Below are 245,618 nucleotides of genomic sequence, written 5' to 3' on the forward strand. Positions count from 1 at the left end.
AGAAAGTTAAGTCAGGAAAGTTACGTAATTACAGCAATAAAACTTTTGGTCTCAGCAGGAGTCGGTATGATCTAAATCCAACAAGCGGAAAGCAACGCAATTGGATTTCCGGAGATACGATTGCAGGGAGAGGGTTTTATTGTCAGGATGTGCTTGAGGTTTGTCTTTGAAAAGTGACACATGTTGTTAATCAGTAAATGCGTAACAAGTGATTAAAATGAAATACTGTATGCAAAGACATTTTCATGAGCTACTGCACATTATTGCCACAAAGGTATTTTTGAGATAATAGAGGTGAACATCAATTTCTTGACAGATGTCATGGTCTATAGCTGAAAATGTAAAAATGATTGTACAGTGGTACGTTGAATTACGAGTTCATTACTGAATATACTCATATATCAAAAGCAATTTTCACAATTGAAATTATGCAAAATGTCATTCATCTGCCCCCCCCAAAAAAAGACACCACATTATGAATAAACTGATTTTATAAAAGGTAATTATTGTAAATGCTATATTATTTATTTATTATTTTATTTTTTATACTGTATATATATATATATATATATATATATATATATATATATATATATATATATATATATATATATATATATATATATTATTGTTGTTGTTATTTGTTTTTAATATTTATTTATTATTTGTATTATATTTATATTTATTTATTTGTCATATATTTGTGTTGGACATGTGCCTTTAAGAGGCGTGGCTTAGTTCATTACATCAGGAACTGTAGAATGTGTGTAAGCGCGTGTGAGTGAGTCGTGGCCTACAGCGCCATTTTTTTTTTCACTTCACTCGAGCCGCGTCATATCTGACACTTGCTCGTACTTCAAAAGTACATAAGTCAAGTTACTATTGTACACGCTAACCAAGTTATTCCAAACGAGAGAGTACTCAGACGCATACTTTTACCAGGTTCTCCCTTTGCCTCTCAATCTCCCCCCCCCCTCCCCTTGCCTACTTTTCCCCCAGCACACACACATTTGTTTACACGTATGTAAACACTCACACACACAGGCACACCATATGTCGACCGAAGGTAAATACGCTTTGACGAGCAGTCTGCCTCAGCCACCAAATTCGTCAGGGTTTTCCCCCCCAATCGCAGTCAAATGGAAGTTTTGTTTACACTGGATTCAAGTACAAAAAGGGCGAGCAAACACGCAACTTGAGCATGTGCTAGCAAGACACGCCGCTATTGTCATCTTTAATTGGGTTATCCCATTAAAAGATGGTATTAGTCACACTTTTTGGGCGTTGTGATGTCTAGTCATTGACAAAAGCGAGCTGTTTGTTGAACGCAGACCAGACTGTATTGTTGTTCCGTTGCCAAAATGGAACAAAATAAGGAGCTTGTTTGCTGCTGCCCACATCATAACACAATTGGCCTTTTTTGACAAGTTTTTTTGGGGCGGGGTCACTAAACCATGTGCTCTCACGGCCACTCAGTTGATTTCAGTTATGTCCATGTCCGGTCAATTCATAACTCAATTATTATTCCTTAAAGGCGCTTTTCGAATAGAAGATTAGGACAGATCTCCACATGAACAAGCACTGTGGTAACAGGCTACAAAAAAATCCCACGACGAGGGGAAACCTTGAACACAGCCAAGGCATCGGTCACATTTAAAGAGCTATTCTTAATACAATATATCTTTTCTTGACTCCAGGTCACACCAACGCCATTTTAAACAAACTCAGTCGTCATTCACAGGCTGTCAAACTATTTTAGTCATTGAGGAGCCTGAAAAAAAGTAACAACAGCCTTCTTCTTTGCACTGCCGACACATTTTCCAGCGATATAGTGAGAGACAAATGTATATTTTTATATACATGTGCATAAAGTTCGATACATTTAGAAGCTGCTCTTGTATGTTATTAAATAATAAATACTGCAAGGGTAAAAAAAAAAAATTACAAAATAAGAGCTGAACTAGTTTTGGAAAGTCTCTTCCTTACTATGTGTATTCCAGAAAGTGAGTTTATAATACTACAAGTAGATACTGAGTTTACTGTCTGCCTTGACCTTTTCATTTAAAACATAAATTATTGTTGTTTTAATCAAATGCAATAGTGTCCTACACCAACAACAATCCAACTGGTATACCAGAATTCTAAAATAATAACAAATGCAAGTTCAAATTCATTTTGGCAGGTGTTGATCAAAATGCACGAGGCAATCGTTTCGGTATTTCTGTCTGATAAAGGTTTTTGTGAACATGATTTTTTTTAAGGACAGTTCATTTTTGCTTAAGAGTGTCAGCTTTCATTAGAAATCCAGGAGAAAACACGCCTAAAAACATGGTAAATGAGCCATCATCAGCTGGTGTCACAATTTGGTAAATGTCTTCTTTTTTTTTTATCTATACTTTTGGCCAGTCCACTTGTGAAGGTGTCTTTTTTTCTTTCTTTCTTTTTTTTGCCAATCTTAAGTGTTGAAAATGGCTTGCTGTCTCCTGAAAAGTGACCATTTTGGAGGTACAAGGTTTTGGCCCGACGCCAGCAATGTATCGGATGATAAAGACCTTATTTGGCAACCCGAGCCACGCAGTCCGTGGCGGTTACTTCACGGTGAGGGGGCATATCGGCGACATGTATGGTAAGGTAAGCACTTTTCTGGGTGGGGGAGGTCACAGGTGTGTCCTCGTTACGGTCGCCTGAAGACGAGATGGAGGTTTAATTATTTTTGTGTGGCAGCTCATTTCCTACCTCAGCCTGGGTCCTACCTAGATTGTGTTTGTGCTTGCGCATAAAGACTACTACAGTACTCCTGTTTTTGTTTTAATTCCTCATTGGAAAAAGAGTATTTAAGCAGCAAGTTTTTCCTCATGAGATTGTAAGTTGAAACTTGCAGCTTTCTATTAGGGTGGACTGAATGGGACTACGTTTACATGCAGTCAATAAAATGGTTTTTGACTGCATGCAAACATACACTGTAAAAAAAAAGGATAACAAAAAAAAAGCTAAAATAACAAAATGTGGATGTTTATTTTATTTAATTTTCCAGATTTTTCGGATATTTTTAAAAAATCATTTAATTTTCAAAAATAGACTAATCTTATATACAGAATGAAAAGATGAAATCCCTGTAACTGTGAAAACAAACACTATTTCTGTTTAGTTTTTTTACTCCACCCACTCCCCCAAAAAAACGCATTAGAAATACATATCTTTTTATTGTTAAAATATGTTCACAAATTTATCTTAATTTCACAAATATTTGTCCGTTATTTAAGGGAATAAACTGTAAAAAGGCAACTTTAAAACTCTGGGGAAAAAAGGGGAAAAAGCATTTAAAATTAATTAATTAGAAAAATTAATTAATTTTGCAATAAATTCTGTTAAAGTCACTGACTGTTTTTTAAGCCAGCGCTAAATTTAAGTGTTTATTATTAATAAAGGGTTAAACCCTGCCCTTTAATATACTGTACCGAAGGATTCCTTCTACTTTAAGTTATTGAATGCTTTGTCATGAAATGTGTTTCCGTGTCTTTAAGAAGATGATCTGGACTCTCACACTGTATAGTGTATGTTGCATTCTTGTAGTCATGCTGACAGGAGAGCGAGCACCAGAGCCTTGTGGAAGTTTCCAGAGTGTACTTGGCCCATCAAGGGAAGCAATCTCGCTTCCAAATTCACTTCCACCACAGATTCTCAGCAGGAGGAGATTAATGAGCAGGATTAGTCATACTGTACTGCTTGCCCAGTGGGGTGAACCGGTGCATATGTAGGTCACATCATCTGAAAAACATCCAGGTGGGGGGAGAAAAAAAAAAGAAAGTCAAATCAATCAATGTAGATTGAAGATGGTGATTACTTCTGCTTCACTCAACACTAATCAGATTTTATTTTTTCAAATTTCTTTTTTTTCCAACAATGAATTTATTTTGTGTGTCTAACTCATGTACAGTACTACGTTTGGGAAGAGGTTCATCTTTGGTCACTGGGTCAGGAGGACAGAGAGTTTGTTGGTGTGCTTTAAGGGTTTTGACTTTGTCTTTATAGGGTCATCCTGGTCTCACTCTGCAGGGTCATTTTGGCCTAAAATCTGATTCTGAAGATGAGCACAGCTGGAAATGTTGTGGTTTGTGGGCCAAGATTCAAACCTGCAAACTCTTGCAGCAGTAAAAGTAAAACCATCCACTTTCTATAGCGCTTATCCTCGTTTGGGAGCAGCAGCCTATCATAACTGGCATAAGGTGAGAGGGGGGGCACACCCTAGACTGGTTGTCAGCCAATCTTAGGGCATATATAGAAAGACAAGCATTCGGAATCACATTCACATCTGTGGATGATATAGAGTCTTTAATTAACCTATCATGTATGTTCTTGAAATGTGGGGGTGGGAGGAGCATGAGCATGCAAGAAAACCCACCCAGGAACCGGGGGGGAAACAAAAGATCCCGAACAGAGATCCAAAACCAAAACCGCAGAACAGTGAGGCAGCCATGCTAAACACTAAACCATCATTCTACCCACTTAGTCACATGACCTACATCATTTGACCTTGATATTAAACAATATGCCTCAAAACTCACCAAACTTCAGCGATTCCAGGCATGACCTCAGCTAAGCAGTTAACTGCACATGTTTAGCTTTTTCTTTTTTTTCTTTTTTTTTTAACAATCTACGCCGTGCTTGGGCACGGGTAGCCTATGTGATGGAAACGTTTTCGACAACACATCACACCTAAAGATTGGATTGCTTGACTATAGTGTGAGCGCACAATGTTGTGTTCACGCGTTACACATGTTCTCTGCCTCGGCTTACTTAGCAAGGTCAAGTCGATGTAGCCTACTTGTTTTTCCTGCTCGCTTTCCCTGATGACCAAAACGAAATAGTAAGTGTTAGTATGGAAAACTCGTGACATGAAGTCAGCACAGTGTGATTGGTTAGCTAACTGTTTGCTAACTTTTAGCTTATCTGGTGGCTATGGCACATTGTGGTTGCAAACTCATCTCTGTGAAATTTTTATTGTGGTAAATTATTTGAGAGGCTTATTATAGAAACTTCCACACAACCAGTTGCTCATTTATTTGTGCCGGGAAACAGCATGAGCACGAGGTCATGTCCAAATTGGCCATTTTTTATTTATTTATTTGTTTTGCTATTGCGAGAGACTTCCCTGTCACCATACGCGTTGTCATTGGCAGAAGTGGGCACTTCCGGCTCTCCGTCGCCACCATCGTTGACGGATACCCACATTTTCGGCGAGTGCTTTTTGACACCCCTACTATCACCAAAGGTTTAAAGAACATTTTGATATTTAAAGGTTAGAACCAAACCAAAACAAGAACGTTGAGAACGTTGTATTCCGGTTAGGGATACTAGGTTTAGCGTTCCCTAAATATTGAGGGAACGATATATGCTTCAATGGTTTGTACAATTGTATTATTTAAATATTTTAAGCACAGTTTCCATGTACTTAAAATATTTAGAAATAATAGATATTGCAGCTTTATAGTAGCGTTAGCCGTTTAATTTAGCGGGATAGTTGGAGAGTAGAGAAAATGAGCGTTGTGCAAATCAAAGCACTGCTAAAAATCCACAAAACAATACGGCACTTGTTGCAACCACGGAGTGCCTAAATCGCAGTCAAACATAACCTTCAAAAAAACGTTACTAATGTTCCCGGCAAATCATTCAAGACCGTTTTGGGAACCCAAAATAGTTTGTAGAGAAGAAACCTCGAAAAAATATACAGACTCAGGAGGAGAACCACCTGTACTGTCCTGGCTCGACGGAAAAAAAAACAGCTCAATCGCATCATGGAGAACTCGCCAAAATGTGGGCATCCATCAACGACGGTGCCAAATGGAGAGACAGAAATGCCCACCGGTCATTTGCTTTCAACACTAAAGATTGAAGCGTGAGAACCATGAATCACCTTTGCGTCACATCATCATTAGTTTTATCGTTTTTTTTCTGCGTCCTCCGCCCATGTCTACTGTTTTGATTTTTCCCTCCTCCCGTCTACTATGCCTCTGTATTTCTTTCCATCACTTGCCTACAGCGCAGACATTTGTTGCCTCGCCGTACCTGCTCACCGGTGCTTGGCTCTGTCAAGAACGGACGGGCCTTGTGCAGCTGTGCAGTCTTGGTGATGCAGTGAGACTGGAATGCAGAACTTCAAAGTATAACGAGAGCACAGACAAAGAATGGCAGTGTTCAGGGGCGAGAATATGCGATCTCATAAAACAACGCACAAACAGATTGGTACGTTTAATGCGAGGTTAGGCAGCAAAGGGTGAGGAGCAGGAGACGACGGGACGCTCGTTCATACACGTGATGCTCTTCCTCAGTGACGTTGTAAATCTGACCACGGGGAAGTGACTGTTAAAACATACACAGGAGGGGAAGAGTGATGGAGGCTCATGTGTCTGATGTGACCCGGGACTGAGAGATGTCTCCTTCAGTGGTCCATAGTGGAAAAGTTTCTGGAGCGCAATTTTGACTTATAAGCCTTGTTGCTGAAAAAGAGAAAGAGGTCGAAGGCGGTCAAATGAGAAATAAGGCAAAGAAAGAGATGTAGCGAGATGCCAAGAGAGCGGAAAGAATCCACCGAGTGCTTGCTAACAGTTTGAGGGCCTAATGGCTTTCAGATGTGCTTTTTATTTTTTTTCTTCTTTTTATTTTTTTTGCATTTTCCAAGGCGCATAAAACATTCCCTCAAAGAAGGAAACCAAACAACGGCTGGAATTGACAGTGTGAAAATTCAACAACAACTAAACATCTCTCGTGTTAAGAGTTTTACGTATTTTACATTAATTATATCCTGAAATTATCTTTTATTTCTTACATTCTATAGACTTTGATGTCTTCTTTTGGGGGTGCAAGCAAGCTGGGTGGGGGTGGTGCTCTCCACTATTTCCTGTCCAGACCTTGGGGGAGCTGGGACTTGGAAGGGGTGAGGTCATCGCTTTGCTCCATATGTAAAGTTGACTTGAGGAAGGGAGAGGGAAAGCATTGGAGAGAGAGTTTTTGCCACATGCACATCACATCTGTCTGACAGCAGCTAAGCTTTAAGGCATTCTCTATTATAGTCAATTGGTGTCGGACTTGTACTGTACTCTTATAATGCACATATACTATCTATTTATAAATTCATTGTCCACTGTAACGCTATATTTAGATATTTCAACCTGCAATTATCTTAACTCGTTCACTGCCATTGACGGTTATAGACGTCAAAAATTAATTTGAACTATTTATATTAGTTTAACATTTGTTTCCACTTTTGTTAACAACATTATGAAAACCTAGATTTTTTTATTGTACATTTAGAACAGATATAGAATTTGTGATTAATCGTGAGTTAACTAGTGAAGTCATGCGATTAATTATGATTAAAAAATGTAATCGCCTGACGCCCCTAATTTTTTATAATCTTTTCTTTTTTTTTTTTAAATCAGGCGATTACATTTTTTTATTGTAATGAATTGCATGACTTCAATATTTAACTCACGATTAATCACAAATGTTATTTCTGTTCTAAATGTACAATATTTTTTCTAGGTTTTCATACTCTTGTTAACAAAAATGGAAAAAAAATCTTAAACTAATAGAAATAGTTCAAATGAATTTTTGACGTCTATAGCCGTCAATGGCAGTGAATGAGTTAAAGAGTCGAGTCTAAAGAAGCTCTTAAAAAAGAGCTGAAATTCCCAACGATACAAATCAAATTTTAATTAGAATAAATATAATATGTTATATGTGACCTCATTAGTCTAAACATGACATTTTGATTAATATTACATTTGTGGATATGAGTTATGAAGCAAAATCCAACCGTTTTTATCCATCTCAGGGGGGCGGCCATTTTGCCACTTGCTCTCGACTGAAGATGACATCACTCTTGCTCAGGCCTCAGGCAACAACCAATCACAGCTCAGCTTCAGAAAACAGGTGAGTTGTGATTGGTCGTTGCCTAAGCCCTAAACAGTGGCTAAATGGCCGCCACCTGTGACTGGATTTTGCTTCATAACTCATATTCCACAAATGTAATATTAATCACAATTTCATGTTTAGACTAGTGAGGTCACGTATAACATATTATTGGCAAGAAATGTTTAAGGCTGACTTCCACTTTAAGTTTGGCCCTGAAACATTCTTTTCATTTTCTATTTTTGACAGAATTTTATTCAGTCGTTTATTGTTCTTCCATTTCTTAGCAAATAGTCATCTGGAAAGCCGGTATATGGCACTCCCTTGAAGCAATCGGAAATTAAAAGCATCCCAAACTGTTTTGTGATGTCTACCTCACTTTGTCTGACATCAATGACATTGCACAAGTCATCTTTTGCGTACGTGTGTGTGTGTGTGCATGCGGCTGTGTGAGAGTTGGAAAAGTCACAAAAAAGTTTTATGAGTATGAAAGTCTAGTAAAGCAGGTGGACAAATGGAAGAACAGGATGTGCAGCTGACAGAAACCCCGCTGCCGAGACCGATCCGCTCGTGGTGATCATTACAGGTTTGGATAACAGATGCGGAGATACGAGGAACTTCCTCTTAACTATACCTGCCTATCAGCATTCCGCCCACCTTTCATGTGTCTCTCAGATCCCGCCCACACACGCCTCGTTTTGGGATGCAGCTGTTCTCATAGGGACTTGGAAGCATTGGTTCACACTCTGAAAACAATATCAAGCAATGGATTCTTAAGCAAAGCCATTATTTTGTGAAGCAATTCAACACAAACTGTTGAGGTTCTCATCCAACAAATCCAGAAAAGCTGCTTCTCACCATGCCGGTGATGGGAAACTGGATTCGCGTCCCGCTATCAACACAAACAGATCCTGTTGTTCCTTGCAACTGTCTGCGACACATTTGTTTAGGGTCAAACATCGAATGCTGTAAGGTCCGCATACGCCCGGAGGCCCGAGTGGAAGTGCTCATCAATGGACCACCCAGGAGTCTTGCACAAACCAAAAAAGGGAAGGCGTTTTGTGGAATCACAGAGAAGGACATATGTAGGGCGAAGTGTGGAGATCTAAAAGACTTGATGAGTCACTTTTCACACTCTGAACTGCCACAAATGTACACAAATGGCCTTTTGACACGTTTGTACACAAACCACACACAATGCTGAAAAGTCACGATGATGATGGCGCTAAAATCAGTGAACGGCTATGTTGGTGGGCAAAAATGAATGCATTCTAGGCAAAGTGCTAGAAATAATTTTCTAATTTATGATAAAGACTTACTACACCACTGATTCTTGAAGGCTTCACACTTGAAAACAAACTCACTTGGTCACTTCTAATTTGACTTACGTGTCAATTTTAACAGTTTCTTACCTACAATATTGTCGTCCAGTGTACTAAAACCCAAACTCCATCGCAGTGATAATTTCGCTGACGTCAAATTTTCATAATTTTTTTTCGTCTGGAATTTTTTTTTGGGGACAAAAATTAAACAAAAGCTAAAATAGAAGCCATTCATTGAGACGATGACGATCATTAAAATTGACTGACAAATTGGTCAATGACTACAACGAAAACAATACAGTGACGGAAATTCACAAAATCCAACCAGAAGAAGGAATGAAACGTGGCTGGACGAAAAGAACCACACAAACTGTTCGCTGCACTTTATTTAATGTTCAAAAATATTTTTAATTTACATTTACATTCATTGTGCAGCTGTAAGATTAATCTCAGGCAAGTTTTAAGACGGCAAACATGTTTCAACATGTTTCACTGAGACAAAGTTTTAAAAAGACACCGTTGCGTCAAATGTGTCTTGCGTGTTAAAGTAGAGTTACAAATAGGTGTGTTATAAATGTTTGTATAAAAGTTGAAATATATGCTGAAGGAAAACATTTAATCGACTAAAATTGCTTTTTATTTTAATCGACTAAAAATTTATTAAAACTAAGCTACAATCAGATGACCAAATTATGACTAAAATCGTAATTAATTTTAATCAAAAGACGATAACTAAAACTAAATTAAAATGTCTTGGCAAAAGGAACACTGCTCTATAAGTCCGTTTCTTAAACCAATGATGTTTCAGTTTAGGATCATGCTGTATTGTATATAGATTCATATTTTTGTCATATTATTACAATAGATATTGATTATTGATGATAATTGAGAGCTTTTGAATTACATTTTTGTGTAGTATTGATGGTTTCTATAATTGCAACAAGATCATCAAGAACTGAATTAAGTATTTGGGGAAAGGAATAATGCTGCCTTCAGGTGGTATCGAAATTATGGTGAATACCACATGTTGAGTAGAAAATTGCACATGAACGCCCCCTCATGTAGTATTTTCTATTGGACAACTGGGAATTTATTTTGATACCCGAGTTTCCGAGCTGAGGGAAATTTTTTCAAGTTTCAACATGGCGGAGAGCGCCAAAGGATTTTTGAATGGCAAGAACGTCCGCTAGCAGGATGTTTTAGAATCTACACAATTACGTAGCATACACAATTCTATGTCTTGTCCTTTTTCAATGTCTTGTCCTTCCAGTTTTACGAGCAAAAAGTACATCAGCGACTATGTGGTTTTTTTGGGTTCTTTTTTTTTTTTTTTTTTTGCTACAACAAAAGCACATGAACAGAACTTGGTCGTAATTAGGCTTTTCCGAGTGGTAACGTCCATTTTTCCCAAAGCACGTGAAGGCAGGATAAAAGCTAATTTTGTAGCAGCCCAGCTGTGTGGTGTGCCAGCATGGACACAGCATCTGTATGAGTCAATATTTATTGTTGTACTTTGAGTGTCTTCTTTGATAGACCGCATGAACTCCACAGGCATCTTATGAGGTCACCGAGATGCCACTTCATCATCTTCTCTTTCCCTTCCGAGTGGAACACTCTTGATCCACACCCGTAACATAGAGTCATCCCATTTGTCGAGATGTCCTCTGAAGTGGCTTTAATATGAAAGATCTTAGAGGTGTCTCCAGCATCTGCTGCTTGTTGGAGGCTAGCATGTGACTGTGAACAGCCCCCGCACTGTTTGGTGTTTCACTCGATTGGTCTTCTCAATTCTGCGTCACAGAATAAAGTAAAGCTTGCACATGTACTGTAGAAACTACCGAAATGTAGCGCTAGCCGCTTCTCTGCGCTCCCTAGCCTCGATACACTCATAGAGAAATGATACAATAGTAGCTTCAGGGATACCGCTTAAAGGTTCACACAGCTATAATTTGTGGTAGTGTAGAGTGAATCAGCCCTGTAATAGTCTTTTTGTATTTATTGTGGACCGCATGATGTTTCCACAATAATATAGTAACCTATGTGTTCCTTGACTGACAATGACCAATGTGCGGCAGTGCTAAAGAGGAAAGTGTGGACGGGATAAATTGAAAGACGGTGCTCGCTCTCATTCACTTGAATGGACTGGGTCGTGTACACGCCGCTTGCAGATTTGTTTACTACAAGGTTCACTATTTCATCAATTGGTACATACACTGTAAAATAATATATATAAATAGGGGTGATACTGTATTGAAAAAAATAGCATAATTTTTGTTTCATTCAGAAATTCAAAGTAAATTACAATGAGAGTTTGGGGTACATTTTACCAGTTTATTTAAAAAAAGAGTTACTCAAGCGTTGAGGAACAAAGTCATAGCCTCCAGATTGGGAGACATCCACTCTACCACCTGAGCCATGCCACTCTGCTGTTTGCCACTATAGTGCATTTCTGGTGTGTCCAAATTGAGACTAAAAATGGCTCTTGAGGGTACGAGGATTCCACCTGACACCAGCAATTTACTAACACACAACAGGAGCGGCATTGCTCTGGTGGTAGAAGGTTGTGGGTATGTTCCTCAACTATTGAGTTGTTTTTTTGTTTTTTGTTTTTTAAATAAACTGATTAAAAATGTAGTCAAAACTCTCTTGGTAAAATTTACTTTGAATTTTTGAGTGAAAATCTTTCCTAGGTTTTTTTCAAGTAAATGTTACTCATTGTTTTTTTACAGTGTGTTGTATAAAATTGTAAAAGACTACTTTACTGTGTACAATATATTGAGTGTTTTATGACTTGGCGGCAGTCAGTCGCTTAAAACACGGAAATGGGCCTGTGCAGTGGAGTTCCTTTTCACATTGCTCAACAAAAAAAAAAGAGTTTCTGATCAACGGTTGTATTTTAACCGTATGGTCTTGATAAAGTGCAATGAGAAAGCTTCAGGATACAACCGGTACAATGGAAAATTATATTCTACATTGCTTTACCAATAGCAGACTGAGATTCAAATGATACATACTTATAGTGTAACTTTTTGACCTTATGATCATGAACCTGTGAAGACAAAAATTGCCTTTCTACATTCAAGGAAAAAGAACATAACCGTACGATTAGGGATACAATAGTTTGCCCTTTCCACAGAAAAAGTAGAGTTAAGTTGGCAATCAATAATCGGTTAAATCCAGGGCAGAGGAACACAAATGGACACCTACTAATTTCCACCTGTTCATAATGAGGTTAGAAAAAAAACGTTCTCTTTGTGACATAACATGCGAATATACTTCCAATAGAGGACTCTCAACATACTTTAACGTAAAACATTGCATGGGAATTTAATGAATGTGTCTGTCATGACTGTAATCAGACAAACTGGCCTCAGGAATGCAACTCCCACTGTCAGGTCCCACTCCAGCCGTCCGTCTTCGTTAAGGTCATTCCCAAACGCTCATCATGTGATTTACAGCTGCGGGCCCCAACTCTGGTGATGTAGGGCAAATTCCTGAGCGGCATCAGTCAAGTTTCATATCCACAGCAGGAGTTGGCAGTCCAGAAAAAATGGGTGGTTGGTTGTACAAAGGGAATAGATATGGAGATAAGATGCTGGGATTAGGACGAAGAAGAAGATGGCATTGATTGGATGAAAGCTGTGATGAGTGAAAAAGCAGAGCTCAATAATGTGGTTTGAATCTTCCTACTGATTTAGGGACACCAGACGCATTGGAAGACCTTCCTTCATATGAAGGACGTCTGGAAGTGGGAAATAAAATCTTGTAATATCCCCGCAGAGAGCTAGGAACAGTTTGGGTTCGTGTTTCCAAGTAAAAGATTTGCAGATGCCACAAGATTTGAGGAAAACAATTGACGCACCATCGATTTATGTCTGCCCTACTTGGGGTACGCCATTCCAGTAAACGTCATCACCCCAGAGCATCAGCATAGTCGAGATTGAGCGACCAAAGTTATTCATCAAATCCTCCGTTTTCTCCAAAGAGGTGTGAACTTTACCAGTACTTAAAACCTCTAAGGGCTTATTTACGTAAAAAACCTCAGAGAAGATTTCATTGTTTAGGCTGCTCCTTTGCTATTATGTATAGCGTGGGAGTAAAACACTGCAAAAGCATTCAGTGCGAGATTAAATTACCAATTTTGATTATTTGGGGAATAAAAGGTTGCATATTATTATTAACACACAGCATTCTTTTACCATGCACTCAAGCAGAACATTGCCATAACAGGAAGCCATTGCAACCCCTCCCTCTTGCTAACATATATAACATGTAGCGGGGAACATGAAAACAATATAATGGGCTTGTAGGCGCATTCCCAGCTGTCAATGCTGATGCAAGATAAGACTGCCGTTGCTGCCGGGTGACCGTTCCCGTCATTGTGAACGGCCATTAAGAAGCATGTTGGCGGCATGTGAGATGATGCAACATATTTGGGAGGTTTATCGCAGGAGAGAATCAAAGCGTCAGCCAGAGAGGCGAGGCCTTGTGTCTGTGTGATAATACAATGATAAAAGAACGCCAGGTGTAAGAGCTGCTCCTAGTCTTTCATTTAAGCTCATTTTGTTCCCCCCTTTCCCATCAAGTCAGTGTGATCATTTGTACAAATATAGTCCTTCAATCACTCCTACGTCTGATCCTTTCCCTTGCCGACCCTGAAGAGTTGGCCAAATATGATTCAGTCCGAGCTTAGACTGTAATAGCGGCACGATAATGATAATCATTACTGAAATGATGATGACAGATGCTGAGTGTAATTTGATGATGTCACACAGAGACAATGACAAGATTTGGTGGTGGTCAGAGGAGGAGGCGGCGGGCACACGTGCGCGTCCCGGCCTGTAAAGCAGCTGGGATGAAGGGGAACCGCAGACAGGTTCGCCAGCTTTAATTTGGTATCTTTATTTATCAATAACACGCCTGTAGCCTTGTCCTCTGTTTTAAAGACAAGATGAAGAACATGTGGAAAAACTTCCCAAAACCCCTTGAAATGCTGACATGAGCAAATTTGGCTCATCAAATATCTTTAATCAGAATCATGTCTTGTCCTGAAGTTTGACTTTATCTGTCTGATGATGATGTATTTCACTATGGTGATTTCATGGATCACATTGTATTGTGCATTTTATTAAAAAAAAAAAAAAAACACATAATGAAGCGTGACAATGATATACCCGTGAAAAATCCAATGTGTTCTCATAGGAATTTCGTTGGGAGTTGAATGAAAAGTTGGCCAAAATAAAATCATGATGTAGCAACACTGTCAACAAACAAAAGACCATCGACTTTGCTGTTATTATTATAACGTGCAAAATGCCAAGAGACAAGAAGAAAAGAGAACAACAACAACACCTGTTGGAAAATGGTTGCATAACGTGGGCATAAACAAGAAGAAAATAGAGCACAACGGGCACTAACAAAGGACCACAACAACCCCACCTGCTAGTGTTTAGCTTCGCGCAGGGGTGCCCGAATCCGGTCCTCGAGAGCCCCTATCCAACCTGCTTTAGATATCCCCCTCCTTCATCACACCTTAATCAAATGATCAGCTCATCAACCAAATTTGCAGAAGCCTGATAACAATACTGATCATATGATTCAAGGAGGGAAACATGTTAAGCAGGCCGGATAGAGGATCTCGAGGACCGGACTTGGACACCCCGGATTCGTAACTATGGAGGAAATTAAACAGGAGGGAATAAAATGTCATCACTGACGCATATCCACAATTAAGAACAATTTAGTCTTCGACGAATGCAAAATGCAAACTCCACACGGGAAGGCCTGATCCACATTAAATCTACTTGATCCTGTACCCTATGACCTCAGAGTCTCCACATTCTTTCAGGGTGAAGCCATGAGAGTCTGAGCCTACCAGCCAGGCAAGAGCGATGCCATAGCCCAACTTGAAGTTTACCTGTTAAGGTTGTAAACGTGTGGGTGAGAGAGGCTTTGTTGCTAAGTTTCCACTTGACAATCAAACGTCTTTACTTGCAGTATAACAGTGTTTGCATTTTCTGGTCCCCTTCCAAGGATGGAAATGTACCTTTTGGCCAAGTAGACAAACACATGTCTACAACCACACAATGTGAGGAGGACCTCACAGCTGGTTGTTGCATGAGGCAACCTCTTGTGTTGCTTCCACAGCAGGAATCTATCTAACAACTATTATTATCTTGGCGCACCTTAAAAAAAATAAAATAAAAAAAAATCCAAACTTTTGCATAGTTGTTGGAAGGAAAACGTGGCTTTGGCAGGAATTCTATTGAAATTGAAAGTGAATGCACCCAAGGAAGAAAATTAGAACCACATTTCAGGTCAGTTTTATATGCATTTTTATAATATGGGATGGAATCAATTTTGAAATAAATTCAACAGTAAATTAAATTCAATGTGTACCTCTGGATAAGTACCAAATATATTCATATTTTTATTACGCTACTTACTGTAGTGTTAATTCAATCAACGAAAACTAAACAAAAATTATTTGGTCAACGCACATTTTTCCCCGGACAAAAACTAGACTAGACTAGACTAAAACCCTCATTAATGAACAGCAACCGGGATTGAATCAGTATGCATTTTCGGCGACTAATAAAGACGAGACGAAAATGTATTTCACTTAATAAAAACCAGACGTTTTAGTTCATGAACAAAAACGAGACAAAAATTGTATTCTTTTGTAAAATTTTGTCTCTGCTAATCTGTCACTGTGACATCGCCATGTGACATACAGTGACACGCCCCCTTTCAAATCTGCAGCTAGTTAGTGCAACATGCACAAACACATTCACAATGAAAGATAAAAATAATATTTGTTTTAAAGTTACTAGCTCATAGCATGGAGCCATAGTGGCCACTTGATGATATACTGTAATTTTCAACAAAAAGATTTGAGAACATTTTATGTGAAATACTTAAATATACAGGGGTAAAATGATTGTCCTCACTAAAACTAAACTAAAACGAGATGAATTAAATCATGTTTTCTTGAACTAAAATAAAGACAAAAATGCTGTTCAACTAAAAATGAACTGAATAAAAACGAGATGAGGTTGACTAACTGAAATAAAAACTGACAAGCATGATTGAAACTGGATTAAAACTTTGACTACATTTAAAAAAATGGCGGATAAAATTAACACTACTCTACTGCTGTGAATTTTCATCACGCATCAACATATGGCGCCCTCTACTGTAAGAAATGGCTATAGCTATGTTTAGAATGCTCAGAAAGGAGGTCAAAAGTGGTCCGAGAGGGAGACACCCAGTTACCCCCGAGGAGCAACATTTTTACTGTACGCCTCCAGTTATTGTGAAAGCCTGATCTTGGATATCGTGCGTGTTAAGAAGAGGGGGGCTGTTGTCTTAACTTAGAGCCGGAGAGTTCACTGGCTCCGCACTTGAGGGTCTACGGTAGTGTTAATGCCAAGCACAACAGACAAAAGAAGGACGAATAACAATGGAGATGGCGGAGCAGTGCAGAGGAATGAAGAAGAGGAAAAAAAGACATTCACGTGAGGTCTTGCCAAGTTTCGGCAGCTGCCAGGAGGCGCCGACAAAGCACCTGGTTGAGTGAGGAAGAGGATGCCGAAGAGTGTCAAAGCTCGCAGGGACAAGGGGCAACTGCAGGCTTGTGTTTTAGCTTGTTTGTAATGAGAAAACCAAGTGAAGAAATGGGAAAGCAAAATGTGTCAATTAAAAATCTGGATTTGAATGCGCCAGTACATGCAGGCCCGAATATTTAATGAGGTTTGATAAGTCCTGATTGGCACCATTCAAGATTGATTGCGAAATGAGAAAGTTGTCTTGCTTGGTGCCAAATTGTGTTCTAATCTGGACTGGCTTCAGTAGGTCTCCAGTTCTGCATGTTCCCCAAAAAATGAGGCCATCTGTCTAACGGAATAAACAAAATGAGCAGGTTTTTTTCATGAATGTGTTTTTTTTCTCTCTGCTTCTCTGACGAGGGGAGCACATTCCAAAATGACAATAGCAGCATTCATGAGGCTCAAACAGTGAAAGAGTGTTTTGGGGAGCATGAGACATCATTTTCACACATGGATTGACGACCTCAAAGTCCAGATCTTAACACCATTCAAACCTTTCCAATGTGCGTGAGAAGGCTTTAACAAAGTAGTCCGACTCTCCCACCATCAAGACAACAGACCCCCATCCATTTTCAAGAGTTCATTTATTTCATTTTATCTAGGGTCATGGGTCAAATGGAGCCTATCTTATCAGATTTTGGGCACACCCTTGACTGGGCGCCAGCCAATCGCAGGGCATATTTAGCCAAAACGACTGGAATATTCCTCACCGAAATAAGTCTGCTCTCTTTTGAGCTCCTCAGCAGCTCAGGCAGGCTGGGAGCCGCCACCCCTGTTGCAGTGAGCCAGCTGGTTTCCTGAACTTATTTCCCACCTCCCCTGCCATATTGTTATTGGCATAGGATAGGATAGTAGTTGACCGCAGACCAGGAGCCTCTGTGGCCGCTGGTCCACGGGGCCTTAGGGGCCGCCACTGTGAGCGGATGGACAGTCCGTGCCATCGCTCGAAATGAAATATTGAGGCCGTTTGATATCATGCCATGACTCCAGAGTGGTATTCCATCGAAAGCACTTCCAGAGTTTTCCTCTAGCGCCACCTTGAGGAGCATGTTTATCATCTTGAGCGGAAGCAACAAACAGAAGCTATGCATATGTCATTTGAGAAATATTCTGCACTTTGAAGGTTTGCGCCCCATTGAGTGACATTCTATGCTCCTTTAATTTATTTCCCATTTTCCCAAAATTGAACCTGAATTGTACAATTTGAGCTCATTAGTTTGGAACTGAAGTCCAATAAACTTGAAAGTGAATTTACAATTTATGGCATGTATTTCATTTTTTCATCCTCAGTGAGTACTGATTTTCACTTTAAATGAGCTGTGACAGACATTATGGTACTTTAGCAATAGTAATCAATCACAGATACCCAGATCATCTCTTTGTCCAATCAGCTTTGCCGTTTTCGAGCGTTTTTTCTCTGGAAAAAAATGGAAGCTCATAAGCAGCTCTTTATAACACCTTTCTTTAACCTTTGGGGTATAAGTCATAAGTCAGACAGTTTCAGAGAAAATGAAATACATTTTGAATTAATTTGTGTCTTTATTGGACTTCAGTTCTACTACATAAAAATTCTAATTTGACATTGCGACTTGGTCTTGCCACACTTGTGCGCTTGTTGTCGAGACTGGCTGTCAAGACAGAAACAAATTCACTTGACTGTGTGTCGACAATTATCCAACACACCCACATGTCCGTCAAAGTCAAAATAAATCTTAAGGCCCGTACGCCTGAATGTGTTATAACTTCAGATATCTCGACAGTAGTTATTCCTGTTGTTGCAGTAAAATAACATTTGTAACATTGTTTAACATTTCGACGATGGGCTCGTCGTGGGGTTATTCCCTGGTTTATGGGCGTGGTTTACAGGAAGTCTATTGATTCTATTGGCTGATTTCGGATCATTTTACAGGTTAAATTAACATGGATTTTATGCTTGAATATTTGTACAGTCATGCAAGTAAGATCCTGCCCCCCCCCCTCCACACACACACACACACACACACAAAAACATTGTTATTTATTTATTTTACCATTTTTTTAACATTACAACAGTGGTAAAATCATTAATAATCTATTCTGCCACAATTGTGCTTCCATTCATACATACCCAAGCGTCCAACCTTGACCCTACCTTAAAACCAGAATTTCATTTTAAAGTGTGTCTTCTTTTAAAAACAGAACTCAAAAATTTACTTTATTGAGAAACTTGCACAATAAACGGATTTAATCTAATCTCATAGATTACACTGAGATACATTTTGTGTAATATGCATTAATTCTTTCTCATACTATATAGCAGTGCATATATTTATTATTATTATAAGTGGCTGCAGTGTGTGTACCGTGCCAGCTTTAATGAAGTGACCTGCTTTTATTCCAGACGGCCCACATTCCTTCTCTGGTGTTATTAGCCTTACACACAGCGGCCAGTGTTTTTTTCCCTTCCTGGGAATTAATTATCTTGCCTGAAATTAGGCTGGGCGCAAACTGAAAATTCCACATTCATTTAATTTTCAACTTTAGGGTTTGTGTGCTTGTGTTTGTGGGTTTCTATCTGCATTAAATGTCAGTAATTACTCACAGGACCTGTCGCATTCTCACAATTTTGAGAATTCCCACCCGCTGCCACAAAAAAATCTTTCCATCTCTCTCGTCATTTTGCAGATACTTGTGTCACATGCTGCGTCTGTCGGCAGGTTCACATGTCAAGATACAAACAAGCCCTGCACAGTAAAAACAAGCTTAGTTTAGTTGTGGTCCCTGTACAGCACACACTGAAGGGGGCGACATTCTTGGCTTGAGTTGAAGTCTGCCAGTTGTGAACCCTGTGCAACGGGACACGCTGGGTTCAGTTCACAGGCCACACAGTGAGTATCCTGGGAAGTGGAAATTCCCTCTGCACGGTACAGTACTCACATCTACAGTTACACTGTGTATTTGTCTCTCGAGCACTGACTGGGTTAGACGGTAACAGCCACAAGGACAATAACAACTGACTGGGTGAAGAACGGACAAGTGCATCTCAATAAAATTATTTTATTTTTAAACAAAATACTGAATATTTGGTACAGAAGAAACAATGTTACGTTTCAATAAATAAATGTTGTTTTTCATTATTAGTAAACCACTGGTGAGCTATCTCAAAACAGACGTATGTGCTACTCATGTTGTCGTTGGGGCTAACTGGCAGCATAAAAAAAAAAAATAGGACAATGCACATTAAACCCTTCGGACCCGAATTTTTTTCTGCTGGGCATAATTTATTTATTTTTGCTGATTTTGAATCTTTTGCCACATAAGAACAACATGGAAATGTTTTGGGGGGGGGTTATGCCATGTTTTTAGTTGTTATAGTGGACGCCAGGATAATATGGCTGTAACGTGTTTTTTTTTAACATGAACATCATGCAAATCAACTTGCGATTGTGATTGGTTTTGTAAGATCCAATCTTGGACCAGAAGTGTTGACTTCATCCAAATTATGTGTTTTATTGGTTTAGACATGCAAATATGTCATGTCCACTGGGACCATCTCTGGGTCTGAAGGGCTTAATCAACAGAGCAAAAAGGCTGGTTGCAGTGTCTCTTTCATCTTGCTCCCTCACTCCTCATGTATAGCTGCTCACCCCTCCCCTCTCTGCTCACCGGGAAGGAGAAGGAAAAAAAGGTAATTGGAGGTAATTAACTTCAAATGGTTGTTTATTCAACTCTGCAAGCAGCCAATCCTATTGTGTCCTGCTTAGAAGTCCCCCAAAAAAGAAAATAAGATCTCATTGTTGCTCATGTGAATGACCAGGAAACCTTACAAATGAAATGGTACACTTTTATTGTAGTAAAAATAGGATAAAACCTTTCCCTTCCCTTCCCATTATTTGTCCGTCAAGCGTCTTCAAATGGTGAGTAGTTTTAGTTTCAGTCTATTTTTATAGTAAACATTTCCTCATTCATGTGTGACCGTCTGGATTGTTAAAATGCTATTTAAAATATTGCCTGTAGATTAAGGTTTTATGATGGAAACAGTTTGAGCCTTTAACATTTTTTCTACATTACATTATTTTTATTTGAATAACTTGGAAGTCAACCAGCATCTTCGAACAGATGCTTTAGATTTCAGATGTATCACTGTTTAAAAAAACAACAACTTACAGATAATATTAATCACAATTATGATACAGCACATTTAGGGTTCCAGTAATTCATTTCCCTAAATTGTGGCATACACTGCATATGTTCACCCCGAGGTCACAAAAATAACAAAAGTACCAGATTCACAGTATATTGTATTTTGTGGTGGTGCTCTATAGGAAGGAAAACATTTTGTACTGCTTATCTACTTTCTGGGTGGAATTTTTCTCTTGTGCATTTTTTTTTACTGTTAGAGTATGACTGGTATGAAAAGCAGCATCGTGTGAGCGCAGTTTTAAAGCTTATCGGTGTAACCAAAAACTGATGAATGATATCAGTGACAGTTCAAATACCTGGACCAAGTGCAGTTTTTAAGTGGCAACAACAAACTATTATAGTCCAATGGTAAAGATCACCAAAGTAAATAAGAAAACCAATTGCTTGGATGTCTGTCAGACATAATTAGGGAATACTTTTTTTGCATGCATTCTTTGAAAAGCTTGTCAGATCAGAAATGTTCACCTTAACATAACCTAATTTAATAGTACTGCTCAGCTTAAATTATATATTGAGAAATATTTATTTATATATAAAAAAATTATATTTAGGAGTGCAACCGGCATTTCTGTAATTTTCCAAGTAATAAAAGCAAACAGCAATTCACAAAGCAATTTCATTTGTGACAAACATGAAACTTACCGGACACGTAATTAGATACACTAGTGCCATTTACAGGGGCTGTTGGAATAACAATAACAATACAGTCGGTATAAAGATCGATTTGTGTCTAAGGCAGAATTGACCTTTTAACCTGCGCTAATGCGGTATAAAATCAAAATTACAGTTTAAAAAAAACGTTTTTAGGCAATTAATATAACAATAATTCAGCTAACCTTTTGCCACGTGACGTCATTTTTATGACAGCGCTAAACAATTACATACCTAATGCATTTCGATGTGTCTACAAATATTTACTGTAAAGTCACAATTTAATTGTGGAAAGCACCATAAACCTAACCTTAAGTGTGGATTTAAAAAAATATATAGTATGCCTTGTGCCAAGTGAGGCACAGGTAGTAATCTCTTAACTCAAATTCTGTGATTGTAAAAAGTAAACCAACCACCCCCTTTTGTATTTAAACACTTAATGTCAATCATTTAAAACTGAGCCCTGTTATCGCCTCTTCCAGAGGCTACCACTTCCGGGTTCTCCCCTCCCTCTCCCACGAATTGACGCGGATGACGTCTTAGCCCCGCCCCCAGCATGAGAAAGCCGCGTCTGAAGGCTCCTCCTCTGGCAATTTGACGTTGTGCGCTTGTCATCCTCCTCACAGGAGCGCGAGCAGGTGAGAGGTTTTGCGTTTGTCTTTCGTCATTCTACTGCACAGATAAAATAGACATGTTTGATGTAAAAAAGGGGGGAAAAGGCAGACTTGTTTATAAGGCTGAATGTGTGTATGGGGGGGCGTTTTCTGATCTTGTCTAGCTTTTTTGTCATGATGATGATTCTAATTACTACTAAATAGCATGTTGTGTCTTTTCAAATACAAGCCCGTTTTTTTAGTTAGAAGTCGCGTTGTAGTGTGACTTGCTCGGGGATGCTTAGTGGGGCTTCCCTGTATAATCAACACCTCTGTCAATCAATGTGACTGTCGGAACCTATCACAACACATGAGCATGAATCATTGCTGTTTTCGTTTTTCCAAAGACTACTACTATGCGTCTTGCACTGTGATGTAAGCAGATTAAGCATAATGTTTGGCATCCGTTTAAAGAGGTCATATAAAAAGACCGCTGTCCCCCCCCCCCCCCCTTCCCCCAGGATGGAGGCCCTGCTAAATGAGTGGCTTTGGCAGGACAGGTACTGGCTGCCCCCTGGCATCCACTGGCAGGATATGGATGCGAGCGAGGGTCACTATCCGCTACCCAGAGATCTCGTCTACACCTTGCCAGTGGCCTTTGCTCTCATAGCCTTGAGATATGTTTTTGAGAGGTGAGTGAGATGCTTCCTCTTTGGATTTGACTGTTTTCATCACGGTCCATCACTACGCTGTTTCTACATATGTGTAACACCAGCTGTTAGTTACATTAGCTTTATGAAGGGGGGGGGGGGGGGGGGTCTCAGTATGTTATGGTACAGTTGTACAAGCTATAACAGTAAACAATGCTAAAAACAAGCTAAAAGCACATCCAGGCTCTTCAACAAAAAGTTAAACATTTTCTACATGATATGTGTTTGGGTTAAGGCGAGTAGCTCACGCACCCGCAAGATATACTTGATGATGTATTTGGATGGATGTAAAGACGTAATATTTGATGCAGCTCATATATCATATCCCATTAGAAAAAAAAAAAAAAAAAAAAAAAGATGCGGTGCACCATGTTGTGGTCACTGGGTGCGTAATTATGGGGGTGTCGAGTTCCTCCTTCAACTTGTGCTTGTCACGCTGGCTGGTTTGCTGCATTAGAGTGAGAGTGGTAAAGGGGGGGGGGGTGTTCTTCAGACCTGCAGGGGGAGGCTGACATCGTGAGTAGACACTTTTAGCTGCTGACTGCATGTTCTCCTCTAAAAGCATCTGACTATACGGAACATAAAGTGGGTGCAACTAAGTCAGTAAAAGCTGGCGTTGTGTTTTTTTTTTGTATTATAGCCCGTATACTGGAGACGCTTAAATCAATCGTGGCTAATGGTTATGTGCTGATCCACCACAAGCTTTCATATACTGTATATCCCCAGTTGTGCTAATTAAATTATTCCCAGCGGTGCAAGAAGTGAAGAAAGCAAACAATGCTGTGGTGATGACGAGAGGGAATTTGGTGGTCCTATCTTAAGACTACTGTGTAAAAATAATCAACATACTACTTGGGAGAAAAATCCTGTGTTTACATATTAGAGAAATGGCTGATGATTTTTAGAGGAGCTGAAACAATTAGCTTGTGCCAAAAGGAAGCTTCGGAAAGAGGATTACCGTTAACCGTGACAGCAGTTACAAGCGGTATGTCAAATATTTCACATTGTGTGCCGCTTATAGAGAAAGAGCTGAATATTTAACAAGCAAGATAATAATGGGCGGATCATTACTGATGATTTTAAGGTCTCAAATGCACACACAATTCAACAATTATTTTAGTCATGTCATTATTACTAGAGTTGTGCGAGATTTATAGACCAAGTCAGACAGCGTCCGTGAAGAGAATAGAATGAAGAAGCACAGACTTACATACACGTAAACTGTGTGTGTGTGTGTGTGTGTGTGTGTGTGTGTGTGTGTGTGTGTGTGTGTGTGTGTGTGTGTGTGTGTGTGTGTGTGTGTGTGTGTGTGTGTGTGTGTGTGTGTGTGTGTGTGTGTGTGTGTGTGTGTGTGTGTGTGTGTGTGTGTGTGTGTGTGTGTGTGTGTGTGTGTGTGAGTGTGTGTGTATAGATACATACTGTGGCATTTTCGCTGTAGAGACAGAAAATAATGAGAAACCGCAGCGGAGAAATTAGAATATTCAAACGAGGTCATGTAAGTCAATTCTGTACTCCACAGACCAAGATTCCTTGCAAATATAACATGCGCAGAAGGCAAACCAATGCCCCATTCAATGAATCTTGCTCTCGCAAGATGTATTTTCGCGGTATTTCTGAGTTCACAAACTCCCGAGAATCCATCTTGTACCGCTCCCATTGATTTCCACCGATAGGAACCACTGGTTCGGTCCAATCACAGAGCGACATTGTATTTGGGGGCGGGATATGGAGCTGTGATGAAAACAGGTAGCGCCGAAGCCGTGCGAAGAAACAAACCAAACATGGCGACACCTGTGTACGAATGCGTGGACGCTGCAATTAATTCTGTTCTCGCTGAATTACTCTCTTGTATCCGCATATCAACATTGCAAAACCGACAACATAAATTCAACGCCATGTGCCGCGCGTGGAAGAAAACGCCCTCAGTCCCAGCATGACTAGCAATGTAAACTAGACGTGTTGCCGTTTATGATCGAACCCTACTTTACGTTTTTTGTTTTGAAGCAACTTGGTTCAGCAAAAGGTTATGGCGCACACTCGACTGGTTTGGCTGGATGACAGCTTGTCAACAATCAGCAGCAATCAACAATGACAGAAGCCTAATGTAGTGACGTTATGATGCGCAGATATGGAGCCTCTTTGACATGCCGTATCTCAGAGACACTTAAGCGCAGTGGGCTTTGTCGGTGGCCATGTGTAATCACTTGTTTACTCCTGATTGTCACATATGTTGTACTAGAATCAATGACAGTGATGAGCCATCAAGGTGAGCTAGCAACACTAGCGGAAGCCCTGACCCACATATGCTAATTCTAATATTTATTTCATGAAATTATATTTATTTTAGGGATGTCAAAATTAGTGTGTTAATTTTGAATTAAATTCCTTTAACGCCACTATATTTATTTAAAGCGTGATTAATAACCGCCCCTTGGAAAGCCTGTACTGGGGGAATTCCAATCGCAACGCAGCAGATACATCCACATCAAAATTTAGCAGTAATAAAGTTAATAATAATAATGTGGAGAAGGGGGTCAAGTTGTATTTTACAATTTTCAGTTTCTCAAATTACTTCATGTTAAGGATTAGATAGCTCTTCATATGAAAAGAAAAATGCACTGAGCTTTCACCAATGTCTTACAAATGCAATTATGCCATTTATGCCAATTAGTAGCGGAAAAATGACCTTAACACGAATCAATATCACACTTGTTTTTTACAGTACATCAGTTTTATGAATTATTATGAAATTAGTGTTGTCAGACTTGAAGCGTGATTAATTAATCACAAAAAAATTATCATGTATAAATAATCATATATTAACGCAGATTAATCACACTATTAATGTTGACCGCAGATGATCCTTTAGCTGACAGCGGATGGTTACATTAAAGGTTGAGCATTAAAAATAACTACATGCATTAAAGTAAAGCTTTTAATAAATGTTTGCGTATGACATTCAGAATATTTATTCATGTCAAACTATTGGGGTCTTTTTTTTCATATTAAATTATGCAAGTAATTAACTTATTAGAAAAAGAGGAGGATGAGTGTGTGCAGTGGATAACATTTGTTGAAGATGTCCTCATACCATTAAATATGGAAAAAAATAACACATAACAGGTGCTCTTTAAAAAAATGTTGATTAAAAAAAAAGCCTTTTTAATTAAGCGATTAATCATGATTAATCTAAATTCTATGATGTGATTAATCTGATTAAAAAAATAATAATAATTTGACAGCTCTAGAAATTACTGTATCAATGACTAAAAGATGCAGCCATATTTCTAAAAGTTTAACATTTTTCTCCCACTTTTATGTTAGCAAGAGTATGAAAACTTTTTTATTGTACATTTAGAACAGATATAAAATTTGCAATGAATCGTGAGTTAACTATTGAAGTCATGCAATTAATTATGCTGAAAAATGTAATCGTCTGACACAACAAATTTATTTATTACCAATAATCTACATCTTCATAGTGTTTCCCTGCTAGCAGTACACATATGTGGATGAAATTTTTTATTTTTTTTGTACAATCATAAAATCACATTACACTACCTGCGCCAATAGTTAGACGTGGTTCCAGAATCAACATCAGTGAGATGTTCAGGGTGTCCACCACGTCATGAATGTATGTTGGTGTTTACCTTTAAACGTGTGCTTGACATACTCTGCAACCAGACACTGACTGTGTGTGCGTTTTCCTGACCTTCTCACTCTTCCTGACCTCTCAGCCTGTTTCGGGATGACTATCTCGGAGATAGTGTTACACACGTGCGCAGTAATCAAGCTCTCTTGTGAATACAACAACATTGTCCTTCTTCTTCCACATCACTGCGCCGATCGAGTGTCTTCTTGATGCTCGATCAGCAAAGACAAAGTCACAATGTGTCACACGGGAGCTCGCATAATGACCTATCGAGTTGCCGCTACTCGTTACATTGCCAAAGTAGTGTTGCCTCGGACAGCTGTTGATGGCATAAATATTGAATGTGGTTCAGTAATTCATTCCCTTGTGCTCTCTGTCTGTCCTCGCTAGGGTCATGGCTGTCCCTTTAAGCAAACGTTTAGGTGTGAAGGACCGGATTAGGATTCGAGCCGCTCCTATTCCAAAACTGGAGAACTTCTACAAACAGAACCGTCAGCCGTCACAGGTACGTGATTCAGATAGCGAGCATGTACAAAGGGCAGATGCTGCTGAATGGATTCTCTGTGTGACCTTTACTATCTAAATTGGATCCTCTGAAAGGTCGCAGTGGGAGTTTTAATTTTGTGAGTTTACTAACCACTACTGCTTCACAACAGTGCACCCAGATCTGAACAGTTTGTGAGCATTTTGGCTTTGGGCATTGATTTTTTTTGGATCAGATATCATCAGGAAATGATCCAGTTTGACTCAATTCATGTGAAAAGTATTGCATAAACATGCTAATCATTTATTATTCTAAAGCTATCTGCCTATCTTCTTCCTTGTTTTCACGGCTTTGTTGGTGAGTAGAGGTTGCGTAACAAGTGTGTTGGCATCTGTTTCACAACAAGGACCTGTTTGAAAAAGTACCCCGTGAGACGAGCCATGATGACTGATGTGCCGTCACAGCCGTGCAATAACTGCTAGAATGATTTTTGTGTGAGGATATCGCTGTTGACGTACAGTACGTGAGTCGTAAAGGATTCAAAAGACACATTTAAAAACATAAATTGTAATTACTGTAAAATTAGGCGGCGAGCTAACCCAAGACTATTTTTCCCCATCATCGGTGAACAGACAAGTTTCAGGCAGGTTCATTACAGGTACACACCTCCTCCCTCATCTGGGTTTCGTTTGATGTTCCGTCATCAGCGATCATGTACGGACAGGCAAGGTTTTGCACGCGTCAAATATACAATTCTGTTCTGTGTGTGTGTGTATATGCTATCGGTCACATGATTGCAAATTTAGTGGAGCTGCACCACTGTTGTCAGCAGATATGCATATATAAATCTGATTATTATTATTATTATTATTATTATTATTAGAAATTACACTAAAACTGAAGATACAGTCCCCCTGTGATATCTCAGTTCCACTGTATTACAGAGATTTCTCTTTCATCCATTTTTTGGATTTTAAAATCCCTGGTGGTGCTTGCATCGAGTGTTGAACCCAATGGGTCGACCGCAGCTTACCTTCCACAGCTGGGGCCTGCAGGTTGTCGCTTGTCACCTTCTGCTTTGCTCTCGCAAGCTTTTAATAGCTTTTCTTTTTTTACTAACTCCTCCCGCTAGCTACTCCTCCAGCCTATGGCTCCGACAAACTCCCGTTAGCCGTTCTTGTTAGCTGCTCCGGCTAATTCCGGCTCGCTCTGTCTTTGGGCGTCGCTTGCTGGGCTTCACAACGGCTGCCGAGTCGCCGTCGCTCACCGAGATGCTCGTTTGCTCACGCAAAATAAATATCGACAGAAAGTGGCAAAATGGCCGCCTCCTAAAATGGATTTTTCTGCTTACTTCATATTCCACAAACACAAACGCTATGTATGAAACAATGTTAACAAATGGCTGTTAGCGACAAGTTACTGTTGCATCCTTGAAAAGCCATCTTCCTCATCAAGAAATACCGCAGGTTGAATAAACACCACAAGCTCATTTGCATTTCCTCTAATGAAATGGCGACACAAATGTCAGCCAACAAGGCTGAATAAATGTTGCCGTTCGCACAAGAAAGAGCCTGCAGCAGTGTTAAGCAGATGTTTTCATGGCATGTTTGTGTTCCCCTCAGAGTGAATTGGCGAGCTTGGGAAAGCTTTGTGGACTCTCCCAGTCGAAGATTCAAAGCTGGTTCAGGCACAGAAGAAACCAGGACCGACCCACCAACACCAAAAAGTTCTGCGAGGCCTCGTGAGTCTCAAACAAACTACATCGAATAATCAAAAAACGGACATACGAAACATTTGCTAAAGGCCTAATTGAAGAATAATTTTTCATAAAAACATTAAAGTTGTTCAAAGACAATTAAAGTTCAAGATGTGTAGACATTCAACTTTGACGAAGCAATTAAATGTTCACCTTCTGATTGTTTTATTTAAAATCAGTTGTGGTACATAAAGGCAAAATCATAACTCAATTGTCTGAATATTAACTCTTCACTGCCATTGACGGCTATAGACGTCAAAAATTCATTTGAGCTATTTCTATTAGTTTCACTTTTTTCCACTTGTATGAAGTATGAAAACCTAGAAAAAAATGTATTGTCCGTTTAGAACAGATATAAAATTTGTGATTAATTGTGAGTTAACTATTGAAGTCATGCGATTAATTACAATTTTAAAAAATCGTCTGACGCCCCTAATTTTTACATAATATTTTATTTTTTGTTTGATTACTTAATTATTTAAACTACCAAAAAAATAAAGATGAATCACAAATTTTATATCTGTTCTATATGTACAATAAAAAAATATCTAGGTTTTTATACTTTTGTTAACAAAAGTGGAAAGAAATGTGAAACTAGAAATAGTTCAAATGAATTTTTGACGTCTATAGCCGTCAATGGCAGTGAATGAGTTATTTGTTTTGTTAATTGTTTCCTTTTCATGTGTTGCAGTTGGCGCTTTGTCTTTTACCTCACAGCTTTCACAGCAGGGCTCTGCTCTTTGGTCGATGTAAGTCTGTTGTTTGTTGATTTTTTTTGTATGCTTCCCTTGTCACTGATTATTCAAAGCAAACAATATCGGGTACAAATGTACATTTAATTATGATTTAATTCATTAAGTTTTTTACGAAGCTAACAACGCTCCACTTTGATATACACAGTATTTGAAACTGTATGCGTATTGTTGTGGTTGTAGTTTACAGTCGTGTTAAACTGGACTAAGATAAATGACGTGTTTTTGTGACCTTCCAGTCTCCATGGTTTTCGGATCAGAGAGAATGTTGGCAGGGTTTTCCTAAGCAGGTAAGATTCTGGATATTATAAGAAAGATTTCTTTGCATGATCGTATTACTCTTACTCTTAGTCTCCATTGGGCTTTATTGTGCTTTTTTTTTTTTTACTAACTTTTCAATCAAAACTTTTGTGCGGACTTTGCTGGATTGATTACCAACCCTGCTTTGACCTGAACAGTATCATCAATTTAGAAAACTGATGGACCTGTAAAAAAAAATTTAAAAAAATAAATAAAAGTCAGTATTGTATGAACTACCTGAAAGCGATACTTGAGTAAAAAGTAATCCTTAAGTAATTAAGTAATTTCCTTACTGTAAGTAGGCCTATTGGAAGTACAATAAAAGTATTTGAAAAAAGTGTAGTTCGATTTTTGATAAGAGGTTTTTATTTATGAAAATTGTATACGTAGTTCTTTAGTTTGCTTAGTGGTGTAGTTAAAAATCTGCACGTTTGCCTTGCTCCATTACTGGCATCTGTTATCCTCAAGCAGAGAGCAGCGACAGAGAGAGATACGCGACATGACCGGTGCGCCCATATAAAGACTTCCTTATTACCTTCATCTCATTTTCATGACCTCCCATACCGGTATTCCAACCACATTAGTACAGACAGGACTATTCTTCCGCTTGCGTCGTCAAACTATTTATTTGGATTTTAAATCCAAATGTATCAGAGTAAAATGATTCCTTTTATTTAGGAAAAGTAAGTGGAGTAAAAGTGAAAGTGTACGGCAATGTAAATAAACACATAAAGTACATATACGGGAACATTTGATTTCACAAGACTGAATAATAGTCACTGATGTAAATGAACCTGTCACAGATTTAAAAAAATCACTTCAACCACCGCCCACCTCCTCACACGGCTGTTCGTTAGGACAGCGATTAAATCGGATGACAGTTAGGCATGCCTGCAAGTCGGCATTCCTTCAGGGAAGCCAGCCTTTCCTTTAGAGTTCACGGATTCTTTCACTTGTTGGGTCAATTGTGGTGCTACTGCTGATATTGTTGCAGCTTTTCCTTTCTCGGGTTCTGTTGTTTCTGTGGGCTTCCTCTCATTGTCTTGAGCGCTGCATAGGCGGAGAGAAGTGTTTTTATTCCAGACTGTCACCCACCTCTTTTGAGATTTAAGAGCAGGCTGCCGCTTGGAATGTACTGTATATCATATATTAGCGTGAAGAGGTTTTTATAGTCTTGAGCTTCTTTTGAGGGGGGGGGGGGGGGGGGTATATCCGCTAACAAGATGAAGTGTTATAAAACATGGGAAGCTCGAAAATCACAAAAGGCCTTGAACCCTAAAATCTCCAAGACCAGAGTACCCAACAAAATCCCATAAACTTGAAAAATCAGCAACGGAATTATTTATCTTCCACAGCATTATAGTTAACAAAACTATTGAAATAACTAAAACAAAAATTGAAAAAAAAAACATTTTCATTCATGAAACAAAATAAAAGCAAAAATGCTTCTTTAAAAATAAAAGGAAAATAACTGAAACGACATATTTTATTTATAAACTAAAACTATAATTATAGTGAAAATTCATCTTTGTCTATCAATATGATACATAAGCTTTCAGAGTTTATTTTATTTATTTCAGTATTAAGGTACATCCATACAGAAGAAAGGTTGAACAGTAGCTTACTTTACTTTATCAAACAATACTCAGTGACCTTTTTTTATCTTGCACTTGACAAATAATCTATACATTTTAAAAAAAAAACTAAAAAATAAAAGAAAAGAAAAGCATTAAAAAAAACTTCTTTTTTTTAAAGAGCTACAATAAATAAATAATAATTATAAACTTGTTCAACAGCTGCCATTTGATTTACTGTTTCAGGTCGTCACGAATGCCCATAGATGGTATTACATCCTGGAACTGAGCTTCTATCTGTCCCTGCTTCTCTGTATCTCTGTGGATGTGAAACGAAAAGTAAGCGTAATCTACTCTATCACACCGACACGCACACATGCACAAAACCTGCTAGTAGTTTTGTGTTGCCATTCTAATGATTCCAACTGATTGTGCTTATATTTAGTTCTGCATTATCTTTTTGAAAGTTTATTTCTTGCACTACTAATGTTGATTATGCATCACAACGGTCACTTTTTTATTTAATCCAACCCCCCAAACAAAATTACAATTTAACTTTAAATAATTTTTCTTTACATTAAATGTAAATGTATTACATTTTTACATCTACTGAGAATCTGTCATGTTTAATATTTTAAAATGAATATTACTGAACTGCAGTTTGGGATTGTTCTGTTTGTGTAAATCTTCCACGCTTCCAAACTTTTCAAATATGTGTGTTTCAGGATTTCAAGGAGCAGGTCATTCATCACATTGCCACCCTATTTCTCATTGGCTTCTCCTACTGCAGCAACTGCGTGAGAATCGGCACGCTTGCCATGCTGGTGCACGACTCGTCCGACTTCCTGCTCGAGGTACGACTCGTGATCTCTTGCTAGCACTGAAATAAACCCCCCAAAAAAACGTTCAAAATTGACTGTAAACTATCAAATTTAGATGTGATCAACACAAGCAGTTGGACTCAATATTTCTCATTAATCAGAATTACTGACTAATGAGAAATAATGATCGGAAACTTAGGTTGGAGAAAGAATGTGCATGTTTAACCTTTGACATCACAAGCATACCTGACTTGAAAAACGGCGTTGTGGTTTTATTATAGAAGAATTTCCGCACACTCCCTTGTTATAATAGCCCTTTTGTGGTTATGAAAGCCTAATGAAACAACAGGTGCATCATTTCTGATTTCACACAGCAGAATTTACTCACATTTCTTTGACAGCGTATGAACGCCCCGAATGTCTCATGATGTGTGCTGCAATAACATTTGCTTTACAGATCAAATAAAGTAGGCCTATTCAGTTCTGGGCTAATGTGCAAAAGCCACTAGTAGATTTATTTACGTGACCTTTTTTCAACAACAATAATTTTATACTAATAACACATAAAGTGGTGCAGGGGGTGATGCAAGGGAACCCCCTATTTAATTTTGGCAAGGATCTAAACAGAAGTGCAGTTACGGGTACTTAGAAAGTTTTTTAAATTTTTGAGTCACTTTGGCATGACTGGGAAGTATTCTGCGAAATATGAGCACCAGTGTGGCCCTTGAGCGCCTTTATAGGTAGCGCAAGCTTTGCATCACAGTTATCGAGGCAAAATTTGCATTTTGCGCCTCATCAGAATGAATTGAATAGAAAAACTGAGAATTAACTGCTGAGAGAGACACCAAAAGAAGGTAAAAGAACTGGTCCCAAAAAAAGCTCGAAAATCACTGGGTTTAGTAGTTGAAGGTTGATGGAAACTGTGCTACTTACGCCGCAGCTAGCTAGCTAGCTAGCAATGAGCTTCGGCTAGCGACTAGTGCACCTAAACATGTTGCAGAGTCGCTCCTTAGGCAGCTATCGTCTCCGTGAGGGCGAATGAGCTACATTTCTGACAAGTATTGTTCTGATGAAGGGAGAAGCCGTGCTAATTGCTAAGCTAACCTAAGATTGACATGGCTAGCAGCGCTAGCCTAGCCTGGATTAACTCCACTTTTCACAGACCTCTGGCTAGGACCGTGTTAAAGCGGAGAATATCCAACTTTAAACTGCAAAATAGTAGGCAAATTAACAAGTGTCTGTACTGTGGAGAGAAAAATAGCTAAAGAGAAGTGAAACATTAAATGAATTAACGTCAGTTGCGGTAAAAAAATAAACACATAAAATAAAAACTTAGCCAGGCTCCTGGCCCAGGAGGAGTGGCCTATTAAGATTAAAAGTTAATTTATGGCTTCCAGGCTGTCCACATGCCCTTTAATAACTGGTGTCACATGACTGGCATATCATTTTGGAGTTAAAAAAATGAAATAAAAAGGCTCTCTTCAACATCTGGCAGTGTTTCAAGTTTATTATGTCACTCTATGCAACTATGAGCTCATAATGCTTCTTTTTCTTTTCAAGTCGGCCAAGATGTTTCACTACGCTGTTTGGACTAAAACGTGTGACTCGCTGTTTCTCGTCTTTTCTCTGGTCTTCCTGATTACACGGCTGGTGGTGTTTCCTTGCAGGTATGTCAACATTGTGGAAAATGTGATGTTCCATAAGTGCTGTGTTTACAGTATAGTCCTGTCTTAAAACTGAGCTTTTGCCACATTTTTTGTTGAATTCAGTAGACATTGTGCTGCACTTTCTGGTGCGTGTGCAGTATAATGCATCATGCGAAACTGTTTTGTTTTCCAGAATCATCCACACAACATTGGTGTTATCGCTTGACTTCTTTGAGCCCTACTTTGGCTATTACTTCTTCAACGCCCTCCTGCTAGTGCTGCAAGCTCTGCACATCTTCTGGGCCTACCTTATCCTGCGTATGATCGGCAAGTTTATGTTCAAGGGAAAGGTGAGAAGATGTTTGACTGAGCCCATGTGTATTAATTACCACGATCGTGGGTGTACGACCATCCCCAATTGCCCACGTCTCGTGCGCGGCCGAGTTCATCATCGGCAAGGAGAGATCTTGCAGTTGAAATGCACTTTGTGTGCGCCAATCTCATGCCCGGACCCCAGCAAGTCAAGTTCTGCTTCCACTATGTTAAGTACTATGTGCACTTCGACTGCCATTTTAATGGAAATGAGGGGAGCCGCTTCAATTGGCCAGGAGTCGGCTGCATTCCATCCCATAATGGCGGCAAAAAAAAACTACACCCACGCCCACAGTTAGACTGCTCTTCGTGCTAGACTAACACTTGACATTATGTCAAAGCAGCCTTATTTATATCTGTTTTTTTCTAACAGCACTACCTTATTTTGTCTACAGGTGGAGCGTGACGAGCGCAGTGATGAGGAGAGCGAGGCATACGAGGAAGAAGAGCCTGAGGAAGAAGACGAGAGCAACTGGGAGCAAAGGAAAGGCGCCATCAACTCCAAGCTGGCGTCGTTAGCCAACAACTGCGTGCTCAACAACCTGACCAACCAGAGGAATCTCAACAGCAGACTGCCCAAAGCCAGATAGAATCCAGGCAAAGATGATGTCATTCTTGACAAATGTACCTTACAACGGTCCATCGATGATTTCACGTCACCGTCAGCCTGCGCTTTGCTTTTCTTTGTTTGACAAAAAAGAGGCAGCAAAAAAAAGCACAAATGATTGTAAATCTATGCGCCCAGTGTCACATTGGAAGGAAACGCCATTACTTGTTATGTCACTGTTGTTGTTGTTTTTTTGTATTTATGACGTTTCTTGTCAGTGTTTTATACATGAGATCCTTTAACTGATCGTTCAGAACGATGTTTCCCAGCCCTTTACTGAGCCAAGGCGTCCTATTTTGTACACTGTAAATATCTCACAGACCATACAAATTGCCACAAAAAGTCTGAATACTGAAATTATGATCCTGTCTCAATTTATTCACAAATTGACTTTTGGGCCTATTTAATTGGTAACATATCTGATGCACTCACAGGAAGTCACGGCATAAACTGCTGTATGAATGGCAACAGGGTAGATAATACACAGGTTGCACCTTCTCCCATCTACTGCAAGAACATTTAATTGTCCTACCTGTCATTATAAATCCCTGGAATAAATAGATGAACAAAAAAAGCATTTTAATATTACACACAGCACTCCCGATGAACTCGAACAGCACACTGGTGTACCATGGTGCTCATTGGTGAACAAAACGGTTTTTTTGATCAATTTTCTTCGTCAAACGTCCCAGAAATTGTGCAAATGGCGTAAATGTTTTAAACACGAATTTCCATCGTCATAGGCCACCTGTTAACAGATATTTCATAGGGGAAAAGTGTTGATTTTTGTTTTGTTTTGTTTTTTGTCCATATGCAAATACACTGCAAATTATTTTCAGGGTGACACTCCTTTGTACAAAACTGTGCGAAAACATGTCACACACTACAACTGATTTTTTTTTTCTCCCTTTAACAGCACGTGATTGGGTCTCAAAATACCAGGTGAAGAGATATAGCGCCCCCTGGTGGACGATAAAGACCATTGTCCCTTCCAATATTCAAAATACTGTTACCTTTAAAAATACAGTACGCGATCCTATGGCTTTGCTGTTATTTTGTACTTTAAATATCATGTGACGTTTTTCATTGTGGTTGTCTGTACAGCACTTTTATTTAGTGCCTTAGCCTTACTGTTAAACGCTACCCTGCGACACGTAGGATTAGCTTTACAAACTGCGACTGGAAGTAACGTATCACGTAAACATTTGGTGAATCTACGCACACTAATGGGCATTACTGAAAATGAACTATAATTTCTACAAAAAGGTACAACATCAGGACTCTTAGAGCAAAATGCTTGATGGTTACCGGCAGTATAGCAAACTCACACGAAAGACAAGTGTGCTTGAACAAAGTGGTCAACAACAATATGGAGCACTAAAAGTGCTCAACCATCAACACTTTTAGACACATGTGGTCATATTTCTTTTTTCATTAAAAGTTGCTAGAAACCTCCCTGCAAAGCCTCTTGGCATGTTTTCACACGCCATAATCATATAAATATGACAGTAGGAAGTCAAAGCAGAAATGATGTCTAATTGTATAATGACGTTGTCTATGCATCATTTGTAGGCGGGAGTAATTCTAAGTCCGCTAACTCATATTAACGGTTTATCCTGAATGTTTCAGAAAACACCTTTACTCGAATCTTGACTGCATGTAAACATAGGCAGTAAATATATTTCACCCTTACACACAATCATGTAAGCACTTTAATGGTGACACATCCTCTGAGTGGAACAGGACACGTAATCGCATTGTCCACCTTGATACAAGTGTCCACATAAGGGTCAAACAAAACCATGTTGGGGAGTGCTTTGTTACTCTTCTTCTCACACAACAAGAATATCTGACCATTGACTGTGGCACAGCCGCAGAAGAACTTCTTCTCCAGAGAGTCCTCCTGTAGAACAGTCCACTCGTCTGTCTCCACGTCAAAACGCAAAGCTTGTCCTCCAAACAGATAGATGGCACCATTGAGCTCTGTGGCAACCAGGTCATATCTAAGGAATGGATTATCTCACAATGGATTATCATAAAAAAAAAAAAACAAAGGTGTCAAATTCAGGTCCAGAATGTAAAAACTGGCAAGAAGTAAAAACCCTGCCACATTTTTGGCTTTGCCACAGGAGCTTCTACTCAACCACTTGTTTATCTGCCAGTTGAAGAGAAGCACCTGTGGCTAAAGCCAAACCGTGGCTGGGTTTTTGACATTCTGGACCTGAATTTGACACCTCTAAAAAAAAAAAAAGCCATCCCTAAAAAGTTGAAAAATAACTCACCTTGGAAAAGGGGAATAGGAGACGACATCCCAAAGATTCTCCTTGGTGTCATACCGCTGTATTCCACCAAACGCCTCTCCATTTTCATCCAGACCACACGCTACATAGATACATTGCCCCAGAGCGGCTACAGCTGCCCTTTCCACCGCCCGACCCATCGGGCTGACACTTTCCCAACCCCCGTCTGACCCCAGGATCAGTCTTTCAACATCAGCAACCGGACCTTCGTCCATGCTGCCCCCCAAGACGTACAAGACGGAATCGACAGCGATGGAGCAGTGGCTGTGCCTGGACTTTTGCAAAGCAGGACCATCCACCCACCGCTGGCTCCCACATTCGTATCTTCTGACCCAGTCCACGCTGAACCACAGCACGTCGCGGACGTAGCCCCCTGTCACAACAACACTGTCTCCTACACATAATAAGGAAAAACAGCAACATTTCAGAACATTAAACCTACAAGTATATTAGATACACATGGGTCTGAAGTGGTGTATTAGCATACTGACCATTTCTAAAAGTCTCTAAAAGATTATCTTGAACCATTATCATATGGTGTGGCATGTTCCTCCGCGATAAACTAACAGTTAGCCTAGCTTCTTCTATATCTTCTTTAATAAAGACCCTTTCTTCTTCTTTGTATTTTTTGACAATCTGGTAGACCTGTGGCACCATGCTGCCTCTCACAAGTCAGTTTTGGTACTGACAAATACTTATGTGGTCATCTATTTCCTTCCTCTTCTCTCTCTCCTTCTCACCTCATCACCATCCAAGTAGGATGCTTCTAACCTCTTTCTATTTGTCTTTCTCTCTACGGGTGGCAAATATAGGTCCAGAAAGTAAAAATCCTACCACAGTTTGGCTTTAGGAAAACGAGCTCCGTGTGTACTAGTTTCAGCTCGTTTACTTGACAGTTGAGTAGATGGACCTATGGCTAAAAGCCAAACTGTGGCAGGGTTGTTACTTTCTAGACCTGGATTTGCCACCTCGGCTTCATATTTATCCTTGTCATTGGCAGTAGCGAGAATAGGGACGGTGGTGTGGGAAGCAGACCAGCATCAATGTTGTTGTCGTCGTCTATGGACTACTGTTCATTGGGCTGTTGTTCTGCCAATTGTTCTCTTGACACTCCCCTTGGCTGCCCAACCCCTTTTCTGTTTCTCCCTCTATCTACCCTTCATCCACTTTTCCCTGTCTCCATCCCCAAGTATTTGCTCATCTGGGGTTCACAGTATATATTGGTTAAATGTATAAAGAGTATGGTTCTTCATCTGATTGATGTGTGAAGTTCCTTGAGATAACCTCAATTGATTGTTGGAGCTATACAAATAAAACAGACTTAACATGACTATAAAATGGCAGTTCAGGTCTGGCTAATGTCGTAGCCAACCAATATCCAACCATTACCTACTGCTGCTACTGAGTACTGCGTAAGATTCTTCCTCTGCAGTGGTGCGCAATTTTGCCATCGCCCACTGAGTGGATGAAACTGGTAGGATGCCTGCTGTTCCTGATCATGAGGTCCTCCCACTACAAAGAGAGTTTCTTTGGTCCTTCGCAGGGACCTCCCCATTGACCAGGAAGTTGGAAAATGTTCATTCAGCATGCAGATGAGTTTGGCTGTAGGATCAGAACTGTTGGTCATCGTGTCCAAAAGTTTTGAGATAAATGTCAGCGACAGAGACTCTGGTCTCACCAGCTCAATGAGCTCCAGAAAGTGCTCCTCTCTTTTTTTGTCAAATGACACCCAGCGTAGAGCTGCCTCCAGGGCCAAATCCTCTCTATGAATAGCCAAGCCGTCGCTGGCTAGAAGGTGTGCCACGGTCTCCTTGGACAAAGACAGGAAGTCCTCTTCAGAGACAACGGCGGAGAAGTGTGTTAGGGCCACCTGCCTTGCTGCACTGTAGAGCTGAGAACAGCCTCGCTGCCAGGCAAAAGCCATCATTCCCAAACAGTTGCAGAGGTGGAGCTCCCGTTCAAGGAACTTGCAGCACAGCAGCTTGGCTCGCTCCAGCTGGAGGAAATCTGCAGTCTCAAGGATCCCCAAAACATTTTCTCTGTCCAGAGTAAGAGTGGAAGTTCGGCTATGGTGCATTAACACCTTGAAATGCTGCAAGCGGATCCCTCTCAGCTCTATTTTCCTTTTAGTGCTTTCAACACCGCAGCCGAAGAAGAGAGCCCGGAAGTAAGGGCTCTGAAGCGCAAGCTGACGACGGTTGACGTAAAAAGACTCTCCGTCTACTTGTAGCATGACGTCAGGCTGTAAAATAGCGTTACCTTCCTCGTGTTGGTTTGTTTGCTCAGAGAGAAAGCTGTTTGACCTGCAGTCCATATCACAACATGCAACCGTCTTCTGCAAGGAGCCTAATGACCTTTAGGATACAGCCCACCAACTGGTGATATTAATAGACTCCTTGCGTCCCTCCTGGCTAACTGCCGCTCCAGTGCAACATGGAGAAGTGCTATGAAAACGAATCCTGAATATTACACTTACACGTAGTCTGCTGTGTTATTTTATTTAGCAAGCTGAATCATTATCATGATTTAAATTGCAGATGTAGCCTATGTTGCGGTCAATAATGTAACCCTCTCGCCACATAAAATGTGCTCAAAACTTTTGTCCACCACAAACTATTCAATGAGAAGATGTTCAATATAGCTGTTAAATCAGGGTTCACACTCACAAAAAAGTGACAAATAAAATGTTCATTTATGTGTTAAAAAACTGCAGACCTCTTACGTAAGTGAACATTTGTTTAAAGCAACAATATTGCTGATATTTTCCTGACCTTGGAGTAAGTTTTTTACTCATTTACCATCCATTGCATTACAATCTTCAAATATTTTAGTTTGTAAATTTGATTGGCGATTTTGCTCTTGATGTCAATTTGTTAAATAAAGCTTCTTCTTTAAAAAAAAACAGGAGAAGCTTGCTGTGGCAAACTTTGCTTCACCAGAGTGCGTGATATTAGTTAAGCTACTCTTATTTTCTCAATCATGTCATAAGTGAAAAACGAATTTGTTTTCCTGAAGACCGTCTTATTTGCAAACTATATTGGCAATGTAATAAAGTGACGCTTTCGATTAGAAAAAAAATGAGAGCGAGAAAAGACATTTGATTGGCGAAGCCCTACGTAGGTCAAAGTTTCACTTCCGGGTTTCCGAAGCAAAGATGGCGGTGAGTTCGTGCAGATTGCGTTTTCATTCAAATTCCAAGCACTTTATGTCATTAACTTTCACACAAACATTCACCAACGGTATCGTGTCGCTCCTCGCTATCATTTGAAATGTACAGCAACTGTTTATTGGGGGCATTGTAGTTGTTTTGCAGGCTGCTAATTCATATGCCGACTGCAGCTAGCCCGGTGCTAATTACCATTAAGTTGTATGCGGCACGCTTTTGCACGCTGATAAATAACATTTCACCATGCTTGTTAGGATAAAGAGAAGAAGAAGAAGGAGAGTATCTTTGACTTGTCTAAATACATCGACAAGCCGATTCGAGTTAAGTTTCAAGGAGGGCGAGAAGGTGGGTGCATCCACGTTTCATCGATGCGATGTTATGATACTATGTGCAATTAAATGTTTGTATTTTTCATTAGCTAGCGGTGTCCTTAAAGGTTTCGACCCACTATTGAACCTTGTACTGGACGGTACCATCGAGTATATGCGTGGTAAGTGCTTCATTTTTGCTTAATACTTAACCACATTGTTTTCATAAAGTGTACGCTGATTTGGCCATAACATTAGGGACACCTGCCGAGAGATTTAGAAAACAAAAACACTACCCTAATCTACCATGATCTCACACCGTTGTACAAAAACTATAACCATATTATTATTATTGAAACTGAGATCTGATGTGATTTTAGTCTGTTTTGTTAACCTGCATTTTGTCCCCCTGTGTGCAGATCCTGATGACCAACTCAAACTGACAGAAGACACCAGGCAACTGGGGCTAGTGGTCTGCAGGGGAACCTCGGTGGTGCTCATTTGTCCACAGGACGGCATGGAGGCTATTCCTAATCCTTTCATACAACAGCAGGATGGATAACACAGCACTTGCTTTATATATGAGTGCACATCATATTTTGAAAGTGTTTTTTTTATGTTTTCCATTTTTAAATCGTGGTAGCTGTCTTTTTTTTTATATATATATATATATATGTAATTTAGTCAGCTAAAGAACTTGCAAGCACTTCACTATGCCGTGTGTGAGTTTCAGTTGAGACTTGGAAAGTGTCAGTGTTTTGGTTAAGAATGAATCAACCCTTTACCATTTGTTCCTGTTTTTGATTCCAAAAATAAAGCTATTTTCAGTTTTGTACTTTCATCACGTTCATGCACTTTAGTTGTACATGTATATAAAATGCACCATCTTGAAAAGTATCAAGTCAAAAGGCAGCATTAAGAAGGAATTCAGAGATAGTTGTGTGAGCAATTCAAGTATACATTTGCTGATCTAATTTAACAGCTATAAAGATGATGCACAATACTGATTATCAATACATGAACACATATATATACATTGAACAATACATTAGTTATTGTAAATGTAGTTTTCAGTGTTATAGCATTCCACTGCTGCATCATACTGAACCATTTGCGATATCATGCCCCTCCTATTATAATATAAATACCTCCACCGGTTAGAGTGCAATTTTATGTTGCTGCAGGATATAACAAGCATTTTGTTAAAGGAAAAAAAAAGATCCCACTCTTGAGTTCTGGCAGCACTTAATATAGAAAAAATAATAATTTCAATGTATATGTAAAATTATGTATTTTATTAGAATATTATTTTGTAAAATGTTCAATGTTTGACTCTTCATTTTAATATTTACCGTACATAAATGTTCAAATTATTTTATAAAATATTTGTGATGGATAGGTAATCTTTTTGTCATTGCACTAATATTTCCATTGTATTAATTAACCAAATTATTTTATGTAATAAAATTAATGTTTATATAAAAGTTTACATTTTAGTAATATTTTAATTGTATTATTTATAATAATAAATAGAACAATTATTTAACAAAATAAAATAGTCGGTTAGCACGTCTGCCTGCCAGTGCAGAGGACGTGAGATTGAGTCCGGGCTTTGGCCTTCCTGGGTGGAGTTTGCATGTTCTCCCCGTGCTTGCGTAGGTTTCCTCCTGGTACTCCGGTTTCCTCCCACATTCCAAAGACATGCATGTCAGGTTAATTCGCCACTCCAAATTGTCCATAGGTGTGATTGTGAGTGTGGATGGTTGTCCGTTTCTGTGTGCCCTGCGATTGGCTGGCAACCAGATCAGGGTGTACCCCGCCTACTGCCCGAAGCCAGCTGGGATAGGCTCCAGCGCCCCCCGCGACCCTTGTGAAGAAAAGCGGTTAAGAAAATAGTTGGATGGATGGAAAATAGTCGGTTGTTTACCTGCGATTTGCTGGCGACCAGGGTGTACCCTGCCTACTGCCCATTGACGACTGGGATAGGCTCCAGCACGCCCGCGGCTCTTGTGTGAAAATTGATGAGTGGATGGTTGTTTACCTAAAATTACTTTTCATTTATTGTTTACAATGAATACATTAACCAAGCATTTTATGCATCAAATAATAAATGTAAATGCATGTGGTTTTTATTTTACAAATAATTCCAATAAATAAATAAACCAGTTTTAAGGAAAACAGTCAACTGACATTCCCAGAATGTTGATAATGCAAATTGATTGGCTCGGACCACCCCCGCATTTAACATATTTAATAAATATTTTCCTGATTCTTACCTAATTAATTATTTAATCAAGTAAATAATTTCTTATTTATTATTCTAATTTCTTGAGATGGCGAGTCTTGACTTTTAGCCATAAAATCATGAAATATTCGCTCTGTGAGTCTGTGTAGTGAATTATCTACGAATTGAACTAGTGAAATAAATGTACCTTTACACGACATAATGGAATATTCTGAGCTGCACCTGTTTGCTGACGTAAATCCTCAGGTGGAACCACCTTGTTCTTATGGGAATTAGCTCCATCCTCTTTTTCAAACATTTCTTCCTGTGTGTTTATTTGGCTCGCAAAGATGAGCCTGTATGCACACCAGCAAAGATCCCTTTTGAGATTAAGTGCTTTGAACAAAAAGTTTGCGAATGGGTGCAACTCTACAAGCAACCCGACGCTCTTGTCCGGACTGTACATGTAATACTATGAAATCTGTGAACAGATGAAACAATTTAGCCACTGTGGACTTTTGCAGGTGATGTGATCCTGCATGGAAAAGGAATTCCAACCTTCTTAGCTCCTCCTCTTTGTCCAGTCAGCGTGTCCATGGAGCACAAGGAGGCTCTTCAGAGCAGCTTTAAATTCTCCTTATAGAAGTTGACAGGAGCATTTTTTATTTATTTTTTTTGTCCTGCAGATAACACAGGGTGTGGCTTGGAACAAAACACATATTTACGATCAAAGTGTGATCCATGGCGATGGGCGTAAAAGGGATTTGGGATGAAGCATCTCTTTCCATAAGTCAACGGAAAAGGTGAGTTACCTGTTGACACGCCCCCTTGCTCCGGTGTAACAAATAGCGCACGCCTTGCAGACCTTTCCACATTCACTCACAGCTTGCTGTGTCGGCGGAAGTTGTCATTGTAAATGTCAGCTGGCCATGGACTGAGGGAACGAAGTTGAGTGAGTGTACTTTTTGGCTCTCATATTTTATACACATCCATAAAAGTAATTTCATAGTGCACGTTTCATTTGATGAAGTATGTATTTTTAGTGTGCTAAAGTCAAAATGAACAGTCTTTAATGTTGACAGTGGATTGCCATTAGTTTTTAACCTGATGTGAATATATTATATTTTATCTATTGTACTTTATTTTGTTTATTTTTATTTACTCAATAATGCCATTTCATTTGCTGTAGCTTTGCTTTTGTGTACTATCACACAGTCTATTCCTATTCAGCTAACAGCCAATCAGAGGTATCAGACGAGTGACGTGACCTTCACATAGCACCGCCCCTTTTTCTAACAGCAAATTTAAACTACTCTTGTAGGGACGGACGGTTTTCAGACTGATTCCAGTACATTTAATGCATACAATAATACATACATACAATATCTGTTAACGTTTTGCAGCAAAAACAAAACAAAATGACAGATAGAAATACGTTTTTATCCCAATATAGTATTTTTCTTTTACTAACTTTCATGCTACAGCACCTAAAGTGGAGACCCTAGAATCACTGCTTTAAGGCACCAAAGCACTTCTTTTTTTAAGTTCTCAGTTCAATGCAGTGCAATTCTTCACAACCACAATAACAACATACTGTTGTGAATCACTCAAAATGAAGCATTAATGTCTTTGTAAAAGCACAGTACAGTATTGTGCAAGTGTACCTAATGCTGTGTCCGCTGAACGTACAGTAAGATGATCATTTCAGAACATTCATGCTTTGAACATTACCCGGTTTGGATTTCAGCTGCCATGTGAATAGGCCAGTGTTGTAAATCCAGCAAGGAGATGGCGAATGATGACGGAGGCACGTGGTCCACTCCGGGACCCTCACCCACTCCCTCCAGTCCCACCTGCTACCGGAGTTGCCTCGTATTCTGCCTCCTCTTCTTCCTCGTGGTTGGAGTCTTTGTAGGACTGCTTATCGGTGATGGTTTGCTTCCATAGCAACATCGAAAACAGAATTTTGTTCTATTTGTAACACATGTATGAATGAATGTCGTGCAGCGTACCTGATACAGGAGCAGCATTACTTCATGGAGACAGTTGAGCTGAAGGGTCTCAAGCATGATCCGTCTCTTCAGGACCCAAATTCGGGCTTCTCTTTAGTGCTGACATCCGTACTCAATTCGAAGGTCGGCCTCATCTTATCTCATCTTATTTGACCTTTTATGCTCAATTATTCATATTTACTTCCACAGATCAAAAATATTTTCGCTTCCTCGTCAATATCACATCACTATGTTGATTGTAACATTATTGCCTTTGGGTAAGTTCATCAAAGAAGCTAAGTGGCATCTTTTTCTTTGAGAGATATCGAAATGGCGCGTTTTCTGTTTTTTTTGTTTTACCGCAGCAACATGAATGGTGATGTGATGGCAACAATCCGACTGGTCTTCACGGTTTCCAAATTCCAGCAGTATTCGGAAAACTTCATTCAGGACCTGCTGAGGGCGGGCCTGGCCTCGGTGATGAACGGCAACCCGCTAGAGGTCCCTGAGTTTGGACGCATCAACGCTATCGTCTTACTGGGTTGGAAACAATCGTCAACTGTTTGCTCTCTGAACAGGCCTCAGCTGTGCGTTGTCGTATGACTTGGGCACATTTCATGTGGAGTTAATCCTTGTGCTTTATAACCAGGTGCCAGTGGGAAGTCCTTTTATAGTATTGGAGATGATACGCTGGGTGACGGTGAGAGTGTTTTACGTGAAAATAATACATATCACTTATAGGATATTAGTGTTTCTGTGCCTTGAAATTACTTAGTTAATGAGGCGGCGTAACACATATACAGCATACATTTATATTAGGGGTGTCAAAATGAGTGTGTTCATTTTGAGTTAATTTAAATTTCCTTTAACACCACAATTTTTTTTTAAAATGTGAATTAATGACAGCCCCTTACTTGGAAAGCCTGTACTGGGCGGATTCCAGTCGCAACGCCGCAGACACGTCCACGTCAAAATTTAGCATTAATAAATGTAATAATAATGCGTATGTTTGCGGAGACTGGGGTCAAATTGTATTTGACAATTTAAAAAAGTTACTTCACGTTAATTAATATGAAAGGAAAAATGCACTGAGCTGTCATCGTCTTACAAGTGCAATTGTGCCATCTAGTGGCAGAAAAATGACCCCAAGACAAATCAATATCACCCTAGTTTTTTTATAGGAATTATTATGAAATTACTGTATCAATGACTAAAATATACAGCCATATTTCTATTAGTTTAACATTATTTTCCCACTTTTATGTTAACAAGAGTATGAAAATTTGGAAAACATGTTTTATTCAATTCAATTCATAATTTCAATTAAAAAAAATTATATAATTCTTTAAAAAAGAAATGAAAGGGGACTGAAAGAAGTGCAACTTATGGTATCTGGCCAGATAAAAGAAAAAATAAATAAATAAAATAGAATAAAAATGGAAAAAATAACAATAATAGTAATAATAATCAACACAAAATAAATGGCATTAAGCAGTCAAGAAGCTATTATGGTAACACACAAAATGATTCAAAAGCATTGCCTTGTGCGATATATATTTTTCCAATAATTGAGCTTTTATAATTAAAAAAAAAAATAGGAATGGAGTGAGATGATTTAGTTTTATAATCCAAATTGTTTCACAAACTGACACCTTTAATTGAAATACATAGTGTTTTTTTTCTTTAGGTTTGGAAAAAATATCTGTTCCTCTTAATTTGTACTCACTTTCCCATTTTTTTTATTTGCATGTTAATTGGTAAAATGTCATGATGGGCTTTATACATTACAATTATTGTACATTTAGAACAGGTGTAATTTTTTTAAATTAATAGTGAGTTAACTATTGAAGTCATGATTAATTACGATAAAAAATTAGACACCCCTAAATTATGTATATGATTGATATATTCTTTGCATATGTCCCATGTGACAACTAACCCCAAAATGACTGAGACAAGTTGCCCCAAACTACCATGTTTTCTTATGTTAGCTCTAGTTTAATCTTTAAACATAACAATGACTGAGGTATGACAAGATGTTTAATTTCGTCTTTAACAAATCTAGTTGAGATATAACTCATTCAATGCCATTGACGGCTATAGACGTCAAAAATCCATTTTAACTGGGCTGGCAGTGAAGGAACTAATTAAGTGTTGTGCCTGAATGCTCGTGTCCATTCAAGTTTGTCTTCTTCTGTTCTCTCTTAGACAGCTGTCCCGAGAACGCCTTCACGTGTGACAACGGAGAATGTGTCACCAAATTAAACCCAGAATGTGACTTTGTATCAGACTGTGCAGATGAATCTGATGAAGCTCGTTGTGGTGAACAAATCTTTCTTTCTTGTTTTGTTGTCGTTGTTGTTGATGAAATCATCTTAGCTCATCCTAATTTTTGCCCTCCAGCCTGTGGCACGCGTAGCGCTACAGAGAATCGTATCGTGGGCGGTGAAGATGCCAGACAAGGAGAGCTGCCTTGGCAGGTCAGTCTCAGACTGCACGGACAGCACACGTGTGGAGCCTCCATCATTAACGAAAGGTGGCTGGTCAGTGCCGCGCATTGCTTTGAAACGTAGGTGAATTAACTACTTTAAATACTCTAAGTAAAACAAAGTAACGACTGAAATGTAGTAATAATGAATTTTATAACCGTCATTTTACATGAAATTTGTTTACGTTTTTTTTAACCTCATCAACAGTACAAATGACCTGACCAGGCTTTGCTTCCCATTTCTAGCGACAACAACCCCAAAGAGTGGACAGCCCTGGTGGGGGCCAGTCTAGTGAGCGGGGAGGAGTCCGAGTCCAAAACGTTCAACATCAAAACCCTGACGGTGTCTCCAGACTACAACCCCATGACCACCGATGTTGACGTGGCCGTGCTGGAGCTGGAGAGCCCTCTCACCTTCAGCTCCTACGTCCAACCCGCCTGTCTACCGGCCCCGTCTCACGTCTTCACCCCCGGCCAAAGATGTGTGGTGTCAGGATGGGGGTCTCTGCACCAGATAAGTAGTGAGTCACGCTGCACTGCCACACAAATAAATTGTACAGCAAAGAAGTAAATACATGTATCCCTGTCACTCATTAACAAACTGTTAACGTTTAATATTCATGTTGGTTAATGAATTAATTTGAAAAAAAAAAAGTAAATGTATCCAAACTTTTCCCACTCTTTTCATCCCCTTTTCGCATTTCTTATAAGTAATATTAGATTTACTTTCTAAACGCACGTTACACTCTCGGGAAGACCAGGGCAGGGTTTGTTGTCACATGGGTAAGTTGTCACATTCTAATAAGTGGAATGAGTTTTCTTCTTTTATATGGTCAGGGGTTGTATGCTGTCTGACAGGAGAATCAATTGACCACTTTGTACAACCTTAAGTAAAAAATGACTTTGTCCAACTTTATATATTTTAGTACAAGCTTATTCCGGGTAACAATCCGAGCAGTGATAGCATATGTGGACTTGTTAGTGGTGAGATTAATGCATCTTGTCATACCTCAGTAATTTTCTGTTTTAAGATAACTTAAACTAGAGCTAACATAACAAAACATGGTACTTTGGGGCAACTTGTCTCAGTCATTTTAGGGGTAGTTGTCACATGTGACATATGCAAAGAATGGGCCAATGAAAAGTGTATCGGTTTACGTATGCAAGAATTGCCATTCAGATGCTGAGTCTGACTAGTGAGGATATTTGTTTGTCAGGTTTTGTTGAATATTTATAAATGTGGATCTGCCAGTTGTTGCAACTATGTCCATATTTCAAGACTGGTTTAACTTTCATGAGGAACTAATGCTTTATTTTTTTGTAATTCAATTTAGTCTTGAATTTTCAGTTAAAGAAAGGTCAAATGGGCATTTGAGGCTGAGAGCCATAGCCTATGTGTCCGTAGTTTCTTATGATTTTAATCCAGTGCATCTTGCATTCTATTTTATGTTGTTCTATGGCTAAGCTCAATGATAAACATTTTCTAGGCCTAACTTCAATATTGAATGTCAAGTCAAAATGGGAGGTCAGAAATAATTTTGTCCTTTTTTTATTAGTTGCAAAATCTAGTGTGACAACTAACCCTTCAGTTAGACAACTTACCAAATGGCAGGTAACTGACACAAAACATGAAAGTGAATACAAAATACAGTGTACCTGAAACTCTGGTCAATCTTCTGGTACACATGATGCATTGATTCCAAGAAATATGTAGGCGTGTAAAAAGTGTGACATCAGGCCCTGGTCTCCCCTAGATTCTGACTATTTTTGCTATTATGGTAGTATCCACGCCTGTGATATAGAAAACCATTCCACATAGCATTCTTTTTTTCGGGGGGTGCAACCCATGCACTCCAGCAATGCTTTTCTGTGTGGCCACACATAATGTACAGAAATCTCAGTATGATGCAGTGCAGTTTTGTGCTACTGCAAACTACAACTGCAAAAAAAGAAGAAAAAAAACATTCTTATTATAAAGGTAGATTTGGCTCAATTGGATTTCATTAGATTGTGCGTGCTGCCTAACATGATGGCAAATGCATGTATTCGAGTTAATAGTGAATGCGCTCACCTGTCTTTCAGCTGAGATGCCTTCCACACTGCAGAAGGCCGTAGTGAAAATCATCGACTCCAAAGTGTGCAGTAAACTGCCCGTGTATAGAGGGGCAATCACTTCCAACATGATGTGTGCCGGATTCCTGCAGGGCAAAGTGGACTCCTGTCAGGTCAGCGCCGCTTGAGGTTTCCTTAAGGCACAGTTTGCATCATGCACAAAGATTTTTTTTTTCTTTATTATTTGCCATATCAATAATTACAGCATACTTTACACCCTTTTCTTTTGCTTAGCTAAAACTGGACGACGACTTTGTGTGTTTTATTTCCAGGGTGATTCCGGGGGGCCTTTGGTGTGCGAGGGGGCTCCAGGGAGGTTTTTTCTGGCAGGGGTGGTGAGTTGGGGCATAGGCTGTGCCCAGATCTACAGGCCGGGGGTTTACTCGCGGGTCACCAAGCTCCGCAGCTGGATTCTTAGTCACGCAGACCCCAGCTCGGCCCATTACTTTCCCAAGCATGATCCCACTGTGCCGGTCACTGCCGCAGCCGTGAGTGCTTCTCATCGTCCACTTCTCAGGACGGTCGCCATGGACGTGGAATTTGCTCCAGCGCGTCCTGGTATTGTCCAAATAAACACTAAGAAATGTTTGTTTATTGTTTGGTTTCCAAACACACTCCCATCATGTCTTCTAGTCTCCAACTGCAGCAGCGGAAGCTTCCAATGCAGCGCCACTTCCTGTATCAGTAAGTTAAATCCCGAATGTGACGGCGTCCCCGACTGCTCCGACCAGGCTGACGAAAGAAACTGCGGTCCGTTGAAATCTATCAGGCAGACTTTCAAACTCAATTGCGGGGGAAGCATTTAAGACGATTGAATTTGACTTTTCAGACTGCGGGGAGCGTCCCGCGCTGGGCTCCAATCGGATTGTGGGTGGCGTCACGGCTCGCAGGGGGGAGTGGCCTTGGATCGGCAGCCTTCAGTACCAGAGACTCCATCATTGTGGCGCTACTCTCGTTCACAGCAAATGGTTGCTGACCGCCGCACACTGCTTCAAAAGGTGAGAAATGAGCAGACTGCACTGCGCAAATAAATAAAGGCAATATTGACTGATTTACTGAAATTGGCCGGTCAATCATGCAGTTGGGCCCTAATACACATACAGTGGTGCCTTGAGATACAAGTTTAATTTGCTCCAAGACCCTCACTTGTACCTCAAACGGCTCTTATCTCAAATCATCTTTTTTCATTGAAACGGATGGAAATAAAATCAATCAATCTATGATACTGGATTTGATGAAAATGTACATTAATGGCATAATTAAAATTAAATAATCAAACAGTTTTTGTCACACCTTGCATCAATTGATTGGACATTGTGCTCTTAGCCCCTTGCAGAGGATAAAGAATATATGACTGTATTATATTTATTTAATGTGTATTAGTGTACCATATTCTATGTCTAATTGTGTACAGTTTGTGTTCAAATATTAGTTTCTTAGAGAGTTCTACTGTACGTGTTAGCAGTAGCAGTGAACTCTGAGATTGAGCATTAACCTTTGTAGAAGTACATTTCTTAAGATACAGCACTTGCATTAGATTTTAATAGGTGCTGCACAAGTGTACCTTGCCTTAACCCTCTTAACCTAAATTTCTTTCTCAGGAACAGCAATAAAGTTCCCCAGTCAATTTGACCGAAATGGGCTATGTTTAATGCGCCAAAAGCATGAATTATTGTTCATGAGCAGAGGTGTAGTTTGCCCCTTAGCCAGCAGGGGCCCCCAGAGGGCCAACAGATTTGACACAAACCGCATATCCTTCACATTAGCAGCGCAGCAATGACAATTGACCGTCTCAAATTCCCTGAGTCAGGTGTTTTTTTTTCTTTTAAAAAAAACACACAAAAAAAAACAACAACCATGTATAAGTAAGGCTGATTATTATTATTATTGTAAATGATTACGAATGGTGTTAGGCGTTCTTTTCTTTCTTTTTCAAAACGACTATCTATAGTAAAGTGTTTAAAAAAAAAAACGACCATGCGTCTTTTCTTCTTCTTCTTCTTCTTCTAATGCATCTTAAAAATAATAAAAAAAGACCATGTATAGTAAGGCATTTTTTTTAAACGACCATGTGATTAGTAATTTTCTTTTCCTGTTTTCTGACTCACTTAGAAAGATTCTTGCTAAAGTTAAACAAACGAAAACAAAACAAGTCACTTAAATGAAGCACAATTAATGGAGATTGCTTCTTGAAGATGCAGATGTGCGATTTTAAAATGACGCACTATGCATACTACGAATGGCCGCCGGGGCACCCAATCCCTTCTTGCCTGGGGCCCCTGAGGAATGTTGCGATGCCACTGTTCAGTTTTCAATGCAAATAATGAATCATTTTAATTGTCTGTTGATAAAGTTTCATTGCGAAAAGCGACCAACTTTAAAATGGGTCAATTTGACCCGGGCTATGTTTAATTTTCCAAAAGCATTTAATGTTGAATTGAATATGTCAGAGTGAACCAATTTAATTGTTTGTCGATGTCATAGGAATTATTATTCTATGGGTCAATTTGACTCAGAATATTTAACGTTCCAAAACCAACACAGCTTATTATTAGCCATTTTCATTCCACGTACGTCATAATTAACCATTTCTTATAGTCTGTTGTTGTGAATGTTGGGTCGGTTTGACCCGGGATATGCTCAGTGTTCCTTGCAAATCTCTCAAAAGTTTTTTTATTGTCTGTTGGTGCCAAGTTTGATAGTGCAAAGGTAACATTTGATCTTTAATGTGAAAGTGGGTCATTTTGACCCACAACATAACAGGACGGTTACAAAAAAAAATAACACAATAATAATGACTTTTGTACTGCTAGTATAAAAGACAGTTGTTATTGAGGCCAGGTTTTTATTTAGAATGTTGTTACATTTTTCAGACGTTCACATTTTTGATTAACTTTAAGCCCCTCCCACAGTGACCCCAGCCCCACCCACTGGGCAGTGAGCCTGGGCTCTGTGCTGCGCTCCGGCGCGGGAGCCGTGGTCATTCCCATCCAGCGGGTCATCATCCACCCAGATTTCAACGACACCAGCATGGACCACGACGTGGCCCTGCTGGAGCTGCTCATCCCGGCTCCCGTGTCGCACACCATCCAGTCTGTCTGTCTCCCTTCACCGGCGCACCGCTTCTCGCAAGACGCGGAGTGTTACATCTCAGGATGGGGATCCATGAGGGAAGGCGGTAAGAGGGAGTCGCGCGTCGGCGGAGAAAACATTTTAAATGGAAGTCGCAGTGGTCTAAATCCTTCATCCATCCATTTTTGAGATGCTGGGGGGAAATGATCCAAATTAATTTATTGTAATTAATCTAAAACAATGAATATTTTTATTTATTTATTTAAAAAACGTGTTCTTTTTTTTTAAATCTATGTCAGTAATATAAATTATAGTGACAAGGCATGTAATAGATTTTCCTTTATTTAGAATGGCACCAAATAGACTTAGAAGTAAAACTTACACTTGGAAGAGACTAAAATGAAGAATTGAACAAAAATTCTAATTAAAAATAAAATAAAAGTCACTCAAGGGTTGAGGAACGAACTCACGACCTTCATCTTGGGAAAACTGCCACACTAGCACCTAAGCTATGCTACACCTACTGTTTGCTTATATCCAAGAGGGGACTCAACGCTTCAGTGACTTTTTTATTTTATTTTACTCTCTTCCAAGTGTAAAGTTTACTCTATTTAGAGTGGGACCAATAAGACTCAGTTTGGAGTAAAATTTACTGTATCCACTTTTTTTTTTTTACATTTTCATTATAATCATAATTTGATAATCATAATAATCATAATTTGACATTCTCTAAACTTTTGAATGCACATCCAATTGTTCAGTGTTGCAAAACTTGCACAACTTTCTGTTCTCTAACAAGAATGGCAAAATTCACTACAAATTTCCAATGGCGTCCACTTCTATGCTTTTCTGTGACCCTTCCAGTCTCTCCCCATGAGCCCAAGGCTGAACTGGCACACAAAAAATTGGCCATGGCATTTTGACTTAAGCCCGCTGGCTGGCTGACTCTTATCCAACATGTAACTTCTGCCACTGATGTTTATTGACGACGTTTGAGTTTGCTATCTATATTTGAAATAGATGAATGGACAAAATTGTGGGACAGTCTCTTGGAGTAAAATGTAGGAAAATAATCATCTAAACGCACTGCATCGGCCCAAAAAGAGACCGGCCCACCGGGCACCTCCCCTTTCATGCCAGATGGCCAGTCCAGCGCTGTATGAACCACTTTAATATGTGACACTCTAAACTCAGTGTCCACTTCCCTCTGAGAAACAGAAACCAATCAATGAATTTCACCAGTTCAGTTTCTTGTTTGAGAACAGCTCAAGTTGTGCAAAAACTACTGAAAATATCAAATGAAAAATATCCATTTAAAAGTTTAGAGAACCTCAAATTAAGGTTATAGTGCATTTTAATTTCATCCTGAAACTACACCAAAAGCGTAAATACTATTGAAACATAATCAGATTAATTGAAAAAACACGTTAGGAGAATTTGTCTTCAGTCACAACTCATCTGAGAAAAAAACGTCCACCAACAGAAGGAGACAGAACAGGAAGCCTGGCGGTTCGCTAATTCGCACCCTGAGTTTCTTAGAAGGGGAAAAAAAGAATAGGAGGGAGAAAAACAAGGCCCAAACTGTGGTCCAGGGGAGCACAGTATAGTTTGGTAAAAACTAGTCCGATTTAGTTTTCAATATTATGGCTGTATAAAACACACTCACATATTTCTCACTTGGAAGGTTCTCTGACCAACCTGCTGCAAAAAGCACCAGTGAGCAGCATTGACCAGGCGGACTGCCAGCAGTCGTATGGAGACAACTTGACGCCTCACATGATGTGTGCTGGTTACATGGAAGGAGGCAGGGACACTTGTTTGGTAAGATACACCGTAGCGGCATGATGTTTGTCTAGAGGGCCTTCTTGTTAACTCATTCACTGCCATTGACGGTTATAGACGTCAAAAATTCATTTGAACTATATTAGTTTCACATTTTTTTCCACTTTTGTTAAGAGTATGAAAACCTAGATTTTTTTTCGTGCATTTATAACCGATATAAAATTTGTGATTAATCAATTGACAATTTAAAAAATTTAATCGTCTGACGCCCCTAATTTTTTATAATCTTTTCTTTTTTTTAATTAGGCAATTACAAAAAATGTTTTTAATTAATCGCATGACTTCACTATTTAACTCAAGATTAATCACAAATTTTATATCTGTTCTAAATGTACAATAAAAAAAATTCTAGGTTTTCATACTCTTGTTAACAAAAGTGGAAACTCATTCACTGCCATTGACGTCTATGGCCGTCAATGGCAGTGAATGAGTTAAATGGGCCAAAAAAACTGCATAGCTGCAATTCTTTTTGGAAAACCCACTTGTAGTCTTGTCGCAACAAAAACATATTTAAAATAACTCTTCTCCCTCACCCAGGGAGATTCTGGGGGTCCTCTGACCTGTCGTGAGGGCTCCGGCCAATGGTTCGTCGCCGGGGTAACCAGCTGGGGACACGGATGCGGCCGCGTAGGTTTTCCAGGGATTTACACTCGGGTGACTTCTGTGCGCAATTGGATATCCTCATACCTGCCTTTCTGAAGCGAGTCGGGCAAAAATACAGCAGCTTGAACCGACAACAAGCCAAGCGGACATGATGACGTTCTTTATCAGGTCGCCTTACCCGCCATCACATCGATCTCAGTCGCTGCAGTATTGACTTGTGTGGCCTTGTGTGGTCACGGGTGCTGTTTGTAACGCTGTGCAATCGTCTCAACTTCTCCAGACTGTACTGAAGATGCAAGGACAAACGTAAACTATTGCTCATAGGCAACGGGAAAGCAAACTATTTGAGTATTTATTCCACTTATTTATTGCCGGAATTAAACCCTAACTCAAATTGTGAGGCAGACGTGCTAACCACTAGTCCACTGTGCTGCCAATTGCAGTATACAGTTTATAAATTGCAAACATCAAATTATCGAATTGGTTGAAGTTTTTATTTGTGAGTGAAATAAGTTTACCCAAAATTGCTAACAATAAAAAATAAATAAAAAATTCGCTCCATTATGGTCATAGGCAAACTTTTACAGGACGGAAATAAAAAGACAATTGTTCCCTTTGACGCCACTGCAGCTTAAAAATGGAGCCTGCCGGAACAAGCCGGCTACTGTGGGGAGGGAGAAGATAGTGTGACAGCCGGTCAGACAAAACTGGGTTTTGTTCTCCCACTTTGGAGACCTGCGAACATCAGTGCTTTAAACGACAAATTATTTGTCTTGGATGGCCAATGTTCCTATATTATGTTATACAACAGGCTTTCTTAGCCACACCTGCACAGCCTAATAAGATCCAATAAAGTAAAATTGAAAATGAAAGATTGAAAGTACTTCCAAAAATGAATGCGATCCAAATCAAACCTGTTGAGTTGTGATGTGAAAATGAAGCACTTTCAGTATTTTTTTTTACTACTCTAAAAGGTGCTCTTGGTTTAAAGATGCAGGGTCGTGCAAAAGGAACGTGATTGAATTTCCACTGCGTCTTTAAACCAAGAGCACCTTCTAGAGGAGTTTAAAAAAATTGTGAGTGGTTCATGAAGCTTCATTTTCATATCACTAAAAAATATATATGTGGCAGTGGCACACAATAATAGATTGGGCATATGTATTATAATATGATTCCTATTTATTTAAAAAACAAAACAAAAAGGGCTTCATAGATATATATGACAGTGGAATCCAGTGGAAATTGGTTTGATAAGTGGATGTCAGCTTTTCATGTCAATCATTGCTACTTATCACGCACAAACTTTTTTTCTCCAAAAATTGGGACACACACACAAGGCCTGGGCAACACTTTTTTTTAGGCACAATGCAGTTTGTCATTACATAAAAAAACAATAGGGGGGTCTGTTACAGAAATAAATGCTGTCCATACTGCCATGGCTGCAGTCCACAGGCCATGCCAGCCTGGCAAGAGGTATTTTGGGGAGGGTGAAAAAAAGTTGTGGCTGTGTAGCATCCATGAGGAGCCCCCAAGAACATCATGTGACCTCAGACCTCCTTAGGCAAGCAGTGGTCAAAGGAGGCAGGGAAAATTTGAGAGAAAGGAAGAGTTGGAAGGGATGCACGTTCACATGCGAGCCCTTTCCTTCTGTAATCTGGAGTTATACGTTCGGGAAACAGTATTCCAAGCATCCATATACCGGTCCATGCACATGGCAATGCATTTCTGTAAGGTCAAAACACGAAAGACATCAATAAAGAGAAATATATTTTCACAAACATGATTATTATAATGTTTATCAATATAAAAGTGTGGAGAAAAAAATATGATGACGTATTTCTCTTAATAAATTTTGAAAGAGTGAACATACCTGCTCTGAGTTGTCTAGTGTACTTCCAGGTTTCCCTATACACTTCTTGAAGCATTTGTCTGTCATTCTCTGAAACACCACGAAAATAAGTCATGTTAATTTACCATTTTATCTTAAATTTACACATTCTCACTCAAAAGTGATAGTTTTGACGACAAAAAAAAGGCAAGCACGTTTCTCTTCATTGACTAATATAACGTGAAATGTGACCAGAGAGCAAATGAAGACTGCTTATTGTAAGCATTGAGATATTATGTTTTGGGCGAGCATAGCTAGCTTTAGCCGGAGCTTCCATTAGTTTTTACCTGCAGCAGCTCCTGCGCGTTCGCCACCGCGATTTGGACTTTAACCTGCTCCATGATCGTGCCGGTGTCCATTTTACCGCCTGCCCCACCTGCCGAAAAGTCCGAACCGAAGCTGTCCATCGCTGGCAAAAAAAAATCCGTTAATTATTTTTGTCGTTAAAAGGCCGCCAGTAAACACACGTGCAGAACAACCACTAGAGTTTAGCTAAACCAAGATCCCGGTGCCCTTGACAGCAACGGAAGTAGCAAGCGTCACTTCCGGTACGATATCGCCAGATTCGCCATGAGTTGTGGGACCTGTAGTTCTTCGGATGTGCGTCGCATGAGATGTGTTAAATTGTCCACTAGATGGCAATGCAGTTCTCCCGGAAAAAACAAAACACGACGTCAAAGTGCATTTTAAAATTATAATCATTATTTTATTATTAAAATAATTATTTGATTAACTATTAAAAAGGGACTGTGAAAACAATCAATAGATATTGTTCTGTGCCAAATTTTCATTTCACTGTATTTTATCAATACAGACCATTTTTTAAATATTCTCTACTGCCAATATTTTAACAACTAAATTATTAATAAAACAGAAACATTTAAGTTTTATGATGATCGATAATACCATTGCTTTTATTGATGCTTTGGATTTTTTGCCATGGTATTGTTTCAGTATCAGTTTTGAGGTACAATATGCAGATACAGTATCAAATCAAAGGCATAATTTTGCTTTTGTGTTTTGTAAACACTTGTCAAGATCTATAGATATAAAGTGCTGCATGTTGATATTTGCCTGTCTGACGTTAACAATTATTTTTGAAAAAAACATTAAGATGATCAGTGTCTTCATATAGATGAATACAAATAATTACTAATAACATTACAGTAACTAAAGGTAAAATTTGATTTTGTATTTTTATTTTAGAAGTGGATATTGCCTCCGCATTAATCAGTACCCAGGAAGTACGCAAGTCTCAGCTTTATAAAAAAGTTAGTGATTTAATCTATCACAAAGCAATGACTGTTTTGCTGCTTCCCGAGTTCAAATTTGAATATGTGTTCTTTTTAAATGGCTTTAATAATAAAGAAAAGCTTGCCAACGTCACGACCAAACCCAAAAAACAGATGAGCCATGATTGGTTGTTACCTTTATGCACTGTGATGTAATTTTCAGTCGACAGCAAGTGGCAAAATGGCCGCCACCTGAGAGTGGATTAAAAAAAATGCTGCTTAATTCATAACCCACAAACGTAATATTAATCAGAATGCCATATTTAGGCTAGTGGGGGTGCATAGAACATATTATTGTAAAGAAAAAAAATTACTTCCTTTTTTTTTAATGTACTTGTCCAGTATTGGCTGTTGTTTAATACTAAAATGACTAATTATTCATATACTGTTATTCAATCAAACTGTCAAACACACAAAATAGTTGTCATTCGAGCATTTTCATGTTTCCCTCCCTTCTCTTATTGGGAATTTTGTGATTATAATATATATCAATACACTACTTTAGTAGTTTTAACATTATTAACATGACAAACAACTTGAATAGATGAGTAAATGAATTGTTAAAATTCTAATGAAATAAAGAGTAAGCAACTGAAACAGAAAGTCACCGGAGCCTCAGTATTGCTTTTAGTCTCGAGTCCTGACCATGGGTAAGCCCCTCGACCCCTCACCCTCCTTATGTTTCAGACAGTATGACCTCACTGAGCAGACCACCTGCTTTGGCTGAGAAAATAAGTGTACAGTGAGTGTGCAGGCCAACAAAAGAGTGACGGTTACTGTCGTCTAAACACGCTCGCTTAAGGGGATTGTTGCAATGCTGGGGGGCGCTGAGGAATAATCATGGGGGGTCTGATTAGTGGCGTGCCCCGCCTCAGAGTAATTAATGACCAGTTGCATAGTCAACACACACACACACACATGTACACGTATAGGATCAGTTTGGCTTCAAGCCACAAGACTTGGAGGGGGAGGTGGTTAAAATGCAGCAACATGAATTTAACCCTAGATTACAATCATGAGTTCATTAAATCGTCTTAAATTCTTAATCTGCTTGGGGCACACTTGTGCGCATGAAAACATTTGGCCCCATCAGATGGGAGGAAGGTGCAAATCAGCACTATGACAACAATGGCAACACGTAAACTAACAGACAGAGAGAGCTTTTCTTTTGTGATCCCAAGCCAAATAAACCCAATTTGGCTCAGATTTGAAATCGCGATTATATTGAAAACATGATGACACCCAATTTTAAATTTTGTTGGTAGCCTTTAGCTGAGAAGCAGCAGCAGCAGTTTTTTTTAATCTCCCCCAAAAAAGCAGCTGCTGAGTGTCAGCGAGCAGCAAGATGAAACCTGAGCGGCAACAACAGCAGCAGCAGATCTTGTAGTGTTAAGAGATTAGCTGGTAGCTATTCACCACCGCGCTATCTACATCAAATAAGACAGCAAGTATATCATATCATATATATTGATCTGAGAGAATCGCTACTTTTTGTTCTTTAAATGTGTTATTAAAACCATAATTACATTTATTATTATGTTTTATTGAAAGGACTTCGCTTTGATACAGCTATGCTTTATTATGCCTGTAAACTGAAATGTAAAAATCTACTAATTATCCTGTCAGACATGTTGGAACATGCCCACACTTGTTCTTCCTCTTTGAGTCCGGCCATCATCATCATCATCATCATCATAATCCATCAACCATGAGTCAGAACAACAGCAAAGTAAAAGATACCCATCTTGAGTTCCTGATTCTTCAAAATAATTTTTTACATTGTGTGAATGTATTTGGTCAGCATTGGCAACATTAATTAGGGTTCCTTGTCATTTATATTCATACACATGTTTGTTGTTCAGTGTGTTTTTATTTTAATTTTATTCAGGATAACAGTGATGGCAAAAAGGAGACCTGTTACAATAGAACCAGAAATGGCACATTTGGTTACATATAGTAAATTACGGAAGCATATTGCATTCACTTAACTCCTTAACTCATTTGCTCCCAAAGTCGTATAAATACGTTCTATTGTAAAGTGTCCCAAAGACGTATTTATAAGTTTATGGGTTTTTTTTTATGCTAGAGCATACATAAAGCTATGCAGTCTCTCAACTGCAAAGAACGGTTGAAGAAATTGTAGTTATTACACAAATAGCCAGCAGGTGGAAGCAGAGCAAAAGAGATCAACCAGGGCCAGGTTGGGAAAAAAAAGCTCTTTTACTCACATTTCTAAATAGATTTGTGAATAATGATGAAACTTAGCTATATTCTAATGCTAATTTCTGCAAAACGGAAACAAATAGAAACATACTTTTTTTTTCCTGATGAAAGAAGAGCCTCTAATCTTTCTTTTGGTAGGTTACATGTTTTTATAGCAATAGAACGCAATATTCTATGGGCCTTGCAAAATCAGTCAAAATCCAGTAACACAGACGGGAGCGAAGAGGACTGCTTCAGTGAAAATGGCTACGAGTGAATGAGTTTGAATTAATTAAAAAAAAAACAGGGGGGTGGGAATTCCATAAAAATACCAATATGTGTGTGTGTGTGTGTGTGTGTGTGTGTGTGTGTGTGTGTGTGTGTGTGTGTGTGGGTGTGTGTGTGTGTGTGTGTGTGTGTGTGTGTGTGTGTGTGTGTGTGTGTGTGTGTGTGTGTGTATATATATATATATAGATATAGATATTGCGAGTGTGGATGGTTGTTCGTCTCTGTGTTGGTTACACTTTTCTTTTGACACTATCAGGTTTAGTTTTTTAAGTGTCTTTGAGTCTTTTGAGATGTGATATACAGATAAAATGTATTATTACTATTCCATAACAAAATAATACGGAAAAACAGAAACACATTTTTCAGTTTCTGTTTTTCAAATTATTACTATTATATATATATATTTTTTTTTTTAAATACTAAAAATCCCCAAGTATAGTTGTTATTTTTTCTTTAGACTTGACAGTTCGAAATGTCACAATGTTATAAGGCATAAACATTGCCTGAGGAGTTAATAATGTTACCTGTTATAGTTGATTTATGTATCCCCTGGGGAAACTTTTTTTTTTTTTAAATAAGAAAACCACAGAAAAGAATGTCTTGTTCTTATTTAGTTTCTAGTTAACATCATCTTGCTTGTAAGGTCATGATAGAACTTGCTACAAAACTAGAATATTGCACAGTATGTTTAACATAGCAATACAGCGACATCCCACATTCATACGCATTTGTTTATAGAATTCTTGTCACTATTAGAAGCAGCCTATCAAAGTATGTTCATGTTGACATTTCATACATCTTATTGTGGCCGCCGTCTCAGAACTTAAGAGGAACATTCGCAGAGCTCACAGGTATTTCAATTCTTCAGAGAATGCAAGGAATTTTGCCGGAGAAACAATCCCATGGTTCTCGGCGGTGCTTGAACCTGCCATCATATGATCATTAAATACTTCTGGTTATGTGGAGTTGGCACATGAGCAAGGACAAGGTTAATCCTGGACATGCTGATTGTGCGGCATTCCTGAGAGTTATGGCAACCGACAGTCAAACAGTGTGAGAGAGGTTGCTCATTCAACAATGAGTTTATTTCGTTTGCGGCTGTTTTGAATATATAGCGTTTATGATAAAAATCTACACACTCTTGTTCAAATGTTAGTTTTTTTGTGATGTAAAAAATGCAACCAAGATAAAGCATTTCAAATCTTTTCCCACAATTTAACATATCTATTTTTGAGAATGAACAATTGAGATATTTTGGTAATAAGTTATAACTTATAACTGAAGATGTGGCTGTGTTCAGAATTAACCAATATTAGCAAAAGCCTGAAGGTTCTGTGCTAAAACTAACTGCTCTTTGGTAGCGATAGCGTAGCATAGAGCAAGCAATTTTAGCATGTTAGCAGCTTTGTTTGCGCTTTCTAGTTTAGTCTTTCCAAACCCTTATTAAGCCAGGTCAGGTACATATTTTACATTATCAAAATATCCCAACACAATGTCACATAAATTGTATACCAAAATAATGATGATTTTGTGAAATCTGGGCTTGTTTAGTTGAACACAAAGCTATCATTTTCGTTGTATGAATGGCAACAGCTATTAACACACATTATAGCCTTCCACCATCTAGCGGAAGAACATTTAATTGTTCTGTGTACATCGCTGGAGTTAATAGATGTACAAAGATATCCTATGTTATTTAGAAAAAAAAAATAATTCCCATGAAAATGAAATTAACAAAAGATAGATTGGGTAATTTTCTAGTAGAGGGACTGCAATCACAGCTATTTTGTTGGTAGGCCGTTTCTTGCTGAAGTCTTCTGTTATCCTCATGTTTCATAAAGGAATAAGTTAAGAGGGGTGTAAGAGATGGGTCCATTCTGTCCCAGGTGACGTTGATGTCCTTATTTGCTCTGTGATCATTTGGGTCAGCGATGTCAAACTTGTTTTCATCATGGCCCACATCGAAGTTGGTGGGGGGTTAAATTCGCAGTTGAGTTCACATTGGGTACAGTAAGGGAACAAAATGCAAATTAAATCACAAGTCTTTTGTATGAACGGAAACTGGTATAATGACATTAAAAATAAAACATCAATTGTAAATATTTTCATTTTAGGGAAGTGCAACATCATCACTTTGTCTTTTTCTTTTTTTAAAGGAAATTAAGTATTAGTTTGAACAGTCTAAATTATTCTGCAATAAAAAACAAAAACAAAAACACTAACAACGGCTTAGAAGAAGTCAACCCCCCAAAATCCCTAATTAAGTCTAAACATAACATTCTGATTAATATTGTGTGTGTGGAATACGAGTCAAGCAGCAAAAGCCACCCGTTTTTATCCATCACACGGGACGGCCATTTTGCCGCTTGCTGTCAACTGAAAATTATGTCACAGATGCTCAGGGTTAGGTACCAACCAATCACGGCATACCTGTTTTCTGAAGCTGAGCTGTGATTGGTCGTTACCTGAGCCACTGAGCAACTATAATGCAAAATGGCCGCCGCCTGAGATGGCTAAAAACGAGTAGATTTTGCTTCTTAACTCGTATTCCACAAATGCAATATTAACCGGAATGACTGTCTAGAATAGTGGGGGGACATACAAGGGGTGACTTCCCTTTTAAAAAGGCATTTGTTTCAAGTTGCAAGTTGCATCTGTAATGTATTAGTTTTTTTTAGTTTTTTTTAACAAATGGCTTTCACCATGATGCAATGCAGTTCAAAACAACTGCAAACCACAATATGAAACATACTGAAATGGAATTATTAAATGACGTTTCAATGAAATGTTACCGTTGCATGCGCAAGTGTACCTAATGAAAATGAAGAGTTAGTGGGTTGAGAAGAGTGGGACAAAGAATGAGAAAGGCATCCTGATCCTTGAATGTGATTGGCCAAGAGCAGCGGGGGAATAGGAGGGAGGAGGAGGAGTCAGCAAACACTACAGAACGCTGCCGTGTGCTCCTCCTCCTCCTCCTCATTTACTCACTGCAGCCTGTCGTGGATCCCAACTAGCTTCCTAACTTTTCCCTCCTCTCCTAAACTTCCCTCGGGCAAATGGCTGACAAGCCCTCCGACTGTTTAACTCGCAGAATTGTCTTAAACTGGGAAAGCTGGTTCGCTTAAAAAAAGAAAGAAAAAAGAGTAGGAAAAACTTTTGAGTGAACTCGTCGAAAGCCGACAGAAAGAATCCGAAAGAAGCGTCGCTGCAGTTTGTTTCAAGGTAAGTTTGTGCCCACGAAGCCACGCGCGGTGTTTACTTGCCTTCCCCGCTTGCTTGACAAGTTGCGTCGACCCCCTCCCCGCGTCCTCATGAGCGCAATTTCACTTTTTTGGGGGTGCACAAAACCCAATTGGATTTCACGCCGAGTCCGTCCACGCAAAGCCCACACAGTCCACTGAGATTCAAAAGACGACTTAATGTGATCCGGCGTGGAACAATAGATAGAATGGAAGCGAGTGGAGCTCTCGGTGCGATGCAGAGTTTATTGCTGCTTTATGGCTTTCGGCTTGGTTTGTAATTACAATGAGCAGAAATGGCTTCAAACTTGTCAAAATGGGCCAGCCTTTAGTTTGAAGGCAGCTTTCATAAGAATGTCACCCTCAACTTGTTGAAGCAGTGGTGTGATACCGTTAAAGATTATTTTGTGGTAGCCTTGACGTTTGACTTGCATTTGAGCATGTGTCTTATGATTTTTTTTTTTTAACAGTAAGTTATAACAACCAAACCAACTTCATTGCACTATTATGTATAAGGGTTTTTTTTGTTGCAAAAAAGTAGAAAAATATTTTCTTTCTTATTGTTTCACAAAAAAATAGCATATAATGTTATTTAGTCCAAAAATCAAGTTACTGACTTGCATTGCGGAACACATGCAAATATTTTTGTGGTGGAATATGCTTGAGGGCAACACAGTGGACCTAGTGGTTAGCACATCTGCCTCACAGTTGAGAGGTTCTGGGTTCAAATCTCTTACGTTTTCCCTGCTTGCATGGTTTTGCTGTGGCCACATTGCAAAAACACGCATGTTAGATTCACTGAAGACTACATTTTTCATAGGTGTGAATGTGAGACTCCCCGGAATGTATCACACTCAAAGTCAGCTGGGATAGGCTCCAGCTAACCCATAACTACTGAACATAAGTGAAATATAAATAAAAAAAATTATGGATTATTATTTCTTGATTAAGCTGTCAAATTAAAGTCATCCACTTGCATTCCAGAACATAAGAAGTTGTTTTACTGGTTGAATTACGGCAGTATTTAAGTGTTAGCATGTCTGCCTCACAGTTTGGAGAAAGGTTTGATTCTCTGCTCCATACTTCCCTGTGTGGCGTAGGAAGATATTTGGAGTGATACTTTAGCCTTGAGGCATTTATGGCAACAATTTTTAATAGGGTTGTGAAGTGTGTTTACATACAAAGTGTACATAATAAATGATATTGTATATTCATTGAATTGGGACAGGCTACATATTACGCACAACCCTTTATCCAAAAATGAATGAAGAGTTAAAAAAAAAATCTTCAGAGTGGGGAAAAGGTGGAGAGCTCACTGAAGCTGAAAGTGTCTGCATTAAATCCATACGGTGATATGATATGATATGATATAACATGACATGTGGTCCTATACTTTTTTTTTAAGCACTGCACATGTCGAATTCAACGACTTTGGTACTTTTACGGTACTACATTTTTAGAAGACTATACATTACTGTCGTTGACAAGAATTTACACGTTGCCATCATATGTACTAATTGTGTACCTGGTTGACCCTGATTAAGGTCAAAACTGTGAATGAATGAAGATGGACAGAAATGGACTATAACTATACCAGTAACCTAACAAACACTATACTGTAGTGTATTGTACTCTTACATGTGCAATGCTTTGTCACTGGGATGTTTGCCTGTAATGTACTGCTTTTCTGGCTTGACACTTGACTTTAACAGCTTGGAACCATGCCTGGACCATATTGGTCCTGGAAAGGGCACACAGAAAGTTACCCCGGAGTCAAATAATTAGCCCAGTTATTGGAGACTGCACTGACGTCTGAGAAATTGACTGCTGTCTATTTCTGACAGGTTTTAAAACACTGCCTGTAGTTGGAGAGCCAGCAGGGTAATTCATTTGCTGTCACAGTGGCTGGATTTGACTCACAGGCTTGAAATGTTTATAGGGGTGGAAAAATGTGATATAAGAAGGCACACCGGTGTCATGAGTAACAGGGGTGTGTGTGTGAAGGCCAGTTGTTTGGACGTTCTAATGGGTTTATTGATATTTGCGGGGAGTGCTCTTGAGTCGGCTTGCCTTTTAACTCCATGAAGGCTAAAGTTCATTTCCGTAGCAACACATCAAGCAGAGTTTTATTTCTGCCTAACAACACGCTGTTGGCAACTACCTTTTTGTGTTTGATCAGGAAGGTAAGTGTTTGTACATATGTTAACTTTGTAGCATAAATAAGGTGTTGTTCGATTATTGACAGTACATAAAACTTTCAAGGGTACGAACAACGAGCAATCGAGTAGTTTGCGCAGTAGTAAGAGAGTATGTCGTCACATGGCAAAAGCCAAGCTCAGTGCTTACTGTTTATTGGCGTAGAACTTTTTCATACAAATATACCACCCTTAGGTTAGTGATAAATGATCACTTTCCCATGAATGTACAAATTCAGGTTACACCGCCGCTGTATCAAGTGAACACTGTTGTAAACCGAGGACTCCCTAATATCTTTAATTTCTTGCTTTTTATTCCTCCCCAGCTTCAAATTCAAAATGTCCGTCACTAGCCACGAAAACCGAAAGTCTCGCTCCAGCTCCGGCTCCATGAACATCCAACTGTTTCACAAGACGTCGCACGCCGACAGCCTCCTGACCCAGCTCAACTTACTTCGCAAGCGTAAAGTCTTCACAGACGTTGTCCTGAAAGCCGGTAACCGGGCCTTCCCCTGCCACCGGGCCGTCCTGGCCTCGTGTAGTCGATACTTCGAGGCCATGTTCAGTGGCGGACTGAGGGAGAGCCGTGACGCCGAAGTCAACTTCCACGACTCTCTCCATCCGGAGGTGCTGGAGCTGCTGCTCGACTACGCTTACTCGGCCCGAATCATCATCAATGAGGAAAATGCAGAGTCTCTGCTCGAGGCCGGCGATATGCTTCAGTTCCATGACATCAGGGATGCGGCGTCGGAGTTTCTCGAAAAGAATCTCCACCAGTCCAACTGTCTGGGTATGATGCTGCTGTCAGACGCCCATCAGTGCCAGAGACTGTACGAGCTGTCGTGGAGCATGTGTCTGGCAAACTTCGCGACCCTCTACAAAACCGAGGACTTCCTGAACCTACCAAGAGACAAAGTGAGCGAGCTGATCCTCAGCGAAGAGCTGGAGGTCGAGGACGAGAGCCTGGTGTACGAGGCCGTGATCGATTGGGTCAAGGCCGACATGGAGCAGAGGCACAGCGAGCTTCCAGAGCTGCTGCGCTGTGTCCGTCTGGCGCTTCTACCCGAGACGTACCTCCTCAACAACGTGGCTTCAGAGGAGCTGGTCATGTGTCACAAGGTGGGTCGAGAAATCGTGGAAGATGCCGTGCGGTGCAAGATGAGGATCCTCCAGAATGACGGCATCGTGACGGGATTCTGTGCGCGGCCCAGAAAAGTCAGCCAGGCCCTGTTGCTGCTGGGAGGACAAACCTTCATGTGTGACAAAGTCTATGTGATTGACAACAAGACCAAAGAGATCACCCCCAAAACTGACATCCCGAGTCCTAGAAAGGAATGCAGCGCCTGTGCCATCGGTTGTAAGGTAAGACAAACGTTGCAAGATCTATCTGAGCATTTGAGTTCTTGAAAAAAAATTTAAGATCTGCGCCTTGTGTTGCAGGTGTATGTCACTGGAGGGCGTGGCTCTGAAAACGGGGCCTCTAAAGATGTCTGGACCTACGACACTTTGCACGACGAGTGGTCCAAAGCGGCGCCCATGTTAGTTGCCAGATTTGGACACGGCTCAGCAGAGCTGGACCACATGCTTTACGTGGTGGGAGGACACACTTCTCTCGCAGGATCCTTTCCGGCCTCCCCGTCCGTGTCACTGAAGCAGGTGGAGCAGTACGACCCGCAGACCAATAAATGGACATTGGTGGCTCCGCTCAGAGAAGGCGTGAGCAACGCCGCTGTTGTCGGTGCTAAAAACAAGCTGTTCGCCTTTGGAGGGACCAGCGTCAACAGAGACAAATATCCCAAGGTTCAGTGCTTTGACCCCTGTCAGAACCGGTGGTCAGTTCCTGCGTCGTGTCCGCAGCTTTGGCGCTACACGGCGGCGGCGGTGGTCGGAAACCACGTCGTCGTAATCGGGGGCGACACGGAATTCTCGGCTAGCTCTGCGTACCGCTTCAACAGCGAGACGTACCAGTGGTCCAAGTTCGGCGACGTGACTGCCAAACGGATCAGCTGCCATGCAGTGGCGTCGGGAAACAGACTATACGTGGTTGGGGGGTACTTTGGGGCTCAAAGGTGTAAGACCCTAGACTGCTATGACCCGTCTTCGGACACTTGGGGCAGCGTGACCAGCGTTCCTTACTCGCTCATTCCCACAGCCTTCGTCAGCACATGGAAGTACCTGTCAGCCTAGAAGCGCACGTTGAACTTCAGACGGTGAGTATTTCTAGTCTCCAAAACACTTCACAGGGTCTCAGGTGAATGTCAGTTTGAGCCGGACTAGGCCAGTTTCCAAGCCTGCGCTGTTGCCAGGGTTGCTACTGGTTACAGTTACATATCATCTAGCCGCTGTGGTGACCGGGTGTTGGATAAACACGCTGGTCTGCAGAGCTGGAGGAATGTCAGCGGCGTTGCTAATTACAGAGCATAGCGCTACAACACAGGACCTCTGTCATTGGTCCAGGCCTGTGCTTGTAGTGCCAGGTAGATGAATGGGAAGGCACCATCAGTCAGGATTCGGCACTCAGAATTCTACAGGCTAGAAGATGGAATGTTTAGGGCTTGGGTGAACAGTGAACGCCCGTTAATTGGGGGATACGTACCAGACCCACCTACAATGGCTGAAAATCTGCGATATACAGAGACCATATAAAACATGTTTACTATCCCACAACAAATATACATTCATGAAAACACACTTTTTGAAGTATTCCTTAGCACCCATTTTCTTTCCTGCTCACACAATTGTCTTAATTACGCAATTTTATTTATAAAGCAACCGTCGCATACAAGGTGCTGTACATGGAGTCATGCAATAAAGACAGGTAAAACAAAATACATTAATATAACAAGTAGGTAGATAAATTAATGACACAAGAAGTAGGCAAGTCAATAAGTAAATATAAAATATCAATATTAAAAACACAAAATGCAGAGTAGGCTGCACGGTGGTTGACTGGTTAGCACGTCCGCCTCTCAGTGCAGAGGACGTGAGATCGAGTCCAGGCTTCGGCCTTCCTGGGTGGAGTTTGCATGTTCTCCCCGTACCTGTGTGGGTTTTTTCCCGGGTACTCCGGTTTCCTCCCACGTTCCAAAGACATGCATGGCAGGTTAATTGAACACTCAAAATTGTCCCTCGGTGTGATTGTGAGTGTAAATGGTTGTTCGTCTCTGTGCGCCCTGGATTGGCTGACAACCAGTTCTGGGTGTACCCCGCCTACTGCCCGAAGCCAGCTGAGATAGGCACCAGCACCAACCCCCAAATATAGTAAAACACTCTAGACAGACTTACAGAAATTAGCATAAGTGTTACGGTATTTCTAAACAATTTTCAGCACAGTTCAAGTTTACTGTAAAATTGAAATATTGAACACATTTGATATAAACATCGTATATTTAACCACTACAACTTTCAACCAAACCATCAAATTTTGTCTGAAAGTACGCTAGCTTAATGATAACGTACGCGACACGCTATTGACAGCAAATAGCATAGTTTTGTCCGGACAAGGTCAATCAATCATTTCTATTAGTGGAGGACTGCTGATCCATAAAATTATTCAGTGAGCGCCACGTATTCACTCTCAATTGAAAGGAAACTGCTTGTGAAACTCACCGGAGTCGCATTTAAAAAGACGGCAGCGCCATTTTATTGTTGGTTGGCGGTTTGTGTTTATTGATCCTTTAAGTTGAAAGTAAACTGGAGGCGGGGTTTTATTACGACGACGATAGTCATTCAGCTGCACGCGTGTGCACTTAAGGTTGATGTGCTGTTGCTTCATTGGTTTTGAAGGATTGGTTTATTTTGATCTTAGCCCATCATTTTTTTACTACTATCTTTCTTTTCTTTTTTTACTTAGAATTTTTTTTGCATAGAAAGCCTTTGATCTTCTATAAGTGCAGAGTGTATGTAATGTAAATAACAATTCCCTCTGTGTTATGCCTTCCCTATAGGCATGTTATTTTCACTTTGACAGATCGTTTTCGGGGACTTGAGAACAACCACATTTTTTCAGTCTGGTAAACAAGATTGTAACTTCCATACGGGCGTGTTGTGCGATGCCAAGACGGTGACGTATAGCTGAGTGCGAGCGAGGGCGTCTGCTGCGCCGCCTCTACACAGCTGGTTGGGGTGTGAGCTGAAGTAAGGGGGGTTGGGGGGGGGGGCATAGCATGACTGCTGCTGAGGACCACGGTCTCTGTGGCACACATTTTGGTTTGTGGGGGCATGGTTGGAGACAGACAGGCTGGCTTAGGAAAGATCAAGGCACCGCATCCCTCTGCAGTTACCGTGGCGACCGCCCCAATGCCTTTGTTTGATTACAGCAGAGAAGGGGTAAGAAGCTGCCGAGATCTGCAGAGGGCTTACTTGTTGACGCAGGAGAATAGAAGTCTGTGTATGCGCTGTTGTTGGTTTTATTTTTTGTGTGGCAAAGAAATAAAATAAAACGACACACACGGAATGAGTTGCACGTGCAGCACAAGTAAGACCAGAAGAAGCAAAGCTATATTTTGCCCACTTTGGCAGTCGAGACTAATGCCTGCCTAAAAATACTTAGCTCCAGAGGCTGTCAACTTTCAGATGGGGTCAGAGAGGCAGAATAATTGTGTGTCTGTAGTGCTTGCATGTGTTTCATTTCATGTTTATGGCAGGGTTGAAAACCTCCACTCAGCTGTTTATGTACTGGATTTGTGCACTTGTGAAACTTTTGCCGATCAATGTTTTTCTCTTTCTCTCTCTCGCTGGCTCGCTCTCAAACACACATGTACGCACAAAGACACACACACACACACACACACACACACACAAATGTACACGGATACGCAGGGAGCTGCATTGCTGACATTGCCTGTCCTTAAAAAAAATAAAAATAAAAAAAAGAGCCACCCAACCTTACGCTAATTTGGGAGGAATGAAGGTGTGGCCTGAATTCCTAATAGTAAAGATGTGAGGATATTCGATACCACTTTTTTTTTTTAGACCAATACCAAGTACAAATACCATTAGTACTTTAAAGACATAAAAAAAAAATCATAAAATTGCATCATTTTAAAGAAAGACCTTTATAACCCAATATTACATTTTCCCTTAAAATTGCATACAATTAATAGCAATTTTCTATTCTTGTACTTTTTGCCATCCCAAGTCATTTTCTATCCATCTGGTGTCTTTCATGTTTGTCCCCATTTGTATGGCAGGTAAGATTTGCCTTTGGTTAACTTAATAGGTGAGGTAAACCCTGGACTGGTCGCCAATCTATCACAGGTCCCAGCCAAACAATTTTAGAACCCAACATGCATGTTCTTGTAACGGGGGAGGGAGCCTGCATTCCTGTATAAAACTAACGCAGAACATGCAAACTACAAACAGGAAGTTGACTTGCAACAAATTGTGAGCCAGCTGTGCTAACTAACATCTTCTAAGGAAACTTGACAGTATTAAATGTAGATATTCTAAAAAGCAGCATGAGTAGAAGTATTCTATTAATAAACAAAGGCAAAATGATTACATAGTATTGCTTAAGGCGCAGGGTGGGACAAACGAAGAGCAGATTTGAACTACAAGCCAGTTTGCTTGAGGCAGTTACGAACTGAAAACGGACAAAAAACGGACATTTTTGTCCAGCCTGGAGCCTGAATAAGCAAACATTTAAAACTGAGTCTCCCAAGTGAAAGTTTTTTTGAAAACAGCACTCTAAATATTGAAACTGTACATCTGAAAAAAACAAAGGACGTTCGGAAGAGTTCAACGTGTACACGCATGAGTCACAACAAAAGCAATTATGGAGGACGACCACTTCTCCAGCAAAGTTTACATTTACACGTCATCCACTCTTCAAATGGGAAGTCTAAGCATGATATTCTGATTAATACTTCATTTGTGGAGCATAAATGAAGCAGCAAAATCCATCCCATGGAGCGGCCATTTTGCAACTTGCTGTTGACTGAAGATGACGTCATACTGGCGGAGATGGATAAAAACGGATGGATTTTTCTGCTTAATTCATATTCCACAAACCCAGTAGTCATCAGAATGATGTGTTTAGATTAATGGAGGCAGGAACATTTTTGGTTTGACCTCCACTTTGAACTCATTTGCTCCCAAATACATATAAAAACGTTCTATTTTAAATAGTGCCATGGTCCCAAAAACGTATTTATACATTTATTATGTTTTTGTGAAGAGGTCACTTAAAGCAATGGTGGTTATTACAAAAAAAACGGCCAGCAGGTGGCAGCAGAGTTTAAGAGACCAACCAGGGCCATGTTGCAACAAACTATTTTCCCCAAGTGTTTTCAACAGATTTGTGAATCATGATGAAACTTAGCTTTATTATAATGCTAATTGCTGCAAAACAGAAACGGATACAAATATACTTTTTTTTTTTGATGAAAGAAGAGACTAATCTTTCTTTTGGTACGTTCCATGTTTTTTTGCAATAGAACACAATATTCTGTGGGCCTTGCGAAATCAGTCAAAATCCAGCAAAACAGGAGCGAAGGGGGTTGCTTCAGTGAAAATGGCGGGGAGTGAGCCTTTGAGCAGACGGGATGCAACCAGACGTGCGTGTGTAAAGTTCAACACAATGTCCTCCTTGGAACCAGTCAACTGTCACAACCTCACAAATGACTGTTATCTATGTTTTGGCTTTTGTCTCTCGAACCCCGTTACACCCCACTCATGGCCTCTTGTCACATCAAAATGACAAACATAAGCGCCACTTTAACGGCTTCAACGGACGCCGTATGATGGAGTACACCTGGCGGGGGCAGAGGACGCCCGAGGGGAGTCGTCGGCGAGGTCGCGTCGTCCCAAGGCAGCTGCTGTAAAACGGAAAGGTCACAATGGATCAGGGAGGAACGCCGAGACCCCCCCCCCCACCCCCTCACTCAATGCTAATGTTTTATTAATGCCGCCCTGTGAGGGCCACCAGGAGCCCAAAGTGAATGAGGCTTTTATAATTGCCACGCACACGTAGTTAGGAGCGCGTGCGCACACACTTGGCGTGTGTCCCTTGAGTAATCAATCTGCTGATTTGCATAATTCTAATGGACTTTTTATTTGGCTTTTCTCGGCGCTGCAAGTAAGCAAAATGGAGAGCGGAGAAGATGCTTCAAATGGCTGAATAATCGCCCGCGCTAATTTGATTAGGTCCTCAAAAAGCGCCGAGCCGTCATACAGTTCCAGAGGCCTCTCCGGGGGAGCCAGCTGGCATGAGCCCAAAGTGTGTTTGTGCCTGGTAATTAATCTTCAATTGCGTAATATTTGCGCCTCTGAAGTGGTAGCCGAAGTGGCGCGTATTGAGTTACAGAGGCCCTCTTTGTTGCGCTCTTCTACCTCGAGGATGCCCCATTCGGCCGCGCAGCTGCACCGAGACGCCCGGCCCGACACTCTTTTACAGCACAAACAACACAAACGCATGTGCAAGAAGGGCAATACAGTGGAATGCCAGGAGGTGATTGGTAACCATGGCAAGGGCCTTGCTGCACACGAAGAATAAAGACGCAGCTGTAACTTCAATAAAGTTAGAAACTATGGAGATGAGTGCCATTGTGTACAGAAATCTAAATACGGTCTGAGTGGGTGGGTTGGCACAAGGTTATTTTAGTTAACGAAAAGTCACGGAAAAAACAACTAAAATTCAAAAACAATTTCTTTAACGAAATAAAATAAAAACGAAAATGTTAGGTTTACAAAACTAACCATAATTATAGCAAAAATGTCTCTCGTTTTTGTCTTTGGTTATTGATTTTACACATGAGCTTTAAATTTGATATTAACCGGACTAAGGACATTTGAAAGTGTGTCACACAGAAGTGACGTCATCTAGCGGCAGCCAATAGAAAAGCACCTTCAGATGACGTCGCTTCGAGGCGACAATTTTGCGTGCTTGACTTTCGGCCCCAATGGCTCTGCTCACCTGCTTTTTCGTTTAACTGAGCCGAAATGCAATGCTAGGTAAGAAATACGTTACTTTAGTTTTTTTTCATTTTACAATGGTGTTTATTAAATATTGCGCACAAGTAATAGACATAAAAAAATAATACTGAAATTAACAAAAATGTATCTTTTTTTTGTATTATATATATATATATATATATAACTGAAACTAATAAAAAACTAACAGAACCACCCTAAAAACGACTTAAAACCAAACTCGGAAAAAAATAAAAACGATTTTAAATGAAACTAATAACCCTTTAATGGTTACCTACTTGTCAGTCGTCTGCATCGTATCGTACCTTTTCTAATTCTCTTCAGGGGCGGTCCAGTGGATTTGGAGATTTGGGTTTCTTTCTTGTCTGTGGCTTTCCTTGCAGCCACGCTAACCACTACAGCACAGTGCTACCCGTTTAAAACATCCATACAATCTAATGTTGTGTCTAAATGCACGTGGACGGGCAGACCTCGAAACAACTCAACAGTTTCGACAGGCAACGTTTTTGGGGTCTGGATTAGGCTTCCTTCAACTACTTCCTATAATAAGCCTAAGAAGTTAGATAATGCTTTTAATTCTAATAAGCTTTGAATTTAGCAGGGGTTCACCTCAGCGTGTTCTCCGAGAGATCACAGGGGTCGTTCAGAGGATCACAGCGCTGATATGTACACACTCACACACACACACACACACATGCTGGCGTGTTTTTTTTTTACTTTGTAGTGTTTGTTGTTAATAGGCCAGAAAAGTGCAGCAGGCGAACTAATAAATTGGGTTATTTTGTCACTCAGTAAAGCATTTAGGAGTGAAAACAGACTTGTCACCATCTCCACATTGATAGGGTAGAAAATGAAAGACGGGCGAGCGGAGTATAAAGAGTGATGACTCTTGTTATTAAAAAGTAATGATGGCCGTCACTCAGTAAAGTACTAAAGAGTGAGAAGCAGCTTTGTCATCATCTCCGCTTGAGAACGATTCAAAGTGGAGTAGAAGCGCTCGACAAGAGCGGGCATTAATTAACGTGCACTCCGGCAGGTCAGCGGCGACCCGAGTTTTTGACTATTTCTAACATTTTGCTTATAAATGGGGCACGTGTTCTGCACGGCGTTCAGCAGAGGGATGATGCCAGCCTGGCTTTAAGCTCGCCACGTCGGGCGCTGGTTGCTAAGTGACCAAATGGGAAGTGGCCTGGCGCCTTGCCGCTCTTGTTTGAACATAAAGTAGGTTACAACTCGGCAATATGGGGTCGTCACCAGATGTGGCGAAGTACGAGGAGACGAGCAGGAACGAGAAAATGGGAATGGGTTCATCGGCGGCAGGATCTTGGGAGAATTTCTGCGAGCGACGGATATTTGGAGACTGCTTCGTACGCCAATCGTCCAGCGTGAACAACAAAGGAGCGACAAAAGCGACCGCACTCAAACAGGTCGAGATTAGAGAGCAAGCGGCTCATCCGCTGACAAACGACGATCATTCGGGGCAAACATTGCGCTCCTCCCTCGGAATATCCAGTGGAACATTCCATCTTAACTGCAGGGCACGGCAGCTATCTGCGGTGGCAGCTGGAGATCAAGAGATGCCAGATATTTAACAAGAGTTGTGAAAATGGTGCTCAACTGCTGCAGGAATGTTAACACGGATCCAAAGGGGGGGAGGCCTTCATGTACTGGCCAGTTGCAGCAGATGTTTTTTTTTACAGAAGATCATTACCTCCTCCAAGGACTGCATTAGCAGGATTATGCAAAAAAATGCATTTCCACATCATTAGATTTTGGAGAGAAGTGAAGATCCACATCTTTTGTCGCGCATTAGTCACAATTTCTAGCTGTTTGGATACTTCTAAAAAAATTCCATTCTTTTATTTTTACAATAGCTTAGTAACTTTTTTAGTCTTTCTTCTGCTTAATATTCAGGGCCCCGTGACCCTCGACACGATAAGTGTTTTCCTTTTATCCGTTGAATGCCTGCAAACAGCTCTTCTCATTACTGTTTTGATTGTATTGGTAAAGCAGGTATGAGCCTGGTACTGTCTCTGGTACGAGATTCCACATGGATGATGTAACTGTTGTTGATCACACACTAGCGAAACTGATTTGTCACCGTTGCATTAGGGATACACATGCTAATGAAAACATAGCTGTTTGCTAGCATGTCCGGATAGGACGGATGGGTTTAACGTAGTGGGGTTTTTTTCATGAGTTTTTGTGTTCATTCTGAAAGAGGCTACTAGACTCCACCGAAACGCAGTCTGAATAGGAAAGTAGTACAATAAGTCGGTGTCAAGAAAGTATGTTGAAGTGATACATGTGGTTTGAGAAACTAGCTTTAGCTAAGTTTAGCCTTGGCTGTTTGAGGGAGGAGTAGTTTTAGGGATAATGATATTAAAATTGTTGTGGCTCAGATTTTGTGATACGTTTACGGTTTGTTTACTATTAACATTGGTAATTGTAAACATTTGCGAGGGAAGATATTCATATGTTTTTGCTATTTGCGGCAGGGCTCAGATCTCCTTCCCCATGGGGCTTACTGTACTATTTTGAAATGGAAAACGGACCTCGGATTATGTTTAAATCTATTTCAAGAGGGAATTTTTTTTTTTTATATTTTGCACTTCACTAACAAAATTCACACACGTCAGAGTTCATCTAAAATGTGTCCTGACTCTACGCTAAAGTCCTCGCGATTTTCCTTCATTACACAAAAGAGTGCTGTAGTGTATTTAATAGCGATCTGAACGACAGGCTGGGGCGCCTTCATCGCACATTCCACCGGGGAAGCGGTTCGGTGGCGCCGTTGGCGCTGGCTACGCCTTATGAGCCGATGCTAAGCTGTATAGAATGTCTCTTTGACAAGCTGACGGGAGACCTGGAGGCCTCCGCGCATTCTTGTGTGGTCATGTACCCTCGCTGGGCCGTCACCGGACCGGAACATTAATCTCCTTCTTTCACCTTCTCTCCACAGCAACGAGGATGAAGGGCCCCGTGTGTTCCCCCGCCGGCGTTCCCGGTATCGTCAACATTGGGACTGGCTGGATTCCTGGAAAGTGAAGACTGAAAGAGCGTCTTCATCGCCTCCTTCCACCGGATGTGTTTACCCAGACCGTCTTGTGTAACTTTCCCATGTAGCCCCCGAAGCCGGTGCGGTTGCCATGCACTCTTTGTAACACGTGAAGCGCAGCCGGGGGAGCAGAACGCTCCATAACTTAACGCCTAATGTTTGACTGAAGTCCTGCAACATTTAGCCCCGAAAAGCAAGTCCTCGCTTCCTCCTCGCTCGTCTCGCTGGGTTTTCACTCAGGTGTATCGTATCAAACTGCTGACTGATTGACTGACTCCATCGGAACCTTGCGTTGGCAGACGTGCGCAAAAAAAGCGGACGATTGTATGCACAGTACGACTCTTCCTGACTCTATTTTTAGACGTTGGACTTGGGCTTCCCTCAATTTTGGCCAGCTTAAATTTGGATCTTCCTCCTGAAGTGAAAAATACAAGCTGGCAAAGCCCATTCCAGCTGAAGAAGTTACTTATTTTTGTGCGTCTCAGGGTTATGTATATTTTTTTGTACTGCGTGAAGAGGCATCAACTATATTCGCTCTCGGATGATGACCTCTTTATTGTCTGTCTTTAACAAGGCTCTTCTTTGTGTGAATGTACAAGTTTCATGACAAAGGTTTTTTTTAGATCACATCTGCGGTGTTTTTCCAAATGAAAGTTCAAAAGTGTGCTTCTTATAGCGGCAGTCATATTGGAAATGCAGACGCTGCCAAAACCTGACTAGTAAAACTCCCAATTTATTTATAGCTACTGTATCATGTCCCCCCCTCCCCCATTTTACATTTGTGCATCTTAAATAGATTGACAAATAGTTGTTATATTTTCTTAATAATTCATTGTTTTTTTTATTTGCACACTTTGTACGAGCTCTCGTCGTGGTCTTAACTTTATTGCGCGTTTGTCTTAACTTTTGAATCAAGCTAACTTAATTTGATCAGACATGCTGATAGACAGTCTGTTACTTCCCTTCCTCTTAATGTCAATAAAGTACTATCCTGTTAAAAGCAGCGTCCTTGTTTGTCATGTGTTTCCCAAATTTCCATGCTTGGAATTAGGCAGCTCAAGAGGCCTCATCATCAATCACACAAGCAAGCAATAAGCAAACGTGGAGAGCCGCGTAAACCATGCGGCACACATTTGGACAATTATTTTACCATGTTGCCTTTACACTACGGAAGTGTGGAAATTTTTGCAAATATGTTTCAACGTACTTGTAGGCTAAATGCTAAAAAAAACAGCATTTTACCCATAATGCCAAGAGCTATTGACTTGCACGTGCGCATACGCAGTGGCATGGGAATAAATGCCAAATAATGTTACGTACTTAGTTTTCCAAAATATTGGTATAATGCAGGCCAAATGGTCAAAAAGAAAAGAAAAATGTTTTATTTGTTTTTTATTTTTACTTGCGCCAATCAATAACCCAAAACAATATGGGGGGGGGGAAATGCTAAGTTTTTAGCATTTAGCCTGTAAGTGCGTTCAAGTGTATTTTCCAGTCAGAAATATTTACTCTGCAATTGGCAATTCTATGCTTCCATATTGTACAGCACCACAATAGATTTGAAAATAAACCGGGGGTTTGAATATCAAATGTAAATTCTCTCCGTGTATGTTGTCTGAGTGCTGTGAAATCACGCTCTAAATATTTAAACAACTCAAATGCAGCTCACTTAAAAGCCGCCTATAGGTTACACAACAGGCACTAAATGAAATCCCAAAGTTTAAGGCCAATAACTGGAGCGAGCGGTGTGACGCAAGTTTAAATGTTTTTCAAGAGCGCCGTGGCAGACTGGGACTGTTAATTGGATGTAAACAAGAGGCGGCTCTGAAAATCCCCTCGTAAAGCTGCGACATTATGCCAGGAGCGGCCCACGCTCAGTGAAGCGTGTGGACGTGTTCATGCCAGTGTGGGTCACTTCAGATTAGGTTTAATATAAACGCAAAATATTTGTTCATATTTCTTATACAATTGCTTGGTTTTAACTTAAATGATCTTAACGTATTGAGAACATTCTGCATAGAAGCTACCAGAGAAAAACACACAGTAGTGTACAATGTCAGAAAAGCCTACTAGAACATCTAGTTAGTCAGAGGCAATAGACGGTACTAGTATGATTAATGAAGGGTGAACTTTTCAATTGCTAAAGGTTCACAAACAAATTTATAAAATAGCCAAATTGGTTTCTGGGTAATTTTTTGGGCAAAAAGTTGACAAATCTAGCTACAAACGTGCTAATTTGGGATAAGCGGGTGCAGGCACTCATCAAAGCTTCATACATGGATTCTTTAAGACAATGCAGAAGAAGATGAAACATGCCTGTTTGAAAAGAAGAGTGGGGGGGTATAGTTGGCAGCGGGGGGGGGGGGGGGCAGGACTTCTCCTATTGTGATGCAAACTGAGCAATTTCAAACCCAACTCGCCGACAACGCCATTAACCAGCGTGAAGAAATAGTCATTTGAACGTCGGCTGCAGACAAAAGAACATCAGAGGCCGGCAAAACAAAACCAAAATAATAGGGGGTGGGGGGGCACTAACTGCCGGAACAATCTGTGCATATAGGAAGGCGGGGGGGGGGGGGGGGGGGGGGGGGGATTTTGTACATGTATGAGGTGGGCGGAGGTGGGCGGAGCATAGTTTGGACTTCTTGTTAAAGGAAGCAACGAGGCGGAACGGACAACAGACTTTTGCACGCCCAAATATTGGTGTGTGTCTGCTGGCCTGAGACCCCCAGCTGGGGTCCCCCCCCGCCTGTCTCGTGCGGACACAAAGGCGCCTTGATGAGGCCACAATCAACGCCCCTTCGCTGTCCCTTGGGGGGGGGGGGGGACGCGTCCATCATTGATGGTGGATCAATGTACACCTTCTGGCCAAAGCAGATTGGGTGTCTGATGTCTTCTAAATTTGAGGCAGCCGTAGTTCAATCTGTTTGGTGACAAGGAGGTCAGCAAAGTATGGAAATTTGGGCTGACGGTGGAGTGGCGTCAGGCCACTTCCTCTGATCTCTGTGGGCGTATCTGCGGAATGAGTAAAACCATGACCCGCTAAACTGTCAACTGTCAATCAAATACCACTGATACAACCAGGAAAAATGGATGCTAAGTCATCGTCGCTACTTCCTTATGCCTACACTTCCTATACATGTTTGGGCTATAAAAATATATCCACTTAAATTCTCCTGAGACTGGAATAAAAAAAAATAATTAAAACCCGAATAAGACCCCTGAGGTACCCCTTTTCTAACCGGAATATTTGGTCATATAAACACGTATCAGGTTACCTACTTTGAACTGAACTTTAGTTAATGTTCTGCGCAAGCTCTATTCACAAGGAATCTTGGTCTCGACTACTCGTTTACAGGGCGGCCATCTTACGTTGCCACTCGCTAAACGAGCCTAATCTAAGTGAGTTCTCTGTGGTGTTTTTACATTATTTTCTGTCTCTGCGACAAAAATGCCACAGTGTATATATACACATACTACGACGGCGTATTAAGGCCACGTCTAAGTTAAGCATTCGCTCTTTGAAGCGGTGCGTACGGCCCGCGACAAAGACGCCTCACAATGCTCACACACTGAGGATCAAGTATTTAAGTTATTTGTTGAATTTGTTTCCAGAATTATTATTTACACATTCATACATTATTTTTTTTTTTGTGTACAAGTATCTAAGTTGATGTGTCAAATCTGCTGCTCTCCGTCATTCACTTGCATTGACCTAAAGTATGCTAGCTTTTGATTGGTTAGCGTTAGTCAGCTGATAGGGGATCAGGAAGTGTTGTCGCTCTCGCTGCCGTGAATGACGAGTTTAAAAGTTTAAATTAAGAATGAATCCGTCTCCATCCTGCCTTTTCATTTTATAAACAGTGTCCCAAATCTGAACAGTAAAATCAAATGAACCATAAAAGTGTTTTATGCATAGCTATGGTATAATCGACTGTTTTCAGTGCACATTTAAGCATTTTTATGGATTTTTCGACATAGTTTCTTACAACAGTCAGTGGAACATTTAAGGTTAAACACGAGTTTTAAATCAACCAAGGCCAATTCTGTGGCTGTATCATGACATTTGCGGAATACTTTTTTCGTTTTGTTTTGTCTAACCTTAAATGGACGTCAGTCAGATTATTAAAACCACATGGCCAGGCCATGTGTATGCCAAGACCACAAGCACAGTATCATCTCAGCTTTGCTAGCCTTAGTTTGTTGTGGTCAGTTTTCCATTTCAGGAAATTGCATAAACCGCGCCGCATTGAACACATCAGCCGGAACTAGACTAAACAACAAGAAGAATCAAGGAGGTCGTAGCTCTCCTGTGTTTAATTCTGAAGGAGACAACATTTGATCCAGAGGACGCAGAGCAGCAAAGTGGAGACTGTGGAGTAAAACTAGCGCACCCAGATCACAAATCACAGAACAGGGTAGTCAAGGGTGCTCCAGTATTTTACTCCACAGTCTCTCGAATTTTGTCATCATCGATGGAATAATCGAAAGGCTTATCAAAAGAGTCAGCAGACCTACTTTGCTACAGTAATGAAAGAGCCACGTTGCAGTTTCTTCGATTGGTCGACAGACAAGTGTCACGTTCACAAAACAGAAATGTAATAGTAAGAACACAATCGTTTATCACAACACAGCGTTCGAACCGTGTCATGTACCTCCTTTTTATTGAACTGACACTTCCACACTGTTCTTGTATGACATCACCCTATTGACATTTTACTCATCCTGCCAACACACCCCACAATGCAAACAAGCCGAATCATGGTGTATGTTTCCATGCCGCAACCGACTGCATTGAAATGGCTAAACATTGCAGAAACCGAATCGACCACAACAAAAAACTTGGACCTCGGCTAGCGTTGTTCTTTTCAATTAATAAAGAATGGAGCAGATCAAGGGTCTGTGGAAGTTTGTGGAGAATGTCAGTCGAAGAGTGCGATCGAGGCAAATGACCTGACCAATGGCCTCACCTATCTGTATCATTATCACTAGTCTTGTTTTGACATGGAACTTGCATCCATTTTCTATAGCGCTTGTCAATGCTAGGTTGGGTTGGAACTGGAGCCTATGTAAGCCGACTTTGGGGCAGTATGGCAAATGCCTACCTCAATGCTAACATACAATGGAAAACTCCAAAGTAGCATCTATGCGGTAGCTTTGTTACCCATTAACTCTTTGACCGCCAAAAACGTTTATTAACGTATGCTAAAATCCTAATGAATGCCGGCAATAACTAATTGACGTCAACTACTTTTTTTTTTTTTCAATGAGCAGTGCAACGTCTTGTGCAGCACTGCCTTGTCATTGGGGTTGTAAAATCCCAAAACAGCCACATATATGGCCAGCAGATGGCAGCATTGTATTTCTTTTCAATGGGCTCCCGGTGTATGGAATTATAATGAAACATGACAAATCTGCTGAAACGGAACGTTTTCAAGGATGACGTGATGATCAAAGCCTTTGTCACATTAAATCTAATTCACAGAGCGTCAATAAACAAAAAATATTAGTGTCAAAGTTACTGTTGTGCAGAAAATGTATCTTTTCACAAAAAGCTTGTTTTCTCCTTATCTTTTCAATTTTCGCTCAATGTCACTCAAATTACCTACCGGTATTTTCAAATGATGATTACTAAAGAACGGAATAAGGTAGAAACATACCCTTTTCTCTAATGAAAGAATGGAACGCGATTTTCCGTTTGGTACCCATCATATATATATGGTCAAAACTCACAAAATTTGGTTTGCCTTGAAAGATGAGTTAAAATACTCGAAATCGGCTGGCATTGTCGGGGTTCTTTTTTGGATAATGTTTGGCAGTCAAAGAGTTAAGCAACTGAGTGGATACAAATGGCACAACAACACTTAAGGGCGCGTTCGGAAATATGCTCTGAAATCCATCCGCTACAATGAGAGTAAATATTAATTCCCATTCATTTCTAAACGCACCAGTATGTTGTGTTAGTAAGACTACTACTTGTGTTTTGTTGCGGTTACAGTACAACAACTCAGCTCAGTAGTACTTGCTAGCCCGCACAGCTAGCTAACGTCAACATTAGCCAGCTTAACAACCACCATCTTAAGAAAAGCCGCAGACCTAGCGCTACCAAACATTGAACTTTCAGTGGAAATAAAGTTAATAACTTGAATTTGAGAAGTATCTCCGTTGCACGAATGTTGAACGACAACGTTTATATCCGCCGCCAGGCCACAATCCTCGCATTGTCCCCATTTGAAGCGCACACCTGGCACTCCGTTTTCGGTACACTGAAAAACAACTTAATACCTAAAAGTTCTGTTTGAAAACTGCAACAGAACAAATCGCATCAACTCAATCAATACCACATCAGAATAATCTACCTTAGAAGAGATCATTTAAAAATGCTAATGGCACATATTAAAACAAGATGACTAATGAACTGAAGATGTTTGTGAGCCAACATTTGCTCAAACACGCGCCCCCCCCCCCCCCCGCCCTCCCTGTGCTGAGGTCTTCCAGTGGAGTCATGAGGCGCAAACAGAGTGAGACAGACAGACTGTCAGCAGCGTGACCACTGGAGCGAAAGAAGACTCGTCTCGTGTCTGCTGCATGTGCTCGTGTCACAAAGCCAACGTGTGTGGAGAAAGGGTCCAGTTGTTGATGTCGAAGTGTTTCACTTTAAACTGTTTTTCTACATTTCTAGGTTAAAAGACATGCCTCTTGGCTCGTCATACTGGAAACCACTTATATAACCAAAGACTGAATAGTAAAACCAAATGTGCACCATTTTATTCATAGTTACTACTGTACTGTATAATGTTCTTTTTCATTGCACATCTAAAATGGATTTTTGTGGATACTTTCCTACTAGAGTGGAACGTCTTAAGGTTAAACGTGATCCATTCCAGGATGTGGCTTGACCTTCAATTTGTTTGGATTTAAAATTAGTTTTTTTCCATAACAAATGTAGTAGTAGCTTGAATAAAAGTTTAATTTGTGCCATGGCCAAGCTTGGAAATCGGTTCCAGCCCCAACTCCCACCCAAAAAAACAATTTTGTGTGTTTTTAATACAGAAATTTATAAATGAAATAAAATGTGACTGTAAATTCTAGTGTTTATTTTTGTGTGTTCACGAAATGTATTTATTTATTTATTTTAAATCGTGGAATACGCTACGCACATTGGTGGTATATCCCCAATTACGATTTTTGGTTGAAATAAAAAAATTATGCAATTGAATGTGTGTCAATTATTCACGGATCTTCGATATTTGTGCTTGTTGAATCATTTGGTTAAATTCATATTTGTGTCAAACTATTTGACTGAATATTCATTTTAAAAATGTTTCTAAAATGATAAATCAAGTGTTCAAAAGAAGCCTTTCCCCAACAATTACTTTTTAGCGTGACAAAACCTCCATTTCCATGCACAATAGCTTCATTAGCCAGCAAGTGAAAGCTGGGAGGAGGTGACAGGCCTCTGGTGATTTGTGACTGAAAAATGCAAATGCCCATCCCAACCAATTTCGCATTTGCCTTCAGATTCAAATCCCACTGAGTGAAATCCCTATTGTTGCAACAACGTACAATTTCATGAATGTGGGGCATCCTTTTGTCTTCCCCTCCTGGCAAACGAAGGTGGGAGGACCGTTGCTGGATGAGAACAAGCACAAGCACAAAAGAAAACAGCTGATGAGCAACAAACGCGAGTCGGTGGACATTCCCGGCGAGGCCGACATACTTTGATTTATGCGCTTTGCACTCCTCTTCCGCACAAAGCCCTTTGTTGTGATCACACTTTGCTCGCTTTAATCGACACTTCCGCTTTATTCTCATTAATAAAACATGCAGACGCGCTCCCAGCTGGGCTGGAGGAGCGGAATAGTCTCGGGTTTGATATGTTGCCTGAGGTGACACGTGCTCTCGTCAATCAAAGGAAGGCCGCACTTGCAGTTAATAAAACTTCAAACGTGTCACGAGGAGCTGGCGTGTGACGCATGTGACCCCCCCCCCCCGCTGACACACCAAACTGATCTTTCAAGATTACATCGTGTGTGCGTGTGTGTGTGTGAGCATGTGTCATCATGTCCGGCTGACCACCTCAGATGGGATGTGACACACAGGATGAATAATACAATAGAGGGATACCCGGACGTGTCCACGGCATCTGCGCCCTGTCTGGGGGGGGCATCTCATTCAGAAACTAATGAAGCACACACGTTGCTGGATTAGACACACAAACACACTTTGGGGCAACTGGAGGATCTGACCTTTAGGGGTGTATAGCCCTCGAGGTCAATTCATCATAACAGAATGTTTGAAATGAAAATTGTACCAGAGAAGTGGAGTTCAATGCTCTGCCAAAATTAAAGAAATTGTGAAGTGCTGTATTTGTGTGATCTACAGAGAGGATGACATAAAACGGCAGACCGTATGGCTATATTTGACATTTTTTGCTATCTTTTTTTTTTGACATTTTTGTGGACATTTTATAGTCATTTTCGGGATTACTTTTGTTTTTGCACATTTTTTAGGTACTTTTTAAACGCCTTTAATCAATTTTTAGATTTTTGGGGCAAATTTGTGTAAATTGTATCGTAATTTTTGGAATTTCTTCTTTTTGTTTTTGGACATTCTATTGTTAGTTTTTGAACGCTTTCTTTTCTGTCTTTGGGCAACTCCAAAGACATTTTATGGTAATTTTCTGCCTTTCTTATTTTGCTTTTGGACATTTTATGGTTATTTTTGAACGATTTATTTTCTGCCTTTTTTGTTGTAATTCGATTCTCTGACATTTATGGCAATTACATGGACATTTTGTTAATTTTCTGCTTTTCCTCTTTTTGCACATTTTTAGGTAATTTTAAAACCTTTTTCATTTACCTTTTGTCTCTCTTTCTGTGAAAAATTTGGGCTCTGACATTTCTTTTTTTTTTTTAAATCAAAATCTTTTATTATTCAAAGAATATGTTATCTAAAAAAATTAATATGTAAAAATAATAATTTCTACTGATTTATTTTTTATGGCTCCACAGGAGAGGGACTAAAAAGCCACATGTGACCTTTGCCCTAACCTAACCAAAACCAAAACCTTAACTCTAACCTAAACTGAAGGAAACTACAATGAACAACAATGAACCATGAGAAAAGTTTCATTTTGGGCTCCAGATACCCGTGTTGAAGGTTTGAATCCTTCCTGTCCTTAAAACGAGTTGCGGCAAGAACCTGAATAAAATGACAAAATAACGTCCAAAAATGTGTGCAGTATTTCTCTTTCATATTTTAACAGGAAGCCGAGCAATAATAACATATGGCCTCTGACAAAATAACAAATTGAATGGCGGTCTAAGACCTTTGGCGCAAGGCTTACTTGCTTTTGATATTCCAAACGACAAAGAAAAAGATGAGGGCTCAGCCGAGGCTCGATCCAAACAATGAATGATTTATGTGCTGGAAAGCAGTCTGGGACCGAGGCAGAGGTTTGTTGCTATTTCTGATCTCGCCGCTGCCTCCGTTGTCTGTCTGAGTCCTGACGGACTGACAAAGGAATGATGAAATCAAAAGAGAAGGAGAAACGTATGAAGTGACAGACATAAACTAGAGGGGAGGAGAAGGAAGAGGATGCAGTCTGCAACAATGGAGCGGTCTGGCTTTGCGGTGGAACAGGTTTTGACCAGACAACAGCGCTTTTCATTGGACTTGGTGACACATAACCATGGTGTTCTATTTAAAACGCTTCCTCACAACTCGATGGCACCTGAAAGCCGTGGAAGGTGGCCAACGCATGCAAACGCGAGTCATTTGGTTTCCCTCCGAGCAGACGACGAGACGTCAGTAAGGAGCACTGACTCAACACGGCAAAGTCAAACAGTTATACAGTATGAATCACAGGTGGCGGGTGAATATATCGGCAAATTAATGACTCTCTTAGTCAGGCATCAGCGAATTTAAAAAAAAGACTACGAAGAAGATCGAGCACCTGGAATCAATGCGTGAGAAATGACGACAGTACTGGGGTGCCTCTTATATATATTGATATTTCTCTTCAGTGCCGTTTCCATGGCAACTTAGTGTTGGAGCATGAAATATTCAACATATACAAGTGGTTCATTTCAGGTTTCCAAGCGGTGTTAAATGTCTGAGCGGCGGTTTGTCTACCAACCTGAAGGCGGCAGGTTGATTCACGCGTTACCCTGTATTTTGAAGTATAAGCTGTGTCATCAGCGGGTAGAAGAGACTTAAGTGAAATCAGAGATTGGTTTCTAAATACAAAATAAAATGTAAAAAAACATGCAAAGATTTTGAGAACAGTGTCATACTCAACTTAAGAAATATAGGAATAAACTTTTTTTTTTTCACCATTTCCATTTTACGGATTTTTGGTGCATGGTTAAAATGGCGCCCAGTGACGCACTTAGGCATTCAGGATGAATTGTCCCTTCTCCACTATGTAACTACTAATAGCCTTTGTTCTATCAGAAGCTATTCTACGACGACGTATATATATATATATTTATATATATATATTTTCCAGGTGTGGGTGTGGGAGGGGGGTAATATTCCGAGAAAAAACTCGCAAATTTGCAACTCTTTATAAAGCAGCAAATTTGCCACTTTATAAAGCGGCAAATTTGCAAGAAAAAAACTCTGAAACTTACGAGAAATACACGAATGTTTGTGCCAATACTTTTCGGTCGGGTTTTCAAATAAGGAGATAGTAATTGTTTAAGCAGAGATTAACCAAATGATGTTTGAAGCGTCGAGTACGGCCAGCGACAAAGACGCCACGCTTGGCGAAGGTCCACACCTCCTGAGGATCAAGCATTTAAGTTAATTTGTTAAAATGCATATTTACGTTTCCAGAAATATTATTTACACATTCATACATTTTTTTTTTTTTTGTACAATTGTACAGTTGATGTGTCGAATCTGCTGCTCTCCGTCATTCACTTGCATTTACCCAAGTATGCTAGCTTCTTCTGATTGGTTAGTGTTTAGTCAGCTGATAGGGAATCAGGAAGTGTTGTCGATCTAGCTGCAGAGTAAAGTTTAAACTAAGAATGAATCCATCTCCATCCTGCCTCTTCAATTTATAAACAGTGTCCCATTAATCACCAACGAATACTCACATTAGACTATAGCTACGCTACGTGTAGTTGTCGTAAGTTTCAGAGTTTTTTTCTCGCGAAATTACCCCTCCTCTGAAGAAAAAATATATATACGTGGCCTTAATACGCCGTTGTACTAGCCAGCGCAATTTCGAGCTACTTAGTTATAATTTTTTGGCTTATTTATCTCACTGTGGCATGTAGTTAGCTAGCTATAGCGACACCCCCCCCCCCAAAAAAAACTTCTGTGGATACGACAATTTACAGAACAGCTTGGTGTCGTTTAAATTCTCAAGTGTATTTTTATTGTTTTTAGGCTACCGCTATATGCTGCAACGATAAATCAATGCGGGCATATAACTCGCAGGAAACGTGCTCAAAATGTCCGTCATGTAGTGTAAGCACAGGCTGAATAACGTACCAGGTGTTTAATAAACCGATAACTTCCCCTAAAGTGTCATGTGGCCCTACATACTGACACAACACTATGTGAGGCAGTGAAGAATTGGACGAGCCTATCACCTGACCGTGGTTTCTGGAAGCCTGTGCGCTAGCGGGTAGCTAGCACCTCTCGGCGCGGCTTGGTGATTTTTCATTTATTAATTTATTGGCAGGCTTATTAAAACAATCTGGTGTGTACCAAATCTACAATATATCAACAATAATGTATGTATAATATATCATTTTTATTTTCACTTTACAGAGACTTTCATGCAGTTGGATGAGCTTGCTATTAGAAAAGGGCTACACAAAAAAAAATAAAAAAATAATTATATATATATATATATATATATATATATATATATATATATATATATATATATATATATATATATATATATATATATTAAATAAAAAAAAGTAAAAAAAAAAGAGCAATGATGATGACATTACCGAATGAACAATACTGAGCTCTTTAGGAAAGAAACAAAAGAAGAAGAAAAAAAGAAAAGGGCTACACAAGTGAAAATCCGTTAACTGCCATAGAACGCATGCGACGAGCGGGTTGTTTTTTGTGGCGAGACAACTTTGAAAAAAGGTGCTATCCGATACAGATGTAAATCACGGGAAATGAAAACTGAAATATTGGTCTCCCTTTCATCTTTTGATGCCAAAACCAAATGTTAGGAGTCTACAAAAGTAGAGGAATTGCCTTCACTGTTCCAATACCTTTGTAAGGGAGAGTAGGACTACGTCTGGCCTGGGAACACATCAGGAATGCCAAAGAAGTCTAAGCATCCCTGCTGCCCCGTCACTTGGACCGGACCTGCATGAGCGAATGAAAATGGATGGGGAAAAAAAATGCATACTGTAACTGAATTGATTAGAACCTGACTGCTCAGTGGAAAGTGAGCTTTTAGTGGACTTATTGTCCTTTGCTCGGGTCCCTTCCTAGTCCCCTAATAAAGCAACAAGAGAGTCATTGAGCATTGCCAGCTCTGCTCCTAAATCAGACCCCCCCCCCTCCTGTAGAGACGCACTACACTGATCCTCATCCACCGTGGCACAAAAGAAGGAAGTGCAGAGGAGGCTGTGCACAGTCACTGTTTGTCCATTTACTGCTCAATTTGGATCTTTATGGTTTTGGCGTCCTGTTTACACTCCTCTTTTTTTTTTTCTCCTTTCGCCAACGCATAACAAAAAGGCAGCGACAAAGAAGCGCCGGCGGGTTTTCACACGAGCACACAAAAACCAGAGCAACTTTTCAAGACTATGAAAGGTTCACCGCTGCAGAGAAGTGCACCACCTGAGGCGTCACTCTTGCAAAAAAAGGACAACAAATCCTCGACAAGGGCACCTTTGAGAGCACCGGGTAACAAAAAGTGCATCTGATTTACTTTACAGGGACGCCTCCGGCCTCCTGGGAGTCAAACATCAGTGTTGTGAATTGCCCTTCAGGCCTTTTCTACTCTTTTTGCGCCACATGTACATGAACATGCAACCGTGCTCTCTCTCTTCTGCATCTTTGGGGGGCCTTCCCGAACACAAACTTGCCCACATCTTCAGTTTCTCACTCGGGGAAGATTTTCCGCGCGCAATGCCAGGAGGCTGTTTAACTTGGCACCACTCGAGTGTTTGGCTTTAGGTACCAAAAAAAGTGTGTCTATGAGAGACGTTGTGAAAAATGCCACAGAGACCTCCCACGCTGCATGCTTGAAACACAGATGGAAAATACTTAAAACTGCGGACAGCTGGCTTAACCATGCACCACGGTGGTTGCTCTAATTGTTTTAGAACTTTGACATTAGTCAACAGATACTTACGAGTGAATTGAAAACATGCTCAAGCTTTTCATGCTTCTAGAATTGTCTGCCTACCATTTGAATAGTGTCCGCATTGGGAAAACAAATCCAAATATGAAGATGTTTTTTTTTTTTTTTGGTATTGTGAGGTCATGATATTTTAATGAATGATTTAAATATAGATAGATAATTTTATACTTAAGTCGTTCGTCAGGGATAACTGCAATTTTCTTGTAGAAGGAACAGACATAATAATAAAAAAATCTTCAAAATGAAAAATAAACAATGTTTCCGTACTTAATTTATAAACGTATTGGTATAATGTAAGCCAAATGTTTTTAAATAATAGCATTTTTTTCCTCTAGTCAATAGCCCGTGGCAATTTGGGAAACATGCCAAAGGGATATTATACAGCGCAGGTGTAATAAATCGCAAAAGTTAAATAACTTTTTTTTTTTTTACATACTTCATTTTTAAACATATTACTGGTATAATAGGCCAAATGCTAAAATAGCTTTATTTATTTATTTATTTATTTTTACTTGCACAAGTGGTTATATGGGGAAAATGCTAAATGGAAATCACTATATATAATATATTGGTATAATGTAGGCCTGATTCATTAAAAAGTAAAAAAAATAAATAAATATATATATATATATATATATATATAATTTATTAATTAATTATTTTTTTACATTTGAACATATAGGTAAATACGGTTAAATGTATGTTTGGAACGTATTCGCAAATACGTTTTGAGCATACTTAAATACGTATCACTACAATACATATTTGACAGTCAAAAAAATGTTTACTCCACATTGGCATCTCAGCACTTCCGTAAAAAAACATATTTTTACTTTTAGGGCATTATAAAAATAAAAATAAAACTCTACGGTGTCACGTTTGCCAGCAGCAATAACCTCTGTTGTTCCTCATTAGCTTCTTTTGTTGCTGCAACATGAAAGATCAACAAAGATCTTCATTCATGCCGAGTTGAACTATGAATCAATGAACCAGACTACATGATAGCACACTGCAATAAAAAGACACACATTAACATCTAACACGGATTAGACCATAAAAAAAGGTTACAAGTGATAGCTCTGTACAAAAAGGCCTTATCTCAGATTCGAGTCTTTCATAAGATCACAGGCCAGTCGGCCGAGGAGTGTCTCCATAAGACATTTCTTGCTTACACGCTGTGCGCTTGGAATAAGAGACCGCTTTTGTGTCTGTGTGTGAAACGCTAAAATAAAACATCCATCCAGAACATTTCTTCATAAACTCGCTTGATCAATTAGTCAAGAATGCTCAGCCTGGGGCCAAAATAAAGAGGAGCGATAGAACACATCTGTCATACGGTAATACGTTTATATTTTTCATAAACAAAGGAGTGGCTGGAAAGTTTCGCCCCAAAGCATATGCGCTTTATTGGCTTATCCACTGTCTTGGTGTTTGAAGTTTTTGATCCACCGCCCAATGTTAAAGTTTAAATGCTCACCTTCCATGTTTAATAGTGTAAAATAAAATACAAAGTAATAAATCTTTCTGAGAACTGATTCATTCATTATTTTGGAAAATACTTTTAAGCTTCTCATAACGGTTAAGGTTCTCAACAGTACTCTCCTCTGCTAACGTTAGCTATTAGCGCAAGCTCATTGTTGACTGGCTGCCTCATACACAGTTTATCATGCATTGTTTTTAGTGTTTAACTTCTTTACACTTAATATTTTAATAGTGCATAAAAAAAAGAGCTATATTTTAAATGGGGTGCGCTACATTTATGTTGGGTAAGTAAAATTTAAATGTTCAAGAAGTAAACCATTTCATGCCATTTAGGGAAACAAGATTATTTTATGTTTAACTGGCATTAGGTTTATGAGGAGGGTCCTTAGAAAAATGTCTCTGTAAGAGCTGCGCTAATCTCATGAGATCAGGTTGCAAATTATTAAGATTACTTTCGATTCTATTACGTATAATCACTTTGGATCCTGAAAAAAATTCAGAATCCCGCTCTTTTGGGGTTTGTGATCCTAATTCACTCATTGATTTGGCAGCCTCGGAGACAAAGTAGAACAATGTTTTTGTTTCACTACAGTGTCAAACTATAGAATACTTAAAAAAAACACGCGACTCCCAAATGCTGAGAAACCAAATTGAAACCCAGTGTAGCCCAAAAACTGATCTGTGTGTGTTTTTGAGGCCTTCAGGGAGGTTTTGTGTGTGTGTGTACACGTCTGTCTCTGCGGAGCATCTGTTTGTTTAACTTTGTGGTTCGAGAAGGCTCAGATGTAGAATCACTCCCGGCTAACTGGGTGACATTAAATTCCTCAGAAATCCATAGTGGTTTGCTAGGAAGGTTTGATGTGAGGAGGTAAAGCTGCCCTGAGGGTGAAAATACTTCCGCTAAAGGTTTGAAATTGCTAACAATGCCACAAGATGGTGGTCTTTCATATTAGACAAGGCTATGGCCTAACTAAATTAAGATCATCCTCTCACTTGAATATAGTCACTTGGCTCCACGATTTCTTTATATATTTTTTTAAATCAGTATGACGGTGACAAATATCTTGCGGCTGTATGTTTCAACCTATCCTTCCGTCCAAGATGATCCGCATGGACTTGAAAGGCTTTGTGTGTTTTGTTATTTAGTGAAGTGTTGAGCTGGAAGTCGCCCGAGCGTAGAGACGTGGAGACTGGACGTAATGGTCCAAGCAGCCCGAGAGAGACGGCAAGGAATCTGCTGCTTCCTCTCCGCCCCCAGGGAGGAAACAGCCTGGAATAATAATAGTTGCGAGGAGACAAGAGGAAAGCCACTAATGATAGCAGACAATACAGCAAAATTAAAAAATACAAAAACGAGTCACTGCTGCAATGTCTTTCTGGCCAGGACACCGACACACACACACACACACACACACACGAGTGAGCGGACCTCCTGACTGGTTAAACGTAACCACTAAGACCACACTTGAACTGGAGCTTTGTCTGCTGCCGCAGCCTTATCATGCGCTGCAACAAGAGTGACATTCAGCCAGTGGGTGGTCGGGGATTATTTTCATGACATCCAAATAGTGATGCACCATGACACACGTAGCACAAACGTTTAGCAGTTGCACAAAGGAAGAGATTTGGTTTCGTGCATAGTTGGTTAAAGGAGACAAACACAAAAATAACACAAGCATTTCTGCACATTTTTTGTTTTAATACTAAAACTTGTCTAAGGCAGCGGTCTGTGTCCACGTTATTCTAACGTCTTACAGTGAATAAAATACAAAATGATACAAAAACTCTTTTGTTGTGCACTACTAATGCCATTTTACAGCGAACAAACTCAGTCATAATAAAAATAAGCCTTATAACAATAATTTTCCCCCTTCAAGTAGGCTACTATCCAAAGTGACTAGTGTAAAAAGTTGGCAGAGCAAATACAATTATTCACACATAAGAAAGGTCCAACACGAGCATAAAAAAAGAAAAAAGAAATTGAGGATTAAAAGTGTGTTTTTTTGTTTGTAAGCAAGTGTACAGTGACGTGACGTTGACTCCACAGTTAAAATAAACATGAATGTTAAACAGGTCAGCGTTTAAGACTCGTAGCACAACTAAAATGCTTTTTTTTCCTGCCCGTATGGAGAAAAAAGTTGCCATAAAATGAATTGACAGTTTTCCATTGCATATACTGTAATTGGAACGTCATGCGAGTACCAGCGGACGTCTCGTACTTTGTATCAACATTCAAGAAAAATCATGTCGGCCTTTGAATGTCTTTGTATTGTTAAATGTTTATGTATTTGCGGAAGCGACGGTGTCATGTGATCGTGACATATTCAGAATCATCAGAATACTGTGATAATTGGTAAATCGCATGTTTATATCAATATGTGGATATATCATGGCTGCAAAACGGCTGTTAGCAGGAGAAGATCCATATTGAAGGTCAAATTAAGTACGCCTAGAAATATTACGGCGTATTTTAGGTTCATCCATAAATTTCCGTCAAAAGCCAATTAGAATTATCCTACTTTTTTTGTGAGCATTGCAGGCACAATGCAGTGAAATGGGCACAAATGGGGAAATATGCTTGCGAATATTCTCCTTCATCCAGATTCATTTCATTCTCATTGCAATAAATTGATCACAACTGGACTGTTCTGGTTGTCTTAGAAGACATTCTGGCCTCAGTTCGTGCAACAGGCTTGATAGACCAATCCAACGCCATGAGAACAATGAAATGTATGACATTCAGGTCAGGTCATTTTTTTGGGTAACATTTCTATGCAATATGCATTTTGTTGCAAATCTGTAATTTATTGTTTTTCTGTCGCTTTCTTCCACTCTCGTTTCTGTCACTAACTTAAAATATGGCCAGAGTTATGAAACATTTTGGGCTTCACTGGATGTTTTATGTGCCAAGACTGAACAGACGACGAGCCACTGCCAGCTCAGTTGTCTTTGCCAGTAGACGTTTGTTTGCCGAACCGTCAACAAAGCTGATGAGGACACTTGATGGATGTTGAAATAAAAATTTCTGCTTGCTCAGCAGTTTTGAGAGCGCGCTCGCATGCTGATAAGCTTCAGATGATTTTTGCTTTTGCAAACATAAAATCGTGTTTCGAAAAGTATCAGTAATGGAGCACAAAAAGAGCAGGGAGAGAAAATGACTTGACCCGAGAGTCAGTGAACATCTCTTTGGTTGAGTGAAACAAGTGGATTTTGCTGGTGAGACGTAGGAATAGGAGAAAAATGGCGGCCAGTGCACCTTGACTTCAATGCTACATAAACAGAAAAGAGATTAACACAATTGAGCGAATTTGTTTTTTCTGACCGTCTATTAACGTTATACCAAATAAAGTCTGTACCTAATGTAAAGATGAACACAGAATATGTACAAAAATCTACACAATATACACGAGACAAATATCTGTGACGGGATTCACAGACATTTCCGCTTAAGTTAAAGGATGTCATGGGATGGACATGTTTCTTCAATCTCATTCAAAACTGACATCAGCTTTCCGTCGCAGTATCTGCTAATGACACGTCATCAGTAATCAATCACACATACACGTGTGCGCGCATACACACACACACACACACACACACACACACACACACACAGTTGTCATAGCTGGTACCTTAGGCTTGAAATAAAATTGTCATGTTCCAACATATATCCCACATAAGGTGACCCCAATGTGACAGAAAAATGATCAGCGGGCCAAGACGTGAAGGTGCGAGTCCTTCCCCGCGTGACTGCGGCTCACAGAGGAGGAAGAGCGGAAGTGAGGAATGTGTTCAAACAGCTTCAAGCTTTTCCACAGTAATGACCTTCGGGGCTTTGTCCTTCGAGTCTCGGCATGACGGAGTTACAGTACGGGAAAATATTTTTCCTTCAAGCGGCAGGCCAATAACATCAATCACAGCAATTATGATTTGACGTCAATTCAGAATAGTTCTTGTTACGCTTCAATTTGAAAAGGATGATTAGTCAGCAGGGTTGGGCTCCCTATACAGAATAAACAGTATATTACAAAAAAATGGATGGAAAGGGGAGGGAAAGTCGATTTTGGGAAATTCATTCCAAGTGAGTGAAGGTGTGGTGTCTAACATGTACTGAAAAGCTCATTCCCGGGCTTGTCCGAGCTGGAAAACAGCACCTGATTGCAAATAAAATGTTCCATAAAAGCATAATTAAGAACAGAAGTGATTAGATGATCCAGACTAAGAGTCTGACATCTGTACAAACCATTAAAAGAAAAAAATGAACCATATGGCTCATTCAAGAGTCAGGAATGGAGTATTTACACTGTGCAAATGAACCATCGAGCAGACAGCGTTCCGTCACTTGGGACTTCCTGCCGAGGCGCACGTGAATCGGGCCTCCCTCCTTCAACGCTTCCGCACCTGGCAGTCCCGTCTTCAAATCACTGGCTGCTATCTTTGGATCGGCGGACGTTCATTTAAAGAAGCCCAAGGTTGCCGCGCTTGCGGTGCTTTTGTTTGGGTTCAGAAACGAGCTATAAGTAAAAAAGAAGACCGCCGGGTCGGCTGTTTCAAAGCAAGAGTTTAGAAGAAGATGACGTCTTCCTTGTTGAGGTCTTCTGTGTTGATGTTGTAGGGCGGTGGCGGCGGCGGCGGGAGCGACATGCTGTGGCTGAGGCCGAGGCCCTGCACGAGCACGTGGGGGTTCGGGCCCAGGCATTGCGGCTGCACCTGGGTCGGGAAGTGGAGCGATGCGGTGGCGTGCGAGTGCGCCGGGATGGCGGGAGACTGCACGGAAGACTGCAGAGGGGGCGGCACCGGGGGCTTCTGGATAGTCGCGGGGTGGTTGCCGCTGATAATGGTGGATTGACAATCCAGTCCGGAAGCGTCCAAAGGACTTTGTTGAAGATCTAATGAAGGTTTGATTTGACAAAGGTAATAATTAGAGTTGAATTAATGATAATACTAAATTAATCGTGTTTTTGACATGTCGTTTTCGGGAAATGCAGTTATTCTGATCACACCTCGACTTAAAATACACATACCAGCAGGACCACGGACCGGATGAGGCAAGGAATTGAAGTGAAGCTCCATCTTTGTGGCCACAATATTATGACTTATAACGTGTTGGCAACGACGTGTGATAATGAGAACTTTATTCATATGAAAACATGTAATTGTTGCAGTACGGCTTACAGCCAGTATATGCGACAATCATGTATAACTGTCCTAGAAAAAAAAAGAGAATAAGACTGGTAGCATCATGGCCACTTGCAAAATATCGTATGCAAGTCTATTCTCAATCACACTAAAAATACAAATGAAATATAAACAGTTGAACAAAGAAATGCTTTTTTTTGGAGGGAGGGGGGGCTGGCTACGATGTTCCATCTTACAACATGCTACATTAGGATGAAAGCAGCCAACTTGAAGAGAAAATAATGCGCAGGGCTCCCACTAAATACAACTACTACATTCATTGTACCATATTTTTCAGACTGTAAGTTGCTCTGGTCGCATTTTTTGTAGACATTTATTTCACAAAACCCAATACCAAGCCTCAGGTGTGATTTGTATAACAGTATAATAAAATTAGAGCTCAGAGTGTCACCCAAAATCCCCGTTCCCTCATCGTGTTGACGCGCTAGTTCCGGTTGGATTCGAAAATTCGCTTCTAACAACGGAAAGGTTTTCCTTTGTAGTTTAAAAGGGCTTGACCTTAACTAGAATCCTGTGTCACATTGAAGCGAAAAGGTAAAATCTTGGTCTGATACTTTTTTGGGTGGTTGGCCATTAATTTTGATGCATCACCACCCCTCCTTCTATAGCAGGCTGCGCAAGTAGTTATGACAACTCATTTGTGACATATCGGTCGTTTAGTTTGTGGCGATTCTACCTTTGGTCACAATACAACACAGGATTGTAGTTCAGGTAAACCATTTTAAATTAAAAAGAAAAACTTTTCCGTATTTAAAAGCGGAATTTCGAACCCAACCGGATTTTGGCTGACAGTTCGAGCTCAAATTTTAACTGTAAGTCACATCCGAGTATAAAATGCAGAATCAGCACACAAAAAAAAGAAGTGTGACTTGAAGTCCGAAAAATATGGTAATGTTGAGTTGTATTTTTAATCAATGTTTTTATTTGTTTGAAATATATCTTGACATGAAACTGGTCCCTGGTGCACTCTGCTGAAAAAATATCAGTGAAGTCCTCAATTAATTGACTTCGACTGGATTTTCATCACATTATAGCCGACCTCAATATATCTTTAGTCGTTCAAACCCTAATCCTGACACTATTTGAAAAAAATCCTAGTAGTAGTGTTAAAGTCTGGGCGCCAACATACAATTAATCATTGTATAGAATGTGACACTGATAGATGTTTACACAGGGAGAGGCCGCGAGAAAAACAAAGACGGGTGGGGTCGATGAATGCGTGTGTGAAATTTATTCAGCTATGTTTGTGAGAGACGGTCCATGTGTGTGTGTGTGCGTGTGTACCTCCGTGATGGTGGAGGGAGGGCGGCAGAGGAGACGCAGACATCGGTACTTGCTGGTGGGGGCTGACCGAGCGCTTGGCTTTGAGGGCGTTGTCGTCACGCGCCGACAGCTTCAGCGGGAGAATCTGCTTCATGTCCACTGAGGCTGAGGGAGGGAGGGACGGAGGAGGAGAAGATTAAGAGGGTCGTTTCATTGTGAAATTGGATTCCAACACTAAATTGGGGCGGCTTAGCTCCTCTCATTATTTGATAAAGCACGGGGCGACCCAATTCGGAGCACTAACGTGATTCTAACGAGCCACTTAATTGATAATGGTTATCTCTCACAAGGCAATAGGACAGGGGTGTCAAACATACGGCCCGCGAGACGATTATGTAAAGTAAAAAAAAATATTGTTGTAATGTCGGACCAATTAATCAGCTGGCCACAATCAAAACATATCAATTCGTAATTTCACAAGCGGTCCTCAGATGAGCAAGGCAACTTGTACACGGAATCGTCCTGGATTTCATTATTTAACACGCAACCTAAAGTTACGGTTTGTTTAAAAAAATGTGTTTTAAAAATCATAGACCGACATAAACGTGTTCATTACGACACAAATTCAATTACTGGTAACACAAATACATATGACAAGGATTAACGTCCTTATAACTTCATTAACTGCGCCACACAATGCATTCTGGGAACAATATATATGCAAAACAGGTCGATTTAACATGTCCGAAACTCATACAGGCAAAGTGTTGCCACGTTCCATTTGCATTCGTATTATTTTTTGGAACAATATGATTACAGTTGAGCTCCGTAATTTAGGGCTGGCCCACAAATACCGAAAATCTGCGTAAAATTGACGGCAATTGTTTTTAAGTAATATACAATTATTTGAGCGATCCGGCCAACTTGATATATTTTTCTCCATGCGGCCCCTGAGTTAATATGAGTTTGACACCCCTGCAATAGAATCATTTTTTTATGTAACCAACACAATTCATTAGAAGTGTATAGAAACTATTTTGGTTTCTACTTGACAAAGTACAACGAAAGTGCATGAAATTAAGGGGTGTTTATTCTAGATTATAGAATGAGTGAATAGCTATTATAGATAGAATGAGAGATAGTAATGGAATAATAAATGATGGAACTGTGTACAAGGTGCGAGCAGAAAAGGGATGTGGTATGAAATTATGCAGAAAATGTTAGTATCAAAAATGATTATGGAAAAATTATGGAGATATGAGTATTAGAGGTTATCAGGCTTGCTAAGTGATTGTGATGTTTTATTGGCTTCTCATCTCATCTCATTGAGGTAAAAACAAATAAAACTTCACATCTCAGCATAGCGTCTCTGTGTACAGATGTTTCATCTCTAAATCAAATCTGGCGCGGTCCTGACTATTGCCGCGTAAATCTCCAACCTGTTTTTTTTCTCCTGCTTTTGATGTTTTTGGCCCTACTTTCTACAATCGCTCCACTTGTCCGCAGATCAAATCTGTTATAATCTTTTAATTGCTATAACAGCAAACATCACACATGAGCAGACTTCAAGTAATACCGCAATGGTGCATAATACAGCGCCTCTATTTATCTGCAGATTTAGCATCAAAGGAAAATAAGACAACCTTTCTTGCATACCACACGCACACTGTCTGGATTATTCCAGTAACACTTTGATAAAAAGCTCAACATCATTGTTTTAGTCGCGTTCAGCACCAGCGTAATGCCTCTTCAATTCCAGTTCTGAGAAACAAGCCTGTCAAAGAGGATGTTTGAAGCCACATCTTGAAGCTGGGCGGAAGAACAAAGATCTGTGGCGAACTAGCAAACTCCAACAACCGAAATAAACATTGCTAAATTAATATTTGTGGCTGGCGATCATATACAATATAAAGAGATGATTTTATTTTGTATGAATAGATGGATTTAAGTTTTCTGTTACCCCGGATACTTTTATTACAAGAAGATGAGTGTATCCCAAAATAAACCTCATATTTCACAAGCCTTCTGGGAAAGCAAAAGTCTGTGAGAATGTTAATGTCCTTCCAAAGAGTCTGGCTGACATAAGCAGGTTCCCGTGGCGAAATCCTTATCAGGAGATGTCCTATGGCTCACCTTGCCACATGCTGATTGCATCAAAATGGCGCTTGGCTGCTTACCAGTGCTGTCGGTGCGCTGCGAGGCCTTTCCGCTCTTCATTCCCTTGCCTTTGCCGCTGCTGAGGGCGGCCAGCTTGGTGGGGATCTGCTGCTGCACCCCCACCAATTTGTGCTGCTGGTTGGTGGTGCTGAAGAGGTGCAGCGGCACCTCCGTCTTCAGCGGCAGGGTGGAGGAGCTGGCGTCTCGCCGCAACGTCACCTCGGGCCGCTCCGGGTAGTCGGCCGGTGCCACTGACATGCTGCCACGCACCAAGGGCTTCGGGGGCAGGGATGTGTCAGAGAGGCCGGTAGAGTTGCTGAGGCCAGACGATAAGAGCAGCTCTCCGTTTAGACTGCCGGACATGGGAGCCACCTGGAAGAGAAGTAAGAGTATTGGGGGGGGGGGCTGTTATACTATAAGCTAGTTTTTTACCATAATTTTTTTCAATGCACCCCCCCCCCCCCCCATCTAGGAAACTCGGGCCACTAAGTAGAGAACCGCCAGGCTTCCCGTTATGTCTCCCCCCCCCTGTTGATCATTGTTATTTTCCATGTTTTTCAGACAAGTTGTAACTTTGATGTCAAATTCCTAAGTTTTTCGCCAAGAAATCTGATTCTGATTCCAAATACAAAACAGTCAAAAGGAAAAACAATAAATATGGCGGTAACTTAGTGTTTGCTTCTTATGCCGCATTTGTTCCTAACCTCGAAAAGCGTTCGTCACGACTGTTGTAAACTAACAAGATGGAAAAATGCTTTTCATCTCAATACAGATGCATGGTTTATGTACAATTTCACAAACAATAAAATTGTTTATAAAACACGTAAAAGCTGTTAACCAAAACAATCAGGTTCCAATAATAAAGCAACAAATAGAAAACGTCTTTCGAAGGACATCAAATGAAACATGAAAATTCAAACCCGCAAACATTCTTCTTGATGAATAGGCAAAAGTCTGAACGCCTTCTCAGATGAGAATATTGTATAGCTTTACATTTCCATCCATATATCATACAGGGTGTCATACTTTTGTCTGTATCGTGTTTGAAACTCGTAGCAACCATGAATTTGTGAGAGACAATGACAAATAATTGTACCATCAGACATTTTCACTTCCTTTAGGCATCAGCGCAAGATATCCCAGCACTTTCACCTCTATATTGCATCTGTGGTTCAGTTCTGTTAGAAACCAAGGGCGCTTGAAAGCAGAAATGACACACGTGTATTGTAAAGCGTCTGCGTGGCTCGGTGCCACGAGAGAAACACAATCTGGAGAGCAGAAGGCGCATTTATGGGCCGCAGAGAGAATCAGAAACACATGCTGCTCTTTCTGCTGAGCACACGCTTCGCTAAATTTGCCGCTTGAGCTTTTGATGTGTTCTTAAGACGCTAAAGGACGACACACACAAATGGACAATCGCCCAGAATGAGAGAACATAATACCCTTAATAGTCCCTGTGTACACAGAGGCGTGTCTGCCTAAAGAGGCTGTTTAGACACGCAGGAAGAACATGTAAATGTCTGCGGGAACAAACAGTGCATTGTACACTGAACTACAAGAGAGAGTGAAAGATGATCTGCACGTGACAACATTATCGTCTAATCTACATTGACCAAAAGGACCTCTCGAACAATAGAGTACATCCTGCCTCCAGAGCTACAGCCACCGTTATATTGACTATCAGTATAATTTTTTTTACAGAAAAACCTGTAAGCATTTTTTTGCTTGCAGTCCAAACTACTTTTTCCTTATAAGAAATATCCATGCATGCGCTCATTAGGGTCACAGGTGAGCTGCAGCCTATCCCAGCTGACTGTTTTTGGATTGTGGGAGGAAGCCAGAGTACCCGGAGAAAACCCACGGAAGCACAGGGAGAACACACAAACCCCACTTCAGGAAGGCCAGAGAAGAGATTCGAACGCCAAACCACAGAACCTCAAACCTCAGAACTGTACAGGCAGTTTTTTAAGTAACACTTTGTAAGTAACTACAGTTGGGTCCATAAAAATTGGTACATCAACACATTCTCATAATCTTCTCTAACGTTAGGTTCAGCCAAATCAACTGTTTGGAACATTCCTAATAAGAAAGAAAGCATCAGTGAGCTCTGCACCACCAATAGACATAGAAGACCACCGGGTGAAGAAATCCCCTTCGAAACAGCTGGCCAGCTCATGAACACTCTCTGGTCGGGCGGTGTACTATATGTGTGTCAAAGACAGCAATTAAGAGAAGATTGAATACAGAGAGTTCATTACAAGATGTTGAACCACTGGTGAGCCTCCAAAAACAGGAAGGCCAGATCAGAGTTTGCCCAAAAGCATTTACAGTTCTGGAACAAAATATCAACTTGTACCAGAAAGATGGGAGGAGAAGAGTATGGAGAAGGAAAGGAATTGCTCATGATATAAAATAATCATCGGTGAAGCGGGCATATATGGCTACCAATGGAACTGATTCCCTTGTGTGCATTGATGATGTGATTGCAAACAAAAGCAGCGGAATTCAGAAGGCAATATTATTGGAAATGGACAATGACCGAAAGCATACTGTGAAAGCAACAAAATAGTTTTTAAAGCAAATAAGTGGAATGTTATGCAATGGGAATGTCAATCATCAGACTTGAACTTGATTAATCATGCATTTCACTTGCTGAAGACAAAACTGAAGAGAAAATGCCTTAAAAAGAAGCAGGAACTAAAGAGAGGTGCACTAGAGGCCTGGCAGAGCATCACCAGGGATGATATCCAGCGTCTGATGATCTATACATTCCAGACTTCAGGCTGCAATTGGCTGCAAAGCATTCACAACCAAGTATTAATAAGTGAAAGTTTGATTTATGATGACTTTTGGTCTCTTCAAAAGTGGGATACACAAATACAAACTGCTGTAATTCCTATACCGCATTCATCTGACCTCTGACACACAGAGGATGCAAGTCAATTTGCATAAACATAGCATATGGTTTATTTGCATAAAAGGCTGCACCAACTCTGAGTTGTGTTCCTTAGATCTAGCCGTAATGCACTGAGCAGCCAGAAAAAAAAGAGGTAGAATCAGAATTGTCATTGTCATTGCTGCTTTTCAGCACTATGCTAATGCTATGTAGTACAAAATTCCATTTACGGTAGGTTTCTAATGTCATGGGTTTTTCCTCTTTATCACTACTAGAACCTTTCAGTGGTGGCATCACACACAATAAAAGCAAACAAAAAAGCAAAATACTCCTGGAGTTAATCTTCAAGATGATCACTGGATTTGTCAAGTACTGCATGATGGGGAAATTCACATTTTTAAGGCAAAATGTTCACAAGAAATTTGGTTGAACTGAATTGTAGAGCTTCAGGGGCATTGTGTGTGTATTAGTAATATTAATACAACCTCCATATGACCTTCCCTTCAACACTTTACCACAGTTGTTTTTGTACAATATGCACTGCAAATATATGAAGTCACACAGACCAAAATCCTCTCCATGAAAAGTGCGTTGACAACTTTTACTGAGATTTATTTGATATTTGCGGTGTGATATCAGCAGTAACTTGCTCATTTTTTCCCCTCATATAGTAAGTTTTACACAGAGCTTGAAACCCTTTGACGGCATGTTGAATGATATAAAAAAAATGTTTCCTGGTTGTTTATAATATCTATTGCATCCATGCTATATTTAACGTTTGGATGAACCACAGAAACTTTTAGTGGGTTAAGATGATGATCGTCAAACTGTCTCCACATGGAAGGTTCAGTCCCTTTGTTGTGGTTTATGTCTTTTGCTTTTCAGTTTCTTTCTTTTTACTGATTCCAGTCAGGACTTTTTAAAGCAGATCCAGAAAAAAAAAATAGGAAGGGTAAGAGATTAAATGGGATGGAAAAAAGAAGCAATTACTGACAATCTACTGAACTAGGGAATCCCCTTGAACAGTGAAAAGCACATTGACTAAACATAATTACTAAATTGTAGTGACCATTATTAAAGAGTCACTGGCTAGTGCTACAATGGATCATGTTTAATATAGATATGTATATGGAAGATTTTACTCCAGGTGACAACTCCTAAAAATTATCTTTAGTTTCTTGAAAAAGAAGCATAAAACCCATGAAGTTGAGTGGCATTAAAAGATAAAGGCCAAATAAATGTCAGACTGTTTCAAAAGTGCCATAAGCGGTTCAGAAAATGAATGGATGGATTTTATACACCAAATGTGAGCAACCCAAATGTCAGACTGACACCAGCGTTAATGTAAACGTTAGCTTTTTGTATCCCTTGCAAAGGCCATATTATGAGCAATGATGGAGAATACATCCAGAGGAGATATGGAACACTTGGCGAGTCGTGGAGAGCAAACCCAATAAACTGCGACTGTGTTTGGAGCCCAGCTCGAACAGCTGAGCATGATGGGAAGCCCTGAGGCACAGAGAGGCCCTTCAGTGGGAAAAGTCGGCAAAAGTCCCTTGTTCAACCCTACTCCCTCCTTCTTCTTTGCCTCCATCAGTCTTCCTCCATGAACACTGGCTCGTCTTAGCATGAAATAGACCTCCCATTGTTCCCTCTACAAGGTGACTGGCATGGAGCAGCAGAGGCGGCAGGTTTCCAGGGCAGGAAACTGCGCGGAAGCAGGGGAACATAAACAGCCCTGACTGACAGCACACAAACAATTAGCACTGGCGGTCTTCCAGTGGCTTCTGCTAATGACAGGCTTGCGCTAGCTAATTATACAGACGGGTTCCTCTCATCCTGAAAACCACTCGGATACTCCCAAATCATACAGAGCCCGACGAGCGCCTCGGCTAACACTACACAATGGACTCTCTTGAGGAGGGCGAAGGTGGCTGACCTGCATAAGGTGATCAGAGGTAACATGATCACCTGAGAATGGAGTTTCCATGGGCCATGTGAGTGGTGGTTGAGTGTGTCTGAAAACGAAATTGTGCCTAAGATGTATATACTGTATATGCACAATATTGATTCATACTAACGCTAACGTATGATATCCAGAAATGGTCCAATTCAAATTAAACACAAAAATAAGACACAAAATTTGATCGTTTGGGGGGGCAGGGGGAATCTAATACTATTTGGCTACAACATTGGATGTTGTACAATCATAAATTTGAATGCAAGAGCTGTATGAAAATATCTAAGATAGTACCGGTATTGATCAATTTCGATTGACAAATATTTTATGTCAGAGAAGTCTTCATTTTATTTCAAATCCTCTGAGTTTATTTTATGTATGAAAGACAGACACAACTTGAGTCCAAATTCACAAGGCTGAATCCTCCGAAGGCCGAATTTGTCGGCTGCATGACATCACTCCCGGCGCGACTCAACGGCACGAACGGACTTATGACTGATTTACACATGAATGGATTGTCGGTCAATGTGCTACTGACGAGCAGTATTGACAATCCATTCGTATGTAAGTCCGTGCGTGCTGTCGACAATTTCGGCCTTCGGTGGACCCAGCCTTGTGAATTTGGACACAAGCACAGGATGGGGCACTGAAGTCACTTGAGAATACATTTTCTGGCCAGTGTAATGGTGGAACTGGAGCGTTTAACAACCAAGACTCGCTTCTCCCACCCTGTAGTGTAACTCAATTGTCTCTGTCTAACAAATATTTTACACTTCTCACAAGAGGCTGGCGCTGGCATTGTTGTCTTCACGCGCGTCTAATCAGATTGCAGGATTTGTGTCGCTGTGTGAAAGCGTGCACTGTTGAGGCAATATCTACTAAACGTCTATAAAAAAGGTACAGGCGAATAAATGCCAGGTCTTCCGTTACGGCTCTGACACACCAATTTTGCATAATCTCTGTATAGAAGAGGGTTATATGTTTATTAGTGTGGTTGTAGTTAATATACTGGGAGACTTTTCAAATATTTTTGGTTCAATTATTTAGCTACATAGGAGGAGAAAATTAATTTGGTGGGCAAATGGACAAGAATATTGTAGCAGAAGAGTCAGAGTGTACTAAAAGCCAAACATGTGGTAAGTGGCTACACAGACAGTGTGCGCCCTTGCCTCCAACCTAAGTGCACTCTTAGATTTGCTTTCCACACAAACTGCTTCTGGCTGATTGTTGAAGAAAGCAGTCATAGGTATGTAGGTGGAGGTGGTAATATTACTCATGGGGTTTTTTCCGCCTACAGGATACACACTCGAGTAACGTCATACAACAGCCTGGAGAAAAGAGGTAGCCGAGGTTGAAATGATCATTCAAAGCGTAGAAAGAAAAGATGCAGATTACTGTTTAACAAGTGACCTTGCAAAGCAAAGTTGTTTTACAGTCGTTGACCATTTTATTATTCAAGTTAATTCCATTTAGTCCACTTAGGGCCGACCGTATTTAATTGAAAAACAAAATAATGCCGTTTGTGTTGTTCATTTACATGAAAACGACAAAGTGTAAGTTAAAAACAAACATATAAATGGATCTCTCTAAATTCAGAGTCTGGATTGAAGGACATGCAGGTTAACTAATCAGTCTGGGCTGCTTGAGTTTGCTACAGCCAAATACCAAAACATGGAAAACAGCACTGCATAGGTGCTTACAGAACTTCTCCAGCAAAGTGTATATTTACTATATTGCTTTTGTGCCTACAAGAATCGCATTATCCCCAAAGCGACAGTGTTCCCTTGTTTATCGCGGATGTTACATTCCAAAAACGACCTGTGATAATGGAAATCCGCGTCAATTGTATTTATTTTCCTTTAATGGTATATATTTTTTCGTTTATTATATGTTTTTTTGTTTTGGTATGATTTTTAGTTTATTATGAATGCTTTTTCATTCATCATATACACGTTCTTTTCTCATTTACAGTCATTTTTCCATTAAAAGTATGTTTTTTTTAATTTACTACTAATACAGCACAGTATATATATTTTTTGTTTCTTCTAAATATTTTTTTGTTTATACCATATATTTTTTCATTTACAATGTTATATGTTTTAAGGCCAACAACTCACCGCAAATGCACTTTTCTCCAATAGGCTTTAACATTTTCTCACATACTGTATCCCTTATTCAAATACAGTAGGCCTATACACTCCCAGTGTTCAAACATTTGTCGATTTTATAATAACAATAAAATCGAATTAAACTAATATCCAAAACATTTATTTGAGAAACAAAAATATAACGGCTAACGATCCATTTTTTTCCAGGCCGGTATGTTGTCCTTAATAAATAAATAAATAAAATAATAATAATAATAATAATAATAAAACACACACAACAACAACAAAACAACTGTTAGAATTGACTAATTTTAATGACGATGATACGAGGCTGAGAAATCCTTTTTGACCAATAAGCTTGGAAGCGCATTGCTGCTGGTGGCCGGCCATGGGTCTATTCACTTTTTATTCTATTCAAAGTCGCGAACGCGACGGGCCATACACCGTTGGAAAGGTCTCGCTGTGACGAATCCACGGATGGCCGTATGTCCCTGGTAGGACGTAGGGTTCGGGGGGTACGGCCGCCCAAAGACCTCCACCGAGGACTTTCAAACAGCCACGACTGGTTCGGGGCGGACAATCTTAATTTTAATGATGAAGATATGAGGCAGGACACATAAACCCATTTTGACCGCGGGACTGCATCGCAGCAGTGCCCCCGAAACTCCACTTGAGCGCTGCGTGAACCGTGGGGAGGGTGGCAGACGGTGCGCTGAGCTGTCTGACGGCGCGTGCATACACAGTAAAAAAATTTTTTAATATATCAAACAAACCAAAACGCACGCTGTAAAAAAAATCCGCGAAACAGCGAGGCTGCGAAAGATGAACCCGCGAGAAATGAGGGAACACTGTACTCTGTGCATGTAATGGTTACTGGACTATACTGGCCTGCCCTGATTGGCCACCTATTAGGTTTTCAGTGGTTTTGGCAGGAGTGAACAATGATCCACTGTATTTAAAACTTTAAAAAAAGTCAAGCAAATTCTTTTCACAAAGCCATTTGTTGTTGTTGTGTGAATGTACCCTTAGGTTCTAAATGATTTCTACTGTACTGTTATATGAGCCGTCATGAAAGGTTTTCAGGCTCATGCAGCGCGGTAACAGTGACTATTGTGCAACCTTACACATGCTGGGTATGAGCCAATGGAAAAGTCTGTATCCAAGGCCTTCCTAATCAAAAGGGCCTAGCCTAATCAGATGAGATAACACATGAAAGAAGTTTCTCTGAAGTCTTCACATGCTGCGACTCGCTCCATCCTCCCTCACTCCTACATATGTTCAACTTCAGAGATACACAAACAAGCGCAGAGGCGTGTCTTGCCTTTTTTTTTTTTATGAGGTCTAATTATAGCGCTACGGTTTGCTGATGACTCCTAATGTTTGGTGGTAGGCATTAAATGGCTGCTGATATCAGGCTGGCCTGGAGCCTGGACCACAACCCAGGGTCGCAGCCGATGAAAAGGCTGTTTAATGTGTTTTTGATGAAGCGAGGGTGTGTCGGGAGGGGGGATACAAACCACTTCCAAATTTCCCATTAACGCAGCCAAGAAAGTCCCACGACACAGCCAACGATATACAGTACAAACCCTGATCTGCGTGTGTACAAAACACACAAACAGGCGGAATGAAAACAAATAGTGTGGGGATGATGTCAGTGGGCGCCAAGTGCTGACATGGCCGTGTATCTCTCTGGCTTCAGGTCTCGTCTTGCAGTATAATCTCACAAACAAACAAATAGCACTTTTGTGTGCACGGCTGTTTCAGTCAAAAGTCGAGGCTTGTAATTACAAGGTTGCTGACTCATCACAGGTCCATCCAGGACAACTATACGCTCCTCCTTACGATCACATGCCATGCTTTTACTGGTAAGAGGTTCTCAAAGTGAAACCCTTTTTCAGTAATGGGATAGAAAGAGGGAGCGTGAAAGTTATCCTTATTACAGAAACTTTGACATTTAATCACTTCACTCCAGCTCCTTGCCACAACTGTTAACACCAGGCATGAAATACAGCCAAGTGGTCAAAGCTTTCCGTGAAATTCACAAAGTCTCACATTGTTGCGCAAGAAGGGAAAGAAGGATGGCAGTGTGGAAACAGAGACGATGGAGAAAGATGTAAGGAAGAAGAACGGAAAGAGAGCAGCGCTAAGTAGGTAGATTACCGAGTCGTTAGAAATGTGTGCGTTCATGATTACACACACACACGCGCACACACAATGCTGCAGGGGCTGGAAACAACAACTCTTACAGCAACTAGCAGGATTTTCTGAAGCGAGGAGTGGAATTTTGATTATTATATTTAAGCCTGTCTACGTGACAGCTGAAGAATTTACAATTATTTGAGACAAACAAAATTTTAACATTGTTTAACCTGTTGTGACCCAGTGCATTATACTTGCCTTTTTAGTAGACACCGATCTGATTGGCGAGATTGACCAATATTTTGCATTTTATGATTGATGGTTTATGATTTGCCCGATTAATCAATGACATCATTGATCGGCGCTGCAAAATTAGATATTACATATTTGATGTTTATCACAGTGCTGTTTATGAAGTTTTTTTTTCTCCATGCATTTCAATCTGTGTCAAATATGCGTGGGTTTTTGCTATTCGTGGGTTGGACCTGTCCCTATCCCCCGCAAATGGCGGCGGTCGGATGTAAATATAAAAGTTGTTTAAATAGATATATTGCTCCATCCTGTGATCAAATTGGTGATCGTTATCATTTTCTTCAAACTCGCTGTTTGTTGATTGGCCGCAAAATCCTGATCGTTGAAAGCCTACTTCTTGGTTCAAATTAAGCTACATTCAATTAATGACCTTTTTTTTTAATAAATACAATATTAAATACTGCTATAAATCCTATATACATATTCAATTACACATACATAAAAGTACATAAAATTCTGAATTTGTGAAAAATATGCCTCTCAAGTCACACAAAATTGCGCGAGAGCTCAGTTCAATGAGCAACAGATTGACTCTCAGCAAGGCCCGTCGCACACTTAACTGAATTGAGCTGTCTGGTCGTGCAGTGTGTCGGGTTCTGCAACTAGTTTCCACAAGTGCCCAACCATCAGCAACTAGTTATGCTGCAATTTAAAATTTGAACCTGAGATGAATGACCTTGCAACGTTGCCCATGTATTGGCAGATTAAACATGCCATGTCATATTATATGAGCTTTCACAACAAAAAAGTACTAAGCGAAGCGAGATCCAGTCCATCGCCACCAAGCCTTACCAATGTTGTAGGGATTGATACCACTTATATTCAGACCGATACCAGTTTGAGTACTCAACTTTTGAGTAGTATTCAATTTGTAGTTCCTGATCGTGAAACAGCTGACACTTTCGGCTGACGTCACGTGTACCGATACCTTCAAATAAGGCCTGGTGACCCAATACTGATACCTGCATCGATACTCGCCCATCCCTACAATATAGTATAGATATTTTTACAAAAATATAAACCATATTCATAATTTCATATGCCGCTGTGGCTAAAAAGAAAGTCGAGGACAGTCGGTTGCCAAAATGAAGGCACAAGTGCAGTCAATGAATGGGGCGATCATTGCCAACAGCCTCTCGCGTAGCCACACTCCCTCCTTTATTTCTTGCCCCATTTCCTCTCTTCATATTAGTATAATATAGCAACTGCAGCCAAGGTAATCCACTTCTCCCTTGGCCATACCACCATGTTGTTTTTGGTTCATTAAAAAATAATACAGTACAGTACAGTACAGCACATGTGGAGCCTCAAAACATTGCTTCCAAATAAGAAATAATTTTTCCAATTGCATTGGTATGCATGTGAGTATTGCACAGTGGGCCAAAGGCTCCAGGCTTCATCATAAATTTGGTTGTTAAAGGCAAAGTTCAGTGTTATTTTAGATTTATGTTTCACTATTGTAAGTAGTTAACTACTGTTTTCACACGCGTGTGAGTTAAGAATGTTAAAAAGTGAGATTTAATCTCCAAATTCAGCCACTGCTAACAAGTAGGCCTGTTCGCACCTCAATGGTTTTCCTCTTGATCTTCTTCTGGTGCTCCAGGCGTTCCTTCTCCTTCTCTACTGCTCGAGTGGACTCCCTGAGCCTCTCCAGGTCCTGTTGGTACGTCTCCCTTTGCCTCTCCAACTCCACCCTCTCTTCTGCCAGCCGCTCCTGTATCCAATTTTTCTATGGTTAAGGTCCAAGTCACACAACCACTACAACTGTCAGGTAGGTCTGACCACTTTACCTCCAGCCGCCTGCATTCCTCCTCCCTTTGCCGCAGCCTGGCCTCTATGGCCTCCACTTGCTGGCGATGCTTCCCTCGCTCCTTCTCCCAGCGTTGCTGTTCCTGGCGATGCTGAGACTGCAGTTTGTGGAAGCTGGCGAGCTCCTCTCTCTGCAGGGCCAGCGTACGCTGCTTCTCCTGCTCCAGGAGCACGTTACCGCGGTGGCGCCCAGGCAGTGAGGCGCGCTCCGTCAGCGAGACACGCTGCAGCTCAATGTGGCTGTCCTGCTGGGATATGATAGCCTGACCATGCAGACAGAAGAAAATTGATACTTTATATCCTTAAAATGTTCAAAACAGAAATTCTACAAACATTTTCTAACTATTTGGAGCCTGAAAAGTTTAGAATATTATATCCACCTGCACTAGTCCAAAGCGGTACAATAAAGTGTTGGGACTAAGAAGTAATATTTTTACAATAGGTTTAATATTGTAGTGGAGTAGAAGTGAACAGCATTACACAAAGGTTTTTCTAATACATTGTAGTGCAGTTCTACACACTGCAAAGCATTAATACAAAATTAAACATGGATCAACATTGGTGTCTGAGAAATGGACTTCATTTGATTCTTTATGTGTTGGGTGGGTGTATATGAACACAACTTTATTAGGAAATATTTGACTCCGTAAAGACAGTGTGCAAATATAAACAAAACATAGTAAGCGACCATGGCATCATGTTACCTGCAGACTGTAGAGCCTTTGAGACAGCATTAACACTTTGTCAAAGAACTGGAATGGAAAAAGAGAAGGGTATAATAAAGAAGAGAAGTATAACAACAACAATAATAATAATAATAAACATATCACAGGTTAATTTATAAACACCCAATCCTGCAGCACTGTTACAGTATATATAAGCAACTAACAGATAAAAAAAAAAAAAAGCACAAACCTCTGCCTCAGGGAAAGAGTTGTTCCAGATCCGGTTCCATCTCGGTGGTGTGCAGCAGCTCTCATCAACCTGAGCAACATCAACCAGATACAACAGATAATTTTTTCTTTTCTGCTATCAAATAACACTGGAGCGCAAGTTGTTTTTTTTCTGAAATGAAAGAAATGACTCTTTAGCACACAATGACTACTGTGATCTGTTTCATACAACTGGTAACCCTCAAAGACTGTATTTATTTGCGCGAACATTCAATGTTTATATGATGTGCACCATTTAAATGTCTAATGGCAGCTTGTGTGTGTGTGTGTCTGTGACAGTACCCATCAGTACATGAGACATATTCTCATCGCCTGTTTGTTTGTTCATAAAGGAAATAAATCATCCCGAGGTTGTCACCCTGTGTGATTTTTGTTGTGCTTGAAGTGAGAGCATGTGACTTCTTGTGCGTCAGACCTACCGTCTGCTCCAGAGTTTGGCTGCCACAGAGATCTTTCAGTTGAGGGTCAGAACTGGCCCGCTGGCTTCGGTCTCTGTTTCTGGACTCGCCAGAAAAGTTCTTCTTCATATTGCCATCTGGCAGAGGGACACCCAGCCACAGACACACACAAAAAAAACAGTGAGACCAAACAGACCAGAAAACAGATACATTTGAATTACCACATTAACAAACTCAAAGTGCACAAAGACAATAAATGAATATGTGTCATATTAGGAGTGTGAATATCTTGTTTCTTTAATTTGCCATAAATGATTTGAAACGGCAAAAGTGTGTGTTTTGGGGAGAAAATATTATTTTATTAATAATTCACAAGTTATTCAGTGCACTTCAGTAAAACCCATTATATAGGAGGTTTCTTCAGGACATGAAGTATTCTGGACTCACTCTTAGTGAGGATGGTAGGGCTGCTGTCATAGCCCCCAAAGGTGTCTGCTCTCCTGGGCAGGAGTCCAGAGCTGCTTCCTTCATCTTGTTGTGATGACAGGACTTCATCCCTCACTCCAGACTGCAGCAAATTCTGGAGGTTTTCCACTAAAATGACAGAGGGAGCAAATTATGCTTCACATCTTGCCACAACAACAATTTCACATTCAAGGAATGGAGTTCATAAGTGTGCATATCATTGACTCAATGCCATGTTGTCTTCAGTAACACAGCCATACCCTCAGTGATGGCTCCTTTGAGCAAGGCCTCCCCCTGCTGGAGATCTGAGGCATCGCCCCGTAAAAAGAGCTTGGAGCGGGAAGCCGTGTCCTCCAAACCTGCCACAGACTCTGCCATATCTGCAAAAAGTTGCAACTTCTCCGAAAGTGCCTGGACAATTACGGCATCCTTCTGGCTCAGACGTTCTACGGTGAGAAATAGACATCATTGTGATAATTGTCCATTAGTCTAACATTATTCTCTTGCACATTGTACTTTCTGCGAGACAGCTAATCACTACACATTTTACTCTTCATTTCTGTTGTGCCTTTCATATCAGCTCTACCAAAAAAATAGACCAGTGCCACCACAGTATGAAGTATTCAGATTCTGTTGCCCACTCAAGGCTTGGTAAAACTACATTCTACTGTGGATCTTCACTATTCAAGGGGCATAGGCACCAAGGATTGCAGGGAGTAATTGATGCTCACCCAAAAAGGTTTGCAATTGCCCATAGATACCACAAGATGGCAGCAAAGTATTTTTTGTTCTATTAGCTATAAGGCTATGGACTGAAAAATGAAGCTACTACCCTCACTTAAACATAGTTACTTTGCCATCTGGATGCCACAAGGCGGCACCAAAGCAATATGACATGGCTTTGGTCTCCTGAGCACAAAAACAGGTTATATATGATATATAGCTTCCATCTCTCCCACCCCCACCCCACAAAAACTGCTAATATGAAATTTTGTGAATGCCAAACTGTGAATATACAGGAGCCTTTTCCTGTATATTCACAGTTTGGCATTGTAGATAAATGTCAGTGACTCAGTACCTCGAAATTCTTTCAACCTTGAAGCTCGAGCCTCTTCCTCCTCACTGAACAGCCTCTCCTCTGTATGAGGACAACTAACAGCAACATGACAGAAGCCATTAATAAACATCCTGCGAATATTCGTGGTCTACAGCGTATTGTATCGCAGCTACCTCTCAACAGCTTGCCGTATTTGTGTCATCCAAGTGTTTCTTTCCTCCTTAGAGATTGTGTGGATCTCGTACATCTCAGGCTCATTGGAGGAAGCGCAGATCAGAAACATGGCTCTCTCGGCATGGGCCACCTCCCGAACAATCAACTTCTGAAGAGAGATGACTGATGGCTTGTTGTCCTAGAAGGAAAAAAAACAAGAAAGAATGAATAACTTTGAGCTCAATCTCATAGAAGCCTTTTACAATAGTCTAAACACAAACAAATGTTACAAATATACTTAATTGATTCTGGGGGAAATTAAGAGCTAAAAGGGCGCCAATTCAGCACGCATCTTAATTATGTATGTACCAGTAGTAGTTGGTTTACATAAAGCAAACTCCTAATTACTCACCACTGCTGCAAATACATATCGCTGATCCTTCTCTTGTAGCAGCAGTAACACATCAGAAAGTAGAACTGCAAGAATATCTGTGAAGACCAAATAACACAAGATAATTTCTTCAAAACTGACTTTCTTTCTATTATTATGTTTTTATTATTTTAAACTTTCTTTTTATTCCGCCACACTCCTAACCTTTGAGTCTGCCAGAGGCAGCTTTCCAGTTGACAGTACCCTCGTACAGAAGCCGTCTTCGACCTTGCGCCAAGTCTTCTCTGCGAAACACTCGGCCATCTTTGATTTTGCCCAGTGCCTTTGGCTCCATCTTGTTGTGGATTTCTCGAAGGCGACATGTCTTCTCGTGCAGATTAACCAACGAGTCCACTTGAACAATAGTGTCTTTAATCAAGCCTAGTGCACGGTTCAGCTCTGTGTGTTCTTCAGTACCCTCTAATGGAAAAACAAAGATTCAAATGAACCTCAATGAACACGGGACATTTTTTTCAGATCGTATACAGTATTTGTGGAGCACATGGGAGAATATGCACCAATATGTACAGATGATTTAGTAAGCGCAAAATGAATACAGCAGGACCTTCAGTGCTGTGCAGGATGCGCTCGACAAGTGGTGGGTATTTGGTAATGCGCTGTGTTACCAACAGAATACATTCAGGCACTCCTAACCTTCGCACAATGGACAGGTTGTTGATTTTCTGAGATGACAAAACAAAATATTCAGACTGCAAAGTAGGACAAGGATGAATTGGTATAAAGATAACAAACATGCTTGGTTGTCTCACCCGTATGATGCTGTGAAATCTTTTGTTTGTTTGCATCTGTTCTTTGTAGTAGCCCACAGCCTCCGTGTGGTGACTGCAGAAATCACCATAGCTGTCCTTCATCTTCTCACCTACATCGCCTGAAAACTGCATAGATATATAAGAAATAAGAAAAAAACAAAAAACTTGCATGCTTGGGTGTTTGTTTATTCCCATTTGTTACCTGCGCTATTAGTATGTTTGCTATTCTGTCCACTGTGTAGTTGCCCTCAGTGGGCGAAACAACGCTTTCTCGCCTGCGTTCTTTAAGACAGGACAAGAAATGCATGTGGAGCTCCAGGAGGTTTTCCAAGCGTGGGAATAGACATTCTAGTCTGCTCGACTCCATCTGGAGGTTCTCCTTCAACTCTCTGATGTAAACATGAAGCATTATCTTCAGTGTCCGTACGTGGTGCATCTCTGTCTGCATCAGCTCTGTTGTACATAAAGTGACATATTACAATCGCTCCGTTTTTTTGTTTGTTTTTAAATGTTATCAGACTTTGTTTTGACGTGTGCCAAATCAACATTCTGTATTGTTTACATCCAGGCCAAATTGCAGGGACAAACATGACAATGAGAAATATTTATTTGCAAAACTGGTTCTCATCTAAATTGAGTTTCAAGTTTAGAGTATATCCAGAAGCCTACATTGTTATTGTAATTGTCTAATAGTAATATGTTTTGTTTTGTTTAAAAGGCAATGTTAAACAAAGAGCATCCATACAAATGAACTAACCATATATGACATCCTGTCTCTTTGTGGCCTCTTTAGAGTGTCTCTTAACAAACTGCTGGTCAACTGCCAAACTCCAAGACTCTGCTTCCAGGTCCTGAGCATCACACTCCAGATCAGCTCGAACTGCAGCATAGTGAGCATCTGACAAAAGTAGCAAACCAAATTACAGATTTTCTACAGTGTACAAGAGAACATCACCTTTAGTACACTGCCATCTGGTCATTACAGAGGTGATACTATCCTGCAAGCATTTAGACGATGATTAATAACTCCAAACAGATAGAAAATAAAACACTCAAATAAGGTCCATTCATTCATCCATCCCTTTTCTTAACCTCTTATTCCTCACAAGGGTCGCAGGGGTGCTGGAGCCTATCCCAGCTGCCTTCGGGCAGTAGGCAGGGTACAACCTGAACTAGTTGCCAGCCAATCTAGGGCACTCACACCCACAATCACACCTAGGGACAATTTAGAGGGTTCAATTACGGTCATTTCTGGACTATAAGCCGCTATTTTTTTCACTTGCACTTGACCTTGCGGCTAATACAAAGGTGCGGCTTATCCATCAGATCACAAAGGTGCGCACTATAAAGGAAGTGCAAGAGCGTCAGGCAGAGGAAAACAAATCAAGTGAGCTCAAATACAGTAGGAGAGACAGAACGACAGCAAGACAATTTGCGTCCTCATTATGTAAAAGAAAATAGCAGGAACCCAGTGCGGTAACATTAAAACACATGCAGTTTACAGTCGGGTGCGGCTTATGTGTGTAACAAACTCGAGTATTCCCCAAATTTAGCTAGCAAGGCTGATAGTCAGGTGCGCCTTATAATCCAGAAATCACTGTAATATGCCATGCATGACTTTGGAATGTGGGAGGAAACCGGAATACCCGGAGAACCCAATTCATTGTGTATGTGGTGAGGAGCATGGAGAATGGAATGGAGCATTGCTGGGCGGTGCTGCACACCTGTAGGATGCCTGCCGCGAACGCAAGTGACTCATAAGAAAAAAATATTCTATTCAAGAGCCGGGACGTCTAAATTTTACAATAATAATTTTTGGGAAGAAATAATGCATTCTCTCTTGAATGAAAATGTAATGATTTTGTGGAAATCAAATAATTTGTGGACGCGTAATAAGCACGGACACAGATACAAATATAACCATACGCCTTATATGTCACATTACAGTGACAAACAGTTAACATTTAATATTAACAGCTGCTCAATTCAGTCCAGATAAGATGTAAAAAAAAAAAAATTTTTAAATTGTATGAATTAACAACAGGGCCCAACAGTGAGGAAGAAAATAAAGCCACTTTACCAATCTCTCTCTCGCATAGTCCCACTTAATGAGACAGTGTGAGGTTACGTTTGACTACATTAAACATACTCCTTGCTAAAATTTGAGAAAACACCCATGGAATTAAAAAACAAACAAACTCAGGAATACTCTCCTTTGAAAAAGTTGGATGTGCTAAAAAACAATGTCACAAATTAAACAAAATGTCACCAATCAATTCATCTTACCTTCCACTATGATAGACTCAGTAGTGGAGGGAACGAGGGAAATGGTGTCTTCATTGCAGCGCTTCAAGCGAAAAGTATCCGTTTCATCCATCTCCCCGGGGAGAGAACTGTGTTAAAAAAAAGAAGACGTTTTTTTTTTTTAAAGTCTACAGGTACCTTAAGAGAAAGGCAGTACATCCTCGAAATGTACAAATGCTTGCATGCATGCATGTACCATTTTATCAACATAAAACAAATAAGGGGTAGGACTAGATACATTTTTAAACTTATCCTACCCCTTTTGAACATAAAAACGATTTTCTTTCTTCCTATTCTTGTTTTTCTTTTCTTTTTTTACTTCAACTTATATTTTAAACGTTTAATGTGTTTTCTTTATGTTTCTATGTTCAATAAAACCATAAACCAGAACAAAAGTGTATGTATGTATGTACCTCTGTCCCTTGATAAAATGTTATGTGGTAAAATGTATAGTCTGTTTAGCCTGTTAGCAATCTCTCACAATTTCTGGCTCTTCTTCAATTAATGGCCTTTCAGAAAGTATGTAGGCTTTTAAATACTTTTGAGCCTTTAAACAAGCAAATCCTGCAGCCTAGCTAGGGGAACCTTTCATCGGCAGTTAAAGCTTAAGTCCTTCATATGAGTGGTAAGTAATCAAAAGGAAACAAGTCAAAATGAGTAAGTGCTGCTAGACTGAAGTACTGACCCCGAGCTGCTGTGGTGGCGTAGGCTGTGGCCGAGGTACGAAGCAGGCACTCCAAGAGAGGTGATGTTATGTGGTACAATCACTTGGTTACTTGGTCCCCGAGAAATGATGGTCATGCCAGGCGTCCCGGGAAAAGTTGTGTGGCCATTGAGGGTCTGTGCTGAGGCTGTGCCTGACTGATCCTGCTCTCTGAGTCGGTCTTTTAGTGCTGAGGAGAAAATACGAGTCAGATAATGGTGAGAGCTGGACGAAGAACAGAAAGAGAAGATGACCAGCGAAGAAGTCAAACACAAAATAAGTAGGTTGTGCCCATCAATTCATATCTGAGAGTAAAGTAATATTTTTTTATTTTTTTAATGTTGTATGTATATAATTTCATGTGGAACTGACATTTTTTTCTGTCTGGGTTCAGGTCAGACTTTTACAATGGTTTATAATGAACAAAATTTATATCAAGGCTGGTTAATACTTGACCTGAACCATCTCTTAGCTATGCATAATGCGATGGGGCCAGATTGTCAGGGGATGTTGCACAGTGCTCCCTGCACCTCCCCCTCTATCTTTTGTCTTCTGTCATTATCTGCCCTCTATCTCTTCCTCAACCCATCAGGTAGAGGTGATGACCACCCCACACTGAGCCTTGAAAATTAATTGAATTATACTTGCCAAGATTAGGGGATACAGACGGGCCTGTTCTTGATAAAGAATCTCTCTGTTTGAGAAAAGAAAGACAGTTATTTTTATGGCTATTTCCTCAAACACTTATCAGGTAATAAAAATATGACTTTGGCCTTTTTCACAGGAGGACAAAGCACACAAAATCTTTCTGTACAAAGACAATTAAAGATGTGTGACCATGACTGTCTTTCAAACTTTTGAACCCCAACACGCACGATTCTGTGCAACAGAGCTGCGCCCAGGGCTGGACTGGCCATCTGGTGGGCCGACATCTTTTGGGGTCAATGCAGTGCTTTTTAATTATTATTTTCCTCCATTTTAACCCAAGAGACTGGCCCACAATTTAGAGGGACTAGTCAATTCATCCATTTCAATTATAGACAGCAACCTGAACCAACATCAGTCAATACCAGTGGCAGAACTATGTGTTAGGCAGGGGTGGTCAGGAGTTGGGTCCAGACCGATGGGCTTAAGTCAAATGCAAGGGGCCAATTTTTGTGCCAGTCCAGCCCTGGTTGTGCCTGTTGAATGTGAGCAGTGTTAAAAATATATACATAAATAACGCATTTGGATGCTTAGGGCAACTCCACTCTACTGTCAGCATTGTTTCTCCACGTTCCAGTGGAGTGTTTACCTTGTTCTTGGTGCTGGTGCACTCACCCAGCAGAGACTTGCAGCTCCTGTGAACATTCACAGCACAATCTGAAAAACAGTATCCAAAAGTCAATATGACTTATTTAAGAAAGAGTGTGTAATCCTGTTTTTTCATTAGTTGAATGAAACCCAATGTTATTCTACATTTATACTGTATTTAATTCGGAATTTAATTTCACATGAATTGTTTTTATTCAAATGTTAATCATGTATACCGTTAAAATCCAACTGAGATGAGTGCAGGTTTTTTCCCCATTTAAATCAAAAATGTAAAATGCGTAGTTTAGTCGGAGGTGGAAATAAAACCAAAAATGTACAAGAAGACAAAGTGATCTTGCTACTGCGTACAAATTCTGCGAGTAGCTCAAACAAATCCAATCATCACTATGCAACCTGTGACTCCAGCTAGGTCAAACTTGGTCACATGGCCTTCAATGCCCAAACACCAAAGCCAGAGAAGTTTCTCCGTAGAGCGGCGGCTCCATTGTAAGTAGTGATGTGTTGAAAAGCCTGAACTATCCATCCATCCTTTTAGTATAGCACTTGCCCTCTTTCGGGTCATGGGTAACTGAAACCTATCCCAGCTGACTTCACACCCTGGTTTGGCCTCCAGTCACGAGGCTGACGTAGTGACCAAGCCACAGGAAATGTGTCAACAGAATGAAATGGGCCATTATCACTAGCAAGAAACCATCTTTAGAGTGCAAAATCAAGTCAACAATTGCAATCTAACCTTAATGTCTTCATTCAAATTAAGTTTGATATATCAAGCACTGCAGACAGGAAGTGGTCCACAAGTCAAAGAAACAAAAGCTGAAAACACAACTCAGCCCCCTTGGCAGAAGTAAAGCTGGAAATAAACAACGTCCACGACTGACCTGTTTACATCATTCGGGACACACAGTCGAGCGGAGAAGCCTGAGGCAGAGACGGCGCATTGTTCAAATGTGGTGGCGTTTCTATCAACAGCACAATGTAATACGAGCAACTTCCACTAAGAGATCATCAGAAAGGCTTCTGTACAGTGTGTAGCTCATCTATCTTCTGTGTGCCACAATGAAGACAAAACGGAACTTCCTGTACATCATTTCCATTGACATTTTGAGCTTCACACCAAATCACTGTAGTTTTTCCAAATTCAGCCACTGAAGTCCTGTCCACTCCTCTAGTAACTTATGAATGATTTCTAAATGAAAAGTCAACAGAAGGCGGCTTCTGAGTAAGCCTCAGCAGCAGTCATGCCCCTTGTTTTATAAAATGGTCTAGTATTACTCAATTGGCACGCTTCAAGACATAATAAAAAAATATATAAATCATTAATTTCGCTCAGCATAAACAACAAGACTATTGTAAGCACCAGTTTAAATTGTACTGCTTCGTTCAGATTCCGTTATCAGAGAAGATTTGCTTCTTCTTTTTTTTTACCTGCATAGGAGGATTTATAATTCAATAGTAATCCAACAAATTTAACAGCAGCACAGCAGCCATATCTCGAGGTAGTTATTCATCTTACAAGATGAATGTATGATGTAAGATGTATAAAATATATGTCAAAAACAAACAAAAACACACACAAGTAATCTTTCAGTTCACCATAGTAGCCTTCCTTTCAACAGAGCTCAAACACACTGATGAGGCCAATCAGGGGCCAGTGTATAAAAAAATAAAAATAAATGAAAAAGAAGATAAGACCTTGACGAGTAAGCAGATCTTTGCAAAATACTGATACATTCATTCAAGCGTCATCAGTGAAGAGCCCAAACGCAAGCTAAATCCTTTCAGGAAACAGAGAGGATGGTACACAAATGGCAATGACAAGAGTTCTGCTTGGTCGAGGTAAAAGATTAGCCAAAGATAAGCAAGGACAGGGTGTTTTTTCTGTTTGCTCTTATCACAGCTCTTATCAGTACTCGGACCACCTCAAAGTCTGGCAATTGCATGCTCACAGATGCCCCACGCGGGAAGCAGAGCTGGCTAAAAACAAAGTCAGTCACTTAAGAAACCAGTCAGACATCATGTGACTGACTGGTGCATCCACAAAGGAGTGTCACTTGAGATAACGACAATAAAGAATGTATTTGTAATTTTATGAAAACAGTCGCATGAATGTGAGTTGTTACATTTCCAGTGATAAAGCTGATGTTTTAGACTTTAAAAGCAACAAGTTCAATTAAAGCCCTTCTGTCATATTACATTATTTTACGAATAGAGAGAGCGAGAGATAAAAAAAGATTAGCATTGCACTATCTTTACAGGGAAAAATGGGCTCGGCAATACTCAAGATAAGGGATTGTTCAAGGAAATTTTCAGAACGATACACAGCACACCTGAAAGATTCTGCTTTCTTTCGCTTGGTCAGGTGACCTTTTTTTGGCTCTGATTTAATTGACTTCAATAAATGATTGTCAGGATTTTTGACAGAGTTAAAAAAAAAAAAAAAAATTTTAGATTTCTGATTGTTCTATTTCCTACAAAGAAACAGACATTGATAAACCTCAGATAGTTGACTGAAGTACCGTCATTAAATGGATGGTTCTGGCAAATTACATCGTCACCCATGCATAGGCTAACAGTAAAACAACTTCAAATACCCACAAGAAAACACGCTCAAAGGCGTAGCAGCGATGCATGCAAGAAGTGCTGTGCTAAACAAGGTGTGATGTTTGAGGAGGGCTCTGTTCCGCTCCGATGGACCTGCCAAGCACAATCAGAACCATGTGACCCACTCAGCGAGAAATGTCCCCCTATTTCATTCCAGCAAGGCACTGGAGAAGTGTAAGGTCATCACCTGCCCCGGCTGAAGAATGATAAGAATTTTGACACACCAGAAAACATGCTCAACGGCAACGGATTATGTGGTCCAATAATCCCAAATTACATTTCCAATCTCACATTTCTTTCTGTCTGAGCCAATCAATTAGATTGGCACAACGTGGACTAGGGACAGATAGGGACAAATTAGGAATGAATGTAAATGAGGAAAGTAAAGACAATGTTACTTTTATCCTCCATCTTAATGATTCACATATAATGTGTCGTAAAAGAACAGGTGTGTGTTATCCCATTTATCTTTTTTAATGGAGTTAAATTACAATTATTACTTCTTCACTACAAACCGTGGCTCAATAAAGGATGTGAAACATTTCTCTAACCCTGCGTCAAAGCAGAAAAAAATAATAATCTCGCACACAGATTCACTACAATAACAAACTCTATTCGCTAACGTTAACAATCACCTGTTGAGCCTCAACTCTACAACAGCGGCTAACAAAACTGGCGATAACGCAGTACATAAAGTTACACTAAAACGACGCTTAGGGTAACATTTGCAAAAGCAACAACATTGCTGTGGTTGTTGGGATGTAGAGCATGGGCGCTTTTTAAAGTGAAATACATTTGCTTTAGAATTTGAAGCGGTTTGGGGCACGCTAACTCGCTAGCAACAAGAGGCTATCGTTAGCTAGCCACACTAGACAAGAAACTACAAACTGAGATTTTCATAGATTAAGTAAATACATGTTGGCTCGTCGTGCTAATACAAACACAACGAGGACATAAAAGAAACAATATATCGCCCCTTGTTAGCATTACATTAAGGGGCTAAAAACTGAAGCGCCTGTAAATTGTAAAAATCCATTGAAGGAAACAACGGGAATGATCCACCTGATCGCACTACATGAGCCGCTTCTTACCGTTATTAACACCGAGACTCCGGTCCGGTTCGGATGATTACGCCCGAAACAACAACGGCGAGTCGGTTGGATAATCACATCATTGACTGCGACGGCATAAAGTATCCCCCGTTCCTGTTTTTTTTTGTTTTTGTTTTGTTCCACTTTAGTTAGCCGCTCTCTCCAGTGGGAACAATCTGTGGCATACAAACGGCGCATTCCACAGGCTCAATCCCCACACCGCCACTTGGCTCCAATTAAAGGGCCACGACACTCGCTTGTTTTCTACCAAGCGCACCAAAAGCAAAACCAAGAAGGGTTACAATCATTAAGTCTAATAAGAAAGCAGAAATCGATTTTATGGATTAATTTGTGTTAAATTGTCATATATATTTTTTTTAAGCCAGTTCTCTTCCCTTTAGGGGCTTGCATAGTTTCGGAGGTGCACCTTCACATTTTTCTGATGAGGGATTGTTCTCTCGTTTACTTTCCAGTCACTTAACCCATCTCTGCTGTTTTCTCTATCATCTCAACACAACCAAGTCAGGCAGACAGTCAGAACGTCTTTGTGAATCGTTCCATTTGAATGAAATTGACAGCTTTGGCATGCCCGCTGATGCGCACGCCTTAAGCTTAGACCAGTCCTTACAAACATTTAAAGCGATTTATCTTTCAAGTGAAATTTCAGCATTAACCTAAAATGCACTACAGTAAACCTTTACAAGTGAACTTAATATGACCTGTAAACGTTTTGTTCAAGTTTCAGTACTTTTTGTACAACTTTCTGATCTCCAACAAGGAACTAAATGGCAAATTCACTGCTGGTGTTTAGATGGATGAATTGATCAATACATTTCCAATGACATCCATATTTCTACTTCTCTCACTCTCACTAGTCTCTTTTTGTCTGTGTTACAACCTGCTGATGACATTTTGGTACCTGAACATCCTCCCCAACGGCAACCTATTGATGATATTCCTTGATTCATCGATCAAACACCTGCATTTTGTTGTTCAGCTCCTTGTTAGAAAAGGGTAAGTTGCGTGAAAAGTACTGAACGGTTGAACAGCTGGAACGGTGTACTGAAAAAGTATGTAAGCAGCACAAAACGCTAGTTAGTAAATGAATTGCACCTTCTGCCATCTAGTGGAAGAACACTTAATTGTTCTGCATGTCACTATATGTTGCTGGCATAGATAGATGAACGGATACTGTACATTTTATATCAAATACATTTTCAATCAAGCGAAATTGGATAATGTCTTACAGCACAACAGCATGTGGTTAGAAATCACTGACTTACACTTACAACTTGGCTGCAGAGAGGAGCAAGGAGAAACGGAAAATTGATTTTGAAATATTTTAACTCATTCACTGCCATTGACGGCTATAGACGTCAAAAATTTATTTTAAATATTTCTATTAATTTGACACGTTTTTTACTTTTGTTAACAAGAGTATGAAAACCTGGAGGGAATTTCTTTTGGTACATTTAGAACAGAAAATTTGTGATTAATCGTGAGGTAACTAGTGAAGTCATGAGATTAATTACGATTACAAATTGTAATCGCCTGACGCCGTTGATTTTTAATAATCTTTTCTTTTTTTTATCTTCTAAATATACAATAAAAAAATTTGCTAGGTTTTCATACTCTTGTTAACAAAAGTGGAAAAACTAATCAAACTAATAGAAATAGTCCAAATGAATTTATGGCAGTGAATGAGTTAAATAAGAAAAATGTTAAATATTTTAAGACTAAATCGCCCTATGTAACAGAGTAGCCACGATCGAAGAAGGAGAAGAAAAAGAAGAAGAAAAAGAAAAGATTTTAGCCTAAATATTGCAACAAAGTTAAGGGTTTGTGTCAAACAGAGTAAGCTATCTGTCGCCGTGCTCTATTATTAAACAACAAATACCAGAACAAGCTTTTTGAATAAGCAGTAAGCACCTGATTAAAATAATCGTATATATTCCACCCCTGTGCTTCCAGACTGCATTATTTATAAATGTTAGTATTATTGTCTTCCCCTAATGAAGAGACAGAATGAGCTAAGAACGGCTTTTGTTGATACACTGACCTCACTTGTACGGTATATTAACATTTAATAGAAAATCTATTTTGACAATAAACTCTCATCTTTGATTGACAAAATCAGTTTGACACATATGGACAAAATAGAGTTTTTGACAAAAAAAAAACTATTTCCCACACAGCCATAGCCAGGTCGAGGATGTCGTTTAGTCTCGGTGGGCGTGGCTAGCGCGTAACAATATCCTACATTGGCCCTCGACTGGATTTTCATTGAGCTGAACTCTGCCTGAAGTTCCCAGGAAAGACAATCTGACCAATTGTGTTGATCTCGGTTGCTAGTAACAACAAAGCAAAACAAACTTAGATCATAGTTTCACAGCTTTCATCAGCGCATGTACGCCCTCTCCTCTATTAGTCGCACACTTCTTTCATTCGACATTGCTGGTCTTATCAGCGGATAGAATGAGAGCATGGAGGAAGTACGTGCTGTTGAAATGTCCTTCGCAGGTCGTCTGTTTGTTGTGGCTGCTTACACACAGCACGCAGGCCTACTTCTTCGCCCGAGAATATCAGTGTGAAGAACCAAACTATCTGGAAGCCTAAAAATGAATGCGTGCTGTAGGTTTTTGCGTAAACAACTGTCAGAATACGGTGCTGACGGATGAGATGACCCGCCCAAACAGAATGAAACGTTGTGCAACGCAGAGCAGTGAAAACGAAATGCAGATGCAGGGTTGCCGATGATGTTCTTGGAAAGACTTCTCAAATATGGGAGGAAAGACACTAAACAGCAACGGTTGTTTTCTTTCCAGAACATTGAGCAAAGTCATAGTCAGTATGACAGGAGATAATTTATCTGTAATCATCTGCTAATAGATCAATGCCAAGTAATATGACACAATGCTTCACCTTGTATTCGTTACACTTTGTTTCTACTAAAAATTCTTGACAATATACTGATATACTATATCCTTGAAGATATACAGCATAGTTTGGGTGTGCTGCTACTAGTCAATCTGTTATAGTTTATTGTAATACAAACTAAATTATTACTTGTGTTTGTAAAAAAAATATTTAAAAAAATACACGGAACAAGGATCTTCTAAAAATAAGTCAAACCCCAAATTTTCTTTACAATATTTTCTATGCACCCCGACTAGTCTAAACACGGCATTCTGATTAATATTGCGTTTGTGGAATATGAATTAAGCAGCAAAATCCACCAGTTTTTTATCCATCTCACGGGGCGGCCATTTCAACTGAAAAACATCACAGTTGCTCGGGGTACGAGCAATCACGGCTCAGCTTGAAAACATTACATCACCAAATTCAGAAACCAGTTGAGGAGTGATTGGTTGTTACCTTCGGAAGAAGATTAGGGCCAGTGAAGTGAGAGAAAAAAAAGGTTTAGCAGGATTCTCACTTTATTCTCAGAATTCTGATTTTAAAGTGAGAATTCTGACTTTATTCTCCGAATTCTGACTTTAATCACATAATTCTGACTTTAAAGTGAGAATTGTCACAATTCTCACTTTAAAGTGAGAATTCTGACTTTATTCTCAGAATTCCGACTTTAAAGTGAGAATAACAGTAGCACTAATAAAGTCAGAGTCATGACTTTAAAGCCAGCTTTCTCATTTTAAAGTCAGAATTCTGAGATTAAAGTTAGAATTCTCACTTTAAAGTCAGAATTCTGAGTTTAATTCAGAACTATCACTTTAAAGTCAGCATTCTCACTTTAAAGTCAGAATTCTGAGATTAAATTCAGAATTCTGACTTTTTAAAGTCAGAATAAAGTGACAATTCTGAGATTTAAGTCAGAATCCTGACCTTAAAATCAGCATTCTCACTTTAAAGTCAGAATTCTGAGATTAAGTCAGGACTCTCACGTTAAAGTCAGAATTCTGACTTTAAAGACGTTAAAGTCAGAATTGTGATAATAAAGTCAGAATCCTGCCAACCTTTTTTTCTTCTCTTCACTGGCCCAAATCCTCTTCCGTAGTTACCTGAGCAACTGTGATGCCATTTTCAGTGGACAGCAAGTGTCAAAATGGCCGCTAACTGATATGTATAGAAACAGGTTGATTTTTTTTGTCTTTCATATTCCACAAACGCAATATTAATCAGAATGTCTTGTTTGGACAATTATTATTGTATTATTGTAAAGAAAATGTTGGTGTTGACTTTACCGTTAAATCACAATAATAATGGGGAAAAAATAGACACCATTAGATTATTTTTCAAAATCCCTCAGCCCACTTTGTATTAAATATTTTTTTCTGATTAAAAACAAAAAGCATAGAATTTAGTCATACTGTATGTGCTTTTCATTGGTCGGGAATAAAAATAAGGTTTTACCTCAACAACCTCTCTTCGCCCCCAAAATGAATTTCCGATCCTGCCTCTGTAATAAATGTCAAGCTTGTGCGGGCTTTTGCTTGTTTATTCACTCCAGTGTTTACGTGAGCAGGTGTGCAAGCAGTAGGGCGTGGTTATAAAAAGCCCCGCGTTCGCGTGTGAGCCGAGCACCTGCACTCACGTGCGTGGCCCGTGTGTTTTGTGAGGGAGACAAGCGTGAAGGGCGCGCGTGCACCTGCCGCGTACTCACTCATGCACTGCAGGCTGTGCTTCTTCTGCAGCGTCTTGCCGCACAGGGAGCAAGTGGCGCAGCTGGAAAAAGTGCCGAGCGCTAAGAGATGCTGCCGGTTGTCGTGGCTGAACTCGGCCTCCTTTGCCTCCCGCTCTTTCTCCTTACCCCTGTGCTGCTCTTTCTCCCGGTTCTTACCCTGCGGGGGGACACAATCGGTTAGCGTCATTAGAAGTGTGTCACGGGCATGATGGGTTTATGGGAGGAGATTAGTGCGCTAAACATGTGCACCGCCGGTTAACTGTTACACTTTGACAATTAGGTCCGTGTAATGCAATGAATGCAATGACAATGATTAATGCCTTCTGTTGTGTTACATTTCAAATGGTCAAAGTCGTTTTTGTGTTTGCGGCGTCAAGGGAATGTGTTCTCACTAATAGTGAGAAACAAATGGGTCTTTTTAAGACGTTGATTTGTAAGGGTTTTGCAAATGATCAGCGAAATGTTGATTGTAGTGGGTTAGCAATGTTAATTGTGAATTACATCTCTTCCTGTTATGTTGTGGTTCATTCCGACCGAGTCAAAAGTAGCTTTTCGCGATAATTGTGTTGCTTCCGACACTTTTAGATTGCTAAGCATTCTGCGGGTCAAATTGAGCCAGGATCATCATGTTCCTGAAAAAAAAAAAAATGCAATAGCGTATTTCGAAAAAAAGAATGTTTATGGATGAATTGTCAAATTATCCATGTTGACTCGTGATCTGTGAAAGTAATTAGTTACAATAATTAGTTAGTAATTGATTTATAATAGGGGTGTCGAAATTAGTGTGTTAATTATGAGTTAATTTAAAGTTCCTTTTACGCCACAATTTTTTTTTTAAATTAATTACTCTTATTTGGAAAGCCTTTACTGGGGGATATTCCAGTCGCAACGCAGCAATTTAACAGTAATACATTTCATAATAATTAGTGCTGTCAAAGTTAAAGTGTTGACTAATTAATTAATCACGAAAAAATATCACATTAATCATGTATTAACGCAGATTAATCACACTATTAATTTTGACCACTTTAGCTTGACAACGGATGGCTGTGTTTAAGGTAGCACAGGTTGTGTTTGAGCAATAAACATAAGCATTTAATATTTTTTTGTGTCAAAATATTGGGGTCATTTTCCCCCCATTTAAATTATGCAAGTAATTAACTGATTAGAAAAAGAGGAGAATGAGCCTGTGCAATGGATCGAAAAATGTTGAAGACGTCCTCGTAACATTAAATGTTGAAAAACTTAACAAAACACAGGTGCTCTTCCAATTTGGCGGACAAAAAATATTGATTAAAAAAGCCTTTTTGATTAAGCGATTAATCATGATTCATCAAAATTCTAAGATGAAAACTGCACTGAGTTGTCGTCAACATCTTACAAATGCAATTATGCCATCTATTGGCAGAAAAATGACCTCAACACAAATCAATATCACACATTTTAAACAGCACAGTACATCTTTTTAATTTAAATTCAATTTTATGAATTATTATGAAATTACTGTATCAATGACTAAAAAGAGGCAGCCATATTTCTATTAGCTTAATATTTTTCCACTTTTATGTTAACAAGAGTATGAAAATGTTTTATTGTACATCTTAATGTACATTTAGAGCAGATATAGTTTCTGAAACTTTTGCATAATTCTGAGTCAAATACAAACAGCAATAATGTTAGGACCCTTTAACATTATTGCTGTTTGTGACAAACAGATGCAACAGGAGGGTTAAATAGGTTGTACGACACTTTTTGCCTACCTTATCTTTATTGAAGGAGCCGGTCATCTTGTTCCTCAACGAGCTGAGAGTCCGCTTTACCTTGGTGCCTTTTTCCACTTTCTCACTTCGATCATCCTCTTCCTCATTCCTGGTGGAACAAGAAGAGAATGTACACTCACCTCATAATATTAGATAAAGTCACATCAACCAGTATGGGATGTAATGGCATTTGCTGATTATATTTAAAATGTTAAATTCATGATTTGACTTATTATTATTAAATTATTATAATTATTTGATCGCCCCAAGATTGCTCACGTTTATTATGGTCATAGAAACAACATTTAAATGATTTCCCCAACTGTAGATGCCACCTGCTCCAGCAGGGGTCACTGTTGCAAATGCAGGCAAAAGTTACTCTTTTTCTTTTCTTTTTTTTTGCACCCAGGTTCTTGTCAGCCTCATTAAACCATAATTACGCAATATTAAGAAGAGAACTTACTCATTAGAGAGGAACTCGTACCATGTGACATTTTCGGAATCTTTGTCATTGGCTTTGTTGTTCCTCTGCTTGGCTCTGTGGAACATAATAACAATATTTGATCATGAAGACGTAAGTAGGGATGGCAAATGCAGACAATTGTGAATGTCGTGAAACAAGACGCAGTCGGATGATGGCAAAAATAACACACTCATTAAAGGATTTTGAGGTCCTGTGGTAGTCAAAACATCAGATTCATCATGTGCAATGAACATAACAGAATACAATAACCAAACTGAGTGCTGGTACGAATACGGCAGAGATTGTCAACTCAAATTTCCTTAAATAGTGGCTCTAATAGGCCTTTCCTCATTTAGTCACAGGTTCTTGTTGTTTTTTAATACAAAATGCCTTCCTTAAATAAATGCTCTTTCCTTAGTAGGGCCGCGGCAGGTGAACACAAATGTAGCGTGGGCACACTTTAATAAGCCACTATATGAGAACATATGATATTTCTGCAGTATTCCTTTCCAACCCGGTGACATGCACACACGCATTCAGTGCCTGGGAGGGGTCACACACTGCTCCGTTGCTCCTCGTTTCGAGCAGCGGCCTGTTTACTTACCCGTGGTACAGCTTTAGCTCCTGCAGAACTTTCTGTACCATCAGCCTAAGACAAACAAGACAAGTTGGAGCAAAGGAAAGCAACTGACACGCGCGCGCTCACACCGGCGCGCATATACCGGAGACACGCACAAACACGCGCACGCACGCCATCTAAGGGGATGGTGGGAGAGAGGAGAGCAGTGGGAGGAGGAGGAGGAGGAGGTTGCGGACACATGACATGGAGCAGAGATGTCAGCGGGGAATGGGGAAAGCCCCTCTGTGATGTGTTGCGTGGGAGGAGATGTCTGTTTGGATGAGAACATAACAGGCCGCAGATGCAGCACGCCACGTGCACGCGCCGAATCATGGCGTACCTTCAGGCCTACAACCGCCAAAGACCAGTGGCGAACCTGAGTGAATTGGGGTCGTTTTCTCTGGGGCGTTGGACCTTTTTTGTATTCATACAGAGCAGAGGTGATGATTCTGAATAAACATGTCTCGTAATTAATATATGCAGGCGTTGGGGAGTATTTGTGGGAATGCTGTAGCATGATACTGCTCAGCGGCACAGTTAGCAACGTGCATTGTGGAGTAACCAGGAGGTTGCAGGTTCGAATCTAACCTCCGACTGTATATTGCAAATTGCAAAGTGATGTACATATGTACCAACTGACTATCATATCAGGAGATGGGTTACTATTTCAGTGAAATGACTAAAGGCATGTTAGCTTTCAGCATCAGATGACATTTTTCAAAATAAATATGCCATCAGCCATGAATTCAGTGCTTAGAGCAATTGCCTCTCACCACGGAGAACCTGGGTTCAAACCCCGCTTGGATCACATTTTAGTACATTCCCAAGTAATTTCTGCAGAAATTGCACTTTGTCTAGTTGTTTGTGACTTCCTTATTGGCTTTCTGCGGGAGTGGCTGCTATTGGGCAATTATCGGGCCAATGGGGCCGTTTTAATTGAATAAAATTTTTGTCATTTTAATTCACTTTAAATGTATTTAATCGTGCAGTAGGCTCTAATTAAGTACATGGTGTTTCAGTGGGTTTTTTTTTTGTAAATTTTTTCAATTATTATTATTATTTTTTGCACTTTATAAACAAAAAGTTAAGCCAACTAACCAATCAATCAAAAACATAAAGTTTAATAGTTCAATCAAAGCATATTTTTTTTTACATTTTAAAACTAGCCAGTCTGTTCGTTTAAAACTGATTGGTTGTATTATATAAATTGAATTAATTTGTGAAGTTTATGAATTTATTAGAAGTCATTCTTATATTGTAGCTCAGATGAAATAATTGTATTTTGACAAAGTTACTGAGTTGTATCTGATGTTTAAATTGTATTCAATTTATGAGCTTTATTGAACAAATTTAATTTACAATTGAATTCATTCATGATTGTACGGTATTTATTTTTGATAGTCATTATTCACAAAACAGACAAGACAGACAGGTGACCATTCGTACCCACATGGTCACAGAAGTCAGGAGTGAACCGCAACACCATCGGTGATTTATTATACTTCATTTTATATTTTGATTTTAACATGTTGAAAGATGTATTTAAATTGTGAAGAGCATAAATACTGTATATATATCTTTGGCCCTGGATCTCGATACACTGGGTGTCTAATAATTACTCTTATTGAGTGCAGATTGATCGTTTATTGGGATAGGCTCCATGAGCCTAATGAGAACAAGCGCTATGGGAAATTGATGGATGGATGGATGGCGCGCATAATGAACCATGAGAAGCAGGTGATGGCACTTTCAAGTCTTTTTCTGCCTGTGTACAGTATCCGTTACCCCGGTGGGATCAAACAAGAAAAACCAGAACAGTCGTCTTTTCAAGCCTTATTAAGCCTGAGCAGATGGGAGTCATGTAGTCATGCACTGTAATGCTCTCTGACCTCACTTGAGAGGGTTTGAGCACACTTCATTGACGACAGTGTCGACTTACATATGGCTCTGCCCCTCGTTGGAGTGCAGGTGTTCCTCAGGGTCAAACTCCTCCGCTACACACGAGGGAAAGAGAGAACGTTGTAAACGTTTTGGCCAGAGATTTTCACACACAAATTAAACATGCAGTTGTGCTTGAAAGTTTACATAATTGGTAATGGGTAAAGTAAACATATGAACACAAACTGTAAATGTACAAAAAGCTAAATGCCACTGACACAAAAATGCTGATGAATCGTCACCAAAAACTTCAACCTCTGAAAATATCAAAACAATGGGCACAGTATTTTGGATTTTATGGGCATTAAGCTGATGTCAAACCCACCTCCTGCTGCCCGCGCAGCCTGTTTGGATGTCTGCACAATACGAGAGACGTGTGCTGCACGTGAACATTCGTCTGTGGCAAGGATCTCCGAGCGGGAATACACTTGCTTGCCGGGAACGCCGTCGGTCTGAAATGTTTGCAAACATAAACAGTGATCGATCTGAACTGATCTATGTTTTTATGGAGGTTGTCACAAGGTTGCCATTACAGCACAATGAGTTTAAATGTTTATAATAAACCACAAGGACACACTGTCTTTTTTTATGTCGGTCAAGTCATTATACTTTGTAAAACTTAAATGGCTGTTTAAGGTGTCGAGTCAAGTCAAGTTTATTTTTTACAGCTCTTAATCACACAAGAGTCTCAAAGGGCTTCACATACCCGCAGTTGACAAATATCAACGACATCTCCGAATCGAATCACAAGAGGGCAAAGAAAAAAAAAAAAAAAAAAACATCAGGCAAAAAAAAAAGAGAAACCTTGAGAAGGGACCGCAAATGTGGTAATCCAAAAATTAAAAAATGGACTCAATTGACATCCTAACTATTTCTCCTAGCCATATTAAGAAAAAAGACAAAATATATTGTTCACACTTAAAGATATAGCCAGCTAGCAATATGCTAAGTAGCCTATATTGGTAGCTAACTAGGTACTAGCTGTATGCTAGATATATAGATCACTGGAATGCCTACAAACAAATCGAGTGTGAAAATTAAACCAAGTAAGTATTTTGTTATTTACCACCACTGTGAGTTAAAACTAGCATTTAAATAACAACTTTATATAATAGCTTAATTTTAAGACTATACATTGGTGGTGGCTTTCCGTCCATGCCATTCATTTGCAGTATGGAATATCAATGTATCAGTGTTAAAAGTGCTCAAATCAAGAGACAGGCTTTCAAACTCAGGTCTATTATCTGTATTCAAGTCGCTATAGCTAGCTAGCTAGTTAGCTATATGCTAGGTATATGGGTAGCTAGCTAGGTATATGGGTAGCTAGGTATATGGGTCACTGGAGTGTCTACAAACAAATCAAGTGTGAACATATAACCAAGTTAGTATTTGTTATTTACTTATTTGTAAAATATGTTTATGGCCAAGCTGTTCTGTGCTTACCACTATTATTATTTAAAAATAATATTTACAACAACTTTATATGATAGCTTCCAAACTCATCAATTATCTGTATCCATTTTGCACACTTTCAGACCATGTACCTTATCATTGGGGCAGGAGAGTGTCTCCTTGTGACCGTCTGTGTCCTCCATTGGACAGTCCATGCAGCTGTCACTGTTGTGCTCTGCTTCATCCTCATCTCCATCACTGTCCATGTCCATGGTGTCTAGACTCAGTCTGACACGCATCGGCACAGAAACAGCAGTAGGAAATATTGTCAGTCAAACTAATATCCTATTCTGGTCTTTTCTAACTCATCAGCCTGTGTTTTGTCCAATTCTGCCACTGCCAAGTTATTTGTTTGTCAAACCACTCAATCCATCCATCCATCCATCCATCAATTTTCAGCCCTGCCTTTCGCCCAAAGTCAGTTGGGATAGGCTCCAGCTTACCAATTACCCTAATGAGGATGGATGGACGGTTCACAAAAAAAAAAAAAAAAAAAAAAAATCCTACTCAATATTTTGAAAACTTAAGACATGGATTTGAAAAAGAAAAAGTGCATACTGGCTACAAGCAATATTTGATGTTAAAGTACAGATAATAAATGATGAGATCTGTACCTTCGTCCCAGGTTGATGGGTGCAACGGGGACGCCCCAGCTGTGTCTTCGAGAGGTCGACATGGATCTCACTAAATTAGGAAAACTGTCAACCTCAACATCTCCATTTAAATGCATCGTGTTTCCATGGTTACGTGATTCCGTTTCCATGTGAGGTGTTTCCATCGATCCCAACAGTCCGTCCAGATTAATAGTCACCGTAAGACCAACTCCCGGGCCTAAGGAGTCGGGGCCGTCAATCACACAGCTCGGTAAGAGTTTGGGGCTCAGCTGGGTGACCACAAGGGTGCCGGGCGCTTCCTCGGATGACGCGAGCTCAGTCAGATGGGGCGCTGCGGTCTGGGAGGTCAGCTCGGGGCTGCTGGTTTTCAGAGGCCCGTCAAGATTCACCTCCAGGTCTCTGAAGTAGTCCGAGTCTCCAAAGGAAGAGCTGAGGCCCTGCAGGTCCTCCATGCTGCTGCTCACCTCCACGCCTTTCACCTCAGACTCGCTCACTACAGAGGATGCATCCTGGAAAGGGAAAGGACGAGGGCTGCTTGATTATTGAAAAAATAATAGTCATGATTATTTTAGCAAGAATTGAAATCACGATTATTCAAACGATTATTAATTTTTTTGGTACAAAACAAGAAAATGTTTAAGCATTTGAAAATATTAACCCTATATAGCCTAACGTATCATATTAAATACAAGACATTTTGAGCCCTCTATTTCATGACTATAACAATTTTTTCCCATTAAAACCCTGACGTATATGATTTGACACATGCATTGCATGGATACTCCATTAGAGGGCAGTATCACCCATCTGATGGCTTTTCCAGCGACCTTCCAAAATCGCCCCAATTGAGAAAGGAGAGACACCTATACTTATTAAATGTACTTTCTGATTTTTGGAAATACTAATATGTTTGATATGTCTGTTTGACAGTTATAAATGTACAAATTTAAAGCATTGTGAATAAATTGATCAAATATGACACAAATCAAACGTCATATGTTGTTCAAAAGGACTAATAAAAATATATATTATTATTTCTATTTACAAAAAAAAAAATCAGAATTTTCTTTCATATATTTCATGGTTCAGGCTTTATAGGATTAAGACCAATTCAAAAAAATTTAAACACTATATATTTTTAAGTTTCTTATGGACCAAACTGAATTTATAATAATATATATTTTAAATAATATATATGTATTTATGCTGGCCAAAACTTGAAGTTGGAGTGTAGCATGTGCACTGTGCAGTAGGACAATCATTTATTTTTTGGTACAAAACAAGGAAATGTTTAAATGTAAAAATTATTAAGACAAAGAAAATTAATTGAAACACTATAATTATGCAAGTTACTTTTGAATGAAACAAAATGTAATAGTTTTACTACAATTTAAAAAAAGGTTCAAATGTATCAATTCAAACAACTCAAAAATTAGTATTAAAAATATTATTATTTTTTTATGACTATGCTGATTTTGTAATTGTGGAGGGTAATAATTGAAATTGTAATTGAATTTCGATTAAATGCACGGAAAGGACCATAGGTGGCAAAAGTACTGTTGTACCCCCCCCCCCATTTTTTGGGGGTCATGTTATGCTATGTTTTGCTATGCTACACTAGCCATGCTATGCTATGCTATGCTATGCTACGCTACACTACTCAACATTACGTAACTGCGAGGATGAAGTTGTTGTTGTTTTTTACAAAAAAGTGAAACTGACCTTGGTTGGCCAGGAACTCAGCACTCCTAAACACTTGATACTCGAATCACCCCTGATTTGTCCTTCATGTCTTCCCGCCACTGAGAAGACCTGATTCATTGTCCACAACATTAGGCACACAATTTACATTTACAGTGTCTAACTGCACTGCATCATGCTGACAGCTTTTTCTAACATTTTGGTTTTAGGTACACTTCCCCAAATGACGCAGTGCACTTGTACACCACTGCAAACTATCATAATAAACATTCATCCATCCTCCATTTTGGATAGCGCTTGTTCTCATTAATGTGATGGCTGAATTGGAGCCTATCCCAGCTGACTGCAGGCGACGGGTAGGGCACACCCTGGACTGCTCGTCAGCCAATCAGCCAATAATAAACATATTGTGGCATTAGAACTAACTGAGCTTTATAACAAAAACTCAAATAGAAAAGAAAAATTGTCGTGAAGGAAATAAAATTTAAAAAATGAAGCGCTTAAAAATACCTGATCCTCGTTGGCGCCCCCAAAAAAGACATCCTCAGTGATGGAGGGAGGCGATGGAGAGGGCGAAGACGTGCCTGCGGGACCACCGCTCAGTTTTCTACTTGGTTGTTTACTAACATGTCCGCTTGTTTGTCCAATTGGTTCGCTGTATGGCTTGCACTCAGAGGCTGAAAAATAACAGATGAAACTGTTAACAGGAAGGTGGGATCACGTCATGTGACCATTATGAAATTTCTATTGTTTTTGATAGATTAGATCGCGTGGGTGCGTATAGTATATTTCAGATGTGGGGGAAAAAAAAAAAGTTGGAACCTTTTTCATATTTTAATGACAGCGTCACGTCCAGGTTACCGTGGTTACCGTGGCGACTTGAGCCACACCATCAGCAGAGGGGAAAGTCACAGTTATGGCAGCTTACGTAAGTCTTATTTCATAAGAGCGTTTCCCGTGAAGCCAAGCCGGAGACTAAGCCGGCTAAGCTGGCTCCACACTTCTTGGCGTTTTTTTTTTCTACTTCAACGCAGTTGACCGGCCCGTTTTGTTTTCTCCTCAAAAGGTCATATACTGTAACATAGTTATTCATTTGGAGGAAAACTGAAACATGAAAAAAGTACTTGACACACTGGGGAAATAGTGAACTTATTTTTTGGTAATATATTATTTATTATTGTGGTTGCAGTTTGCATTGGTGTCCAATTCAACTTCATTATTGTGAGACCTGGTTCTGTTATGAAAAGCCCCTTGTGAAGCTTAACTCATTCACTACCATTGACGGCAAAAATTTATTTGAACTATTTCTATTAGTTTAACATTTTTTTCCACTTTTGTTAACAAGAATATGAAAACCTAGCATTTTTTTTTATTGCACATTTAAAACAGATATGAAATTTGTGGTTAATCGCGAGTTAACTAGTGAAGTCATGTGATTAATTATGATTAAAAACTTTAATTGCCTGACACCCCAAATTTTTTATCTTTTCTTCTTTAAAAAAAATAAAAATAAATTCACTGTCATTGACATCTATAAACGTCAAAAATTCATTTGAACTATTTCTTTTAATTTAAATTTTTTTTCCCCACTTTTGTTAACCTAGAATTTTTTTATTGTACATTTAGAACAGATATAACATTTGTGATTAATCGTGAGTTAACTAGTCAAGTCATGCGATTAATTACAATCACATTTTTTAATCGCCTCTTGCCCCTAATTTTTAATAATCTTTTTTTAAATTAATTTATGGCAGTGAATGAGTTAATAACCAAAAATTACTGATGTTTGATACCACTTTTTTGCAGTCCGGTACATCATGAGTACTCAACTCTAAGTACAAAAATTTCTCCCAAAATTTCTCCCAAAAAATATTGATCATTTAAAAACATATGTATTCCTATATAGCATTTCTCCTTAAAATTGCATGAAATTAATGGCAATTTTCTATTCTTCTACTTTCTAGTATCATCATAAAGCCAATTACCCTGAAATAAGGCCTAGTATCGGCTCGATACGATACCTCTATCAGTACTCGCCGATTCCTACCTAAAATATTCCAATGCTACCTTTATTATCATTACCTGTGTTTTTCTCGTAATATTTAGATTCTTATAGTAATAAAACAAAAATCTTTTATATTTTATTCTCGTAGTATTCTGACTTCATGGACATACATTAATTTTTTTCTGAAATTGGAAATTTCTTTTTTATTAATTGTATATACATTTTTCAAATTCTGACATTTTATTCATGTAAAAATGAAACTTGTAAATTCAATTTTTTCCTCATACTATTACAAATTATTTCTGAAAAATTCCAACTTTTTGCCAGTTTTTTTTTCTTGCAATCTATTGTTGTATTATTAAAACATTTTTATTATAAAATTGCAATTTATTTCGAATAGTTCCCCATACAGAGTTATAGTATTTCACTCACAAGAACTGCCGGGTAAGAGCAAATATCTTGGCAGAAAAAGAACAAAAACATATTTAGATGATAGTTTTTTCAGTGAAGTCATTAGGAAAAATGATTTTAACCACAGAAAACAGAAGCTAACTAATCCATTTATGACGAATGCAGAAATTCAGTTTGCGCTTCACTTTGTGTACATTAATATCGTCGTTATCATCTGTACCGTCTTTCTTTGTCATCGTGTGCTATTAACGTACAGTAACTTCATCAGAGCAGATTTCATTATATAAAATTGAATGCAGACGGAGCAAGGCAGCCATAAAGTCGGCAATAAAGGAGAAAATGGCAGCCAGAGAGACGCTGCCATGTAAACGCAGCAGCAGACACGCTGACATACTGTGCTGTGCATCTACTGGATTTTCTATATGACTAAATCACACGCATTTGTAAACAAGCTTGGAAAAGGCCTTTTATGGTCACCCATGCGTGATGGATAATACATCACACCACCATCAAACGTGCGCGCGCGCGCGTGTGTGTGTGTGTGTGTGTGTGTGGGCTTGTTATTGTCAGCTGAGTCTCCACCTCACTGAAAGTGATCTGCTGCTGAATTCAATGTCATCAATGGTAAATCACTTTTACAAAGTCTCCCGAGACATCGCATTGAATGGGGGGGGGTTGCCAACTTTGTTTTACAAGTTTATCTATTTCATGTTTCCTCTTTTGTATCCTTAATGTGGTTGAACTCGCGTGAAAATATGTTATTATATGTACACAACTCACAAAAAGTTATTTTTGGCAGCTGACAGCCTATCTGTCCTTTAGAGCTAGCATGTTTTTGATCAAAGAGGAAGTACAACCTCAAAAAAGTTTTTTTTAACAATAATATGCTATATGTGACCTCACTACATTCTTATTAATATTACATTTGTGGAATATGAGTTATGAAGCAAAATCCAGCCGTTTTTATCCATCTCAGGGGGCGGCCATTTTGCCACTCGCTGTCGACTGAAGATGACATCATAGTTGCTCAGGTCTCAGGTAAGAACCAATCACGGCTCAGCTTCAGAAAACGGTGAGCTGTGATTGGTCGTTGCCTGAGCCCCGAGCAAGTGTGATGTCATCTGCAGTTGACAGCAAGTTGCAAAATGGCCGCCCACTGAATTGCTTCATAACTTTTATTCCACAAATGTAATATTAATCAGAAAGCAATGTTTAGACTAGTGAGGTCACATATAACAAATTATTGTCAAGAAATGTTTAAGGGGGACTTTTAACTCATTCACTGCCATTAACAGTTATAGATGTCAAAAATTCATTTTAACTATTTATATTAGTTTAACATTTTTTCCCATTTTTGTTGACAAGAGTATGAAAACCTAGAGAAAAAAATATTGTTTATTTAGACCAGATACAAAATTTGTCATTAATCGTGAGTTAACTATTGAAGTCATGTGATTAATTACAATTTAAAAATGTAATCGCCTGAAGCCCTAATTTTTTATAATTTTTTCTTCTTTTTAAATAATCTTTTTTTCAAAAAAGAAAAGATTATTAAAAATTAGGTCATCAGGCGATTAAAAGTTTAATTGTAATTAATCGCATGACTTCAAGTTAACTCTTGTTTAATCACAAATTTTACAACTGTTCTAAATGTACAATAAAAACTTTTTTCTAGGTTTTTATACTCTTGTTAACAAAAGTGGAAAAATGTTAAACTAATAAAAAATAGTTCAAATGATTTTTTGACGTCTAAAGCCGTCAATGGCAGTGAATGACTTAAGGTAGGAATAAGAGCGCTTACACTGCATTTTTGTAAAATATACTGCAATAAATAAATAAATACTTCAAATCCTAATAACAAAATCAACCATTATTATTGTTGATGTTGTCATAAAGTCGTAAAAGCAAAAGAACAAAAGGGAAATAACAAGCAACACGTTCATCTGTGCGCGGAGCAGCATGACAATCATAAGAGGAACTTGATGGTCGTCATGTGAGTCAAAATTTATCACTTGATGGTTACCTCCACAGAGGAGTTTTTTTTTTTTTTTTTTTTTTTGCGTTTTCCAAATAACCACGACGGGTACATTTTTATACCGATTCAACTGATGTGGGCAATTTCAACCACTTTGCACCCACAACGTGGTTGGGAACACAAATGTGATCTGTAGGCACTGGAAACTGCACAACATGGCCAGCTTCCAACGGACAGAGCACAAACACGGTACAAGTTGTTAAAATAAAAAAAGTAAAGAATAAATAAAGAACAGCAAGAAGGCATTTGTACTGTAAACTGTAAACTGTATCCATTTTAATCAATCAATTGATGTTTTTCAAGAAAATTATGTTTGAGTTTTAATTTTTAATATAAAATGATTTGGCTTTTTTCTGTTTTTAAATAAAAAATGAATACAAGTAAAAAATAAACTTTAATAAAAAAATTGTAAAAGCATTATGGTTGCTTTTACATTTTAATTTAACTTACCATTTTAATTAAAAAGTTATCATATATAAAAAAACAACAGATAAATATTTGTTAAATAAAAATTCAAATATTTCTAATACATTATATATATATATATATATATATAATAACGCATAATAGCATTTATTTATTTATTTATTTTAATTCGGGCTACATTTCTACTGCATTAAAATATTTTTTTTTTGCTTTTGATAGTGATAAAAGAGCACTGAATTGTCATATTGTAATCAGATATTATATAGAAAATATAAATATATATATATATTGGTTCATTAAAAATTTAAATATTTTCATGTTTTTTTTTTAATATAAAATAATTGAATAAAGCAAAAACCAAAAAGTCATTACTAGCATAATAGCATTTTTTTCCCCAGGCTTTTTTAATGTATTTGATACAAAGTGATAGAAAAGCACTAAATTTTCATAGTTATCAGATATGTTTTTAACAAGCCACATACACACGCGCGCGCATATGTGGGCACACGCGCGTGAGTGTGCGCATGGAAGATGCTGTCAAAAGAGCTTTGATGGTCTAGCTCGTGCATGAAAGCACACCTAACACTTCCTGTTTGCTTCTGCTCAGTCATATAGCGCTGATGCTAACACATATTTGTGACACAACTGCCACCCATCACATAACGACATGAGAACTGTGCTTGCTTGTCCTCCAAAAAAGTGCGTTTGCATGCGAATTGATTTCATTCCATTAAACATGATTGTACTTCCTTCACCATAGAGCCATAGAGGTCAACAAAGGTCAGCCAAAGTGAGCAAAGTTGGAGCCGTACCTCTCTTGAAGGACCACCTCTTCATCCAGAGTTTGGAGAAGGAGGGCCAGGAGTTGTTGAGCGGAGCGTCAGCCATGTGAGCAGCGCGCTGTGGTCAGCTGGAACTGTGAAACGCTACTGCTGCGGTGGTACCAGCGGCTGAGGAAGAGGAGGAGGGGGTAGTAGAAGAAGAAGAGGAGGAGTAAACGTGAGGGGAGGAGAGCACGAGGGGGTTTGCTGCTGCTCTCAGGGATTATCTCAAACTAATCACATCCAATACAAGAGCTGGATTAAAAAAAAAGAAGAAGAAAAATAACAGTGGTTAACAGAGGCAGCAAGTCATTTTCTGTTAGCTTAAACATGATCAGAAGCAGTTAAAATGTCTTCCGAACAAGTTTTCTTCATTTCGTAGTTTTCTCTTGGCTGTTAGATTTATCGTCCAATCAGATTTCAGCCTCTATGTGTTGCCATATCAATCTAACCTGCCCCGGACCTTCAGAATAACTTTGCGTGTTTGATGTGACGTAAACTCATTTTGCAATTTGTTGCTTTAACCGTTCAGATTTCAAATTCATCCTGAGAGGGCCCAAAATTACGTCATCTTTTTTTTGGGGGGGGGGGTGTCTTCTGATTGCTTAGTCAGAAGAAGCCAAGTGTGACTGGCGAAACACGTCTGTCGTCATCTGCGCACATGAGCGGACAAATGGTGTAAGATGTCTGGTGGCATGTGGCAGCCTACAATGATGAAATTGTAAGCTAGCTCTGGTTATGCTTTTGTATTTAAGCCTACATTATACTAAGAAAAGCTAATGTCACTATTTTTTAACAAGTAAAAAAATAATAATTAACAAGTGGATGGTATGTGCTGCTTTGAAGACCCCCTTTTTCTCAGTTCCTTAGACCCTGATATTAGATTTGGCAGAGGCATCTTTTGTTGAATTAAAGTTATAATTCTTTCATTTAAAAAATATATATACAAGTTTCCTCCTGTAAACATCATTAAGCACATAATTTATACATGTATCTAAGGCAAGTTGTAAAATAAAGTACTCTTGTTTATGTTTAACAAGTTTCAAACATCATAAATCATCATGCTGTTTCTATTACGTACTGTCTCAAATGTTCTCCAATCTTGATACTGTAAATGTATCGGATCGTATACCGAGAAACATTTCTTGGGAGGAGCAATATGGCGGCCTCGCGGCTTCAAGAGTCTTGTCCTATTGGCTATCCAGTCATATATTCAGGTCAGTGGAAAACAGGTGAGCCATGATTAGTCATGACCTAATGCTGCATTCGAGGAAGGTAGGAAGACGGTGATAACACACTTGGATTCTCCAACTTCTTTAAGACCCCCCCCCCCCCCCCACACACACACACACTCCGATTTCGCAAATGGGACTTCCGAGTTCAAAGGGGCGTTCCCATACACACTTCCTGGTATGAAGTTGGAGAAGTCCCACGAAAACCATAAACCCTGAGTAACTGTGATGTCATTTTCAATGGACAGTTTAAATGACAAAATGGATAAAAACGTTTGATTTGAAGCAAGCCTTGTTGGTATTTCATAACTTTAAAAATATATATTTGATGATTGAAAAGTCTGATTTTGGGCTTTTTTTGTTTCTGTTTTGTTTGTTGTTTGTTTTGTGTGTTTTCTTTTTCTTGGGTCTTGTTTAACAGCACCGTTCAGGTTTATGTGCTCAGTTTGAATTGGATGTTGGAGTATGAATTAATAAATAAATAAAACATAAAAAACGTTGGATTTCGCTGCTTAATTCATATTCCACAAACGCAATATTAATGAGCCCTGTTAAGACTAGTGGGGGCACATCGAACATAAGGGGATTTTGCTGTGTAACTCAAATTCCACAACAAATAGCAAAAACTCGTGTCTGCTTGCTGATCAACAAAATACATTACGTACACAATTTACTGTGACTGACAGCCCAATAAAAATGAAGCTCCCGCTTGCAATTCAGTAGCAGGCCTATTTTGCCTGATGTGTGCAACGCCAATGAAGATTCGAACTTAGAAGGTAAAAGAAAAGAAAACATAATTCCCATTTAAAAGATTATGCAATTTTAGTAAAATGACACGTCAGAAAAAAAAGGAAGTGAGTTATGAAAGGCGTTAGACCAGTAAATAATTATATTCTCATCTATTCTGTACGGGGAAGAAGAAAAAAAACAACAAGAATGTATGTGTAAAACGAAACTGTACCGATATGATACATTTCAAAGCTGGCAACTAAATGGTGGCCACCTTTTTTTTTCTTGTATAATACGCAGGATGAGTGTCAAGTTGAGTCGAGTGCACATGGAGTGGAAAAAAGTCTCAGCACTTTCCCACAAGAGAGGGCAGCCACAAAAACATTCTCACATACAAGACGCCTCACTTTTTCAACAAAAAAAGAACGCAGCGACACTCATTTTTTTAGCATACATCAAAGATTACGTACGTACTTACACTGTTTTTCTTGACTTCGTTCGTCCTCGCACCAACTGACGGCGATGACTAGTGACAGGCAGAGATTGAGTCAGTGCAGTTTCCTCTTTGTGTCGTTCTGCACAAAAGTACAACGAATTGTCTTCTTGTCACGGTGTGGCTTTCCTCACGCGCACATCATATCTGATGTGCAAATTGTAGCTTTATGCACGTCCGCTCAAGCAACGTGGTTCATGTGGTATATAGTCGTTTGTTGTTTTTGTCACGTCGACTACAATAGTGTGTATACTAAGCTACAGTAACTACTCTTAATGTATTTTTTCCACTTTATAATAGATTTATGGCCACAAATGTTAATTAAAACAAAAATAGTCACTGTGCACTACAGACATCAATATATTCACGCAATGCATTTCAACGGTTGACTAGTTACTGAGCATCTACATGCTTAGTTGGAAGCCGTTTACTGTATTTTTAAGAGGACAGAAATGATTAAATATGTTGTGTATATGTAGGTTTTAAATGTTATTAAAAGTGTTTGAGATCAAAATATGTATGTTTTAAAGATTAGTATACTTATAAATTAATTATTATAGCGCTTTAATTAAGTACATATAAGGGAACGCTTCCATTTTCAAATTCCTTTCATACCATTTTAAGAAATTTACGATGAACATGAAAAAAACAAACAAACAAAAAACCACAACACAAATAACCTATATTGTTTAACGTACACATACAACACAAGTGAGAGAAAAGACATATTCTCCAATAATTTTATTCATAATTTTAATATAAACAGTTAATTGTTGAATAATTTACACACAGCAAAATTTGTATTTTCATATCATTGCAACATTTTCTGTACATGTCACTACTTGGCTCTCCTTTTGAAAACATAGAAAAAATAAATTGTCAAGCGTTTCATTTAGTCATGGCACATTTTTGTCTTTTGTTTTTGATCCTGTACAATATGCATCATGTAATTCTGCGTGTGTGTGTTTTTGTCTTTGCTACATTGTGGGGCCAATGCACACGTGTTTTTCCAGGTTCATTGTGGGGCCCAACTTGAAATTGTGGGGACCTCTTTTTGAGGGTCAAAACTTGGTTTTAGAGTCCAGGTTTGAATTGGGTTATGGTTGAGGTTAGGGTAAGGAATGGGGGTAGGCAATCATTTTTGATGGTTGGGGTTAGGGGAAGGGGCTAGGAAATGCATCAAGTCAATGCAATGTCCCCACGATGATACAAAGACAAATGTGTGTGTGTGTGTGTGTGTGTACGTGTGTGTGTTGATATATGCAATACATAAAGATAATGGCACATTTGGATCCAGTGTGAGGGATGAAGCGATCTCTCCGGGTTTGGACTATACAAACATACATACATGCCGCAGACTCACAACAGGAACGTATACACAACATTATGTCAAAAAAAAATGAACACATCAGCATGAACAAAGATGAACAACAAAGAGGTAACCTGCATGACGACGACGACGACGACGACGACGACGACGACGACAACACAGCATGTTGGCCACTACAAGCGTCTTGTATGTGCACCCGGGAGACAACACGCCCAAAATAGTAAAAGTACTGCTGTGTGAAACTGAAGCAGACCACTGGACAGACATCCATCTGTCCATAACGCATAAGACAAATAGGAAATATCATCTCACCACTCATCAGCAGTACTTGTTTCGTTTTTTTCATATAAAAATCAATTCAACGCCTTAAGCAGCCGTCACATTTCGGCTTTGCAACTTGGGGAGGGGGGCGAAAAAAAAAGGTGGTTGAACCATCTTTATAGCTTATTTCATCACTCATCTTCCTCCCTTTCTAAAGGTTGTGCAGTGGTCTCGTCCAGTTTACACATTATTTAGCCCGATAAAAGAAAAACATGAACTAAACATGCCTCAGTGATGCGTTCGGGTCTGCTGTGGAAGCAGGTTGGGGGGGGGGGGGGGGGGGTATAAAGTGTGTACGGTCCATGTGTGTTTCCACAGGCTTTCCTCCTGTGAAGTGTAGTGGGCTGCGTCATCATCAACAACAATGATGACGACAAAAAAAATATCCTCTTGATTTAGAAAACAACCAAAATTAAGTTATATACACACAATAACAAATTCATAATGTACAAGAGTAGTAAAAGTTTACAGTAAGAAAAAAAAAAAAAAAAAAAAAAAGGTCATTGTGTTTGCCCTCCCTACTTTGGCTAAGAAAAAAAAATAATAGAAATCAGCATCTCTCTAAAAAGGTAATACTTTTTTTTTCTTCTTTAGAACGAAGAAAAATAACATACAAATGCTTTGTTCTCAACCTGCACGGACATACGAGCGGGCTTACAAAAATCGATCAAGGGATTTTGAAATGTGGACAATTTCAACGGGAATTAATGGAAAATTAACAGCAAGTGGAACTTTGACGAGCTGGTCTGTAATGGGAAATATTTTTTAATAAAAACAATTAATATTGAGAGCGAGAGAGACTCTATAACTTGTATGCAAACTACGTATGGAACTTATGGCCGTAATAAAAAAAACGCTTAAAATTGGAAAGTCAGTTCTGATTTGAACGATTTGAGTGCATCAAATCGAATCGGTTCATTTTAGAATATATCAAGATGCACCTTGAATCGACGTTTATGGGAGAATAACTTTGAAGGAAATGCCACAGTTAAAGAGTAATTACTGACAAAGTTGTTCATATTGTAAATGGAAACCCACTGAATTGTACTGAATCATTCGGAAAGATATTAAGGCATGCACATTTAATCTGCTATGAACTTTTCACAAGCTATTTATAAACGGTTAAAAAATAAAAACATACTGCTTAATTGCCTGTTAATTCCCATTAATTCTCGCAGAAAAAAATATCCTTGGCAACCCGAAAGATATGAGCAAGCCCTTCATTCTTTCTGTTGTTGTTGACAAGTTCATGAACAGAGCAAACGTCCCTAAATCAACTGCTTTCACTTTTCCGGGCAGAAGAAGAGGAAGGAGGGAGGAAGGAGGGAGGGAGGGGATGCACCGCTATTTACAGTTAATAGCGACTTAATCAGCTTATTTTTCTGAATGTCAGGATTCACTTCCGCAATGGCAACCACCATATTGGGACAGATCTGATGAGTTTTGGCATGTGCTGACAATTGAGTTCGATTGTTTGTAATATATATGTATATATGTGTATACAATACACGCACATATACATATATACACACTTTTTTAAGGTCACATAAAGAAGCTATCCGCTGGTTATGCATCATTCCTTTTGCCATGCATGAAGTGAGTTTAGCAGAGCAGACACAAAAGTTCCATTTGTTTCTTTTTTTTTTTTTTTGGTACAAATCATCGGTCATAATAATCCCAAATAATAATATTCTCTCATCAAACAGTATGACGAGCACAGAATTGGTTTAGAAAAGCAGATTTGATGTGGTTTCGTTTCATACGCGGAGGTCCTCAGCGGGGTCAAAGCAAGGCACTATTGTGGCGGGTTTGCTTTGCAATGCTCCCATCTGGCCACTAGGGGGCCAGTCCAAGCCGCGTGACGTCAGAGTGAGCTGAAGCTTTTCCTGATTGTCTCCAAAAGCAGAGAGGATGTCCACGTGGTGAAAAGAGGAGATCGAAGTCGGGAGAGAGAGAGAGGGGGGGGGGGGGCCTTATCGTGTCCATTTTTAGAAGGGTGCTGAGAACTTTCTCTTCAGTCACAACTGATATCAAAGGTAGCTAAGGTGTATCTCTTCTTCATCCTCCTCCGAGCATCAGGACGCCTCCCTGAGACTTAAAAAAAAAAAAAAAAAGGTTACAATCGAGATTTTCTACATCTGTTTGGAGTTTATATGGCACACAGGATTGTCCCAGTCTTGTTTGGTGGTGGTGGTGGGGGCCAAGCGCCTGCTTCTCTTCTTTGAAACCAGCCTCAACTGTACATACGCACCCGATACACACAACGTTATTCTCTTGCTATTCACAGTAGACAAAAGACAAGAAAATCACAGGCAGCCCATACAAAATTTCCTCTGACCACACAAAAGGTCCAAAAACAAAAGATTAGTCTTTCTAGGGAAAAGAGGACCGAAGTTATTTTTAATGAGCTGTAGTACATTAGATAAAAAAAAAAGAAGAAGTTTGTGTGTAATCAACTTTTGTATGGAAGGAGCATAAGGCAGGAAGCAGACAGAAGACGATGTCAGGTGAGCGTCTGGTGTGATTCCTCCGCGTGCACTGAGGTAGACTTCCACCAAGACAACATTAACCACAACAACCACGATGATGATAAACGACAAACAAACATTCCTCAACGACAAACAGGACTCGGCATCGCTCCACCCTCACAACTCCACTTTTTTTTTTTTTTAAATGCTCCACTCGGATGCAAACCGCTTTGCTCTTGACTGTACCAAAATAAATATCTACAAGTTCGGGCACCATCTTGATGAGGAATTGCATATGCCGCCAAGTGTCCGAGAGCTGTGTACACGTTCTTTCATACGACGAAGAATGGAGCCGTTCACAGTGACTTGACAGGCATCGGAAAGCCAAACAGCGCTGAGTTACGTACTATATTATATGATAGCGCAGTGATTCCCAACCACTGTGCCCTGCCAATTACATTTTATTAGTCCAAAAATATTTATTTCGAATTCTGTAGATAATGTATTTTTGTTCATCTCTACACGCCAGTGACAGAAGAGCAATTAAATGCTCTTCCACCAGAGGGCAGAAGTTTCACATAATCCGCATAGCCACTGTTGCCATTCCGACAACAGAGCAAAATTTGTGTTAACCGGATGAACAGGCTCAGATTTCACAGCGAGTCAGTAAATTTGTGTGCAGCATATTTTTCGTACTTGTTTTCATAGTTTAGCGTCTCTACAGCTAGCTCGCTAGTTAGCATGCAACATCCGCCACAACAAGGATTTACTATTCATGGTAACAAAAGGCGCAATAACCAACCAGGATTCCATTTTGGGCCACAGTGCGACAATGGGTTGTTACTTAAGTAAGACATTTTAAACTAAAAAGAAAAATGTTTCTGGATAGAGAAGAAGTTTTCAATTCTAACTGGAATTCATTTGCCGTCAACGCCGAATAGGGAATGAGAATTTTCATTGACAGTTTTTGGTCTGTTTTTTTTGTTTTAAGAATGCGACATAGAGTGTACGTTTTTTCATCTTGATGATGCATGTTTTTGACAGGTGCGACTTTTATTTTAGGGTTTGTCAGCCGTTAGGCGATTCATTTTTATTTATAATTAAATAACATTTTATTTTTTATAATTAATAATTAATCACATGACTTCACTAGTTAACTCACAATTAAGCACACATTTTTTTTATCTGATGTAAATGTACAATACGTTTTCATACTCTTGTTAACATAAAAGTGGAAAAAATAAACAAATACAAATATGGCTGCATTTTAATCATTGATACAGTAATTTCATAATTCATAAAATTGAGTTAAAATTAAAAAGATGTACTGTAGTGTAAAAAAAAACGAGTGTGATATTGATTTGTGTTGCTGTCATTTTCTGCCACTAGATGGCAGACAGCTCAGTGCATTTTTCTTTTCATATTAAGAGTTATCTAATCTTTAACATGAAGTAACTTGTGAAATTCTACACATTTTTTAAATGGTAAAAAACAACTTGACCCCAGTCTTCACAAATATATGGATTATTATTAAATTATTACTGCTAAATTTTGACGTGGACATGTCTGCTGCGTTGCGACTGGATACCCCTAGTACAGGCGTAGTAAGTAAGTAAGCTTAAAAAAAAATATAGCGGCATTAAAGCGACTTCAAATGAACTCATTTTGACACCCGAATATATTTTAGTGACATTTTTTGTTTGGTGGGAATTATCTCAGGTCAAATGGTTGGGAAACACTGTTAGTGTGACACAGCTCAAGTCCACCATGTTTATGTCATGCATGAAATCCTTTTTTTTTCTTCTTCTCATATTTGTAACCACATCACACATCATTTACAACAGCCCGAGATTTCTCTCAGCTCTCCCTCCTCAGAACACCCCAATGATGCTGGGCAACTCCAAGCTGGAGAAGGCACTGGTATAAAACAGAAGGGCTTTCCAAAGAGTCGGACACTTGCGGGCTTCTCGCAAAGCTGCCGAACGCTACCGGGCCCCATCGGGGGCCGCGGTTGTCGGTTCGCTCGTTGACCGATATGGGTGAATTCATTAAGAGTCTTTAAAAGGGGAGACGTGGTCAAATGAAAAAAAAGTTTAAGAGAAAATGCTACTCGAGTAAATAACACAATGTTAGACCTGAGTGGACTCGCGACGCTTGTCCACTCGCCTCTCTTGGGTTTTCTACTGCATCAAATAAGCAACAAAGCTTCAGTCAGAACAAGCACAAGGTGCATCCCTTTTTTTTCTTTTTTCTTTTTTACTCGCTCCCTGTTTTCCAGAGACTGAGGGCACACTGCAGCGTCCATAGCTAAGGCACTGCAACAAGGTGAGCGGATGTTAACAAAATCCTCCACCAATGAGCAACAAGCAGTGATTTACGTTACCAGTGTTGGAAAAACATCAATGGGGAGCCCGTGCCGTGGAAAAGGGGCCATAAGACAACCACAATGCATACTACTGGATATCTTTGGGATTTTCTTAAGTGCTCCACGTGGATGAAGAGTTGCTAAATTACAGTTTCATTAAATGATCAAAATTGCCGATCCGATTTGGTGATGTTGCGAAAAGATAAACTGAAGAAAACAATGAACTCACGCGCCCTCGCTCAAGAAGATCATCTGTCTCCACCACCTGCTGGAACTTTGTGGCCATTGCTCGGGGCTTGGGGAGGGATTGGGCAGCAGGTGAAGGGAGAAACAATGCAGAGGCAAAAACCCAACAAGGAGACATCCGATATTAGGCCTGATTGTAAATTCTGATGATCACACAGGCAAACCCAACTCAGGACACTCGGAACCTTCTGACTAACACTGGACTTGTGTTGCTGTCAGAAAGGAAGTACATTCATCAAACCGAAGTGTGATCAGACCTCACCCCCCCCCCTTTTTTGTAAAGCTCTTTTGTGTGTTTTTTGTTATGGTTGTAAAAAAAAAAAAGTCTCCTCTTCGTACAGAGAGAGGATCCGAGGGGGGCTTAATAACAAGAAGAAGAATAAAAAAAAGGAGAAAGGATCGAGTGGGTTGAAGTTATTTCCCCTCCGGGTGGTCACACTGCGAGAGGAGAGAGCACTGATGGCAGATTAGTGGGATATCGGGGGCTATAAAAATAAAAACATTTCAAGGAAAAACATTGGCAAAAAAATAAAATCTAGATACTAACAAAGCTTTTGATGAAAAATATTACAAATATGAACTATATACAAAAACATCGATTCATATATTATATATATAAAATGTTGGTACATTAATACCAATATTCCATATATACTATATATATTATATAAATTCTCATATTTCTATACCTAGTAAAATATATCAAAGCAGCAGCTATTGGTCAGTCTGAGGAACTCCTTTGTCCAATTCTTAACTGTTTAAATATCCTTCAGCCATATAAGTGAGGACACTGATAGAAAAGAGAGAAAACGACGAGAAAAGCAAATAAATTAAAACTATTCACCCGATGAATATGTGTGTCGTTTTGGAATTCTGCAGAACCAGAAGAAAAAACAAACAAAAGCAAAAGACCCGAGCTTCCTCGGGGATTAGATGTTTGTTCTCTCATCAACTCATCCCACCGTCTCCAAAGTGAAATGAATTTTATTGTCAAAAGGGAACGAAGACGAGCGCGGAAAAACGCTTCTCTTTCTGTATAGGCCACGTATCCAAAGGCCACGATCTGAGTAGAAAGACTTGAGTCGGGAGAAGGAAGGGAACGCCCATTGGAAAGGGAGAGCCCCGTCGTTCAAGAGCAGCCTTGTGGTTGTCGAAGGTTCCTCGCGTTCACAGTTCTTTTATTCTCCTCCGTTTCATCCAAAAAGCGTCCTGGAAACACGACGATGATGATGATGATGATGATGATGATGATGATGATAGCAGAAAGACCCATGATGTGCTGTTTTGCATCCCTTGATCGCCTGTTTGGCAGTCATGAGGAAGAAAAAGTAAAAGTCCTGAGATCTGTGCGTGTGTGTTGAGAAGTTCTTCTTCAAGAGTACGACAAGGAGGAACTTGAAGGATTCCGAGAGAAAAGAAGGAAGAGGTTGAGGTCGGGCCAGTTCGGCGAGTTCTTTCGGGACAACAGGAAATGTTAGGAAGGGCTGGATCTGGGCAACGATAAAATCCGTCCGTTTTTCTTGCCACCGTTCATGTGTGTGTAGGGGACGTGCTCCTCGTAGTTCCCCCTCAGGGCCACAGAGGGCCCGCCGTCCCTGCCTAAGTTCTCCTCTCTCTGTGAGTACGAGGAAGGGTCCAGGGGGATGCTCTCCATGTTGTCCAGGTCCAAGTCGAACTCCTCCGTCTCGGGGATCTTGTTCTCCTCGCTGTAGAAGAAGGAGACCTCCCGGAAAGACGGGTGCAGGTCCTCCCGCAGCATCTCGATGATCTCGTGGAACATCGGCCGCATTTTGGGATTGTACTGCCAGCACATCTGCATTAAGTTGTGCCTAAATGATGGAAACAGAAAGCTCACAAATTAGCTGGTGGAATCACATTTACCGAAATATAGTAAACCCCGCCCCCATCATCATGTACGGAAGAGGATTAGGGCCAGTGAAGCGAGAGAGAAAAAAGTTGGGCAGGATTCTCAAATTATTCTCAGAATTCTCACTTTTAAGTCATAATTCAGAATTCTGACTTTAAAGTGAGAAATCTGAGACTCAAGTCAGAGTTCTGACTTTTATCTCTTACTTTAAAGTCAGACTTTAACCACTTTTACTTGATTCTCAGAATTCTCACTTTAAAGTCAGAATTATTAGACTAAAGTCAGAATTTTCACTTTAAAGTGACAATTGTGCCAAAAAGTGAGAAAGGTGACAATTCTCACTTTAAAGTCAGAATTCTGAGAATAAAGTCAAAACCCTGCCAAACTTTTTTTCTCTCTCTTCACTTGCCCTAATCCTCTTACTCATGGTCCCTCTATTTTGCAGAATTAGTTTTTTTAAAGTTACTTATATCCGGTGTCATTCCACTGTTGCCCACTGGATGGCGGCACACTTATTTACCTTGAGAAGGTGTACATTTAAAAGAAAAACAACAAAACAGGAAGTGCTATATTTCAGCCTATTTTTTTGTTGACAATGATTCAATGTCATTGTCTGCTGTAATCCTGCTTTTTAGGCCAACAAAAATCGACCGCGACAGGTTAATCATATAATGTATGATTTTGGACACGATTATTGATGCATATTGCGTAACATACGTTTGTTAGTTTCGACCCCCCCCCCCCCCCCCCAAAAAATAAAACAGAATTGGTTGCTGTAAATACATGTTGACTGTTTGTATTTTTGTGTTATCCATTTCTCTTGCAGTGCGTTTAAAAAACCTACATTCTTTTTTAAAAATGCCTAGAGAGTATTTAAATAAGGTATTTCTAAATCACAGATTTCACTTATTGTGGCGGCGGTCTGGAACGCAAACCCAGCGATGGAAGTTTTGCTGTATTTTTATAACCGAGCATTCTCCCAATTATCCCATCGATCAATCATACAAAACATAAGTTTGCGTTATTAGACAATAACGTGCATGTTGGGTACACATCTTGTCCACTTGGGGTCGCCATCCTCACATTTTACTATAAGATGTGTGACTTTGTGAGTGTGTATGGCTTTTAAAAGCAGAGCCTGGCCTGGTGAGTGACATGGGTGTCAGGGAATGACAGGCTGGCTGTTAATTGGCTAACCCATTAGCCAGTCTGCATGTTGATTAAAGTTCGTTTTCTTAGCAATGGTGGGTTATATAAAAATAGCTAATAACAATACTTTGCTTTGTGTTGGCATTCGTAGACATGCTGTTGTGATTTATTTTTTAAGTGTGAAATTATCTTAAACTGATCAGTCTCTCAGCCAACATGCCACATCAGTTAGTGTAATCTCAGCTTCGACCTTATTCCCCCCCCCATTCATCCCATTGTCGCATCCCTTTTTAAAACAAAGGCAAAATTCACAAAGACATGTAATCTTAAGACTTTCAATAACTCACATCCTCTCTGGACAGTTGTCCGGACGGTCCAGGTATCCTCCGTCCATGACAAATTTGAGAACCTGCTCATTGGACAGGCCCTGGTAAGGCTGCTCTGCTAGCGTGCTGATCTCCCACAGCACGACACCGAACGACCTGCACGAGCAAGAAAATGCCTCAGCGTGCACTGACGACAGGACGACATTTGCCACAGGGAGGCGAGTGTGGGCCTGTCGGGCTGTTCGCCTACCAGCAGTCAGAGTGGGCAGTGAAGACTCCGTCCTTCAGAGACTCCGGAGCCATCCACCTGACAGGAAGCAGGCCCTTCCCCCCTTTGCGGTAGTAGTCAGTTTCATAGATGTCTCGCGTCATACCAAAGTCTAAGATGAAAGCAAAGGAGGAGAGGGGAAATTGAGAGTGCTATGAGCTATTAGTAACTGTACCGGCCACAACATTAGGTACACCTGAAGATCCAATACGCGCACTGGAACTGCATTGCCTTGTACAGAAAACAGTTTTATTACCTTTTAAAAAAAAAATACAAAAATACAGTCAAATAAAACAGCATTGTAGCTTATCAGTAAGGATCTGATAAATTGTGTTCAACAAAATAATCAGTAACGACCGGCAACGAGATCAGCCTAAATGAATATACACGTATGTGGTCTACTTATAGCATTGATTTTTATGAGATAAACAATTGAAACTGAAGATTTTTTCAAACTTCCATTTCAGATAGCCTAGTCTCTCTCGTTTTGTAGTTTTGTATTATGTCCTTTATGACAATAATGTCGTCAGTTGCTATACAGTTGCTATGGTCATATTAGTCACTCTTAGTTTGTCGAGTGACTCTTGTTTTATTATATAGGCCTTCATTCTGTCATATACAATTGCGCATTGCCCTAGCGAGAGGTACTGAATGACACTTTTGTCATTATGTCGAGGCTCCTTCGCCGAGGTTTCTACATGCAAGCTGTACTCCATTAAGTGTTTTGTTTGAGGCCATCTGAATCCAGCCCTGCTCCTCTGTTGTTACTTTGTATGGTTGTGTATAAAGATTAAACAGAAACCAGTAAAAATAAAAATAAAATAATGGCACGCCTCAGCACCTCCAATCTTGACGGTGAAGTCCTCTCCCACCATACAGTTTCTGGCAGCCAGGTCTCTGTGCACAAACTTTTTGGCGTTGAGGTAGGCCATTCCGTCTGCGATTTCCGCAGCCATCTGGATCATCTCCTTCAGGATAGGTGGAGGACGGCCGGTTGGGTTGTTCTTCAAAAACAAGAGAAAAAACATACACAGAAATAAGAATTTGGGAATATGTGGTGGAGTGTGCGTTATCGGGCATGCGTTTTGCGGGCAGTGTCTACCTCAGAGTCTGGCCTGAGGCTTCGCAGATAGCTCTTCAGGTCACCGTGTGTCATTAGCTCCATCACCACTAGGGTGGGCTGACCCTTTGACACAACACCTAAGAGGCGTACCTTTAAACAAAAAAAAAAGTAAATGATTAAAAAAAAACACTAGAATATAGCCACTCATCTATTATGAATCCTGGACCTGATCATCTGAGTCAGGTGGACTAAAGACATAAAAGAATGTTGGGACATATGGTAAGGCAGTAAAACAGCAATTACAAGTGGGAATGTTTGTTTTGGGAGTCAAACTGTGAGTCAGTGTGGTCGTGTCAACACAACAAGCCAGTCATGAATCTCTGAGTAATGAGTGCTTATGCTGGTTGAAGTGACTGTGCAAGCATGGTGAATTACCACATGGTGACAGCTGAAGGCCTTCATGACGGAGGCCTCATTGAGGAACTCGATCCTCTCTCGCAGGCTGGCTGACTCGTTGACCGTCTTGACGGCCACGTGGGTGCCCGGGTCGCCTTTGACGATGTCTTTGGCGCTTCCTTCGTACACCATGCCGAAGGAGCCCTGCCCCAACTCCCCGAGCACCGTGATCTTCTCCCGCGGGACTTCCCACTCATCGGGAACATAAACTACACAAAATGGTGGAATTGAGAGAGGAACAGTCAACACTCCAGTCATCACTCCAAAAGATATATGCTCAAACCCCAAACCAGTTTGTCATGATGCTTCTTACCATCATTGGCACTGAGGTATTCTGGGTTTGAGGAGGCAATGAGAGGTCCAGTTGGGCCCTCTGTCTGTCTGTAACAGATACAAGCACAGCAGTGTGACACACTGGAGATTTTTTGTGAGATTTCCCTCATGTGAAATATATGCGTTGGCCCCAAAAATATTCAGAAACATTGGCTTAATTGAGAAGTCATATCAAACATTTTCTTTACAATAATATATTATATTTGCCATTACTGGTCCAAACACAGTATTCTAGTTAATATTCCGTTTGTGGAATATTATTTAAGCAGTAAAATTCACCCATTTTTATCCATCTCAGGGGGCGGCCATTTTGCCATTTACTGAGCCCACTACGTGGCAGGGCTGCTTGATTATAAAGAAAATATTAATCACGAATAATCTGGTAACAAATGAAATCACGTACAGGACAATCATTTGTTATTTGGTACAAAACAAGAAAATGTTTAAACATGTAAAAAATATTAAGACAAATAAATTTCTTTGAAACATTCAAATTGATTAAATTAGTCATTTTTTAATAAAAAAAAATGCAAATATGTAAATTCAAACAACTCAAAATTAGCATTAATATATATATATATATATATATATATATATATATATATATATATATATATATATATATATATATATATATATATATATATATATATATAACAATTATGCCGATTTTTTAATTGTGGAGTGTAATAATTGTCATTTCCGGTAGACAGCAGGTGACAAAATGGCCGCAATTTTTGACTTGACTTGAGTTCACTTTAATGAACAGCATGCCCCTTGTTCCTAAAGCTATATGGATGCTAACATTGAACTTACTTTTTCTTGAAGACCACAAAGACAGCAGCTCCCACGACCAACAGCAGGATGAAGCAGATGACTGGGCCAATCACAACCCCAATTATACCAGGATCTTCTGCATGTCACATACAAGTCTTTCGTCAGGTCATAGATACAAGTCAACTTTATTCTAAGGAAAATTAAAATCTAACGCTAGATAAAAGCAATGCAGCATTGTGCTATATGTTGCGACACGCCCTCTGGTGGACATAGTTAGGAAACACTGCTGTAGAGTGTGCCGGTTTGCAGACTGAGCTCATGATGCAGTAAAATATAAAAATAACCCATTAAAATAATGTACAGCTTACATTTCATCCAACTTCCACCAAAAGGCAAATTTGACATCAAAGTAATAAACCTTGCCATGGATATAAAGCAATGAAAGCATGAAGGAACATCCCTGTTTAAATGAAATGCACTATATAACAACCAGCCTTACTGTTGGGCATGAAGAAATAGGTGGTTTCTGTAAAAGAGCCGTTTCCTGCCAAGGAGGTGGCGCGGACCCTCACGCTGTAGTTCCCGGGGTGTACGAGCGACAGCTTCGTGCCGCCAGACTTGAGGTAGGCAGGCCGAGAAACACAAGCTGTGCGGACCTGGAGTCGCCCCAAACATTTAAAAAAAAAAGTCAGCAATCCAAATATGGACTGATGTGGAGAAAAGTTTAAGTCGGTTTGTTTTATCATGTGCCACACCATTATGTAGTAAAAAAAAAAGGTTTAATTTGAAGGTCAAACATGCTACACTGTTGAAATAAATCCTAGTTTGTTTTAGCTGCAGGATGTGTGCAGAGTGCAGTGCAGTGGCGATGCCTGTGCATTCTCGCCTCCCTTCCTGCCTCTGTTGCTATGGCAACAAAGCAGATACTGGCTCCTGTACTCAGGCTGTGGCACCATGAATAGCAATGCAAGTCAAATTCACACATTTTTGACACACAAACAACTCACACATAAATATATGCAAACATACACGGCAGAAGTAGCAGCACTGGGGGTTTTCTAAGCAAATATTTTCCTTCTTGCCTCAGCATGGAGGATTTTCTAATTCTTACTGTCCGAGTGCAGCATGACGTTGTAACACAAACGTGTAGTTACTAAACAGGTCTGGTGGTACTGACCTCAGTCTCGCCAACCTTCCTGTAGAAGACTTCATACAGGATGATGAGACCGTTTGGAGAGACGGGTGCCTTCCACTTAATGAACACAGCTGGCTCGTCGTTCAATAACTCATGGGTCACCTGGCTTGGGATGTCATCGGCTTTCTCTGTACATAGAGAAGAAGAAAAATGGACCATGTAGAGATTATATTCCTGGCATGCATTTCTCAAATCGGTGTGTCAAATGTCTGACAAAGGCGCAATATGGATTCACCTTCGGGCATAGTTCGAGCACTGATGTAGGCCGCCATGCTGCAGCGCTTGAGGTCTGTGGGATGGTTGCAGGCCATGATCTCAATCTTATAACTGGTAAAGTGTTGCAGGTTGGAGATGACTGTTGATTCTTTTGAGAAGACCTTCAGTTCAACCTGTGGAGGGGGGGAAGAAGAAGAATGAGTATTATTACAAAGCTGGAATGATCATGTCAATCAAACCAGGATGGAAAATGCAACCATTTTAATAAATAGCTTATGGAGTATAAAAAAAAAGAAGAAAAGACGACGACGTTTGAGACCTTAGCTCCCTCCTCATCCTCGTCTTTCGGCGTGGCTTTGGTAGAACCGTTCTGAACGCTGGGGGCTGTGGGTAGAAGGAAAGGAATTTCGGTGGCGTTGGCTACGCCCACTGAACGTCGCCGACGTGACGGTCTGGAAAAAGAACACATGAAGCATTTAATTGCAATTTGAGTTGGATTTCTCCTCCGTCACTCCTATGACAGACCACCTTCTAACTACCTCCACTAGATGGCATCCATGAGCCAATGGCCACTTCCTGAAATGTAAATGCGCCACTGAACCCATTCAGCAGGACGTTTTTGCAATGGTAGACAAACTTCTCTTCACTTCTATTAAAGCGTCATTAACTATACTGTACTTCTCTTGCCAAGAGTTCAGAACGACAGGGTTGAGTTAAAAGCTGCTCAGGTGGGAGAAAAGTGTTCGACATCCCCTTGCGTGACGGAAAAGAGAAACACGGAAGATGTCTTTGTGCCCTGCGTTGCATGACACTGACCTATTGCAGTGTGGGCTCTAAGTCCTGCTGAGGTGTGTGTGAGTTTCACCGTGTGTGTGTGTCCGAATGGCCGTCTGCATGACTGCACGCCTGACTGGCGTGAATGATAATGGCCACAGTAATCACTCCCGTAGGGAAGCCGCAACAGAGCGTCTAATGTGTGTGTGTGTGTGTGTTTCAAGTGGATGGGTTAGGTGCACTGGGGCCTCCAAAATCAGCACCTCCCACCATGAGCCCACCCACTGTCCTGCCCGGAACAAAAACAAGTCCACATAAATGACACACACAAACATTGAAGGACGAGGGAGAGTTGGCACGGATCCGCAGTAGACAAACACGGACAAAAGACGGGTGATCTTGTCTGGCTGGTTAAAGGGCTATCTGATGTGCCACAGAGAGAGCAATAATTAGGGTTAGTTTGAGAACACTTTTTTATAAACTCAACTTTTGAGTAGTCACCGTCACCGATACAAAGTACTGATACGACTAGTGCTTTTGATAAATAGAATTTCTCCTCCCTAAAAACAACATGACAGTCAATTATAAAAAACAATATATTCCAATATAAAAAATTTCAATAAATTTGCATGCATTTCATGGCAATTTTCTATTCTTCTAATTTTTCATTTCAGGTTCCTGATCGCAAAACAGCCCCAAGAGGGTGGCCGAGTCGCGAGTACCGATACCTTCAAATAAGATACTTGATATCAGTGTTCACCCATCTGTAGTGCACTCTAAAAACAGTTGGGTCAAAATTAACCAAAAATAAAAAAGGACCAACACAACTTTTTGGGATATTCAATTAACCCACAAAGTTGGTTCAAATAAATAACTCACAAAACAACCCAAAACATTGGGTCGGTTCATTTTTTACCATATTCAGTTGGGTTATTCAATTAACCCCAAAAGTTGGGTTAAATGAATAACACATAAAACAACCCCAAAAATGGGGTTGCTTTGTGGGTTATTCATTTAGTTTGACTCTTTTTTTTCCTTTTTCTTTTTTAACTCTGTTCATAAATAATGGTTCATTTTTCACACAGTTTGGTTTATGTTTAACCCAACTGTTTTTAGAGCTACTATCTGCTCTACGTGTTCATGTTAATTAAAACCCCCCAGCAACATTTTGCTGTGATAGCACTTTGATTTTCTAACGGTCATTGTGACAATAAAAGCAAAAATGTACCTGCTCTCAAAGACTTCATTATGCAGGTAGTTCTCAAAAGTCTTGCGGTACTCAATCTCCTCCTGCTCCTTCTTGAGTTGAATGTCCGTCTTGGGGCAGGCGCAACATTTGCCCCCTATGTTGGGCTCGTCTGTGTGGTTCCATTTCTGCTCGTCCTCGCTATCCAGGTGGGTCGGGGTCCGGGATGGCAGCTTCATTCCTGTCGAAGAAGCACAGCGTGAAAAAAACAGAAAAAATACGATTTGTCTGCTCGTAGCCCACGTGGTTAGATACCAACCTTGCAGACAGTAGTCAAACTTGTAGAGGTCACTGTCCTCTGGTTGCTTGCGGCAGATGACCCGGTAGTGGGTGATGTTGCCGTTGGGATTGGTGGGCGGCTTCCACTTGAGGATGATTTGAGAGGAGGAGTTGGAGGAGGAGATGGGATCCAGAGGCACTGAGGGCTCTGAGGAAGATTGAGGCAGACAAACGTTAGGGCACAACATTCTAGAAATGTCTGGCTCCATCAGTCATCATTGATACACCCCCCCCCCCCCCCCCACCCCATCTGTTATTGCTGTGCGAAGGTAACCTGCCGAGTTTTTGTCCCCCAACGGCACTATGGAGCAATGATTTGAATGAGTCAGTCTTTTGTTTGCACATTTGTGTGCATGTGTGTGCAAATGACGATAGTGGCATTCCTGCCAAGTGTTTAATGCTGTTCCACTGATCAGCAGTCGGTTGTGGTAGCAGGCCAAAACACATTGGCTATTAAAATGTAGCAAGCACTCTGCTACAAATAGTGTTGCGTAAACAATTCATGATAACGTTTAACTAATCATTCATGAGTAAGGATTTTTGTTTTGCCTCAAGGACACACAAAATGCACAACATGGTGTTGAAGACAAAACTACAAGATACCTGGAAGGCAAAGAGGGTCAAAAGTTCAAATGTACACTTTTACTTCCCCTTTGTCTAAAAATAAAAGCTCCACAACTACACTTCACTCATCAGGTCCAAATTTGTACATGGCTGTGAAGCGGTGGAACTCACTGGAGGCATCGGTGCGAACATAGATGATCTCACTCTTGGCGCCATGAACCTGATGCTCGTCGGACGCCGACAGTTGGGTTTTGACCATGATGGCGTACTGGGTCCACGGTTTCAAAGGTCGAATCAAATGGCCCGGCTCGAGCTGCTCCTTGTTGTCAGAGACACGGGTTGGTGGGTCAACGTCGGCGATCACCCAGCTGTTGGAACCACACGCATCCTGCCCGTCAAACTCGGTCACGTTCTTGTACGGCCTAGAGGACGCACGGAAAAGGGGAGAAATCAACTAGTGGCAGCGATGACAGATTTCAAAGACCTCCTCCATGACCAATAAAAATGTGTCTTGTGTCGGATACTTACGCTTCTTTGTAGAGAACCATAAAACCCAGCAAGTCTCTGAAATCTAATGGCCAAAATGGCTCCCACTTCAATAAAATCTTGTTTGATGCCGTCTTAATGTATGTGAATTTCAGCAGCTTGGTTTCACCTGGAAATAAAGCAGATGACAACTTGGATTAAAAATATAAAGACGAGAGGTTCCGTATGTGTGTTTATGACATTAATCTGCATAAATACAGATGGCCGAACAAACTAGAGGCACATTTGCAAACACTGGCTGACTAAATCTGAATAACACAGTCATGTAAAATGGAAATCATGTGTGGCTCTGTTGACAGTATCACACTGGAAATAATAAACAACATAAAAATGTCTCAACATTGAGGTTAGTGTGAAGTCATATAAAGGAGACAATCCCAACTAAAACAACTGTGACGACAATAGCGATTGAGTACAAATGAAACGTGCCAAAGCAATGCAATTTACTACAATTATGAATCAGCGATGACATCAACTTACACGAGGCTTGGTCCCCGTTAGTCCGCACTGCGATGTCATTCTTTTGGTTGCGCTTGATGGTGCTCGTCACCTCCTCCATTTTGCTGATTTCAGACATGCACAGTTTGGAGTTGTAGTGGAAGAAGGTGCGACCGCGCTGGATGGTGAGGTTGTGCTTGGACCAGTCCCACAGCTCTCGCAGATTCTGGTTGTCCAGTGCATAAAAGGCATAGATGCTGAAAGAGATGGAGAGACGCATTAGAAACAGTAGGAGAGGGCGAGGAAGAGTGGAAAGGGGAAGAAGACTTACTCTCCCTCAAGATGCTCCCCCTTGATGACGTGCAGTTTACGGAGGAATGAGAGGGACACGAGGGCGTAGGCTCTGCGAACCGTCAGGTAGCCTGTGATCTCCTCAATCTGACCCAAACTCGCTTCAAGCTCAGCAGCTATGTTATCTGCAGAGTAAAAGACAGCAGAGTCAGACATTGTGGTAGAACAACAAATAAATAAACCAATAACAGAACAAAGGAGAAGATCTGAGCCTCTATAGGAGTCCCAGCAGGAGGTGCGCTAATGAACTCACTCCCGCCTCGAATCTTGATAATCATGTTGCCTTGGAGAACAGTGCAGCCTCTCAGAGCCTGGGCCGAGGTGACAGAGTCGATGGTTTTATTCCCCATGCAAAGTTTGGGACAAAGGCCTGCGCACGGCGAGCATGTCAACCTGCGCAGAGTGAAAGGCCTGTCAATAAAAAAATCAGCATCCTAATGAGAGCGGCGAGGGCAGCACTTGCTGACATGATACCGATCAATACGGATCAATAAAGACAAGCAAGGACGTTTTAAGCATTTACTCAAAAAGGGATTACTGTGTTGGATATGACGATTGAGGCAACAGCTGAGGTCGCAAGAATGTGAGCAACATATATAAAGTGACACGGTAGCAACAAAAGGAATCATGTGGAATCATAAACAAAGAACAACAATGGAGCTATTTGTTCTTTTCCTGTGTGTGGATGTTTATTACAAGAAGAAGCTTTGTTTGAGAAAATGAGTGTTTGTGCACTTCCTATGCTTTGCTAACTAATCAACCGACAGCAGAGTAGCGTCTTAGTGTCGTTGGTTGCCAAACAGAAGTGGGACAAAATTGATACACTACTACCAGACAAGCTAACTTGGCTAAGATAACTTAGCTTAGCATTCAATTCGACATTCAACCAAAATGTTTCAGAAAAAAATAAAATCACCCAATAACAAAAGCGTATTACACAAGTTATCTTAGCTAAGCTAGCTTAGCTAACTTAGCTTTAAACAACTGTTTCACATTTTTGGGGGGCTTCCTGCAGCAATTTAGCCACACTGAATAGTCCACTAAAAGGAGAACCAGCCTAAACAGGCAATGTGGAGAGAAAAATGTGGCAAATGTTTGACCCTGGAACAAATCAATTCAAATGACTTCCTATAGGAAAATTGTTTTGAAATGCTAACAAATGGGAGGTGGACCAACATATTTTCTACCTCAAAAGTTCCACTCTATTTTGGTATCCATTCACAACATTTAGATTTTTAAAACGAATGAATTTGCGTACTGTTGTCAAGCTGAACGGTACTGCTGTTTTGGAAAAGAGTCGAATGACTTTGAGCACGACTGGATTAGTGTTAGCATACAAAAATATCGCGCCTTAAGTAGACAAACAACGAGCTGTTTTTTGAACACTGAAAGCAAAAACAAAAACCACAAATGGACATGGAATGGGTGATGACCGAACGGAATGAAGCAGGAATGTGTTGTGATGTGCTAGTGTGCGTCGGTTTGGAGCGGGCATGACACAGCACTTCCAACACAACAAGGCCTAGAGTGTTCCGGAGAATTAAAAAGCCTCTTTTACACTGACTGTAAAATACAGAATTTGTTCGTATTTTTCAGTGTGGCTGTTCTATATAATACAGCAATGAGTGGGATGTAGTCCACCCAACAATTCTTTTGCCGTTACAGAATGTATCCGACCTGTAATGTCGACGACACCTGCGTGTAAAGGTATTTCGCAATGTTGTGACAGGGGTGAAAGGTTCAACAACGTGACACAGCTAATTACCTTAATAGCATGTCACGTGTGAATATAGCATAATGTGTAAAACCCACTTTGCTGGCTCTGATGCAGCAATTGTGTGTGATATCTGAGTCTTAAATAATATGTAGCGGTATAGTTGTATTTGTAGATGTAGATGTTGAAGAACCAGGAGTGATACAGTTTAGTTTAGTTATGAATAAATTTTCTACTGAAATTAATACTTTAATAGTGATGAATTTAGAAAATTGTGCATGTGTTTTTATTTATCCCAGTGGTGGGTAAAGTAAGGCCAGCGGGCCACAAACAGCCTGTTGTATTCTTTATCCAGCCCAACGAGCATTTTGTATTTTATTAATATGAATATAATAGAAATTGATTCATTTCGAGTTAATTCTCTTCTTGATTTATATTAATAGATGATTGGTTAAATGTTTCACTGCAAATAAAAAAACTGTCAAATAAACAATTTATATATACATTTACTGCATTTCCTGTATTTAACTGATTAATGAATTGGTTAATTGTATGATTGTAGTAAGTAAAATTAACAATTGAGCTTTAAAACTGATTTGATTTATTTGCATCAAATAATTGGTTAGTTATGAAAAATAAAATAATGAGAAATCATTCTTTTATAGGGATGAGCAAGAACAGATATCATGTATCGGTATCAGGCCGATACCCAGCCTTATTTCAAGGTATCAGTATTTCCAACGGCTGCCGATACGATTAAGAATTGGAAATTAGAAATTAGAAGAATAGAAAATTTACATTAATTTCATGCAATTTTGAGGGAAAATGCTACATTGGGGCCTTTTAGGGTTTTCTTTTAAATTGTTATCCACCGGTTTTTTTTTTTGGTGTGTGGACATTTTATTTATCAAAACTACAAGTGGTGTCGGTACTTGATATCGGTACTGGTGACTTCTAAATAGTTGAGTACTCGTAAGGGTATCGGTCTGAAAAAAAGTGGTACTGAACATGTCCACTATTTTACATTCACTTGAACTTTTTTCCACCTTGTTCAAGAATGACCCGGCCCATCTGTCCATTTAAAAACACAAAATGTGTTGAAGTCACCCCTGCTTTAACCACCAAGTGAAACAAAACATATCCAAAATACACTTATCACAACTGCTAATTAATATAGTAAATAATGAAATGTCATTATACTGAAAATAATCCTATCCATACGGATAAACAAAAAGTGAGATGCCAGCTCCAGTCCCCAACAGACGTTGGAGTGTTTTCCCTCCCTTGTCTCACTGCAGACATGTGCTTCTGCACGTAACCACATACACGCGCATGCACTAGGAAAAGAGGTTTTCATCGTGCCGCCTTTCTGTAAACCCATTCACAAAAGGCCGGCCTCATCTAGCGAGCAGCCCGGGCACACACGCACGCACACGCACACACACACACGCACGCATAACCGCATGGAGAAAAACGTTTCATTCACAAATGAGCCCTCTCAAAAGAAACATAATCCTGCTCTTTAATTCTGACTGAAGCCCTGACAGCTTTACCTCAAAAGGTCTGCCTTAGATGTCAACTAAAAAGCTGTGCAGTATTTAAGAGTTTGCTTCTAACCACTGATATCTCCAGTGATGGTTATTATTCTTATAAATGTGTAAAAAGTGTGAACATAAAAATGAGGGATGCATGCATGAATTTGCGGAGTGTAAACATTTTACTTCCAAATCAGCTTCTTCGTTTGCTTGTTTTTTTTAGTTTTGTTTTTTTTAGAACATGAACCAAGCAAGCATGCATCGCCTGCCATTTAATATGATGTTTATGCAAATCGTATTATCAGGGCCGTTCCCTGGCAAGCACAACCAAGAGACAGAATAAGAATACAAAATTCTTCAACCCTTCAAGTCTCCATGCACACACGACCACCTGGGGCTTAAGATGGAAGTCATGAAGAGTGCAGTTGTGGATTTTGACATCATCCACTAGTGGGTCAAATGGCCCATTACCATTTCCTGAATATTAATCCTTAAAAAAAGGAATTTCCACCACTGAATAGATCACTGTTTCCGCTTTATGAATTATAAGTATGTGGAAACACTCCGTAATGATCTCTATTAAACAATGGTAGGAGGCAAATCTCTCTGGTATTTTTGTGCTTTCTTCACCCCCCCCACCCCCCCACCCCACCCCCACCCCCCACGGAAAATCATATATTCAGCTCCTTCAGAAGTAACGCTCTAGTTGCAGTGTAGAAAGAGAGAATGTTTTGGCCCGTTGTAGTGAAAAACACAGACACACAGGCAGACAGCAGGCTGGGTCCGGAGAGCAGCTCTTAAAGGGCCAGTGTTTATCTGTCCGGTTGAACCCGGTGACTTGGCCAACGGTGTCTGCGAGAACCATCTGGAAGAATGGATGCAGGCCTGGTGGAACCAGATGCTTCACAGCAACACACACCAACGTGCTCTTTTTCAACTGCACTGGTTTGCTTGGATCTTTTAGCTATCTAGCACTGTATTACTACTAAAGTGTTGGAGCAAAATTTCTCAAAAAAAGGATGGAAGAGAAAAAGCGGGCAAGCGTTTAATTAAAGCAGTGGTGTCTGAAAAACTTTTGTCCAACATTAGCATGTGTGATAATCGGCAGTAGCCATACGGATGACTATTGCTAAGTAATTTTTAATGCCGTTATTATGGTTGGGTTCTACTTCCTGTTTTGGTGGACTTTTAGGCAGAACTGCTATTGACCAACTTTTTGTGAGCAAACTCGGAGAAAACAAATAAGAGGTGCAACAGAAACAGCATTTATTAAAGTTAAAGAGGAAGTCAACCCAGAAAATATCTTTTGAATATTATGTTTTATGCGCCCCTACTAGGAATGATGACTTAATAATGTGTTAGTAAAATCCACAAATGTTTTTATCCATCAGAAGGCGGCCATTTTGCCACAAGCTAGCTGTCTACTGATAATTAGATCGCAGACTAGTTGATTAGGGCTCAGGTAACGACCAATCATGGCTCACCAGTTTTCTGAGTTTGCTCTTGTGACGTTTGAGGGTTGAGCCGTGATTGGTCGTTACCTGAGCAACTGTGACGCCATTTTCAGTCGACAGCAAGTAGCAAAATGGCTGCCCCCTGATATGGATAAAAACGTGTGGATTTTGCTGCTTTATTCATATTCCACAAACGTAATATTAACACGTAAAATGAATCAGAATGCTGTGTTTAGACCAGTTGGACTGCATATAATATATTGTAAAGAAAATTTCCTTTAAAAAAATTAATAAAAAATCTTTAAATCTGTCCATTTTCTGTACCGTTTACGCTTGTTAGGGTCGTGGGTGAGTTGGAGCCTAGCCCAACTGACTTTGGTCACCATTTACAGTCACAATTGACCTAAGGACAATTTAGAGTCTTCAATTAACCTATAACATTCATGTTTTGGTAATAGGGAAAAAAAACATGTAGCACAGGCAACCTAAAAATTTTGGTCACTGTACCAAAAACACATTTCCCGGTTGTCAAAAGTGATATTATGACACCATTATAGGGCTGTGTGATTAATCGGGATTCTATTACAAATTCAATTATTATACTCCAAAATTACAACATTAGCGTAATTGTAAAAAAAAAAAGATTATTAATACTAATTTTTTATTTGTTTAAATTGATACATTTGCACCTTTTTAATAAATGTTGTTTCATCTAATTATAGTGTTTTAAATAATGTTATTTGTTTTAATATATATTTTTTTACGTTTAAACATTTTTTGTTTTGTACCAAAAAATAAACTATCATAATTGTGATTTCAATTTATTATCAAAAATATTCATGATTAACATTTTCTTCAGAATCGAGCAGCCCTACACCATTATGTACGTTATAATAAAAAAGTATATTCCATTTTTGGATAAAAAGAAAAGGAGGGGAAATAGTTTATTGCTTAATGTGTATATGAGCATAGAAAATCCCTCAGAAGTAGCCCCTGATAAAAGGCTGGCATGCAGAGAAAGCCGCTCACTCTCCTGCAAATATGCACATGATGTATGTTGAAAAAAGCCATTGGGGGCTGAAATGTTCTGCGCATTTTCCATCGGGTGTACTAAAAGCTCAGGGCGTGTTTTATTTGTTTTTTTTTAGATGAACAAAAACATTTGTATCAACACAGTGAACAGGGGTTGCTTGCACACTTGCACACAGGTAATATCTTTAAATATTTATCCACATGATGGAAATATCCTCGGGGCAACCTTCTCTTATTAGAACACAAAAACAAAGCGCTGCCCTTTTAATTCCCTTTCCCATCTGTCCTCCTCCTTTCTCCACACCCCACTACAGTCTCTGCACGTATAAAAATTGCTCCTCTTCCCACTAAAGACTCATCTTGGCCTGCCACTTGCTACATGTCACATTTTCCGAGCCACAAAGGGACAACAGGAGGACTTTACCCAATATGTTTGAATCTTACGGTCCAAACCTGCGTGAATGTTTTGGAACAACTCTCCTCTATTAGTAACAGTTGGCAGTTTGAAATAAGAACTCCACTGATGTGCTCGCTCTGGTCTTCAATATATGCAAGAAAACTGCTGTCAGACCTTTTTAACATTACAATTTGCCTCGTTGCTCACTTGTATCCGAGGAATGTACAGTAAACTGAACTACATCTGCACCGGTTATGCTGACCACAGCAACCATCAACTCTGATTAAATCCAAAATAATAAAGAAAAAAAAAAACATCAATCCTTAATACATTTGCTTCACATGAAATAATCACACTTAAGCCGCCTTAGTGAACAGGTTCCAAGTCACTGAGTAATCTTTCAAACAGGAAATTAATCAGTTATTGGCAGCAAAATGACATTGGCGTTATAATGAAAGCCAGCTTCCAAAATAAGCAATGCTTGGCCAACATCTACAAATGTTAACACTAGATCATTCACATTTACTAGGTAATTGAGGTAGTTTTAACTATTTAAGTGGGAGTGGTTCGTTTTTTTTATCAAGACTTTCACTGTGAAAATGTTTTGCGAGTACATCCTCACATAAAAAAAAAACCCACACGGCTTCTTTCACTTGTTAGCGTTAATTTACACATGATTGATCCACAAATGACGATGATGTATAAATGGTGGTCTGGATGTTAACAGTCCATTTATTACAGCAATTAATTGATAATTAAGTTGCAACCTTATTGTTATGGCTTTTGCAACCATATTAACATCCTAGTATGATTGAACTTTGCCAATTCTGCAGCCCTTATGTCAGAATGTCAAAACCCTGATTGATAATCAAATAAAATTAGGGCTGGGCGAGTTCCGATACTAGGTATCAGTATTGGGAAAAATTACCCAGCCTTATCTCACTGTATCCGTACGTATGTATCAGTATTGCCGTTTTCAGAAACTGGAAATTAGAAGAATACAAAATTGCCATTAATTTCATGCATTTTTAAGGAATAATGCTATATTGCGATATGTATATATTAGGGCTGCACGATATTGGAAAAACATGTGAAAAGCATATTATGCGATAGAATTGTTGAATATTGCGATAGATATTATTGCAATATTTAACATGTACATAAAGAAAAAACATTTTGATTACCTAATGATATATATATATTTTTTTCAAGTGGCAAAATAAGACAGCTCAATGTATTCTTGAATATTTAATTGTAATAACCCTAGATAATGGTCAACTATTGGATGGTGAGGCACATTTGAGTTTGCGTCTGACTGGTCAAATTCAGATAAAATCATACAATTCCATATGAAACTTATTGCATGTCTTTGCAATATGCATATTGCATGGGTCAATATCGCGATATTGATATTTTCCCCCGACATTTTTTCGATATATTGCCCAGCCCTATGACATATCCCCTTAAAATTATCTATCCTTGTTTTTTGGGGCGAAATTTCATTTATCAAAAGTAGGGATGGACGAGTACTGATACCAAGTATCTGTGCCGATACCAGTATCGGATGGCCTCTTGTGGAACTAAAAATTAAAAATGAGAGGAATTTCTTTCCTTCTTTTTCTTTTTTTTTTTTAAAGGAAAAATACTGTATTGAAATATACAGATCTTTCTTTAAAATGATCTGCCATTTTGGGGGGTAATTTTATGTAGTAGTTATATCGGTATAGTATCTACTCAAGAGTTGAGTATCGGTCTCGGTCTGAAAATATGCGGTATAGGACATCCCTAATCAAAAGTACGGTGCATGGTATCAGTAACTACTCAATCATTCAGTATCTGTCTGAAAAAAAAGTGCTATTGAATGTCCCTAAATAGAATGATTAAAAAAATATTAAACACTTGCAGTTAAAATAAAAATATTTTTCGGAAAAAAATGTAACTACTTCATGAATACATTATCTGTCTGAATGGAATCTGTAAAAAAGAAAGAAAAAAAAGGTGTGGCTAATGATTTGGCCTTTACTTTTTGTCACTATTAAATACCTCCAAAAGTGATTTTGAGTAAAGGTTGCACAAAATTAAAATAATTTAAAAAATACAAACCCGCCTATGTGTTTGATCAACTTCCAAATGTCACCAGTGCTTGTGTGCAAGTGCGAGTGCTTACAGAGTGTGGCAGCAAGCCTGTGCAGACAGTACGAGTTGATGTGGGCGAATGATATCATGTGGCAGTCGCCACTATCAATAATGACCGTGGTGGCGTGTGTGCGTGCGTCAGACATACATGGAGGAGTTTATAGTGGTGTATCCAGAGGGGCACTCTGGAATGCAGGCGCCGTTGTGGATGACGTATTCGTCACACTCCCGGCCCTGGTTCAGTCTCTTGGTCTCCTTACACTGGTTGTGGAGCGCCTGTGAGAAGCAAGAGACAAAATATTGGTCATCTTAAGGAGAGGCTATCAGAGGCTCCGTGGCTAAGATAGTAGCAACAACCAACCTGGCAGAAGGAGAAGCTGATACAGCGCCATCCCCTGAAGACGTAGTATCCAGGGGGGCACTTCTCCACACAGGTGTTGCCGTGCTGGAGGTTCCTGCAGGCCACACAGCTGCTGGCATTGCCCGGCTCTGAGCAGCTGCCTAAGCACTGGTCGTGGCAGCATTGGCCGTGGGTGTTACATGCGCCGTGTTTACAGCGGTCCAGGCACACTAAAGAGAGGCAGAGGAGAGAAGGGAAAGAGGTGGTTAATACCAAGTCGGAACCAATAAGAACCTTTAGTTCTGTACTAAAACATCATGGTTGCACAAAAAAAAAAAAGTTGCCTGAAAATTACTACTTACCTTGCCCGAATGGACACTATTACACGCTAACACTAATTACCATTGAAGCGCGCGCAATTCGACAAACTCCAGCTGCAATTTGCATGCAAACATGAATGACCGCTGATTGTTCACAGCCCCAGTGCGCAGCGCCATGGAGACAACTTGATTTGCCAGTGGGCTGAACATTATACGTCATTGGCTCGTGTCAAGTTTCATTTGACCTATCGGGAAACAACGTTTGGTCCGAGAGCCAGAGTGTCAACGTGATCCGATTAGCCTTCAGGTTCGACCAGTGCCCCTGTAATGATCTAATAAACGGGCGGTTATTGCCTCATCTGTGGCCCAGTAGAGACTCATTACATCTCATACCAGCCGCTGACCTTTCTACCAAATGCGCATGCTGACTGGCTGTGAACAAAACATGGATCCATAATAAATCACCGAAAGGGAAGCGTTTACTGACGCTACGTTTTAACTCAGGTAACAAAGCACCAACCAAGTAATAAATAATCAATAGATAAAGATGAATATACTGGATCTTTGCATATCAGTATTCATTTATAGTTCCTTTAAGAGGCTTAATATCTCACTAATGAACCATCTGCATGGCTGAAGTAAAACATTGAAAAAAGATGCAGTCATTCAACATGTTGAGAATGCAGAGCTGCTTGTTGCTTTGATCTACTTGTGATGAGCCTTGTGGCAGTTTGACCATCAGAAAAAGAGAAAATTGCCATTCATTTCATGCATTTTTAAGGGAAAAAAATAGATAATGGGATATATAGATCTTTAAAAAAAATAGCATCCATCATTGTTTTTTCTTTGGGAAATTTTATGTATCAAGCTTTTGTGAACAGAGCCATGGTCTGCTTTATTTACATTTTTTATTTAGCAAATATATTGTATTTATTGTTCCAAATTTCAATGACAAAGTTCAGTAATCTTGAGAACAACAAGTTAGCGTGACATAAACAGACCTTATTAAAGCAGAAAGATTCTTGTGGTGCCCGAGACTTTTGTCCAACGTTACAGAGTGTTTCGGTTTTAGTGAATGAGCACCAATAGACATGGATGGCTGAGCAGACTGAACATCATTGCTTCTGTTAAATGGGATGTCAACCCCATTTAAAAAAACTTCTTTTTTTTTTTTTTTTTTTTACATTATGTTGTCTGGGCCCTCACTAGTCTAAAAATGGCACTCTGATTAATATTGTATTTGTGGAATATGAGTTCCGCAGCAAAAAAAACAACAGTTTTTCCTCCATCTCAGGGGGCAGCCATTTTGCCCCTTGCTGTCCACTGAAAACAACATCACAGTTGCTCAGGTAACAACCAATCACGATTCAGCTTCAGTGAGCCAGGATTGGTTGTTACCTATGTCAATTTCAATCGTGGCAAAATGGCCGCTCCCTGAGATGGAGAAAAACGGGTGAATTTTACTGCTTAATTCATATTCCACAAACACAATATTAATCAGATTACCCTGTTTAGACTAGTGGGGATCCATATAACATATTATTGCAAAGAAACGTTTTAGCGCTAGTTGTTGGTTTGATTTTGGTTGGTTTCTACATCCTGGCTTTTTTTCCAATTTCCCTTGGCTTGATAAAGTTGGACCATAGCCAGCGTGTGGAACAAAGGAGTTTGATTGGATCTTATGTGACCTGTATGGTTTATTTGAGTATCACTCAGCAGAATAGACTAAGGTTGACCTTCGAGGTTAAAATTCACCCTATAGAATTTGAAAACATTCGAAACAACGTGAACAAAAAGATTGTTAACACGGTAAATGAGCTATAGTACAATGGTGGCAGTGTATGCTCGCCCCTGTGGGATGCCAACTCATTGTGGCTCACATGAGCGCTCATTGCCAAAGATACAGTTAGGATCCCCCCCCCTCCCTCTTCCACACGGGAGGGCTGCCTGTTGTGCTGCCTGTGCAAAAGCAAAGGACAGACGGGGTCATGGCAGGGGAGAGCAGAGCTTTAGAAGGTTAGAGTAAAGAACAATGAGAAAAAACTTAACATAGGGAAATTCTGCTCAAGTTTAAACCAGGAGTCGCTTCAGTTTTTCTGAGCTACAAAAGCCGCCACTAGGCTGAGAAAAACGCTGCGCCCTCCCCCTCTCGACTGTCTGCAGTATGTGTACATGCTGCGCTTGCCGATCCGGCTCCAGTCGGGACTCCATGCCGGCGCGCTGCTCCAGCCCTAGATCCACCCTCAGTCTTAGCCAATGTGTTTGCTGGATGGGGGAGGCAGCTATTCAATGGCCTCTTCCATGTCAGGCAGGAGAGACACCCAGGGTTAACCCTGGCCTTGCTGCGGCAGGCAGGGGGCAGCGGAGTCAACAAGCTTGCAAAGACTGATGTTACATAGGAGGAATTTCAATGTAGAAGACTTAGAAATTACTAATATAAGGTCATGATGTGTTGTTTTACTGTACTTTAAAAATACTATTGACAGACTTAGCGCCTGGGTGATTTCTCGTCTTCTACTTGAAAATGTCGGCGTCAACAGTAAGGCTGACAGCTATGCCAAACATGCTCCGTTCAGCTCGCTCATTCATTCCTGGCCGCCTCCTCCTCTGTCACAACCTAACCCTGCCCTGCACCACTATCTATCTCTCTATCTGCCTGCCTGCCTGCCTTTCTAGGCCAGCCAACCCCTCCCACTTTCATTCATACGCCTTGTTTTGTTTTTATGCTGGCTTGGATGGGGGGGGGGGGGGGGGGGGGACAGCGTGGATGGGCGAATGCAACACCCAGGAGGAGGAGCGATGCCAAGAGAGCTTTAGCGCTCATTATGGTAAACACACACACACACACACACACATGTAAATCTCGGTGTCGCGCACTAATTTGCCCGCCACTTCCCCACGTGCAGTTCCAGTAAGGGTTTTAAAACGCAAAGCCTGATCAAAGGTTTGTTGTGTTTACCTTTCATCAGGCTCACGGCAGTAAAGAGCCCCGGCTGTTCGGTCAACAGGGAAGGAACATGGGAAAGGCCGGGCAGCCAATAGCGAGCAGCCACACACGGCAACACTTCCTGCTCTTAACACATAAAACCGCCCCTTTAATTGGCAGTGTTGTCTGCAGGCGAAGTGCTGGGAACAATAACAGACACGTTTTTGCCCCGCAGCCATTTACGCTGGAAAACACAAGCGCGCACGGCCATCAGCACGCACACGCACACGCACACGCACATACACACACAAAGCTGCTGGATTCACGTTTACTATATTTGGCCACGGTGGGAGTCCTAAGCTTCAAAAGCTTTGCTATAAATGCTTTGGAGATCTGATGTAAGACATTCGCCTGGAGAGTGCGGAGAAAGGTGTAAACAAAAATGGATTGACTGGTATATCCCCCGCCCACTCTATAGAAATAAAGCCACATCATCACACAAAATAACACTTTAAAAAAACTAATTTCTGCATTGATCTATAGTGTTTACAAAAAAAGTACAAAAATACAGTCACACCCACGCTCTACCTTCTTACGCACAACTCCCAAACACGTGTCAGTCAGATGTCGGCATATTTGGCAGCAAGTTTAACCACTATCTATGTATCATTCTAGTTTATTGTTCCCAGACCAAAACAACCACACATTGCCTCCGTGGAGAGTCTTGCATGCATTCGAAAAGAAGAGCGCAGTACTCCAAGCCTTTCTTTTCCTTGACGAGCAGCCACTCCCTCTCAGGGTTATTGACACACAGATAAAGAGCAGCTATTATGCAAGCCACTTTCCAAGGCAACCTAAGAGGTTCTCGTACAGTATGTGTCAAAGTTCCAATCTGTTGGAGCAGTAAAACATATGAAAACAAGCTGCGCGGGTTCAGGCAGGAAATATGATGGATGATATTATATTTGTAGAACGCTTTATGGTACTGATTGTTAAAAAAAAATCGCCCTTGCTTTTCCAATGAGTTTGTCTGTGTGTCCGATGAGGTTGAAGGAACTTAATAGTCTATGCCACGACTACCACCATTAGTTGGCTGGAAAAATAACATGTTTTCTCTACCACAGCAATTACAACCCGTCAGCGAGCCAACATGATGAAGGTCAAACTTGCATGGTTACACACACTCAAACAAACAAGTGTCTGTGTACAATCAATGAAGGTAAAGATAATGTGGAAGCAAGAACAAGGGGGCAGCAATTGTGGTAAAAATAAATAAATAAATAAGAATCTCTATTTATCTGAAGCCATTATAAGAAGTTACCTGTGGTGGCAAAGAGGAAATGTGTAACAATGATCTTAAGGGAAGTCTTTGCAATGTAGCAGTGGCAAAGTATATAATATCATATGGCTAAAGTGTAATAAGAAGGAAAATGGGATGTACCCTCCCGTGTTAAGAGTTTATTGGTTCTATGTTAACAATGGGTAATTTCTTTTACACTTGTACGACAGTAAGGCGCTTTACTTAAAACACTGCCTGTAAAGTTAAGAGCTTTTATTATGGCCTTGGAACAGTTTACACAAGGGAACACAATTTTTGTCGAGTTAAGTCTGACAGCTGTTTTTAACACATTTTTGGGTGCAGAATTTAAAGCAGATCTCAGTATTTCGTCACGTTACGAAAACGGAACCCCGTTTTCTTAAAACATAAAATAAATGTGTATGCATGTAAATAAAACACTAAGATGGAATAGTTTTCATTAAAAAAAAATGCAGGCAGTATCATAAGAAAATGTTTACATTACGAATAACAAGCCCTTCTCATAGATATATTTAGAAATGAATAGCTTTGTTTTGTTTAATTCATTTCACATTTGGCACACAAATCATCCGCATATTTGTATTCATGCCTCAACCTGCCAAGTTGCTAACTTTCCTGAACCGTAACTACACATTTCCCTACAAATGCAAAGCATGTTCATGATAAAACTTGTGATTACGAACGACATGTACTTTGTAGCAACAAGTTAAACCGCAAGCCTGACGCAAGCCAAATCTATCCACGTGTGCAAACAAACTCTTTTACGCAAGGTTACCTCTTAGTTAAGAAGTACTCTAACAATCAAGTGTCATTTCAAGAGGCAGGTCATGATGACATGATGATGGACAAACTGTGATAAGAGACGCTATCAAAAGATAGGTGTAGCTTAATGGGGCGGCGCTTTTTGTTGGGCTTTGTCTGTCTGTTCATTGATTTCCTTTTTTTGTTTCTTCCTGCACGCTGGTCAGCCCTGCTGGCCCATCTTGTTACCATGGAGATGAGTCCAGACACAGACTGTCTGCAGTAATTAGCCGTGCGCTCTCAACAGGCATTTTCTTAAGATTCCCCTCTCGTCATAATTTGTGTCTGATTCCCATGACTCGCACTAGCCTTTTAAAGCATCCCAAACCTCTCCACTCCTCTGGCATATTTCTTTCACTTGCATCCTCCCCCTCCTCTCGACCAACCTACCCCCGTCCCGCTCAGCCGTAGTGTCTTGCCGCAGGTGACAAATCTGCTCTTCCAGAAAACCACAGCCACTAGATCTCATTACAGACGCTAAGGATAGAGGTAAAATCGATGCGCTGCAATGACGGCCCTCCTCGCCACTCCCTTATTCTTCTCTACCCTGACACATTTGTCGCTACTAACCTGCCATCGTCATTTGTCTCTCCAAAACTCTGCCCGCATGTGCACATCCTGTAGGACTGCAATCAACACGCATTTTGTCTCACATATGGTACACAAGAAAACCGGAAAAGGAAATTAAAGTTTAACAACCAACAATCGCGCCTTCAGACCTTTTGTACTGGAACTTGGACGAGTATTGTAAACAATTGCACCAATAATTCGTTTCATCATGCACTGATAGATAAAAACTGGATCTTCTGTTGAGGCTCCAATTAAGCAATTTTGAGTGATCTCTGAGTAAAAGAAGCTAGTGTCACCACTACTGCAGGATCCTGGTCTGACAGGACCTGCAGTGCAGCTCCGAGCTGATCTATTTTATATTCACAACACAGTACCAAGCAGATTTACAGAGAGAAATATAAACTCACGTGCACGTGCATTTTATGCGCACTTGAGCAGAGCAGGTGATAGTGAGAGACTGCAGTGTTGTAACCACTGAAGGGTTGCAGAACGGAAGATGAAACGCCTCTGAATGTTGGATAATCCCAAAGAGAGCAATCAAACTTTCCTCAAAAGAAAAAACTGATTCCGAAGCATTCTAGCAGACAATTTGTCTCCTTCCTCAAACCACCCCGTGTAAGGCCGCGGGAAGGCTGTTTATTGAGAGAGGCAGGAGGAAAACTCGCTGTCATGCTCCAGCATTATTGTTTTGCTCTTTGCCAAGAAATCTTCCCATACACCCTTCTTAAGCGATGACCCCCCCAAGACCACCACAGTAAACCCTACAGCCAACTACGATCATCTGACTAACGAACTTTCGTAGATACAAAACTGGACTGAGGTCCATAAATGTCATATAGTAAATGTTTGTCAAATGCTTTGCAACCTTGACGGAACCCTGACGAGAAATTAACATTCCTTCGCAAACGTTCGCCCCTCAGTGGAGAGAGTTCCTAGTCCGTATCCAACTGAAGACGTGTCCAAAGAAATCTCCGGCGCGATCTCTCAGAAGACAACTCAGTCTCTCACCAAAGATAACTTCCCCTTCCTCCTACGCATCACTCGTCTAAATGTCTATGCACGTCGACTTTTTCTAAAGGTATGTTACACTACGGTAGAACTGTGGTGCCTGTTGACATAATTCCCCCATAGAGCTAATAGTTGAGGCGTGGGTTTGGGATGAGGTATGACGTGACGAGGACTTCCTGTTGACTTCCTATTTTTGGCGAGTGAGTAGTAAAGCGTTTTGCGACACACCTGTTGCATCTCCTTTTCTGCACCTCAAATGGTAGTTTGATTTATGAACAATTCAGCTTGCAAACAGTCTCTCGGAACCCATTGTGCTCATATCGTCGGGACTTGCTGTATTCCAAAAGTGAGCCTTTGGACGTGTGATGCTCAATTAAAGTCCTGCATCACAACTGTAATTCAGGTTGCTGAAGATTTGAGAGCCATCTTTCCACCGCACAACGACCAGCCAAGCAAAACAGCGAAGCAGACAGACCGAGGGTCTCCTGGGCCCGTTTGAAGGGGCCGATTGCGGAGAGTGTTAGTCATAAGAAAAACAGTGTGTACTCTGATTTACAGTTAAATGTGTCAATGGTTTAGGGAGAGATTTGGGTGATCTGGAAAAATCGGCAAAAGTAATTTGGCTGTTTGCTCTACTTTTGATCAGCTATCCGTTGCTGTTATTGACCTGGACTAGAGACGAAGGTCGGGAATGCACACTCTGCTGTTTTTTTTGAAGAAAAGAACAAGCCAAAATCAAATGATAATAATAGTTGAGCCCCAATTCAAAAATGGTGACGTGACTTACAAAAATGAATGTTACAATATTAAGTTATAGTTTTGTGGAATCTGAAATGCAAAGTAAAACACTAGAGGGTCCGCTTTGTTCTTAATTTGACAGGACTGATGACGGCAGGATGCCAACTCGTGCCTTGTTGCCAGTCCGCCCCTCAAACAAGCCTTTGTTGATCATGCTAATGCAGCGTGTGCCGCTTTAAAGCCCTTCCCTAATTAAAATCTTAATTCCAATAACTGTCGGACTAAGGAGATTTGCCGCAAGCACAATATATGAACTGCCAAACGGGGAGTAAAAGGGAGATGTTTGTCTCCTTTGCGGGGCATAAACAGAAATGCAGTACACACACATGCCGGCACTCGACGGATCTCAGCACCTCTCTCTCTCCGTCACAGTGCGAGCACAATGATGCCTCTATGAAAGACAGACGGTCAGTGATGGCAAAGGAATGGAGGGCAGAGGTGATTCACAAGTGAATACAGTAAAATTGCACTACCGAGGTTGGGGGTTGAGGGTAGGAAAGGGTGAAGACCGCAGGGGAGAGGATCTGGGAGACTAAGGGCAGGCCTTGTAGCAGAGGTTACAGGCCATGGCGGCAATAATTGCACAGGCCAGGCTTATCAATCCAATCTGATGTATCACCTCCTCAAGAAGCTCGCCATTCTCCTGCAGAGCCCTCAAAACAAGATCAAATAGTCGACATCCTTCAGGAACGCCAACTGGATGAGACTGTTTTGATTAGAAGCAGTTTTGAATCTCTTCAGGACTCATTTCAGTTTTCGCTCTTACCTCAAGTTGTTCGTGTGTGAATGTTGAATCTTTTAGGTCAACTATACATTGCAAACAGCGACAACATCAACATGGTTACCGGCACACAATGTGTAATGTCTTGCCAGGGTTTAACAACACGATGCAGCCTCCAATACTTAACAGTCAACAGCAGGAGTTGCTGTAAAAAGGAAACCAGTGTCTTTTTTTTCATCCTTCTCTGACCTCATGCTTTGTCCAAGTAGGTTAATAAAAATTAAAAACAGCCGCACAGGAAAACAAACACCTTTGTGTGTCTGGCAGTGTGTAGTGCGATGGATGAGGCGCAATTTTAGTGTGAATTCATTGAGGGGCAATCATGGATAATGTGGACTTTGCAGGCGGCGGGTAGCAGTCGCGTCCATCAGCCTCCGTGCCAGACTCAGGCACATGGCATCCCCCCAGGGGCCTGATTGAAAAACAAACCCCAGCTGAGGGATTTACACAGCGGGGTGACTGCTGGAGGAGAAGAGTCCAACCACAAAGGAGAACCCGTTTGTACTGGTGTGCATGCATGTATGCACATACATAATACATGCACACAGGGGTATCGAGACAATAGACTAAGGAAAACAGCACATGCATTAGGAAAGGGGAAGAGGGTGTCAGAAGACTGAAGTGGTCCTGCTTATCCTTTAGGCCCAGGTGTTGTCAACAGAGGCCCTCCAGCAAGCAGTGTGGATGGGAGGCTGGTTGGCGCACAAAGAAAAAGCCGTTCATTGAAACTCAGCAGCCAAAGTTAAGAGGGACCTTGTGCCTCAAGGCAAGCTGTTCCTTACTGCGATGTTTCTGCAAAATACAATTTTGAATATCTAGGTTTTTTTTTTCTTTAATAATTTATTTTTGCTAAGAACAGTAGAATTACAAATATTGGAATTTTCACCAAGTGGTTAAGTTAAGTTCCCGTGGCCATAATGTGGATCAAATCATTAACAGAAAAAAGAAAAATATGAAAAATGTAGGTTTAATATTTTCTGGCCTTTTGCAATGGGAACATACTAAAAATGTACTGTACAGCAGTGTTGAAAACAAAAAAATATTTTTATCAGCGCACATTTTTTTACCAGACAAAAACTAGACTACCAGAAGATGAGACAAAAACTCCATTAACAAACAATAACTGAGACTAAACCATTAGTATTTTCAAGGACTGATGAAGATGAGACAAAAACTTAGTACACTAAATAAAGACTGAGCTAATATCTACGGATAGTTTAGTTCACAAACAAAGACAGGAGGAAAATTATATGAGCTAATAAGCGCAATACAAAACTAGCCGTCATTTGAATGGCGGAGATTAGAGTGGTGACAGTCTTTGCGTAACTGCAAGTCAATCCCCCGGTTTAAAATACATTAAATAAAAAAACAGCAACTTTACAGCGGTTGAAATGTTACAAATCAGAGCTCATTCCATTGGATCCAATTTATTTTCAATAACCGTATGGTAGCTTAGCCTACCCACAATGCACCCCGCCGCTACCCATAGTGCACCGTGCCGTCGAGATGCGCACTTCGCTTATTGGCCACTAACACACAGTGACACACCCATTTTCAAATGGGACAGACAGGAAGTGGAAGGTTAAAAGTAAAGCATTAATGGCCATGCTTTATTCAAAGCTTGGGAGAAAGAGAATATGTAAAAAATAAAAATGGACACATTTTCGCTAAATTGAAGTGGAGGAAAAAAACCTAATTGCTTGATTTTAGTCAAAGGGAAGAAATGCGGGTACAAGGTTGCTAGTAAAAAAAAACACACCCACAACAAACCTGAAGAAACACGTCGCAGTTCACGGTGGTTTGTTATAACGTAACATTAAACCAACGGCTCTAATGTTCCAACAATAACGTTAGACCGACCGCAAACTAATGCTGGCTAATTTACTAGCTTGTTGAGATATGTTATACTGAATGGGCAACTATGGTTTCAGTTGGATTGCAAGTTTTGTTAAAGCAGACAGAAGCCGAGCTAATCTAAGAGCTGCTAGCAAACAATAGTTAGCAGAACTTAGCACAAATCACCTGGGCAGCGACACAAAAATGCAAAAAAACAATTTATCTAGATAAAATAAAATAAGCCCAAAATGTAAAAGGGAAAATGATTGTGCTGACTAAAACTAGGCAACACTGTTGACAATTTTTGTTGAGTAAAACTAGAATAAGAATAAAACTATGTTTTGTTGGACTAAAGTGCTCAACTCTGCTATAGCTTGACTAAACAAAAACAGGGGTTGACTAAATCTGATTAAAACCAAACTAAACCAAACAAAAAACTAACAAGTCCGATTGAAACCACTGATCTGAATATATGACTGGATAGCCGATAGCCCATAACCGCCCGTGGAAGCCGTTGAAGTCACAGGGCGGCCATCTTGCTCCTCCTATCTCGCGAGCAAACTACTGTATAAAATGTATGGTATACGTACAGATTAGACATACAAAACTCGTAGGCAGTTAGCATAGGGCCATGGGCGGGATTTGTGGCGGGGTGGTCACTATATTTTAACAAGTAAAAAAATTATTTTTTTTATAAAATTAACAAGTAGACGGTATGTGCTGCTTTGAAGACCCCCTTTTTCTTTTATCGCTCAGTTCCTTAGACCCCAATATTAGATTTGGCAGAGGCATTTTTTGTTGAATTACAGTTATAATTCTTTAATTAAAAAAAATATACAAGTGTCCTCCTGTAAACATAAGGCAAGTTGTAAAATGTCTCGGAATCCTCTTGTTTTTGTTTAACAAATTTAAAACATCATAAATCATGCTTTTTCCACTAAGTACTGTCTCAAATGTTCTCCAATTTCGATACTGTAAAATGTATAGGATCGTCTTGTGATAGATATATGATATTTGCACTGAGTTTCCAGCGCACAGAAAGCATGACGTCTGCGGCCGGCTTGTTTTACCGCGCCATTGTATCACAGATGTCATTCACCGCCACACCACATTGAGCAGCCACAGGTAAACAGCCGCGTGTGTGCATCTGTGTAATAAGATTTGAAAAAGTCCAAATGAGGTTTAAATCGAATCAGCGTGGACAAGAGAGGCCGGGTGGCCCTCGGGGAGAGCAGTTAACAGGAGACGGTAAACAGGTATTGGTGATGGATGCTATCAGCAGCCACGACTGGCTCTTGATAAGAGGGACGGCTTGCCGAGAGGCTCGTTGACATTTCTGAACGTTACTGCTTTTGTTTTTCAAAGGCTACAGTTTCATAAGAGCTTACTTGTACTTGAGGTTGAAATAAAACAGGGTCGTTCCCTGGACTTCAAATATCAAAGCAAACACACTGTACATTTTTGACAATTTACCAACATGGAGTCCGACTTTTAAAGTGGAACGCCACCGAGGCGTTCAGAGTAAGACCTCAGTCTAGATCACAAGGTGTTCAGTTTGAGAAGATTACCTGAGCATGCTATGCTTTTTCTTTGGCTATTTTGGATTTATTTGTTCAAAAATAAGGAACAGCAAGGTGTGTTAAGACAAGAAAAATAAGAGAACAAAATAAGGTCAATGTGCACCAAAGCGGAGACTCAAAGCAGTAAGACTCCAAGCCTCACAGTCACTACCTCGTCACTTATTAAAGTTTAGCTTGAGCATTTTATTATTGACTTTCAGATCTTACCATCAACAGTGGGTAACCTCTATTCACACTTGTTTAAAATTGAGATGTGCGAGGCCCATCTGCAAAGACCAAAGGCCTTTCCTCAGAACATTTGTTTCCACTAACACTTCCTATTCCATCACTTCAAATTTATTCTTGCGTTAGCGGTGCTCTCCCAAATGCTTCATGGTGAAAAGTAAACCTTCAGCGCTACATAAAGTGCACAAGCCTCTTTAAAATATGAAGTGCTCCATCACTTTTACACCCTGTTGTAAGCAATCCGATAAATTGAACATGCAACTTGGCGTCTTTTATTTGGGATCTTTGTCAAAGACCGCATTCTTAGTAAATCACAGGCAATCTGTTACAGGTGAAAACATAATTTAGCAGCCACTCTTTGGGATCTTAATTAATCAAGCCCAGGTTAATCAAGTAAATTGATTTGAATCTTTTACTAAACGGCAGTTGCTTTCACGGCTTTAATGATAACAGAGAATGCTAAAATGCTACTTCACCTTTTTCTTGTTCGTACGTTTTTCTTTACTCTACACACAGTATCGACTTTTGTGCCAGACGTTCTGGCAAAGGAAACTGGGAGTGCGTAGAGCGTGTCATCCATTTGCAATCCAGTCCTATTATGTTGAACATGGATTTTGTTTTGAACAAATAAAAGCCCTGATAACGTTAACCCCAAAACAAAGGGTGACACGTCCTTTCAACAAAAGACACACCTGCGTCCCCTCACTCCTGCTTACCCACAAGCCTTTTCAGCCAATTAGCTCAGTGGAATTGGCCAGACGAACGCTCGTCTCCTTGCAGCGTCTGCATGGATCGACTTACTAACACAGGCAGAAGACCAGCGAGGCACATTCCATCTGGAGGTTTACATTCTTGTGAAGAACACAATTTGTTATCAGACAGCTAATTTTGTGAGTTCTCACAAAAACTGAAGAAAATCATGTGCCGATTTCACCTCAATTATTTCCCATGATTTGCGGGTACGGTATTTCCAAAACGTTAGTTGGTCTACGGGTAATATGTGTGTGTGTTTTGTGGACATTGCCTGAGGCACGAGTGTAAATGATTTGTGATCGCAATTGTAGCTCCAAGATAATCTAAACCTCCATGGGGATAGTTGGCATTGTGAGTGCAGTATGTGTGCTTTGACAGGCATCAAAACCTTTTTTTAGTTGCAACAATGCCATCACAAGGCTCGAGTCAGGCCCTGGGGAGAGCAGGCATGATACATATTAGCTTGGCTGGACGTCATTCTGCCTGGTGATGCACGAACACGCACACACACACACACGCACACATTTGTAAGAGAATAGCTCTCTTAGCTCATATCCTATTTAAGGGCTCAGCTTTGGTTTGGTGCCATTCAGTGTCATCTCCGATCCATATTAGGAAGTGCAAATATGACATTCTGACTGAGTGCTGCTTCCTAAAACAATTAGTCACACGGACAAAAGTTAGAATACATTTCAACTGGAGGTGCCACAATTAATCGTCAACTAATCAATTCAACTATTTCAATAATCGTTTAGAGCCATTGTTTAACTTGAAGCTGTCCAAATCCCCTGACTTTCGCCTCTCAACGGTAATTATTCCCGGATGTAATTTTATGAAAACAAATGAAGTACCTTTTGTGTGTAATCAAAATAAGACATTTGCAAACATCTGTCTGCTTTTACTTTGGAAAACAATGACCAAACCAGTAACTGAATTTCAAAAAGGTTGATGACTACAACATTAACCCCTCTCGTATAATATTTCTTAATTGTTTTTTTATTTGTAATCAACTAAACCAGTGGATCTCAAATGGGGGTACGAGTACCCCTGGGGGTACGTGAAGGCACTCCAGGGGGTACATGAGATTTTAAAATATATTTTAAAAGTATATTTAAATATTTCTAAAAAAAAATTGTTCATAAAATCAATGTTATATTCAGTAGGCAATTGAATTTCAGTGTCCTAAAAACACAACATTTCCCCCATACAAGAATAGTTTGACCCAACTTGTCATATGCCACCTAGAATCACCTGTCAATCACTTGAAAACGTTATTTAAAATTCAGTTAATTGTTTCTTTTTGAGAACAGAGCTTTACAATGATCGCAAAAGATGACACTTTATGTTGATAATAATCTGTATGTGCACAAATCTTTATTTATAATCAAATTATTTATTTATTCTTTATTTTTAGTTATATATTTTTATTTCCAAATAGTTCAATAGACCACATAAATACAAATAGAGTTAATACTCGGATTTACCCCCCCCCCCCCCCCCCCAATCAGAAATGCTTTGCGCTGGTTTAGGAGTACTTGACTGGAAAAAATATTTCATAGGGGGTACATCACAAAAAAAAAGAAGAAGGTTGAGAACCACTGCACAAAACAACACCAAACCACAACAATTAATAAACAGTAATCATGGAAAAAATAAAAAGTTTCGTAACAGCTTTAAAAAAGTCAAATTTGATGTGTGCATGCAAGCAAGCCGCTTTTAAACTCAAGTAGCTTGCAACTCAAATGGGTTTTAGTACGCAATCACTCTGCTTTCAGCAATCATGCCAAAACTGCACTCTGAAAATACCCTCCTACGTGTCTGGAGTGGCCATTTCACACATGTGAGAATACAAAACAGGATGTTTTTAAGGTCTGATGCTGAAAGGAAATACTCCACTGAGCAGAGATGCAATGACTGGCGTAAGTGCATACAGTCAAAGGACATTGAACAGGCAAAGTTTGGACATGAATGCATACATTTTTTTTTTATCTGTCTAGGTCAAATTCCAAGTAAGAGCGACATATTTATTCATAAAAAAATATATATATAATGTGATGCAGCCTCTGACCTGAAGAGAACGGTTGAAGCAATAGTAGTTATTACAAAAAAACGGCCAGCAGGTGTTTTAAACGGGTTTGTGAATAAGGATGATACTTAGCTATATTCTAATGCCAATTGCTGCAAAACGGAAACAGATACAAATAAACTTTTTTTTCCTGATGAATGAAGAGACTCTAATCTTTCTTTTGGTAGGTTCCATGTTATTGCAATAGAACACAATATTCTGTGGGCGTTGCGAAATCAGTCAAAATCCAGTATCACAGCTGGGAGTGAGTGAAGCGGGTTGCTTCAGTGAAAATGGTTGAGAGTGAATGAGTACTGACAAGCTCATTCAAATGTAACTAGAATGAAAAAACAAATCATTATATCATCTTGAACTGAATCAAAAATCAAATCAAAATCCAAATGAGTTAAACCGAAATGAATCGTTCCACTTTCAAATTGAACCATCCTTGAATCGTTTTGCACCCCACTTATCAAAAACCGTATTGAATCATCTTGTGTAGAGCTGCACACGCCCTCTACTAAACTGAGTCAGATTTATTCTACGATTACCGCCATGATACTCAGTCATTCGCAATGTCCCATCATTTTCCTTTTAAGATGATCAGGTGATCAGTTGAGTGTGAGCAGCTTTGAACTAAAACAAAAGAGAACGCAGACGACTTACGAGCACAAACTCACGCATGAAAAGTGTAAAAGCTGAAATTCATAATTTTGCCAGCAAGCACGGCGCGCTCTATTGGACAAATAGGTTATAACCAATCACACAGAGTGGAGCTCCATGCGCACCAATCACAGCAAGCCAGGGCAAACGCAGCCATCTTTAGTAACAGGAGCCAGGGCTGACAAGTTTGGTCTATCATTTTGAGGCCCAGAAATTCCTGCATGTCTGCATACCACAGCGTGCAAGGGAAAGGAACAGGGGGGAGAAAGAGTAAGGGAGAGAAAAAACGAGAGAGCGCACAAAGCGAAGGGACAGATGGGGAAAAAAAGGAAAAGCGCTAAAAAGGGAGGATCTTTCCCAGAAGGTGGAGCGTCGGGAAGAAAAAATGGAGACCGAAAAAGAAAGACAATGACAGGCATTTCTTCCAATTCTCGGTCTTCCTGTTTTGTGCCACCCGTTTTTCCAGGTTTTCCCCAGACGACGGGACAGCGAGACGCCCCAACGTTGTTGGTACAGTAATTAACAGCACCATCTCCTCATAAGGGCAAAGGATGTCAAAGCGGGACAGGGGAAGGCTTTACTACCACCATGACTGCGGCCTTGTCCTGTGCTCCAAACGCAGACAGAGATGGCAGTGGAACTGCAACAGCCATTTTTACTGCAGTCTTATAACTGTCACCGCCCCAGTACCCTCCACACACACACACGGATGCATTTAGGAAAGTATTTATCACTGCACCTTTTATATCTGTCTTCCAACTTGTTGGGAGGGGGATGTCACAGCATCAGGCAGTGGAATTTATACAATTTATGATTTTACATTAGATTTCAGCCATGGGAGCACTCTGGCAGAGAGATCAGTGCTATGAATGTGTGGCTGGCTGCCTCCACAAACCACTCAAGCAGTAGTTTACATTCACAATATATGCAGTCAAGACTTGAACTGCAGAAAATGATGACGCTCTTAAGTGGAAGCTCCATCAAAGAGGAGCAGCAGAGAGAATAGGTTCCAATGGCAACAATTATTATGCAGATTGCACATTCAGGGTTTCTGCAGGTATTAGCAGATCTAACTTTTTGTTCAAGTTATTTGAAGTTAAAAAAGATATACTAAAAAGTTAAAAGGAGTGTGAAACATTGATTTATATGTTTGGGTTGAGGTCATTTTCTGCTCGTAGGTGGCATTAGCGTTTCATGTTGGACATTGGTGAAAATAACTGTATATTTTTATTTTCCAATTTGGAAGCAATTTGTATATGGAACCCTTTTATGTCTGCTGTGGTATGCAATAATTCCTCGTGAGTTTCTTTGTAGTCACTAAAGCTCATGTGATTTTATGTGTGTTTATAGCACGCGCAACGTCACAATAATCACCTACGTGAAAAAATGGCCATACTGTACCTAATGCAGCCAAAAATATCCCTACAATGCACTACAAAATCATAATCGCTCAACATCAATTGAAGTTTTTTCAGGGAAGAGTTGAAATTAACCATTTCACAGAATAGATGGTTAGTTTTTAATAAATGGTGTATTGCTTTAAGTAAAATTAGATTTTCTTGTGAATTTATGGGGAAAATATGTAAAAAGAAAACAAAGTTTGATATATGCTTTTATGAATCAATATCAGGCTATGAAAGTGAAAAAACGATTTGAATACTGTAATAATTTTTTTGTTTTTTACCAAGGGCAAATTATTTTTGTCTTAATACCAACAAACAGCATGTTGTTATGGCAATACACAGTCACATTCACAACCTTAGCGTTTCCACTGGACTCCAGTAAATCTCCGTTTATAAAATATAACATGTACATACATTTATAAATATATTTTGAAAAACATATATATTGAGTACCGAAGAAAGTTATGATTTAATCCTATTCAAATAACTTGATTTGCATACATTGGGAAGAATTTGTGCCTTTGCATTTGCCTTTATATTTGTTCCCACAACATTTATGTGTGAATATTCGTTATTTGAAGGAAAAACGCTCCCGAAGTTGATGCTAACTTCCCGCATTTAAATGGGATCCTGCCTTCAGTCTTAGCATTAGCGTTAGGCTAGCGATGTTTTAAAAACAAAGCATGTTTTGTATATAAATTGACAGTGGATGTAATTCTTATTGTCGTGCGTTTAGTTATACAGTTAACTCTGGGATGTCATTCAACAGCTTAAAGGACGCTTTGGGACAACAGAAAAAACAGAAAAACATATGCTACACACTTGCTAGTTGCTAATAATACACAAGCAAAATGGTGCATTCAGGTTACTTTCATAGCGTCGGAAACTTCCGTTTTTTCCGATTATAACGTTTTGACAGATGTTTGAAGGGCAATAATCGGTCATTATAATCGCCCTAGTAAAACTATATACTATATAAAACAAGTGAGGCTACAGGGACACATGGACAAGATCTTATTTTTATGATCGAGACGACAGAGAAATCGGGCGCGTTTTGTGTGTTTTAGTTATATATTGCTGCATAAATATGATTTGCTGTCATCATTGGTTATCAGCGAGTCCAGCCATGAATGAAGACATTATTTCTTCCAGTCTGTCTAAATACACACACGCATGCACATGCCTCAGTGGCTCCAACGAAGGTCCCATTCTCCTTGTAACACTCCCCGGTATGTCCGTCCCACCACCCGCATCCCAAAATGTACGGATGTCACAAATAAGGCATTTCTGGAGCGTGCCAGTACAGTCAAGGGAGAATTACTCAGTGTACTGCAAATTCTATTTGTTCCTGAGACATAAAACATATTCCGAGTAGGGCTGAGCTCCCTGATAAGTGCTAAGTGAGTAAAACGTGTTCAATGGTTCATGGAAAAGAAGCATTTCTTGGACATCACTTTCAGTGAGTTCGGTCTTGAGAGAGAAGCGTGGGGGGAAAAAAGAAACGCAGGCTTGGACGGAACTTCAAGAAAGGAGAGGTCACATGAGGATTCAATTGAGGAAAATCACATTTAGAAATGTTGTCGATTTCCAGCGCTGACTTTTGAGAGCTCTCTGCCACAATTACGTCCACGTAATTGGAAATTTTGAGCATAAAAGCAAGTACAAGAACGAATGTGAGCAATTTTCAAAAATGTAATAAAGATGTGGGTTGTCTATTCACATGTATTTTTTTAACCAAATGAACATGATAAGATTTATAACACGAAAATGTTGGTCTTATAGGTATGATACATTTATTACACCAAATATCATCCTGAGTTTTAATACATTCGTGTGCGCAAAACACACTTGAACTGCTCAAAATTTATGATTATTTGCACGTAATTGTGCCACAAATTGCCATAGGCTGCATGTTCTCAAAAGAACCATTGTGGTACAAACCATCAGGAAATAAATATTTGGAAAACAAAAGCAACACACATCAAATAACTGCTCAACCTGTGGGAAACGCAGCTTTCCTAGGATGATGATGATGTAACGGCTTTCTTGAGAATTTTAAAAGGCCAAATATCCCACCAACACCCTTCAGCTGAGCTGTCGGACCACCTTAAAGCTGCTCGTGAAATGCAAAGAATAAAGCATAAGCCTCACATACTCCAAGTACAGAACATACCAATAGCTTTGGTTACAGACTTTGCATATGAACTGGGCCTATCCTGCTACATTGAAGTACAGTGAACTCATATTCATTGTGGGGCAATAGATAAAAATCGGTTGATATTAAAACACAATTTTTAAAGACAAACTGTAAGCATAACATTTATTGGTGTGTGAGATATGTGCCTGATGATGGAGGGAGGTTTGCTGGTTGACTAAAGCAATGACAAGTCTCTGTGCAAGTGTCGGGGTATGAGCTGTGGCCAACAGCAGCTTCAGAGTGAGCGTGCTTTTTGTGTTGATGTTAGGGTTGCAATGAGTAATCGACAACTAATAAATGATCAAAATAAGATATTATTTTTGATTGTTGAGCGACGTTTGACTTAAAACTGCTCTCAACAGTAAATATTCTCAGATTTCTAGAGTCCTCCATGAAAGCAAATTGTAATTGTAATTTTTCAATCATCTGTTTTAGGGTCATTGACGGATAAAGTTTATCCGATGATGTGCGTTTTACAAATTATCATGTGGTGTGACCAAAAATAAATTACCAATTTGGGACATATTGAAATACAGCTATCAGGTTTGTACTGTTTCACAACTATGTAAAAAAAAGTTTCCCTTTTAGCAAAAGGTATGTAGTGGTCATATTTGGACATCACCCAAAAAATAATGATTATTATTAATTTTGTCCAACAAACATATTTTGTTTATAATTTTACTTGTGCGGCTAGCTAGCTTGTTTTGTTTAGATGGCTAATTGCTAGCCTCGTTCCTTAGATTTAAGTGGTGCGACCGTTGTAGAAAGCATTCCATGATAGATGTATGTCATAAATTATATATAGTTGTCCTAAGTTTTTGATAATAAATAATAACAAAAAATACATATTTTATGTATTTTTATAATAAATTAATTGCCGTATCCATAAATTACCCTTTTATATTTGCAAATTTTCTGACACGTTACGAACCAAAACAAAAACACTAAAGAATAATAATTTGTGCATTTTCTGCTCCCCAAAACATATAAAAACGTTATATTTGTTTATCCCATTCATCAATTAGCCGCCAAAATAATCGACTTAGTAGCGATGATTGTTATCCAACAGTCAAAATCACAAATAAAAAATGAAAACACTCAAAGAGCATGGAGCTGTCGCTCACACTGATATAGCACTGTAGTCAACTCATTAGTCAAATATAGGTTATCTTTTGTTAATTGTATTTCAGAACCCTTGTACAGTCCATGGGTTACACTACATTGTGCTGGAATATAATAAAGCTATTTACATAGCTGACGCAGCTATGTAAACCAAGCCTAGACGCAATATGGTATAGACAAAAGGCAGCTATAGGATTAGCATTCCAAACTTTACTTTAGCGAGCTGATATGAACTGTTCTGCTTGGTGGCCAAGAATTCTGTCGATTGCATAATAGTTGGTTCATCGTGTTGTATAGCAATTGAGGCAGCAAATAGCATAGCAGCCGTTGATACAATTCCAATTACAATAGTTTACAGTCTGAAAAAAAAGGCCAAAGCCCAGATTCAAACGTCCAATCTCAGAACTGTGCGGCAAACGTGCTAACCACTCAACCACTGTGCTGCTTACAGAACATTCCAGAGATGATTCCATCCAGTTAAAACAATAATATTACTACTCAGATGGCTGTTGCATGTTTTTGTGTGCGTGTTGTTGATGTGGAAGCCGGAAGGAGGCCGGTCATCTGATCTGACCAAACACCTGAAAACAATCCGCTTCTCTTGAGCGGAGGGAGGCTCGTGTTATATTCCCCTCTCACACGTAAACACAAACTCTGCCCTCATCTCGGTTGCCCTTCCTCCAACATCCTCAAGGTGACTTGCTGGATATACCCACAACTTGAAGGTTAGCATTTGTGGCAGCTGGCAAGCTGGCGTGGGGTTTTTGTGAATGGGCGCAAACTAGTTATCTTTCCTTTCACCGTCTCTCATATGTAAGTAATATCCCGGCGCCTCTCTCTCTGCCCATTAGCCTCCCCCCAGGGCCCAGTTGTACAGCTCAGCAGTAGGATGTGCTCTGGACAAAGGCAGGAAGTAATGTGGAAGTCCTTTCAGACAGCGAGCACTTGGCTGCCGACGAGCCTTTCCTGAACGGCTCAGACATTTACACAGATGGATAGAGAAGCGTGTGAACATAAATAAACCATCATGGAGCCGCACGTGAACATAACAAATCAAACCACTGCGCTCATTAGGGAGCAATATTTAACGTCCGTCTCATTTTCCAGATGTAAACGACAGACGAGGGAAGGCGCCTCTCCCTCTTGTTCCGACACATTGTATCCTCAGACGCTCTCATCCTCTCAACGCGATAGGCCACTTACATCGCCGCCAGCAGCCAATCCCCTGTCAGGATAGTGGGCAGCGGCGTCAGCCAGAGTGCTCTACTTCAGCTTGTGTGTACCTTTGTGTTCCACTTGGCTCAGTGTGCCAGTGTGTAGTGCTTCCCGTGTGTCTATGCGCGCATACGCTCGCGCAGAGCAGGATGTGGGAGTGCCAGTTCATTGATGAGCTGGAGGAGAGAGTTTTCCAGATTCCCTCAGGGTGAGAGTAGGAGGGGTGCAATTCACACACCGACAAGGATGCGCGTGCAGAACCAATGTCGGATTATCAAAGTTAATTTAGGACGACAGCGTGCTGAGGGAAAGGTGGCTAGGTATTCTCTCTCTGTCACTATTATGGAAGATATTTGTGGTACTTCCAAGACATGCCAGCGAGTGTGTATCGATGGAAGGCAAGCCTCCAAAAGATGCTGCAATTATCCTTATCGAATAGCATTAAAGACAAATTCCCCATGTCCTTAACTCATTTGCTATATATAAATACGTTCTTCGCGTATTTTAAATGTTTAAGTGTCCCAAAGACGTATTTATACGTTTTTATGCTAGAGCATACAGAAGGCTTTGATGCAGCCTATCAACTGCACAGAACGGTTGAAGAAATGGTAGTTGTTACAAAAGCAGTCAGCAGGTGGCAGCAGAGCAAAAGAGATCAACCAGGGCCATGGTAAAAACAAGCTGTTTCCCCCCACAATTTGAAATAGATTTGTTAATAATGATAAAACTTAGCTATATTCTAATGTTAATTGCTGCAAAACGGAAACGGATAGAAATATACTTTACTCTAATATACTCTAATCTTTCTTTTGGTAGGTTCCATGTTTTTATAGCAATAGAGCACAATATTCTGTAAGCCTTGCAAAATCAGTCAAAATACAGTAAAAAAGCCGGGAGTGAAGGTGATTGCTTCAGTGAAAATGGCTGGGAGTGAATGAGATAATTATGTAGAGGTAGATGGGTGCTGATGTAAATAGCTTCCTTTGGGCGCTAGTGTGCTTGGCCTCAAATGTGTGCACAAGAAAATTAAATCACAGGCTGTCAAAACCAAATCCGAATGTAATTGACGCCTATTGAAACACATTGGAAAAACTGTTTTGTCAACCCCAAATTTCTTTAAAAAAAAACACACCTGATAAACCTCCAATATATGTTTACCATGGAAAAGGGAGGTTGGCTAAAAAAAATAAAAATACAATAATAATAATAATACAAAATTGTCCAAATCCTCTGATTTCAGCATATCAACAGTAATTGTTCACTGATTTCTGTAGTCCTTCCTGAAAGAAGACTGATTCTCTTCTGTGTTGACTCAAAATAAGACATTAGCAAACATCTTTGGAAAACAATGACTGAACCGTTAACATAGTACATCAATAATCCTCCTTTTTTTTTTTTAAATCACTACATGAATATAAAGTACAAAATAACCACCGATGACTGGTTAATAAACAAGAAAAAAAAATTGTAATACACTTTAATGCAAAATTAATTATTAATGATTGTAAAAAATATTCGATAGTGACAGCACTACTGCATACTGTACAAGTTTATATATTTTCCTTGAATCAATTTTATTCTCAGGGCATTGAATTGATCAACTCGGCTGCTTTGATTGCCTTATTGTTTTAGCAGAAGTCTTGACAGCTAAATACAAAACAGGCAGTAGCTTTTCTATCTATCTGAGTGACCTCTCACTGGGGGAAAAAACAACATCTGGGTAAAAGCTCCAGCAGCTGAGGCTCCAGACTGATATCATGTAGTTATGTTGCAACAGATTTAGGGCAGTGGGGGACAATTGTGCAAAGCTGACTTGGTGACTGTTTTACTGTAAAAGCCTCTTCTTATGCTGTCTGAATGCAGACAATGTTACAATTAAGAAAACGCCTGACGTTCATGCATAGTAGTAAGAGAAGTTGATGATGAGAATCCTTACTAATGTGTTTCTCCTTTTGGCTGCTCGGGTTTGGCCACTTGCCACTCTGGCGACAATGCGCGGGCGTGTAGTTGCTACATATGTGTGCGTGTATACCTGCAAGCCAAACTTGAAACACTCCGCCATGTTTGTTTTTCTCTATTTATTTTTGCTTCGCTTAACCCTGAAACATCCCCTTCCTGGCCTCAACGCCCCCCCCCCCCCCACCACAATGTCTGAGTAGTTAAATTTGATAGTAGCAGGAATGAAACTCTGAATGTCATTAAAAAATGTGAGCAGTTGAAAACCAGCAGAGGCCATGCAGAACTAAAGGGAAATCAGAAGAAATAAAAAAACACAACAATTTTAGGTATCAAAATTAATCGATTAACTCATTCACTCCCAGCCATTTTCACTGAAGCAGCCCCCTTCGCTCCCGGCTGTTTAACTGGATTTTGACTGATTTTGCAAGGCCCACAGAATATTGTGTTCTATTGCTATAAAAACAGGGAACCTACCAAGAGAAAGATTAGAGTCTCTTCATTCGTCAGGAAAAAAAAAAGAGTATATTTGTATCTGTTTCCGTTTTGCAGCAATTAGCATTAGACTATAGCTTCTTCTTCTTTTTTGCAACATGGTTGACCTCGTATACTGTACTGCCACCTGCTGGCTGTTTTTGTAATAACTACCATTGCTTCAAGCATTCTTTTCAGTTCTGAGGCCTCATCAAAGCCTTCTGTATCCTCTTGCATAAAAAAAAAATCTATCAAAAATAGCCGTTATTTGGAATTATAGTATGAATAACCTGTACAGGGTTTCCCCCGGTGCTTTAAAAACCTGGCGTGCCTCGCTAGTTTTTGTTATTATCAACCCCACAACCATCCTGAGGATTTGGTAGGTAGACTGGTTGAAAAGCCTTCATTGTCAAGCAATGACCATCAAACAAAAAATGGGAAGAAAAACAGCTGTTGAGTGTGTCACGAGTCTCCAATAACAACATAACAAAAAGTTAGAGTTAAATATAGCAACAAAGTCGTTAATTTGGCAACACTAAATAGCCCTTGCTTTGTCACAACAGCTTTGTCCGCAGCTTTGCTGTACTCAGCATTTGCACCAGACAGAACCGCCCCAAAACCAACTGATTGCCAGAATGTGACGAGTGGATATTAAATGCGCTGTAATTCTTTTTCATTAATGGATTTGGAGTAGGTTTACTTCCTGCGTTGCTCCATTGACGATGGCTTGATATGAGCAGCTTGCTGTGAACAAAGGACGTTGACTTGGCTGCTCTGTGACTGGTGTCACAGGGGAGCTTACTGCCAATTTAAAGACTCTACGATGGCGACAGTTTGGAACCTGAAACAAATTATTCCCAAAATAAGTCATCTCAATGTTACTTTTCAAAGTCGATCGAATCTGAGGTTGACCAGCCGCGCAGAACCGATTGTGGTTACACAGTCGTCGGGTTATGGCATATCCTTATTTGCTTTGACAACACTGGATAAAATATGAAAGAAAATCTCTCGAGACAAAAAATGTGCCATGAATTCCACACGAGAAGCTTCCTCGGATTAAGGAGGGATGCAAAGTACTTCTTTAAATGAACAGTGTGCGAGACGAGGCGCAGACTGCTTTTTGGCTGACACTTTCTATTAACTTTATGCGAGTATGTGGCGAGCTTGCACAGGTCGGATTCAAGAGACCATCGTGACAAGAGTGTCACTTTGAAGTGGGCGACTGTGTGTGTGTGTGTGCGCGTGTGTGAGCGATGGAAAACAATCACAGCGGGCAACAAAGCACGTAAGCACAGGCAGAGTTCACTTTGACCTGAAACACATTCTCTCCTCCCGCTTGTGTGTGTGTGTGCGCGCGTATGTGTTTGAGTGTATTTCTTGGCGAGTTGTGCAAGCATGCAGAGTGTGTGAGGCTGAACATGTTGTGCCAGGCCTCAGCAACAAAGTTTGATCCAAACAGCAGCATGACTCTGTTGTCTTAATGGCAACAATTTAAATGGCTTAATGTGTACAATGGCAGCCTGATCTATCAAAGGTAAGATCCAGAAGGAGATTACCGGTACAATAAAAGCCAATAAATTAGGGGAAACATACTGTTTTTTTGTTTTTGTTTTTACTAATCCATCTGTCTGTTGCTAAAATCTGCATAAATTCTGTAGATTGAAAAAGCCGACTACTAGACGCTTGCCAATCATATGTACACAAAGCACACTATAAAGTCATAAAAAAACGAACCAATAATTCACAATACTATTTTTCTTTTTAAAATTTTTAGATGCCAAAAAAGAAATAATACAATCAAAATTCTTTCAGAGATTTAAAACAATATTTGTTCTCGCTTTACCTACCTGTTTAGGCAGCAAAATAATGGGGCCCGAATGGCCTGCACCCTCTGCTGGTTGTTGCCAAGTAGGAAATGACTCAATTGCTTCACAACGCAAACATAGCCCTGGTGTCAGGCGGTATCCTCGTACCTCCAAAATCATAAAATCATCACTTTTCAGGAGACCTCAAAATGTGTGTTTTAGCTTAACTATTACCATTACATCATCAAAGAGAGCACGCTAATGTCAACACTTTAAATTGGTCAATAATTTGTGAAAATGGCGCACACGTGTTAATTGGCCAATAGCACTGGGGAACATAATTTTTGTTGAGTTGGGTCTGACAGCTGTTGATACATTTTTGGAAGCAGAATCCAAAACTGATCTCAGTTTTTCTCTATCACGTCAAGTTTTTTTTTTTTAGCTCTAGGATTACTGTTTTCTTAAAAAATATATTAAAGTGTCTGTAATTATGTAATAGTTTAAACGCTTTGAAAACTAAAACAAAAAAACTAGGAATGTTCGATGCCACTTTTTTTAAACCGATACGATACTCAAATCTTCAGTACTCACCGATACCAAGTGCTGATACCTTTAGTACTTATGATACATAAAAGTCCCCCCCCCCAAAAAAACAATGACAGATAATTTTATAGCAAATTTCCTTAAAATTGTATAAAATTATATTTTTTTAATTTGCTCACAAAAGTAATTTTGCATAGAGAGTGCAATAAAAATGAATTTCAAATAAACCAATCAATAAGATTAAACAAACAATCCAGTGGCCAGAAAAAAAAGTGCAAAGAATCCAATTCAATACAAAAGGTTCTACCATGTTAAGCATTCCTCAAGCGGTTTAGTGTGTGATGTTATATTTTGTTTTGAAATCCATGCTTTTAAATTTGGAAGACTGCTCTGTATTTCCGTTTTCTGTTTCACATTCTCCGTTCATCATTCATCTCATCGCAGTGCAGTAGTCAATGACGATATGCAATATACGAATATATGTCTGCACTTCAGAGCTAACTAAATTGTTGAGTACAACTGAAGACTTATGTGCTCTCTTACAGGAGGCTCCTGTGGCGGTCAACAAATACAAAATAACCATTTCGGCCTTTAGTTCCTGTAGTGATTTCCACATTAACTTAGAAGAATTCTATTTTTAGCACCGGGACGTTAACAAGGCAATTCGGCGCGCGGCAAACGTAAACGAGGCAATTCAACACGGTGAAGTTACGTGAGCTCCAAACATATATAACACACACTGAACCACGGATATAGGTGATATTACTCACAACAAGCGTACTTACTTATTTCTCAGTGACACATTGTTCATTTCATTACTTCCGGCAGCGCCATTTCGGCGTGCGTTTGAGGATCGAGGTGAAAGCGCAACACACACGTTTGCACAGTATATTTGAAACACCTCAAGCATGTACAGTCAGTGTAAAGTTATTCTCCTTATGTAGCGCCGTCTCCCTTGCATACAGCGTCCCCCGCAGCAGGGGCAGACAGCCCCCTTGCATCATGTTCTCCAAATGGCTCCAGCTTTTGACGACACTGCTGTCTATCACATGACGCGCATCATACCTCCTCTCCCGGCCTTTCCGAGGCAAAGGAGACATGAACGCACATGCACAGACATTGCTTGACGTACCATAAACACGCTTGTGTTTATCAGTCGACATTCCCCCTAGCCAACCCCCCCTCCCCTCTCCTCCAGGCACTCAGTGGTCACGGCTATTTGTCTTTGAAACCGAGTCCTGTTCGACATGTAAACTGACTGCATGTTAACAATGCGAGAGGCGCGCGCAAGGTCACTTCCTGTATTGCTTTCCTCGGCGGTACATTCTGGAAGGAGAGCGGGGAGCCAACGTAAATGCGGGCTGTGACAGTTGAAGTTCAAGTATAAACACTGCCGCGGTCGTTACGCTTTGAACACTAGCCTCTCCGTCAGACACGGAGGCGGACGGGAGAAAAAAACAACACAAGCTATAATCGCTCTCAAAAAATAATAAGCATTCTCTCTGAGTGTCTTACAATAGACGCCATTCTCTGTGTTTATGGCAGGAGAGGAAAGACGGACTGGCCGAGCGGCCAGCCGGACCTCTGGCAGGCCGACAGGCAGCAGTGCGGAGCAAAGCCGCAGTTCTTTTTTTGAAGAAAGGCAGAAAAGAAAATACCAACAAACATGTGTACTATACTGTTTATCTCTGCCCGTGTACCCTCTTTCTCCCATAATGCCTACCTTGGACTGCGCACTTCCCTGACTCAACAATAACGCCTGAGTCATTTCGGACTTCAAGAAGATCGCCAGCCTATAATTATGAATCACTTCCTCTGACACACATGCTCCAGTCAAAGAATGCTAATCAGAGGGCATTGCCTGTCCATGTGTCTTTGGCTGCGGATTTCAGCAAAAAAAAAAAACACCCCCCGCCCAACAAAACAGATCAATTGCTTCCTAAGAGAAACCCACTGACATATGTGTCTCATTGGACTCCTTTGGCAACTAAACACTAAAGAGGAGAGTCAATAATTCTGATTTATCCTTTCCCACTTTTGTAAACTTTGGGCTAGGATCCAAAGTGGTCGCAAGATGCAAACTGTCACAAAAAAAAAGGGTGGTTGAGGGTAGCAATAGACTGATGTGTTTTTTTCAGTGCTGGTACTGATCATTAGTAGTCAAGGAGACCGATAACCGATATTTATGAAAACATTAGCATCAGCATAACCTCCCCCCTTAACTTTGCTGAAATGTCATTAGGCATATTTATTAAAACAACTTTACAAATTTTCAACATGTTGAAGGTTATTCTTTTCATTTTAGACATAGAAAAGAGACAGCTTTGTTTTGCAGGTTCATCAGCATCTGTTAAGCTAAATACATTTTTTTTAAGAAAATAGCTCCATAAAGTTGTTGTTTTTTTTTACACGACAAAGTTTTCCAAAAATTCAACCTAAATGACTGAAAACTTAAACTTTCACTTACTTTGTATTTTTGTTTTCATTTGTAAGAAAAAACCAAAAGTGCAGGGAGTTTCCAGTATCAGTAGCATCTCAAAGTTAAGTCAAATTTTAAATGAATACATAAATAAAAAGTTTGATGAAGTTAACCAAGTTTTAAATTGATCTCTTACGTTGGTATCTCACTGAATGCTTGCGAACATAGCAAATTTTGAGTTTTCGGCAGGGTTCGTAAAAAGTTTCAAAAAGTTCACAGATGGTGCAAAATTGTCTGAGCATTGTCAAAATGTCTTTGGGACTAGAAAAACTTTACATTTTGCAACATTTCACAAGTTCGCAAGTATTGAGATGCGAGCTTCATCGGCCTTTAGATTTCTAAAAAAAACAATGACGATATTTGTTAAAATGCTAAATATCGGTGCTGATAATCGGTCTAACTTTAATTCACATTTGTTAGAATTTGCAGTGTATTCTACCAAGTTGTGGTTCCATGGAAAAAACAGGTTTCTGATTCCTAAATGTGAACATCAGTTTTGAATTGAAGCGCTGAGAACTGTTTATCACAATAGAAACCCAACTCCCGTGGAGAATATCGCAAATATTTGGTCTTTCAAAAGGTACTTACTTCTCTGGCAGTGGTTCTGGGACCAGCATCTTCCTCTAAAGTGCCCGTTGATGGTGGTCTGTAGGCAGACGGTCTGCCCTTGGGCCGTGCCGGGACACACGTCTCCACACTCCCTGTCGTTCTTGTTCTCCACGATGTAATTGTCTTCCACCGAGTCCAGGATCTTGGACCAGTCCAGCGTGGCCAGGTAGCAGAGGTCGGGGTTCTTCTCGATCCTCACAGCCCCCCTGGTGATGTTCATGAGGCTGTAAAGGCCCACCTCCTTCAGCTGCAGCATCTCGTAAATCACAAGGGCGTAGTTGAAGAAGAGGTTGTTGCCGCGGATCACGGTCAGGTTCGGGAAGAGATCGGTGAGGGAATCGAGGCCGTAGACCCGAAAGAGCAGCATGTAGTCGGTCACCACTTGCAGCTTCGGGAAGCTGAGGCCCCGAAAGTCCTCGGTTTTGGTCTTGAACATAAGCAGGATCTTCAGGTGGCCCTCGATGATGGTGCAGTTCTCCAGCGACTGGAGGTTGGTCACATTGTTGCGGATGTCTTTGCTCTGACAAACTGCAAGGACAGAGGGGACAGAAGTTACCATTTATCCAAGAAAGAACAGTTGAACATTTATTTTGTTTTATTGCCATGTGAACTTGTATTGACAGACCTCGTATTATGCAACGTTTTTCAAAAGGGAGCTCTTAAATTGGCTCTTTCATCTTGCCAAAGAGCAAATGTGCTTAAGTCAACTATTATAATTTCCTCGCAAATACACACTAGTAGAAAACTATGATATTAAGGAATGGGAATATGAAAGAAATGTCCTTGATCAAACATGAGGAACATTTATGGTGTTGACTTCGCAAACTAATTGTGGAGACACTCTGTTCTTTTCAAATATTTTTCATGGTTTGGGAGTAGTTGCATTGTTTCTATTTCAATGTCAGGGAGAATACCAGTGTGCTGCCTGGGAGCGGGAGAGTTGTGCCATCATCGAGGCCGCAGCTCAACTTTACATGGCAAACGTCATTCATGAGACCACAAACGAGCCGGGACTGAATCAACAGCATCTGCTGATTGGCGCTAAGTAACACGATATAATACAGCGCAACTATTATGTTGACACTTATTTGTACATGAACGGAAATTCACTTGACTTCAGCAAACAAAGACGTACCTCAATTTGTAACTCCATTAAAACAAACAAATGCGAAAAATCCACTGAACATTCTTCCACCCCCAAATTAAACCGTGAAACCTCAAGTGCCGTTGAATTAAGTCAAGCAAAGCCACGAGGCATTTCCACTCACTGCCATCTCTCATCCCGTGAACGTTTCATCGGCGCGGATTTTCTCCAGAGAGGAAATTACTGTATGACGCCACTCTGATATGAATGACACGGACATGAGAGGGTTAACAGAAACATAGCCCGGAAGCTAAATGCTTATCCGCGCTTATTCATACTTTCTCTCAGCTGTAGCGTAGTGTAGCGCTTGGACCGACACACAAACCCACATTTGTTTCAGCGAACCGAATGCACTCGCATGAGAGGAGCGGCAAATTCATTAGCAGTTACTTATGGAGACGTACGGAAGTAAGTGGTGTGCGCTAGGTTATTCAATATAGGAAAATAACATTTGAAGAAAATGATCGCAGCTTTATCGAGCATTCAACTGTGCAAAGTGTAAAGTCATGAGTTAAGGTGTTACTGAAGACTTGGTGCCTCCGGGCAAGTTTATGGCTTCAGATATGTTTTTTAATAAATAAAAAAAAACATACATGGAATAACAAAATATCTGTACAAAAAAAAGCATTAAAAAATAATATGAAAATAACTGATAAATAATAACCGGTCAAGGAATTTAATTATCATTCAACACAGTAATCCCATTGCTCGTTTCTTCTACCATCTTGTCCACACAGAAATAATAAAAAAATAATAATCATGAAATACATAAAAACAGTCAACTCAGCTTGAAACAACGTTCTCGTGGCTCACATTATCCATCACGAGGAAGCTACCTATTAACTTCCCAATCTGTTAATTAACCATTAACAGATTGGGAAGTTAAACAAACATGTCAACAGTCCGAGTACAAACTTTGACCAGCAGCATATAAATGGCATGGGTTAAGAGACTTCTAAATGGATTGCAGCCAGTAAAGCCTGTAATCACTAGACTGTCAAATAAAACCAGGTTGTTTACTACAACAGCATGCTGGCATTAGTACAGACTCATTCCAAACTTGCATTTGCTGTCCGAGTGCAGAAAGTTAAAGTCACAGCACCTTACGGTAGCCGACAACTGGAAGCAGCGCCGGTATACGTCACGTGACCTCTTTTCTCAAGGAAATGGACAAAATGTGCAAAGAGCTCAGTGACTGCTGCCTCACAAGTTGGCCTCTGGCCCTGCATTGGATTGCCTTGTCCCTCTCGGTTGCCAGGTCGCAAATCATCCAGTCATGTTTCAACAGCAAAACATAACTATTTATTACTCAAAATACTGGAATATTTCATGTAAAAGTCAAACGATTCAAAGTGAAATGTGAAAGTCACAACGCCGCTGCGTCTGCTCGCCCATTCGTCCATCGACACCGCCATGCCAGATGAGGACAGGCGGGGTCCAACCAAGATGAGCAAAAAGAAAATGTTAAGTGCTTTACTTTCGCCCCTCAGTGGGATACAGTTTTTTTTCTGAAGACATTTTCCGCCTTACATTTAAAAACAGTTATCTGTACTTTTTGGTCTCATTTGAAAATTTTCTAAATTGGGAAATTGAGGGAAGGTACTTAAGAGTTTAATTTAAAGTGATGTTGAGTATTAAAAGCTGTTCTTCGTCTGGCATTTAAGCAAGTTATGCACAAGCTATGAATGTTAAGTTTACGGTAAAAATGATTGAAATCAGCATACATTATTGTTGTCAGATCATTTTGCAAAGGGTTTGTTTTTGACTAAATCAAACATTTAAATACATATTTGTTAATTTTACTACTTTGATTAAAATCGTAATGATCCAGAACGACTGAAGGAAAAGATGTTGAGGGGGGTTTTGGGCGATGTCGCCCAGCCCTATTTGCATGTTGTCAATAACCTGAATTTGAGCAATATTCGGGTTTACGCACGAAACATGAATGTGCTCTTATTGGGGTTTTATGAGTTACCCCTCTTCGGACTAGAATACTGTACCTGGTTTGAAAGGATCATTGGTTTGTATTCTGTGCATGCTCCATCCGCAAGGAATTTTGTTTTTTGGAGTACAAGAAGTACTTTATGTGCGGCCTCTTGCGCGGTACCCACCGGAAATATACATGCAGAGATAAACAAACATGGCAAATTTTGGACGAAGCGTAGCAACACACTTTTGGAACGAGGAGGAAACTGACTACTTTATCAGTTTGGTTGAGTGACATGAAAATAATGTCTTTTCGACGGTTAAAAATAAGAAGCGGAAAACACTGGCCGTGCGTTGCGGTTTGGATGGGGATCGATCACATTACCATGTCTGCGGGAGTAACTGAATACTCACATATATAAATGGAATATTCCGAATATTGGCGGCATGTGAACGTAGTCAATGATGAAACAAATTCAGGGAAGCATTATGGATTCATTTTCATCCAGAAAATGTATGGCATTAATTCATTTAGCTAGGAGCAAAGCTGTGTTCATTGATTTTCTTCCGATGACAAGCACCGTTAATAAAAGATTGAAAATATTATGTGTTCAGAATTGGCGGTTAAAAATAATTTTTACTTTTTGTATTTAAGTGTGTACATATTTACTTTTAGTTAAGTAAGTACTATTTTTACCAGAGTATTTTATTTTTTCTTCCACTTAAGTACAGAGTGTGAGTACTTTTCCCACCTCTGGTATTTATAGTTCCAAACAACACGAGTGCGCCTAAGCCACACCCCCCTCATCAGACGCTTACTGTAACGGGAACCAAAAGACGCACAAAAACAAACCACTTCTTTGCAGCAGTTGGTGTTATTCCCAGCGATAACGGCAACATTACACCTCGGAGCACCTCCTGCCTTATCACCTGGACATATCAAACAGGCCTTCAAGGCCAAGCACTCACTGTCAGCCTGCAGCAGCTAATTGGATACCCATTGCAACGCACAAAACAACAACAAACTGTATTGCGCAACTTCTGCAGTGTAACACCCCCTCACCCCCGCCCACTGTGGTCTTCAAGACACAAGAAGAGGGCAAAGAGGATCTTTACTACCTAAATGTATTTACATCTCAACGCAGATAAGAAATATGTGGCAGAATCTTGGAGCTGACAAGGAATAATTTTTGGGTCATAGAATGTCACAAACTTGAGTCTTTTTATTTTTATTTATATATATATATATATATATATATATATATATATATATATATATATATATATAAAACAAGAGATATCATATGTATCATCTTGTGAATTATTTTAGACATTACATTCTTACATGAATGACGTTGTTAGTCAATTACGACTGCCAAAAGTGAGACATCATCAAGCACAGACATACTGTAAACCACAAAACAAAAACAAAAATTGGTGGTGTTATAAACTGCCAAGTGGAGAAGTTACCTATTAGATCTAGCAGTGAATAAACGTTGTGTTTGGGGCAGTTGGTGCCCACTTTGAAATTAGCATTACTGCCACCTACAGGATTGGAGTGAAACCTAACAACCGAGCATGTCAATTTTATATATGAAATTATGTCGATAGTAACGCAATTGATGATGGCCATGTTCCTTGCTTTAGCATTGTTGTTGCGCCTTTTCCAGAAAATTACTTTCTTCATGTTGACCAGTGGTTAAAATTTCCTAGGGCATGCATTTTTCGAGGAATGTTATTTTTCATGTGTTTTGGTATCTATTCCACAGGTCACCCAAATAGTTGGGTTTCCTTCCACACATTTGTATTCAAATTTTCAAGAAAAGCGAAAATAAAACTAAATGGAAACGCTAGAAATTTGAAAAACGGCCCAAAATTCTAAAAAAACACAAAAATTACGCTTAGAGGGGGAGGATTTTGAAGCATATCGAAAAAAGGAAAATGCGAATTTTGGCTATGGAAACAGGTTTTGGGAATAATCGCTGGCAAGACCAGATACACGTCGCACGATTTGACCAGATATTACGTCGCATGTACGTTTGTAGTCCCAAAGCAATGTCAGACGATAAAGTAATGCATGTTTGGGGGGGGTCGACGAAACATAAATCTTTTTGGAATTAAAGAAGCAAATATTAATGCTATTTTAAATGGAAAACAACACAGAAACACTACAGTTTATCGAGAATTACAAAAGCAAACTCATGCGACGTCATCGCACAGCGCAATCGCTTCCTGGTCTTCTCCTTATAAATTACTGGTGGATCACATCACTGTGGTGTATACCGCCACCTACAGCGGCGGAGTCCCCTCTCAATAGTCACAAAAAAAAGAACAGATGGAAATGGGCTTAAGTTGCACATCAGTTTTGCGCATTTTCAGTAAATTCGCTTAAAAATTCCAAAACAATTGGATGGAAACCTGACTAATGATGCCCGCTGATGTTGTTATGTTTGCATTAACACTCCAATTCCAAGAAGTAGTTTGAAGAAGCCTATAAATTAGTGTAAGCCGTTAATTGACATTTTTGCTGAAAGCGCTCCTGTAACATTAGGAATAAAAAATAACCTGTGCACACTCTGGTTTAGGATGAGGGAGACCCAGGAGAGGCAATGAGTAGTGTGGCAGGCAAGAGAGGAGAAGAGGAGGTGAAAGGGGGAGGGGCGCGGCTGGCGAGCCAGAGAAGCGATAGGAGTGAACGGGGTGAAAGCGTAACTTGAGTCCGAGCAGGAACGCAGAATGACGTAAGGGACCTACAGGACGGTTGGTGATCACATGCATGAATGGAGGGCCGCTGTGGATCACTGTTACATGACCGCCAATGTGCGCACACACAAACGGCCTCAACAGGGGGGCAATAGAAAAGGGGGCTTGCCTGCTGACTACTGGACAGAAATGGAAAAATTTATGTGAATCTCAAGTGTAACAAAAAATTTTTTTTTGTAAATGCTGATTACGCTGCATGTAAATCCTGACATTTTTCATACATTTAAAATGCTAGCATGAACCCCTGATGTGATTCCCAAATTAACTTTCATAACCCTGCTACTTGCAGGTGGAGATGCATGCAGTGGTGGATGGGCGTTTTGTTGGACAGTGACCCTGACCCCTTTATCGCCCACCCTCCCACTGAGGGCGCTCTCACTGGCCACACAAGAGCTCTTAATTACAATAACAACCCAATCAGCCTCTAATGAGCCTTGGGGAGGTGGTGGTGGGGGGGTCACAAAATGGGGCTTGTTTTGCCATAGAGAATAGAATAACGGAGCAGGGGAGCATAGACTGGAACATACTGTACAATACTGCAGACCTCCAAAGGGGAGAAATGTGGGCGACCAAACCACCCTCGCTGTCTCTTTGACAATTTGGAGGATGAAGAGCGAGGTGAAAATGGTGGAAAAAAAAAGGAAAATGCTAAAAACTTCAGGGTTTCTAAAGGTTTCATCAAATTTAATTTAAGGCTTTTCATGTAATCTAAATGTAAATCTTCATAGCGGCAATATACTCGCGATTAATCATGAATTAATTGCACGTCAAATCTGTTTTAGATATACGATCAAATATATTTTTCAAGTTTTTACGTACTCTTGTTAATTAAAATAAAAATGGACAAATATGGCATTGGTTACCAAATACAAATGTGGCTGTATCTTTTCGTTCATGGATAATGTAATTTTATAGTAAGTAGTTAATAGTTATTTTCAGTTAAAAACAGTTCAAATGAGTGTGAAACATTGAGTCATAGATTTGTGTTCAGATCATTTCTGCCACTAGGTGGCATTAGTGTTTCATGTTGGATGATGACGACAGGAACGCATATTTTAGCACATTTATTATTGCTAAATGTGTTCTTGTGACTTCCTTACACAGCATTGCATGTAAAATAAAGCTTGAGCAATTGTACTTAAAATTTTAAAGCCTCTCAACATCATATTTAATGCTTCTTAAAGCTGTTTAAGGCCTCACTTTTAGCTAAATCCATTTAGTCACTTTTAATGCTTTTTTAATGACCTTGGCAAAACGAGACTGGAAAAAAAAAAGCCATCCTCCATATCTGTGGTCCATGGTTCACAAATGTATCTATTTGTTTTTGCTGAAACTGAAACACCCAAAGATGCCATAAAACGCTGCCAAAGTTCTGACGATATAAGAAAGTAGCACAGTAATTGTTGTCAAGGAAGTATGTTGAAAGTGATACATCTCGAACGCCAGTCACAAATTGTACAACGGGGATGACAACCTTATGCAGCATCTTACGCTTGTATGTTTTTTTTTGGCTTAATTCAATGAGCCCCCACAGCTGCAGCCTAGCAGGGTGTATCTGCAATTTCGGACAGATTCTTCTCTTATTTTTAAACTTGTGCGCCCTACTGAGAATTTAATCTGCATCAACCAACAGTAGCTGGCTGGCAGAGAGAAAGTAGACCTCGGCAGTTTTAGAGGGTACGATTGGAGGCCCGAGCTCGACTCTGCCTCTCACTGAAGCAAAGGGCAGCCACATGTTAGCTTAGTGTGAAACCAGACCTGTGTAGCATGAAACCAGGTGGCTGTCTAACTCTGGACTGTGACAAGTTTCCTTTCCCTGACATCTTGGCCGCATGTTGTCTCACATTAGGTGATCTGCTGATTATAGATTTGCCCACAGCGCACTTGCTGAACTAACCCCGGGAGGAAGACGATGTGACAGCGGTTCCGAGCTGGCCGGCGGCAGAAAAATGCATTTGTTTGTTAATATAGCTGTGGAAAGTCTTGAGACTTTAAGCCAGCTCCCTATGCGGCCGATGCCAAGCTGTGGCTTCCACTGTGAAAAGTGATGCTAAGAAATTGCATGAGAGGCATTTTGATCAACACGTAACAACTTGTACTTCCAAAGCAAAGACCTGAGGACCAAAATAACAGGATAGGTTCCAAGTGAGGAAGATGATGGTTGGGTTGCTTAGAGGAAATTTGCTCCGCAAAAGCAAAATAAAGGTTGCAAAGGCACTAGGTAGATATGGTTCTCCTCCAACGATGCACTCCCAATTTGGAAAAGCACCAAATTGTTCACCTTCATGGAAACCAACCTTGTAGGCAGACAAAATAAAAGAAATTCTCTGTTGGCATGGGTGAACCGAATGTGATGCCTTTATGCAGATCTGTGCCAACGTGTAATGGTTGTCACTACAAGAGAGTTCAGTCTGCATGTGCATTGTGGTTGAGCTGTACATATGAGGACATGGCACGGAGGCACAGGGAGGACTGAGAAGGGTGAGAGGGAGTTTGTGGGTTGGAGCACCTGTTCCTCCACTGGCCGGGCCCGCTATTGGGGAGCATGGCAAGCGGAGCGGGTCTGGCCTATTTATATACAAATACTGGGTCCCGTTACAGCCATGGCACGGGGCCAGGCTGTGGCAGATTGAAAGCGGGTAAAAAAGAGCAACATGCAGACCCCGGGCCTTCAGATGGCTTGCCAAAAGGAGAGAGGCCCAAACCAAATGGCACCGGTGGCGACTTTGGCTCAACTCTTCGGATTCTGGCTTAAGAAAGAATGGAAGGACTGGTAGAGGGAAAAGGGGGGGAGACAAGATGTCAAATTAAAATGAGCTCAAATTAATGACTCACTATTTACCCTTGGAATAGAGAGTGTGAAAACAATGAGGAAATGGAGAATGGTATTGATGTCCACAAGAGTTTACCATCCCACAAGACCAGATCCAACAATACCGTGACTCAAAATGAGCGAGTTTGCTACGCTGTTTGTGCAAATTCTCATTTTACCCCTCATATCAAAACATTGAATCGTAATATTGCCAACGGCCATTTATGTGGCAAGTCCCGTGTCATGTAATCATTGTAACATGGACTTCAGCTCTCTGGTGAAGACGCACATTACGTTAATATTGCCTTGATTCTATGCAGCTTCTTTACAGAGATTTTAATGTTAATGTACCTTACTAACATAATATTAGCCCAGCGGAGGGATTGGTCTCTGGTATTAAGGACTGGTTGGCAGCTCTGCAATTGGTCATGAAAGTAAGTAAAATGTTTTAGTTACTCTTACATTCATGAACACTCTTTAAGCAAGCCAAAATATGCTTTATTTTAATATTCGATTATTCAATAGAATTTTTTTGTGGGCTCCCCGAATACTAAAACATTTCTTAGCTCTAACCCTAAATTCAACTCCCACGTAATAGTCACATTTTTATTGCTTAAAAAAATCTTTGCTTGAGGTCTCTGGCATTAACAGACAATAAAATTGCTACTCGAAACTAAAATGTTTTGACTCAAAATAAATGATTGATTGGCAAAACTGCTCTTCAAAGAAAAATGTTATCAGGCCTTGAATTTAAATAGTGCCTAATCGTGGTTGGACAATGAAACAACACTTGTTACTAGCAGTACAATTTGGTTTAGATTGTTTTGACCTTTCTACTGTAAAGAGTGGCAAAATATCTTACCTGTATCGTCCCACTTTTGAGCACACTTTCTATTGCAATAGTGAGGTAGGGTTTGCTTTTTAGTCGGCTAAACACGCCGCTGTACATTGCTTGAGTAATCACATCTCTGTTGTGAATAGAATGCAAGTAGCGGATATAAACAACAACCACGATAAGTGTTAAGTGCCCCCAGCTGATTGACTGATCCGAAATGTAATGAACTGGATCACCTGGAGGAAACATGGCTCGAGTCGAGCATAAAATAGTTCAAGGTTTTGTCAGGAACGTGATCTAAAAAAAAAAAAATGCTCCAAAGGTTATTATAAAACAACTTTATGGATGGCCTGTTTCTCGGTATGCTGCATTGTGTCGTACGTTTGTCTAATACTGAGAAGAAACACAAAAGGCCAAGAATTCAATCCATATGTGCTGCAGATAAGACGGTCATTGTCTCTGCATCCGAGGTTTTATTTTCCTTGCTGCACAGTTCCTCGTTCCAGTTTTTTCCCCCTAACGTCTTTCTTCCGCAGAACACTTTGTCGTCCGTTATTTTTTTATATAACGACACGTGATAGGAAAGACACACTGTTTGCTGCTTATTTCCACTCCCCCCGTGGAAAAAAACTGAATTGGACGGCGTCTAGTGCTCCAAACCAAAAAGACAGAAAAATCCCAAAAATTCTGGCCCCGCCAGCCGAAACGGCCGAACCAGGTGCTGCTTCAAATAAAAAGACATGTTGGGGGGAGAGCAGCATTCCTTACATAGTCAACACATTTGGCCACAGACAGAGGGCTACGAAACAGGAGCAGGTAATCAACGACAGGCGAGACTGTGCTTGGAATACAGCGAAAGGGCAGACAACGCGCGCGCACACAAAGCGGCACGCATGTGTGTGTATTACTCACACGTGTGAGTAATGCAGAAAACATCTGATGTTCTTTTCATCTTCCCACGTTAGCGAGCGGAGCGCGCGGCACCGTCTTGGTGTGGTGAACCTCGGCCTGAGAGGGAGTCCGCCGGGCCCCAGTTGGCCTGCTTGACTTGCAGCCACACGGCAGCAGCTGCAGGGCCAGGCCGCACCGACGCTCCGAGCCACAAACCAGAGCGACATGAGTCGGAGCTACGCCTGCCCGCCCGCCTGATGGCTTTGCCATATCAGCTTCTTCCATCCTGTTTTATGGCTTCTGGACCGGTCTGTCTGCTTGGCCCACGGTCTCCACATTTGAACACTTGCACGGAGACCCCATGTCAATCCACAGAGGGAAAATATTTCACCGCATTGACCCTTGAACTTTAATGCAGTTTGAGGTCAACACTGATATGAAGACAGACGACTGGTTACAAGAAGCTGTGGTGTGGTGGGATAGCTAATGCTAAATGCTAACTGCTACGATGCCAGACCAATCTCCTGTGTTTTGAGCATGGTTATTTTAGTTCACGAAAATTTACGGAAAAAAACTTTTACGTTCACAAAATAAAAAAAATGCTTAAAACAAAACAAAAAAAGACAACTAACCGAAACTACATTTTACATTTACAAAACAAACTTCAACTATAATTAAAGCGAAAATGTCTATCTACATCTTTGTTGATTAATTTAATACACGTGCCCGGGGGATTGATTTTAAATGTGATTTTTAAATGTGTTTCAATATCAACGTTGTTCGTTTGTCGCACAGAAGTGACGTCATCTAGTAGCAGCCAATAAAAAAGCACCTCAAGCCACAAAACTACTTTAAATAGTGTTGTTCCGCTACCGATACAAGTATCGGGAGATGCCCTGATACTGCATTAAAACAGTGGTATCGGGATCGGCAAGTACTAACAAGTAACATGCCGATACTATTATTTCCGAGTTCCGACACTAATACAGGACTTTGGATGCAGCCTTCTTGTGCCTTGCTTGTGCACGACATGTTCACTGCATGCCGAGCCAAGATATCCTATTGGTCCTTGAATGCTCTGAACCAATGGCAGGACAGCTTTTTCATGTTGAGAAAAAACAACAACTACGTATCGGCCGATACTGCAAAACTGAGTATCGGAATCGGGGGCCAAAAAACGGCATCGGAACAACACTTAAAATCCTAGCTTTATCTAATATACTTCTTCTTTTTTTTTATTATCTATTATACATGACCTGTATTTGATTTGTGGATGGAGGGTTGTTTTTAAAATAATATTTTTGTTGACTATTTGCAACACTATATTTACCGTCAGGTGTTTTTTGATCTTGCACACAAGGAATATACGTTTTATGAAAGCGAATACTTAAACTAAACATTTTTGAACAAAGCCGCCCTTAAAAGCTTATTAAAACTTGCTATGTTTAAAAAAACAAAATTCAAAGTGATATAAAAAGTAACTATAATGAAAACTACAATAACTCTGGTTGTGAGTGGACACATTTTTTTTGTGGCATTTTGGTTGTCTTGGATTTAATGTGAAAACAGCATCAACGTGAGATGACAGATACACAAAGGTTATGTTAAGTTGTTACAGTAGAAGGATGATGTAAAAACACACGTTCATTCATTTTGCCATGAATAATGCATTGGAGTTAACGAAAAATATCAGGGGTATACAAGACGTGGCCATATATTTGAAACCGATCCAAATTGGGACGGTTCAACCTTGGCACATCTGCACTCTACTCAAACTGTAGAGAAGAATAAGATGAGTAATGAGACACGTTGACAAGCAGAAGAAATGGCCTGGAAAAGGGGAGGAAGAACAGGGAAAAGGTAAAGACGCATTGGGAGAGGCGGAGGTAAGGAAGATACGCCTTTTGGGAAAATTGACAAACCGAGACGGAAAAGAGAGAGCCAGGCGAGGGGATAGCGGGTGGAGGGAATGAGAGCCCAAGGGCCAGGTCAGTTAAATGGCCCGTTTGTCTGCGCTGATCGACCACCAACTCTCGCTGGTTGCAGCCGGAAAACCGCACATGCGCACGCGCACGCACACACAAGCCGCTCTTTCCATATCTTTTCGTCCCACTACCTTTTCCATTGGCCAAACCTGCACCCAAAGATGCACAAACGCTATGAACGCCACAATTCCTTTTTTTTTTTTGAATGCCGCGTTCCTGATATTCTTTTCACATGTGATAAAACTGTAACTAATCTCTGAGAATTCTGATCCGGAACACACACACACACACACACACACACACACACACACACACACACACACACACACACGCAGAAACCCGTTGAGCTGTTGGTTTTTCCATGCAGAATGTCCATGAGCAAGCAAGGTATGGCGTGGGTGAAATACTGATAACGTGGTGACAATCACGATGGCAACAAAGCAGCCCGTTAATTTACCGCTGACCGAGTAGTTCCTGGAGTGGAGGGTGTGTAACCGCAGCCATATTGTTAAATGACGTCCATTCATTACGCAGTCATTTAACAGTAAGACATTATTTTAATATGCGGCTGATAAACGCTAAGTGGATTACAAATACTTGCTCAGGTCCGTTAAGTGGGCGCAAGTTAGTTGCCAGCCATGTCTACCATTTCATCTTAAATCTTGCATTGCCTTTACATGTCCTTAAATAATCTTTCTTCAGAGCGAAGAGGTCATGGTCACATAGCATCCGATCTGGTGACCAGTTAAACATTACAGTAGTAAAAAGCATGTGATGCAAAAACACACACGTGCCTATTACGCTTGTGACGCTTCGGCAGATGCCATTCAGGAAAATTGATTTCTCATATGTCAGGCTATAAATGGTAATTCATTCATTTTCTCTTAATAATAATATATTTGCATATGATGGCTATTTACACACAATTTTTCACGCAAGAAAATGAATACATCGAAATTTAAATTTCCTGTCGGCTACTACGTCAGAAGTGGTCATTTACAGCACATGGAACTCAAACTCAGATCTTAACAGCAGCACTGTTTATTTGATCAAGTTTGTACTGACAATCCAAGGAACACGTCATTAGTCTAATAGCTACATGCAGTCAATATTCCGGTAAACTTCAAAATTCTGGTTTCGGAAATATTCGGGATAACCAATTTACATGCGTGAGTGGACAGTTACTCTCGTATACATATTCCGAAACCGCGACGCTTGGTTGTCATTACGCAAATAGGCATTATTTCCACTTTTCACTTTCTACAGTAAATAAAAGACATTATATTCAAGTCACTCACCACACTAATAAAGTACAGCAGTCTGCTTACTCCTCGCTCCAAAAGTGTGGTTCTGTGCTGCGTCGCCATGTTTGTTTATCTCTGCTTGTGTATTTTTCGTGAGTTGCATGCCAGACACATGGAATTATATACACGCATATGTGTATGTGGCATTTTTTTTTTATACAGAAAATCATGTAAAAATGCCGCGGGCAAATCAATGAATTCAAGTTAGGATGGCTTAGCAAGTGGCGACGTAAGATGGCCGCCGGCAAATAGAGCATGCTCACACACAAACCAAATGTTCCATTCAATTAATATTTTAGGGGTTGTACACGATTCGGCCACTTAGGGGCAGTGTGGTTCTGTGCTTAAGTTGTAGCCACATTAGAGAGTAGAATGAAAAAGTCGCAGTCAAGTTATGCCAATAAAAAGTTGTTGTTTTTTGCAGCGTAGGAAGAGTATATGCCAGGGAGTAATATCTGTAGCATTTTGTATGAATCGCCGTTCTTTTAAGTGATAAAAGTGTCGCGAGTAGCGCGCTAATTAGCATCAGCGAGTCAGACTGGAGTAGATTATGACGATTATTTCCACGTCATTGTCAATTAAATCATTGTGAATCAAAAATCAATTCTAAATCGAATAGAAGACCCAAAAATCGGAATCAAATCGAATCATGGGAGAGTCAAAGATTCCCACAACTAGTATGTATGGGGTACCGTTTGTATGACTAAATATTCGGGTTAGAAAAGGGGTTTTGAAAAACTCAAATAAGAGCATATTCGGGTTATAGCACGTGTTCACATGGCCTATCGAAACCCGGATATTGTTGCATACACAAACATCAAGGGAGGAAAAAAAGTGGGGTTTTTTTTGTTTTTGTTTTTTTAGAAAGCACACTAGTGTTGCTTTATTGAAGTGCAAAAAGGCTTGGGCATTGACTCTAGTAGGCTGATGATGTGACTAATCAGAGATAAAGTGGAACTTCTAAAGTCCCCTAAAGTAGCACATCCAAAAATCTAACGTCACATAAAAATTAAAACCCTTTGGCTTGCTTGGCATCAACATACACAATGTACCAAAGCAAGCAAGTCAAAAATAAAGACACTTCTATACGCAAGAAAAAAATTAAGTCTGGGTGACAATTGTGCTTTTTATTTTGTGGCTTGTTTCCAAACTGCATTCTAAAACATGAAGCAGCCTCCATGTCGAATGTTAAATCATGAGATGCGTACAGTCACATCATTTGATTTTATATCGAATTTGAATGGGTCAAGCCCTTCCTCGGATCGTTTAACTAAATGATTCAAAGGTCTTACTTCTCCCAAGAGTACGTTTATCCACATTTGTGCGGGAGGTCTTTTTTTATTTTTTATAGTTCTAGGAAAGTTTGGGAGTAAGTACTACTTTTTATGTTCAAGTGCTTTAGAAAACAAGGAACATTCTTGGTTCTTAGAAGTGAGCCTTGAGGAAACTTTATCGCTCCTTCTTCGGGGATGTTACTTTGCGAGCAGAAGAGGATCCCAGAGTGACGTCAACTGTACGTTGGCTGAGCGGTGAGCACACGAGACAACGACGCAGCACTGTACACTTTGTTTTTCACCATGTATAACGATCACCATGAACAGACATGCTGTTAAATCATGGCAATTGTCAGTTTACGCGCAGGCACACTAAAAATGACTACGTTACCTTCCGTCGGCATGAATGAAAAATGTATTCATATTTTAACTGGCCACTGCATGCGCTCTCTAAATGTGGTGCACATAATAATGTAACTAATATAATGCTCCTTTTTGAATGGGACAGTAAGAGTTGTTTTTTTATAGGCTGTGGTTTGCAACAGTGTGTTGGTATCATTTTGGCTAAAAACTTAGCGTGTTAATTTAAAGATCCCTTAACGCCACAATTTTTTTCAACGCACGATTAATGACCGCTCCTTGATTGGAACGCCTGTACTGGGGGAATTCCGGTCGCAATGCAGCAGACACGACCATGTCAAGAATTTGCAGTAATAAATTGAACTAGACTCAGTGCAATTTCTGCAGAAATTGCGTAGAAATGCTGGAAGCTGAATGCTAAGCTGAGTGCTTATGAAGTAAACTGAAAGATAAATTAAGTGAAAATTACAAAGAATTAATTGTAGTTGAAAGATAAATGAATAAAAAGAACCCTTGAACCCGGGAGCCGTGAATTTTTGAAGCAAGTTGATATTTATATGGAAAAATGTTATCTGAAAGTACCCTCCATTCATTTAGATGCTTCCAGCATCCCAACAATAATAATACATATATTTGTGGAGAGTGGGTTCAAGATGTATTTTACAATTTTAAAAAGCTACTTCATGTTAAAGATTAGATCGCTGTTAATATGAAAAAAAATGCACTGAGCTGTCACCGTCTTACAAATGCAAGTATGCCATCTAGTGGCAGAAAAAAATACAACATAAATCAATATCACTCGTTTTTGGCAGTACAGTACATCTTTTTAATTTTAACTCAATTTTACGTATTATGAAATGACTGTATAAAGGACTATAAGATGCAGCCATATTTCAATTAGTTTAACATTTTTTCCAATTTTATATTAACAACAGTATAAAAACATTTAGAACAGATATAAAATGTGTGATTAATCGTGAGTTAACTATTGAAGTCATTTGCTTAATTCCAATAAAAAAAATGTTTTAAATCTTACACCCTTACTAAAAATGCTTTTCAGCAGGTTGATTCTGACCTCAATAGGACATCAAGTCCAATTGTTACACATGTCCATATTAAAGCAGTGTAACTCGAGGTTTCAAACACACGCTTTGATGATATTCAGAGCTGTTTGTCATCACCGTATGCTAAACGTGATAAATGCTCTCTGGGGTCAGTAAGGATAAAGCGTGTGGAACTACTATGACCAGCGCGGCAGCTTCTGTCACCTTGGCAACCCATCTAAAGTCTAGTTCAGATGAGTCGCTCCATAAACAAGAAAGTCAGCGTAAGCCAGTGCTACTGTGCAGGTGTACGTGGTCGGCATCACTTAGGCCCAGATGGTGCAACGGGAGCAAAAACGCACCAAAAATAAATAAATAAAAGGGGATAAGAAGTGTCAAACAGGATTGAAAGAGCAGTGTGTGTGTGTGTGTGTGTGTGTGTGTGTGTTGTGCGGTCTGGGTGCATCTGCGGTGTGAAAGAAAAACAAATCGGTGGATAACAATGAACTCTCTTACCCCATCAGCAGAAGGGGGTGGGAGAGGACGTGGCGTGGGCGTGGTCAGGGAGGGTTAACAACATTTACAATGGGGGAAGAAAGACACTGCAAGATCAATATTTAACCTGCTCCAGCATTTTATGATCAAACCTGTTACTGATACTGTGTAGGACATGTCATGGAAAAATACGTAACAAATACCATGATAGCAAAGCGGAAAGAGTGTAATGATTATAGCAGGGCAGAAGCTGTGTTTAGGCATAATGTAAAGAGACCTCCCTCCCAGGCTCAAGCATTAAACCGCTTGGCACGTTGCCATGACACCGAGCCTTTGTGGCTAGCAAAAATCTAAGTGCCGTATTTTTCGGAACATAAGGCGCGCAAGCAGGCGTCTATGTTTTTATCGTACCACTAGAAGTACTTCCTGCTTTCGTGTCTAAGAATCGTGGGGATTGCAGTCCTACTAGACCAACGCAAGCTGAGCGTTTCCGGGCCGGAGCAACATAAACGACACGGCCAAGTTTCAATCACTGCCGTGACCAAGAAAATAATGGATAATGGTGAGTGCATTGATTGTTTAGCGCTGTGAAACTGTCAACTAAGATAGCATTTAGCATTAGCCAAAGTAATAACACAACCACCAGATTGACTAACGATGTTCAAACTTTGTTTTTTGTCTGTCGGAGGAATCCGTCCTCCTCTCGAAACAACCTCTGTGTAGCACGGCGAACAACAGCGAGCGAGACGTGGTCCTACCCGATGTTTTGTGACGGTTCTGAACCTAGCATAATAGCGCTAGCATAAAAGCTAACAAATAAACATACAGTGCAATTAAAATAGACTGACATACAATTAGGGACAGACCGATATTGGGCATTTTGACAAATATCGGATCGGCCTTTTTTCAAAATCTAACGGCCGATAAAAAGGTAATGCTAAAACCATTTGAATCTCAGGGAAATATTTTGTATAAAAATTTTAGTTAACTTTATAAGAGATGCTGCTGACCCTGGGAACCTTCTGAACCTTTTGTTTTTGTTCGACATTAAAACAAAGAAGCGTTTAAGATTTTAGGTATTTTAAAATTTTGGAAAAAAATATTTACTGTAGAAAACTATAGAGAGCTCTGGTATTTACTTGTTTACGTTTCCATTTAACCTTTTAAGACGTACTGATTAGCTGCTCCTTAGAACATTTTTATTGTCCAAAATAAAAAAAATAAAAAATTGTTTTGAAAAGTCTGAAAAATTGTTCATTAAGCAATAATGTTTTAAGGCATTACAACAAAGTCAAGATTGACATTTGTGTTAAAAAAAATTTGCGTCAATATTCCCCCCCCCCCTTTTTTTTACTGAAAATTTATATCGGCTTCAAATATCGCTTATTGGCCTTCTTGCCTTCTAATATTTATTTATAATATTTATAATTGCCCTCTACATACAATGCTTCAAAAAGATCATACACCTTATAACCCGGTGTGCCTTAAGTATGAAAATGTTTTAAAATAATCTCAAAAATTTAATATATATTTTTTTTACATTTTATTCTAGGAGTATTATAAACTTGTACGAGAGTTAGTAATCCCTCTTTGCCATAACCTGCTAAAGTGTTCCACATGGACAACTGATAACAATTACATATTTGATTAGGTTACAATACAGAATTGGTCTAAACCCCTCAAGTGCATAAAGATTTGATTACTTGAATGTAACCGATTGCTAACTAAAAAGGGATGAAGCTTCATATATCTATTAACAGTCACACTGTGAGGACTCCCTTTTAAGGACAAAGAGTAGCCACACCATAAATCATTAGAATTTATGTTTAAAGTCAATGTTAAGTCAGTATTGGTGGCATGGGTTGTATTTATGAGCGTAGGGGATTCAACAGAAAAGTCATTATAGCCAAAATTATGTGGAAGCATGTGTATGTGATGCGAGCGTGTCAGACGACCACTTCCCAGTCATATGACAGTCCTCAAAATAAATTGAATGCATCAGGTTCAGTTACATGGCATCCAGTGCACAGTAAACACACACACACACACACCCACCCACCCACCCACCCACCCACCCACCCACACACCACACACACACACACACACACACACACACACACACACACACACACACACACACACACACACACACACACACACACACACACACACACACACACACACACACACACACACACACACACACATTCCTCTGCAGGTATTCAGTTGTGCACATTGTGTGAGTTAACAAAATGAAATTCTAATTAAAGGGCATTTAAAAAAAATAATTGATCTTTTTATGTGCACTACGTAAGCCATGTTTACATTGACTGGCCATAACATTAGGCATGTCCATCAGTGGGAGGGGGGGCTGTCATCATTGAAGTCAATCCCATATTTCCACTCTGGAACCAAACCCCATCCTCAAAAAAAAAAAACACGCCCACCCCCTGTTGTGGTGTTGATCAGAGACTACCTCCGCACTTCGGGAGTAGAAAGAATGAAGTCGGCTGCCAACAGTCCTGACCTTGACCCAACTGCACACAAGGGGGTTCAGCTTGACTGTTATTCATACTAGTGTCCAAAACAACCACAGTCGGCCACTTATTGGAGGCCTAAATTGGAAATGTACCTATGCAGGGTGTGCAATATACGTAAACATGTCTGCCGTATGATAACCCTCTAACATTTTAATGTGCAGGGTGTATTGGGTTAGCGCTGTTGCTACACTAATGTAGCGTAAAGCGACTTTCTCCTATGTCGTCCTACTGTCTCACTTTCCAGGCATGACGAATCGATGTACGCTTAATCCAACAGTAACACTAAGGTAACAGTTGGATTAAGTAGGAGTTGATTTGTTCAAAATAAATGGAGAAAAGATAAGAGACAATTGACATTCATTTCATGTAATTTTGTAGAAAATCACTATATCAGGAGATAAGAATATGTCTATGTAGCAAAGCACTGATGTCAAGTATTTACACTCTACAGCGCTAGCATAGCATTAGCATTGGCCAACACACAAATACACGTACACTATGTCCTTATAAATACGATATAATTAAAATGGGAAAATAGAGTAATAATTGTGGCAATGGTGAAGCATCCCCACATATGTTATTGTGATTTTTATTCCCCACACGTTTTTGCTGTGTAACAGCTCCCACATATTACTTTCGATATACACCGCTCTAATTTCAGCTTGCTTTAAAAATTCGCGCCTCCCGGCCTGGGGTACATATCGTCTGATTTCACATTACTTAGAATATTCGCACAATTTAACGTTAAATATCAACTTTTCCCCATTTATTTTCAATGGGACAGACACTGAAAATGTTCTAAGTCCCACTTTCTATGCATACAACTTATCATCATTATCACCTGTCTGATACTGCTCAGTGGTGCAGTTGGTAAACTGCAATGTCCAGTAACCAGGAGGCCGCGGGTTCCCCACCTTCAAACTGTACATTGCAAATATATCCATGGCCATTATGCTAAGTGATATACATGTATACAAAACTGACTACCATATCAAGAAATGCATTATAATTTCACTGAAATGATTAAATGCATGCTAGCTTTCAGCATCAGATGACACTTTTCAAAATGAATACGCTATTAGCCATGATTTCAAACAAGTCAAGTAAGCTCAGTGGTTAGAGCAAAAACCTGGGTTCAAACCCCACTTGGACCAAATTTTAGTACTTTAGTAATGTATCTTTCAATTTACTTTATAAGCACATGCATTCAAATCTTAGCATTCAGGTAATAGCATTCAGCTTTTCAGCATTCCCACGCAATTTCTGCAGAAATTACACTTTGTCTAGTTAAATATATACAGTATTTGTTTAGAGCTGGGTTAAAAAAAAAAAATTCGAAAAATTTATATCTAATCGATTTTCCTTTTCGAGCCTGATATCGATTCATAAAACCATTAATCATGAATTTTTAAATCTCTTTTTCCATAAATTCATAAGAAAATACACTTTTAAAGGCCACTTTTTTTGTATCTTACTGTTTTCTTGAAATTTAAATGTATTTTCTTACATTTACGAAAGACCTGACTTATTGCATTTTAAGAATTTAGAATCTTTTAAATTTATATTTACAATTATTGAATTAGAATTATGAAAATATTTTCATCTCATCTTTCCTGATGTCAATGATTATAACGTGTTATTTTCATTAATAAACGATATCATTTAACCAGCTACTCCATCCCTCCATCTACTACCGCTTATCCGGGGTCGGTTCGCGGGGGCAGCAGCTTTAGGAGGGAAGCACAGACTTCCCTCTCCCCAGCCACTTCAACCAGCTCCTCTGACGGGATCCCAAGGCGTTCCCGGGCCAGCCGAGAGACATAGTCTCTCTAGCGTGTCCTGGGTCGTCCCGCCGGTGGGACATGCCCGGAACACCTCTCCAGGGAAGCGTCCAGGAGGCATCCAAACCAGATGACAGAGCCCCCATAACTGGCTCCTCTCATCGTGGAGGAGTAGCGGCTCGACCCCGAGTCGCTCCCGGACTAACCAGTTACTGCCTCCGTAAAATGTCATTTGGAATTTAATGTTTGTGGAGATTTTAGATTTAAAGAAGAATTGATGTTAAATAAATAATGAATCGATATCGGATTAAAGTGGGGCAAATCAAGTTTGAATCAGAAAGAATTGTAATTGACTTTGAACTGAACGTTTGTGAATCGATACCCAGACCGTATCCCCAACACGACAAGTCAACTGCAGAGAGTCTCACAAAAGTAATAAACCTGCGAGCGTCAAACCACTGGGCGGTTTTCTTTCCCGTTACTTCCTCGAGTACAGTTGAGGAAAAGACCAAAAAGATTTGGACTTTCTACCCACTTTATTGACCAATTTTTCAAATCTACACAAACCTAAACCGTTGCCACACGTAAGCCCCATGATGCATTGGGGCTTACCAGATCCAAATGGAAGAAAAGGTTCGACTTGAAAATGAGTCACATTAGGACACAACCGCAGCCTAAGTGTCTGGTCCCGCGACTGCCTCAAAAGGATTCTTTAGCTGATCCGTGCATAGCGGGGATGGCTCGACTTGGATTTTACAGCGGAAAGCCACCAACGGTTATAACAGGGTCGAAGCAAACAGCAACAAGGACCATCAAATCAGATTGTTGCAGCATGGCGTAACGGCGCACTGTCTTTGCCTGCGTGTGTGATCCCCGGTCGGCACCCCCCCCCCCCCCCCCCCCCCCCCCCCCCGCCCGCCCCCAAAGCAGAGCACATTTCTGTGCAGTGAGCAGAGGTTTACATAAACAGCCACAGCTCTCCATCAAGGAATGAGAGTCGGGGCCCGATGGCATCAGATAAGCTCCGAATTAAAACAAACAGGCCTGCTGTAAAGACACGCGTGTGTGTGTTGTAACTTCTCCCTTCATTCACAGTTTGACGTGACGCTGGGTCGCTCTGACACTCGGGAATCCTTTGATGTGAGCGCCCCAGAGGAAGAAATGGCAAGATAGTGACAAATCATAAGTCAATCTTAAACACTTCCATTTCTGGGATTTGCACGGGTGGTCCGAAGCAGATTATTCACATTCTTTCACCATCGTGCCATTTTGTTTAAAATGCAGTGGCACGACCAACTAGACTCGGTACAAAAGACATACAAATCTGCCTGTTTCGGTATTTAAGAGGAAGTTAAAAGCAAACACATTGTTGTGTGTTTTAATCCTCTTCTTGCGTTGCCATTGGCAAAGTCTGTGTGAAACTGCGCACAAACAAGGAAACAAGGGGGATAAATTGCCAAATGAGTTGAACTTGAAAAGGAAACTTGATGAGATAAGAGCAGTGGAGGAAGCGTTTAAGAAAGAACCCCGACAGGTCACTTCCTTTAGAGCAGGGGTCGCCACCGTGGTGCCTACTCGCACCAGCTCGCCCTTTAGGGCCACATGTGTAGCTCCCCGGGCCTGTTCTAAAAATAGCCCACCAGTAATGGGTCATTGTGATGTCCTAGGAATGTTGTTAAAGTGATCATTTGAAAATGTAAACACTGGCAGAGATTTACAGGGGGGGGGGGGAGGGGGATGGGGGTGTTGCAAGTTATTAATAAAGTTATTAATAAAAACATGTTACTTAAAGTTAATTTCTGAGCAAATATGCAATTTCTGTGTCTCAAACTGGTAGCCATTCGCATTGATCATACCGAAGAAGTAGTAATACCAATAGGGGAGTTGTGGAGTCTGGACGTTGAGGTTTTGCAGTTCTGGCAGCAAATAGAGATGAAGTGGGTATAAAAAGTCATCACACCCCTGTTCAAATGCCCCTTTTTTATGAGGTGCAGGTTTTGTGCTTTCTAGCAGAAGCTTAAAGGTGTTGCGCTAACATTAACTAGTGTTTGGAACTGTTCATAACTCGTCTAAGCTAGATTAAAGCCACAGTTCCAGTAGAAGAAGAAAAAAAGCCTCAAAGCTTATTGCTGCCACCAACATGCTTCACTGTCGGTTTTGGTGATGAGCAGTGTTGTGTTTGAGACAAACATACATTTTGGAATTACGGTCAAGGGTCAGGGTTAGGGTTCACCTGTGATATCATCAGATCATAACAAAATCTCCCAAACATGTGGGGAGATGGATTTAAATTGTTACTTGACTCATTGAGCCATTTTTAGCAGTAATAAAAGGTAATATTTTGTCCAGAATTCATTTGATAATGTTACTTACTTTGTACGTTGCCTACTTCCTCAGCACAGCAAGTGGGAAAAATCGTTTTTAAAGGGTATTAATTGGTCATGAAAGTTAATGAAGTTATCAAATTAATTGTGGACAAAATATTAACTTTTTACTGCTGAAAATGGCTTTTAATGGTGGGGGAAAAATTGGGGGAGAATAGACTTTAAATATGTTTAATTATAAGAAAGAGATGCTGACTCATGATATTCAATTGAGTCCATGACATGGGTGCAAGCAGTAAAATAAAATATTCAAAAATTATAATTGCCCGTTAGTTTTTTCCAATCCATGGATCCATCCAAATTTGGTCACAAGCCCAACTCTGTGATGGCCCAACTAAAACTAGTCAGAGCCAACATTAAAAAAGTATCTTATTTAACAAGATAACCCTAAAAGTGAACAAAACGAGGAAAAGTGTCAACTGTTACCCTTTTTGTGAGTAAACTGAAAAAGTCGTACCATGCTCAATTAAGGCAACCTAACCTTTAAGGTGGACCAGCTACGTTCATTTTACTGTCGGGCAGTTGCTACAAGTTCCTCTGCGGCGCTGCGACATGGTACACTGTTCTCGTGCATAACCGCCACTTCCAAACACACACACACACGCACGCACATACATTGCCTGGAAGAGAACAGGTCATGAGTTGAGGAGATGAGATCCAGCAGACAGCGGCAGCTAACGGGGGCGCATACTGATTGGCGTGCACGCAACACGCACACATGCTGACAATAGTGCAGGCATGGTGGGCCACTTCAAACGCATTCCACAACGTGCACGGTATTGTTGGGAAATGCCAGTGCTCTTCAGCACCAACAAATGCAAGCTTCTTCCTTGAATCTGCCCGTGTTCAGCCAGCTTGATGTCAACACCGGTACAATATGCAAATGACGAACATTCAACTTCCTTATTGTCTGCAGCTACAGCGCAATTATCTTTCAAACTAGACACCCAGCTTCCTCGTTTCTCAATGAGCCAGTAACTAATGTTATTATTATTATTATTAACCAACACCAACAGGCTGACAACCACTTGTGGTTTCGTTTTGTTACAATCATAGAAAGGTAGACGCGACATGGGAGTGGCTTGTTCCAAGATTTGAAGTACTGTATTTAGTCACACTTAACAGATAGGAAAATAAAACGAAATGTTAACTGTTTGATAACGGATTTACCCATCTGATTTTGAGCTTTGTGTATCCAACGAAACACCGCCGTTATTATTAAATCATAAGCGCAAAATGTTGAATTCATTACCCAAAGTTGTCATCACTTGGTTTATTAAAACAACAATGGGCTCTTGATGAGACGGTCCCTAGAGGATTTGTTTTGTTTGGTCAGATCAAAATGAAAGCAGTAAAAGAATAAAAGCCACATTAAAAACACCACATAATAAAATATGTTGACATAACTTGTTTAGTCGTGTCATGTTGACAATATGGAGATTCACATCGCATTAAAAGTCAAATTCGTCAGGAATGACGTCGGCGCTGATGTCAGCGTATCAAATTGTATCTTTGCGACGTTGATGCTGTCACTTTAGTCAGCTTTGTTTTTCTGAACTGAGAAGACACTCGCGGATATTTCAGAGTCGGGCTGTGGAAAACATACATAACATCACATGCATAAATACACACATGCACACGGGTCCTCTCCAACAGGCTGAGAGGAACAAGAAGGGGGCCAAGCTCCTGGTTGCACAACTTGTTTTTCACAAGTTCAGCCAGGAGACAGCTCAGCAGTTACTTCAGAAAACTGTTTGCTGATAACTATGGCAAACAAGCCCATCCAAATCTATTAAAAACAGCCTGCAAAAAAAAAAAAATAATCTTTACGGCATTATCTCGAACCCAGCTCATCGTAGCCACGGCGCAGGAATTGTATCAATTCAGTTTCTCCTTTACCAAGATTGACGTTGAGATATCAGGCAGATTCCGTACTAAGCATTCTTAGAACTCTATATTCTGAGTATTTTGGTTGTTGACCCCGCTCCCTCTTGAGCGTAAACATCTCAAGAGTGCCAAATATGGTCACTAAGCAGAGAATTGAGTAAATAAGGCGCCAGAAGCAGCCAATGGCATGTACCCCGCTCCCCTAGAGGGACACACAGAAAGAGAGAGGGAAAGAAAGAATGAGGAAGGAGGGGTACAAGTAGCCCGGTCTCATAAGACCCCTTTCAGGGGCCTCCGCGCTGTCTGCATACATGACCTGTGTGGAGTGTCCACAGCATTTGCTTTGAACCTGGCCAAAGGAAGCAGCCATTTTAAGAAATGCAGGGCACAGTCTAAATAGCAGCACTTGGATGAAACAAGGAAACACTCGTCACATTATTGCGGTTTGTTCCGCGATCTCTTCATTTCACACATGAGCTTTATGTTCATGTCGCTTCGTGGGCTTGCGCAACACTAATGATCTTTTTCAAAAATCTCAAATTAGCCGCGTTCTAACTTGGGAAAATTGTAAACAATGTATTCAAAGGAGGAGGATTTTTGCCCTTGTTTTGGAAACTAAATCCCACGCGACCTGCCAAGCAATTCTAAAAATAAGCATATCCTGAGATTAATTGTTGTAAAAAAGCCCAAAAACATTTATCCTACAAATGATCGCAATACACAGTGATAATCAATCAATTATTGCCATAAATTTGACTTCATAAAAACAGAAATGATCAATGACATGAAAATGGTTGCACACACTATTATTCATCCCTACTATGCGCTAATGTAAACACTTTGATAAAGTCAGAACTGGTCTTTCTAAAATGGATTTCATTTGCTTGTTTAGGAAAGGGTCAAAGAAAGTATTTGGTAGAAATGTACCATTATTAAGCAAAATATCAGCGTTAAATGAATTTTATAGATACAGCGTCAATTCATAACAGAAGTTGGCACAGGGCCTTTTACATTTGGAGCATGTTCACATTAATACGCAACCCGCAAGTCAGAGGGTAAATAACGTTAGCCTAAAAACAGAATTGCCTAAATTGACAAGTTGTCACAATATAGAAAAAAATACTTATTGGTCTTGCTAAAAAAATTGTTTTTTCTTTCAGTCTGTGTTGATGCTTTTCAGTCATCCAGGTGATGGTAATTCACAATGGTTGAATTGAGAGAACTTCACTCTACTTGTCTGTTAAATGTGTTTGTTTTTCTTGTTTTCAAAAAAAATGTGTAAAAAAATATTTTGGAGAATTTCACTATCAAGCTAACAATAGTGGTTGCCATTTTTTTCTTCTTTTTTTTATTGATATTGCGTCAGTAAGTTAAATGACTTTGCAAATTGTGCTATTATGCTAACGACGGTGTAAGAAAAATCGCATGCATATATTTTGATGTCACGCCAACACATTACACATTTTTAACATTGGGTTGGTTCCAGGGGGAGGACGCAAACAACACATTTGGGCAAAGTTGGGAATCCCTCCTCTGTTCTTTATGAAAGCAAAGCAAAATAGAATGTCACATTTTTCGCTCTTCTAAATGGGTCTAAAATGATCTGTAGCGCATAATAAGCCTCCCATTTGCAGAGGGGTCGTTATCACCGCACGGTTTATATCAGACGTCGTTATACACTCCGATCAACCCCGCGCCCCTCAAATTCATTGATAAAAACAACACACGTCCTCTGTGTCGCGGAGGGGGGGGGGGGGGGGGGGGGGCTCCCCGCAACGGCGCGCGAATGTTTTCATCCTCGGATGCTGATCCACCGCTTCTCGTGCGTAATGTGTTTACGTCGTGGCCGTTGCGGGAGCGTGCGTCGCCATGGAAGGGCCTAGCTGCCGCGCACGCTGGCCGCATCCTGCTGCTCTCACTTCGAACCGGTCGAAGCGGCCAACCCCGGGGATGACGCATCCACCGCGGGTCGCTTCGACGCGTCGCCATCGCGGGGACAGCGGACGGTGCGGCGAGGTGTCATATGCCTCCGAAAGTTTACGTTGGAATAGCAATTATTGGCGCGCAGCCACGCGCACCAGAGGGGGAGAAAAACATGACCTTTTGCGCATGCGTCGTCCATATCAACAATACTCTCCTAGAAATACACAATCGCTGTAATAATAAACAATCTTATTATGATCTGTTGCACAAACATATTTTGTACTTATATTTTTAAAGATTAACATTTTATATTAAAAAAAAAACTTTGCGATTTATGATTATTCTATTAACGTTTCCAATTTATTAGGTAGCCAAATGATTTTGACTGTTTTACATTCATGTTTGATGTACTAAATTATTACTGCGCATTATTTCGATGTTACGTCAATACGTTACATGTTTTAGTAAGATTAGGTCACATTTCGCAATTGAAATTCGTAACCTAATTTACCAATAAAGTACGAAAAAGCGTGTACTTACTTTCTCCCTTAATCAGTCCATGCTGGCATATGATGCAAACCATCCAGAGCACAAGTTGTGCCCCCAGTTCAAGCGTCCACCGCCTCATTTTGATCCGAGGACACGTTTAAAAAAAAAAACTCCAATGTGGACACCCCAGAATTTTTTTTTAAATGTTAGGTCGCTTTATTCAAGGGGTGCCCCCCTCGGCCCGGTATCAAACAGATACCCCCTGCCCAAGTTCGGGGTGCGTTCCCTAAAAACGGTGGTCTTTGCTTCTGGCGACACACGTTTGTATGGAAATGTTCATTTTCCATAGGTGAAGACGACAGTCCACGATCATGTGTTCTACTCAAGATCGTGCTTAAATCCAACTGTCAAGCGTGAGTCTTTTAATAGCAGGAAACAAGGAAAATAGTCGTCCGTGCTCGGTATCTTCACAGGCGTAAAGAGCACATTCCAGCGAGATCAAACTCCCCTTGGGCAGCTACGTGCAGGAAAAACGTGCAGGGATGTGGAGCTGCGACCATCCCGTGAACTCCTTCACCCTTCTCCGAGGCAGCAGCAGCAGACGCCGTAAAACGTCCAAATGGGGCTTGAGGGGGGGATACTCTCCAAAAGGGACAAACGTGGTGGGAGATAATTATCTCTAGTTCCTCTCGAGGGAGAAAAAAATGACGGCTACGTTCAGCCTGAAGTGGGGAAAAAGTCGTACCACGCTGCCCGTTTCTTTCCCTCAGATTAGCCGATGGAAGGAAGAAGGAGGAGGACGAGGAGGGGTGTTGCTAACGCTAGCAAGCTAGCTAATCCAAAACAAACCAGCTTTCCGCGTCAGCGCCGGAGTTCAGAGAACGAAAACACACGCACACGTCGATCGCGAGTCTCGTTTCCGACGCTGCTCACAGACAAAATGAGGTACAAAAAAAGAAAATAGTTTAACAAAAAATAAAAAAAACAGACGGGTGAAGTGTAAAAAGTTCCCGTTGTTGGCTGTGTCGTTCGTTGTCTGTCGGTCAGGTTCCCCCTCTTTCCGTGTCTCCTTGCGCGAGGAGTCTCTCGCCCAGTAAACAACTCCTGCCACTCACCCCAGCTGGGCCAAAAGCGTGAGGAGGCCGCAAAACGCGGAGCGGATCGCGTTCTTTCAATGGGGCCCAGCCGCCGTCCGGATCCGGAGCGTCTGAGGCGGAGGGAACAACACCACACCGAAGCTCTTTGTTAACTCAAGAAGGTACATAAATATGAGGAATACAAATGAGCTTAGATTAATTCGTTCCAAAATGTCTGATTAAAACTGAAGCAACTAAAACCGAGGAAGTATTACAAACACAAATATTTTATATAAAATAACTAGTTTTACATACAGGGAAAAAATGTGAAATATATATAAATGACAAATTTAATTGGCAGCTCTGAGGTTAGGAGTTTGAATCTGACAAATATTCCTGCCCGGGTCATCACGTTGTACTGTACATTTGAGGCATATATGCTCCACTACAAAATGTACATATATGTTTGAAATAAATCAGTGCGGCCCGGTACCGAATGGCCCACAGACTAGGACCAGGCCGCAGGGCGGTGATTCCGTTCTGCACACCTATAAAAAAATTAGTAACTGCGCAGATGAGCCCGTATGGAAAAACATGTCAGATGACCAAGAGCTGATGCAACTAACAGTGTTTTCTTCTACCTTTTTTTTTTCATTTCATGTAGACTGTCCTTATACTGTTTTTATTCTTCCTTTAAATTGTTTTTGTCAATAAAGTTTATTCATAGTTTGTGTTATTTAAAAAAATAACAGTTTTTTTTAAATTTCTATTTCATAGTGTAGTGTTGTTCCAATGCTGTAGACGCGAAAAAAATCATGTCACAGCAGGGCCAAGCCGCACAGAGAATTAATGCGGCTAAGGTTGTTGCCGGTCTATCCCATTCAATTCCACGCGGAACGTACATGTGGCAAGCTTAATGAGGCGTCCCCAACTTGGGGCCCTAGGACCACATGAGTACCCCGTAGGCCCGTTCTAAAAAAAAATAGCTCACCAGTGTGATTTTCTAGGAATTTTGTAGAAGTGGAACTGATCATTTAATGTAAACACTTGCAGAGATTTACAAAACCTATAAGTGTTGCATATTGCTAATTATTTATCTTTTGCTTACCTTGTTAAATCATTGTTGATAATTATTAAGAAAGCATTCGAAAACCAAGGTTCTTCTGTGCAAGTCTCAAGCGGAGGTGATTGCAGTTTCTTGGCACTTAAGTGCCACAAAATGATGACAACGCGGCCTCTTTTGTCAAGCTGAAGCGCCTCAACTCACTTCAACATAGTTTCTTGGTACCAAGATGCCACAAAATGGTGGCAAAGCACTACTTTTGTCCAAACGAAGCTCCTTAACATAATTCTTTGTCACCAAAATGCCACAAGTAATACTTGTGTCTAAAAGAAGATCATCAACTCACTTCAACATAGTTCCCCTGGTCGCAAGATGGTGGCAAAGCACTACTTTTGTCTCAAATACGTTTTTTCAACTCCCTCTCAGAGAGTTCCCTGGTACCAAGATGCCATAAGATGACCGAATGTGAATGCCATAACGCGAATATGCAGGAGTTAAATGTACGGTATGTTTCCTTTTGGTAATCATCCTTCAACTAGTTTCTAGCAAGTTGTTGATGTCCTGTCTGGCGGGCAGAATACAAGTAAAACAATATACTATTTTTGTGCTATTGCTTGTGGACAAAACAAAACGGCAGTGCAAACACCGCAGGCCGCTTTGGCCTTGCAGCCAGGAAATACAACACCTGCCTGCGGCCAGGAAGGTGCACACGGCGTTCCTTTTGATTTGCATAGCAAATATCAATTGTAATCAAACCTGTCCCGGCCAAGAAGCTTAAAGCGCACACAACCAACGCGGGTTCTTTCCTTTCTGACACGCCGGCCCAAGCCGGCCGCAGCAGAACCTGCATTGACGTAAGAATCCGAGTGAAAATACGAAAAGAACATTGGCTCCTTCCCACTCGCATAGTAGGGGTGCTGTTTGTGTGCACGGATGGTTACACGCTGGCCTCGGCCCGCCAAGAGCTTGTGGAGCGGGGCTTGTTGTTTATCTGAGGAATGTTGTTACCCAGTGAACAGAGTAAATGAGGTCTTAGAGAGATTAAATGTCACGGGTCTGAAGGACTAAGGCCAATGGAATCTAGTCAAAACACATGGCTTTGTGCTCACCGTGCTGTCTGACGCCGACACTCAAATACACACGGCTCTTCTTCGCACCGCACGCAGGTACGACTCCTTGCCTATCAAATGGATTTTAGCACATTGACCCACCCGGAGCGTACTACTGCTGCACATATATGTAGGTGGCTCTAAAAATAAATGCATTGAGGCCAATGAATTTTAATTCCACTATAATATAAACAAGCATCCATATGTTTTCAGTCAAACAGAATATTATGTCATGGACAATAAAAGAAAATGATCTATTATCTATTTTGACAACCCAAAAATGTTCTAGACAAAATGTTATAAGAGCCCCCGCTAGTCTAAACTCATTTGTGGAATATGAATTAAGCAGCAAAATCTACCTGTTTGTATCCATCTCCGGGCGGCCATTTTGCCACTCGCTGTCCACTGAAAATGACATCACAGTTGTTCAGGTAACGGACCAATCACGGCTCACCTTTATTCTGAGTTTGGTCATGTGATGTTTGCGAGCTGAGCCGTGATTGGTCGTTACCTGAGCAACTGAGATTGTCATTTTCAGTGGACAGCGAGTGGCAAAATGGACGCCTCCTGAGATGGATAAAGGTGGATTTTGCTTCTTAATTCATATTCCACAAACGCAATATTAATCGAAATGCAGTGTTTAGACTCGTGGGGGGAATTTTAATATGTTTGAATGAGAACAGTGTTCTTGCGTTGGCTGTCGTAGAAGACTCAGCAATGAGGAAGGAACCAGGACGCCTTGAAGGCATATGTGAATTAATGTGGGTGAGCAACACCATGACCACCAAAAGGGGGGGGGGGGTCATGAGTTTAAATAGACAAAGTGCTCCTGGATTATCCTCTTCAAACGTCTCCCCATGTTAGTGCTTTACGCTGTGAGCTTCCTCTACAAACCGACAACAGATCTCCTCGTGCCATACTGTATATAGTGCATACGTAGGTCGATAGATCCAGTTGATGTTGAAATAACAATGAAGGTGAAATGATCCTCTTGAAATCCTTCTCAGTTCACGGTGAGATTAGCGCCTGTGTTATGTGTTGGTTTTCACCCCTCAGTAAACTACACATTGTAGAATTTGACCTCTCACCCCGGTGAAGCCTTAAAGATTAGTGACGTAGTAATATAGCTTGGGTAAAAGCCCCCGGTCAAGGCAGGGAGTGTTCTGCTGTTTTGATGTTCAAGGTCATTAAATGTCTTCCGGAACTTATTGTTGTCATAAATGGATTGATGAAGAAGGGGTGTCTTTTCTGAAGATGTTTTAATATTCGCACTTTCTAAGTCATTGTGTGAAGGGAGAGGCCATCATACGTTATTCTATACTTTCAACTTTATTATTGTTTCAATTTTGCTATTTTACTCTTTACACTTTTTTGAGGTGCTACATTTTCCATCGATTCTCACCATTTTAACATGTTCCAAAAATTCACGCCAGGTTTGTGTTTTTATTTTTCCTCATTCCAAAAATTCAACTATTTAAATTAGAATCAATATACATTGCAATAAATAAAGACAAATATACAATCAAACGTACAGTATATTGGAAGTGAAAGAGTAAAATATTGGTGTTAAAATTGATAGCACAAAAGTAATAAGCATAACTATCTCAACACAGAAGCTTGTTTTGGACCTGTGGTTTCCTTTGGCTGCGTACTTTATGTCAATGCTGACAAGTGCATTGTACAGCCCGCTTCCATGATAAAGTCATGGAGATGAATGGCAGGTTCTTTTTGAAAGGAAAGGCGGTACTTCCTCTTTGGAAGGGTCTGTTCTATCTCTGTCACTCTCCTCTTGTATATTGTGTGTCCACCCCTTGTTATTTGTGTGTTTAATTTTAAAGCCCGTCACACACAGCTTTGTTTCCTCACAAGCACACTGTATCGTGTCAAGGTCATGTTTTTGTGTGTGTACACTCATTATCAGTCCTTTTGCTCCACAAAAACATCAAAACTTGAATCACCAAAGCCTCCAAGGCAATATAAACGTGACTCGGTTAATTTCCCTCGGCAACGAACGACCAGTGGCGACTCATCAATAGATGGCGCTAAGGCGCCGCCCTACTGGCCAGTGGCCAGTTGAGTCACATTGAAACGGACAAAAAATAATTACAACGAAATATTTCAATAAGAGTACTTCAAAATATATGTGTCTGTTTTTAGATGAGCAAGTAAAAAAAAGAGAAAAAGAAAAGATGAGTAAAATTGATTCGTTTATCCCAGGAGACAATATAGTTTCCTGTCCGCTTCCAGTGGCTCGAGCGGTCATCTGGAAACTGCCACATCCAATATGGCCATTACATGTACTTGGCGGCCGACACGTCAACGTGGCAGCCATATTGGTTATGGTTTAGCCAGGCTTCTACAGTTTGTCTAGTTTTGTCTTCATATTGAACTCAGTCAGTGAAGTCATTTCAACATAGGGTTGGGCGAGTACCGATACCCGGCCTTATTTATTACTTACCAGTATCAGTTGCCTGTTTTATGACCAAGAACTAGAAATGACCAGATAGAAGAATAGAAAATTGCCATTCGTTTCATGTAATTTTAAGGAAAAATGCTATCATGTGATATATAGGTCTTTCTTTAAAAGCCTTTGTTTTTGTGTGTTTTCTTTTAAATCTCATCCTCCTAACTGCCACCTGTTCTTTCTCACCCGTTCATGCTCTGATATGAGCTCCCCGAGGCCACGTACTGTAGAGCCAGGGGATCCGTTTTTTATCACAAATAGGGACACGAACCAGCCGGCTCGAACCTCAGCGTCCTTCCTTCCTCACTAGGAGGATGTGTCAGTGACAGCTTTTTCCATGTATTGTCAGAACGACACATTGGAGGCAGCGTGAATACACACCATCAAGGTCAAGTCAATGTCGCGGGTTTCTAGGAGGCAATGACTCTGGGTGGAGGCGAGGGAAGGTAAACACGACGTGTGTGTGTGTGTGTGTGTGTGTGTGTGTGTGTGTTACATCAAACCCTTCCCCTCACACTGGGAATACAAGGACACACTTGTTTGGTTTCTTCCTTTCGCACGCATGTACACGCACATGCTCCAATGTGACCATAGAGGTGATTTTGCCCCCCCCCCCCCCCAAAAAAAAAGATCAATGACATGCGGCTATCACCATAGCCCCTTTGTGTGCACAATTACCGTAATATAAATTCACTTTTTGTAATAGTTGATTTTTCGGTTTGACTTTATCTGGATGCCACTTCTCCCTGGCTTCTGGACAAAATATTATACATTATTAGGGATGGGCCAGTATCGGCTGATACTCGAGCTTATTTCAAGGTATCGGTACTCATGACGGGAGCTGATACTAGTTTAGTTTAGTTTAATTTAATGTATTTATTGAAATTAATTTTATTGTGTGTTGTATACAAAATATGCATTTCATGAACAAATGGGAAAAAAGTTTGTAGAAAATGAATTACATGCAATTTTAAGAAAAAATGCTATATTTTTTAAGTTTATGTTTCAAAAGTATTAGTGGCATCGGTCTTGGTGAATACTCTTTAATTGAGTACTTTTACTGGTCGATATGATTATCTACATTAGCCAAGTATAGCAGTGCCTTGAGATACAAGTTGAATTCATTCTGTGACCACACTTGCAACTCAAGACACTCGGATCGCAAGTCATCTTTTTCAAGTGAAATGAATGGAAATGCCATTATGGTCATCTGTTCCAGCTTCAAATACAACACAACAAAAATGTTTTTTAATACGGAAAATAGCTATCTATAATGTTGTACATTATAAAACATACATATATGATATTCATTTTTTCAGAGGATTAAAAAAATTATAGATATTATACTGTTAGTATTGTTTTATTCTCTGTCTACATGTTGCTCCACCATTTGTGTTCAAATTACCAAACCATTGTTTGTTAGCATTTAGCTAAGCAGACTGTAAGGAAAAGCTATGAGGTGGTTTTAAATACAAAAATGTGTAAATTCTTTGTTTTATTGTTGAGAGGTTCCGGGTTCAAATTTGGGCTCAGGGGTTACCTGTTTGGAGTCTTTCTAGCACGACGAATGAGGACAAGTGCTACAAAAAAAACAAAAAGATAAATAAAAAGAAGATGGCCTGAAACATGTTATGCAAATCAGAAAAGATAAATTACAACTATGTGAACTTTATAAAGGCTACCCCTGCAAGCATATAAGTAAAAAAATAAAAAAAATAAAAAATAAAAATTCCCATGATTCCCGTGACACACTGACATTGTGACCTTGTGTGTGTCCTCTCTGAAACGTTACGTGCGCCGCTCTTTTAAATGCGCCCCAAAAGAAACATTATTAAGCTACTTTATGAGGCTCAATCATATTTCACGGCACCAGAACTTTATGCTGGCAGAAAGGTTTCCAAAAGGGCACATCGCTCACGTCAGAAGTGACCTTTACTTGCAAAAATGTTATTGCTGATGGTGCTTTTTAAAAAAAATAATATTTTTTTTAACTTACTGACATTTTATTGAATTAATAGTAGAGACACCTGCGACCTGGTGAGATCTACTACAAGACCTATAAATACATTTTGACTAATAATGTACATTTTTGATTGACAGAGGCGCCCATCCAAGATGTTGCCAACACGCCAATAAGGTGAAAATGACTCCATAGACATCAATGACATACATTAAGACCCTCGTCTAAATCTAAAAATATATAACGTGGAATACTGATCTGAATTTTAAGAGTAAGTGCTTGTCAGCTGTTTGACAAATGGCCTCCGCTGCATGTTTGTGTTTACATGAACGTATGAGCGACCTGTTCTTTTCCGTAGCGCAAGATCCCAAGTGCGGGAAATCCGAGTGGGCATCAAGTTCAACTTCCTGCTTCTGCTTGACTTTACGACAGCGTTGCTCCGTGGCCCCCCTTCATTGTGTCCTGAAACTTCCCACAAGGAACATAATAAATAGAGTATTTGTTGACGTTCTCACAGGCAGTGGGAAGCTGTGGATGGAAGAAGAGTGGAAAAGTTCACTGAGGGGTCCGGAAGGTCACTGTCAACCCCCCCCCCCCCCCCCCCCAAAGAAATACTGTAGGCTACTGTCCTGTGTTCCAGAGTCAAACAGGTGTCATTAGAAAACCTTCATTAACTGTACTTGCAATGTTTTGAAAAACTTTTTTTTCTATGTTTGGGGGGTGAGGTAGGGGGGGGGGGTCTCTCCTTATGGAGGTAACACTTGTTCATTTCATAACTTCCGGCAGCGCCATTTTAGTGTGCATTACTGAAAATAAGTAAGTACTGTTGTTGTGAGTATAATATCACCTATATCTGTGGTTCATTGCCTCGCTAACGTCGTAGGAGATGTGGTGCTAAAAAAAGAACGGTGCCGTTATGCCCTCAGACGCTAATTATAGCTCCTTTACACTACATTATATTTGTAATGTGGCTTTTTCGTTTCCTTTTGGGTTTTATGTATACTAATTCCTATAGAGAGGCAGCCTTCCAAATTAAAAGCATGGATATCAAAACGATATAATTAAATATCACACACTAAACAGCTTGAGGAATTCTTAACATGGTAGATATGACTAAATTAGTTGAAGCCTAACTGTATTGAATTTAATTATTTGCACTTCATTCTAGAAGTTGTACAACCACATATTTTGATTGGGACTTTTTTATCTGGCCACTGAATTATTTTTTTCATCTTATTTATGGCTTTTTTTAAATCAATTTTATTGTGTGCTCTATGCAAAATGACTTTTATTAGCAAATTGAAAAAATAAATTGGCATTCATTTAATTCAATTTTAAGGAAATTTGCTGTATTGCATATATAAATGTCATTAAAAATAATCGGTTATTTTGTGTGGAAATTGTATGTATCATAAGTACTAATGGTATCGGCACTTGGTATCTGTGAGTACTGAAGATTTGAGTATCGTATCGTTCCAAAAAAAAAGTGATATAGAGCATCCCAACTTATAATACTACTGAATTAAACTAAAACATGAGCGAGGTAGACACTTTGGAAAAATTCTCCTTTTCCCTTTGAGGCCCCGCAGTCAATACAGGAAACAGCATTGTCAAGTACAAAGGCTGGCATGAGTCTGGTAAGCAAACAAGCAGCCTCACTATTGATCCATGTGGCTCGCAATATGATGGACTGCAGAATGCGACTACAATAAGCCCCCCGAGTATTCACGGTTTGCAAATCAGATTTGATGAAAAAACATACCTGTGCTGCTTTATGAAATGTCCTAAAATGCCACAGGATGGTGCCAGAGCCCTGTGTGAATAGGAAAGTAGTACAGTCATTGGTCAAAGGAAGTATGCTGAAGTGATACATATCAACAGAGACAAGCTTTGTATGTCAGGGAGTAGATGTATTTTTTAAATCCATTCAACTGTAAGCCATTTATATTACAGATCGTGCAGTAATTATGCTTTATAAGACCATCTTATTTTATTTATTTCTCTTTTATTGTATTTTATTATGGTTTTATAGAACACAGTGGTACTTCCTTTGTGGAGTAATGGCATTTTATTATTTACACTTAACAGGTAAATTGCACTAGACTAAGTGCAATTTCTGCAGAATGCGGAAAGCTGAATGCTAATAGCTGAATGCTTATGAAGTAAATTGAAAGATAAATTATGTGAAAATGACTAAGTATTAATTGTAGTTGAAAGATAAATGAAAAAACAAGAGCACTTGAAGCCGGGAGGTGTGAATTTTTGAAGCAAGTATCTGAAAGTACCCTCCATTCATTTAGATTAATGATATCCAATATCACTCACTAGCGCCACCTAGGCATGCAGTACCCTCCATTCATTCATTTACATGGAAAAGTGAAACTATGATAGTCAGTTGGTGTACATTAATATCCCTTAGCATAATTGCCATGGATATATTTGCAATGTGCAGTCGGAGGTGGGATTCAAACCCGCGACCTCCTGGTTACTGGACAATGCAGTTTACAAACTGCGCCACTGCGCAGTATCAGACAGCTGGTAATGATGGTCAGTTGTATGCATGGAAAGTGGGACTTGAATGGGGAAAAGTTGATATTTAACATTAAATTGTGCGACTACTGTAAGTAATGTGGAATCAGACGTGAAAGGTGTGAATTTTTGAAAGCAAGTTAAAATTTGAACGGTGTAAATCAGAAATATTATGTGGGAGTTGTTTCACGGCAAACATTCAGCATTCCCACAATTACAAACTTGTAAGGTACCACCGACTGTATAGCTACAGTATTCGCAGTAAATAACAGATTCTGATGTAGTCCTTATCACGGTGGAATTTTGTAGGTTGCTTGTGACCTTGTCGAACTGTTTTTTTTTTCCCTAAGCCAAAATGTAACACTTTTTTTTTTGCATTTGCTATGAATCATGGACCATCTGGTTGGCCTTGGCATTCCATCTCAGCGAACAAAACATCAGACAGACTGATGACGTTGAAGCTCCCCTTGACAAAAAAAACCTTGGTCCCAAACATCCTCACAAATAACAGCCCAGGAGCCAAGGATGTGGCCCCCTTTTTTTTTTTTTATCAGCACACACACATACCCCCACACACATGTGCATCAAGCCAGAAGAGCTTCGTCGTGCACTTGCAAGAAAATGTTTCAGAGACTAAGCAGCATTGGATGCCTCCTCACGCGGAAGTAGTTTACACTTGCAAGTTGACTAATAGTAGCCCACCTTAATATTTAAAAAAAACAAAAATTAAAAAACGAAGGCCAGCAGACAAAGTTGAACATAACAGGAGAGTTTAAGCCCTCAGCCAGTTCATCATCAATACTGCATCCATCTTAAGATCATTATATCATATGCACATGAGCAAAACCCTGAAACAAAAAAAAGGGAGTTTCCACCAGGGGCATGCAGAGGGCGTTGTCCATGGGCATACAACCCACCCCTCACCGCCACCCCTCGAGCGCCAAATTAATTTTCAGGGACATCCAAATCAGCATTTTGCCCCAAGCCACTGGTTTCCACAAATTACTTTTTTTTTTCTTTTTTTTTTTAAGTGCTTGTTTTTTTGGTAAAAACAATCTAATAAAAAAAATCTTTATTGTAAGCTTTTTTGTTTGTTTTAGGCATCAATTGAGTATAACTTTTCCACCTTTGTGTGATAATATCTTGATGTAATTTTTTTGTTAATATATTCACACCCAATAAACTATTGATTATGTGTTTACTGATCTTATAACTATTTTCATGACATTATTTTTTACATATAAACTCTGACAAAATTCTCATGCATTTTTTGTTGGCCCTTGTTTTTATGCGTTGATACGTAGCATACTTTTTATATTACATTATTTTTTAAATAACTTTTTATGAACTTTATCCTGAACAAATATTTCACCTTTTAAATGTCTTTTTTTTTGAAAGCTCAGTAAAGAATATTAAACATTTGTATTTTATATGACTAATATATATTATTTAATTTAGACTCTGCTTTTTCAACAACAACAAAATCTTTGGAGAAAACAACATACAGTGTATAATTAACATAACATCGCAAATAAAGTTTTTCCAATGGACATTACGGTTGATTAATTTATTCATAAATTGCTGTTTTTGTTTACGTGTTGATACAGGATATGGTAAACTCTTTAATTTTTGAATTTTTAAGTTTTCCAACCTTTTTGTGACATTTAAGGTTTTCTGTTTTGTTGTTGTTGCAAGTATACTTTTTTTTTTTCAAATTCATTTTACAGATCTATTTTGTATTTTTTGTTTTTCTCACCTTAGTGCTTGCTGTCAGTGTTGTTTTCATTTAAACCTTTCCAAGTATTTGACATGGATTCCTGACATAACTTTAAGGAGTGTTTGTCCTTTTTTCTTCAACAACAATGTCCCAACAATTCCTTTAAGGCCAAGTAGAAAGAAACATGAGCTTGTTTTCCCAGCATGAAGCCCCAAAGCCTGGTGGAGGACCCCCACCCCCCTCCACTACCCCTGCTGGGAGATCCCCAATCAGGTGAAAAAAAAAAAAAAAAGTACCTACAAAATTAAACCTCTCAGCAGTGCTATGTGAGCTCCATGTATTAAACATGGCGTCTCTGCCCTCTCCGGGGACTTTTTGAGCTGCGCAATAGTGGCTGACAAATAGGTTCAGCGTATTAACCCTCGTGTTGACACCGGGCCGAGAACACACCGTGGGGAGGGGGCGGGAGTGACTTATATGTCTCAGGTCTTAGGGATGCAGTAAACATATGTGTACACTCAAGCATTACACTCTTTTTCTTTTTTTAAATGTGGATTTAGGACATGTTCTCCCATAACGCTAGTGTCATGGCAGCCATCGTAAAGAAGATGCTGCAGTAATGGTGCAGCGCTGCCGCAACATCTGTACTGAGCCCTCATTACGGTGCAACGGTTGAGGAAGAGACACAGACATAATACAACCACACACATTAAGATACAGAGGCGTCTGGCGCACAAGGAGGCGAATTCTTGTCGGGGGGAAAGTGTAACTGAAATGTAAACAAAAACAGCACCTGTGGAGATGGGAGGTGGAAGAAGACCCCCTGTATTGCCCCACAAGCTCACAAAGTTCTACCACGACATGTATATCAAGATCGTCTGATGAAACGTGAGCAGAGATGGCAAAAAAAGAAAGTAAAAACCCTGCCACAGTTTGGCTTTAGCCCCTCGTGCTAGCTAGCTAGATCCCTAGCAGGTAAACAAACACCCGGGGAGGTAGATAGGGAGCTAGCTAGCTAGCACCTGGGGCTAAAGCCAAACTGTGGAAGGCTAGCTAGCTACCTAGCAGGTAAACAAGCATCCAGGGAGCTATCTAGGGCGCTAGCTAGCTAGCACGAGGGGCTAAAGCCAAAATGCGGCAGGGTAGCTAGCTCCCTAGTAGGTAAACTAGCAGATGGGGAGCTAGCTAGGAAGCTAGCTTGCTAGCACAAGGGGCAAAAGCCAAACTGTGGCAGGCTAGTGATGAGTTATTAACATTGTTTTTCAGTTTCAATTTATATTTTAGCCGTTTTGGATTTAGTTATAGCTGTGTAGCTCAATGAATGGGATTGTCTATTGTATTCTTATCTGTCTCACTTTCCTGAGAAAAGAAGGGAGTGTATGTAGCCTGGTACCGGTCTCGGTCGGAAGAGACAGGCTGATTTATTATTGTTTTTCTCTAATCTGATTCATACCTATGGGAACAGAAGGGGGGGATTTTCTTGTATTCACTGAGTTGTAAACAAATGTACTGTGGGCTGATGGGAGGAGACTTTTCGTATTCACCCACTTTTCAATAAATAATGATGTGCCGGAGTAGAGGACACAATCTGAACGGAACACGGCTTCAGTGTCTGCTATTGTGTGATCAAAAGTTTTTGATACCTTTGCAAAGGGACTTCTTCACCAGAATCTCACCATTCAGTTAATTGAACACGCAAAGAGTAGAATACAAATATTGTCTACTCTAACACTAGCTACCAGGTAAGCCTAGCAGGTAAACTAGCACCCAGTGAGCTAGCTTGGGATCTAGTTAGCTAGCACAAGGGGCAAAAGCCAAACTGTTGTAGGCTAGCTAGCAGGTAAACTAGAACCCGGGGAACTAGCTAGGGAGCTAGCACGAGGGGCTAAAGCCTAAATGTGGCAGGCTAGCTAGCAGGTAAACAAGCAGCCGGGGAGCTAGCTCGCGAGCTAGCTAGCTAGCATGAGGGGCTAAAGCCTTCAAGTCTTAAAAGTGATCCAGAGATGGAACCAGCAACCCATCCCAAGCAAATCCCAAGAGATGAGCCATCACAACCAAAGCCCAAGACAGCCCAAATTCCATATTTCGATCTGCAGCAGGTCTTCAATCAACATCTGCTGATCCTCAAGTCAAGTCATTGGAGGAGGAGCCAATCACTGCAGAGCATTCAGTTGCTCATGGGCACCTCAGCAGTGCTTTGGAAGCAAACGCGCCTCTCGAGCTACCAGTCCCAGGCTCCTCCTAGTGCTTAAGGAAGAGCGAATATGACAGGTGGATGTGTGTGTGCGCTTGCACATTAACTGCAAGCTTTTATACCCCTATTAGGCCATTAACATTATACAGCGTGTGAAACTTTAACGAAATCGGGTGAAATGAAAACAGACCTTTTACTACATTTGCTCGGTCTGTAAAGTAGATATGGTTGTAGTGAAACAATCCCGGTCTCAGTCGGAATCCCAAATCCTGACTGAGGCAGGCAAAGGCAACGCAACCTTGAATAGAAAAATAACACAAGTTCTGCGTTACATGATGACTAATGCGTTCTAAGCCAGCCGTTAAAAAGGATCGCCGCCTCTCGTATTGGATTTCATTACATCAGGATCACCTAATGTTGCAGGCCGTGAGTGTATATTTAAACAATGCAATCCCCTCACTTATTAAATATCACTTGGCGATTTGTCACCACACTGCCTCCATGCTAAATAAGGATATCTTGGCTCTTAATACATATAGAGAGACTACAGATTTACAAAATGAAATTATTTTTGTATTATGAAGGACACTGGAGAGAGAGAGAGAGGAAAAAAGAGAATGTTGTCAAAAATAAAGTGGTAGTATAAAAAGAAAAAGTTGCAATATTGTAATACTATAAGATGTATAAAACTAAATCTAAATGATAGCAATAAGAAAAAATCTGTAATATTAGAAAAAAGTAACTAATTTTGTATAACTTTTTTTTAAACTAAATTAAAATGAGGGAAATTCATTGCAAGAATAGTCACAATGTTAGGGGAATGATGTGAATTCTGCTGTTAGAAACTTTTTAGTAATATGTTTTTTTTTCTTCTTGTAGCAGTATTAGCATTTTTGGACTACTCCTTTGAAATAGTTACATTACAAAAAAAGTCAAAAAATAACTGAATTTGTTAATTTGAGATCTTAAAAAAAAGAAAATGTCATAAGATTAAAAAAAACTATCTAGTAAAAACACGCATTAATGGGGGGGGGGGCGTTTGTTTCCTAATAATATGAATTTATTCATGTAATATTTAGTCTTCTATCATAATTTGATTACTTTGTCCTTTTAGTGGTATCATCAGTAATGTTTAAATTTAGCAGTACTGTACTGTACTTTGTAATGTTGGAACTCAGAGGACAGACGTAAGCATGACGCATCTCAAATGTCTTTCTGAATAGAAGCGAGGTGATGCCGGGGCATCCCTGACTGTGTGTCCAAAATAAGGAGTGTGTCAGAGCTAATGGGATGACCTGAATGTTGATGATGATCCTCTGCAGTGACACCACCTCTTCCTTGTAGGAAAAACACCCTCCAAGGTTCTTAAAATACGCGGTGAGAGGTCCAAGTCAGGGCCCAGCCAAGCGTGAGGTACAGCATGGGGGGGGGAATCGAATGGGGTTGCAAGCCCGGGCAAGCTGCAGTGACGCCACGCAGGCCTGAGATGACACTGACAACGGGAAGGGGAGCAGGAATGTTCACCTTCTGGAAGCTTCTCCAGCGTGTAACCCTGCAAAAAAAAAAAAAAAAAAAAAGGATTGGAAATGACTTTTGAGGCCAGCTGCCTTTATTTAGCCATACCTCAGGCCT

At 40.1% G+C, this 245,618-nt stretch overlaps 8 protein-coding genes across 10 annotated transcripts; 4 read left to right on the forward strand and 4 right to left on the reverse strand.

The window, feature by feature from the left end:
* The first annotated feature begins 22,187 nt into the window (after nucleotides 1–22,187).
* cers4a (ceramide synthase 4a) lies at nucleotides 22,188–36,395 on the forward strand. The gene is made up of 11 exons (XM_086090030.1): nucleotides 22,188–22,311; nucleotides 22,788–22,958; nucleotides 27,019–27,133; nucleotides 28,735–28,853; nucleotides 29,560–29,617; nucleotides 29,860–29,910; nucleotides 31,741–31,833; nucleotides 32,220–32,348; nucleotides 33,876–33,982; nucleotides 34,155–34,311; nucleotides 34,729–36,395. The coding sequence occupies exons 2-11, from the start codon at nucleotides 22,789–22,791 to the stop codon at nucleotides 34,921–34,923; spliced, it is 1,194 nt and encodes a 397-aa protein (XP_085946156.1). The 5' UTR covers nucleotides 22,188–22,311; nucleotide 22,788; the 3' UTR covers nucleotides 34,924–36,395.
* A 244-nt stretch (nucleotides 36,396–36,639) lies between these two features.
* On the reverse strand, nucleotides 36,640–39,554 carry LOC147165839 (kelch-like protein 23). Its single transcript, XM_086089855.1, has 3 exons — nucleotides 38,630–39,554; nucleotides 37,223–37,634; nucleotides 36,640–36,943 (listed from the first exon to the last, which is right to left on the reverse strand). The coding sequence occupies exons 1-3, from the start codon at nucleotides 39,552–39,554 to the stop codon at nucleotides 36,640–36,642; spliced, it is 1,641 nt and encodes a 546-aa protein (XP_085945981.1).
* Nucleotides 39,555–40,372: 818 nt separating this feature from the next.
* lsm7 (LSM7 homolog, U6 small nuclear RNA and mRNA degradation associated) lies at nucleotides 40,373–41,555 on the forward strand. The gene is made up of 4 exons (XM_086089897.1): nucleotides 40,373–40,400; nucleotides 40,661–40,751; nucleotides 40,825–40,896; nucleotides 41,134–41,555. Exons 1-4 carry the CDS (start codon nucleotides 40,395–40,397, stop codon nucleotides 41,274–41,276), a joined length of 312 nt encoding a protein of 103 aa, XP_085946023.1. The 5' UTR covers nucleotides 40,373–40,394; the 3' UTR covers nucleotides 41,277–41,555.
* Nucleotides 41,556–44,726: 3,171 nt separating this feature from the next.
* tmprss9 (transmembrane serine protease 9) lies at nucleotides 44,727–56,796 on the forward strand. The gene is made up of 15 exons (XM_086089536.1): nucleotides 44,727–44,865; nucleotides 44,946–45,073; nucleotides 45,140–45,207; nucleotides 45,295–45,470; nucleotides 45,579–45,623; nucleotides 47,138–47,251; nucleotides 47,333–47,498; nucleotides 47,664–47,938; nucleotides 49,500–49,642; nucleotides 49,802–50,087; nucleotides 50,163–50,279; nucleotides 50,359–50,527; nucleotides 52,442–52,707; nucleotides 54,286–54,422; nucleotides 54,981–56,796. The coding sequence occupies exons 1-15, from the start codon at nucleotides 44,727–44,729 to the stop codon at nucleotides 55,140–55,142; spliced, it is 2,391 nt and encodes a 796-aa protein (XP_085945662.1). The 3' UTR covers nucleotides 55,143–56,796.
* Nucleotides 56,385–57,465, reverse strand: timm13 (translocase of inner mitochondrial membrane 13 homolog (yeast)). The gene is made up of 3 exons (XM_086089898.1): nucleotides 57,222–57,465; nucleotides 56,917–56,985; nucleotides 56,385–56,771 (listed from the first exon to the last, which is right to left on the reverse strand). Exons 1-3 carry the CDS (start codon nucleotides 57,339–57,341, stop codon nucleotides 56,673–56,675), a joined length of 288 nt encoding a protein of 95 aa, XP_085946024.1. The 5' UTR covers nucleotides 57,342–57,465; the 3' UTR covers nucleotides 56,385–56,672.
* Nucleotides 57,466–63,677: 6,212 nt separating this feature from the next.
* Nucleotides 63,678–78,143, forward strand: enc3 (ectodermal-neural cortex 3). The gene is made up of 4 exons (XM_086089844.1): nucleotides 63,678–63,938; nucleotides 66,477–67,512; nucleotides 67,591–68,360; nucleotides 77,045–78,143. The coding sequence occupies exons 2-3, from the start codon at nucleotides 66,490–66,492 to the stop codon at nucleotides 68,335–68,337; spliced, it is 1,770 nt and encodes a 589-aa protein (XP_085945970.1). The 5' UTR covers nucleotides 63,678–63,938; nucleotides 66,477–66,489; the 3' UTR covers nucleotides 68,338–68,360; nucleotides 77,045–78,143.
* A 15,517-nt stretch (nucleotides 78,144–93,660) lies between these two features.
* On the reverse strand, nucleotides 93,661–145,474 carry arhgef18b (rho/rac guanine nucleotide exchange factor (GEF) 18b). 2 transcript variants are annotated; one of them, XM_086089794.1, is made up of 33 exons: nucleotides 145,391–145,474; nucleotides 142,943–143,080; nucleotides 137,764–137,930; nucleotides 135,553–136,061; nucleotides 135,031–135,166; nucleotides 133,812–133,938; nucleotides 133,488–133,542; nucleotides 131,534–131,578; nucleotides 130,930–131,004; nucleotides 130,467–130,575; nucleotides 128,686–128,863; nucleotides 120,353–120,420; nucleotides 119,707–119,752; nucleotides 119,041–119,248; nucleotides 118,338–118,444; nucleotides 116,809–116,949; nucleotides 116,254–116,504; nucleotides 116,052–116,177; nucleotides 115,847–115,964; nucleotides 115,447–115,701; nucleotides 115,264–115,340; nucleotides 114,872–115,050; nucleotides 114,720–114,793; nucleotides 113,902–114,087; nucleotides 113,624–113,770; nucleotides 113,198–113,313; nucleotides 112,741–112,809; nucleotides 112,530–112,577; nucleotides 111,807–112,088; nucleotides 111,581–111,730; nucleotides 100,622–100,973; nucleotides 98,466–98,609; nucleotides 93,661–96,871 (listed from the first exon to the last, which is right to left on the reverse strand). In XM_086089794.1, exons 2-33 carry the CDS (start codon nucleotides 143,016–143,018, stop codon nucleotides 96,546–96,548), a joined length of 4,947 nt encoding a protein of 1,648 aa, XP_085945920.1. In that variant the 5' UTR covers nucleotides 143,019–143,080; nucleotides 145,391–145,474; the 3' UTR covers nucleotides 93,661–96,545. The 2 variants fall into 2 exon arrangements, with proteins under 2 accessions (XP_085945920.1, XP_085945921.1); XM_086089795.1 differs by lacking the exon at nucleotides 131,534–131,578.
* A 657-nt stretch (nucleotides 145,475–146,131) lies between these two features.
* On the reverse strand, nucleotides 146,132–230,968 carry insrb (insulin receptor b). Of its 2 annotated transcripts, XR_015096573.1 has the most exons (24): nucleotides 229,926–230,968; nucleotides 202,018–202,566; nucleotides 172,613–172,821; nucleotides 172,400–172,527; nucleotides 164,237–164,376; nucleotides 163,964–164,108; nucleotides 163,675–163,889; nucleotides 163,177–163,303; nucleotides 162,820–163,070; nucleotides 162,065–162,232; nucleotides 161,788–161,986; nucleotides 160,105–160,237; nucleotides 159,805–159,958; nucleotides 159,552–159,697; nucleotides 158,874–159,030; nucleotides 158,414–158,510; nucleotides 157,578–157,645; nucleotides 157,244–157,473; nucleotides 156,848–156,958; nucleotides 156,587–156,749; nucleotides 155,728–155,857; nucleotides 155,499–155,633; nucleotides 152,119–153,964; nucleotides 146,132–149,150 (listed from the first exon to the last, which is right to left on the reverse strand). XR_015096573.1 is itself a non-coding variant. In XM_086090301.1 (23 exons), the coding sequence occupies exons 1-23, from the start codon at nucleotides 230,011–230,013 to the stop codon at nucleotides 153,610–153,612; spliced, it is 4,098 nt and encodes a 1,365-aa protein (XP_085946427.1). In that variant the 5' UTR covers nucleotides 230,014–230,968; the 3' UTR covers nucleotides 146,132–153,609. The 2 variants fall into 2 exon arrangements, 1 of the variants encoding a protein (XP_085946427.1); XM_086090301.1 differs by having other exon boundaries at nucleotides 146,132–153,964.
* Nucleotides 230,969–245,618: the final 14,650 nt, after the last annotated feature.

The sequence above is a fragment of the Leptonotus elevatus genome, chromosome 11 (assembly GCF_054856555.1).
Source record: "Leptonotus elevatus isolate MCC_2025b chromosome 11, RoL_Lele_1.0, whole genome shotgun sequence".
Taxonomy (NCBI): Eukaryota; Metazoa; Chordata; class Actinopteri; order Syngnathiformes; family Syngnathidae; genus Leptonotus; species Leptonotus elevatus.

What these genes read in the sequence shown, in the direction of transcription:
- cers4a (XM_086090030.1), top strand. Translation starts at nt 22,789, where the DNA reads ATGGAGGCCCTGCTAAATGAGTGGCTTTGGCAGGACAGGTACTGGCTG. An exon ending in GGCTCTGCTCTTTGGTCGAT is followed by an intron (nt 29,618 to 29,859) that starts GTAAGTCTGTTG and finishes GTGACCTTCCAG; the next exon opens with TCTCCATGGTTTTCGGATCA. An exon ending in GGCAGGGTTTTCCTAAGCAG is followed by an intron (nt 29,911 to 31,740) that starts GTAAGATTCTGG and finishes TTACTGTTTCAG; the next exon opens with GTCGTCACGAATGCCCATAG.
- LOC147165839 (XM_086089855.1), bottom strand. Translation starts at nt 39,554, where the DNA reads ATGGACTGCAGGTCAAACAGCTTTCTCTCTGAGCAAACAAACCAACAC. An exon ending in GTACTCAGTAGCAGCAGTAG is followed by an intron (nt 37,635 to 38,629) that starts GTAATGGTTGGA and finishes TATTATGTGTAG; the next exon opens with GAGACAGTGTTGTTGTGACA. An exon ending in TCCTATTCCCCTTTTCCAAG is followed by an intron (nt 36,944 to 37,222) that starts GTGAGTTATTTT and finishes TCCATTCCTTAG; the next exon opens with ATATGACCTGGTTGCCACAG.
- lsm7 (XM_086089897.1), top strand. An exon ending in GTTTCAAGGAGGGCGAGAAG is followed by an intron (nt 40,752 to 40,824) that starts GTGGGTGCATCC and finishes ATTTTTCATTAG; the next exon opens with CTAGCGGTGTCCTTAAAGGT. An exon ending in TACCATCGAGTATATGCGTG is followed by an intron (nt 40,897 to 41,133) that starts GTAAGTGCTTCA and finishes CCCTGTGTGCAG; the next exon opens with ATCCTGATGACCAACTCAAA.
- tmprss9 (XM_086089536.1), top strand. Translation starts at nt 44,727, where the DNA reads ATGGCGAATGATGACGGAGGCACGTGGTCCACTCCGGGACCCTCACCC. An exon ending in TATTGGAGATGATACGCTGG is followed by an intron (nt 45,624 to 47,137) that starts GTGACGGTGAGA and finishes GTTCTCTCTTAG; the next exon opens with ACAGCTGTCCCGAGAACGCC. An exon ending in GAGGCAGGGACACTTGTTTG is followed by an intron (nt 54,423 to 54,980) that starts GTAAGATACACC and finishes TCCCTCACCCAG; the next exon opens with GGAGATTCTGGGGGTCCTCT.
- timm13 (XM_086089898.1), bottom strand. Translation starts at nt 57,341, where the DNA reads ATGGACAGCTTCGGTTCGGACTTTTCGGCAGGTGGGGCAGGCGGTAAA. An exon ending in ACGCGCAGGAGCTGCTGCAG is followed by an intron (nt 56,986 to 57,221) that starts GTAAAAACTAAT and finishes GTGGTGTTTCAG; the next exon opens with AGAATGACAGACAAATGCTT. An exon ending in CACTAGACAACTCAGAGCAG is followed by an intron (nt 56,772 to 56,916) that starts GTATGTTCACTC and finishes TTGACCTTACAG; the next exon opens with AAATGCATTGCCATGTGCAT.
- enc3 (XM_086089844.1), top strand. Translation starts at nt 66,490, where the DNA reads ATGTCCGTCACTAGCCACGAAAACCGAAAGTCTCGCTCCAGCTCCGGC. An exon ending in CCTGTGCCATCGGTTGTAAG is followed by an intron (nt 67,513 to 67,590) that starts GTAAGACAAACG and finishes CTTGTGTTGCAG; the next exon opens with GTGTATGTCACTGGAGGGCG.
- arhgef18b (XM_086089794.1), bottom strand. Translation starts at nt 143,018, where the DNA reads ATGGCTGACGCTCCGCTCAACAACTCCTGGCCCTCCTTCTCCAAACTC. An exon ending in CGCCACCACAGCAGCTCGGG is followed by an intron (nt 118,445 to 119,040) that starts GTCAGTACTTCA and finishes TTTTTAACACAG; the next exon opens with TTCTCTCCCCGGGGAGATGG. An exon ending in GATATGTATTTGCAGCAGTG is followed by an intron (nt 115,051 to 115,263) that starts GTGAGTAATTAG and finishes TTTTCCTTCTAG; the next exon opens with GACAACAAGCCATCAGTCAT.
- insrb (XM_086090301.1), bottom strand. Translation starts at nt 230,013, where the DNA reads ATGAGGCGGTGGACGCTTGAACTGGGGGCACAACTTGTGCTCTGGATG. An exon ending in TGGACTGATTAAGGGAGAAA is followed by an intron (nt 202,567 to 229,925) that starts GTAAGTACACGC and finishes CTGTCCTTGCAG; the next exon opens with TTTGTCAGAGCAAAGACATC. An exon ending in TATCAAGATTCGAGGCGGGA is followed by an intron (nt 164,109 to 164,236) that starts GTGAGTTCATTA and finishes TTTACTCTGCAG; the next exon opens with ATAACATAGCTGCTGAGCTT.